This window comes from Oxyura jamaicensis, chromosome 9, assembly GCF_011077185.1.
Source record: "Oxyura jamaicensis isolate SHBP4307 breed ruddy duck chromosome 9, BPBGC_Ojam_1.0, whole genome shotgun sequence".
NCBI lineage: Eukaryota > Metazoa > Chordata > Aves > Anseriformes > Anatidae > Oxyura > Oxyura jamaicensis.
In genome coordinates, this window is record NC_048901.1 from 21,713,713 (window position 1) to 21,984,634 (window position 270,922).

Consider the following 270,922-nt stretch of genomic DNA (forward strand, 5'->3'; position numbering starts at 1 on the left):
ATTTTACTTGAAAGTGTATCCTGTAAGCCTCCCTGAGTGTGATCAGTGCTTCTGATGCTTTGTTGTATGGAGGCAATTGTTTCACCTTCCTGTTAAGGCCTAGGCCTCCTCGCAATTCAGCACCCTAATTCAGCTCCAGGGGTCTCCCATTTTTTTCCGAAGGAAGGATCCCTGGTAGCTCTCTGACCGGCAGAAGGCAGAGATGCCTACATGCATGCTTTCTGCTGCTTCATGATATCTAAAGCTACTGTTATCTACAGCTGGGGAATGTGTTTTATTTAGAGCTGTGAGTAATGCAGGCCTCAGTCACCTGCCTTTCTGCCGCTCTATTTTTAAGAATCATATATGGTGCCTTTAGGAGCTGGCGTACAACAAAGCAAATGAACTTGAAAGAAGATGGTCCCATCTATGCAATAAAGAGTTTATGTTCAAGGATATTCATTTCCTCTTACATTAGTGACAAAGGGATAGAAAACGTCAGTAATGAGCAACAGAGAACTTGGGGGATGAGAGCCTTATTTGAATTCCCACGGGAAATTTATTTAGAGAAATTAAACATCCATCTTTGGATTTTAGCTGTTTACTGGCCAACACTTGCATAAAAGGGCAACAAGAATAAAGTTTGGGGTTCAAAGGCACCCAAAACCCACAACCCTTTGCCTCTTACTGACAGGATTAGGCTTTTTGTCAAGATGGAACAGCAGTCACCACCCACTGCACTACCTTTGGAAGGGATTTCTGCCTCAGCGTGGGCAGAAATCCCACCTACCTGCTGACCAGATCTGACATAATTAAGCTAAAGAACTAAGGGGGTTATTTGTACCAACTCCGCCAAGCTTGTGGGGTAAGATTTTTCTTTGTTTTATTTTTTCCAATCTTGCAATGTTGTGGAACACAATACATTTAAAGAAATACAAATATGAGCTGTGGGACATGAGAAAGAAAAAATCAAGTTAAGTATTATCCATCACCTTTACAGAAATAAAAAATGATTGCTTCTTTTTCTGTTAGAACACCAGAGTCAGTGCCTTTGAAATACACTTCCAGGGGTGATGGCCATCTCAGAGAACACGGTGACCAATGAAGGAATAACAAGCAGCAGCAGCCCACAGGCGAGATGCTGCCGAAGGCAGGGTGAGTATGTGCTTGACTAGAGATCAATATGTGCTGAAAACTTGGTGACAGCGCAATGGATTTCAGCAGAAGAAAAAGAATTGTTTATGATAGTGAAATGATGTGCAGGAAAACCTGTAAGACCTGGCAATGACCAGGACAAGAGGAAAAACACTAACATGCATTGGAAGTACCAAAAGATGTTCTGGTTGGCAGGGATTTTTTTCCAGACATCTTTAACTCCCTAATCCACGGTCCCAAGACTTTCTAAGTACTTGCAGAGTCTCCCAGAGCAGAGATTTTGACAGGACAAGTGGCATGGTGCTCTATCAGGATAATACTTTCAGACTTGTCATCACCCGCCTCGTGTACTTCTTAAAGGCTGAGTTTTCCTTGGGATTTGCTCACAGATTGGTGGAAGAGGTGGCATTTGCTTGGGAGGCTTGCAGCCCTTGATGTTACTGAAATTACTTCAGAAAGTGCAAAAGGATATGAAAGCAAAGAGAAAGCGCTCACAAAAACGTCTGTATTTGATCCAGGGTTAGGAAAAACTTTAGCTACATTTTCAAGTTGTACTCCTGGATAAGAATTGAGATTTCAAAATATTTTCTGCCTGGATGCAAGAAAACGTTTGCATCTAAATAGCTGTGCTGAGTTTTTCTACAGGCTGATGCAGTTAAGTCTGTTTAACCCACAGCCCTCAAGTTTCAGGGGGTACTTCTAAGTACCAGTGTCCCCACATTTCTGACTTTTATGCCCTGTAGCTCTGGCTCAGTCCACTAGTATAGCATCAATGAAAATTGTCGGGAGTTTCTGCAGAGCCATACCTAGAAACCAAGCGCTGGGCATAACGGTTAGCCACAGACAATTGAGCTAATTGAGCATGTTTCGCTTATCCTGTTACTTAAGAGCCAGAGACACAGAGTGTGCTGGTGAATGAAAAGAACATCTGCCTGATAACATCCATTTCGTGTGCGAGTTACAAGTTTTAGAGAGCAATTACACAGCATTTTTGTTTCAAATCCAAATCAGATGTTTAAACCATTCTGTGATTGCACAATTAACTTGTTTTACGAGGCAACCCAAACATCATTTAACAAGATTTGAGCACCACTGTGTATTTTAAATTTATTAACAAAAATACAGAAGCCAAGCTCCCAAACGTGACAGGGAAAAGCAGTGGAAAAGGCTTTTAGCAAGGCAGGGTGGAAAACACCATCTCCAACAGGCAGCGGTGAGGCAGGACAGCCTTGTTGGGCCAGCACTGCTCCCCACCTTGATGGCAGTAAGGGTGCTCACAGCTCTTCTGCTTCACTCCTGAATGATTACTAAGCAGAGTAACTGCTGATGAAATTCTTCATCACAACTGTTACACAACATATATAGATATGGCAGCACAGTTTAAATAGCTTTATTGCAATCCATTCCCCTAAATGAAGCTTGCTTTTGTGCTCAATTCTAACTCACTGGATATACAGAAAAACGATCCACGTTACAAACCAACCTGGGGAAAAGGCAACAGCTAGAAAGGGACTTAAGCAAGACAGGGTTATTTGCTGAGCTGCAGTACAGCCATGAGTTTTCCTATCCGGACTTTATCCAAATGTAAAATTAGGAAGGAGAATAAGCCAGATGCTGTCTTGGAGAGGATAGAGGCTGAGTAGACATAAACATCATTCTGTTACTCGGGAATTAATTCTCACCAAAACATATTTCTGCCACACTGAAATTGTAATATACAGTTTCCAAAGCCACAAAACGTATTCCAAGAGTATGCAGTACAAATTACACCCTGGAAAGAAAAGCTTTGATTTATCACATCTCATTTATATAACCTCCTTCTACAGTCTAAAGCTAATTTAACATTTTCTAACAGAATATTTCCAGTGTTACTGCACTGAATTAAGCAATAAACCTGAGAAGTCAAGACCAACTCAATTCCTGAAGCTGTGGTTTTCAGCAGGGCACCACAAACCAGTCTCAGCGATCATTTGCACCTCCCAGCGTTCACTCGGGGAGCCCAAACGTCTGAAACAGTTCCCTCCAAGTCACTGTGAAAAGCAAGAGAGATCCCAGCCCAACAATTTGGTACAAGGGAAGTCATAAACTGACCGTGACTGCATTACAAGACGACAGGTGGCTATCAGGAATTAAGCACGATGTTTTGGGCCCAGTCCTTGTAAAAGCAGTAGAGTCATTAGGACTGAATCAGGCTGATTTGTGAAGGCTCCTTCCCCGAACATCAGGATGATTCTCATCAGCATGGGAGGTGCTGAGTTATTCAGATGCACCACTTAAACTGTATTCACAGGAATTACATTACTGTACAATTTTGCCTGAAGCTTGTCTCACAAAACCATTAGCAGCAAAAAAATCACAATCCTTTTCTCTTTGATAGTTTCTTTTAAACTCTTCAACATCACAGAAGCCAGCAGTTACCGCAGGTACTTGTGGCAAGCATGAAAAGGAACACGGTAAAATGTCTTATCACATACCACCGCACTGGTGCCCCAGTGCTCAGCCGAGAAACCACTGCAAAGCACAAGGCACATGGAAGGGAGCTCGGTGGTGCTAAGACTTGATGGTACCCAGTGGGAGACCAGTGACAACCCCAAACCTCAGACAATTAAATCTGAAAACAGTTGCTTACTAATTTGTCTGCCATTAATAGCGAAGAATCATTACTCTGTTTAGTTTTATGGTGCAAAAAAAAAGTCTGCCATGGAAGCAGAATAACTTTATCATTCCTAAGTATTTGGGAGATTTGAGGTCCAAGGAACACAAGACTGAAAAACAACGCAGTATGTCCTACATTTCCTTTTGATTTGCCACCAAGTACACTTCCGTGGGCAGAGTACTCAGACCTAATCTCCTTTCTACAAGGACCTCAAATATGTATACCATAGGAAATAATCCTGCATTAATACAAATACAGACCAGATGACTGAAAGGTCATCCAGAGCTCTAACTTGTAACACCCTGCTTTTCTGGACTTTTGATAGAGGCTATGTAAGTATACATAATTTGCAAACTCATTTCCTCCTGAGTCATCTTTTATTTACCTTTTTTCTCCTCGCTGACTTACAGAACTAGCTTTGTGACTAAACAATTTTGGTAAGCTCTGCAATCAACAGGATTAAACAGTGTGTGTTGGGTGAACTACAGACGGAATTCATTTGTCAGATCCCCAGTGCCCTGACTCTAATCAGGGGGTAATAATAAAGCCAGCGGTATTGCTAATCCAATCAGCGACTCCAATGAAAAAATAAATTTGTAAATGCAGTTCAAAAACTAACCTTTCCCTGTGCAAAGCAAAAGGGCAATGAAAATCTGTCCTTTTTTCCTCTCTCACTCCAAAGGTCCCTAATGAACAAAAAAGGGAGAGGCAGAGCAAAGGAGTTGCATATCAAAGCCCAATTGTCCCTTGAAATCCAACTTTAATTATTAATATATGAAATGTTCTGCGCAAAGAAAACATGTTTTAGGTCTTGCAAGCTTACACTGCAAAAGGGTCTATTACAAAGCTGTATCACTACGAATCAACTAGACTGCCTTCTCAAGAAATTTCTCTTATTAATTTGTTTCTCCTATTAAATTGTTTCCTTGAATATAGAATTTTTGTACGCTTTTCTGAAAAATGATTTCAAAACTTAGGATATTTCTTTTCCCAGCTGCTTCTGTTTTCCACCTGTGGGGCAAGGCACAGCTCAGAGCACTGGAAGCCCCAGAGGAGCTGCGAGGACCAAAGAGGCCCCGGGGATTAATGGACACGTGCTGAGTGCTGGCGTGGGTGCTGCCAAGAGCTTCTCCAATTCACTGCACCTTCAGCGGATACGCACGGCAGCACTTCTTTGAAGCAAGGCAGCCAAAACTAAGGAGCACGTACAGTACCGCTCCGGCTCCCCTGTGCTCTTCCAGGAAGAGTCACTGTTTTAGGAAGAGCTATGATAAATGTTTCAGGTACTAACATTATGTTTGGTCCAGTCATTTATTATATGCCTATCAGCTGCTTGAGGACTAAAGCAATTACCTCCTGGTGGGGACAGGCTCCCAAAATTTATTAGATTCTGGGCATTTCACAGCACACTGAGAAATTACTTGTCTTCTTTGTGCCGTTTGCTTCAGAGACATATCATAATGAGGGCAAAAACTAAAATAAAAAACATTTTATGTTGGAACTTTATTGCCCTGCTCCTGCTGAAAGAAGCACCGCAGTGAATGGGCACTGGGGACCTCACCTACCTTCGCCCATGTGCTCCTCAGCCTGAGCTCTTGAGCTGCTTGCCCTGCCTAAGATCTTTGGAAATTTCAGATGTAAAACAACATCACTGTGGCTTTTGTACAGTCAAAAAGAAAACCCGATTAATGGCAGTCTCTCATAAATGGTATCACAGAACCTCTTGAAGCTGCTCCTGTTTTTAAGGCCACACCATTCCCAACTTTCTTCCTCTGGCTGGTATTATTTCAAGGTAAAACAACCCCTCTTAGGTAAGATCAAAAGAAATCTGTCCAAATTTGAGAGATGAACATAATGACATTTGTCACTATTATCAGGCTTGGTTTTCTTCCCCATCAGGCACCATATCATTTCAACACTTCCAAAAAACGGAAACGGCTGCCTTCCTTTACAGCTTTACCTTGCAGTTGTTGTTTTCTGAGGGTTTAACTCAGCATGGTTCCAGAGATATGTGATTTCCCTCTGTCTCCCCATCAATTTTTAAAATGACAGACTCCAAGAGTGTGGCCAAGAATGGACAACTCTTTAAAAATTCATTATTTAAGCCTTAATAAAACCTCCCCAAAACCAACATAGCAGCAGGAATTTTAAAAATACATGTCAAAAGTAACATGGGCTAGGAGCAAACCCACATATCACTACAACTTCAGATGCTCTGAGACCATCACAGCTGCCATCTTTTACGTAAGGTTTTAAAGAAGTGCAGTAGTGATTTTTAATGATTAAGTCCAATGAAATGTTCATGAGATTACATTAATTTCAAGATGGTAGCTGCAGTGCCTTCCACAGTTGTTTTTTGTTTCTGTTTTTGTTTTGTATTTTGTTTTGTTTTAATATTCTTATTAGAAGCTACCTTCTTATCTGCCTCAATCTGTTCGTTTAGCTGGACAGGTTGTTCTGGAGAGCTCCTAAGCAGCTGCCATAAAGTAACCACTGCTAATATTTTAATTATAGCGATATCATCATTAACTTGTGCTCACTCAATCTGTTTCCTCCACCTGTTATTGTTAATTTTATGTTAACTTCTTTTCCATGTATTATCAGAAGATAATCCTTTATGGTATGTAGTTGTACATTGCTCAGCATAACTGGGGCCCAAGCATTGACTGAGGCCTTTACATGCTTCTATAAAAGGAAAATAAAGCTTTTTTAAAAAATAAATAAATAGAGTTCTTTGTTTTCTCTATTGCTACTTGCATGTGATGTAACAGCTGAGATGCCCTGGCCTGAAGGTTAATGCATTTTCATAACGAGAGAAGCAAAGAAATTGCTACAGGTAAGAAGTCCACAAACACTTCCTAAAGCCCACAGTAACTGATGAAGAGCCAGATAAACATCAAATACAAAGCATTATTCAGGATGTCAACTGCCTGGCAGGTAGGCACAGTGTTTGAAAGGAGCTGTTTTGTACTGTTGGCTTAATGAAGCAACTTTCACTAGCTGATAAAAGAAAAACTCTCTTCGTTCCCTCTTATTGCTGCCACCTGTTGATTACTGTGAAGTGGGCGCCCTTTTGGTCTTCCCAGTCACAGCAGGAAGCAAGCAGCATCTGAGTAACACACACACACCAGCAAGCCATGGGTTGATCAACAGTCTTTGGGCTTTGGATCGGCTCCTGAACAAAGGTGTGTTGCTCTAGGAATGGTGAGAGACTGCCTAAAGCTAAAAAAAAAAATGTTGTTTATTATACCCAGCAAGCCCAGCACAAGTCCAGGACACCTTTCCTATGAGCCCACTCATAAGAACAGGGAACATCAAGAAAAGTTTCTGAAATTCCCTCTAGACAACAAAATTACTTCCAATTTTCCCCAGACAACAAAATGACTTCAATTAATCTTTACGCTGATAGACTGTTTCAGGGCATGTTTGTAAATGGCCTTGGGAACAACAATTAAGCGCTCAACTTGATGAACAGCAGCACGTGTTTGAAACCAGTCATTAAAAGTAAGGGCAGAGTTACCTGCCTCATTGTTTAACAAGATCTATTAGAATAAAAACATGAAATAGTAGCCCTGGAGGAGAAATCACTTTTCATGAAATATTAGATGGCTACATTTGGTTTCCCCTCAGAGTTTCTTTCCTGGCTCTGAATTTCTTCAGGAGGAAGGAGAAGGCATCTCATTATTGCTCTCACACTATTAAAAAGAACAAGGCTTGTGCTTATTTAGCTGAAGAGAAGGCATTTCAAGGAAGTGGGCAACCTCTATATCCTTCTTGGATATAAAGATTCAGGAAAGAAATGCGTGGATCTTAGTTTCTTGGAAATACCCAATTAAAAAGGGGGGAACCACACCAACGTATGTAAATAGCTGATGGGAGGGTGTGAAGGCAGAGCCAGGCACTTCTCAGTGGTGCTCAGCGACAGGAGATGAGGCAATGGGCACAACCACAGGCAATTCCATCTGAACACCAGGAGGCAGTTCCTTACTGCACGGGCAACTGAGCAATGGAACAGGATCCCCAGAGAGGTCATTTATAAATATTCCTTTACAGGAACTATAAATTCATTAGCGCACACAAGTTCCCTAAGAGCTTTCAAGCCTCCAGACCTTTCAAGCCTCTAGAAAAGAACCAGGATGCTTCTGTTTTGCAAGCAGTTGGCTAAAATAGATAAAAATATTTTAACCTCCCAACAGCCGATTGCTTTATCAACAGGCTACAGAACACACTAAATAAACGTATCTGAAGATATAGCTCATCCTTATTAAGCTCCACAAAAATTTATATTTATTTTCTCTATGTGTTCTGCATAAACTGGAACATAGGAGCTAAAATAATAGTCTGAGATTGGGCAAATTAGTTTAATTATAGCCATTTCACTAAGTCCCTCTATGTCTATAGTCTCAGAACACCAACATGCCTTGGTTTCTCTGATGTATTACAAAGTTTATACAATCAAAATTGGCCGTGTGCTTAGAGATCAGGTGCTAGGGAGGTGCCATTTAAGAAAGGTTACTGAGCTGATGCCTACAACTCACCGCCGAGAGAGGAGAGACAAAAGCAATTTGGCAGTCGGCCCTGCAATCCCAGTGCCTCTGCAGAGTTTGTATTAACTGAGGAGCTGCAACAGATTAAACTACGAACTGTGCTTTCCTCATACCGGAGCTTTAGTGGGAAAAGGAAAGCATCCCTGAAGCTCCAGCACTGTGTAAGGATGAAAGGTTAACAGGCAAAAATCAGGTCATCTAACGAGAGAATGAACGAAGGTAAAAGAAACCTTCCTGGCCAAAAGTGGTTATCTGCTGCAGAAACAGAAAACAGTCAAAGACAACACCATTTATCCACAGACGGTAGAGTTTCTGGTGGCTATTCAATGTGAAGCCTTGTGCTTGTTCAGCATAATGCTTTTTCTTGTACTTGGTTCCCTTAGACCTCAGTGATCTTTCCTGTATTCAATTGCTCAGCTCTATTTCTCATCATGCTGTGCGCTACAATAGTGACTATTCAGGATTTAGAGGTGATGAAGCTCCTTATCTTGAATTTTAAGGACAGCTTAGGCTAACCTCACTCAGAGGGAACACTATTTTATACAAAGTGTATGTGCCAAAGCCACTGAGAACACCAGCGGTGCAGTGTATGGCACAACAGGAACAGGAACATCACAATGTGATCAACATGCTATCCGCCTGCATGAAGTGCCAAGAAAAGAACACCAAAGCAATACAAAATTCTAGTGATGCTGGAGGTCTCTGCCTCTTATTTACATTTACCTAGGAAAATCTGTACAGGTATCAGAACAATAGGGCAAGCTGCATTTGTAGAAATCTGATGAAATCAACTATTCCTCCAGTTCTCTCTGCCTGGATTGAAAACTCCTGTAATATCCCGACCAAGCCCAAGGATGAGGGCAAATCGTTCTTGCTTTGGAGTAGATTCAGATGCCAAACCCCAGGGGCTACCCTGACTCCAGAGCTCGTCTTCCAAACTTTATTGGCAAGAATTACAAGTAAATTAACCTCTACAGAATGAAAAGAAAATACAAACAATGTCATTTCCCAGAAAGGAAACTTGCAGGACCCCATCTGCCGTATATCAGAAGACTGAGAAGGAGCAGAGTGAGCGTCCTCGAGCGCACCCAGACCCGAAGCTTCAACCTCAGGCACAGGGTTGACCTGAGGGCTGCCAGCCCAGCACAGCCAGCCAGCAGCACTCCAGGCCAGCCAGCTGCACCCCGGACAAGCTGCCAGAGAGCTCACGCTGACTACAGACAGTGCCCATCGGATGTCTGCAGGTGAAGGAGTCACTGAAATTTTGCAGTGAGGTTCACTCGTTCATGTTTTTCTCAAGTCTGTCTACAAATTGCGTCTTCATCGCTCTTCATTGAGCGAAAGGCTACTGTTGCTTATCATGCTGAGGATGAATTTGTAAAGACTCTGCAGCTGCAGTGCACCCTACCAGCCCTTTAAATCCCTGCTGCTTGCTCCCAGATGCTCCCCTGAGCGCTGACAGCACCCAAGGCACTTAATTAACTCCAAGCAGCAACCAAATGCGTCAGCGAGCCAGGGCGAGCTAGGACTGGCCCAGGACTCCCAGCAAACCAAAACGGTGGCAAAAGCTCTGAAGGCTACCTTTTAAACAAATAAAATCCGGTAGAAACTTGGGTCCCCTTCCACTGTTTTTTTGGTTTGGGACTTCAGAAATCACCTTAATTGAAATTAGTACAAAAATGATTTTTTTTTTTCACATGACTGATCTCTACTACTGTGGAAATATAGCACAAAAAGAAAAAAGAAAAAAAAAGTAGACTTAGTTACAGGAGAAGTCTCTATCCTCTTCCAATCCACCTTCAGTTCTAACCCAATTTCATTTAGATTCCAGTCTGAATGACTATGTGGGGAATAGAACCGCTGCCTACAATAGGGTTAGCTCTATCACTTACACTTCTCTCTATACTCTTAGTAGGAGCGCAGGCGACTTCATATTCACATATTTTCTATTTCCCCAGAAGTATCATTTACTTAATAACACATCTCATGGCTTCTCAGAAGAGAACACATGCCGGTAATTTGAACCACCACGTTGTATTTCTTTATCTGAAATCAGCAAGTAACATTAGACACCAAAGAAAAGTACAAAAAGACACAACCTGCTTTTATCTTAATCAGCATACCTAAAACCAGTACAAATATTATGTATCATCTAGAGATCTCAGCTGTAACAGCCCGTACAAAAGCAATCAAGGTGTGCCTGCATGGCACGGCAAATTGCCGTTTCCAGCACCTCCCACGAGCTCCCCGTTAGCTCAGGCACCAGACACAGCGTGGCGAAATTAGCAGCAACACCAACAACAGGTAGTCTGGGGGAAAACCCAAGCGAACAGATGAAATCACATAGCGGGGTGAAACTGTCCCCATTCCGAGCTAGTCCAAATGAAGGAGAAAGAAATGGTAGGAGGTGAAAAGCAGCAATCCACCAAAGCAAAAATGAACCCACCAACGCAGGCTGTGCAAAACAATCCTACAGCAAAGCCAACAGACAGCCAGGTCTCCCGAGTCTCCTTACTTGCCCTATATATTCCTATATCACTCCCTTAACATATGGTGAACTTCTGCAGGAATACTAATGAGTTATAAAAATGATCATCCCTGAAGCTAACATATTTCTGCACTTTTTTGCAAAAGGGGCTTTGTGCAATTACCTTCTGTTGGACAGCAAAAAGATCATAACCTTCTTCACAGCCACAGCTTACCATGAAAGGCCTTCCACAGATGTTCCTTTCAGATGAAAAAAATGCTTTCTAAAATGCCCACTTTCTTTTCTCTTCCAAAACACGAGAGCTTTTGGCTTGCAGGATTTCAGTCCTTGGCTGATCCAGCAGCCAGCAAGCCCCTCTTGGACCTGCCCCTCTCTGCCTCCCTCTCAGTAATACTTGGCAGCTTTCCTGTGGACACAGCCCCTTTCGGTAGGATCTGCCCACGAGGCAGAAGGCTATGCTGTTTTCACAGCAAATACGATCCATTACATGTCACCAAAGGCCACCGATATTTGGTGCTGCGCAAACAGAACGATGCTTTCCCGCACAGAGGGTGCAGACTCACTGGCTCTTTATAGATAGAGAAGACAAATAGGCTCACCAAATACAGATGCTACCCTACCAGGCATTAGTATAGCAAAATAAGGACAAAACAATACCAAGCAATGGCCTACGCAGCTTTTACCTGTCGTAAATAAGGTATGAAGGCCTTTGATGTGTAAAATATACAAGGAACACTCTTGAAGACTTGAATTCATTTAAAATGGATTTTGTTTAGAGTCACTTTCAACTCCTACTGCTTTCTTACAAGCCTCGGGTCTTCCTTTTTAAACAATGAACCCTTTGTATTCTGTCATACACTCGCAGTAGTAAAAGCCAGATGTGAGCTGCAGTCTCATTAAAAGCATCGTTGCAAAGAGGTGAGGGAAGCTTAGAGGTCTTATGGCCAAGCAGGGAGGTCTGAGATTTCAGTCATTTCTTGGTGCAGGAATACAGTTTTGGAGAATAAAGCTGTCTAATGTGAAACAGCCTCTGAGCTTTTAAATGCATATAGTGCCGAGAGCACCACTGTTTGTAACACAGCAAGAAGAAATACTTAAAGATAACCAGCATTTGTTAGGTTTCCATTGTTCTACACATGCTGAAAATAACTGATTCCTAGGCAAATCAGTCCTCTGCTCCCAATACCAGTTCCACGCGTAAATGGCTTCAGCTCAGATTTCAGCTCATAGCTCAGCACACTGAAAACAACCTCAATTTACACAAATTGCCTTCCTTGTTAGAAGGCTGAAGTGGGAACAAACAGCTCTCTGCTTGGAAGGATTTCCACCAGCGACAGCATGATTGAGGCACGCTGGTGGTCTGGTGACTTGGGAGCCAGCTTCCCTACCTCTGTTCTGGGACAAGTGGAAGGATCCAGAGCTGATGGTTTCAGTTCTCCTTTCATGAGAATCCTGCTTACAAGGACTATAAAATAAGACATGGACTGAGTAGAGTCAGGGCTTTAAATGCATTTAGGATTTGTACCGTGCCCACTGTGCACAAAGCTCGCAGGGCACAGCAAGGGCTTTGTGAGCATCTTCACGGCTCAAATGCTCAACTGACAAGACAGGATTTAGTGACAATAAAAATGTATGCAAAAAAAAAAACACTAACATTGTACATTCAGAATCAGGTTAGGTAACTACCCATTCCAACTTTGCACCTTGTAGCAATCAAGTTATTTCAGTAAATTAGTACGATCCTCTCCTAGAGGCCATACGAAATCTAGCTGCACCTCTGCTTAGCTAATATTTATTTGAAATAAAACTACATCTGCCAATTTCCCTTAGTCTGAAGCAAAAAGAAGACATTGCGCTATGGAGAAATTGGGCAGATTTAGTCATCCACATTTATCTCCACTTTTAGGAATGATATAAATGATTTTAATCCAGAAAAACTGTATTATTAATGTGTGCTCGCAGGCATTGCGTTGAGCTTTCAAGTTCAGAGAACGGTACGGGTAATCATACTGCAAGTGCCAGACAGTGAAAATGGGAGTTGTAAGGTCTGTGATTAAACATTAAGATACGGGGAGCGAAAAAAGTTTAATTTTCACATCTGTAAGTTCATTTTTCTTCAATAGTAAGTATTAAATTCACCAGCCTTCTCAACAACACTTTTTGACTCGCCACGTATTAGTCCTGCTAACAATGAATGAAAGAGATGACGTCCAAAATTCTTTGTGACAAACGGAAAAAGATAGCGATGAGTGAGTTCGCTTCCATCTGGTAAGCGAACTGCCAAAAAAAATATCAGAAGCACTGTCTCTGCTAGCAGTAGCAGCCAGTCAGAGGTTTCTATTCAACCTTCAGTTTTGTTCTAGCTATCTGTAGTACTTAACAGTTTCTTTCACTTTGTAGCCAGCTGCTTGAAAAGGAAAATAATTCTATGCAGACAAAGAACAAAACTATCTTGTTATAGCAAATGTAATTTTTTCCTTAAAAATGAGTCTCTCCTAAATTTTCACATACAAAAAGTGTCCTGGAACTACCACTATCAGAAGTGGCAGAGGCAAAAAATGATAGGGATTTAAGCAGTGATTCAAATGCAAAATAATAATAATAAAGACATATATAAATTTTAAAATGAAGAACTTTGCTTTTTTTTCTTTTTTAGTGAGACATCACCTAGATTTTTTTGGGAAAAAACAATCCCTGGCAGATGTGGAAGGACATTGCATCACTGTTGGTTATTACAACTTCAAGAGGCAAAATCTATTAATAAACATAGAAACATCCCCCCTGTTTACAGCATGATACATCTTCCAGTTTGCCAGTGTTCGCATAATATTGCAATAGCTGGATAGAAAACAGCTGAGGGAAGACATCCCTGACCCGAATGAGTGGCCAAATTCCTCCTCTGAGGCTCCCTACTCGGCACAGAGTGTTTCTGAAGCACCTGATAAAAGAGAGACATCCCTGGGTATGGAGAACACGGCAACGCCACTAACAAAGGCAAATTTCCTCCAGATAGCACATGAAAAGGGAAAGCTAATTTTGCAGGGTTGATGATCAGAGGGCAGAATACCAAACCACCGAGTATTATTTTCACCCAGGCCAGGATCTTACTTAACTGTGAAAAGGTACATTTGTTTCTGAATAAACACAAGTGGGAGACATGCAATCAAAGCTTACAATTAACAACCAATTATATCTACCAACGACTCAAGGCACAGCTATTGGACCACACAATTATTATCAATTCAAACAAAAGTTCCTGTAGGAAAAAAAAAAAAAAAAAACTACATTTCAGAGGGAGGGAACAAGCAAATGAGTTTGTCACTTCCTATTGCCAAGCAATAGCAATTAAAAGCAATTATAAACAGAGAATTTGCTGTCCAATATAATCATATTCATTCCAATCTGTATGCATGCCGTATAAGAGGAGGATCAGGCAAGAGAAACAGTCAGAGAGCTGCAGAGGTCAATTCAATTTATTTGGAAGCCTCAGTGGACATCCAAAATAGAGAAACAATATGGAGGGGGAATGAGTCAGCCACACAGGTCTGAAGCTAAATATAATTTAGCTTTAGGAAGAAAGATACAAAAATTAAATGATTAAGCACAGAAGACAAACAGGTTTGATCGTGGTCAGGCAGTTTGATTAATTTTTCTCAAACTGAAAAGGTGGGTTAGATGAAGATCAAAAAAATGGTTAACAACTAGAAACATTAAATATTAAAGGAGAAATAAAGCGTGAGGACCGACCCTTCTGCAGATAACAAAAGGGTACAAACACTTGGCAGTGAAAAAGACTCTAGATTAAGACCTAAGCCCCTGGGGTAGCTTTTCCAGTTAAATGAATAGCTGGAGATTTGGCTTACCGCTAGTTTCATCTGTATTTTTCTAATTCTCAAATGGCTTTACTCGAAATGGGAGTTCGCTGCATACTCTTATTTAGATTTACAATTCCAAATCTGCTTCTCCATGGGAACTGGTATTCCATCTCCTCCAGCCCAATTATTCTATAGGCTCTGAGGTATGTCCTTTTGAACAGATAAGCTAATTAACAAATTGTTTTGAACTTTTTAATGAGGTAGTCTCCAGCTCCTTTAAGGACTAATTTCAGTGGGGAAAACAGGGGTACCACGTTTTCTGTTTGTGTGTCATTCAGTTAGAAAGTTCCTGCTACATTTTGACCAGGTGCCACATCGGCATCCAGCCAGGCAAAGTGCTCATCCAGACATCATCTTCAGCACGGGTCTCGCTGCAGCTCCCAGCTGCAGATCTGGTCTGCCTTCCAGCCTCACCGAACAGAAGCATTCATCTGGATAGCTTAACCTCTTTGTGAGGCACACATCGTTTTTACACGTTGACTATTTTAAGGAGATTTTATCACACTTTTTATTTTTTTTTTGAGCCTGAGTGTTGCAATTTCCCCTGTTATATCCGTACAAGCTTGTGAAAGTAGCAGTCCAGATAAGTGGTATTTGCAGCCAAATCTCAGTGCTGTTTCTTCTGCAGACTCATCCCTTTCTGTGATATCAAGCATATATTTTCTTGCCTTACCTTACTTCCAAGGTCCCCAACAGCTCTGTCCCATCAATCAGGATGTCAGACTTCATTACCCACATGATAAAAATAAAAGCAAGTGTCTCTTCTTGCATATTGTCTCATGTTGTTCCTCACCTTGTGGGACCAGGCAGGGACACAGCTCTCCCTGAACAAAACTAAATCACTGTCTGCTTTCAAATATCTAACAACTTTGTTACTGGAATGCCTGACAATTAGGCCATGGATATAATAAAACCACAACATAAAAGAAATAAATTTTGTAAAATCTCATGGTTTTTTTGCCCCCCCCTGTTAGTGTCCATTGTCTTTTACATTTGAGGTGTAATTCCTGGGTGGGGATGAGCAAAAGTCCTTTCTTACTTTCACCATTTCAAGGACTTCATCCACAACTAAACACAGTTACAATGTTAAAAAGAAATACTTTCAAAACAAGTAATATACTTCTTATTCCTATAAGTTAAACAGTCAAGAAGAAACGAATCCACCGTATTGCATCTGTAATTTCAACAGAATTAAGCGATCCAAGCATTTTTGTCACTCTTTTTCTTCATATCACCAAGTACACTTGTCTCTCCCTTCTCCTTCTGTCCTCCTCTTGCATGTTGATATATTAAGCACTGTGTTTTCCATTCAGACATCTCAGTCCTCCCCAATATCCCATTCTGATGAAGGACAGTATTTTTGCTTATAAGAATAAACCGTGGGTTTATTACACACCAATATTTTCTACTCTTCTAATGTTACTAAGGAATATGCGGAGTGTGTTGGGCAGGTAGCCTGCATCGATCTTACTGCCAGAAAAAGTAAGAAGTTCTTTTTGGGAGCATCTGGTCAAAGCATACCAGAGGCCTTGAAATTATGACTTGCGCTCTTACTATTTGCAAGAGCATGAGCAAAAATTAATACTCATTTGATTTCCCAGAACCTGTTTGTCTGGTAGGAAACATCTGCTTCTGTTCATTGCCTCCTATATCCCCTGAAGTTCGTGAATCCAGGAGCAATCACAAATTCTTTGCCTACAGTGGTCTTTGCACTAAGCCAAAGCAGAAGATGAAATTAAGAACGCTAAAATGAGCTTTAACAATTCATTCAATTCTTTCATTATGAAGTTGATGGCAAACTATCAGTACACTTTTGATTCCCACGAGTTACTTTCTCAACAGCCTCCTGAGGGCACCATGAAAGAAAGTCAATGGTTGAAAATTACACTGCAAGAGACAGCTGGGACAGTATTTTTATACTCAATAGCAATCGAGATGCAAGTGGATTGACTTGGGCTCTGCATCCCATAATGTAAGAAACCTGAGAGAACGTAAGAGAAGAATTAGCTGAGCTCCTCTCAACTTCTTCACTGAGCAAAGCCTGTATATTTTTGTCCTCTGAAAGTGTACACTGAGTCATTTAAAGAGCAGCAGATGTAGCTGGCACCGAGCAACAGATTTTCACAAAGAAGAGTTACAGAAATCCAGTGTTCTGGACAGCAGACAGTTACTCATCACAGCCAGGGGTAGCAGAAATAAGGACTGCAGGAACCATCGAAGCTGCCCTCCAGGAGCACACTGGACCATTCTACACAGGCCATGATAATAACGTGTTACCGAACAATGTCTTTTCGATTAACTGCCTTATCTGGTTTGGTGATGTTGTGCTTGGTGTAGTTCAACACAGCAGTCCTACAGAAGGTAAAGTGATTTCATTAGCTCCCAGTTTATCCTCCAACACGACACGGTAAATCTTTAAGCAACTACATGTCGATCAAACCTCTAATAGACTCTTCCAAACTTTCCTTTTCACCAAGGAAATTTTTATCATTATTGAGAAAGACTACATATCTGCAATAAATATATTATCTCTAAAGGTTAAATTGGAAGAGTAAATTCACCTGAAAGTCGGCACAGTATGAGTACTGGGCCAATTTTTATTATACCTCTAAATCATGTTCTTTTGTTAACGGTAACCAGTGAACAGACGTAGCATTATCAAATAAAAGCACAAACAGGAAGATGTTGCAATGTACAAAAGTCTTTCAGCACTTTGCTTAATGATATTTATTTTTCTTGAAATTTCTGGGTGCCTACAGATGCAATGCTAGCATGCAGAAAATTGTTTTCTGCATTTGTTTTATAAGGATGCCAACCACTAAGGTACCACCTTTGAAGACCCATAAAAACATAAGTAAGCAAAAATAACAGAGCTCCTAAAAATTTTCTCATGACTACCCTTTCTCATTCAGGGTACCTACATAACATTTGCCAGATGTCTCATTACAACATAAGCTCAGTTTTACTTCAGAAACTGAGGAGTGGGTAAATCAAGTGACAACCTGAAGAAGAGGCTGGAAGTAACAAGAGCAATCAAAAGTTCTTTTTATAATCCCGTGAAATACATACCTTAGAAAAGCATCATAAATGATTATTTTTTTTTCAGAAGCAACCTTTGAAACTTTGTTCTAAGTGGTGAGCAATACACAAACTAAAAATAAAAAATAAGTGGGTATAAAACCTGAAATATCTTCAACTGTTTTCTAGTCTCCAGATAAAAGACGAGAACAAGAGAAAACTTTACAAGAACAGTTCAAAATATAAACATTTTAAAGTTTTGAAGGATAGAATAGTTTATAGCATGGTAGAAATAATCACTAGTTCGAGCAAGTTATGCACTGGACAAATTTTAGAGCCATCAGTGTTTTTTCATACAACATTTCTGCTCAAATCTGCCTGAAGTATCACTTATTTCACCCAGTAAATTCATTGTGAAAATGATCCTCCCTTTGAAATCCAGGAACCCCTGTTCTTGGAAGAAAGGCTATGAGGAAGAACTTAGATTTCAAATCTACTACAGATTCGTCGAGTTGTTATAGAAATGTAAATGCGGGGAAGCGATTATTGGAGACATGAGTCTTTTTCATGTACGTTCATAGGCACTGGCTGCCGAGGTTACCTAACGATGCCGTAAGTGGTACATCCAATTCCCTCTTTCCTAGAGCATTACAAAACCAGGCCTTCACAGCAGAATATGTTTAGCCAGGAAAAGAAGGAGAACAGAAGTACCTCTTATATGCTTTTTCTTGCACTGGCACACTCAAACTAGTATTTACTATATTCTGATTTTGAAGCAGTAAAAAAGATTGTTTGAAACAGATAAGGATCACACTCAGAGCAAAACATTTTTGCTGCATTAATTACATCAAGCACAACTTCTTTCCTGTTGGTTTCTGTATTATTTTATCTATCTGTACTCTGGATTTGCCTCCCACCTCAGGAAAGAGTTAGTGCTGGAAGCGGCTTTCACCAGCCAGCCAGTTACAAATGCTGGTGAATGCTCAGGGTGAACATTCACTGATGAAGGTGCCTGACGTCTATTGGAAGCAAAATATTAAGGAGTTGAGGTAACAATCTCAAAGCCATGGACAAGTACCTGTCTTTTTCAGCTGTGGAAAAATGCTCCTGGACAGAAGTCTTCAAAAGGCACAAGAACTAGTAAGAAAGTTTGATCACCCAAAATAAATGGAGTTTGTTGTTAGAACATGCAAGGTAGAGCATTTCAACAAGATACGAGTGTGAATGGATGGAAAGCCAAGCAAGGAGAGAGAAGACAGCAAAGGTAAAAAAAAAAATATATATATATATATATATATATTTTTTTAATTAACAGCAGATTTCAGAAGGAAAATTCAGTTTCACTAAAGTCAATGAGAGTTTTTCCGTCAACTTGAGGGGAGCCCAGAATTCACCTCCAGACAGCTCTGAAGTACAACCACCTACTACATCACTTTTTTTTTTTTTTTTTTTTTCTTTTTTATTCTTCTGTAAAGCAGAGAAATAGTGAAATGAAAAATCTTTGGATCTGGCAAATCCCTGAGCAGCAGTTGAATATAAATGAGGAGATAAATGATGAAAAGTGTGTTAAAGCAATTTTTCAATATGTTGGAACAAAACAAAAGGTTGTAATCTCACTTCCCAGCCCTAACATTATTTTGGGAAACTGGAACGAGAAAATTCATGATTTGTTTTGGGGAGGTGCCTCACCGAATGACTAAACAGTCTCCATGGGTTTGATAAGCAACTCTTACAGCATGGCTGGAGAAGCATGTACGTGTGTTGTGGAGCACACAAACACAGCTATTGACCCCACACGCTTTGGCCTCCTAATTTCAGCTATGACTGCATGTGTTGTGTCTGTGGTAGTTTAACAGATGGGATTTCTGCCAGCCTTTGACTAGGCCACTACGAAATGTTTCTGCACCTTCTTGGCCTTTACTCTAGACCAATACAGACGGTACGGCTGCACTGCCGTAGTCATCCGCTGGCCAAAGCACTCTCAGACACTCAAAAACAGGGCTTTTTTTGCTGATATGGAGTATGCTGGGTCCGTTACTGTACGACAATACTGGTCCTTGTATAAAAATACAAGCACGTTGCACACCTACCCAATTAAAGGAATTGGTTTTATTTGCAATTTATCGAAAGTGCTCAGTTCTATAGGAAAAGGAAGAGGTGACTGAATTTTACAATAAAGGAACAAATATATTTAATAGAAAATGTCCTTACTGTAGTTGATTTCAAAAAGAAAATGCTGTCTTTTCTTTTTAAGCCCTCTCCACATATTCCACTTACCTCTTTTTCACTATTCCGATGTAAGAACTACGTGTTGCTCAGTGTTTGTTCAGCCCTTAACACAAACCTCCTGGTCCACGCCACATCGCCTAGAAGCTCCAGTTCAACACTAAGAAACTTCATTCTCTGTTCCTAGCTCTAAAAGATTATAAAAAGACTATTTTTTCACAAAACTGCTATTAAGAGAGACTCACATATGCAGCAACTCCAGCTACATGAGCTGTGCATGATTTCTGTGCATGTATCATTTATACGATTGAATCAGTAATAGCACATATGTCTAGAACTGGCAGGCTTCACTTTGGGAAGACATATTAAAAAAATTAAATGCCGTATTTCGTTATGCTATTCAGGGGGTGTTCTTGCCTCTTCTCTTTGCCAAACAGTCTGAAATCTAGATTAATCTCATAAATCATTTCCTGTAGCAAACACCTGAACCATGGACCAGAAAGGAAATTCATCACCAGCTCTTCCCACCTATTGTAGCATTCTCCAATTTTCTAATGAAAAGCTCTCAGGCCGAGAACAGCCTTTTCTTTTCTTTAATGGCTATAGTTTAATAAAGCAGATATAATCCAGAAAGGCTTTAAAAGTTGATACCTACTGGATAAGATCCATGTATATTTCAGTTTTGTCCAGTAGAAAAAAATAGCTTTCACTCTTACATGACAAAATTTATGATGAACCAGTCTTGCAAACGATTCCTCACCAGAGCCTTACAGAGACTTGACAGCGCGCCCATAATAAATATCGCACTCGTCCCCACAGATGACTGATGAGCATAAAAGGCTGCTACCCCTGGGTGTCTTACTGAACTTTATTTAAACTCCTTGCAGCTCTATAATTGCTCTGGAAATCTCAGGGAATTTCTCTCGTTTTCCTTCCAGACCCTTATCGATACGCTTACGACAGCGAGGAGGCTCTCACTGCTGCTTTAGCCGAGCGGGGACTTTGGGAACAGAGGCCTGCCAAAGCCCTAGGCCAAACGGCACTGGACCCGTTTAACCAGCAGCTGAATTAGGGGAGGATTATCACACGTACAGGAGATACTCGGGCATAAAACCAGGCAGGTTCTTTCACCTGTTCCATTCAGTGCAGGCCAGGTATTTGACAGTTGCTTCCCAGAAGGAAAAAGCTCCTCCTCTTAAACACAATTCCTGCCCCCAAAGCTTTTGCAAATTGGTTGTCATACTCTCCAGTTCTCCCTTCGATTACGTGAACTGATTTCAGACTGGTGTCAGTGAAGTTGCTCCTGATTTACAACGATGGAAATAGAGGAGAAACGTAGCAGGAAAGTTCACCTAAAGGTAACTGGCTGAACCTGCGGGCAGGGACTACGCCTCCGTTAGGCTGCTGCGGAAAAGATGGAATTAAGAACAAAATGATCCTTGGGACTGTGGAGCACAACTTCGAGCCTGAAGGACAGCGGAAGGGGGACAACAGCAAGTGTTCAGCTCCAGCACTGACAGAGTCAATTCCCACAGCGATCATCCCCCAAACTAAATACAAAACGGGCTGCCAGAGGACAGAGATTAATGCACACGTTATAGATGCTATCCTGCCCCTGTGGCATTCTCTTTCCCTTCTTTTGCAGTCCTCATTGCCAGGTCCTTAAGGTTTCCGTAAGTGTTAGTGAGCCTGGGGAAGAGAAAGCTGCCTGCAGGGTAAAGAGGTTGATAACTCAAATATTTGACTACATTGTACAGGAAAATGAGCCTTTAACCCCTGGGCCTGACAGACTCGAGCTCCAGATGTCACAACAGAAACTGCTTTTCTTTGTCTGACAGTACAGTATGCACAATAAATTTAGCAACTGTGGCAGAAGGACAATAGAGACAAGACAGTCTTGCTTCTGCATTACCTTTTCTTGTAATCCACGGCAGCCTCAAAACCTCTGGTGCCTCCCCCAGAGCCTCCCCCATCTGCTGCCACTCCAGGGCTAGTCCCTGGAAAACCAGTTAAAATTATACTCCAAACTTCACACGCCACATCGAGGCTAAGTGTTTGAAATTCTTACTAAAATGAAACAGATGTTGGAATGCTGCACGGAACTGAGAGTTGCGTCACAGCACAGAAATTATGCCGGAGAATCATTAAGAAGCATTTGGAAGACAATATTTCTAGAATTATGCAAATTTTCTATAAGATGAACATTTAGCTGTTAATGCAGAACAGAGCTGAAAGCTCGCTTTCATTCCTATTGACTGCAACACACATTTCCCCAGGAACTGGGTGATGAGAGAAGAGACGACTTCTTTCAGTGCCAGACATGTGCATGGGTCTGACGCTGAAGAGCGTGTTACACAATAGTCCTGACGGCCAAAAGCACGGTCCAGAAACCCATCCTTCAAGTGCAGCTAGTCATAATACCAGTACTTTGCAAGCAAATCAAAAGCAAACCAAGATGGCCACAGCATTACATAATTCATTGGGTAATGATTTTGCTTAGGATTCTATGTACTAGTGCGTGGAAGAGCCTGTTCTTCCCTTACTACGCTCTGACATCTAATACAAATGGAGTTTGGAGTTTAAAGGAAGCAGTGGCTTTTAAATATATACAAAAAAAAAAAAAAAAAGTGATGCTATAGTTCAGATCCTGGTAACCTTGGAAACAGCCTCCTCAGATATGTCTGTGTCAATTAAAGTAATTGGGACACTCCAGCTAATGGTGCCGAGATTTCAATGTCCAGGCTAGTGCTGAAACATAAGTCCTGGTGGACTCTCACCTGAGAAACAGTTCCAGAAAAAAAAAAAAAAAAAAAAAAAATCTCTTTGAAATGTTACAAGGTGGTTCTTATTTTTTGTGTAAGTATTTGTCAGAAGGATAGCTGGAAAGAGAGGCTAGCTTTAAGGACCTTCCTCATACATATTCAGGATGCACAGGGACTCAGTGTTTATTTGCACATATATGTAAATAAAGTTCCCTAAGCAAGAAAAAAAATCTACAGCTCTAGGAAACCAACTTTATTTCCTCCTTGCTGTATATGTACATGTATATATGCATACAAACACATCCCCACTCAGAATTACATATTCATTAAGAGACGATTTCTATGTGTGTTATAGCCACAAACAATATTGACGTTAGTAAATATCTTAGTTGATCCTAAATTGGAACAAAAGCGACAGAATTACCACCTTATAAGACAGGTGGGTAGAAAAAAATCCAGAAAAACTCATTTAAAAAAAGATGAACTTTTTTTGAAAGCCACATAGCTGCCAATTAATCACTCAGTTCAATGGCATGCATCACCACCTTTCTGCAGATATATTTATGTGTGTGTATATATATAAATACAGATACATTTTCAGAAAATGCTTTTGCTAAAGTATGGCTTTAAGACCCATTTCTCTCCTTCAAAAGAAGGCATCAAAAAAAATCTTTCTTCTGCAGATGTTCTCTGGCAGAACATTGGCACATGGTTTTGCAAATTAAAAGGTAAAGATATTCTGAAAGTATTTGCTCTTTTTTTTTAATACTAAATTGCTGTATGGCAGAAACAGTGACTTTTAGTAAATTAGTAAAAGTGGCTGGATATTATGCAAACGGTACTAAATAATGCTCTGAAGCTATTATCACTGGGTATTTCGGTTGTCACATACAATACTGACAAAGGGGATAAGAAAGTCCAAGCGATTCTTTCTTACATTAAGTTAAGCATCTCCTTTAAGTCTTTTCCAAAGCCTAGATGATCCAAGCCTTCAAGGCTGAAAGACCAAAAATGACCAGCAAATCAGGTCTTCAGACCTCGCTGAGGTGACTACGTTACTCTGATATTGTTAATAATGTAAGATGAAAAAAAAAAAAAAAAAAGGCAGGCAATAGCAGTAGCTGAGTCAGAACTGATGCACACATCCACTGCCAGCAAAGAAAGAGATCAGGAAAAAAAAAATCGCAATCCAGAATTGGCCGCCACAACTGTTGTTTCAGTCCCTTGGAGATTTAAAGTTATTTATGTAAGAAATCTGTAATGGAACATGGAATAACTCGATCAACAGGATTTAAAATGAGAAGCGTACAAGTCTACAGCGGAGCAGCTGCCAAACTGGACTTGGGACAGCTCAATTCTACAGGGCTATTTCTCAGCTTAAATACTATAGTAAGCAAAAATCCTGAAATATTATGCCTATAAAACAGTTTGGAAATATGCTGTAATATTCAGTAAAACCAGCAAAGCTATTGCAAGTTTCAACTTGTTACTCATTACGGTTTGAATATGGAAAACATGTTCTAGTCACTGCAAAAACAGGAGGTTTTCTGTAACAATTCACACTCCTGTAGCAATAACTGGGGTATGTATCCTCACTCCTACTATGTAAGGTAAGGGCCTGAGCCTCCTTCCACCGAAGGAAGCTAAGTTTGACATTCACGCCAGCAGCAGCAGAATGAGGCTATGAATCTACAGCTGCACATAAACAGTTAGCACATGGCAGAATAAACAGAAACAGAATTACTTCAGACTAATTTATACAGGCTTAAATGAGATCCGCATCGTGGTGTGTGTTTTTGGTGAAGATAACTTTCTTTTATTACCTGCCGTTTAGTAAATAGATGCCAAACACCATGTCTAGTATTTTATCCTAAAACTGCAGACAATTCTCCCTGAGACACTATTTCATTTTATTTATTTAATGTTTAGTTTTTACATAAAAAAGCAGTTACACTTTCAGCAGGACAGATTTTAGTGCCGTACCCAGTCCCTTCTATTGCCCACCTCTACGAGGAGGCCCCCTGCAATGGATCACACCACGCAGACCTTCCAGAAGCTGCAGCAGAATTAAATATACAAAAAAGGCCACAGGATTTTCCAAGAAAACAAGCTTGCTTCACCAAAATAAGCGTCTTGCAGAAAATATGAGTTGCAATCAAATTCTGATGAAACACGAGGAGTCAGTCACGCATTGGAGAACATAACTCATCAAGCTCATGCAGGTGGCTGCTGCAGACCCTTGGCAACCCTTAAGAGTCCATCTGGAGGGGGGTTAGGAACAAAAAGCAATGGGATTTTCTGTAAGTCAGACCTAGAACATCTTGGGAGACTGATGTCCCCAGGGTCTAGAAGCCACGTTGTCCAGGGCCCTAAGGCGGCCTAACTGCAAGGCTCACGCAGAGCCATGGACAGGTCACACTGTGCAACTGAATGGTTCTTCAGCTTAATCACAAGTATAGCAGAAGTGCCAAAGATCATTTGGGTGTATTCAGCACTGCCAGAGCAGGTGTCTTCTGAAGTTAGACGGGTACTCTACTCAACGCAGAGCAATGAAAAGCTTCAGGTCCGTATTCATTTGAATTTTGGTGATCTGTTCTGAATTAGAGCAAGATCAAAACACCTCTTTCATCCTGAAAATAATCAGAGAACAGGAGTACTGCTGCCTGCCCAGCCCTACACTGTGGCACGTTTTCCCTCACGCTATTTGTGCGGGCATCTGCAGTCCCAGCCCTGGCTGTCTTCCGTTCGCTTCACACTATGTACACGACGATGAAAACTCATGAAACACGATAGTGCCAAAAGAAAATCTGCACCACCATTAATTGCTACACGAGTACATCAGAACTGTCATGCACGGTGACATGCCAGGCATAACAAGCATCTCTGAAGTCAAACTCCCAGTTTCACTCTGCCACAGAATAAAGGATGCTGATGACAGATGGGCAGAGTTGAGCGAGTCACTCGGCCAAAATCCTAGATAGATGACTGTAGCTGCATCTCACTGCCAAGACCAAAACCTCAGATTGCATCAGAAGCCACCAACTTTCTGGCTTCAATCAGGAAAAAGAATCTATAAAAAGTTATTAAGTTATAAATAACAAGAACAGAAATGAAAGAATCATCCACTCTCCTGGCTGCCATTCCCAGTTTTCCCCTCTGGCTTCAGGGCTATTCCCACTGTCTACACAAGCCCCTATTTATGTAACTGTGGAAATGCCATCGCACACCACTTAACGTCACTATTCACCTGTCAAAAGTCCCTATTTCCTTCTACCCAGACTACTTCTTACCCTCTCTGCCTGAGCTGGCATGCACTTTTCTTCTGCCACGCTGACTGGGCACCAGCTTGGAGTCACTAGACAGAAAAGTAGAGTCATGCCCCTCTACCCAGGAGAGGAACAAATGAGAACAGAAGTTGTCTGTAGAAGAACAGTGGTCTTCAGTACCACTTCTACCAGAAGGTGATCATTTCTCACCTACTGCATGACAGCACATCTCTTGCCAAAATTACACTGAAGCTTCAAAACTTGCTCGGGGTACCTGCAGTCAGGAGCGACCAGACAGATCCATTTTACCACTGCCCTCCTGCTATTCCAAAGTCTGTTAGGGCAGTTTGTTTCGGGTTCACACATCTCAACATGATGTTGCATTGTTTCTCATGAAGAATTTCCAGGGAGTCTAGTAAGAGCTGCAAGTATTTAAGAATCAAGATTTCTTCAAGGTTAACAGTGCATCAAGTCCTCTGCCGCCTCAGAGCCCTCCCAGGTCAGCAGTGCAAAGCCAGTATAAATTCAGCCAAAAAGTCTCTTCAAGGATTTGTAACAATATTCACTTTTTTTTCTACCTAAGAACTGTAACAGCATGTTGAAGTACCACCATTTATATGATCTCTAAACTCAAATCTATTCTCAATGAGAACGATATTTTTACTTAAAGGTGTGAAAGAATGAGATCATTAAAAGTACGCTGCAGTCAAGCAAAATGGCAAGATATAAAAGTTTTCAAATGGTTTTCGTTATTGGCAATTTGTCTAGACTTACTTTGCTAGTCGGTACCATCTGGTCAAAATGAAAACAATAATATATTTCTACTAAAAGAGAAATTAGCACAACGCAATATTATTGTGTGCATTAAATCAATAGTCCCCTTTAGTTTTAATGGAGTTGTTGCAATATTAAAAAACACTTCATTTTTTTTTTTTTAAACAATCTTACTTCATTCATTTTGAACACAATAGGGTTTTGATCTAAAATTCTTTAGAAAGGGAAAATATAAAAGATTTAGAAAGCGCTTAGCAATTATTTAAAAAGTTAAAAACATTTAGTTCGTAAATGGGCAACAGTAAGAAAAATGTTGGGGCTGCTGGCCCTTAGACATCATAAGACAGATTCACCCCTATTAACTAGCCCAAGACAGACAGTCTGTTACAGGTTCAATTATTCACATGCAACCACGAGTTTTGTTTTGTTTGTTTTAAATCTTTGAATGCAGAGATGGGAGAAATGGGAGCATCTTTTCAATAATTCCTTTGTCCTATTCAACACTACTGGCTCTGCATCTCTCTGGACACATGAACATGCTTTTTTTTCCACATACTCAGGGCTTTGTTAAGCTCTTTGAAGTGTCTCTGTAAAAATACCAAGGCATTCACTCTACATATCTAAGTATCTAATTTTCAGGAGAGCTAGAAGAGTAAATCCTGACACGAGTAAGATAACGCGTAACCATCCTGTAGAAAACATAGGAGGAGCTAAAATAAAAATGCATCACCATCCTGGTGATTCTCCTGATCCTTTAGCTGTGGGTTCTTAACAGTATTTTCTCTTGCAGAGGTGTTTTCTTATGCTGTCAGCACAGCACTGGGACCACTTCTGCACTGCCTCCATTTGACATGGGCACTTCTGCCCGATACGCAGCGGTGGCAGGCTTTCCTTCACGTCGATCTGTGCATGTCGTGCTTCTGATCACTGAGACCTGTTTTTGTAATCTGAAAGCTGGCTGCAGATTGTAACAATCAGACATACCCACGTTGATCTTATTTTCTTATTCAAAATTTGTTGGATGTTTAAGTGCTCCTTTTCTCTAGAAGACGACGCAAAGCTGATGTACTTTAACCTTGCGTGCCACACAAAACCACACAGAAGCCAGGACGGGCCAAAAACAACACAAGTAACTTCTGCTGGGCTGTTCAAGACAAGAGATGAGGCAAGTGCTCATGAAGAGAAAACACTTCTGCAGTTCTCTTTGTGGGTACACTCAAAAGCTGTTTCCTTGTCAAGAGCTATTGTTTCTCTAAGGCCTGGAGCCCTATAGCAAGCCTACACGGTCCTTAGCTCCTCTGAGTAAGCACTTATGCATAATTCCTGAAGAGCTGAGTGATGAGGGGAGAACACAGAACTAATACTGAACTAGGACAGTCTTCTCTAGTGGAAGGAAATGATGAGCTTATGCCATTTAGTGGTTCCCCTTGCAGATTTGAGCTGCTGGCATGGCAGCAAGTCATTCCTGGTTTGGGAAGCAGACTAGGTGCTTCACACATGCTCTCTAGAGTTTCTGTACTGACTTTAAATCATGCTCCAGTGCAATAAAATGCAATAAAATACACAGCAGAAGTCACATACGTTCCACAGGAGATTGCAACACACTTTGGCCCATGTCCTAGCAAGTATCAAATAAAGCCACTTAACCACTAAGCTCACAGCTTACACTAGCATCTTGCAAAATGAAATGCAGACAAAACATGAGAAGAGACACTGTGGTGGATGAAGGATGGCATCAGCAGCAGTAGGGCTTCCGAAAGGTGCTGGATTCCCTGTAGACAACACTGGAGAAAGGAGAGTTGCTGTCCCTCAGCTGGGATCCCAATGCAAGAGCAGTAGAGCAACCTTCCCTCACCCTGCCCTCATTCACACCTTGTACTTCTTGGGGAAAATAAAGTAAATATAACCTCACTGTAAGACACGAGGCACACTGACGTGGCTTCTGGACAAGTGTAATAACCCATCCTTCTCCTCATACCTCAGTGCATCAAAAGCTGTGTAAAGTTGTCAGCTAATGAAGCCTGTGGTTATTACTGTTATTATGGAAAGACTGACACGTTTGAAAAACAGTGACATATAGGCAAAAGTTCTTCACTATTACTAGTTAAAAATCTAACAGGTTTCCTGTTAGCGCTGAACAAGGTTAATAATGACCACACATAAAACCTTTGAAATGGTGGCAGAAATATGGGCCTCCCAGAGTTTAAAAAAAATAAATAAATAAAAAATAAATGACTTAAGTCAGGAAATTTTACATTGGAAGGGAACGAGCCCAGAAAAATAAATCAGGTGATAGTCACTAAGTACCTGTGTCAGGATAAAGGCCAAACAAAACTCAAGACTTTATATCCAAAGAATTTTACAGACAGAATGAACAGCACTGCAGGTCAGCCAGACCAGTTTGCGTAAGGTAACCGGACTCTGACTTTCACTATGATGAACCACATTTCAAGTATATTCACACCACCACACAACTCTGCCCTGATGGTATATTTTCAGCTGTTTATAAACTTGGGAGTGTTATTCCAGCAAACATTTTCCTCTTTGATACGTACATTACAAAGAAAAGGTGCTCATATTGAATCTGCATTTTATAAAGTTTTTGTAAATGAACATGCATAAGGAGGGCACGAGAGTAATACCCCAGTTTATAAGGAAATCTTGCCCTAGGAGAATAGCCCCATTTCAGAAGCTTCTGATTAACTGAGGCCACATCAGAGCACACTGAGCCTCGCACAGCTCCTCTGCAGTGAGTTCTCCCACACTATGACCTGGACACTTTGCTCTTCTAAATTTTTAGGTACTTTTGAAACTACAAATACAGTGTGACTGGAGATTTTGGGGGTAGTTCAAGCTTTTTTCGTTAGTCAGTCCTTATTTTTTGCAAACAGGTAAGGCTAGGTAAGACCAAAGCATATGGAGAAAAGCATTCCTAGGAGGCAGTAACTGAACTCAAGGAGGGGCTGGCATTTACTAATTGTTCAGCTAGGCTTTTCCAAGAAATATGCATGTAACACAATAAATCAGATGTAATTTAAGTTTACTACACAGCTTGTTTACATCACAAATGTGTATTTAAGAATATACAGAAATATTTAGAAGATGAGAGAAGAGTCAGAAACTGACCAAATCTCAGTTTGAGCAATGTTTCTGGACGGGTATCTAGGATTTTCCCTGAATTTTCAGAGTTATGCTTTGCACACTTCCTAAATGGCTGGTTACCTTTACCCTTCACCTCCAACACGCTGCCTATATTCCATGAGAGGACTGAGAGCATTTCATCTCTCAGTGAATTCCGGTTTTACTTGCCATCTCACTTCCTTGCAGAATTATGATGAAACCAAAAGAAAACATTTTCGGTGAAATTTAATTAGTTATCACAACCCCCAAAAGTCTTGAAGTATTTATTCACGTATACAGTAGTTCATCAGAAAACTCTGACTTATTATGGGCTTGTCAGAATAAATGATAATGCCAAGTAGCTGGCAGGATAATCAACAACTGAAATGATAAATGGATCATTGCACAAAGCTATCTGAAATACAGCGATGATGAGAGCAACACCGAGTTACATCCACAGTTTCTTTTTCCATTTCCTCCCCCATGTTGTGTAGTTTTCCTCTGTCTCCAGTTTACTTGGCTGGAACAGAGGTGGAACATGAAATAAATTGTAGCTAAATTCTCTAGAGATGTTGAGTACAACTCCACTGTAATCCCCGAATAATCATACAGTCACACCACAGGTGAGTTTGCCCGCCATGCAAAGAGTTTAGCAAGCATTACTAATATATTCATTTATTCCACAGTTAAGTTTGCCCTTCAATGAGCATCTATCCATGATCTACTGTTAGCACATCCTCCTTTCTGTTGCTTCAGACACAATATAAAACTAAATTCAGATTACTACAAGTGAAGGTTGTTGCTTGACTACGCTAAGGTCAAAAATAATTCCAAATTAAGCTCCCAAATACATTCGCATAGTACCACCTACAAGCCAAGAAAAACATCTCCAGCTCATCCTTAACCACAAAGCAGAGAAGCCAGGAAAGAGAGGATTTAATTAAACTCTCAGCTTCTTTGACTGTGCAAAGATGCAGAAGTGATATACTTCAGACCCAAGCTTGGAAACCATGGCTTGCATAAACAGTCCTTATAGCAGGGACACGATGAGCAAACAAGGCTACCCAGTTAAGTAAGCATTACTCAAGTTTTCAAGAATACATCCTGCAGGGCACAAAGATCCAGAATTAGAAAAATATTCAGGAGGCTTCGCGTATTGAGTGTGACTCTTTTCACCACCCCTGAATAAGTTAATATTTACAGTGTCGACATTGTTTATGGCATAAATGCAAAGCTGGCATCTAGAGGTTAAAGGAAAAGTGAGGGGAAAAATAAAAAGAAAAACAGAGAAAATCGCTTTTACATGCAGGTACATGCCAGGCTGGGAGACAGAGGTGCAGGGAGAAGAGAGGGGTGGACAGTGGGAGATTATTCCAGTGGAGACTTTAGTCCTAGAGTATTCCCAGCCCACTCCCCCCCATCAGGTACCCTTTGTGCTAGTATATAACAGGATTTCTACTATTTGCATATGAAGTAGGTGATGTAAAACACATCTACAGTCTAACAGATCAGCATTGCCTCCTCCAAGTCCTGTCAGCCTCCCTGAGCTCCCAAACAGTATGAGATTACTGTGAAAGAGAACAGATTCGGGTCAGCAACCCCGCACACAAAAGCGATACTCGCGGTACAGGTAATAGTGAGAGAAGCAATTGCCCATGAAGTCTTGGTGAACCAAAAGCAATTAGATTTTACAAAAAGAGGAAACAGGCAGAAATAAGTTTTCTTTAAAAGGATAGCAGAGATGCCATTGCAATCACTTCACTATCAGAATACCTCAAACATCGCAAAAACACGAGCAGCCGCTTTTCTTCCAGGGGGGCGGGAAACGAAGCTGGCCCTTTCCGCTTTGGTTGTGCTTAGAGGAGGTTATTAGAAAGTAGCTGAAGAAGCAGAAAACAATTTTGAAATAGCTTGGATCTCAAGTTCTAGTCACGATTTCTGGCTTCAAAAGTGGTGAGGACACAAGGAAAATGAACAAGAGAGGAAAGACAGATGATCAAGACATGCAACAGCAGTGACAGAATTTCAGAGAACTGCAGGAACTGAGGGCTGGCACCTCCGAGAACATCTCATCTGCAGCCTTCTCATCCTCTGCAGGAGCTGTGACAGAGCCAGGTGACAGATACCTGCCTAGACAAATAAAGGCTGCCGCTGCAGCTGCGGTAAGCAATCTATTTCAATGCTTCGTTATTACTGAAAAGGAGAGGGGGCAGCTAAGAACATGCCTAAGAAATGTCATGTGGGGCAGCTTTGAAACGCCCCAGTCTAGAATTTGACTGACTGTCATAGGTTTATGGGCCCAGGAAAACATACCTCTCAAAATAAACTAAGTTTAAGAACAGTGAGTCATATTAGGCAGAAAACGGGGGGGGGCGCGGGGGGGGGAACGGATTTCTGGTATTCCAAATCACTACACATCCCAGAATTTGGGAGAGCATGGGAAGTCAGCTTAGGAAGCAGCTGTGACCAGTGATGCTGGGAAGTGGCATCAGGGAATTCCTGAAGTGAGTACAGCTGAAAACCTGGTCCACGGTTCACAAGCCTGTAAGTTGTTGGGTTTGGTACCATACAGTTATAATCATTTTAGAGACACCAGAAAGGCTTTCTGAGCAAGGAAAAGAAAATTTAAGCACAAGTAGTCCCACGTATAGCACCCAGTTAATGCACTGATATTTGTCTAAAATAAAAGCCCTGACGCACTCAGTTTCCTCCCAGCCTGTTACCCACAAGTAACACTAACCTTAAGCTCATACCACACCTTCCACAGATTTAATTACAGGCTACGTGCCCGTATCATCACTGAAATACTACTGCGACTGCTGGGAGTAAGAGAGCAACCCATCGGTGATCAACAGCACGAGACATGATGTTTTTCAATGAGATTCGAGGGCAAAATCCTAGTGTTAAGAAGACAAATGTCTATATCCGTGCAGAAAGTTTTGCTGTTTAGTGTCACGAATACACATTGACAGTCAAGTAATCTAATGAAGAGGCAGACTTGCCTTCCTGGAGAAAGAAAGCCTAGGAGCAAGTAGCTTTTCAGATGTAAAAGGTACACCATACTGAGAGGAAACAATACAACCAAATTCAGACCTAAGCATATAATCCATACCAAACCTAGCATTTCCACGTCGTTTAGACCTACTCTCAATCCCATCCAGGCTAGGAAATATTTGAAATGGCCTATGGAGATTGTAACTTCCACTTTTCAGTTTTCCAAGACTCCAACTGAATTAAAATTCAAGTTCCAATCTATGAGAACTGGAAAATATCAACCAAAAATGAAAATTATCATTTGTAATAATCGCATTTATCCAACAGCATGTTCAGTTGTGGCAGTCTATTACTGAACAACATTGAATACAACAAGAGTGAAACTTTAAGGTGCCTTTAGCAAAAGTTTAACCCTCTTCTGTCCCCCTTCCTCCTCATGTTTCAGGCAGGAGTAGTGTTTACTTTGTAAGACTGCTGCAGAATCCAACAAAACCCAGCATTACCTCCTTTCTAACTCATTTAGCCACATGTTTATAACACAACCCATGCTTGGCTTAGACTGCTCAGTCTTATGGAAGTCATTCATAATACCAAAACTGCCGTTTGGTATAAAATTGCCGTTCAATATATTCAACAATTAGACATTTTAGGACTTATCTGTGAATAGCCTCCTATTTGGGGTGGGAACCGAATAGAATGGTGCATGCCTGACATATCTGAGCAAGAGCCAGATAGACAAAAAGCCCTCATACTGCAACCTCCCCGGGGAAATCTTTGTTCATTTTAATACTTGTTCAGTCAGCTGTCTCCGTGAATGACAAGGTTTTATCTCTAATGTGAATGGCTTCGAAGGCTACTTGCATTATCCATTCTTCAGCAGCTGCTGCTGAAACCACAGGGTTGCAAACTTATAATTAAATCCAGCTGCCACTACTGTGAGTTCAGTTATATCAAAGTGAGCAGCAATGCCTCGTGGTTGCTGGCAAGATTCTGTCTCCATTTCTAGACAATGTAATTAACTCTTTTGCCCCTTTTTGATGAAATAAACATCAGCGCTGAAGAATGCTGTTAAATGACTGTAAAATAGTATTTATATAGAAGAATTTTATGGCAGTCATTAAACCTGAGAAAATAAATTTCTAGGTGGATGATGGCTGCAAACAGATAGGTCTTTCCTTAATGGCACTGATAGGACACCCAAGGAGAGACACAACACAGGAAGGAAGGAGTTTCCTGTAGAAAGGAGCTATGACAGGATACATATTAACAGATCTACCCTTAAGCCTTAAAGCACAGCCTCCAGAATACAGCAAATATCAATATCCAGTTTGAGCCAATTGCAGGGAAGGGATGGCAGAGAGAACCACAGGGCTTCCTTCGATACCAAGATCACTTTCAAAGCCCAGTGCCTATGTGTCAAGTCACTTACAATACAATTCCTGACTGAATAACTTCATGTGCACGTGTACTTTTAGAAGTATATATTTTTTTCCCCAAATAGTCAAAAACTGTTCATACACGTCGATGGCATATAGATAAATCTGCAAAAACAGTCAAATTTAGGTAGCTAATTTTCTCGTTCCCATCCCTGTAAGTGCTGCTCAAGGCCTGATTTCATCACTTTTGCAAGAAGCTGCAGTGAAAGCATCTCAAAAACATTTCACAGGAGTAGAAGCAATCAGCAGAGACACGTTAGAATAATGCCACTGAAGTAGAAAGCAAAGCATTCATTTGAGCTCTGTTCGTGAAGAGCTGTGTTATTTGTACCTTTGGAAGCACGCGGCAGCCCGTTTGCTCCAGAGGGCTGGAGGGAAGGCACAGCAGAGAGCAGGAATACCCGACCTCCCGCTCCAAGCATCGCAGGTTAAGGAACAGGGAGAGAGATCCGCCGAGAAGCGAGCAGGACGCAAAGCAACCATCTCAAAATTCACTTCACTTTAATGCAGAGCAAACTTTCCAAAACGCACCATTAAAGATTGTTTTAATTGCTGCTGGATATTCTGCCAAATCACAGCTAAAGCTCCAAGTTACCCGCATTCTTTTTAACAGCAGGATTGCACACAGAGCCACACAACTGCTTGAAGCGGCTGTGGGCATTGGCAAGAGTCTGGCTGTAGTACCACAGAGTATTTAAACTTACCTACAGCACCTGACCTGATTTACTGTGATCTGCTCAGAGGCCACACTGCGCCGTTTGCTGCGGGCTGGATACCCAAGTAACTTTGTCCCCAGTCACACAGTGACTAGCAGGAGGCACAAAACTGAATCCAGGCGTTTCTGCAGACCTGAGGCCTGCTCGCTCACCTTTGGCTAGGGAGGAAAACAAAAAGGAACTGCAAGCATCTCTGCACAGCGTTCATCTTTCTCATGGCTTTCTACCACATTTTTTGAAGCAACATCAAATAAATGCTAGCAGCTAGAAAGCAGGTTTTCTTCCATTATTCTTTACTTTTACTTTTCACAGCAAGTACAAAGTAAACAGCCTTTTATATCAAAGAATAAGGGTGAATTTGCTCTCAGGTGGTTATTATTAGGTTCATTTACTTTTGACATTTGTTTGCTGTTTCACTACTGCTGTCTGTCTACCTGTCGCTTTGTACTAATGGCTGTGAAGCCCAGGCACTCAAGAGCATTTCAGCGAGATTGGCTGATTATTATATCCTGTCATAGCTAGGTGGGAGCCAGTCACGATTTTTCAATCAGTGTTTTACCATGTCCGTTTTAAAATGACAAAGCTTTTATTCCTCTGAGCTTTTTAGTGGCTACTTTAAAGGGCTTTTTACCTGTAGAGGTTCGTACCTTCCCAATGCAGAGGTGTTCCTACAGACCACACCGGTAAGGGCCAGCTGCATGTGAAGAGAAAGTGAATGCAGGGGAAGGGCAAAGAATGAGGGATACAAAGGCTGGAGGAAGCCCACGCTTTTGTTTTCTTTTAAATCATTTATGAGATCCTGCTTGCAACTGAAATTAATCTCTGAATCAACTGTTATCCTTCACTAGAGCAGATAATGTCATTTTATCTTAACCGTAACTTTTTTTTTCTTGAGAGGTTATAGATAGCTTGGACCTTCTGTGGCATTTTATGCAATAATTTTTTCCTTTACAAGTATCTGCACAGAAGAACATTCAACTCCTCTTTCTCCTGAGTTTCTAATCAGCGCCAGCTCTGACATTTTATACTTAGGTCCAACTTTATATCTGTATTAATTTGTGACTGTATATATATATAGTTTATTATTCAAATCACAATCTGTTTAAAGTATTGGGACACCTATCATTTGCAAACATGCAGAAAACAGAAGACAGATTAGAGAAAGGGAAGTTACCAAGAGACCAAGAGCAGAAGGTAATTATTCACTGACAGCAGATGACTTTTGATAGACCTACATGTAGGGGTTGACATTATACATTAGAAACAGATCTAAAAAATACAAAACAAAACTTAAAATACTATTTTCTCCTGCTTTGAAAACATTTAAATATAGCATATAAAAATTTCACTTTAAGGCTTAGGGGGGAAAAGAAAATCAACCAGTGCATATTTGATTTTTCAGATTTGAGGCATTTAGGTCACCAAAGTGCTGGAGGTCTCCAACTATCTGCTCAGACCAGAATGTGCTAAAAGGTTAAGTCACAAGACTATCAAGGCTAAAGTGTCATTAAAGTTGATAAATTAATTAGGGACTGAAAGAGCAAGACAGTGTTTTTCCCTTTTTCCTACAAGGGAGGCAGGATGAGATCAATTACTTCTAAGTAGTGTAGGTCATAGCAGGAAAAACAATCAATCCAGTTCACTAACTATAAATAGCTGTTCTGATTAATATACTAATTTTAAACACCAAAGGTATGTCAGCAAATTATCTCTTGCAAATACTTTATTACCTACATAAAACTGCCTACAGCATTTGGTCTTTATAAAATTCATTTTAAACTCCACTCTTGTACAAATTTGCCCCGACAAAGCATGAATTAAAATCACACAGTAAAAAAGCCAAAGAAAAATCACCTACCATTTTCAAACTTTAGCAGAAAATCACACTAAAGCACTTGCTTAAGTAAATGTGCATACCTAATGCTGCTTCCTGCTTACTAAGAGTGACCAAGGTAAGCGTCAGGCTCATATGACAGTAAGGCAAGAGCTGGCTTTGTGCCTAGACTTGTGTAGGTCCTGTGAACCGTGAAGCTGCCTTGACAGAGTTGAATATCCCTGTCCCATTGCTCCAGTTGATTTCTTCTCTAGGACAATTCTAAACCATGCAAGCATTGCCCGTCTTTTGAAGTTTTACACAAGTCATCTTTCTGAATGGATATAAGATCTGAAATGGTTTTGCAGTGTAAGGGCAGAAGACTTTCATTATTCATACCTTGCTCTCTACTTTTTGCCCTGAACAGCATTATCTTTGTTGTCCCTGTGCTTATAGAAAGGCTTCTCCTAACGTCTGTGCCATCAAGCAAGTTTCAGCACTGTCAAACTTTTCCGTTGCTTCTGGAAGGGCCAAAACTGGACTTGTAGATCTTGTGAGGCTTCACAGCCCCCAGCCAAGGGGGAGAGCAGGCAAAGCTGTGACAGCAGTTTTGAAGGTCACCACAAAGCCGATTGTGCAAAAACCATGAGAACAAAGGCAGAGGTGGCAGCAGGACACTGAGTTAGCCCTGACAACTCCAAGCTGACAGAGGCTGACGATACACTGAGGGCTACCCTGGGAAGCAAAAAGGCTACGTTGGTAAGAAATCACCTAATACTAGTGCACTACAGACCATACAAAGGAAAGATGACATTTAGTCCTTGTAGTCTGCAACAGCAGTATCTTCATCTGAAATAGAATACTGCTTTTTAATTAGAGAGGAAGTTTGAAAAGGTCATCCTCATTTTAGGCTAAGTAAATTTCCAGGTCTCCTTTCTGGAGGTCTTGCATGCCTACCAGGCAACCCTAGAGAAGCGAGGCACACGACTTGCTCTGCCCTACAAAGTCCTACAAAGTCCCATCTCGCAGTCTGAACAACAGCAGAGCTGTCTGGCCAACTGGAGTAGGAACTTCAAATCCAAGAACATCTGAAATAAGTCAAACAAGGGGGATTTTTCAAACGCACATTGGGCGGTAAAACACTTAGTGCTGAATAAAAATCACCTGAAACAGCATTCAAAACAGTGTTAAAAGAACTGTAAAGCCTTCGATGTTGGAAAGAATTACAGCAAAGAAACACTAATGGGATTCTCAGACATCTTCATGAGAGTCAAGGGCTTCAGCATTTGTAACACGTCCAATTTATATCAAGGCATTTAAAACCTAGGCTCCCGCAATTTTGTCGAATTAAGACAGTTTGCTTTCTGTAGAACTGACGGGGATGTCAGCAGTGACAACTTCCTTAACACCCACCAGGCATTAGCTGCTGGCCACCAACAACCCCCACGTGAAGTCAGTGAGGCACCACCACGTGGGCCTGCCACGAGCTGCCCTTCTCCCCATGAGAATCACACACAGCAAGCAGAAAGGGAGCACCAAGGCCTACTCTGAACTCCTGAAGAGATGAAACATGTCAACACACCTTGCTGGCTGTGTTTGTGGTTTAAAACACACTCATTTTTAAACTCTTCGCTACTTTAGGGGGTTTGGGATGCTCGGCAGCAGCCCTGTTATTACTCTGACAAGTGCTAAAAAGACACCCGTCACCGCAGGCCCTAATGCAGGCACAAGTGATTGCACGGCTCTGAAGCACTTCAGCACACACCAAGCCAACAGGATGCTCTCAAGCTGCCTGTCAAGAGCTCACACAACGCTGGTGCTCTTTTACTGCTATATAAAGAGCCAAAAGCATCCACACCTTCATATTTGCTGTCAGCCAGCACTACTTAATTGTGACAACAGAAGAGAACAGTAGCCAAAGAACAGAGGGCTGACATACAATTTTTATTGAGAGCTGGAAAGGAGCAGAAGAAGTACAGAAGCGCCTGTCCCACTAGGAGGGGAGAAAATTGCCAGCTTTCTTTCTGGAGGAGGATGTCTTTCTGTCCTGAGCAGCCTCAGCCATCTCTCCTTCCCTTGCTGGCAGTGCACCAGTGGGACTGAGTAATGTGGAGCAGGAGAACGACTATGGTAGGACAGAAAGTGACAACCTTATAGAGATTATGTGCAAACTGGAGCAATCCTTGTGTCATCCTCCTCCACTCTGAGAGAACTGGGAATCATCATTTGAAAGAAAATTTGTTGCATCATTTTATTCCATACATATACACTGTCCTGAAAGGCTTATCCAGGTCTTCGGTCTCAAAGAAGACATGCATTTCTCCAAGAGACCAGAGTTATACAGACAGGATGTTCATTACAAGTTAAGAACTAACTCTTTGCATAAAGAAATATTTGCTAGAGGAAAATAGAAGAAAACCTTCACAGTGAAGGACGGTATTCTTGGTTGCACAAAGAACCATTTCAGTCACTGCTTTTAAAAAACACCTTTGTTCTAAGTAGTTCTGTAGCATGAACTCCCACCCAGCCAGACTAGGAGGTGCTGCCTTTTTTTCCCTAGAATCTTTATACAGTTCAATATCTTAATAGTGTGTGACCAGAGTTAAGGCAGAGATTGACAGCTAGTCAATGAACTGATGAATATCTATCTCATAAGCATTTCATTTTAGCTACCCATGCAGTGGACATTTTGCTTTTACATACACATTCCAGTGCTATTATCTCATGCTTAATTACTTAGGTCTCAAAGCACTTAACAAAGGAATGAACTATCATTATCGGCATTTCATATAGAAAGAAATTGAGGCATAGTGGTATAATTTGCTAAAAGTTATTGAACTCATATCCAAGGTCAGTGGCAGGTGAAAAACAAAGCTCTTATCTCAAATATCAGGCAAGCACTGAATTCAGTAGACCACACTGCCTCTCAAGATGCAGAGAATGCTTCCCAAGCATGTAACCTTTGGTAGTCTACATAAGCCAGTGTAAAAGAATTTAAAGTTTGACCTCCATTACGGCAAATATTTCAGTGTAAACCAAAGCAGCTGTACACTTAAAATCTATAGGACATTGGAATATTCCATCTTTGTGTTCACCTTTCCTTCAATGATTAAGATAATAAGTGCCATCTTCTGACAAGTCTGCCTTGGTCATTCCGTGCCTACTTTTAAATATCTTCTGAAAATACCCATTTTCTCATAGAAGCTCAGTTTTAGTCACCCATGTCTGACTGTAATAGCTTTTTGCAAAGCCTTTTGTAATGCTGGGCTTTTGTTTTGGTCAAACTGATAAAGGCTGCCCAGTTCTCTTCAAGTATTAATGGCAGAGTAGGAGGCACTTTGTAAGGCCAGCAGTAAATTGAGGTCTGATGACAAAATGGTTAAGTCAAAACTAACTTTTTTCATTGGGCAGTTTTATTTACACAAGGAGTAAATAGTTACCTCTGTTTGTACTATTTGGAATGCTTTCACTAGCTGCATGGCCAAGTACAACTTCCAGGGCTGAATTAAACATGCTAAATCAAGTTAATTCACTTCCACGTCCAGCTCAGGTGGCTAGCAGGCCTTGAACAAGATTACCAGGACAACCAGTTAATAACTGAGACCAGAACTGCAGCCAATTTAACTCTTGGCACTGGGTTTTACTATTTCTGTTTATTACAAGTCTTTCCTCCCTTTTGCTGGATTCAAGACAAATAGGAACCTCAACTTCTGAATAAGTTAAAATAAATAAAATACAGCTTGCAAGTTTATACTATAATTGATATAAGTCTATTATTGCAAGACAAATTGCAACAGACAATGAAAGAGACAGCTCAATCTGTTACTGAGTCCTTGTAATGGCTATATGAAGAGCTCAGCCATTTCACTCATAAATCTTTCTTCTAAGTTTCTATTGCTGCTAGTGTGGGTAAAATAATAAAAACTATGGAGTGAAGTATACAAGAGATGCATTACTGTATCTCTAGTCACAATTACCTAAAGTTTGTTACAGGAATCATAACCCTTTCAGCATCTAATCAGAAATAATGTTGTGTTACAGACTACTAAAACACCACAATACCTTTAAGAAGAAATCACTAGATCTGATCATGCCAATTGTGAATAATCACCCCTGCTGCAAATTGCTGGTGCACAAGGATGTCATAAGTAATTCACAACAGTGGGTCCCAAACTTTCTGTGGGGCAGTGCAGAGCATGTACCAGCCAGATTCCCAGGAGGTTGACCTACTTACTAACAAGCTTAGTGGCAAATAAAGGCAACAGGGGAAAACAGATTAGAAGACTCTGGGGATATTTCCATTTGTTTGGATGTTGTTTTCCCTGTGTGCTTTGTTTAAGAGAACCTAATTTTAACCTACTCCCTTTTTGCAATTTTTTTTTCTGTTGTCTGTGGATCGCAGTACCTACCAGAGAAATTGCAAGCCACTGCACATACATAACTGCAGGATTAGCTGTCAACACTGAATAGCAGGAGCAGAAAAGATGAGCAGAGAGGTTGGGAGGGGGCACATATGATAGGGTACGTGCACTCACTGAGGAAGATTGCTGCAAGTGGTTATGAAATGTGAAATGCCAGTGGTTCCCCCTCTATTAGGGGACCAGGGAGAGGCCACAATACCAGAGGCGGCAGATACCAAGGTTAAGGCCAAGGATGCCAAACGACCAGCTTTTTGAAATATTCTTTGTGGCCACAAAACCATATGGTCCCCTTTCCCTGTAAAGCTTCTGAGGGCTACTTGAACTCTCCTGCCAGAGACAGTCAGGGAACACAGTTTAGGGGTACAAGGAATTGCATCTCTGTACCAAAGTGTCCCCTTTAACAGCTTCACATATTGTAGAATAACCCTTTTTCTTAGCACTTTCTAGCACATATTCCAAAAACAAATCGTGGTCTGCCTGGCACTCATCTGCTCCACTGAATCCTCAAAGCACAAGGTGCTGGTAGGAGAGGTCTCCTTCTCCTTTGTGTCAAGTGCAGGAAGGAAAACAATTTTTTAGTAAAGTTTCATATGCAAGTAGGGAATGAGGAATAGGCTAGATTTAATGATTATTTAAAAACACAGAATATTACAGTTTAGTAATGTAGTCACGTTAAACTCAAACTACTTAAAAATGGCAGTTCCAGTATCAGCCAGGTTAAAAAAAAAAAAAAAAAAGGAAAAAAAAATCAGATGTTAAGGCTGCTAGCTCCACAGTGCATTTTCCTTAGTTTTGTTTGCAACGAATATGGTGATACAAGCCTCACAAGCACCTGACTGGAGATGTCTGCAATGGTTAAGAGGCCTTACTCTCTAAATTACCATGCTTTTGTTAAGCGGGTGAAATGGCCATAACGTTCTTTTAGAAAGGAGTTTTTCCCTTCAGAATTTAATTTATAAACTCACTCCTGCCAGGCTGCGATAGCAGCTACTGTATAAACCTGAAAATGATGACTACAGAAATTCCATTCAAGCCTTAGGAATCAATAGAAAGCAGACAAACCACCAAGATAAAGTCCCACCCAATTGCAAAGAGCAAGAACAGCAGGATACCTCACTTTGTGCAGTCTTTATTTCACAGGTTGGTGGCTGCGGACACTGCAAAAAACAATCTCATTTCAGTCTGAAAATCTGACCTCTGCTATCTGCATGCTGCACCCACGTAATCTGCCTGTTGGAAATGCTTTAACGTTGTAGGTATTTCCAGGCAACAGAAGGAAGACTAAAAACTAGTGAAGACAGTTTAGAACTTGCTGAGACATATTGCATTTGGTAAAAGCTTCTTATATGGGCTCCTTAGAGATCCTAATCCTGCCTACCTTGAAGGCAGCAGCTCCACTGTAAGTTAGTAACAAAGCAATCTTCATTGTTGTCGCGTTGGGTCATACCAAGTTATATACCAACCCGTGTATTTCTGCACTGCCCGTAGAAACAACAATTGCAGCATTACCCTTAGGATTCGCTTAACTGAACTAACACTGTTTGAAGGTAGATGTTGGCGCGCTGTAGCCTGATGTCAGTGGAAGTTTCATTTTGAAATTTTCATTGTGAAGTGCTCTGCATTTTATTTAAATGCTTGCTTAGAAATGAAAAGTGTTGTCTATGACCAGGCTCCAGTGAAATTAACTTGTTGCTATGTTTGCTGGCTTTTTTTTGCATTTCCTACCTACTGTTCCTGCTGCAACTCCAGCTGCTTTATTACCTTCACTTGGGGAAGCTGCTACGCATACAGAGAGTTGCTTTGGCATAGTCATGAAAGATCCAGTCCCGCACATAAGCCTTGGTGAAGCCCAGAGATCAGAATATGACAGAGGTTTTGAAGCAAGTATAATACACACCATGTATCGAGCACATAGCTCAGCTTCTCAGCTCTAGGGATTGCTGTTGTAAATGAAGTCATCACACCCCTTCTCATTTACACTTCACGAGACACAAGCCAAGCGTGGATATTAATGTATTAGAATTATAACTCAAATATTCAAAAATTTGTCTTTCTGAACCATGTGCTTCTGTTGAGAAAAAAAATACTATTTGTTTAATGCGAAAGAAATCCTTTGTCTCCATCAGAGTCTACTTTGAAGGGATGACTTTTCCACTCCCTTTTCATAAGCCAAAAGAATGCAGGTCCATAACTTTAGAGAGCTTTACACAACATGATATTCTTAATTCACATTAGTTGCAAGGAACTCCTTGCAAGTTTATCAGATCAAGAACCAACAAATGAGGAAAGGATTCACATTCAGAGCGAGTGATAGCCTAAGTCGCATAGACATAGTATATAATATGCTAAAATGCAGAGAGAATAGCGTATAAATTAATGCTTTGAGATTACTAGAAAATATTCGTTAGTGATCTGTAAAACCAACCTTTGTGTTTTCAGGGGCACCAAAGAAAGCCCATTAATAAATACATTGGGCTCATTTCTTTACCTACTGCTCAACCTGTTTTGATTCAATTCACCCTTGCCATACTTAAAGAACCACTGAGAAATTTAGCAAGAGTGCCACAAGAACGTGCCCATTCAGAAGCAAGCAGTATAATGATATTCCACAGGACACCACCATTAACATTCAGTGGCATTATCCTTTATTGAAAATCTGCTATTACCCAAACTCATTTTTCATCTTACTTTGTTAAATTTCAATGCCAAAAGAGGCTAATCCTGAAAAATGCAGTCCGAATAGCCAGCTTGACTTAAAGCTAGTTACCTCTGCGTTATTCTATGTTAACAACATTTATTAAGAACACAAATACTTTGTTATATATGTTTTTACTCAAACATCATGAAATCAACACAGTTCATCACAGATATGTTTGAGACAATTTACATTTGACTCACCATACTGGCAGCGAGGACCCTGAAATCCTGCAGGACACTGGCACATCTGAGATCCTGCTTCAGAACACTTCCCTCCATTGAAGCAAGTGCCAGCAGTGCAGAGCACTAGTACACACAAACAGAATGAAACAGGGTTTTGTTTATTTAGTGCCAAGGATTCTCCAGAACTGCCTCTTTCTATCATAGCCTGCTGTAACAGGCACTTCCAAACAAATGGAATTCATCCTTTTATTTAAATTGAAAAGTTCAACTGCAACAGAACTTTATCATGGCTGCAACTACTATGTTAATGTGATGAAGTTTAATAAAAATAAGACCAGGATGATGCAGTTTAACCTGAAGATGCTTCAAAATCAGAAAACAGTTTCCTAGGATTGAAAGTGCTACCTGAACGTGGAATGACAGGAGAGATGAACTGCTGGAGAATAATGCAGCAATGATTAGGAAACATTGCTGTATTAAAAGATGCTATGTATGTCCACAGGAATTACAATAATTCCCTTCTTCCAACACAAACTTACTTACAATAGGTTAAATTCCACATACTTGAGCCAAATTAGCATAGAGTATCAAATATAAGAGAATAATCCAGCTAGTTCAGCGCCTTGAAGAATTCAATGCAAGTCTTCACTGCTCTTTCAGGAAGAAGATAATTCTACATTACCATTGGTGTTCAAATGCTACATTCCTTTATGCCAGAGACTAAAATATAGACTGTAAACATATCTTTGACTTCTTACAATAGAACAGGTGCATGCTAAATATGTAGATTCACACAAACTAACAGAAATACCTTTCAGGCTTTTTTCTTTTTCTTTTTTTTAAGTATAAAGAGAATCATAAAAGCAAGCTCTCTGAATGTGGCCTTCGGGTTGGTACAACAATTAAAAAAATACATAGGACCAGATGCTTGCTTTCCTACAGAAAATATAATTACCAACAAAACAGTAACAAAACTGAACAGTGAGTAGATTATCTTCTATTCATGTCTTGTTAACAGTGGTTAAAGTGCTCCCCCATCACTTAAATTTAATTCCATGTTTTAGGAAAACATCCAATCCTGATTAAAAATTACTAATAGGAACAGGTTCTCATCAGATGGAGAACTGCAGGGTAGAAAGTCAATTTACTTTGATGGCAACAGCAGCAGTGAAAAAGCCAGGCCAGTCAGACTCCAGAAGGAGTGCTATGTCCAAGAAACAAGTGCCTTACAGCAGATTTGTTTGCATAATTTGGGTAAAAGCAATAAACTTGGTTGGCCTGTCAAAGCCACACTGGTATGAAAAAGCTGCAACTATATGCGGTAGAAATTGAATTTTTGATTAGCTCAAAATTAAGGTTCCTTGGGACTTTTGCATACAACAGCTTTTGTACTTTCCCTTTCCATAAATAGACTGCCTCTTTATAGACGAGACTTCTAGTTATAAATAGCAAGAAAAAAATCTAGAAGTAATGTCCAAGGATATGACCTCTTCAGTTATTGTTCTGTCACAGTTTTGCTATCCACTTACAGTGCAAACAGCCAGGTTCGTTGTTGTGTTGGACCCATCCAGGACAGCACTTATAGACAGTCTGATGCTCCATTCTGTACACCTGCTTGTAAACTGTGTAGTAACCAGACCTTTGAAGAGAAGTAGTTCAAGAGAACAGTCACAATTCTAATTTAGCTTATTTGCATGTCATCAGTAGCAAACTGTACTCATAAATTTAAAATATCAAATACGTAGTAAATATGGTTACGTCTCAGCAGGACATGATATACACATAACTAAGTTGTAAACTGTTGCATCTCCTGAAATACATGCAACTTTCCCTCACAAAAAAAATATTAAAAACTTGCACTCAATTTCAGTAACAGAATTCATTTCTAACAATAAATAATTACCTTCTCTCATAGCCCATACACCACCTCCTCCCCGTGCAGCCTTGTTTCCACATCTTGACCATCCGACTGAAGGCTTGAACGCATGGCTGCTGGTGTCCTACTAGTGCCAGCTCGAACACTGGACAGACATTTGGCCTTCAGGGAAAGAAGAGAAAAATATATTAACACGATATTTGAAAGTCTAAGCGTAACTACGTATATTCTTCCATATGCAGTGGTTATTAAGAGTTTGAAACAGATTTTACATTGCTATTTAAAAACACCGTACTTCTGTGACTGATTTCTCCTTAAATTGATCACAAATGTGCTCTTGCAAGAGCACACTATCCATAACACTATCCATAAACATATCCATAAAGCAAACAAAGCGTACAGTGAAAGCCAGGCTGTACATAAGTCAGTGGCAAAGGCCATTGATTCAAGAGCAGATGAGATTTAGCTAAATTGTTGAGGAAGAAGGGTGGCCTGTAAGAACCCCCACTTTGCGAGCAGCCCCCTCAGGGAAGCACATGAAATTTTAAGAGGAAGCGTAGCTGTTCTCAGCTGATTATTCAAGAATAACAAGAGCAAAATAAAAGCGCTGCTTTGGAGGATGAGATGCAACCTTCATCCTACTAGCTAGCCTTGGTTAAAACACAGAAACATCCCACAAGGTATGGAGGGTCAAAAATAAAGAGCTAAGTGTTACATGTTGGTGGTTTTGTAGAGATACTGTCTTACTCTGATTTCATTGCTGATGTAAATTAGGACGTGCTGTATGTACCAGGTCCAGCTGAAGCAAGAAAGCTTGTTTTTTTTGTTGCCTTTTCAAGACAGACTCGTGTATTGACATTGAAATTTGGTGATTTTTGAAGTAGTTTACAGATTACTAATGTAATAATTTAATGAATTCCTTCCAAGCAGCCTGCTTTAGCTGCTGAGGCTTTGAAAATTTAAACCTTTAGGATTAAAATAAAGGGGTATACGTGGACTTCGTATACCTGATCTGGTTACCATTTGGTAAATTCACCATCTTAGCAGCTCTGTCATACAGCTAGCAGAGTTATTCCAGAAATGTTAGTTGGAGAGCCTCCTGTTCAGGCCAGGGAATATCCAAGAGGAAGCATGAATGTGAAGTTGTGAGAGAAAGCAACTTTTCTTTCCACATTAATACAATAGATAATGGTTCTAGCCCAACAGCTGCCTGGCAGGTAAAGTTATTATTAGCTACACAGGATATTGTTACTATCTCATTCAAGATTTATGGTGGTTTTTATCTGCGAGGCCCAAAGTACTTTACATCTCCCCGTTATGGCTTAGTACCACGCAAGGCAGCCTTTCTAATGAAAAAGTACATCTTTCATCTGCAGGTCTTCAGGTAGCTTACAAACATCATTAAATTAAGCCTCTGCAGAACAGGAAAATACTATAAGCATGGTCATTTTTACTGATTAGATACTTTAGGAAAAACCTGCACGCCTAGATCAAAGCCAGTGTACGACAGAGCAGAAGCCTGAAACAAAGCCCAGAAGAGGAGTGTGACTTCCCTGCATTTCAGTCACAAGAACCACCACAGGAGGAAGCAGGTGCTGGCTCATTTAATCGTTAGCCAGCACAGGTTTTAGTTATTCCACCTTCAAAAAACCACACACACAAGAAAACCTGTTGCCAAGTCACAATCTCATCTCCATCATTCTAATGCCTCCCCTGCCTGCTTCTTTACAGGGAAGTCTACCAAAACTATGACACGTGTAAGACACACAGATAGCATCTGTAATACAAGAACTGAAGATGTGGACACCACAATTCAATCATGCTTGCCCTCTGTCAGTTTTAGCCCTGCTGGGTGACAAACCTGCCACATCTGTATTGCAACACATATTATGTGCTTTGACCACTAAGGCTCTTGCTGGAAACCACAGCAGTCAGCCAAGACACCATGGGATTCACACAGATAACCAACAAAATACAGAAGATCCAGCTGTCACCGAGAGCCTTCCCCCACCTTTCTAGAAGTGCCTCCTAATCCTGTTCCTCACAGGAGACCTACAGAACTTGAGCCAGCTCTGGGAACCAAAACGCCTGTACTGACGGCTGAACGTAACGGGTTCAGTGGCACTGGGTTAGGGCACATCTGTTCCCCCACTGCCCGTCTCTCCTGAGCTTCCAGGGGATGGTTTCCATGGATGGTTTGGGCTGGCCCAGGATTGTCTCTTCTTATCCCTTCTACATTATTCCAGGCTCTTCTTCCTCCACTGCACAGCCCCTTGCTGCCCTACTCTACGGTCTTTGGGTTTGCCCTAGCTACAGCCACCAACACCATGAGGCAAGACAGAAGACAGTGGCAGCGCAGCTTCAAATTGCCTCAGGTTCCTCCAGCAGCCCCCCTTCCTCTGTTTCCACATCACCTCCATCACTTCACAGCCCTCCCCACGTGTGCCAGTTACCCCTTCAAGTTACCCCCTTGTTCAACATATTGAGCTTCAGCTCAAAGCGATCGTTCCTGACCCATTCTCGGCGCAGTCTGCTGTTTGTTTCAGAGCCAGAGGAGCTCTTTGTACGCCCCAAATCTTGCCTGCTTTTTTTTTTCCTCTCCATTACGTCAGTTGGTCTAATAAAACCCTCGCCTTACTTAGCAACCATGCCTCACTTAGCAGGCTTTTTAGAACGACTCTCCCTCCAGTGAATAGAACATCATGTTCTGATAATTCATGCATATCTCCTTTTATTAGAATTGCCTAAAACTTTCCAGATAAAGGTACGTTCATCTGCATCGCTCCCCCATAAATAAAAGGAGAAGCTGACAATTGTTGTAACACGCTGAGCCCATCCTACAAACTCTTACTCACGTGCCATCGCCGTGTTCCCAGGAATAGCTGTATTGACTTGTGATGTACTTCATTGGACTGAATGGCACTCGCAGGATGAAGCGAGGCAGCAGCATAAAGCTGTATGTTTATTAAGATTTATTCAAAGTAAGCCATTCCTCCAGGATTCCCTTGGGATAACTTAAAGGCAGATATCAAAACCTCTGCTACACTATAATTAAATTGCAGCAATCGCATAGCATGTAATCCTTTGCTGGCAAAGCCAACAGATAACACATGCCCTCTCCGACAGTTAGCAATCTTCCCAACTCCCCACACTCAACGCTCCATTTTTTAGCCATCTAACTCATGGCTCTTTGATACGTTACCTATAGCTTAACCAGTTCCTTGAACAAAAGTACTACCGGAAAATAGTTTTGTATTACAGCACTCCTCTAAAGAGACGCCATCTAAGACTAAAGTGAAGCCTCTGGTAGATGTAACGGTACAACTGGAAGGAGAGTTCCGCTTTTACTCCCATGCCCTCTGTATTCAAAAAAATATTTCTTAATGGGAGTTTAAAGTGTTAAAATATGCCAAACACATAAATGGCTATTATGTTCTATGCTTTGATTGATACACCAGTCCCTTAAAGCCTTTTTATAATGATGCTCTCTGTTAGCCAAGGCTAACACTGAGGCTGTTATTACCCTGTCAGTCTGACTTGGGCAAGTCAGAAAGCTCACATTTAATATTTGCATTAGGAGAGTGCCCTTTAAACAAAGCCACCCTACACACTTCCAGTTCAGGACTTGAGATTCTAATGAACGGGTAATTGGACCAATGTGAAGCACGAGCAGCCTTGGCTAAGCATACGGCTGCGATGCCTGGGAACCACTGCACAACAGGAAAAGTTCAAAGGGAAAAATGAAAGGCACTTCCAGGAGGGATATAATTCATCCCCATGTTTAGATTTTGAAAGGGTATGAGCATCTTCATACAAAAATGCAGTCAAAAAAAGCACCCATGGACATCTATTAGATGAAAACTGCAAACCTGACTCAGGTGAGCCCCGCGTCTCACATTGTTGAGGCTGAAGCACTTATTGCAGGTAAAGTTTTTTGCATGCTCACACTTCTCTCAGAGCCTTCACTGGCCATTTGGGGTCAGCCTGGAACCACAAGATCAATGGACTCCGGTCTTACCCACCCTGCTTCAAGTTTTTACTTCAACATCTGGATCTTCTCTAAAGCTCCACATCCCCAAAGCACACACCTTCACCAGACTCAGCTTCCGTTCAGAATAGCCGTGTGGTTTTCAAGAGAAGCTGACAAAAATGCTCTTATAGATTCAAAAGCCAAAGGGTTAAATACAATTAATCTCACAACTGGGGAACAAGGGGATGGATACTCCTTCCTTGTCCATGTGTCACAAGTGCTTTCTTGATTTCTGAGTACATGGGTTTGGTGACACAGCATAGTGTTGGAGGAACAGGTGAAGAGATGGGAGGACAACACACACGAGCTAGCAAGGGAGCAGCTCCCCCATTTCAAAAGGTACCTTGCCTCTGGGTGACAGACATTTTTCCTAGCACAATCCTAACACCTGGATCTTTGAATGACAAAGAAAATAACTCTCATTCTATCAATCCACCTTCCCTCCCCCCAGCTTAAAATTAAAAAGCAAAAAATTGGTAGAATTAATGGTAGTGGGAGAGCAAATACACATCAAGATATCCTTAAAGGTTTCTTTCAACAGTGCAAACTTAAAGTCAAAACATTAGTGAATATGAAGCAAAGACTGATTTTAGGTCTTTCCACAGGGACTAAGTGAGTGACACCACTGCACTGAACCAGAGGGCTCCTAACGTTTCCCTAAGAAGGAGGATGCTGTAGCCTGTGTTGTCTCAGCTGAGGAATTTGCACTCTGAACACTATTGATCCTCCACAAAACGGTCAATAGATGAAGCTTGCCATAAAAAGCAGCTTGCCAGAATTCCAGGTTTTCAAAAACACTAATTGGTTAGTGCTGCCTCCTTTCATGCCATTAATAAGAGCGCAGAGAAGCCTGCATGCTTTTCCAGATTTAGTTTGAAAAGATAAGGGAGAACTTTCCTCAAGGAAATAGATGGTACTCAAAGCCAAATTCTCCACTGCAGTGATGGCAGCTGGTGGTCCTGCTCCAGAGATGCACCAGTCTTGATTAGGACAGAGTTGTACATTCCTACAGTGACTCCAGCCAGCCTCCAAATACCCCAGACACCTTGAGCTTCTTTCAGAAAAGAACTCCAGAAGAAGCAGGTTGAACCCGTGAAGAAACACGATGGGCTCTAGGGAAGAAAGCCAGCAACGTGGCGTTGTATGCAAACAGGATGCTGATTAAAGGCTTGCTATAGATAGCAGCACGTAGAAAGAAAAAGCAATTTTTGTCTGAACACAAAAAAACAAATTGGAAAATAGGGCACAGAAACAAAAGGTCTTAAGAGCAAGTTCAAAATATTTATTTATAGAGAGACAGAGATATATAAAGTTTGTATATAGATATATACTGGTTAATAGCAGCAATATTTCACCAAGTCTGGAGTGACAGAGAAGGCTTTTCTTCCTTTTTGAACTGCCTCACTCCCCTTTCTACCCTTACACTATTTTAAGATCCACTTCCCCCCATTTCTCAGATAAAATTAATCAGCACTCCCAGTGACAATTAGAACATCCTGCTCCCCTGACCACTAATCAATCCCTGCTCTCTACTGATCCTGTATCAATATTTGCGATGTTTATATGCCCTCTGGGATATAGATTGGGAGCACCAAGCTCATTTAGATTAGGTCTCATTATCACTGCTGTTCTCTGGATCCGTGGATGGAGGTGCACCACAGCAGACTCTCCTAACCCCACAGGTTACTAATGCAACGCTGCGTCTTATTCACATCCTCTCTCTGATTAGATGGAGCAGCTAAATAACACGAGGGTTCTCTCAGCCTTTGTGCACTGAATCTAGATTCAAAGCAAATCAATATGAGATGATTAATTACACACTCAGCTATTATAACAACAATAAGATTTTTAGTTCCTACTGCTATCAGACTGCAGCGCCTGTCATTTAGCTTCTACTTAACTAACCTCCCCCCCAAGAGAGAATAATCTATTTTTGTTAGCAAGAAACGTAGAAGATAAACATGCGCATCCAGATCATTTAGCTATGATTGCTAAGTCACTTTTTTTTTACACCTTAAATCAAGGAGTTACTTTATTTATTTTAAAGAGTCTCATACCCCCAGCAACATCCAATTGCACGGTTTCTGCTACTGGCTGGCTTCTGCAGGGCCAGGTAAGGCATCAAGTAAAGGACAGACCCACAGGGGATGGCAAATGTAGTTTCCTTACTTTAACATACGACTCTGATAACCTCCAGATATTCATCTCCATTCATGTTCAGGGAAGTCATGCACATTGCCTGTGTCTACTGTATCCAGAATACCCCATTATGTCACAATATGACTGCACTGGCAGAGGGCTTATTGTAAAAAGATCACTTCTAGAATAGCAAAACACTTGCCAAGAGTACCTGTTATTAGCCGCTTCTTAACTCCAGGATGTTCTTTGTTGTTGGCTTTTGTACTGCTAGATGCCTTCTGCATGCCTCCACCTATTTCTACACCGCTGGTATTTTTAAACAAGTGGCTTGGAAGAACAGCACCCAGGAGAGCCGGCACCACTGCTGGTGACCAGAGCCTCGTGCAGCACTGACAAAACCCTTGTAGCATGCAGATTGCCTTGCAGACAGCCTAAGGACCACTGCCCCAAGGAGCCAGCTCTAGCACAATTAGAAAAACACGTGGGATCTCAGGCACAAGGAGGCTACAAAGCAGTTTGCATGGACTCATCACGAGACAAAAGCAATTAATTGTCCAACAGTCAGACAAAACTGAAGGTTAAAGAAATGGGAAGCTATAAAAGGAAGGCATAAAGTAGCAGTAATCATTTTGAGATGAAATTTCACTTTAAATGTACCCAGGCTCAATTATCATTCCACTGCAGAAGAGCGAATAATAACAGTAACCCCAGTAAGTCTGCCAGGTACACACACTTGAATTTCTCTTGGCAAGAGAGCACAGGAGGATCTGATGCTAAAACATTAAAATGAAAACCTCTGAAAAATATCGTACCACTTGAGTCAGAAGGAGAAAAAGATCACTTTTGTTTACAGTGAGCACTGCATTGCTTGACAGTGAAACTAATGAGAAGCCAGCGAAATCCTGTTTCTCTTTGGCAACCATTATCTAGGACTTGCTCATCTCTCTTCTGGTACATGCCAGATTTTTAACAGCTTATAGCCAAAACCTCTTTTCTTCAAAGCTGACTTTTGAAGTAACATGTAATATATGCAAGAAAAAAATATGGGCACAGAAGAACTTAAGTGTTCAAATATTCCACGTATTTACACCCCTATAAAGCCTCAGGTTGATACCACTGATGCAAGATGCCTATTTATATATATAATTTTAAAACATTGAGCAGTTTTGACAGAGCTAAGCATTTTATGAATTCTAGCCACAAAAGCTATGGTGGTATTTTGAATATTGAATTAATGTATGTAAAAACACGGTATGGACATAGCATTGTCTGCTGAACAAAAGCATGCACGGTGTTGTGCTGTGACTTACTAATGGAAGGTGGTATTGTGTTTCCGCTAAAGAATCCAAGAAGTGAGCTTTGGCACTCTGACTTAAATAACTTTCCTCTTTCACATACATGGGATCAAATATTCATCCACAGGTCAAAGGCACTGAAAGAAATCCAGCCAAACGTACAGCTCAGCTTGTATAGCCGATGTATCTGGAAGCACACACCTTTTCAAGCAGAGGGCAAAAATCTCCAGTTCACCTCCAGAACATTTAATGACTAGTTTTAAACCAAGACCAGCATGGAACCCAACGCACAGAACAGACTACATATGTCCCGTACACAAGTTTTAAGTGCTTTGATTCAGCCATAATGAAAGGAAATTTCTTTCTCCTCAGAAATAAGTTACAAGCAATAGATTTTGGAGAGAACGCAAGCAAAAACAGGTTTGAATTTCAGAAGGAGGAAATCTATTAACCGTGTTCAAAGAGAGAAGGTATTTAATTGGTGAATAACATGAGTTCGCAGTATGGTCTGTTAACTCGGAGAGCCAAAGCATCATCTCCAACAAAGGAGGTTCTGCTGAGGAGTTGTCCAAAGACCCGGTTTTACACTCACGTTATGAATGTATGTACAAATAACTCAACTAGATCAACATTTCACAATGCAGCACAATTAAACCTGAAGAGAAGCTGCCAAGGTCTTTCCACTCAGTGTGCATTTTCAAGCAGTAACTTAAACCTAAATCCCACTGGAAGTGAGTGGGAGCAGTGGTTTATCTGCCCTAACCTTGCAGGTTTAAGGCTTGTATAGCCTATCAGCTGTTGTGATTATGGGTGGCTAACTGCTAAGTCTCCTGTCGGTACTTTATGTGGTGTGTCTGTTATGAGAACAGACATTAATAAAGCCAAAAATAATTTACAGTCAATCAGATCAGTTTCATCTTTGAAAAATACAGCAACTTCAGGCTATCAGGTTTTATGACCACGTATTTTCATTGCTTTATGGCTATTTCAGAGTTTAGGAGGAAGTCTTGAGCACATTTTTCTCCTGAAGAATAAAAAATGTGATATAAATCGGGGAAAACTACAGCAGGATGATACTCATTCACTATCTGCAAGTCTCCTGCCAATGAATACACTGGGGGACCAAAAAAAAGAAGCCCTTTACCATCTGTTAAAAGACTAAACTAAGTTAATTTTCCTCTAGGAACTCTTTTGAAACAGAAGCTTTAAATGCAAACTCTTGAGAAACATGACTCTGTGTAACTAGGTTGACCAGCATGAGCTCTATCTGGTGGCAACATACTGTAGTGCAGAAGCCAGTGGCACTGTGTTTGTTTTTTGTTCAGCATGATGTTCATATTCACAGAGATGAGAAATATCTCAGACTTCAATATTTGTTTCCTAACAACAGCTACTGGATACTGAAGAAGGATAGCGGTGAGAAAATAAAGCAAAAAAAAAAAAAAAAAAAAAAAAAAAAAAAAAAAAAAAAAACTTTCATGACTTTAACCCCAAAGCATTTAAACTTGCAGCTTACTAGGATCGTGTTATCCAAACCTGAGGATGGAGCTACCTGGTATTAATGAGAACTGAGTGTTTACTGCAGCCTTATGGATTCTGGGCAGGCAGGACTGGCAGGAAGTATGGGCAATTTCTACTAAAAAAAAATCTTAAGTAGGAGTCGGTAGTGCAATTTAGAATTTGGCAATGCCTGCAAGTTGCCTCCATCACTTCAGCCAAGGTCTAAAGAGAGTTGATGAGAAAGACTTAACACATGAGCTACAAATTTAAATACCCTGCAGTGACAAGCCATCTCCTTATTTTCACTAGGAAACCCACAATCTTTTTCGTGCATCAAGATCTGTGAACACACAGTACGCCATTCACACAACCAGGAGATCCTACATTACTCAGTTCCCACACCCAAACATACACCAAGCCCTTATTTAAGTCTAGGAACACAAACTTTACTCACACCTGCAAGTTGGCACGGCTGGAGGTGAAAATACAGTGTATTGGTTAAACTGCCAACACACGGGGACAACTTCTCAACCTACTTTTCACATCATTTGAGAAGTATTATGACAAAAATCCAGGCTCCAAGATAAGATATATCACCGTATACTTTACAGAAAGTTTTTTTATGACTTTGTTACAGCTGAACAAACTGCGTGCCACTTTAAACGCTAGAATTCAACGCGGAAAGAACCCAAATCCAGAAGCATCTCGTCATGTGGAATTGCTTTGTTTGCCGGTAGGTTATTGTGAAATGAACTCCAGTCCTCAAAAAAGTGGACTTCACCTTTTTAATCATACCTGCTTGCTTGGAAGGATCGAGTATTGTTATTTACTTTAAAGCAGTGTCCATAACCACATTAGCGGTGAAGCACGGTGCAGCAACGGTCCTGGAGCTTTACAACCCAATCGCTGTTAGTCAGAGGACCGAGTTTACCTGACTGTTGCAGCTGTAGACACAAATCTGAATTGTAGAGTTTTCTTTGGGGAATAGGATACATCTGGAGGAATGTCTGTAAGCCTGTAAGCCTACAGTGCCCCGTGGGAGTGGAGGAAGCTGGACAGCTGCTACTAAGCCAGAAAACCGGCTCTAAATCCAGGTGTTCTTTGGGATGCAACCAAATTTATTTGCTTATGGATGGAGTGAAAATATGCAGTAAGTGAGCAGTCAAAAAATAAACAAAATGGCTTTAATGAAAAATTGTGAGTGGAGCCTGTGAGACCCAATCAGCCCCCTCAGATGTCGTCCTGGGCCTGCAAAGCCACAGAGCAAGTCCCTGGGCGTGATGTGGAAGGGGACAACGCCTGCCTCGTGGCGTCTGCAGCCCTCACTCGTGTCATTTGGGAACAGATGGAAACATTTATTGAGTCATGCCCCAATCCCTGCTAAGAAATATCACTTCTAGTGCACAGTCCTGCCTCTTGGTCTGTCCTGTACAGGTAACTACGATCTGTACTTCTAGAATGAATGAATACTTCTCTAGAGAAGGATTTTCCCCTTCTGACAGCAACTCAACCCTTCTGCTCCTAGTTCCTGTTTCTGCCCTGTCCCACAACAACGCCCAGCTTTCTGTGCAGCTAACTCGATGTCAGCTGCACATCATACTTAAGATGCCATTATATTCCTCATTTTAAACCATAGAGCTTCCAGCAGCAGAATGAGCTGCTCAAGATAAGCTTTTTTACGATGAGAAATGGTTAATTCCTCATTTGAAGGCCTAAATAGCTTGCTTTTCAGTGAAAACTGTATTTGTGCTCTGGTTGCTCCGCTGTTCTCCAAAGTTCTAATACAAGATCATCAAGGGCTAATTGTCTGGAAACATGGTTGATGGAAATAGCTAGTCATCCTATAATCTGTTCTACATTAAATCTCCTCAGGGGGCTTTGAAGCAGAATACCAACATCCACACAGATCCTCTGCATTTTTAGCTGGGAGCAAACACTCGAGTTAGCAGCAGAACAAAAACAATTACAAAGAATATCTTGTATATCCTCAGCCACACCAGACCTCAATCAAAACAACAGCAAACGCTAAAGAAGAAAGCGCCCAGCGTGACGTGTGCCATGGGATGCATTTGTTGTTCTTATCCCATTGACTGCAGATGACCAATGTCAAGAGAACAAAACTGAATTAGTAGAAAAGGTGATTAGTGACAAGCGTCCTTCTGGACATTTCTGCTTGCCAGACAAAGCTGGAGGCTCCGTCCTACGGGTAATGGGTTCTTGTGCTTCTGCTTGCACCAAAGACACTAAAAAGGGTAAAGGAGAGGGGAGGAGTAGTTGTACGTGCCCTAGCTCAACAGAAGCAATGCAGATTATAGTAATTTCAGGAATGTTCCATGTGGGAATAGCACCCAAGGCTTGCCATGGGTATCGGGGTTGGTGGTGGTGGGTTTTGTCCCTGTCATCATCACCACCACCCCCCAAGCCTGCAGCTGGCTGACAGAGCCCTGCTGCACCCAGTGACTCGGGCACAACGGCAACATTCACAAGTGGTGCCATTTCCAGAAGGGAATGTTTCTGGTCTTCTTTCCATGATGATAACCTTAAGTAGCTAAAAGCAAGAAAAAATTGTGTGGAGGGAATTCACAGCTAACACCAGCTCCAGCAGTGCTGGATCACAGATATTACTGATACGTTAAATGCAAACGGATTAATGTAGGTCAGGGGTATGCACCCTCATAGTAGGGTAATTGCTTATAAAAAGAAAAAGAAGCAAGCCTGAAAGAAAGACAAAACACTTCATAAAGAAAAATGCTTTAGCAGAAAGTGAACTTGACTTCTCCAAGCAGCGTGATGGGTACTGCTCTGGCAAAATGGAGTAATGTTTTCTAGAAATGCATTTAAGGTGGGTTTGGTGGATTTGCATGGTATTTCACAGGAAACCAACGTGAGGCAGATTTTGCTTCGGGGAAGAAATAGCTAACTGTGAACCAAATGGTAAGCACGCAAATTCTGGAAGAGTAGGATGAAGTTGAATTAAGACCCCAAAAACGGATGAACAAAGAGGTTAGGAATTGAGGTGCACGTATGTCTCCGAAGTCTGTTGTTAGATTGCTTTCGTCAGATGGTGGTGAGGACAGCATTTGTTATTTCTTAACAATAGCCAGGAGCTCTGCAGAGAGTTGCATGCCCAATGCACTGCATGCAACAGTTTCCAGAAATTACGTTTTCAGTTACAATGAGCAAAAACTTCGACTAGGATTTTGTGCACGTTTTCAGCTACTCCTGTTCAGAATTTGATGAGGAAAACCCCTCTTGATAAAAAAACGCCACCTTACACTTGCAACAAAAGACGTTTATTGTGTCGGTCAGCGAACACCACCACAAAGTTCCCCGGCACGCCGCCGCCAGGCACCGGTGCGGGTCCAGCTCCTTTGTGCCGGCAGCCGCAGACGGATGCTTTCTGCTGCGCTCACCTCTGCCTGCTCGCGGTCCCTGTCTTATATCGCTCCCGGCTGATCCCACACCTCATTTCCCCGATGTTTCTGCTGCTCTTCCCCCCAGGTATTGCTCGGGGGCGCGGAGCAGCAGCTCCACCAGCCGCCTTCCTAACACGGGAAGGCAGAAGCAGCCCCGGGGATGCTGATGACCCCCCCGGAGCCCATTTCAGACCCCAGATCAAAGTCCAGCCAACACCCCTGCCTCCCCTCCGGAGACGAAGACCACAAGAACCCCCCCCCCCTCCCAAACAACTCCCCGACCCCAAAACCCGCACCTAGGGGCGATGCGGGGCACCCCCGAGCAAACTTTGCGAGCCGCGACCAGCACCAGGATGCTGGCAGCGGGGGGGGGACCGGCAGGACGGCGCCACCGGAGACAAAGGAGCCCCACCGAGGACCCCACACCCGTCCCCACAACCCAGACCCCACTCACATGCCCCGCTGCAGCCGCGGCTCCTCCGCTCCCCGCGCCCGGGGGGCCAGCGCCCAGCAGAGGCTGAGAGAGAGGCAGAGGGAGACCGGCCCCGCTCCCATGGCTGAGGGAGGGAAGGGGAGGATGGAAGGAGGCAGAGCACGGCTCAGCAGCACCCTCAGCAGCCGCCCCCAGCCCTCCAAATCATTTAAAGCGGCTGCCGCGCACGCCACTGGCTGGGCGGCCCCGGCCCGGCCCCCGGCCCGCCCCTGGCGGGGCCCCCTCGGCGGCTGTGGGGGGCCGGGGGCCTCGGAGCCCCCTCGGCGGCTGTGGGAGGCCTCGGGGCCCCTCCCGGGCCCCGCTGGGCTGGGGGCTCCCGGCCCCGCTCCCCCAGCCCAGCCTCACCTTTGGGGTCGCTCTGCTTCGCCCCCCGCCAAGGGGCTTTTCCCCCCTCGCCCCCAGTCGTGCTGCGGGAGATGAGGAGGGGTTCGCGTTCAGGCATGAAGCGTGGAGTTATGTACGGTGGTGGTTTTGGGGAGGTTACCGACTCTTGGAGGACAGGCGACCACCCCGCTCCAGGATGGCAAGGGGTCTGGGCCGTGCTGCGAGAGCCATGTCCTGGCTTCTTTTTTCCTCAGGTCCTTCTTTGTTCTGTGTGCATGACGCCCATTGCAATCGCATCTGGGCGCTTCAAAGAGGAAACAGTGAAAATAAATGCATTTAACATCGTGCGGGAGGGATACCAGCGCTACTGCCATGGGTTAGTGACAGCAGGACTGTGGGGCTGGGAGCTGAGGAGCGGTTCCTTAAACCCCAGAGCTCCATGCTACCCTACAGACCACCCGTCCTCTCGCCCTCACGATCCCTCCAGACCTTCCCTGCTGTCAGGAGCCAACTCCTTCCCTTCGCCAGGGTGAGGAGGGACACCAACTGACCTGGAAAGGGAACTGTGCACAGCAGCAAATAAAAGATGGGCGAAAACACACCTTCAGCATTTTATGACCTTAGGTAGAAGTCAGGGTCCATTGCACCACGGTTTGCATCTCCCTGCAGGGCCATGACTAACCGAGCGCTGGGCTGTGAGTGCGCGGGTGGGCCCCGCGCCAGCTGATGCTGAAGGGACCGAGATTTCCTTCCACCCCAGCGGAAGGGGCTTGGTCTCGAGTTGCTCCAAATTAGCTCCTAGAAGGATTTGTGACAGAGAGAACCGCATGGGTACTCTGAAGTCCTCATGGGGTAGGGGTCAACCTCGGTTTCACAGTGCATTAATTTGTCTTCCTTTCAGTCCTGTAACAAGATCCAGCAGTTCCTACTTTATGCATTCTTTATAAGCACAGTTCCCTGTATGGTTTTTATTTTCCAAGGCCTTTCCTAAAGTAGGTAAACATTTACCAGTCATAACAAGAAAACTGTTCTTATATTGTTCATTGCTTTGAAGCTTGCAGTGGCACGATCTTCCTGAGATTGTATTACTGATTTCTTTTTCATGGTAAAGAAAACGTATAGCCCTTATCTGACCCTAGAGCAGATTAATTGTACCCTGAAATTTCCATTGAATGGCTAAGCTCTTCTTGCATCTGGAGTAGTTTTAACTCTGCAGGACCCTGTGTTGAGCTAATCTCATTACCTCCTGCAGAGCACATAGTTTTCTAATCATTTTATTTCTTAAACCCCAGAAAATCTTTCTTCATAAAATAATAGACTTTCATTATGTCAAGGCTGAGTGTTAATTATGCCCTGAGTTGTCATCCCAACCTGGACTACTTTCAGGATCACATCATTGCAAAATAGCAAAGGATCTTATTGCCCAGATATTTTTTTTCCAGTAGAGCTAAATTAGTCTTTCAAAAACACTTTTTTTTTTTTTCCATCTTACGGAAGTCAACAATAAACCACTGAAAATGATTTAATATTTCAGATCTGCATGTGATCATTACAAATTATGCACAATATTTACTACACCCAGTCATTAAGAATAATGGAACAGCAGCATGCAAATGGGGAGATGGTGAAGTGCAGAGTTCCCAGCATCTTACACGGTGAAGGCCACTTAATGGATGAAACCTTTGCCTGGGGGGCACGAAGTGAAATACAGCCGCAGCTGGATCCTGAGCACGGAGCAGTTTCACATCTCCTTGTAATCTGCACGGAAAGCCTCGCAGGCCACGTGTTAGGAGCTATGGCACTGACATTCTCCTGAACTGAAACGTAAACCCAGTTTGTTCAATGTGCCCTTCTTCAAATATTATATAATGCTTTATCCTCAGCTGTGTTTTAATTGAGAACATCCTGCAAGGCTGTTGACTTTAATAGGATGATTCACATGAGTAAGAGTTGCAGGGAACCAGCATTTGTGAAAGCAGTTTCAAAAGCCTACTGGAATAATTGATCTGACTGTGCCCAAGTCAGTTAAATCTTCAGACCTGACACAGACAATACAGAGGTAAAAGCAGACTCATTTATTCTAGTTCTTACAGTGGTAGCAGCGGGACATGTCAGGAAAAAAATGGTAGTGGATACAGCATTAGTGACTCCTTTATATTGCACGTCCCTGCCGTGACCAACCAGACACGGTTACTGTCATGAAACTTATTTGCTATACAATTGTGTACCTTTGATCTTGATACCTACAAACTGTAGCATGCCCACCACCAAACTGAGCACTGAACGTGTTGACAAAAGAGTTCTCTTCCTGCCTGGTGAAAGGAATAAATTAAATCCCATCTTGCTCTGCTAAACCAGCTTTTGAACTGAGCAGCTAAAGTGTCGATTCCCCTTGGTGACTTTGTGCAGGTGAGCTATAATCTAAGCCAATTGCACAGAATACAAACTGTCAGAAAAGGAACACCTCATGCCCTCCATGTAGTACTGACGGACTTTCAGTAGGGTGGAAAATACAGTTTTCATTGTTCTCCTCTTTCATTGATCAGAAAATTCTTACCATTTCCAGTGCGATCCTTTGCTATGCACTATCAAACTCAGCGTATTGTTTACAACACCACCGAGATCACAAATTCTGGAGAAAAGTTGGCATCTCTCATGAAGTCTCATACTATCCTCTTCATTTTAAAGCATATTTCCCTCCCCATGAACAGCCATTGATGATTTTGTCTTCTCACAACATGTTGTGGAAGTTGCTGTGTCTCCACATATGAATGGGCATGTCTACAACTCAGAGTCAGTGACACACCACCCGTCCCCATTTTCATTTTTCTGTCTAATTCTCGATATCTCCAAGTCTTTTTAAATCGTAGCTAGTTAGAGGATTTAACATTCCCTTCTGATAGGAAGAAATTCTCGTGCAGAGATTGTAATTAGAAAGGCTGCGCTGTGTTCTGTTATTAGCAGGAATTGTGATTTTTGGAGTGGTGGGTTAATTGCTAATAACCATATGCAATGCTTCTCTCAAGATGTTTCCCATTACAGTAATTAACTTAGCAGCTGGGGTAACAGACATTTACCATTTGTCTTCACAGTATCCCTGATTTAGGAATGTTCCAAAAACCTCTTTGGATTTGGTTTGTTCAATTCCAGGCACAAGATGAAAGAGAGGGATGCTGAGAAAGGAAGATTTGGGAAGGAACAAGTTGCAGGGATTCTGTCCGTTTTCAGATGTAAACTCCCCATCAGTGTATCCTGAGGACTTCTGAAGTTTTGTACAATACTCTTAGCCTGGGACTGTCATCTTCATTGTGCCAACTGGATAGAGAGCATGGCAGAGCAGCACAAAAAAGAATGCTTTTAAAAATATTTTTACTGTGTTACTCAAAATAATCTGATGAATCTTTAGCTTTCTTGAGGATTTATTAATCAAAAAATGCCAAATATATTATTGCTTACTCATACCCTGAACCTCAGAATCCCTATGATTTATTATTTTTTTCTTTATATTTCATAGTCAACTGTACAGATATAAACATTTTTAGGTAATTACTTCCTTTCTATGTTGTCTCATTGGAGTTCCTTCCTCCACAAAAAGCAGTAAGAGCCAGGCTAGAATTACAGTAATAGTTTTAAGTATATGGCTACCCTGAAATTTAAGAAGAAAATAAAGGTGGCCTACAAAGCCAGACCCCATGACAGAGCAATTGCAGTTTTGTTGATTTAATTAAACAACAGAATATATTCAGAATATATTGAAAGGATTAATTTTGCGTACAAGAGAATTTTAAAGACTTTCAGAAACATGATGCTAGATTTAGTCCTCTTTAAAGTTTGTTCTGGCCAAACAGAGTAAGTTCTGTACAATGCTGTATTAAAGAAGCTTTGTTGATACCCTTAATGATGAAAAGCGGCGTACTAAGGTAACTGGAAGCTTTCTCTGATGCAATGAATTGGCATTGCTCCATCGCAATGAAGGGGGGAACGCTAATTTACAGTAACTGAGGATCTAGCCTGCATTGTTAATCATAATTATGGACTAACTTCAGGAGGTACATTTTCCAAAGCAGTTGGGTAAGACAAGAAAATTAAGTTCAAATTATTTTCTTCTACAGGAAGTAAAAGTAATACATAAATAAATAGTGGGTGTTGCAGTGGGTCTTAAAAACATATAATAGCTTTCTGGCACAGCATCATTCCCTGATATTTTTCCGTACAGCACATAATAGTAAGTTTCTGATAATAGTGCTCACAGACAGTTTTGATTATAACCACTTGTCAGGGAATGGATAACTCAGAAAATAACACTGTATTCAACTGTAAAAAATGCTGCCTGAAATACATTAATACCGTGATAATTTCTGCTAATAGAAGCCTCCAAACCCCATCCATTAGCTCTGAATCGAAATTCCTGCTTCATTTCTATCTTTCTGAGCATTTCTGCCCCCTGACCCCTCTTCCATTACTTGGTAGCAACACAGCCATTCACAGCCATTAGCTGCGACAAAGGCCGAACCTGCGCGAAGCCTGATGACAAACTCGACGTGTGCTTGAACAAACCTGGCCAGGGCTGGGGACCAGAACCCTGGCGGTGGCTCTGCTTGCCGTGGGCATCGCTTTGTAAGCGCCAGGACGGGGGATGATGAGAAGCAAGGCCTATTAGGTTCAATAAATTTGGTGTCAATAACAAGGTTTGCCTAGTTTGTGAATTTCTGGTCATCCTACCTGTTCCCCTGTCTCTTCCAGTCCATCCATCGATGGCCAGCAGCCCTCCTCTCCTGCTTGCCCCGTGTAACAGAACTGTATTCTCTCGCTGATGTTTGGAATTTACGCTGAGGCGAGGGCAGGAAGGGCTAGAAGGAAGGAAAAAGCAGAAGAGTCTGGACAATTTGACCCCAGAGCAATCTTTCTAAAAGTGGAGTGAAAAATGTATTTCTTTTTGACAGAATATGTAGAAATCTATTGATATTCAAGTCAGGAGTATATTTCTGTAGGGAGCTATTACATCTGATTGAGAAAATAAAATGTAACCCACATTCACAATTACTTACATAAAGGCCGCTGATCTCATTCCTTAGCTTTTCACTTTAGCATTAGTTAACCAAAACCCCAGCAAGAACACACTATTGACAATGTAATCCTAAAGTATGTTTTATGTTGGTAGGCAGTAACAACTGGGAGTGCTTTTATCTATGTCTGGATTTGGGATAATGACGCTCCAATGAGCGGCTAATCCAGTGTACTTATGCACATTCAAATTAAAATCACCCATTTGGGGGACTTGTATCTCTTCCAGCCTACACAGGTGAGAGCCAGATGTAACTGAAGCTCAGTAGAGCTATTCCAGCCTCATCCCAACCCAAAGTAAAGAATTAGGCTTTGGAAACCCCAGAGCAATGCACTGTTTTGCAGAGCAGTGAAAATATTACAAAATATTTTCTAGGAGGAATTGTTTTTTTTAAAAAAAAAATAACAATTCTTTTCTGAATGAATGACTTTTGGTCACCCTATTACCCACCTGAAAATTTTCAAACAGCTGAGCAAGCATCTCATTCCAACATCGAGCAGGGTACCCGCATGCTCGTGTGTTTCCAGAAATCAAATCTGGGCTCTTGGTGCTAGGAGTGTTTAAAAGCTTGCCGAGCCGGGAAATACAGGGAGTGCTTGGAGACTTACCTAACCAAGCTCAGGTAGAGAACACAATCTGATTTTCAAATATTCTTGATCTACCCAGAGGGTAGGAGATTTCAAAGAGTTATTCTCTAAGAAAATTGAAACAAATAAATGCAAAACCAAAAATCTTAAAATGTGTGATAAAAGAGGTCTATTTGACCTAATGAATTATTCAGTTCGTTCATAGCAGAGTTCAGTGCGTGTCGGGACTGTGCTGGGACCGTAAGGGATGAACACAACCACACAAACCAGGCAATAATAACACTCCAGCAACTGCTGCGTGTAAAACTGCAGCCTTAACTAGCACTAATACTTCAAGCGCTCTAATTTATCCTCTGGGGAAGGCAGCCCCCTCCAAATTTGGTTTTTAGATGTTGAAACTAGTAACTTTAATCTACATCACCAAAACTGCGGTTGCGAAATATATCAAAGAAAAAAGTGCTCAGAAGTAGAATTCTCCTCAGGGTTTCCCCTTCCCCTTGGAATTGCTCATGTATTTCAGACGTAGCTCCTTGGAAAGCTTGTATTTTCCTCTTTGTCTAGTACAGTGCCTATCACTGGCACTTAAAATACTAAAAATTCAAAGAAATGAATGTTTTGTTCGTTTGCTTCCAATTAGGAGCTAACGAAATCCCAGGAACACACTTGCACGTAATTTGTCACAGAAGAACCGACGCTCGATAGCGTGTTTCTGCGTCTACCTCTCCTGTCTGTTCTGCTGACGCAACCAGCTCACACCTCATTCTCAGAAAGACATTAGAGCATTACTTTACTGTTTTTCCCTCTAAATTACCTGCCTGGCTACTGTCACCATCGATCTCTTAAATCCTTGACGGAGTAATCAACCACACAGCTAATTAACAGAGGGGCTTGAAGGGAAAGAAAGAGGTAAGGACGAAATGAAAGAGGAGAGCTTTTTCCTTATTCTTCTTGGTTTTATTGCCTTTGAAAGGTGCTTTATCCATAGCATAAAGGAGAATTGTCTGCGCCTTTTTTCTTCTAAGGGATGGTTCACCTCCTACAAATGTATTTACCAACCAGTAATAGAAAGTGGGAGAATTTCAGGGGAATGATGAAACCTGAATGCAAAATCTAAGGAAAACATCAAATATTCCATTTTTAACGCTTACAGACTGCGCTATGTGTTTTCAATGAGTACCAACTGCAGGAGCTGACCCATACTTTCAGAAGTATTTAGAACTGACTGTGCTTTAAAATTCAGAACTTCTTCATATTTTGATAGAGCGGGTTTTTTTGTCCCCTTCCCTCCTCCTACTTCCCCTTGCCTTCTCAGACACACATGACCCGTGTGACCTACAAACCCAGAATGTATCCACATTTGTTTTTAACCAAATGCCTGAACTTAAATATTAAATAAATATTCTTATTCATATTCTTAAACAGCACTACTCAGTTGACTTTAGTCTGAGACTAAAGATGTGAGGAAAAGGAATCCCTCATGCTAAAATGCATATTCCAAAAATACAGATCAGCGTTCATGATTGTAAAAAAATATTAAAGAAAAACATATTTTTCCCTAATGGTGCTAAAGTACTTTGCTCTAGATCCTTCCCTCCCTAACTCCTAAATCCTAGAAGATGATGCCTGCACGCTGCAGGTCGTGTTGGGATATTTGCAAACATTTTTCCATACTTCCCTGTCCAACATTAGGAACCAATTTCTCTTAAAAATGAATGTGCTGTTAAGAAAATTAGCAATAGATTGATTCTGTTTCCTTAATCGTGGGTATGTGAAAAGCATAGAGGATTGCCTTCTTTGTGATAACTCTTATACATAAAAAGGTTTCCATTTCCTTTATTCTCGAGGAATCCTAAGCATCCTGGAACAGCTCCTTTAATACATTGAGCTAACCTGGTATTGCCTCACACGACTGTATAGGTATTTACATATTGCAGGGCAGGATTTTAACATTCTCGTCTACAGGGAGTTGATGAACTGAAAATGTTTAATAAGTTTTCTTTTGAAAATCTTATGGGAGACAGATATTAGCATCAGCACTATTTGTTGCTAAATGCAAATAAAATCATTCTGAGCACGGGAATTGCGCTGACCATGCTTCATGAAACAGCAAGCACAGGACTGCAGCAAGAAAGTGGCAATTAAATATTTCACACATGCCTGCGTGTCTGTTTATCTACAGCTTAACGGGTTGTGCCGTGATCATATCCAACAACAACAAAATGGTGTTGGAATGGAATTCCCAGCTAATAATTCTGGGCCTATTATTAACTCGTGGAGAAACCCGCGTTGCTACAAAGACTTACAGAAAAAGTGTTTGAGGAGAATATGTAAGGGTCACGGACACGGTCTTCACTCCAACAAAACCAGCATTGAGTGGACTACGAACTGCAAATCAAGTATCAAGAAAATAAATCAAACTTCTAGATATAGACAGGACAAAGGCAATGGCATCGATAACAGGCTTTTTAGACTGACCTCAAAACTTGTCTGAAAATCCATAATTTCTGAACGCTACTTCTGAAGGAATCTTATAATTAAAAATTAATGGAAATGGTATAAAATTCCAAGAAGTTAATGAAGGAAAATCGTGCCAAACTAACTCAACATTCTTCTTTTATAATGAGTTTTTAGATGCAAACTCTAATCTATACAGGCTTCAGTGAAGCATTTATTGCTTGTGGAAAATTATTTGTTTAACCTCCAGCAGCTTACAGCACAAGGAGAAAAGCTCAGAAGGACATAATGGGGAGCTGTGTTCAAAAAGGAACTGTTTAGCGATGGGAAAGCCACTGAGGAGTCTCTCAAGGATGAGTCTCGGGGAAAAAGAGGAGCAGTATGGCACAAATGATGGGCATGACCTCATGATGTTTGCTGGTGAAAAAGCTCAGAGGTGTTGTAGAGAAAAAGGACGTCACGCTGGGGAAGCAAGAAGACTTTGAGGCTGGTTGGATGAAATCTAAAACTGCAAGACACTTGGGGACTAATAGTAACAACTTTTGCTGAATTTGCCATGGCACATGAAGAGGAGAAACAGTCAAACAGTCACTCACACGATTCTGTAAGCCATGTGGTTTACGTGGTAAGGTGTTAAAAAAAGATTTAGTATGCTCCTGGAATACAGCGCCACATTAGAACTGAACATATCCTGATCCCAGTAGGAGACCTTCTGAGATACCACACACAATTTTGATTATTTGGGAGTATGAAGAGAAGAATTCAACACAATACAGGTATGGAGGGGGTTATTAGGATGAACAGGAGGAAAGGCAGCCAGGAAACTGGAAAGAATTTGATCTGTTTAGACGAGCAACAGTAAGGCTTGTTCAGACTAGCAGATTGAAGGTTGGGGCAGAAAGATGGATTGCTTTGTGACTGCTCTCCTACAGCACACCACGGGAAGGGGGTGGGACAGGCTGAGTATCAGGGACAGGCAAGAATGTTGGCAAAGCTAAAAGACAACACTGGCGTAAGCACGAGCCGGTCTAAACTAGCCATACACATACATTTAAGCAGGAAATTATGGAGGAGTGTTGAAGTGTTTAACAAGTGAGTGTCTGGAATAGGTTTTTAATATAAGCAATACGAACAACAACAACAAAAAAGCTAGCTACATGGTGGAACGTTTTAAGTTCATTAAACGAAGTCTAAAATATGTTTCTATGTGATAACAGGGAACTGGATGTGGGCACCAGGCGATGCCTTTTCAATCCTATGTTCCTAGCTGGTTTTCAGTCTTTTAATTATGAATCCTATCACTATAGCCATAGCGTGCTGCAGCCTCAGGTGCAAGAATAACACATTGATCTTTTCCTAGTAATTCCTGTGCTGAAAACGGGGTTCTGCGGTAAGCAACTATGTGAAATAACTTTGGAGGTTGCCAATTTAATTTTTACTGAGTTCCAACAACTGAGCCTTTTGTTTCTTGAAGTGGGAATAGCCTTTTTGTTTTATGTTTGGGTGCAATACAACCCTGAACCTCACTTGGGGCTTCTTAGCATTATGCTAATATAAAAAATAACAAAAAATGGCAAACAGACCCTGAAACCACAGCATGCTATAATGTTTCCTCTTAAGAGGATGGAAATATATTTGTCTTTTAGATCACACACAAACATCTAGAGGCTGAATAAAAGCAAAGACCAGCTACGTTTTCCAAATGCAAACGTGTATGTACCCATCTGCTTGTGTTAGCCATGGGTACGTACAGCAATGGTGTCAAAGTAGTTCAGTCCTGCTAGCTGAGCCTATTTGCAATGTTATTGACAACGGGAAATGATCAGTTTTTAGAGTTCAGCTAGAATTAGAGAAATAGTTTGAGTCAATTTTCCCCTCAATATATAGTAGCACCTTCTCCTGAAACCATATATTTACCGATAAGGCAGATCTACCAAGGTTAGCACTGCAGGGCTAACAGGAGAACAAGACAGGCTCTGTTATATCTTTGTACACCATCAGCTAAGTTACCTCCTAAATTTTCTTTACAAGAGCTTTATCTCCAGCAATGAGGCATGCAGGAAAAAGACTGGCTGATCAGCAATTGCAGACTTGATTTTGTGGATCTAAGGGCTGCAGAATGCACTTTTGACCTGGATACCATTTCCTGCAAAGGAGACTCCTGTAAACCTGCTCCTGCTGTGTCATGCCTTGCAGCAGCATTTTTTTTCCACTGTGGTACTGAGCTCACGGAAGGAAAATATGACAGAAGCATTTAATTTCATAAAGCTGATATGGCAGACAACGTTCACTTAACATCAATTAGCTTTTATTAGAGCTGATAATTTGGACCAAGGCAATGTGCAATTGACATTCAGGGCTGGGTCCAGACATGATATGGACAGAGGGGGATGCCTCCACAGCTGTGCCGCTCCTCCTCCGTCACTTAATGATGCCTGTGTTGAACTAGGTTGCAGGCCCTCAGGACATCTGCTCCTGATACCAGGAATTACAGCAATGTGCTAAAACCTGGTTTGAAAAGCAGCTTCTCTTCGTATAAATTTTCTTGTAATTCTCAGTGCAAATGGAGTTTGTTACTTTAACTGCCTGGCTGTTACAGCACTACTGAACTGGAATCTTCAGGTTTGAAGAGTATGTTTATTTGTTCTCTTTCAAGTGTTGAGCACAGCAGTGGTATTATTCAGACATATATTATTAATGATAAACCATTCCGTCCATTTTAAGGCTTGTTTTCACTTAGCTGGATGTCAGTAAATGCAGCCCAGGAACCAGAATTTGAAGGTTTAGGCATCAAAATGACATGGGACATTGGGTTTATTTTCTTGCTCTTAAAGCTCATAGGTGACCTGAAAGAAGTCATGAAAAGAGTTGTAAAGGAAGTCAATTAACTTGGGGCTGTTTAGCTCTTAGAAAAGAGTTGCAGCACCTCATCTTGCTGCACTGAAAAGAAATGGATACTCAGCATATGTCAGCCATTACCTAGATGGAAGCTATTTAAATTAACCAATAGAAAAATACAAAAGACAGGAATGGATCCTAAATCTCACCTTCCCCTGGGCTTAAATACTGGCCTAGGAGAAAATATGTCCATGTAGAATTTGCAGTCTGGAACTATGCTGGTACCATCAAATGATCACTTGATAAATCAGCAGTCTTTAGTAGAGGGTCAAGACCAAGTCACCTCTTTTTCAGCTCAATGCCTTAACCCCAGGTCAGGACACCACTCTCTTTTTTTTTTGTGCACGGACAAAGAATCCAAAGAGGCATACTGGCACATCATGCAACATTTAACTGAGTGACAAGGGGACTAACCTGGAAGTGCAGATTTGTTTTTGGATTCCATCCTGCAGGAGAGTGCACAGAAGTTGGGTCTCCCACATTGTTGGCCAGTGCTCAAAAACCAGTGGCTGGTGGAGTGGGAGACATGAAAGCTATCAGAAGTACAATCCCACAGAGCTGGTGGGTTCAAACAGGGGTCTCCACTGAGAGGCAGAGAAATGGGGTCAGCAGCTTCCATCAAAGTCTCCTGCTCCAGCTGCAGAGCAGCCAGATTAGGCACAGTGCACTGAGCTGGAGCTCAAAGCAGCTCCATCATCCATCTACGTTCCTGCCTGTCTTGAATTCCTCTTTCTCCCAGCATTTCTCCAGAAACCCCCAATTTCTTATTCCTCTTTCTCCTTTCTCAGGTACTTCCATAGTGGAAGACAGGCAGATGTACGTGAAACATTGAGAAAAACGTCTGTTGGACTACTGGGCAAGAACCTGTATCCTGAGACCTGTGTCCTCCAGCATCATTTCTAATGAAACCAGACGTGGCTCCATGTCTTCTGGAGAAGTTGTCCCAAGGCAGGAATCTGCTCAGAGGAGTGTGAGCGATAAGCAAAGCTGCCAAGCCCTGCTAAGACGGAGACAGTTTTGGACACAAGCAGAAACAGAATGGGAAACATCACTGCCAAAACCATGGCAATTACGAGCTTTAGGCCTGCAGTTCTCGCAGCACTGCCAGGATCTAAGCACTTCTATTTACCTCCATGTCCTAAAGCGCTGGGGGAGTTATGTTTGAATTTCAAATTTCCCTTTAATTTTCCTTGCCTTGCCAAGGTGGCCTAAGGACGAATCCATTAACGCATGTGATATGCAGGTATACTTACATTGCCAGAGTTATGTAAGCAGGTAGATACCATCAATAATTAAAGGCTCCGTGGGTGAACAGGACCTGGCCATTTCCTCATTCTAGCTTCCCAGGGTTTCAGTGCAAGTCACACACCCTACGTGCTTTTCTTGGGAATAAGTTCAAGGGATGACGGTTTAAGAGACGGTGCTTCCGAACTTCCCCTCTGTCTGTCGAAGGTTGCGTGAGCCTCTCTTGCATATTCCTAGTAAAGCCTGTCGAAGGTTGCGTGAGCCTCTCTTGCATATTCCTAGTAAAGCGAGCTAGAGGAATTATGAAATTAAAAGAGGAATTAGTGAGGGGGGATCTCTCTGTCATATTAATGACAGTCTGGACAAGATGTAATAAAATTCTCTTGCTCAAAGATTTCTTTCTGTCTACAGCAATGGCAAGAGGATAGTGGGCAAAGAGCTCTTTAGTTCTTTGGGAATTAAATAATCACACCTTAACACAATAATCACTATGATGAAAACTCCACAGTGGACTATTAATTTTTTCACACAGGTATCCTGAATTTCAGAGAAGGGGGATACTTTTAAAGAGAGAGGAAATAAAATGCCTACTTAAAAAAAAAAATGTTACACATTTATTACTGAAAATACTTGAACAAAAATTCTCAGGTCCTTAAGGGGTAAATGCTAACATACAAACTTAGTTCACCTGAACATGAGCAGTAGATAATGATCAAGATTTGTCTGAAGTTTAAATAGTCACTCGAGGAAGTTCCAAATTCATGTCTCTGTGCTGCCAGAAGGACGCCAGCATGGCTTTCTGTGATACTTCTGCTGTCGGACAGCGGTCCTGTGCAGCAAGCCGCTGATCTTCAGTGTCTGGTGAAAGACGTGACGTGATCCAGCACAGGGCCATTGTCTCCCACCAGCTGAGAACCAGCTGCTTTGTGCCTCTGCACTACATCCAGCAACAAGATGCATCATGAAGATGTAATTGGCAATTACAAGGTCACATTAAATGGTACGTAGTGAGCTATTTAAATACATTGGGAGTAGGTAAAACACATGCAACAAATAATAAAAAACACTGTATCAGGTAAAAGGCCATATTCATGCATAAGTAATGAGGGGAAAATATCACAAATCAGCTTGTTCTATTGTATCACATTGAAATTTCAGTAGAGTTTCAGTAATGTGGAAGAACAAATGAAAGGCAGAGCAAAGAAAGGAGCCGTGCCTGGAGAATTATTCCTTGCTGACACAGGGTGAGCTTACCGTGGCTCAATGGCAAACATAAAAGCATGATCAAGACCAAAAGAAACTCTGATTAATATGCTCCTACTTCTGTCGGAGATGCAGGTTTTTTGAGATGATATAGTTAAGGTACATTGTCACTTACTTTGAGAAAAAATAGACAATAGATGTATGTTGGAGTTGCAGACAGAATGACTTTGTAAATGTGGACAGCAGACTGTACTCTGTCTTTTCATGCTGTCATGTTTCTTTGTTGATGTCTCTGTTTTAAGATCAGCTTGCTCCATGCATCACCAATTGTCTTTTGTTTTCTCACAGCAGGGAAGGCTCAGTTAATCCATATGTCACCACGAAAAATTCAGGCTTCTCTTTGATAGGAACCAAGCATGACAGCAATCTATTGAAAAGGTGTTTTGGACTATCATTTCTTCCAAGCTAATTTATTGACTGGATGGCTTTCAAAAATAATAGGTCTGTTTCCCAAGATAATGAGCTGAGATGTGACTCAGGAAGGCCATGTGAGCACACAGATAGACTAATTATGAGAAATAAACTAATAATAAACTATCAGTCTCTAGAAAATGGTGTCTGCTGTGATATATCAGCCTGAACTTCAGAGAACATGAATGTTTCCACCCGTTCCCTAGTGCAATGATTTTGTTTTACAAGCCTTAGACATGTAAAACAAATTTCTAACTATTAAACCTCTGACAGATTAGGATGCTAAGAAGGTACCTGATCTTTGGAGGTGACAGTTTTGCTGAGCGACTGCAGTTATAGAGCACTGTGGTCCTATGGGGCAGATGCTATCCCATTAGTATTTAGTTAGGATGCCAGAATCCAGAGATTTATAAATCAGAACTGACAAAGTTAAGCATCCATGCAAATAAAAGACCTTTAACACACCCCACTGAACAACTCCTTCTCCCAGTATATTTCATTGAGGTATACATACCACAGTGCAACTACATAAACTATGCATCTTCCCTGTAGTGTTTGTGGAATAATGTTAACAATTCTAAAGAAATCGTTTCTGTTCCCATTTCTAGGACAGACGATGGACAAGACACAGCCACATTTCGACTGTAGAAAAAGCACGCTAAAGAAATGTGACATTCTTAAGAAACATGAATTACCTGAACACAATTAAACCCTTCTAATCTGCCTATAATCTCACCTTCCAGAAAAGGCGACTATGTCCAACTTCTGCTGAAGCTGTAAGAAAGACTGTCACCTCCTAGGCCAGCCCATTTTTAACTCCTGGTCTCCAGAAGAAATTGCCATAATGCACAGAGCTTTCCTGGCATGTTTACAACATACCAGAAAATGAGTACTCCAAAAAAACCTTCATAATGTTTGCCTCCCATTAGGAATAAACCCAACAGGACTTTTTATGACGACTGGCTACCTATGCTCGCTCTGGAGTAATCAGCAATAAAACCAGCTGAACACCAGAAAACCCTGGGCCATTGTGTGTTTACGATTCTTTTAAAGCTGGCACTTTAAAGGCTGACCCTGAATCATCCTGACCTTAACTTAGGTGCTGAAATGTCTATGCTTTATGTTATCAAGGAAAGAAACCGCTGCTTTCAAATGTTCTTGACCTTGTTCAGCACATTCCTTGTGCCTTAACTGATTTGCTTTTAGTTGCTAATAAAGCACAGTCAATGAGTTTAGAGATGACAAATGGAAGTTGCAGAAGTTGCATTCCAGGAGCATTTGTAATTTCTTCTAACAATTAAGAGTTCCCTTCTAGCACTCTGAACTCCAGATTGCTGTGGATGCTCTGTCTTTTGCTTATATTTCTATGAATTATTATGTGATTTCTACAAACACACTCCAGCATATTGTACTTACATCAACACTTACTAATGCTTAGCAAAACTTTTGACAAATACGGTCTGTTCTGGGTATGCACAAACACCGAAAATAATATTGAGCTACAGAGTCATCATTATTTTCTAAGCCCTATTTTCTCTTTAGCACAACAGATGTCCATTGAAAATAAAAATATGTTTCCAATGCTTTTAAAATTATGAGGATTTTTTCTTCCACAAACATTTCCCTTAAAAGCTGCTCCTGAGAAAAGCGAGTGACCAAAAGCCCAGTTTGGAGCTGCCCCGGTGAGTCCTTGTGTGCACAGACTTCCATTTTCCTCTCCAGTTTGAGCAGTTCTAGTAAACATGGGACTGTGCAGTAGTAAAATGTCTCTGTTCAGCAGAAATGAACAAATGCATTTTTATTTGTGAAATAAAACCTGGATTTTAAGGGGTGAAATTCTGAGACATAAATAATCCTGTTGTGCCACAGCAACCCTCTTACAATAGGTTTAAAACCAATTTGCCATAAATATTTGTGTGCAAGCCAAAAAAGCAGTCCAAGTATACTAAATTGATGCCTAGTAGGTCAGTTCTAACTAGTGCAGGTCAGACAATTACCTGTTGGTTTCAATTAAGCTTTGCAAAACACCCCGGTGTCAGAAAGAAAAACAATGAGGTAACATAAACCATAGTGAGTGCCTCACTTACAACGCTGACTTTGGGCTGTGTGAATCAAGTTTGCACTGAAAACAAGCAACTCACCAGCATGCTAGGAATAGGACGTCAATGAAAAGCAGGATGAAGGGAATTAGAAAGTCTTAAGAGACTTGCCAGAGACAGGCCAGTTTCCACCAGCTGGGTACAAGAGCTTCACGACTTGCTTTCACTGAAGTTCCAAGGTAACAAACAGAGGCTGTTATCATCCCACTTGGCACTTCTTTAGCATGTTCATCCTGGCAATCTCAAAGACATTTTACAACCCTTTGGGAAAGACTGCCTTAAAGTTCTGGAAAAGTTTCCTGAATCTTATTAGCAAATTATGGACAGGAAAAAAAAAAATCAATAAAAAATCAAAGTATTGTATTGACATTCAGGGATACCCACAGAGATGAGCTCAATTGTGAAAAAAAGCACATTGTGATAGATAAAAACTTTCAAGTATAAATAAATAACACATGGGAAGAAGAGAATGACCACTCCTAACTTACAGAGAAGGAAAAGGCAGTTATGTAGCATGTCCAAAGCAAAGCAGAAGCAGAGACAAGATGCTTGGAGCAGAGAGGATGCTCAGAGCAGGTATCTTGAGGCTTGTACCAGTGTCCTATATTTATTTATTTATTTATTTATTTATTCTTCCAGGTAGTAAAGGGCATGTAACTAATACATAAAAGTGTATCAGCTGATGGAAATTGTAGATGAACGTTAACATACAGCTATAGTTTCTTATTTAGTGACACAGTGACTGTCTTTGAACTCTGTGATGAAATCTCCACCAACTGGGGAAGGATTTTATTTTATTTTTTCTATTTACTATTCTTCATCTTTTTATTGGCTCTGAAATACTACTGAGGACCTGAGCACAGGTGGCCCCTGCTATCTTTTATTTTTCTTGGACAGAATCCACTCTCAAGGCAAGTGGAAGAGAAGTGTCAATACAGTATATTTACAGTATTTGTAGAGGATGAAATGCTGTTGCTTCAGGTAGCTCACCTCTTCAGTCACACTGCCCAAGCAAAGTGCCAGAATCTGCTCAATGCAGATAATAAGCTCAAAATAAACAAAAATCCTGTTTTGCTTAAGCGTTTACCAAGTGGTCACACCCTGAAGACAGTATGCCTTGGTGACAGTGCACCTATTAATCCATCTCCAAACACACAAGCCAGCTCAAGCCAATAGAAACCAGATGTACTTTTAAAACTAGAATTTTTACTGAAGTTGTGAGAAATGGACCAGGCCAGCACAGAATAAAAGCCCTAACATATTACAGGACCTTGCAGCTCCTTTCCCAAGAGCTGGCAAGTGTTCCTCATCCCCCTGGAACCACACGGTGCAGCGGGTGTGCAGAGGGGAACAAAACCAACCATGACAGCAGCGACTCCATGGGGCAAATTCAACCCACGCAGCCGGCAGGACCCATTCAGCTGTAGGAAGCCTCACCAAGCCAGGGGTGGGTTGGTGAGTGCTGGCTTTCCACTGGCCTTCCTCTCTTTTGTTTTCAGGAACTTCGAATGTTTGGGGTTTATTTCAATCTCTGTAATCACCCTGTGGAAGGGCATGGGAATTAAGTCTGAAATCTAAACCAGAGTGCTTTAGCTCTCAAAGGAGTTACTACTGTCTGAGAAAAGGGAGACAAAGACAAAGCCCAAGCACACCTTGCTCAGTTCAAGCACTCCCTGAGGCACACACATGCCGTGCTAGTGCCGACCACAACCAAGGCACAGGGAAGTCAGGGGATTTTATAAGCATCAGTAGCTTGGTGCCATCTGGTGGACAGACTCTGGAGGCCTAGGGCATCATCTGCAGCAAGGTTACTGAACACTTTCTCCCTGAACTAGAGTTTGTGACAAAAGGACATCCGTGTTGTTTGTCCCTGCTTCTTCTGTAGCCCACAGGAACAACACCCAAGGCCCCCAGGCTTGTGTGAAGGCCTGAGACACCGCTGAGTGAACGGTCACACAAAACAGTCTTCAGCCTTGTGTCTACTTGACCCTCACAGAACATTCCTCACAGCGATAAACAAAAGCAGAACACACGCTGTTGCTGTTGAGGAATCACCGAGAGTCAATATAAAAGAAATTTTAAAAAGTCATAGCTAAAGATCTCACTATATTGAAGGAGAAGAAAGGAGAGGAAGGAGGAATCTTGTGCTGGCTCCAGCTCAAAGGCCTGGAGGGCAGGAATCAGAACTAAGGGCAAACACCTCCTGTCAGAGAGCAGCACCACGGATCAGAGCAGTTCCTTCTGTAGTGCCCAGGGATGCTCTGCTTTTGCTGATAAGTTCAATGTCATCCACACACTGTAATGAATAAACGTGACGTAAAAATTAACATTTGAACCACACCTGAGGGTCCTAAGAGCAACCAACCCATCGTGACAGCATATATAGCTAACAGAAAGTAGGATTGTACTATGCTAATTGGGAGCCAGAACATTTCAGCACGTTACCACCAGGCTGTACTTGTAAGAAATATTTCTGTCACTATATATTCTCATTACAAGGTGTTAAAATTGGCTAACAAATATACTGCTCTGTTTTAATGTATTACATGGCTGTACTTTAGCGAGTGTTTCTTGTCTCATTAGAGCATTTTCTCACAGGCACAACATAGCTGGTGCAGTGGATTTGCATACAGAGGCCTCCATTCACTGCCACATCTTGAAACATGAGGTCGTATTTTATTGGAAAGCCCCAAGAACGGTTACTTACTCACCTCAAAGCAGCTATTATTCAGCATCTGAGAGGTTACTAAGAACCCAACAAAGTTTTTGTCGTTGTTTTCTTCTGCAATCACTGCCATAAGTATAGTTATATACGCTATTTACTTTTGTGGTGCTCATTGTCATGAAGAGATGACATTACAGGTTATACACCTCTCAGTCGAGGTGGATAAAAGGGCATGGGTAAGCTCCTTGCTGATGAATATGCATCTGAAACACATGGCATGGCCCTAGATAGGTGGTCTTTCTCCAGAAGGCAGCTGTGTTCTAGAAGGAATGTAGAAAATACGACCCTGGAGAAGCTGGAGAAGGATCCTTTTGGGGTGTTTTCCCCCTGTTAAAAGCTTACTATCAAACTTGGTATCAGCAGTTAGCCTGTTCGCCTCTCCTTTTGTCTCCTCCATCATCCTTGTCTTTTCAATAGTAGCAACATTATGGGAATGCTGAACTCAACATTGTGGGAATGGACTCTAGTGATGGAGACACACAAGTTAAATCTCTTTATGCACATTTACAATGTCCACAGTGAAGTGGTCATACTCTTTATTTTGTAATCCCTTTCCCAAGTTTGGTTCAACAACAGGACCTTGGTCTCAGGGGTCAATACGGCCTCTAAGTCAGTTTAAACTTCAAGATATTGTGTAGAGAAGCAGTATATCCAAAGTATAACATCAGAAAATATTTTTTTCCAAACTCAAATCTTTAGGTACAATGGAAAAGAACTTCAACTGGCAGGAGTACATTCCTAATAGGTTGTTTCTGTAAAAACAGCTTATTATTTGAAGTGAGAAACTCTCCTCCTCCCTGCAAAACTGGAAATTTACAGTACGATTCCCATCTGGCTTGGGATGACATCAAGACTTTTCAAGCTGGTCTCCAAAACAGTCAGAAGCCCAGGGGTTAGGACACTAACACGGCGTGCAGATGCCAGCAGTGAATTCTCACTTGCCCTGATCCAAAGAGGGCTCTGTAACCTGCACCTCCCACCTCTCAGGTAAGTTTTATCTGTACATCATGCTGCTGACTGACAAGGCTTATCCCTCCATCTCAGAAACAGGGCTTTGACAAATGTGCTCTTTTGAGTGCTCTTTTTTTATTATTTTTTTTCTGCATATGAGGAGATTTTTACATCAAAAGCAGCTCAGATAACAAAGCCTTAACGGTCTGTGATTGAGCGTAGAGGATAATTTACTCTTGTTTTTAAAGGCAGGATCCCAGTCAATGTTTCTTGTAGTCAAGGAGAATTTGAATTCAAAGGAATTTAACTTGTGTCCCAACAAAGCGCTATGGCACAGAAACAGGACAGAAAGCTTGGATGTGTGTTCTGGATCTCTTTTATAAACAGAGGGTCTGGGGCCCTGGCAGTACTGAAAAGATTTCCAGTGATTTCAAGGCGTACGATCAGATCTCTTGGGTGAAGTTTTGTACTCTACAGGACTGCTATACATATGTTTAATTGCACGATTTCCTTTTGTAAGTAAAAAATAAAAAACTATTGTCATCAGTCTGTGGATTTGCAGTCTTGACATAAAACCTGGGCAAGCACCAACCAATTGGAAATCACTCTGCAGGTTTTTAAATGCTTGCATAGAAAAGTTTTGATGAGTGATAACAGCTTTGGCACCTTCAAAAGTCTTTATTAGTGCCAGAAGAAATTCTGCTTTACATAAAAATATGGGGCACTTACAGGTTTATCATCTGAAGGTGCTCTACATGTGCCTTAGGAGGGAAATTATGTCTATGTGCTTGCTCCTTTACTGCTTCTCATTCAACTTAGTGCCATTTCTTGCATGTCTTCCTTATGTCGTCCTTTTTTTTTTTTCTTCTGTACAGAACTAGAGACACCAACTTTGATCTGCCCGCCCCAAGGAACAGGTTTATTTAACTGTGTTAACCAGGTACCATAAGCAAGAAGGTGCTGGCACTTTGGGAAAAGAAGGGATGCCAGCAGTGGAAAAGATGAGCTCCTATGAAACCATGGCAGCAGAAGGAGAAAGAAATCTCAGGGGCAGTGAAAACTTAATAGATGGCGCAGAAAGAGAAAAACCGTAACAGCCAAAAAAGCAACTTGTCTACTAGAACCAGGAAATGCTCTGTTCCAGATCAGCTTCTGAAGCAACTGCTGGGTTTTCTCTGAGGAGCTGACCTGAGAAGCCAGAGTGCACGGACCTGAGGAAAAAAAGACAGACTCGAAAAGTTCAGTAAGCCCACTCAGAAACATGTCTCCAAATACCATCGTGATAAATATAAAAATTCTCTGTTTTCAGGATGAACAAATTAAGGAGGGGTAAGAAACTTACAATGTAACCTAGTCTACACTTACCGTAATCTACTAACCAAACTTCATTTGTATGTCCCAAAGCAAAGACAACCCTCTTTCCTCAAAATACCCTGCAAAAGTGAAAAAGTTAGAGCCTGACTTCAAAAGCTCTTCAACTCTGTAACAGCAGATCAAGTGTACTTTAATTAGAAAAAGATTCAGACTGCATAATACAGGTCTAGCTCTGGACCTAAACTGTTCCAAAATACAGCTTGGCTGTCGTGTTTCAGCTGGGGCCTCTTACTTTTACTGTGGAAATAAAGATGAACAAATTCTCCACTGTAATATTGGTGTGAGTCCAAATCGACAATAAAATTACTGGAGTTTCTTGGGAGTTACTCTACCAGGAAGTTTTATCTCTGCCTATCAGCATTAGTCATGCACTAGGTTATAAGTCAAGTCAAAACAAAGGAATCACATATTGAATTGTGAAGTCAAAAGAAAGAAAAAGCAAAATCTCAAGTTTGTGATATTCAACAATCTGATGCTGAATGTAACAGAACCAGTGTGTCACCCCAGAAAGCTGTCCGAAGGAATTCTAGTCTTTGTTTTATGTACATAATACACATCACAGAGCATGCTCCTCTTCTGAGAGCTGAAGATCTTCGTTAGATACGCATGCATATCTATATTTGATCATATTTGATTAGGAATTACACTTTACATCAACCATTCTTAAGGGTATGAGGTCAGGAACTCTTTACCTAACTGTAACTTTCAGATTTGGACATTTCTGCTGCCTGGAACTGGAGAAATACATCAGCTTCATCCGAGCACATTCATTCTACATGTATTGTGTGAATGCTAGAGCCATGTTGCTTCATTGCAACGGCCTTCTCCATTCTTCGAAGCACTTTTCAGATAAAACCAGTTAATTCTAAGCAAGAAGGAAGTTAACCTGAGTCCCTGCAGAAAACTGACCATAATAAAATATTATTTTACCAAAATCTGGCAGTTCCCTCTCCTCATTGCTGGTGTTTGATCGCATAAATATCAAGTGACATTTTTTGATTTCCAATTGCTTTGGATATTTAACCCCTTGGAGCAAAACAGCTCCACTCCAGATGTACTTTAATCTTCTTCAGTGTTTCTGCCAAATTTCTGTTTTCTGTTTTCCATTTGCTTTGTGCTCTCATCATGAGCAACGTGTCTGTGTCACTTCCTCCCTGAATGCTTAAGCTTTTTCTTCAGTCATGCAATATGTAAGAAGAAAAGCCAAAACAAGGATCCAAGCTCTTTATGGTTGCTATTTTTAAACACAGGAACTTCTGTGGGGCTCAGTTTGAAAGGGAGATTCCTTCTGAAGAGTAGATAATAACAGCATGCTAGAAATAACATGTGTGTAAAACCTCATGTGCCCAGGGCAGCACAGAGATCGGAAGCTCATTCCATCCCACTTTGCTCTTCCTGGAAACCATGAGAATTGCCACCCTCTCTATTTTATAGGGCACCTTCTGGAGGGACCATCAGTTCCTTGGTCTGCTGGCAGCAAGATATTGTAGTTCTGAACCTTCACCCCGAGACAAGGTTAGGATCTCATGTTTCAAATAGGGTGAGTAGAAAATAGCCGGAATATTTTCCCAGAATACTAGGATATTCTACTATAAAACAGCATGAGAAACCTAGAGAAGACAAGCGCTGTCCCTGGGTTTCTGCCAAGGATATAAATGTATTCCAGCCAAGAACTTTTGCTGCATTAAACGGTGCCGTGGCACCAGGCAGCGTGCTGGGGTACAATGATGGCTGCACTCCTGCAAGGGGATTCCACTTCAGAGAGTGGACATCAGTAGAGAAACCACTGATGCTGCTTAACACCCTAATCCTGCTCACATTCCTGCTTTACTACCAGTTTGCTGTTACTTTTGCATAAACAAATAGTTCCAGTAGAAGCTTATCTTTAAAAGTCTCGCTTTTTACCGTTGACTGTGACAACTAAAGGCAGCTCTTCCTGTTTCCCCCGTATTTACAAAGTATTCCCATGTTAGTAGATGCTAGTCGATACCTCATTCCAGCCTTTCTCTCACTGCTCTCTCTCTTCTACCCAGCCACCTATCTGTATGAGACGTTCAGGAATGTAATATCTGAGATTATCATCCCGTGATAAGCTCGCTTCAGTCAGCCCACGAACTGCAAGGCTTTAGGGAGAACTACACACAGACACCCCCCCCCCCCCCCGGGCTGGGTACAGAGCCCTCATTGCCTGAGGAAACCAAATGGAAAGTAAAAAAGTCACACTCTGAGCTGGACTTGATGCTTCTTAGAAGCCGTCCATCATCATGGCCGGGACATCAGAAAGTCTGATAACATAAACGAGTAGTGCTCTAAAGGCTCGTTATTGATTAGGCAGTAATTTCATACAATGATTCTTAATAGCAGCCACGGCACTTCATTCACCGTGTAAATGTGCTGCGTAAATGCTTGTAAAACTTTATGAGCTCCATTGCCCCAAAGCACTTACAGGCAGATTATGATTAATAAATCACACACACGCACACCGCCTCGTGTCTCTGGCTAACGACACGGAGCTGCACCTCCGCTGGGCTGTGGCACCTCTCAAGCAAGGAGCTCCTCTGCGGTGTGAGGAGCTCTTTTGTCAGCTAGCTCGAAAAGACGAGTCCCCTCGTAGCTGAGCTCTGTCACACATTCAATTAACTTTACTTCTTTCCCCCACACATGGCCCACCAGCTGTTGCCTTCATCTCACACGCTCCCTGCCTCGCTTATTGATGCTGCTGAGCACCCAGACCCTCCCCAATGATGCCTTTATTCCGTCGCCTGGCATCTGTGCGGCTTTTTTAGGGTGCAAAGCAGCAGCCTGGCTTCCTACTGAACCTTCTGAGAGCCCCCACTAGGTGGCACCGACTCTCTGGGATTCTTCCCTCTCCCTGCATATGCATTTCCCTCGCTTTGCTCCAGGTCTCTCCCTTTTTTTGCAGCATTTCCAACCAGTGAGCTCACCGGTTTTAATAACTGCAAAAACAAACAGCTCCTGGGATCTTTTTTTTCCCGAGCTTACAGTGCTGCACATTTCTAAGCCAAAAGACGAGCTATTCCTTTTCATGGACAAAAAAGATCAATTTCCAATGTCATTTCTACACCAATTCAAGAACCTTACTGGCATAAGTATTAATTACTTCTGTCAGGACCACCTTCATATAAAAGGTTCTTAGAAGTTCCTTGCTTTGCCCACCTCACTTACAGGTGCATGCAGAATAAACCTGATCTCTGCACGAATTCACAGAATCACAGAATCACAGAATTTCTAGGTTGGAAGAGACCTCAAGATCATCGAGTCCAACCTCTAACCTAACACTAACAGTCCCCACTAAACCATATCCCTAAGCTCTACATCTAAACGTCTTTTGAAGACTTCCAGGGATGGTGACTCCACCACCTCCCTGGGCAGCCTGTTCCAATGCCTCACAACCCTTTATCCCAGGCAGCCTGACAAACTGGGCAGACTGGGAAAGCTGCAAGGAAAAGTGCTGTGGCAGTGGCTGAGAGCTGCCCGCAGGTATTTGTCTCCTGGTAAATGCCAGCAGGGGGAGAGTCCTGCGCAAAACCCTTTGAAGGGAGCTCCCTGAAGCTGGGGAATAGAAAGCCCTTAAACGGAGCACACCCAGGAAAGGAAATATTATTCATTGATTGGTTTGATGTATTGACAGTGTATTTGACCAGGCTCATCGCATTCCTTAAGGTGTCCAGGCATGGGCACTGAGCTGTCCAGACAGCGGGACTGATGCTAAACCTCCAGCAGCTCACGTGGCGAGGCAGAATTTCACCCAAATTCCATCAGAATTCCATAAGGAATTCTTCAAAGCCATCTGAGCTACCAGCAAGGGAAACCCTTACACAAAAAATAAACACCAAGCACACAGCCAAAAGGAGCCCATACGACGAAGTCCTAAAGAGTAGGAAAAAAGTCAGATGAATTGCAGAATTTCCTGAAACACAACAAACGAATCAGGTTTTGATGTAAATTAAGAGAAACGACCGTGTGAATTTTTCTGATGCATTTGAGCAGCACAAAAGCTAGAAGCAAGCTAAGTAAAACTAAAATAAAGCTTCAATCCACGGATAACCCTGAAACTGACTGGAAAAACAGCTTCTTTTTCTGAGTGTGGAAGGCCAAGATACTGTCACTAATGGAAAAGGCAGCCCTGCGAACATGAAAAAGAATGTGAACATGGCTGTTAAATTCTGACTGCAGTTTAGTCTTATTTGAAGTTCTTTATCTACATTTCTTCAGATTTTGTAAATAGATTCCAGAGTGCTTGTTTTCTCTCCCTGCATTAACGCTAGAAAGTAAACAGTTCCTTCCAAACTCTGCTTGCAAGTCCCATTTCAGGTCCCCAAAATCCCAAAGATATCACAAATATAAACATCAGTGAAATGTACATTCATTCATCAGTCACTGTCTTTATCTTGCGGTGACATGTTAATGGAAACAATTATGAAAATGAGATTTCTCTTTCCCGGCAGGTCAGTTTTACGGCCATTGGCTATCAGAAGCTGGCTTTTATTCAGGTGCTGGAAAACCAAAATACTGTGAGAAAAATGGACTCATCTGACAAGACTGAAAAAAACGGTGGGTGGAACAATTCAAAATTCACTGGACTATTTATGGTTCCATCTGCCATGGCCTCCAACCTGGCTGGCAGGAAATACACCAGGAAAATCTAATCACGGGGGATTACTCTGTGTGTCAGAAAAAAACAACATCCGTGGTCAATGTTCCCAAGTCCAACATTTTCCTCTAACTCGTAAAAGAGTCCAAATGCTGTCTTTTGATAAAATGGGCACGCCCACTTCCCTCTGAGACTTTTCAAGTAGGAATCAGGATTCCCCAACCTAAAACCCGACGACACAGAAGCCCCACCAGGCTGCTGTGCCCCAGCTGCTCTCCTTCCATCTGCACGGTGCTCCCCCAGGTTGGACTCTCCCTGGTTCACACCTCACCGAAGGCTCAGACCCTACTCGTTTACGTGCGGTCGCTCTTCCTGCAATACACATCCACCTGCATGAGTCAGGCTGAACATTATCATCGTTTGCATTTCACTTAGTGGTTCGGGCTGATCTGTAGAACAAACAAAACACGGAACCAAAACACACACACATCCCTGCGCTTCCGTTCCTTGCTGTCAGGAGGGGCCTAATAACTCAGATGTCATCCCCTTAATCACACGAACATTCATATTAGCAGAGGCACTCTAATATTATTTTCTTTGCTTTGTAAAATGCCAGCTGTCAGGAATCACAGCACTCTCCAACTGCAAGTTTCTTATAAGGAGGATCATCAGGCGATTGTTTAAAGTTGATTACTGATTTAACGAATGGTATCTAACTGATTTGGGATCCTAATATTTGCTTTAAGCTGTTACTATTGAATATATTTTATGCTGTCATCTTGAGAACAATGGGGCATATAATGGTACGAGGAGCTTTCTCTGGGGATTGCAGCAAAGGGCTGACTCAAATTGCAGTGCTTCCACGTAAAGCACGGTAAGGCAGTTCCCAGCATGTCCTAGATGTGTCACTCTTCCAGTGCACCCGTAGCTCCAAACAGTTCTGGTAATTCCTCGTCCTCTTGCAACAACTGCACATTTTAATGTATCTGCTCCCCTGCGTTAATTATTTACAAGGGTAATGTTTTGGGGCCACTAAAACAACAAGGCTGTTTAAGTCATGAAGCACCAGAAACAAGATACTCAAGGTCTGAGCGTGTCCGTATTCATCTGCACAAGTAACCACATTTTCTCACCTCAGCATGGAATGCAGTTTTACTTATACCTCGTATGTATGCAGAATTTCTGATTGGTGTTTTATCCCCAGTCTTATCATGACTGCCAAGTGATTTAGAAAAACGCATCTTCGTTTGTATCCAAGAGGCAGAATTCAGTCATCTGTTATTCTACAGCCAGAACCGAGGTCCAGAAAGCAAATGTCAAAACTGTGCTGTGTCCAGTTTGGGATACCTTATATTTGATTTTTATTTTTATTCAGATTAAGGAGCACAGCACTTTCTATATTGAAACGCAGCCCTCCTGTCCTCACCTCAAATTAGGACATCAGCCAACAGAGTTCAACTGATTACATAAGCTGGAAACTCAGACAAAAGCAGATGATAGGTCAGCTATACAAAGCCAGGCTTAAGTGACTTCCCCTAACGCCACAACCTGTGACCTCAGGCAAAGATAAGTTCAATTCTACCAGGAGCATTCACCTCATGAAGTCCAACCTTTTTATTTCTTCAGTTCCTGGCCACTAATAAATGACAGTGTGCATTAAAACAAACTTTGTATGCATTAGTGAGCTTCAGTCACAGGACAAAAAGGTCATTCTTGCCTAAACATCTGCAACTGGAATGTACTTTGTAGCTGGAGAGGTAATAACATATGCCTTGCCAGGACATTCCTTAACTTTTGGCAACCAAATGACTGGGCTGTGAGTTGTATAGGACAACCTTCACTGTACGTTTCCACAACTTTGGATCCCTGATCCATTAATTGGTAGGTTTATATATATATATATTTTATCTGCTTTCCGATCTGTTTAACTGCTGTGTTCATTGGATAATTCCCGAAAAAAAAATGTATAAATGTCAGCTCATGAACTGTTGCAAGCTCTGAGTGTGCTTCCCATGGTACAACATGACTCGGACAGCACCTATCCCTCTTCTTTCCTGATTGCATCAATAACTTACTCAGTAATTAATCAAAGTAACATTCCTCTCCTAGCAACTACTTTATTTATTTATTTATTTATTACTTTTAAAATATATTACAGTCTTTTTTAGGTCCAAACCTTTCTATATTGGGACTTTCAATTCATGTTTGCCCAATAGCTTCACATAATGGCCCCTTGCTCCCAATAAATTACTCATTTTAACTAATTGGTTTGCTCATGAACAATCACAATTTACATGAGCTGAAGATGAGATGTAACTAGCTATTACTGAATGTAGGTAATATTTGATTAAGCAAAAGAGACAGAGACTCATTTCCTTTCCTTCTCAGCATTTGTTAATGATATTGCCAATTTCTACAAGCAGATAAATTAGATTTACCATAACAATTACATGTGTTTGGAGTAGGTTTTAAATAATGATGTTAATTCAGTGTCTTCTTAAATTTATGATGTCTATTCAATGAGTATAAACCCATAATGACAACCAAAAGAGACAACTGCATTCAGATATCGTAGCTGGTTAGCCAATTAATTGTTCTTCAGCACAAAGTCATCAAAACTAAAGGCACAGACTGGTTTTATAAAAGGTAATGCAGGCAACAGGTGGACACTCAAGAAGTTCAGCAATTTGAATAACTGCGATACCGAAGTATAAATCACCTTCAGTGATTTTAAAGCCTCAGTCTCATTCTGCATAACTGAGCTCATCCTGATGAGCCTGGTAAAGCAACAATGCACAGGACATCTCTGAAGGACTCTTGGGGAGGGAGGGGAGCTGGATTTGGATTCTGCGTGATGGTATCAATAAGCCTACCGTGACTACTCTGTGAAAGTAATGGATACTGAATGAAAATAAGCCAATTTGAAACACTCATGGTTTTGAATAAAAGTTTGAAAATGTAACTTTGAGGGCTTCAGGAAGCTTCCTGAAGGCAAGGGAAAAGAAACTGAAATTTTTAAAAGCATCGCTATTTCAAAGCAATTACAATTACTTCCTGGGTGCTTACCTCTCAGCTTTGAACAAGTCCTCTATCTTATAATTAGGAAAGTAAGTCATTCAGTTAAAAGACAATGAATAAAAATTTGAAATATATTTAGACAGAAGCCATACCAGCTTGTAATACTGACTGCTATTCATTGCCGGTAGATGTAAAATATTTGAATAACAAATTTTTAAATCTCTTTTATGTTATTTTTCTTTTAAAGCCAGAATAATGCCTGTGAAAAACACAGATCAGCAAGTTGGATATGTTTAGAAAAAGAACTTTGGAGTATGTCTTTGATTTTTTGTTAACACTACTAGTTTAGCTTGAGAAGAGCAGATTTTTCTTTTTCTTTCTAATAAAATACAATAGCAGTGAGAACTCTGACATCATGCTGGTGAAGGATAAATCCCATAAAGCCCTCCTCACCTTTTTACGCGTGACAGCAGCATTTGGGAGCAGGGTACACACACAGCCATGCCGTGTACCTGACCTAATAATCCAGCAGCGGCCTGAGCTTGACTTTGGGTGAAGGAAAAAGCCAAGCAGGGTGAGGGCAGCACCTCCTGGGTGCGATCAGCGGCCTGTGGACAAAAATAAAGGAACGGGATGACCATGAGAAACAAATATGAGGAGCGGCTGAGGGTTGTTTAGTTTGGAGAAGAGGAGGCTCAGGGGAGACCTTATTGCTCTCTGCAACTACCTGAAAGGAAGGTGTGAGGAGATGGGGGTCGGCCTCTTCTCACAGGTAACCAGTGACAGGACCAGAGGGAATGGCCTCACGTTGCACCAGGGGAGGTTCGGGTTGGAAATGAAGAGACATTTCTTCTCAGAAAGAGCAGCCAGGCGTTGGGACGGGTTGCCCAGGGAGGTGGTGGAGTCACCATCCCTGAGGGTGTTCAAGGAGACGTCGGACATGGTACTTAGGGACACGGTTTAGTGGGTGACATTGGTGGTAAGGGGGCGGTTGGACCAGGTGATCTCGGCGGGTTTTTCCAACCACAATGATTCTGGGATTCTCGCATTCTAAACCGGTCTCTCTGGGACTCGCATCCTCACCCACGGCGCCCCGCTCCCCTCAGAGGGCTCGCAGCGGGCGGCGGGCGCTGCAGCCCCGGGCGGGCGGGACGGACGCGGCGGGCACCCAATGCGCTCAGCCGCTGCCTCCCCGAAGGGAGGGGAGAGAGCCGCGGCCGGGCCCAATGAGGCGGCGCCCGGAGCGGGACTTCCTCCGGGGAGCCGGCGGCGGCGGCGGGGTAGCGGTGGCGACACGTAAGTGAGGGGCCGGGGGAGCTGCCTTTGTTCCACTCGGGTGGCGGCGGCGGCGGGGCCGGCCTCAAGCCTAAGGGGGCGCTTGAGGAGGGTGCTCCGGGCAACCCGCGGCCCCGCTTCAGCCCGGACCCACCGCCGGGGGCTGGGACGAGCCGGCCGGGGGCAGCCCCCCTCCGGTCAGCCTCCCGCAGCCCCTCAGAGCCCCGCGGCCGCAGCATGCGGCTGGGGCACCGGCCCCGCTCCGCCTCGCCCCGCCGGGCCCGCCGGCAGGAGGAGAACGGCCCGGGCGTCGCGGCGGTGCCCCGGGGCTGAGGCGCCCTCCCGGCCCCTCCGGCCCTCCCCTCCGGCCCTCCCTCCCATGTCTCCGCCTCGTCGTCCGCCGCCTCCAGCCGCCCGCCGCTGAGCCGTGAGGGGCGGGGGGCCCTCGGGACCCCGCCGGGGGACATGGGCAACGGGATGTGCTCCCGAAAACAGAAGCGGATCTTCCAGACCCTCCTGCTCTTGACCGTGGCGTTCGGCTTCATCTACGGGGCCATGCTGTACTACGAGCTGCAGAGCCAGCTGCGGAAGGCTGAGGCCACGGCGCTCAAGTACCAGCAGCATCAGGAGTCCCTCTCGGCCCAGCTACAAGGTACCGCTGCCCTGCAGGTCCCCAGCCCGCTGTCCCCGTACGCCCTCCTTTGCTGGGGAAACCCGGTCTCCAGCTGTCCCGACGCTTGGGAAGTTTTGCTCCTTTCGTTCTTCTCCCCATCCTCTCTCCCCGTGAGGTTTTGCTGTCAGGCCGTGGGTGAGACCCCAGCCCCGCTGACGTCAGTGGGAGGTTTCATTACTTTTTCCTAGAAAGCTCCACTAGTCCCTCGCCCCCTCACACTTTCTGGAGTGCCTCTGGATCCCAAAGGGTTGCACGTCTCTCAGCAGTTCCTGGTATAAAGGCAGGGATGCTCCCATTCATGTCGTACAGAACGTGTCCAGTTCTGGGACTTCTGCGTGCCTCTGCGTTGCCTTAGCAGTACTAGTGGTGCTGAGCAGCTATTTGGCTGTAAAAAGGCAAGGCTACAGTTCCAGGACAGCATGAAAGTTAAATAGCTCTAGCAGGGTGAGGAATATTGTAATAAATGTTTTTTTCAAAGGGTAAGTTATTTGGATAAAGCTATTCTATAACTGTTGAAACAACCTTGAATTTCTTGCCTTAAAGCTGCCACTTAAATACAGATCCATATCAGCCTTGGTTTGAGGTTGTACCAAGTGTGGGCTTTCAATGCTTGAAGATGAAAAGACGCCGATCTCTGACATGTCCGAGTCCAGAAATCAGATGCAAAGCAGCAAACATCTACATGAAGCATCAGTACTGTAGGTAGGGCAAGACCTCAGCACCTCGCTAATTGTCAGGTGCAAGGTTATCAGACCAACATGTACAAAGGCCAAGGCCAGCTTTCAGAACACTTTAGGATTTTTTTCTCAAGATTGTGTAAATCAAGAATACAGGTGATCTGCTCTAGCAGCTGTAACACCACTTCAGTTCAGGGCGATCTTCTGCCATACTTTTTTACCGTGGAAGTGTACATCAGAGCACGTCCAGAAGCATGCTGTTTCTATGCAGAAATAGCAGAGTTAGGTTTATGCTGTTAAATTCTCATAACAGTTTGTAACTTGGAGTATTGATTGTCTGTGATCTGAGACTGTTGTTACTTCCTATTTCAATTTCAGGCAGTAATGCTGTAACGCCTTGGAAGAAAAAAAAAAAAAAGATAAAATCCTTCATTTTTTCACTGAAAAGGCCTGGGTGTTTGGCTGGGAGATGGGTATGTGGCAGTGGGCTAAAAGGCTACTTTTGCTAGTCTGTATATTTGCCAACGGTATTTGAAGAGGAAACAGGAACATCTTGTTCTCAAGTTAAAATTCAACAAGTTGGCTTTTTCTGTTACTCTGGCTATACCAGAGGGTCATGCAACAAACTTTATCCTAACAGCGATAGTCTCTCGATCAGATGCACTGGGTCTGGATTGTGAGTTTTAACTTTCCCCTTCTAGAACGTTATTTTAAGTGGGCATCTACCCAAACGAATTCATGGAAGCAGCAGGCAAGCAGTAGTTGATGAATGCAGCAACAATGATGCACTGAAAAAAAAGTAAGAGAATAATTATATAAAAACGCAGCAATGAGAAATGTAAAATATGGGCCAGGATCTGAAAATGCAAATACATTTGATTACCAATGAAATAACTTTAAACTGTTCTGGGATGAGTGCCAATGTATCAAGCCTAATAAATAGGAATGTTTAGCTACGCCTAATGTGGTAGCTGTAAACTTTGGGGAAAAAACGCTTACAATTAAATCAGAGCATACAATGAAAAATGTGATTTAAAAATAAAATTGTTTCTTAAAAATTGTTCTATGTTGTGGCAACAGTTGATGTAACTAAAAGAGGGTGAGCTCCAGGTGCGTTAAGTGCAGCAGCAAGCGTTAGATTCCTGATCTCCTGCTACAGTAAATGGAAGCTACCAAGTAAACTTCTCTTCCCTGCGTTTCCCTGTAGATTTCACATGACACTCGCTAGGATGAACTGCCTTGTGTCATCACCAGCGTTTCTGCAGGAGTTCATTAGCGATGAAAACACAGAGAAGTCAGGATCTATGCCCAGTTCACCCTGCGATACACAAACACCATGTTAACTGGTGAAATACAAAACCAAAACTATTTCTGAACCTTTCCCATTTGTTAAACTGTTTCATATGGACCAACAGAAGGGAATTTGTTTTGAACAGAGACTTTAAAACAATGCAAATGCTAACAGAAAACCTTGTGTTTGCAGGTGCAGCATCTGACTGCACTTTGAACTTTTAAATGGCCTGGATTTTAAATCAACAATGTTTCAGTTGCCAAACAAAAAAGCTCTGCAACTATCTAGGCTACATATCTTTGCTGTCTTTCACACTGCAAGATTTATTTCCTTGGATTTATTCTTTTAGGAGAACAATAAAATGTGTCATTGCTACCCATGCAGCAAAACTTCTCTTCCTCGTGACGTAATTGGTTTCTTAAAGATGCAGATATTGGTGTAGAGATAACTTTGGGACTTGAAGTGTGCTGGGAGCACTGAAATCTTTAAGAGGGAAGCAGTTAAAAGGGCTGCTTCACTTGCAGGGTATCGCCAGGAGGAAAAGAGTGGGTGTATTCACAATGCTCGATTTCTTAGTGCTTACTGCTCTTTTTTGGGTGATTGAATAAGACTTTAAAGCTCATTACAAGCTGAGGAGAGAATTGAACCTTGGACTTCTGCTTCCTGAGCAAACATTTCATCAGTAAGCTTATTTAATTAAAGAAAAGAAAAAGGCAACTTCTTAAAGTTGGCCTTTTGAGGATCCTGAGGCTGTATTGTGCTGGGCTGGCTGTGCTCCTGGAAAGCCCGCAGGACTGAAACGCGTGGATGCCAGCAAAATACCACCCGGTCTCTGAATTTCGGTTGGGTTTCATTGTGGCTGTTCGGGCCTACAAGGGTAGCTGCTTTCCTGATCGTGCATAGAGGAACGCTGTTAGGGCTTGCGGGTGAAATTTGAGTCAGTTTGGGAAATGCTGAAGGGAGTGTAGGTGACTCCTAGGTTTGTATATCCAGTCAGAGTTCAGTGCCAGAGTTTTAGACTTAAAAGCCTTTGGTCTGCCCAAAGTCTTGAGAAGGCTCCTCGGCTGTAGCTCGGCTGTAGCCTTCCTTAACTTCCTGCTGTCTGCTGGTTTCTCTCTGTGTAGTTTTTCAGGTTTTTCATCTGTGCTATGTAATAGGAACCTCCCTTTCAATACTTGCCAGTTCTTTGTGCCTGAATGAGCAGTGTTTTCTGTTTTTGCTTGAAAAGCCAGTCTTTGTAGATTTTAATCTTTTTCACGGTCATGCTTTGTTCAAATGCAGCATGTGAAGCAGGCTGAAGAATCTTCTGCTCGCTTGGGCAAAAGCAGCACTGAAATCTATCACGGCAGAAGGTACAGATCACTGAAAAATGGGGATGGAAAAGGTGTCAAAATCATTTACCTCATGTGCTGATCTGAAGAATGGGGCATACGATGGTTGTAGGGAGCTCTGCTTTCTGTGGAGCTCACAGCTTAAGGTACCAGGCAGAGAAGTGTTTGTGCCACTTGAAATAAGATCAGGTTGCCATTTGAACCATGACTGACTTGAGAAGCATAGGAATAACTGGTTGGAAAGGCTGGCTCTTTAGCCCAGCTCACGTTGTAGCAGTTTTTGTATTTGAAAGCTAAGCTTCCAGGGCGTTTCAGGAAAGAGAACGTCAAACTTCAGCATTATCATCTCTTAACGAAGTCCTGATGGGCCAGGAGAAAGCAGGGCTGTGTCTGTAAGTAACAAGGGGAATGCCAGAGGCAAGACTTTGAGATGACACAAAATCTCGTGACTGCAAAGAAAACTTAGTCATTGTTATCTTAAAGTCATTGTTTTCTGGCAGATGTTTCACAGAGAAGCAGATCTCCCCAGTAAGCTGATTGTTTTAGTCTCATTCTCTGAGCATTATGTGTTTGAAACATGAAGATAATCTTACTTAATATTCCTTAAAATGATTAAGAACAAAACTTGATACTGTTCACCTCCTGTGAAGATGCGTCAAAAGTCTTAAACTACTGGCTTCCTGGAACAGACTTCAGTTGCTAGAACAGATCTGCACTGACAGCTGTAGACAAACCCGATCGGATCTTTCCTTCAAGATTTAATGTATCTGCAGTATTTATTTATTTATTTGTCAGCCTTTGCAACTCCTGTCTTCTCATCCACTGGGTATTAGGTAATTCCTTGTGTACTGTTTTAATCTGTTTAATCTGTTTTAATCCCTAATCCTAACAACAGCATACATTTTGTGTCTTTTGCTCCCTTATTTTCCTGCTCTCTTAGAGTCTAAATGTGTCCGATGGCTTCAGGCAATCTCTGCAGGCTGAGGCTGTGCGAGGCAGCCCAGCAGGGCTCTGGACTTGCAAGTTGAGAGCACACACTTTGTAGACAACATCTGGATTTCCACAAAGCTATTCTATCTGGTGCTAGAAAGCTTCACCTGAAAAGTAATTGGAGAACTCCTCTGGCCTTTTGTGCTGTGTGTCCTGAATTGAGGCCCCTCCTTGGAGGTGACCCAATAAAACTTCACCAGATCTGTGGCAGCTAGGTGTAGAGAGACTTGCACAGTGTGGCACTGTACTGGATCGTAGATACCTAAACTGTTCATAGTGAAGTACTTAAACACGTAGATGTTCTTCACTCTCACCCCTTTTTATAGTACTATATTTAAACTTCTTCCTTAAGTTGGCTGAGCTAGAACTAATTACTTCCCACAGCTTGTTCTTCACGTGCATCATCCACGTAGAACGATACCTGGGCAGCTCCTGCGTGGTTTGATTGTTCCCCGTAACGGCAGCTTGAATTCCTGTGAATCCCGTTAGTGTCGGATTGTACCTAACGCTACCAAATGATCCCCCACAGTTTTAGGAAATAGTTAAATCTGAAAACAAAAGGGTTTGCAGAGCAAGCTGTAATATGTGTATGAACTTAAGGAAGTTTGTCTTGCGTGCTCAGTAGGACTCCAGTGCCTGCATTTCGAACTTGCTGATGTTCAGGGCAATGTGCACCTGCCAAAGCGAGCCCTCTGCATCGGTACCACGCTAAATAGCAAAGGTGGCACCCCTCGTTCTGCTGCCCCTTCATTCTGAAGTGCTGTGCTTTGGCCTGTAACTTTATCTAAGAGGCTCTTCTGTACGTCTGCTCTCACTTCACATTTTTCAGATTGATATATTGATAGCACCTTTACAGCTGCTTGGGGCCTGCTGTGCAGATCAGAGCATGTAGCCTGGATGAATGCTGGGCAGTATGACGTAAAAGGCTGGTCTTGTTTAAAAGTGGCCTAGTTCTGGTTAAAACTGGGCCTAGTAGGTAACAGACTGAAGGACAGAGCCAGTACCCTGAAACTGATTACAATTTAAGCCTTTTCAAGTTTGTGAGTGATGGGTCTGCCTGGAGCTGTGAGCACTTCAGAGGGAGATGAGATGGGTGAATGCTTTGGAGGATTTACGTTCTGACGTCTTCAAGAATCACCTTCTGTCGTTTGCTCCTAGCAGGTGAAGTTTGACAGGAGCTTCTGCATCTCCTAGAACATCTCCAGCTTTGGTGAGGGAGACCCGTAGAGAAGCAGCAGATGCCACAACCTCAACCTGACCCAGCTGCTAACTGAGCCTGAGTCCTGTAGCCCCCAGCACAGGTCAAACGGTGGCTGGCTGTGCTAAGCACGCGGTGTGGGAAGAGTTTGGGGGTGGCTGTGACTCTGCAGTCGCACTGTCCGTGTTTCTGCAGTTAATGTCAGAGAGTTAGGTACTGCTGGAGGGGTTCAGTTAAGACTGTAAGATTCTTATGCCTTAAATAAAACGTTCCAGACACATTGTGTCACCCGATTGAGTGTTTTGGCTGGCAGGATGCCGGGTGTCTCTAGGTGGGGCTTCTGTAGGAATAAAGTTTCCACCCGCCCTCTGATTTGGGTATGCATTGTAGCATCTCTTACATAGTCGTGAGGATCTCCTCAGCAATTTGTGGTTAGTATAGTTCGCTGTGCTCACTCTGGAATAGGATCTTTGCATGGCAAAAAGTAATTAAATCTGCCCTGCTAAAAAGTTAGGTGCTATTTTGAGGTTTAATTGTAATGAAAGCTAAATCATGCAGATTAATAGTTCTGTGTACTCCATTTTTTCAGTAATTAAGGCTGAATCTTTTGTTGGGTGACTTTTTAAAATGAGTCAGGGGTATGAATTTCTTGTTGTACTGGAGCCTGAGGTAAGCACGTAGGGAATACAGCCTGTTTGGATGCTGTTCTTTGTTTAAAGTCTTCTATGATGGATGTTGTTCTGTTCTTTTTCTGGTGATCTAGCATAACCCAAACTTCCTGAGATTTTTCCACTATGTCTCTAATTGAAAAATTAAAGAAACTTCAACTATTCCACCTCTTCCTTTGCAGTTTTTTTTTTCTTTCCTCCAAGGTATCCAAAATTAGCCTAGCATCTTATTTGCTAGACGTGACTCAGATCCCGAGCTTGGCAGTCATTTCCAGGGATAATTACAGAGATGCTGAGAGAAGCGTGGCCTGCTTGCCCTCCTGGAGGGCACGGTAGGCAGCCTATGCCCATTTGTGCCACCACGCTGAATAATGACGTTTTCAGTGTTTCAGTCAATCTGTCATGCTCAGCTGTATAGTGTAAGGTTTGATAGTGAGCTTCTGTTTAAAAAATAAAAAAAAATGAGCCACTAACTCAAACTATTGATTTCCATATGCAACTTTTTGAAACTATGGCTGAAACTGACTCAAGTCCCCTGTGTTAGAGCTCTCTTGAACAAGTTTAAGGAAGCGGTTTAGCAGTTTTGTAAGTTGATAACTGTAGCTGTTGCATCAATTTTTGCCTTACTTCATTAAGATAAAAGCCCAAATGTAGGTTTCAGTTGGGACAGACCGTTAGAATGTATATGTGAAGTAATCTACACCCTGTTTTCTTCAATGCCAATTTTACACTAGTATCTGAATGTATATATCCAAAAAAATGTGTATATATATGGAAAAATATATACAATCTTAGCAGCATGTAGATAGAGTCACTGGACTTCTTCATAAAGCTGGAAGAGGTCTAAAACAATTCTTGAGAGAAGGAACAGGCCCATGTTTCCTGGAGCCAAGAGGTGAGCAGCCCCAGACGTTCAGAAATGAGAAGGAAACTTGTCGCCGCAGCCCTTCTGCATGTTTGTTTCTACAAAATGAGCTTGTGTGTTGGGACACAGGGCAAAGAAGGGAGAGAAGAAAATAAATACACAAGGGAGTGGAATCCTTTTGGAAGACAGACAATTTGCTAATCACCCTGCATAGTTTAAAGGATAACATAAGCAGCATTCAGGCCACTCGCCAGCCAAGGAGTTGAACAGCTATGTACCTGTGTCTGACAGAAGGATGTGTTTTAAATATAATCATAAAAATAAAGTTAAGCATATAAGTCTAAAATCACTAAACAGGTTTTGTCTGAACTATTTGCATTTATCACTGTAAAAAAAAAAAAAAAGAAAACCACCACACAAACCCAAACAAGTTAAAAGCCACTTCAGCATAGGCAGGTGGATAGGAAATGCCACGTGCAGGGTGAGATGGTAATCTGACCGTGGGTGGCACCAGAGGCTGGAAGAAACCATTGGTGGAGTGTGCAGGAAATCTCTTCTGGGATGGAAAATGTGATCTACTTCAAATAAAAATCCTGTTTGAAGACCAGCAAGCATTAAACATTCAATCATATTTAATGCTCCTTCTCAAACTTTTGTTTTGAGCAGCACCTACTCCAGTTCACTGCTTCAACATTATAAACACCTCCCCAAATCCCACCTCATTTTGTTTTACTTGCAATTTGTTTCTAAGCCTGTTGTTTCCTAGAGGTGGTCTTAACTTCTAAGAAAGAAGAGCATATATGAGGTAGGGTGAAATAGGGTTCTATTAAATTTAGATATTTACTTCAGTTTAGAAATCCATTTTCACATCATCCTGATAAACAAGTAGTGGCTAAAATTATTTCTCAGAAACATAAGCATGTGTTTCAGGGATGAACTGCATTAGTGTGCTGAATTCCCCCATTCCACAACTGCAAGCAAGAAAACTTTTAAGATCTGCAACACTTCTGCCTGCTGTGCTTCAGGTTTTCATTTTCTATTTGAAGATGCAAGGCTGAAGGTTTGATAAAGCAAATAAAAATTCTTGTATGCTTATCTGACCTCTGCACACATTCCAGAGTTGGTTCTATCATGATGAGTTCTGGTATCTTTTTTTAATCTGTTTCCACACTCAACACTGCAGAGCTTGGTACAAACACTTTGATGTAGGGCATGTTCCACAGAGAGCATCAGTGATCGTTCTTGTCCCTGTCAACACACCAGGGACCGAGTTAGATCTCACAGTGCTGGAAGCAGGAGTCTCACAGCTTTGGGTAAGAAGTCAGCTGTGAGCTGTAACAGGCTCCCGGTGCTTTTTGTCATACAGACCAGCAGGATACAGGTACTTCCTCAACTACCCTTTGGTTTTTCAGATACAATCTAACTTACCTGAAAAGATGCCAGTGTTGAAAGATTAGGAAAAAAAAGTTGCATAAAAATGCAAGTCTTCAGTTCTGCGTTATCTTTGGGTAGCTTATATCTGGTAGGTTTTTTAACTTTGACATAAATGCCTCCTAACGCAGCATAAAGCTGCAGAATTTGCTCAAGTCCCATTCTCCAGTTCTAGTTTAATGTTGGAGAGCTGACTGAGCTAGAGGAACAGACTTACTTTAATTGGTAGGCTATTTTTCGTGCAGGATCTTTCAAAGCAGTGGATTTTCTTGCCTTCTTGTGCAGCTGAAATCATCAGTAGGCTTATGATGGGCACTATAAAACCCCTGAATAGGGAGATCCACGTATTAAATACAAACTTCTCTCTTAAATTCATTAATGCTATGGGCGAAGTAAATGACTAGAGAATTAAGTCAAAGCACTGGTTATTTTTAAGTACAATTACCACCACATTGATTTAGTTTGTCAGGAGAAATCCTGTTCCTTTGTTGTAACTGATTGCAGTGTGACAAAGCTGTTAGCTGGTTCTTTACGTGTAAAAACTGAAAAGTGTAGGGCTTTGTTTTAAAGTGAACGTAATTGTGATACTGCCTGCAGTGCTAGTTGGGGTTTTCAGCGAACAAACTGAGAGCAGCCCATTCCTGCCTGTATACAAAGCTGTTCCTTAATTAAGCCAGAAGCAAGCTTGTTTTTCACGCACAATCAGCTTTGTGTTATCTTGGCTTCTATTTCTGTTCTTTTTATATGAATTCAAAACAGATTTTTTCAAGGGCATAAAATATGAAATGCTTCAAGATTTTGTTTGATATATTGTAACTATACGGTTTCTGCAATCCTGCTTTCTTGCACTAAAAATACAGCTTCCTACTCTTTACCGTGGGAATGTTTCTTTAGCTTTATATTTCTTAGATGTTTGCTTTGTCACTGGAATACTGATTTATTGTGAAGAACCTCGCAAATAAGCCTTTCAAGTAGGTGGAGTGCAACCTGTGACCAGTGTGGGTTTTACTGGTCAGATTGTCAGTGGTGAAAGAGGAGATCTTCCAGCTTGAAGGTGGATTCATTGACTTAATGCCATGCAGAGCTTGGAGCTGGGAGAGCGGGTCGTGCTATCCTAATAACGTGTTCTCCCAGCGTGGAACATTAGCATCAGATGAGTCAAGAAATCTCTTCTGAGATCAAAATTTTAATTACTATCATTGGACTAGAAAATCTATTCTAGAAGAGATTACTTGCCTAATAGAAATGTTTTTCTCCAAACAGAAAAGCTGTTTGCACAGGTTCACAACTTAAATGGCTCTCTTTGCAGTGACAAGAACTGGAAATGTAACTGTATTTCTGTAACAAGCCTGCCTTCTACAGACCTTCCTAGTGTTACTAGAGAAGTGCTGGTGTGGTCTGCCCTGCTCTGCTGCTGCAGTTCAACTCTGCCCCAGTCTGAGACAAAATAACATTGAATGTTGCCAAGACTACTGAAATCTGCTGGTTTTAAACCAAAGATGGTATTGCTGTGAGCTCAGAAAGATTGCAGAATTAGTTAAGAAACAATAACACGGCAGTTAGTGAAACTCCTGGCATTGTGTATATTTAAGCTCCAGTATGTTCTTACTTTTTCAGTATGTAAGATGGGTGTTGGGGTGCTCGGGACTCTTGGATAATGCTTCAGACAGACCAAAATGCCAAAGTAACACAGCTGCAGAGTTGCTGATAATGTAAAACCAGAAATACTTTCTCTTATATGTATTATAATGGCTTATTTTTTCTAATAGTTTAATGGCTTGGAGATGCAAAGCCAAGTGAGCTAACTACGACTGTTAAATACACTTGCTTTCATCAGATAACTTGACTCCGGTGTTGCAATTAACATTCAGCCTTGGATGCGGTGATGCAATCTCCTGAGAAGCTTCCCCTCTCCCCTGCTACCTGCTCCTCCACTTTCTTTCCTGCGTGGTAAAATTCTCAAACCTTAATTCAAGAACTGTTTGGTGTCTGCTTATTGAAGACAGGGTGTCGGAACTAGCTGTGATTTTACTGGTTCTGTTTCGGGGCTGTGCTCTTTGAGGCTGGATCACCTCTCTGTGCATTCCTCTTGTGTTTTGTTCACTCACATAAGTGACATTATATAGGTCACCTGGGCTCGATACCTGCCTTATTTCGGTTTGGGAATAGTGCATATTAACTGTTAAATTATGACCCTTTGTTTTGTACCGTTCTATTGAATGTAACATATCAACAAAGTACAGTTATTTGTGCAAAGCTTAGTACAAGATTAGGGGTGGGGGTACTTACCCTGTGACAAAGATGTTTAAGTGCTGTGTCTGTGCATCGCACTGCCAGGACTTTATCCCTTTCCTTATATAGTTTCCATATCCTGGATGGGAAATCTGCAATAGAAAACAAGTTTTTCAGTACATATATAGATTTGAAATTCTTGCTCAGGCGTATCCATGCTGGTAGTGGAGAAAGAGAAATCCCCTGCTACGGCAATAAGCCTTTGGACACTTGCCTAGGAAGTTCCTTACTGGTGGAAATCATGATGTACACTAATGGCAGATAAACTCCAATCTGTACAAAATCTGACTTCTAACCTACTCCCAAAAAGAGCTAGTGAGAAAATATGGCAGCTATGCTTTCTTAAAAATCATTCTTAATGGGGCATGTTATGGGTTTTTATTAGAGAAAAAATGTTGCAGAACATGTTTCGACCAGCACATTAACTAGGTGGGAAGAGAGGTGGGAGGACGTTTTTCTTATCCTCCTCCTTGGTTGCTTTTTGGCTGGCTCAGAGACTCTCCTCAGGATGCTGCAGGCTGTATCCCAGGATTTCAGGGGCTGTCGCACACAAGGTGGCAGTGAGGATGTGCTCCCCAGGAGGGGCACCAACGACACCGAGTGCTGGGTGAGGGCCACAAAGCCACAGCTCAGCAGAGCTGAAATTGGATGCGGAAGTTACAGAGCACTGTGGTCCCTGAAAGCTAAAGCATCACATTCCTCTTCTCCTTTCTTCCGGCCCTTACCGTGATGGCTTTGTTGTGAGTTCCCCACTTGTTAAAACACCAGGAGGAGCGGCGGAAGGTCGCCTGCGGACAAAGAAGTGCAATAAGAAACGTTACCTCAGAATCCGTTTGTGGCTCGGTCTGCTTGCCAAAAAGCCTATTTCCACTCCTAATGGCGTGGGAGGGGAAAACCATTATGGATTTTCATTTCTCTCCTGAGTTGCTATGCTACAACCGCTGCTCCTTTTGCAATGTGATTCAGCATTCACCATCTTCAGTGCCTAGATAAAACCATTACTGTAGTGCTGCCATCTTTTCTTCTTCTCTGGAAACTTACTTGCTGGCGACTTTGTGAGTGTTCATTAAATGCCTGTTTTGTTGCAGAGGATGTTGATACATTAGTTCATCTTGACTGATGCCCTTGACTTTAGATGATAAATGGCAAAGCAGGGATAGAGGCGGGATTGCTAATCAATCCTTGTCACCTAAGCCAAACTGTAAACATTTCGAGATAAGCCAGTAGCTAAAGAGCCTGCAGAATGTGGCTTGGGGGAATTAGGAATGCTTTTTAAGGTGCGAGAGGAGTTTTCTTTGGCTGCCAAGATACAAATCTTTGTTTGAGACTTCCTGTTGAAGGCTTATGCACAGCAATGGTTTAATTATCAGAGAACAAATTTCCTAGCTTTGAAAGAAAAAAAATCACGTTCCTTTAATTTGTGTAACAACTCTTTGGTGCGAGAGTGCAAATTATAATTTGAACAGTGACAGGTACTGGTGGCAAACTGAGCTTTAGCAAATCCCATTGTGTATTTGTGGGAGTTCTAATTAATATTGTTGCTGCAAAGTCGGCTATTTCAGATAATGGTCCTTCTATCTAGTGAGTGGTGAGAAAAGGGTCAATAGGGTCTGATGTTCACTGTCTGTTGAGACACATCCAAAGCATGTGCTGCCTGAAGAGCTGCTCAACATGTACCAAAGTGGTGGAAACCTCTGCCAGGGGATATGGCACGTCCAAAGTAAGGGGGGTACAACAAACAGATAAATGCTTAAAAGCAAAAACCTTTTGGCAGGTAAAATTAGATGTCAATTCATTTTTATCTGGATTACATGCAGGTGTTCACACAATCTTGGCTTTAAAAGAGCTTATCAAAGACATCAGGACACCCTTCCTAGAGAACGTGCGCGATTCTCCATAGCAGATGCCCCCCGTGGAGGAGACGCTGGCTCCCTGAGTGCCTGCCTTTGCCTGGCCTGTTGAGGGTTTTGTGGGATGTGCTCTGAAAGCTGTGCCTCAAAGCTCAGCTTGTTGCTCTGTGCCTGAAGCGCTGCGCACAGACCACTTCATCTCCAGAATATCGTGTGGCTAGTTTGACTCAAAGGAAATGCATAAATGGAGTTATCAGTGAAGATTAAATTTTGTTCTCAAACTGAACCGATCCACGACTAGCAGTCTCTGATACCCAAGCCTTACAGAGAAGTGTCATGGGATCTGGTTATTTTTTATTTTAGCTATGCTAGCCCTTCACATGGCTTATTTTGTTCTTCCTGCTTTATCTCCTGTCTCTTTACAAAAAAGAGAAAGGATAAAGGAAAGCATGGAAAAATATGTATGTACATACCCTAGAAGGAACAATGATTTGGGAGGCTTTGTGTAGAACAACGATAGCTGGCTCTCCACCAAGGACAGAATGCAGTAACTGTAATCTGAAATAAAAAATTCAGGACCAATATCACATGCAAAAAATAAAAAGATGTAAACAGCCCTTAACCTTCTGACCTCATTCCACTTCTATTTTCTGGGTACTTTTTTTTTTTCTTTGGGTGTTCTGGGAGGTGGGGATTTTTATATATTTTTAAATATCCTGCTTTTAAAATTAACTGTGTACAAAAATCTGTCCTTTCAGTTGTATATGAACACAGATCAAGATTAGAAAAATCATTGCAAAAAGAAAGGCTTGAACATAAGAAAGCAAAAGAAGGTAAAATATTAATTTCACCTTGATTTCTATGATAAGTTGACTATTAAAAAAATAGTAACTTTAAATGTGTATTAATCAATTTTCAATGAGTTGTCAATATATTAAAAAAACACATTAGGAGGACCACCTTGGCAGATCTGCGGAATACATTTTTAGTGCTCTTTACAGATCACTACAACATAGAATCACAGAATCATCTAGTGTGAACATGGCACAGCACGTGCAGGAAACGTATATAGATAGACGTACAACAAATGTTTGTGGAGCATGGGCGTGTGTAAATTCTGCTAGAGCATAATGAACTTTTAAACCTTGTAACAAAAACATAGGATCTTTTCCTGCATTCCAATGTGAAATTAGTCTGATTCAGTTCAATTGATTTACTTAAAGGTAGACGCATGCTTGCATACCTTTTTCTGACTAAATTTAAGTTCTCGATGTGTATGAGGGAGAAATGTTCACACATTTTATTTTTTACTATACAGTACTTCTTTTAAGATCTGCCCTTCAATGAAACTTCAGCAGAATGCAAAAGTTTGAGTTTTCTCTGAGTCTTTTGTAGTTGTGAATTCACGGTAATTCTCAGAGTAAAGTCTGCATTATTCCTAAAACCGATGACTCAGCCACTGAATTCTAATAACTACTTGAGCGAAGGTTAAGAGCATTTTAAAAAAATACCTCTTAGTGTGCAGCTCCCGGTAGCTGTCTGGTGCCATCTGCTGGACAGCTGCCTCACAGGTATGCAAAGGTGAGTCGGCGTTTTTAAATCCTGAAAAGAAGCAAAAGGAGGAAATTTTTGTTGTACATCAATTTAGTGTTGACTGTCAAACTTTTTGAAGTACGTATCTTTATCGTAATACAAATATGCACGATTTATAAGTGTCCTGTTGAAGGATGCTACTGCACCTCTGCTGAAAAAGCTCGTGTGATAGACGTAATTGTTTCCATAGTCTTGAGCCTCTGTACGTGAGCCTCGGAGTCTATATCCCCTGTATCTCATACAAAGATTTAAAATACATTGTTATTTATGACGTTTTTTCCCTGAATGAAAATATTTGGTCCAAACTTGAATATTTTATTAAGTTCTTCTGTTCTTGAAGATCTCTTGGAAAATAGTAACAGCACAAGTTTTCAGCTCTTAAGAGAAGTTATGTAGAGACAGTTATGCTATTTAAGTACAGATGCTTGGTTTTTTCATCAGTATTTTTCCTTTTTGTTTTAGATTTTCTTGTTTATAAACTAGAAGCACAGGAAACACTAAATAAAGGAAGGGTAAGTCTCATCATTCCTAGTACCAGCTTTTTAATAATTTGCTAATATTTGATGCTATTTGAGCTGCAAGAAAAAGGAAGTGCTTTGCAATTATAGCTGTTCAAAGAAAGAGGTCTCACAAGTGCTAATTGAAGGAGCTCTCACTCCATTTCTGCTCTGCCATTCTTAATTATTTTTACCTCTTCTAAAATAAGACAGATAATATCTTTCCAGAAAATTAATTTAAGAAATATCCTCCTGTTTATAATATTGTAGTTGAAACATTATGGTGTTATTTTTAAGTGCACAGGCAAATGAAAAGGCATTGGAAATCTTCTCATTGCTTAGTCCGCAGGGAAAAGGACGGTGACAACTTTCTAACAAATGGTTTTTGAATCGAAAAGTATAAAAATAAATAAATAAATCACAAACCTGTTTTAGATACCAAGTGCCATAAAGAAAGATGTGTCTGATAAAGGACCCAGAGACCTATAGAGAACTCGAACAAGAGAATAAGCTAGTATTTTATGGATACTTCAGGTTGAAAGCAGGAAGACCTTGTGAGCTGAGTTAATGTTAAATATACACAGTCGCTGCAGTAAGTGGAAAATATGTATACTTGTTATGGTCAAAACAAGTAGAAAGCTTAATTTGCTTCCTGTAACTGCACATACAGAGGTTAGAAGAATGACAATATTGTTCTGATGAACGCTGTTGTTTCCTTTTTACAGCAAGACTCAAATAGCCGGTACAGTGCACTGAGTGTACAACACCAGATGTTGAAGGTAGGTGACTGAGGTAACCAGTGTCACCGGACACTGGTGTCCTGCAGTTTGAAGGGTGTACAGCCTCAGTGGCTTCTGGAAATTCATTCCAGAACGTCAGTACACTGATGGCACCTTCCTCATGCGACAGTACTGTTGAAAGATGATATACTGCAGTTTCTACTAGTCAAGCTTTCCAGTGGATAATTTAATAATCTCAAATGCAATTACTTGTATGGAGCAGTGACTAATCAAACTTTACATATTTTGGCATCTAAGGAATTTCTTAGACACATTCAGCAACTTCCCATGGGACAGTGCAACTGCTGAGTGAGGTGACATAGCCCTAGAAAAGGGGACTACTCATCACAGAGATCATTTTGTGTTTGGAAGGATCTGCAGTGTGCATGCTTCGAATAATAAGCTTCCTTTTATGAAAGCTTCGTATTCATCTGGACTTATTAAATAAATTGCCAAAGACAATATTAGGCAGATATGCTAATACAGAACTGTTCTGGTGTCCAACTTTGGTATTTGCAGAGTCAACATGAAGAACTAAAGAAACAGCATGCTGACCTTGAGGAAGATCACCGAAAACAAGGAGAAGAGTTTAGCAGAACATTCAGTGATCACAAGGAGAGATATTTACAACTGCAGCAGGAAAAAGAGCAGGAGATCTCTAAGCTGAAGGGTATATGCTGGCTGTCCATATTAAAATGTGTGTCTGTCATCGTGTTTTGTGTGATGTGAGACAAAGGCAGTGTCTCTGTTCTCACCAACAGGTCATACACACACAGCCTATGCCTATGAGAAGTTACATTTCTTGATGATTCTGTGGCCTCCTTCTGAAAGCTCTTCATATTTGTGCTTTCTGCTTCTGTCTAGATTAGGGAAGTAGTAAGAAATACATCACTTAAAAGCCCGTCAAGTGTCAGAGGCTGGTTTATCCTACCATTCGTTTTTAGTCCTAAAATTCATATGAAACCTGGAGAAATAGGTTTCCATCTTTGTCTTTTGTTTAAAAAAAAAGGAAAGAATTTTTGTCACTTCTATCAGAGATCTAAGCATGCCTTTTTATGAAGAGAGTTGACATAATTTGTTTCTCATAGACCTGATTTTCTCTGTTTCTCTCAGCTCCTCTGAAACGTGTTGCACCTGTATACTTCGGGGATGAAGTATTCATTTTTTACTCTCAGCATCCAGCTTCCTATTACAAAGATTTCTTGCAGTTTGCAGAACTCTTCAATCCTAATTATACAATAGCATGGAACAAAAGGATGAGGCGTTCCCCATCAAGGGCCTTTGGCCACTTTCTGCCATGTGTCACTAACACGAGTTAGTTTTGGAGCTGTCTGCAGTTTTGTCTGCACAGTATTTTGCAGGCAGAGGCTGTGTTTATTAGTTCTGCCTTGGCACCACACCAGTGAAGTCATACGGCGAGCTCTTGGACTGAGCTGGATTGCAGCCTAGCAGCTTGGCGTGTCGGTAGAGCTTGCTTGTGTCTGCTTGCAATATTCCACATCACCATAATGTAACAAGTAGGAAGAAAAGCCCCTCTCCCTGGTCCCAGAATGTAGTGCTGCTTAAGTATGCTGGCCATCTGGGCACCTTTTCCAAAATAATAGCGTAGTCCTACAGAACGAAACTCACCAGATGCGGTGTGGGGGAAGAGGGAAGAGCAGAGGGTGTCTTCCTCTCTGCATTTTAAAGATTCAGATTACCATAATGAATTTTGCCATCTGCAGACCCTAGAATGAACAGTAATGCATAGTTCCAGTTGCACAGTAGGTGCACCAAGATAAAATTTAACCAAATATTAAGTTTTCTGCTTAAAAATGTAAAGTTCTTTACAGGGTGGGGGGAGATGTAAGGTATGCAAACACTACAATTACTCTAATCCAGTTTTACTATAGGAATTGTTTAGAATTAATTGTAGTTCACGTTACAGTGCTTTAGTATTATAAATCTGGTCTCAACCTCTCTGATTTGTTTCTTTTAAACAGAATCCCTGTATAATTTACGGGAGGAGAACAGACAGTTGAGAAAAGCTCACCAAGACATTCATACCCAGTTACAAGATGTAAAGGTAAGCTTTGTTTTGAACGAGAACTGTCAGAACAATTGGCAACAACAACAAATTTCTCAAGTTTTAACAAGCCAGAAATGGGCTATAACAAAGAGTTGTAGTTTCTCCACTGTGGCAAAAGAAAAATCTAGCTGAACTAGATTTCTTGTCTTCTGCCACCAGCATTTAATGAACATGCTCATTTAAAATAAAATAACTAATTAAAAGAGACTAAATTGGAAGAGAAGTATTTAGTATAGAAATTGGAATTGGAAATTTGACTTTGTAAGTAATGAACTGTGTGCTTGCCAAAAAGAATGTTTCCCAGCTCTATTTTATCAAGCATTTATTGAAATCAACTCCAATTTTTAGTTACATAAATTCTGGTGTTTGGATTTTCTTTCCTGGCACGCTCACTTTCTCTGTGCTTAATATGCATTCCAGGTTAAATCAAGAAATGCCGTTATGCCAACTCAGTATTTTCATTTTGGAATACACTGAATTCTCTTCTTAGTTCAGAACCCCCCAGGCTACCTAATTTACCTGTAGAACGGACTTTGTGAAACATGTAATGTTCTTTTTTTTTTTTTTGTGTAGCAACAGCATAAGAATTTACTCTCCCAGCACAACCAGCTTGTAGTGACATTGGAAGACCACAAGAGTGCACTAGCTGCTGCACAGGTCAGAAAGGAAAGCAGCTTGTAGTGGCTCTAACCTTCCTTAAAACTCGTTTCTCTTAGTTCAGCTGACTGTAATGTTCTGCATGTAGCCTTTCGCATGGGGAATTTGCAGGTAGCACCATGCCGCACACTGCAGAGAAATGCATGAGTTAAGAGGTTGCTTTTAAGAAGAAGCTGCAACAGCTTATATGGCTGTCAGAAAATACAAAGCATTGTTTGTAGGCCCAAGAGTGCATGAATTTCTGGTAAGAAAAGTACCTCTGCATTACCAGAGCTGTAGAATACCTTTCTCTGTCTTCTCTGATAGAACTTCTGTTAGCTTAATGTCTCACTTTCTGACATTCACTTGTATCACTTTTAAAGACCTCAAGGCAGATGTATTGATATAAAGTTCCATTTTGTGTACGACTAGGAGGTTTAGAAGGCTATATATGTCAGTGCTACAAGGGTTGGGTATGTACGGAAGTATGCAAGCTCTGTATGAAACCCAAAATAGGTTTTTGTTTAAAAAAATAAATCAGCAGCATTGTCTTAAATACCAATTTCAAATGACCTGTCCACGTAGCTCAAGCTTTGCTAGGCAGTGGCAAATTCAGTCAGCTGTACAACCTGTGTAAGTCACAGGGAATTAGAAATTTGGAGTAAGGAAGGAAATTCTGAGCAAGGAAGGCTTTGGTGAGCCATCAGAGGGAAGGTAACAAGGCAGCATGAAGATACTCTTACTCCTGACTAATTTTCTTCATTTGAGGGTTTTTCAGGGTCAAAAAAATCATGAGTAGCACTAAAAGGACAATTTATTTGAGTTCTGCTTGTTTTGTGTGTCACATGTAGATATTCAAAAGATAGGGAAAGACCAGGAAAGACCCTTAGAGAATAAATATGTGGAGATTCTTAATTTCCAGCACTAAAACATACTGGAAGCTAATTGTAACCTCTTCTCCCACTGGCCCTACTAGTTACATAGTACATATTTGCTTATATCAGAAACTCACCCAGAGCAGATGGAGGATATGATGTAAGGTCTACCAAAGCCAAAGGGAGGCTCCTCTTACTTCTGGCTTTTATTCAGTTCTTTATTTTGAACACCTGTGTCACACACAGCCTTCCTATCTGCAATCAGAATGTGGCATTTCTCATGGAGAACCTTTGTTCAAGTGGAGGATCTTGTAGAGCCTTTCAGAACAGAAGGTGTTCAGCACAGTCACGCAGTTTTTCCTGCAAACTAGCTACAGAAAGTTCACAAGGGATTATTGCTTAGAAACACAGCTCTGTAAATTACCCTGCTGTTTCCAGGTGTATTCCAGACATAGAATATCAGTAGTCAACACAGCACTAATGTATTTGTGACCTGAATCTTTAAGGCGTTGTGATCTTTGTCCTTTCCCATAGCTCAAACAGCCAGACAGATCCTTCATATATTTTTACAAACCCCGTCTGTCTGGCAGCATTAATACCTTTTAGGCTGTGGCCTTGGATCACAGCGTTCAGCTTAGAATTTGTATGGTGGGGTGGAGTACTTCGATTCTAGACATGCACAGTTTAAATATCCATGTGTCTTAGTCTCTCTGCATGGTCAGTGAGTGAGGAGAAAAATCAAAGACCTCTGTATTAGCCTATTGCTAAATAAATACTGTTTTTTACTCTAAAGTTTCTTACTGGACACTCCAGCAGCTAATCAGGGAACAGCAGTGCCCTCTGGAATGATGAATGTAATTACTTTGAACTCTGCTTTGCTTTGCTTTTAGGCCCATCCGTTTTAATGGATGCCATAGTCTTTTGAAGATGCCTCGAGGTGCGTCTAGCTTCAGAGCTGTTAAGCATTGCATCATGTCAATCCGTAGCACTGTGGATATTGTTTTGTATGAGTATCGTGCATTGGGCATCAATGCATCGTGCCTGTCTGCTGTACTATTGATTGCTATGATACCATGTAACCCACACAAAATGACACACACAAATGCACCTCTGACTTGAGAACAGTAAACACCCCCACCACCTCCACTGGAGCAACAGAGAAACCCTGTCATGGGGCACCACCTCTTGTCTGTGCAGTTGGTCAGCTTTTATAAGTCTTATGTCTCAAAAATTTTACTCTGTTCTCTGCTGTATAGACAATGACTGGTGTGCCAACCAGTCTTGCTTCTTATGCTGGACTTTAAAGCTTGTTCAAAATACTCTGATCTTGTACAGAGTTAAACTGCAAACCAAAATACAACATCCTCCTGTTGCATTTTAGGAAGACAAATTTACATGTTGTCATCTTTTTTTTTTTTCCTTTTTTTCTTGCTCTTCACCAAAGGTGTTCTGTGACTTTCTTTGCCTCAGTTCTGTACCTTGACTGTTGTCTTTTATAACACCTGCCTAAATGTTGTGGAGTTGGCGTTTTCATGATGTGTATATAAACTCCTGGTTCCAAAAAAAACTGCACTGCTTTCTACTGGTAAAGAAGTTGTGGTGCTCTCAATTTCCCTTGCTGTAGTCTACCAAGAAAACTGAATCATCCTCTTCTGACAATTCTGCTTGGCATGAAAAAAACAAATCTTCGTCTTTGTCCTGTGGGATTTTTCCAGCATCTTTGTATGCATGTGCACTTTGGCTGAAAAGATGGTGATGAATCAATGCTGTTAGCGCATGGAAACAACCAATCTTAAAAGCTCTCATCCCTGCTCCTCCCCAGTCTTTGCTCTGATGAGAATATCGAGTCTTTCTAGCATCTATCTTGCCAGCAAGTTCACTCAGGGGTGACTGCTTTATTAAAACAGTTTTATTATTTGTTGTTGATCGGACACGGTGTAATTAATGTGTTGACTTTAGTCCCAGGTGGAGGAATACAAACAGCTGAAGGACACACTAAACAAAATGCCAAGTTTCCGACAGCCTGAGAAGCTGGAACAACCAAACGAGCAACCAGAGGTGCGGGCACCGTCTCCCCTCAGCAGCCTCCCAGTACACCGGGAAGCTGTGGCTGAAGAGCCTAAGGAGGTACAGAGCACTGACTGGAGCTATGGGAAATAGTTGTCGTTCAGCAAAACACTAGCTGTGTGCTCAACTTCCCTTAGAAGCACGTGGATAATTATACGTGTTGGTCACTCCTTGAATAAGGTAGTTAGGAACAGTTTAATTTGACTGAGTAGCAGAAAGCTACGGTCAAGATGATGTTCAGAGGCCTTTAAAACTGTTTTATGTAAGCTGTTTTCAGAAGTTGCTAAAAATATGAAATTTAATAATACGCTGTCCCTACCATTTTAGATATTTCATGTGCTATAAAAAGCTTTAGCTTAGTTGTGAAGAAATTCTTTCTTCATGCATTTCATAAGGTTTCAGTGGCACACTTGAAGTCAGTATACTTAAAATTGACATACTACCTGATGCTCAAAGATTAAAAAGGCAAAGATGTGGGTAAAGTCTACAGGTTAAAATACCAGTTGTGTTTTTGTTTTACTAGGGTTATTGACCAGCAGAACCTACAGGAAATAAAAACACGGAGCATTCTTTTTAGATACAAAATTGTAATAGTTTTGTTCCACCTCAGAATAAAGTGAGGCTTAAACTGCTTTTATGATGCTATTGTGCAACAAGTTGTTTAGCTATGTAGAGCCGGGAGCTGGGTACTCATCCCTTTTGGCAGGAAGGGTGGTTTGTTCTGAGGCAGGCACTTGGCTCTCCTGACTAGATTCACTACTGCAGGCTGGAATAAAGGTATCCATATCTGGCCTATAGCTCTCTTGAAAATATGAAATCCTTAATGCATTGTGCTCGTTTTTCAGAATGAGAAACCAAAAGAGAGAGAAGAAATAAATACCCAGGAAAGAGAAGACAGAGCTGAGCCTTTTCATCTACAAAGAAGGCCTAATGAGGGCCAGCATGCCAAAGAACTCAACATTCAGGAGCAACAAGAAGCTGGAGAGGATGATGAGCAACATGTTGATCAAGTTGAAGAGGAACACAAAAAAGAACTTGAGGAGGAAGAAATGGAGCAGGCAGGTCAGCCTGAGCACTTAGAAGAGGAACAGGATCAAGTACCAGAAGAACATGAGTGGAAGAAACAGGAACAGAAGGAAGAAGAAACCAACATGTTGGGTGAACGTTCTCAGTCAGAGGTATGGAGCACTTCTCTTATCATTGGTGGCATCTCATTGGAGCATCTCTTTATCATTGGTGGCCCTATATCACACTCACTTGTTCCTAAATCAAATCATATTTATAGAAAGCTTGGGATTCAGAGCACTCACCTGGTTTTAGGTAAAACGAATGCGATATTTATAGAAAATTTGGGATTCAAAGCATTTGTATGCATAGGATTCAGGCTCAGCTTCAGCACATGCTGACTGCTGTGCTTGCCAAGTGCAGCTTAATGAACATTAATTCTGCTGATAAAAAGCAACAGATGGAAGAAAAGAGCTGTCAGGTTGAATCCTATCTCCCGCTTTAAATTTGAGGCCTGTGGTAGCTGATGGAAAGAAGATAAGTGATGAGCACGAATCATAGAATATCCTGAGCTGGAAAGGACTTCTCGTTCAGCACTTCGAAGAGGTGTCCCACCTTACTAATTCGATGCATCCCAGCAAATTGCAGACTTTCCTTTTCAGGTATACCTGCCTGCTGTAAACGCTTCCATCTGAGGGTTTGCTGTCATTTAACAGGGAATTTTAACAACAAGATGAACGTGACTAAAATATTCAGGGAAAACCAGTGCAGAGCAGTGGCAAGTCTTGCTCTGTGCAGCTCTAAATAAAACCAGTGAAACCTGGATTTACGTTCCAGATTGGATCTCTAATGGAAAATACGTTTTACTGATCTCACTTTAGGCCTTGTAAACACTCTCCTAGCAGATTAACTGTGCAACTCCAATGGGATGAGAAGTCACTGCTGAACAGGTGCAGCGGATTAGAACAACAGCGATAGGTTAAGCTGTGAAAAGAGGACTTACAATTTGGCTGTAAAGAATGTGCAGCGTCTCACTTAAGGCTCACAAGCAGCCCCTACTGAAACTACCCATAGTCAATGGAAGCCTATTTACTGTCTTTATTGCCAGCCCTCAAAGCTTTTCTTATCTGGTAACATGTTGGGTTTTTTATTAACGTGTAAGAAATGCATGGCTGCCCCAAGTCCATTACCCTCTTAGCCATGTTCTCCACAAACACACCAAAACTTCCAAAGTCTGTGTAGTGAAAAATTAATATAAATTTAAACAAAGACAAAAATAAACAAAAAATCTTTTCTGTAATTTTCTTGATTGCATGTAGCATCAGCGTAACTTCCCCTCTTCTTTTTGGTGCTATAGGTTTCTGCATGCTTGCTTCTGATCATTGAATCTAGGATTAAACTATGACTAAATCATTTCTCTGACAGATAACACCAACAAAAGCTGCAACAAAAAGATACAAGGCAGCCTATGAGCAACAGCTGGAGCAGCAGCACCTTGCAGCCCAAAGAGCGGAGGAGGCCGATCAGCTGAGAGAACATCAGGAATCGCTGCACCAGCAACGACTGCGAACACAGCTATTGCGGCAGCAGCAGCTTCAAGAAAAAGAGCTTCAGCTACAAAAAGAGGCCGAACAAGGGGAAAAACTCTATAAAAAACAGCTAAGGTTAAAATCTTTTACATAAGCTTGTTATGGTCGGGGCTCTGGGCTTCCACCACACAACCATTGACAAGAGGCTGGCTAAATGCTGTAAACCTGGGCTGCCCAGAAACAAATACAGCAAGCCTCATCTCCTTTTTTCCAAGGATTTCCAAGGATTGCTATTTTAAGGGTGGTTTTTGGTGGATTTTCGTATGTGTTTTTTTTTTCCATTTTACTATAGAAGCTTCTGATATCTGCAGTAATGAGTGCATGTTCCAGTTCATAGCATTTTACTTTGATTATGGACTACACGAGCTTAGGAGTTTTAAAAATACAAGACAGATCCCATTGGTATATATCGAAATGAAAGTACAGACGTTAGTACAGTGGAACAAGTGACTACTGGTTCTATACATAGCACCTTCTTTCAGGAAAGGTGATCCAAAAGTATGACAGCTAATAGAGAGCTAAACTGGAACCCGTTCTGGCAGGAGCTGGGAGAGGCAGAGATGAGGTAGGGTGGTTTGTTTCTTGAAGCAAAAACATTCTTTTTGAAGCTGAAATGATGGATTTGCATTTACTTTTCTTAGTCAACAGGCTCGTTATGATAACATGGACCATGACATTGTACAAGGGGAAGAAGAGCAAGGTATTCAGGAAGAAGAAGCAGGTAAGATAACAGTTATGCCCCTACCATGTTCACAGGTTCCCTCTGAACTGCCTTTCATGTGAGATTTTAATATCCGGTTTGGATTTAAATGAAATACAAACTCAGTTTAAAACCCCAAGCTCAAATAACACAGGCTGAACTGACTGCCTAAAATACAGGTGTTAATAAAGATCCTATCCATATTCCTGAAAAGAACAGTGCCCTTTTGATTAAGCCACTAGGATTGTGTCTCTGTTACATTCCTGGCTCTGCCTATGATTTTGTCTGATGTCTTCAAATTGCATAATCTTCCAGTGTTGGTTTCCTACTAGCAGTAAAACAATTTTGTTGGTATTATCTGTTTAGTAAACACTTCAGGGAGAAGCTGCCTACTGCTAAAAGCACATATGGAAGCTAGTATATAGGAGACTGTTTCTTAAAAGGGCTAAGTAGAAACTTCTGTAATACAATAATAATATCAAAAATTTGTCAGCTTATGAACGTGACAACCAGCACCAGGATGAAGGTGAAGATGATCAAAATAATGCAAATGAACAGCAAGAACCAGAACATCAAGTAGAAAATCAGCAGGTTGATGAATCAGTGAGTATGAATTAAGATGCTATGGATTGCAATTGCTACTGAAATGAAAACCCAGAAGTCTCATCTAACATAATTATACATTGCAGAAGTAAGGTGAAACAGAGGTCTGCTAGGAAGACAAGTTTGACAGTTTCAAGCTACATCCGAGATCTATTTAAAGTTGCTGTTACTGATTTGGGCAGAAATAAAAAAGAGCTTTCTTGTTGGAAGCAAGTTGCTTTTCTACATTCATTTGATCTGTGTTTTAAGTTGAATAAAGGATTTGGACTTAGCTGGGACTGAACAGGGAAAATTGGATTCAAAAAAATAACAGAAGTAATTCATTGGTGGTCAGTCAAAGAGCGATGACAGTATTTTTTTTCCTTATCATTAGATAAGAGAGCCAACTTAATAACCACTGAAACCAGCTGGAGTCTTCCCACAGGAATCTGTGATCACTAAATCAAAACCTTTTCAGTATTGAAGAAGTGTGAGCTCTTGAAAGAGAACATAACTGCAGCGCTGAATGCAGCCATAATATGGATTACAGAGAGTTTCAGGAGATTCAGTACTGTGCTTTCCCCAAGTTCCATCTTATTTGGCGTAGTAGAACATCAAGTGCATCATTTTTCCTCCCCTTCTCTTCAGCAAATTATTTGTATAGCAAATATTTCAAAGGAACTTTATATTGTAATCTATAAAGATATTGGAAATGCTTTTATTGCAAAAAAAAGCAGTAATAAAATGCTCCTTTTTTGAATGGCAAAGTATGATGAAGACTGCACGCGTTGGTGTGTGTTTGGGTTTTTTCCTGCATGCTCCTGTTAACATAGATGAGGTCAATATTATAGGACAGACTGATCATGAAAGATGTCATCAGCTCTTGAGCTGTGTACATTAATTAAACTCTTATTAAACTATTAATTAAACTCTTATTAATATATATATATATTTAAGCTGGTCTTATTAGGTATTTTCAGTTGTCAGATAGTCAGTAAACAGAGTTCAGAAACTGATGTGAAATAAGTCATCGGCTTCGTTCCAGGTTTTAACGTACAGTTCTGTCTGTGTTCAGTACTCTTTCTTTCAGAACTGACAGTCCCCTGTTGACGAGGTTTTGATGTAGTGACCCCTGATGTCTGTAGAGATTCCAGCTGGTTTCAGTGGGTATGGAGTTGGCTCTACGATAGCTCATGCTCTAGGGTAGCTTTCAAGTGAACTGGAATTTGGCTGTGAGATTAAAAATATGTATTTAATATTCATTTCTGAAAATTACAGAAGGCAGCCATGGAAGATTTGAACCCTGCTGATGACCCCAACAACCAGGGAGAAGATGAATTTGAGGAGGCTGAGCAAGAGAGAGAAGAAAATCTACCAGATGAAAATGAAAAGCACAAGCAGAACAGCGAGAAACAAGGACATCCGGGAGTGGAAGAGCATCTAGTGGTCAGTAAAGGGAAAGAAAGCATCTGCAGGTCCCCTTTAAGAACAGCGTGTAGCACTGCCTGATGACAGAACACTTAACTCCAGTTTTAAAGATCTGTATTAAACCACATATGACAGGTAGAAGTATGAAACAATTCCTGGTGATACACAGGACAGCTTTCACAAGATTCACTCAGCAAGGTTCTATAATCTCATGCTTAAGGGTCCCCCTATTTCCCTTCACATAAGTGGCTGCAGGAACTCCTGTTCATACGATCTTACTGTTTTTGCACAAGTTCCTGCTGTGCTGTTTCCATGCCATCAGCACTCAATCAACTGTAAGCAGCGGTGTCCATTTCCTTCTATGGCCGTCGCAGTGGATGCTGCACACTTGAGTTGTGTTCACTCTCTAAACTTCTCTAGGCAGAGATAATTTGTGTTTTTATGACATCGGTCTTTATTGGGAAGAGTATGTCATTGTCTTCCTGATTAGTATGGAAAGTCTTGCTTTATTCTGTGAAATGAATTTTATTGTAATCATTCTGCTGTCTATTTTTAAATTTAGGGCAATTCTAAATCATGTAGCCAGGCTATCATTAATGCTAATGAAAGCACTATAACTTTGTATGCTGTTACCGTTCCTTTGCCTTGACATAAAGTCTTTAGTTCCAGAACAAGGAGCTTTAACCCTTGGTCTTCTAAAGTTAATAGGTATGTACGCAGAGCTAAATTTTCACGTGATCTTTCTGCAGATGGCAGGAAATCCTGACCAGCAGGAAGATAATGTGGATGAACAGTATCAGGAAGAAGGAGAAGAAGAGGTAAGAAAACAGATATAAGGCGTATGTGGACTCAGGTAGCATAGCAAATGGTCGTTAACTTTCAATGCTGGTATCGTTTCTAACTGCAAAATGAACCCAAATCACTTTGCCAATGGTAGTTTCTGACTTTGTGTAGCCTAGGGAGTCTTTGCCATTACCCTGCTCTCCACTGATGAAGACATTTAGTGTTATTCACGCTTACCGGTTGTAATCTATTAGTGTTGTAATCTACTAGCCTTCTGTACAACACGGCATTAATTGTGCAATAATTGAAAAGATTAAGCCATTCACAATGCAAGGACAAATTCCTGCATAGCTCGAGCTCTTTGGAGGTCACTGAAAACCTTGTGAACTTTGCACCCTTAATCACACGCTGCTGTTCTGGGCCAACTGCTTTCTTGGTCAGTTATTTACTCTTCAGGACTGACTTTGATTTATCTGTGCTCTTCCTAAGCAGCCCAAGTTACCTAAGCCCCACTGGTCATGGAGTCAAGCAGGAAGCTGTTAGCACACTGCTTTGAACTGGAGGAAGAAGGGACTTTTCCTTCGTATGTTGAATGGCATGCTCATTATGCGTGCAGCAGCAAATATTCTGCTCTGCATTTCTTCAATACGTACCTAATCAATTGCTGTTTTCTACTTCATACGTAATGATTTCCAAAAAGCAATAGAAAAGGCTATTCATTATTCAGTTGTGGGGAGTACTTTGTCTAGATTAGCTGGAATGCAATTAGAATTCACCAGTCCAAAATATGGTTACTTAAATCAAATTAGGTCATGAGGAACTGGCAATAGTTGGCCTTTGGCAATTACCTTGGCTTACAGGAAATAATTTGATGCGTGTTTCATGAAGGACTAGAACCAGCGTGCTTACTGGAAGTATTAAGAGTGAGCAGCGATTGAATGGGTAATCAAGAGTGAGGTAAGATGCTATAATTAGGAACAGTTTCTTTAGTGTGGTGACTAAAATACTGCACACTGGAAAGATCATTCAGATCTCTCCAATAAATTCTTCAGTGATCCAAGTTTGATAGTTGCTTATCTTACAGCAGTAATACCTAACCTCAAACAGCGTGTTCACAAGCAGCTTTCCCTTCCTGATGGAAGAAACTGATAAACAAACTGTCCTGCTACTGGTGAAGGTTGATACAAGGAGGGAGAGAAAAAGTATTTGGCTGTTGCTGCTAGCTGCGACAGGGAGGGAGCCCGGTCAGAAGCAGCAGTTGTATGCTTGCTGTTGTGGCAGGGGTAGGTGGCAGCAGTGAGTGGTGAATATTTCCCAGCCAGGTGAAATGGCTGTTTTCCATGGGGGAAGCTGAAAGGCTTTAGGGAAGCATCTTCCCCAACTTGTAGGACACCATTTGGAGCAGATGTGCACAATAACTCATAATTTTCCAACAGAAAATCAAGTTTACTTCTTTCTAACTTGCACCTAAACATAAATAAACATAAAGGAATATGGAAGTGAGGGAAAGTGCTGACATAAAAGAAAGGACGGAAGAGATTATCCTTCCCTACCAGTCCCCACTTGCTCTTCTCTGATTTTCCAAGAGCAGTTAGCTGAGGGATCACTCAACCACTAGGAAAACTGGACAGCATTAGCATTAAATACGTACATCACCTGTCAGAGCTGATATATTTATAGGAGTCCACGGTGGGATGGAATGTTGGTAGTGACTCTTCGTTGTCATGATACTCTCACTGTAAAAGACAACGAAAAAAATACTGTATGTGTCAAGTTAAATGTGGAAAAGCAATTTAAAATAAATGAGCTGATGATAAAGGGGTCTGTAAAAACTGCAGTTAAAATTAAATACACTTTCAGAGGAATTGAGTTTCCTGATTTGTTCCTTTTTTTTCCTTTAACCTCTCCATGCCCTTTCCTCTTCTTAAGTCTTCATTCTGCAGACGTTTAGCTGTGAAAATGTGCACCCTTATGCCACAGGTTGCTTCTTTAAAGGAAATTAAATTTTACAGAACATCTCTGTGCTTTGCAGATTCAGGAAGATTTGACTGAAGAGAAGAAACGAGAACTGGAACGCAATGCTGAAGAGCCATATGGTGAAAATGATGAAAATGTGAGTACTGTGTAAACCCATAAACTCGGTGACATGACAGGATTAAACACTTAACACAGCTGTGATCATGTCACAGCGACACTGCACAATAATTGTAGTAGCTGTAGCTTTCTTTAGATTATAAACCTTAACATTTCACACTGTCTGAACTTCCTTTTGCTCATCCTTCCACGCCCACATACATTTTTGCTGCTTGAAGACCTCTGAAAAGTTTTTCCTGTGTTTGGTCATTGGCTCAAACAACTCTGAGTCATTTTTTGTGTTAACTTCATCTCATGGCCCAAGAATAAACTATAATAAAACTGTCACTTCCATGGAATCTCTTCCCTCTTTTTTTTTTTTAATCAGGCAGATGAAAAGAATAATGGGGGAGCAGATCAAGAGCAAGAAATGCCAGAAGAGAACAACCAGAAAGAAGTCCATGAAGAAAATTATGAAGAGGAGGAGGAGGAGGAACGTGGAGCTGCTGCAGCAAAAACACGTAGACGAGGGGAGATGTAGTCCTCAATCTTTTGCAGCACATACATTCCTGATTTTAAGAAAAACTTTTTTAGGATATTTAATTCCCCAAAGAAGTTTGTGTTTTACACTTTTTACTTTTCTATTTAGATGCTCTCATATGTTTATATGAATACAGTATTTTGATACTCTAGATTAGGATTTCTTTTCTATTAAAGATGTACATAAACAGACATCATATAGGTTTCATTTTCTATAATTCTGGACATGTTTTAAGAGGCCATTTTGTAACACATTTTCACCTTATCCAAGTCTGACAGATGTTTGGTCTAATTTCAGATGTGTTCAGCGTCTGAGGGAATGTATCTAGTGCCTAAACCCAGTCTGCATTAGTCAAGTTTCATCTTCCGTGACGCTACTTAGGGGACTAATGGCTGGCCACACTACTTCTCCAAGGCACAACCTGCAGTGCTCCTAGAGGCCTGCAGGCAGTTTCATTCATTGTAATCTCATGAGATTCTTCAAATCCTTAAAGAAAAGCACATGCCCAGCTATTTGCAGGACCAAGCCTCTTACAGATGCAGGGCGGTTATAAAATATGCAAGTTTTACAAGCCTTCGAAATACAGCCAGGTGAACAGCTGCTCGTTTTGGCAGCTGTTTATATACAGTTAAATTATGCATTTATTTTAATGAGCATACCTAGGTACTTCAATTACATGCACTACATAGCAGATAACGTAAATGGTGCTCTGCTGAGATGTGAGCTAGAAATCTATTTAGACTTGACGATCCGTTTTGCCAAATCAAAACACTACAGCTGTCACACGAATGAAAATCTCCAGAAGGAACAATTTTGTCATCCTAGTTAATATATTATAAATGTGACTGGACAAATGGAATTCCATCAGCTTAGTGACATGCTTTCTGGAGACTGTGGAGGTGGTGAAGGCATTTTAAATGAATTGATGTGATTGGTGCAAGATGTTGAACTAAGGCCTTTACCTTCTTTTACTTATTTATTTTTAAGTCTAATCTGGAAAGATTTCTGTGTCCTCTCGTGTGAAAATCAGACTAGAGGCATCCTACAGGAGCTTTTTGAACAGCAAGCATCTCTAGCACTGCATGCCTAAATGTAAGGGAGAGGGGGGTGGGGAATGACACAAAATTGTGCCTTGGTAGGCTACTAGGAACATAATCACAGTGCATGAATATATACAATATTTGTATTGGTACAGACCCTAGTTATTTAATATATGTTATAAGGAGAGTGGGAATCTGGATTTCCTAGGCTATCCCCCGTTGCTGGAAATGGGGCACACAGTAGCTTCCCATGTGTTAATATATAAAAGGAGAAGCTTTGGGATTCTTCCCTTTTTAAATAATGATGCATAGCAATGTTTTTAGTTTAACTTTTTATATGAATGTAATTTAATTCATTTTTCTACTAACTCAATTATGTTTTATAGCTGGTTTCCATTTTTTGCAATTTTCCTGAGTATCCTAGACACAGTGCTTATGTTTCATAGGAATATTTTCGTCAGCAAGTATTTTGAGTTTTAGTTACCATAAATCAGAGTTACCTTATGTATAAAAAAAAAAGTTTACATGATACTGTAAAATGTATAATATGTACATAATCTGCAGAATACAATTATTTTGGTAAATTGGCCTGTATTTTTAATGTCACTGTTGCAGTATTTAATTATTTGAGGCATAATAAAACTTGACTGCAGTCAATAAACCAGAATATAGTCACTGAACTTTCACAAGCATGACAGTTTGTTTTATTTTTCCAAATGCTGTGTTCATACTATATTTTAACATAGAGTACAGTAGAGACTGGCAGGGAAGGGAAGGAGCAGCTATGGTGGCATTTGCAGTGAAGTGGAGCTGTGCTAAGGCCAACGTTAACAGTAGTGGCAGCTTTAGCTGAGTCTTTCCTCCTCTTGCAGCTCTTCTGTTGCCCCATGGCAGAGGGACAGGACTGGAGCTCTGAAGGTACAGGTGCAAATACTGAACTGAGCTGCACCTCAGAATACAAAGGGCTCTGTTTTCACAGTACCTCTCACACCTAGAGGTGTACTTCGTTTACTTTAATGACACAGCATTACCTGTTACGGAATGTATATGGCAGCTTCAGTGCTGGTGGAGATGCTGAGAACGGAGACTGTCTGTCTTCTGTCTCTTCCTCTTCTACAGAAGTGGAAAAAGCCAAAATCATCTGCAGATGCAAATGATCTACACTGTCTCTACCACTATAGCATCATCATGCCAAAATAAGCCACTGATTGTTCCTCCCAGGCCAAGAAAGCAATTGCTTGAGCAATTCTCAGATGAGGTTACACGGGTACTTGCAAGTTTTGTCGGATTACGGGCTGTAGTGTTGCCAAGGCCCTTGGGCACAGAGCATGTTTATTGTGCAGCTATGATGATATCCTTTTGTGTACTGTCAGGCAGTGGGGCTTCACTTGGATAACCTGTGACTCCAGCAAAGGTCCAGAGTGACAACAAAACTGCCCGGAATCAGAAGTTACAGAATAAGGGATCCTATTATGTCTTGTGTGAGCCAGTGTTCGCAGCAGATGCAATGTTTACTTCAGCAAGCATAACAAGTTCAGCCAAGAAAGTCTTAATGAAAGCCTCTTCTGTTCTTTATCAAGGGCCTGTTCACTTCAGAGAAGAGTTACTTGACTGAAGATCAACTCTGAGTGAGATTTAAGTCTTGGCTGACAATAGCAGTGTGTAGGCTCCGTAACACGCCCCAGCTACTGCTCCAGCGATGACTGTCGGGGCTTCCCCAGGGCTTCCTGGCCAACCGCCGCTGCCGCCTGCCTCAGAGGCTGGCATGACTCAAAACATCATTCAACAATACAGTTCAAAATGAACGCTGGCATAGGGCAGGATTAGGGGAGCTCCTGCACCAGAGGACAAACAACGCAGAGGGTCTGCGTTTGTGTCCGTGTGCCTCCAAAGGCTGCTGTTTCTTACCATGAATTTGTGAAATGTCTGATGGAAACGTCCCTCTTCCTATCAGGGATTTAGGCTTACAAATATGAATGTTAGCACAGTTACACTCCTGAAAGAGCTCGTAGTCATGTCAGTGCTGGCCATTTCACATTTGTCTGCAAGATGCAATTAAGAATGCAGCCATGTACTGAAGTAGATAAAGAAGGTTAGCTTTAATGAAAGGTTAAACTTCACGGCGAATTTTATACACTGCCTTACGCCAAGGGAACAAAATGTCATAGATGGCGTTTTGGAAAAGGCAGCATCCTTAATTAAGGAACAAATGATACTGTTAGCTGTTATCAAAATCAAATAGCCTCAGTCGTGTACAAATGGGATTATGAAATTCATGCACAATCTGTCTGAGGTGCCTTATTCCACTGGTGTCAACGCGGGTGGCAAGACCTGTGGTTTCTCCCTGACCTGTGGGACAGACGAGCTCTATCGTTCCTGCCAGGAGCTGCACGGCACTGCCCTACCCCAGTAGGTGCGCTGAACAGCCCAGGCCCTGCTCATCTGCAGCAGAGATGGAGCAGCCCTGCTCGCTTGTTCCAGTCCTTTCTTGTGACAGGCCAGAAACACAAAGGCCCCAGAGACTGTTTATACTGCTAAAGGCTCCTCACCCACAAACAAATCCTAGACTGATTTAGCTTTACTAACAGTTTCTTTACTAACAGTTTTATGCTGCAGTATCAAAGAGTAAACTCAGTTTCTGGGGAGAGACACAAGTGCTCAGAGTGTTCGCTGAGAAGTTGGTGCAGAGCACAAATCGAGGTGGACGATTGCCAGAGACACCTCAGTGCACCTCCAGCATCAGCTCCTGAAAGCAGCAGTGGTGCCAACGAAAACTGCTCTATTCAAGTCACAGCTAACAGGGCCCGTGCCAGAAAACTGACATTAAAGAAAGATTGAAGGAGTTTTCTATTTCACCGCGGGACCAACCAAGATGTATGAGCAATGAGCATATGCAAATGCTTGCTGCAGCAGTGACACTGTGGAAAGCTTACAAGCAATTTCATGGCAAGTCCTGGACACCAGGGCTGCTTTATCAGCTTTTACAAGCTCAGCCCCGCACCAGAGCGATGCCAGGGTGCCGCTGGGATGTGGGGCACCTGGGAAGGATCTCCTGGGATCTGCGCTACACGTCTCTGAATGTCCATATCCTTTACACACTTTAGGCTTCCAAATGCTCCAGAAGACATGGAAATAGTTCCAATTGTCTTACTGTTATGTCAGATGGCCATGTTATCCAATCGATTCGCTTGTGAAATTAGGGGACGTGGTGCGATGACTTAATAGGTTGAGATGTTTCCCATCTCAGGATCAATATTTTGATGTTTTTAAATGAAACACTGAAAATAATGCTGAAATTGAAGGAAGTCTTTGTAGAAGCGCTACTGTTCACAGTGATAAATGGGAGAGACCACAGACGATGTTATTCCTGAAAAGACATTGGGATTTGTTCTGGAGAAAAATTCTTTGCATCAGAATATTGGACTACATGAGATCCGTCTGCAGTTTCAGAATAATAGAAGAGTCTCTTAGAAAGGAATTTATTGGTGTTTTTATGTAGAGCTTCGTAAGCTCTTCCAGGAGGCACGTCTAGCTCTGCTATCCTGAAAACTGAAAACTCCAAGACATAGTGTGGATTACCTGGTGGCTGTTACAAACCAAGGTGATCCAGTGCTAGCCCAAGGAAGGAATATGTCAGAGCTGCTAGCCTGCTTCGACCTGCTGTATCGATTCTTACCGTGATGTAATTAGTTGTTCCCCAGGTCGTTCCGCAGGTGATGCCACTGTGTCCAGTCCTCTCCTTGGGGCTTGTCTTCACAGCAAAGGCCATTAAGTTCATGCCTGACCTCATTCCCCATCGAGACAAACCTTCCTGTCATTTTGTTCCAGTTAACACAAAGAACACAAAGAGTGGTCTGCCACTCTTAAATGCAACACTGAAAGCAGTTTTCTTGTCCTTTTTGGTGTCTTAGAAGTGGGGTATTTTTGATACAATGTACAGAATCACAGATGTATGGTCTAAGATCTAGCATGGGATGGATGTATTTTAAGTATCAGCCTGGAGTTGGGCCCTAGTTTTCAAACCATTCCATTCACTCACCTGCGTGGGATGATCTATTTCCTTCTGATGCTGTTTTCTTGGGCTAGTTCTGTCCAGAAGCCAGCCAGCTGCCAGCTTGGCTTTCCGGGGGACTCTGTTGAGCTCCCTCTCTGTTTCTGTTTACTGATCACTCAGCCACCGATTAACACCCCATCTGTACAGGCACTCAGCACCGCGGTGCGCTGCCGCTACAAGCCTGGCATCAGCTGCTGGATTTGTAGTGTGACAGAGTTCAGCCCCTCCGAACCCTCCCTGCCTCTGAAACCCACAAACTTCCTTACAGCACAGAGCAACAACAAGTGGGGCTGCAGCCCTCCTGGAGGGCCTCGGTTTGCTCGGTTCCCCCTGATTGCACGGGGAGGTGAAGCCCTTCCACATCATGCATTACCGGGCCCATGTTCAACAACTCAGGGAGCAGAACCACAGGGTACGCTCATCCTCTGCAAGAGAGGCCATCCATCTCACTTTTGGTAAATATTCCCTCAAAAGATCTGTGCCCATATGGGCATCATCTCTTGTACCGTGCCAATGCCAACTTTCCCTTTCCATACAAAGCATTTACAGCGTCCTCAGAACTGACAGGTCGCTTCATTACTTGCTTTTACCAACAGGCAGCAAGCCCGCTAACAGCCGAAGTAATGCAATACCTAATAAGAGGATTAAGTAGAGAGGATTTCTCTTTAATATTGCATTAGCAATCGCAGATACCTTCCCTGCCTATTCTAACTCCCTCACAGGATACAGTGTCCACACTTGTAAGGGAAGCTTGCTGACATCTGAGCAGTCAATAAATCTGCGTGTGTTTTTTAATGACCCCAAGAGTTGTTTCCACAGGCTCACATCATCTTCCCAACAATTTACCCTCATTAATTAATAACTAACTTCAGGGCTTTTTAACCCGAGGACCTCATTTAGCTCCTTTGCATCTCTTCTAATTGTAAATCAAAACTCAGCGTGGGCCAGGCCTAAGCCCCCCAGCCAAGGGAACACCACAGGAACAGAGGCAAGGAGCCCCTGGTGTGTGCCATCAACCTGACACCCACAAACCTTGGCAAATAAACCTTCTCCAAGGAAACGGGTGATCCTGGAGCTAGGACACTAGATTTGGAGTAAGCAGTTTTGAGTCTTTGCTGCTAAATCCTGCATGACATTTGAAGTTATTTTCACATCTGTGTTTCAATTTTCTGTCTATAAATGGGGAGGAAAGCACTTTGCTATCACACGAGAATTAAATCAATAAGAATATATTAAAGATTCATATATAAGTACATTAAAATATCCACGCTAAGCTAATGCCTCCCATCTAAATACCATAAAATGCTCAGTGGGCTTTTGCCTGAACCATTAAACGAAAGACTGTCAAATCCGAAACGTCCAGGAAAAAAAAAAAAAAAAACAACAACAAAAAACAGAATTACATTCTGCCATGACACACCGGGCAATTCCCATAAAATCGATGGGACTGCATGGCAGTAAATTGCCGGGGAGATGAGCTTTATTTCATGGCTCATAAATGAAGATGCGTCTCTAACAACCTGTCAGCCCTGACAGCTTTGCCTCTGGAGACAACCGGCCTCTGGGCCACTGCGGCCACAACCTCCGTGCCCGTCCTGCTCCGTCCCTTCCCTTCAAGAAGCCAATGTCTGGTCCCCAAAAACACTGTGGGATGGCAGAGAAGCCACCTCAGCACTCGGGCGGCCAACCCCACCAAAACCCGTGGGACATGAGGAGGATGCAGGAGGGAACGGGGCATCATTCAGTCCAACTGCAGAGGCCTCAATGGTGGGGTTTACCTCGTGTCCGCCTGACATCCTTACGCTTCAACCAACCAAATTTTTCATTAATTATCTTATCACTGCACTTTAAAGAAGGAGACACGGAGAGGGAAGGCAGCATGCCTGAAAACAAACGGAAAATTTGTGACAAGGCCACAAATTGAAACGAGACCAGCGCTCCCACATGCCTTGAAATTTGTGTCCCAGTCCAGAGCCTAACCAAGGCAGAACGATACGGCATTAGCTAGCTGGTTTTATGTTAGGAAAATTGTTAACACATGGCAGTCATCAAATGAGACTGGCAGCAACTGCGGCGCTACAAAATACATTACAAGAGGAAGAGAGGCATATATGAGAGACTTGGACTTTGGTGCCTGTGCTGTGCTCACCGAACCGGCAGGATGGCTGAGTTTGAGGGAAAATGCACGTTAATATGCAAGATGTCCTGCGAACACGAGTAGCTTTGCTGCTCCCTTAGCTCGCTGGCAGAACATTTATCTACCCTTGTATGCCAGACGCCTAGCATGTGCCAATAAATTATCTCTTTTTGGATTACCATACAAATAACTTGTTTTGACACTGGCTGTTCAGTTAGGGACCGTGGTGCCATCCTCCTGATTCAACAACAATAAAAGCCAACAGGGGATCGACACAAATTAGGACTTTGTGGCCATAACTAGAAATAAAGGTCTACGGGAACAATAGATAAATTTAAATAAATTATATAAATCCCTGAGGTGCAGGGGAAATAATAATAATAATAATAAATATATAAAAAATCAGAATTTTTATCATTTTTTAACATTACCTACTTCTCACACAGAAATCAGAAGAGGCCTTTTTATCTGACAAAGCACGAGCTCCCGAAGCCTCAAGACAACAAACCAGCCTAAAACAGTATGCATCTGCCTTCCAGCCAAGTTCCTAGCCTTATCCTCTCCCCAGATACCGCGCTTGCCTTCGGCTCCCTCCTTCAAGCTGCCAAATCCTCGCAGAGCCCATGTCAGGCAGGCACTTCCATCTATCTCTGCCTGATCTTTCAACTGTTTTCCTCTTCCATAGTGATTTTTCCTGATAATGATTTCTTATTGCCCTCCAAAAGACATTTGAATCTGTTTTCCCAGCTCATACAGCACAATAAATTATCAGGAATCAAATTAGCTATCAAAGGGCTAATAGACTTGCTCCTTCAAGGGCTAAATTAGTTTTATCATACATTATCTGGAAGGGGGGAGGCTTAAAAACAGGTTTTGTTCCTCATTAAGTATACTGAAGCCTATCTTCAGCAGCCACTCAAGGGACTGAGAAAAGTCAGTAGCTCAGCACAGATGGCCTTGAACTAAAGGTCAAATAACATGAAAAACGTGGAAATATTTTAAAAGTGTTCTTGCAGACAGCAGCTGCTGGCTGGAGTTACTTGTCTGTATGGGCTTCACCATCTTTGAAATGTCTTCTCAGTATTGCCGCATGCAATTTAATTTTACAAGAACTTTTTGTTTGTTTGTTTAGCTTTGCTTTGTGTTTTAAGAGGGATTTCTGCTATCTCTCAATAAAGGAAAAATATTTGCTTTATTGTGAAAGGATTAGGAAATACGGATGGCTGAATTAGCTCAGACATTGTACAATACCGAAGCAACCTGAACTTTCCATTATACTGCACAAGGTCAACTACAAAAGCCCTCGAAAACAAGCTGTGATGACTACTTTTCCCTATATATAACATCTTGATTCCTACTGAATCAAGCTGAGTGGATGAAAACCCTATACTGGGTATATTACATCTAGAAAAACCGTTGGATAAATACCTATTGACTGAAATTCCTTTCAGCTTGTCAGCTGATATCCAAGCAAAATAGTGTACACCATTTCTTTGACATTATTGCTTAAATACTGCTCTCAAATCACGGCTTAGTGCTGCACTCCGTGCGGCTTATGTTTCACGTATTCATTAATACAGAGATTATATGAAAACAGAGATCCTGGATATAACCAATAGGGAACCTGAAACAGTTTTAAGACACATCGGTTTGCTGCCCAGCTGGGAAAATAAGTCTTTCCAACACAGGAGCTCCCCTTCTCTGGGGGAGGTTGGAGCAGAGACCTTCCAGAGATGCTCATTTGACCCAAACTCTCCTACAATAAAACCTTTCCAACACAAGCACTGCACAGAGCTGCCATGCACCAACCACCAAGAAGTGTTCCAGCGATCCAACCTGTAATCAAAAGCAGCGGTGTTCAGGCAGAGGGGATGGCTGACCACATGAGAGTGCAAAACCTGCACACAGCAACAGGGGCTGCTCCCCCCATGCCCAAACTGAAGAATAGCAAAACTGATACGACTTTATTGAACATGGAAATGACTGGGGGAAGATGGAACTTCATACTTTTGTAGGAAAAAATGGTTACACAAAGCACAATAGAAACAGGTCATGATAGATACATGGGGTGCTTTGAGGAGCTGAATGTGCTCCGTTGTCCGGTACTTGTTAGAGTTGAGTATCTCGGGACAGAAGAGGCACCCTGTGAGTCTAGACACCCTTAAAATGAACATCTAGTTAATTCTAAGAAGTGCTGTAATAAAGGGATTTTATTCCTTTGAGAACTCCATGACATGGAATTCTTTGAAGCCACTAGGAGGCCCTCAAGAATAATTTGCAGAACCCCCAAAATTATTACAAAGATGGGAAAAAGCACTTTAAGCCTAAGGCCTGCTGCCAGCTGCCTCAGGTAGGCTCTTTCAGGTATGCTGGGCACAACAGGCTACACTTTCAGCAGAAAGTCAACAACCAAGGGATCCATAATGGCTTAAGGAAGAAAGAAAGGGCGGTAAATTGCAGCTGATTGTTATTGTCAAAAAAAATCAGTGTTTCTCTGTGAAATCAGTCTTTCTTTCGGCTGTAGTTCAATCCACAGGGAAAAAAAAAATAATAATAAAAAAACTTTTTATTTTTCTCATTCATTTTAACTTTTGAGAGTTGCACTGCAGCTCATTGGCCTGGGTTTGGTGGCTGCTCTGGTCTCTGCTGTTGTCCTCATTAGATAGTTCAGGTCATATTACTTTGTCCAAGAAAATATTAATTGGGGTGGCAGTTTTCAGAGCTCATACAGGTATCTGTCTAACAGCTAAGCCACTAATTCTGTGTAGATCTATCTTCTCTTCCAATCAATGTGCTTTGTTAAAACAGAGCTAGACATTGAAATGAATAAAAGGAGATTCTATAGTGAGTAACTACAATTAGTACTGAGAGAGTTACAAAGCCCCCTGCTTTGGGGAGGATCCGTGTATGGGCTGGTGATATGCAGATTTGCCCTTCACCAATCTCTAGAAGAGAACAAGAGCTAAGCATATCTGAGAAACCCTATTTGTTTTCTTTGAAAGATTGCACCTTGGCTCTACTGCAAATAGCACACCATCCGTATAGCCCTATCTCAAACTAAAGGATGCGTCTCCAAGTAAATTAGAAAAACAATTTATTCTAAAGAAAGAGATGAATTATAACTTAATTAAAACTACACAAGAAAGCTGGGGAAAGAAGGATTAATTCAGGCCAGTCCTAAGGGAGCTCCAGCCCTAGCAGCACTTTGAAAAAAGACATTTGGTTACCATCCATCACCAGCACAGGAATTGCCATCAGTTATTCCCAGGGGGCACGACTTTTCCCAGGTAGATGGCTTCACAAATGTACCTCTTTACCACAGTGTGCTTCCCGAGCACAGAAATCACTCACTCCGAAGTCAGCTTGTATTTAGAAACAAAAAGAAGCAGAGATTGAATGGGAACACAGCAGCAGGCTACTTTAGAAAGATTTAGAGTCGCAGCAGACAGCATAGAAGATGCGATACTTGCATAGCATAAAATGCAACCTTAATTTACAGCAAAATCACCAAAGAGGGTGTTTCAGCATGCTGCCCCATGTTGGAGAGCAGACAGTACTATTGGAAGGTTGATAAATGCACAGAGAGTGTTAACCTTCAGCAATATATATCCTGTAAAGAAACTTGTTTACCAGCTGCTTTCCCCCAACAATGTCACATTCAGTAATTAATAACCCAAACTTTATGGTCTATGAAAAGATGTGTTATAATTAGCTTACCTTGTTTAGCACCATGTTGCCTCCTTATTTGCTTCCATTTGCGTGTTGGTAGCTGTCTTCAGACCATTGGGAAGGGGCCTCAGCAAGTCGGCCGAGGCTAGGGGAGCAAACCACAGCAAGTCCTGAGGGGCAAGCACCTGCACAAAACAAATTCAACCTCTGTGACCCCCCTTCCCTGCCACTCCACACCCCAGCCCTTCATCTACTCTTTCTTTTAGGCTCCACGGTTCAGGTCACCAAGTTTCACCTGTTAGGCAAAGCCCACAGGTGCCTTGGTCAGAGGGCTATGCTTCTGCTCTGGGCCTTATAAACATGTCCTTCACCAGCTTTTCTTGGTGGGGGCCTCATGGCTCCTGTCTTCAGCTTCCTGAGAGCCTCACAAAAGCCCTGCCCATACCGGAAGGGCTGCCTTATATCTGGAGATGGCTGAGCGGGCCCCAGGCCTGAAGGAAAGGATATTTTTAATTTAGAGGCAGCTCACTTAGTGATAGGCCTTGCAGCGGCCCTGCTGGACTCTGTCCTTCAGAGGAATCAGGCCCATGGAGGAAATACGCTTACAGAGGCAGAAATGGCTTTCCTTTACACACAGATGTTTATAATTAGAAAGAGAAACCGAGATATTTTTTCTCCCAATATTGTCACGAGATATGTTCCACTGCAGTTATTTTAAAAAGGCCTAGTGTATTTCAGAAATGACCATTTACATACATTTACCAACCAAACCTCGCCATGTTCCCAAAGCCCTGGCACGTGTCTCACATTACAAGCAGCCCTTGCTAGCTGCCCTTACTTCAAAGTTGCTTGGTGTTAAACACACACACGGAGTTACTATGTCCCATTATATTTTGCTATAAGTGTAGATATTTGGGATATTGGGGCTTTTAAATACTTATCAGGACGTTCACTACTGCTAATTACCACAGAAGACATTACCTTTTCAGCTGTGTTTGTGGTTGCACACCTGAAGGTAACTGAGCACTGTGTCACAGCTACGAGGAAGGCACAGCAATCCATCTTCTGGGCCACCGAGGCATTACGCAGTGATGTAGGGCTGAAATGTCTCTCCAACACCGCCCTTCCAGCCCTTGGTCAGGTTCTGGCCCAGCCCTAGGTGGTCCCTGGCCATCCGACCCTCTGGTGAATCCCCATGGCTCCTCATCATGGCACAAACCACTGCAGCGTGGCCCTGCCCAGGCTCACGCACGTTATACTAATGTTGTACTAACGTTATCCTGCATCCAGCACCGCAGCTCTTTCACCCATCCAGGCACTGGGATGTGACAATCCCGAATTTAAAGGCAGGTTTAGGGTGGACTTGATTATAGCCTTTTCAGTAACTGGCAGACATCTGGGCAGTAAATGGACCCAACTAGAATAAATGGAATTATAACTGGAGACAAATTTGCCCTGGGATTATTCTGGTACATTCAAGCTGACAAATATAATAATTAGGCACTCTGCTATTGTGAGTTTCTTTTTGGTTCAGAGTGCCCAAGTGTGATACTGTCGCAGGAAAAACCTTAGGACACTTTTATCTAATCTTTGCGGCACAGGACATGAGAAGTAATTTGAACACTTCCCTTTGTAGTTAAATTAATATTACATTTCAGTTTCTCTCTGGGCATAGATCTATACTTTTGAACTTAAGCTGTGGTTTTAGGCTTGCATGCATTGCAATGTTTAAACAAAGACAATAAACAAAGCAAAGGAGCAGAGGGAAACAGAATGCCAATACTTCCAAGTTAGAATCGGTGGTAAAACATTAAGCTGAGTGAAGAATTGCAGCAGGTCTAAGCTCCTTATCCTTTGTCTTGTAGACACTGTTGATTTTAAATGTCCTCCGAGTTGAACTCATTCTTCTATAATCTTGTACCCTGAATTAGACATCTGTCCTCATGAAGAACCTTGCCTTTGAAAGATTAAAGAGGGACAGCTCATTCAGAATGGATGTCTGTTTAATTTAAATTATTTTACTGATTTATTTAAATCCACAGAACTTCTTGCTCTACCAACAATTTTGCTTTGCCTCCATGATATCAAGAATACCACATGTAGCGGTGGACCTGATGGTGGAACTGGGAGAACAGCTGGGCATGGTAGGCAACGAAAGGCTTGCAGCACCCCGAGCAGCTGGGGCTGCAGTTTCATGCTCAAGAAAAGCATGGGCCCAACACAAGGAAGGTCTCTGGAGCTGCAAGAGTGGTGCTGAGATAACACAGAAAAAGATGCAGGATGAGACCCCAAAGGGTAAAACTCAAAGACATGCAATGCTGAGGAAAGGTGAGAACGAAGTACTGACTGTAAAAGGGCGTGGAGCCCCCATTATTGATGCAGTCTCCTGTTTGACTTCCCTTGCGTTCAGAAAAATGGAGCTTTGTACATTTTATGCAGGAAATTGAAGTTGCATCAGAGAAACATCTGACTTCACCATCAGTTCCTTTTAATAGGAGCATCCTTAAACCGGCTCAGTGCTCAGATTGAAAGGAGTAATTCCAGCAATCTAATAGAAAGAAAACAGACAGTACATAGAGTAGAAGTGGGAAATTTATTATGTTAACACACAATAAAAATAAAATGATCAGTGTGAAAAAGAAAAAAAGAAAAAAAGAAAAAGGCTTCGATTTCAATCCCCAGGGCTGACTGCACGGTTTCCTGTAGTTGGACTATTCAAGAACTTTCTGGTCATTCCCCATTTGTTACTATCCATGCTTGTCTCGTCCCTGGTATGGTCATTACATTTATTTTTATAGCTGCTTTTATCCAAAGCATATGTTTTCAATGGCCTTCATTCCTTATCTTCAGTGCTTTCAATTACATAATGCAGCACGGTACCTGGCAATTCCAAAGCAAATGTATCTTGGATGATAGATTACAAATGAAAAATGAACACTCTGAGACATCTTAATAGCTTATTTCCACCCATGCTTCCTGCCAATGTGCCTCTGTGTCTCATACATGTATCCAGATAGATCAAAACATCAGTATATTCAGTATATTCACCAGTCGGTATATTCACTGCATTCATTTTTAGTTTCAGTGCTGATAGCCAGGAAATAATCAAAAATGCTGAAGGTTCTTTATTGAACAGCAAAACTTAAATGGCAGTGATTGAAAGCTGCCTTACATAGACTAGAAAGTATTTGATTTTAATCAGTTAGGAAGGAAACGGTAAAACAAATGAACATAGTCTGATCTTCAGAAAGGTCCTCATGGGAAAGGGAAGTGCTCTGCTTCTCAAAGGTTAACAGCCTCACGGTGCCCTTTCTGGGAACCCAGTGCCTGATTTGCGAGCTAGTTGCTTCCTGCCTTCCTCCCGTCCATGCAGAAGAAAGGTGTGCTTCTGCAGCTTTGAAGCCAGTGGAAGTTTTGCTGTTAAATTAAACATGGGAAGGACTTGGGTAGTCACTTGTGTGGACTGAGGGAATAAAGTACCAAAGGCACCGCTCTCTGGCATCACCGATACAGAAATACCACAAACAGAGGCCAGAGCAGGCCAAAGAGAGAAAACCAGTCCCTTCTGTGCCGCAGGAATGCGCCAGCTGCTCCAGGGAAGAAGTGCAGAAACAGTGACCTGGGAGTCACTTGTGATGTCCCTGTACCTGTCCTGTGCTCCAGCACTACCAGGCTCAATTCTAGGCAACTAGAATATTTCTTGTAAGTCAGTGACAAGTTACATACTCCATATGGGTCTATACATTCAGGCTCGAGCCACGTGCATTAACATTTGTGATGCTGAATCTGCAGGCTTCACTGATCATTTCTAGTTTGCCTCCGATGCGCTCTCAGCCTCTGAAGCTAAAAGGAACTGTTTGTAAAGAAAACCAGTGAGCCACTGCTCTCCTGTTCATTGTGCTCATGTCTGGTACTGGTGGCTACAATGCACGGTCCCGGAGAAGGATAATGGCCCACAGTCTTCATTTCCTGGGTGTTTCAAATCATTTGGGTTGGTAAGAACACAGTGTGCTTGTGCTTCATGTTGTATAGGGTTAATGTGTACACGAGCCAAGGGTCTTCTTTGAAATGCTCATTAGTAGCTGATGATTTCTTTTCTGTCAGGGCTTTGACTGCTTCCAAGATCCATGTACTTAATACTTGCAGATGTTTTAAATCCTGCTCTGGAATTCCCGGGATGACAGTAAATAGACTAAATGACAAGTGTTGTTTTTTCTCGTTTTCTTTCAGGAATCTGTCTTTGATTTGGAATTGCTTACTCCTTATTTCATACTGAAAGACGGAGACATAATGACAGATAGACAGTTACAATGAGACTTGGGAACTCACTTCTGATCACTGTCAAACCCAGACCTGTCTCATGATGTTAGCAAGATTTGGGGAACGTTCTGGTAAATTTTCATGAAATATCAGGTCTGAAGGTATCTTTGTAAGTAATCAGAAATACACAGTTCATTTTGGGATACTTTGATACCAAGCTCACAGGTGGTTGTTATTATTCTAGATTTCAGAGTGCAATCACTGTAAATAAAATCTCAAAATCTCCAGCCAAATAAAGGCTCTACCTTCATTACACTCCTTCCAGGTTTTCTTGAAATCTTAGATTAGGTTTCGATTAGATCACTCCATAACGTAACTGCAGAAAACAAAGGAATAAAGGAATAAAGTGAATTTGCTTCGGGCCCATCTTTTCTTGGGCTTGGACAGGTGTTTCTCATGACTGCAACACAGTCTTGGGCCGAAAGCCCATCTTTTGAGATGAGAACAAAACAATCTCTTAACCTCATAGCGGCTGCAGTGATTCCTTCGTCTTAACTGAGCCTGACCAAGTGCAAGGGATCTGCTCTCAGTGGTGCCAGGCCTGGAACACTGAAATGGAGCAAGCTTGGAATTTCCCCCTGAACAAATGTCACAGTCAAGCTGAGTCTAAGTTTAGCAGGAAATGAAAGATAGCAATAATCAAATTTAGAGCCTAAAATGTGTGTTAATTTATCCCTGGTTTGGCCTGTTTCTAAAGGTTCCTGCTGCTGGGGTTTCTAGCTGCCTGGTGATGTTGAAATGTGTCCAGGGTGCTTCCTCTGTCTCGTGGCTGTTGTCCAGCCAAACAGCTGCAACCTGATTGCTCTTTCTTCCCGGTTTCCCTTGTGACAGTGCTGACAGTGAACGTCTCATTTAAATCTCATTGCAGCAAAGTGACTCAAACATTACCAGTGCATTCTTGCTCCTGGATGCACTTTAAATAAGATCAACGTGGCTCCCCAGATAGTACCTAGGATTCATCCAGGATTCCAAGCCAGAGCGTTAAAATACTGAAAGGAAAACTGAGGGTGGAACCAGCTCTCCCTCAGGAAAGAATAAACCAGCATCCATTCCTCTGTTTTGTGACTGACCCGGGTCTCAGGTCAAGAGAGGAAAGCCTCCAAGCATGTTCCCAGTAGACAATCGACCAGTTTCTTTGGAAAAGCTTGTTCCCCTTCCCTCCACCCAGGCCAGCAGGGGTTTTCCTTCCCACGCCGTCTCCTCTTGGCTTTCGCTCCTGGCCTTACTTTGGAGGAGACAGTGTTTTCTCACATACGTCTTCAGTCGAGAAGAAAACATTTCACCCTTTGTTTTCACACTTTCCACTCCCAACCACAACGGTTGGGCTTTGATGTTGATTACTGTATTATACAGGTTCTGAATAAATCTGCACCAGTTTGCCATGCTGCCCAGCACACGCTGTTTTGCTTTGCTGGTCTCAAAGTTCTTGTCCCTGTGTAATCCACCTCTCTTCCCTGAATCTGTAAGAGCTTCTTGGACTGTATCACCTTGGCATTTCCTGTGTACGTGCCCTCAGCCTGATACCGCCGTAACTTTTCCTTTCGCAGCATTACAAAATATTTTGAGCTAGGTGCTGTTATGCATTCAAAATCATGGGATCTAGCTCATGCCATATTTTGATCAGTATCTTGACCAACTGTTTTGACTGCTAAGCTGTGGGAGAGGTAAGGATACTCGTAAGGGAGGGCCTTAATTTCTCGAGCTGGTTATTTCCCTTGCTCTGATCCAACACAGCCTGAGCTGCTGCAGCCTTTCTGTGGCCAAGCCATTGCACTGCAGAGCACATCGGGCTGGGCACTCATTATTCCTCTCTCCGTAACTGAACCAAACCGCGCCTGTAGCCAATACACAGCAGAGAATTTATTGTCTGTCTCTGGAATTAGGCAATTATGTTAATTGTCTTCGTTTTCCAGGACTCTATCATTGTCTTCCTGAACCATTAGTGGCATAGCTATTTGTGTACCAGCACGAGCTGCCTGGAAGAAAAGCTAAAATTGAACAGAAAGTGAATCAAAGACAAGGACAGACACCTCTCAAAGGCAATTGCACTCAGATATCCTGGGGAGCCCTGATAAATCCCTTTCCTGCTTCCACAGCTCTTTTCCCTCATTGTAGCTTTGGTTTGAGGAGCCTTTACTAAGCAGCAAGACATTCCTAAAGAACACCAGCAACCAGCTAACCGACTTCTTTCCTCTTTTGTGATTTACTTTGTCACTGACATACCAAATGCAATGGAACTCCTAGTCAAAATGATTGGCGTGGCTCTGGCTTTCCCACATGCAAAGCCCACTAAAGAGCACTAGGACATCAGTGGGACGTAAGGAAGGAAACTGTACAGCCTGTTCTATTACTTTTTTCCCTTTGTAGCCTGGATGTTAATCCCTATATCATTTTCCACAATGGACATGTGGTCTGGAGTAGGACTTGTTTTAGGTGAACACAATGGCAGTCAATAATTGTGGGTTGTTTTTTACACAGAGTCCCTAGACCAGCAAGTCACTCAATATTTTTAATACACTAAACTCATGACACTCAGCAAACACATTATGTCTTATTTATATGTCATTTATCCGTACTTACTTGATGTCTGTGGTATCATGAACACATTCAGAAGAGTTTTAATTCTGACTGAATCCCTCTTTGATCAGAAAAAAATATTAACTTCCACTTGCAGGATTTATTGATTCTTTAAAGTAAGGTGATTCGAGCACAGTTGTGATGCAACAAGAACACAGTGCTAGAGCACAGTACACATTTTGGGAAAACAACTGGGATCTGGGGGTGAAAAGTCCTCTGGTAGTTTTGGGACACCATCCAGTATTTTCAGATTTGGCAAACTGAAGAATACACTTAAAAAGAGATAAAAGAAAAAAAAAATGAGAGAAGTATTCTTTGGAGATGCTGAGAACAAAACAGACACTGACAAAAAACAAATAGGGGATACAAAGATAACTAAAATGTATTTGCGTTGTTGGAAATCTTGATTTGGTATTTGTTGCAGAATTTGTTTGGTAAAGAATTATTTTTTTTCCAGTTTTTATTCTGTTGCCCAATTTTTATATCCTCAAACTCATGAAAGCACTCCAGGTATCTACATTTTGAACAGAGTAGAACCAAACCAGTTGTCTAATTTAAAAGACAGGGCACAGGGTTAGCCTAGACTGAAATTCCTAGGCTGCTGAAAATCAAAGATTCAGACTGCAAGAAACTCAGCTCAACTTTTATCCTTCTGTGAGAGAGAAGCAGGGCTCTCTGCAAAGCACCTCCATTTCTCACAAAGAAAATAAGTCCTCTCTCTTTGGTAGGCATGCTGCCAAACTGAAATGAATGGCTCTACCTCTTGTTATACTGCTCCTTTCAAACAGCTTATCAGTATCTCTAACCTTGGTCATTACGACTGCTGTTTGCTTCAGAAGAGGCGTTTGATGGGATTGTAGCCCCCTACAAGCATTACACAGGGTCCTAACCCACATGCTGTGGCATTTGCTCCTGCGCCTTCTGAGGTGAGCACGGACTTCAGGGCTCAGCCTCGGCATGTCAGGGCTTTATCTAGGCTTGTAAATGATTCTCTCTGTCTTCCAACACTGGCAGTGAAAGCAATACCAGAGAGATATATTTAATTGCTTTAAAAGTTGGTAGGATTAAGGGCATAAAGATAATTAATAGTTGTTAAAAAGCGCTTTTCAGCTTTTGTTCTCCTGGACCTTTTGATATGTAAATAAGATGTGAAATCCATTATATTAAATTTACTGTTTAACTTTCACTTTGATACCTGCCTATCCATCTTTAAAAAGCACAAGCATTTCCATAACACTGGTAAAGAGCTGCCTACTAGATTGAAGTAAAAGCCAACAGGAAACTTAGAAAGCTTTTCATTTAACAAGTTCCTTCTCTTTTTTTCTATCCCGGGAAGAAAGGACTTCTCACATACATGCAGTAAGGTTTATCTCAGAAATAACCTGCTGCAGATGACTGACTAGATTCTGTGTTTGTTGTTGGGAAAAACACCCAACCATGTCGATTTCCAAGTGGGGAACACGCTTCATTCTCATTTTGACCCATGTCCAATTTTTTCCTGGCAATGGGGTTTTGGAGTCAACATTAATTGGGTAAAATGGAATAGGGATGTGAGTGTCAAAATGTGCATGAGACTTAGAATAAATTATCTTGCCCTGAATTCTCTACTCTGTCATGGATTTGAGTTTTCATTTCTAGTATCTGAGGCAGCTCAGTTAAGTCTATTCTACATGGCATTGCCTGCAACCTATACATACACCAGGTGGAGGATTCAAGGCAGTGCAATTCCCACTGTGCTGTCACAGAGAGAAAGCACTGAATCCAGAAAAATCAAATGAAGGCAACCAAAATTTCTCTTTCTTTAGCTCACATCTCTCAACACATCCTTCTCATTCCACCTCTGACATCTAATGCAATTTAGACTCCTTTCAGAATACAAGTGATGCAATGAGACAGAAGAGAGTTTGAGTAATAAGGAGTTTCTATTAATAAAAGAGAATCTAATTTATCTGCCCTAGTCGCTGTCTCTACACTTGATCCATGGACTTAGTTCAGTTCATGAACTAATCATTCACATGATTAGAAAGCCTCCAAGGAAGTTTCTGAATACTTTGTGGCTATCCTTAGAAAATGGCCTGCCAGCCCACCTTCCTGAAGCACCTGTGATGGTTGGGAATATGGGAAAATAAAGAGATTACTCGGGAGAACATGTATTTCACAGAATCACAGAATGGCTCGGAGTGGAAGGGACCTCTGTAGGTCATCTGGTCCAAATTCTTCTTCTGTCAATGGGCATCAAATTTGGGATCCTGGTTGAGATCCTATTCTTTTTGTGCTCTCTCACAAACATTTCTTTGTGTTAACCCACTTTTCTGGCCATGGGATGGTAACACTTACTGTTGCCTGTAGCTTTCTTGAAACTCACAGGGATTCCTCTTGAGTATAAGGGATTCGAGTGGAGTGTGTCTCAAGTCTGATATTCCACTTAGTGTCATAATGTTATTTTCAGCCAGTGATAAGTGCTGAATCTGAGGTATTTTTGGCAGCTGTTTGAAGGATGTAAAGTAGTTTTTATTGACATTTAGTTCTCTGCATCTGTAAAGTACAAAGCACATGACATCACTGACCACATTCATAATAGTACATACCTGTAAGCCAAGCATGGCATTTTAGAGTTTCCAATGAGAGGTACAACAATTTGATTCCTAGGGACCTGTTTTCACATTTTTTTACATATGTGTTGTTTTTGCTAACCAAGGTCTGCAAGATAATATCCTCTATTATATACTCTATACTATAGAGTATCCTCTATATCCTCTATATCCATCTATTCTCTATATCCTCTATAATATACTCTATACTCTCAGCTTTCTTTATATTGTACAATAGATCCATCATTACTCCTGTTCTCTGTATTAGAGCTTTGGATATACCTGGCCACAAGACATCAGAATAGCAATAGACTCATTGTAAAAATATAGTTGTAATGGTTGCATCTGGCCTCTCTGCTCGGGTCATGTTCCACCATCTCTTTGTACTTGTTAAACTCTTTCAGTGTTTAACAAGTTCCCTTTTAGGAAAAATATCACTGAACTTGAGAAGACTCATGAATTATCCACCAAGAATAAAGGGGATGTAATCTTACCTCCTTACTGAATATTTTCAACTTGGGTATAACATGAACTCAAAATAGAAATATACTGATGGATTCTCAATGTAACAACTCCAAAAATATCATATTTTGGCAGTTTGCAAGAGTCTGCTCCAGCCATTACTTACGTAAATAACAGTTTTTATTTCTATGATATCAAAAAATATATATATAGGCAGAACATTTTGTCTACCTTGGCAACCGTATGGCACTTAGGTCTGTCAAAGAATTGTCCACCAACCACAGTTTTTCCACACGAATTAATCTTTGGAGAATTCTCCTGAAGTTTTCCACTTGGTAAAGATCACCCAGGTCCTGAAATGAGAGGTTCAACTCCTGGGGAGAGAAAAATAATAGAAATTACTTACATTTTTTTCTTGCTTTCTAGTAACTATATTATTAAATCTTTTCAATGTCAGAATTAGTTAAAAGGTGAATCAATTTTATTATGCTACCCTTCCACCAATTAAAAACAAATGGTGGTGCCAAATTTGCCGTTGAATCATAGCGATGCACTGCATAATGCAATGAAAGTAAGGTCACCTGAAGCGGTAATGATAGAAAAAGCTGGAGTTTTGCCAATCAGATAGCAGTCATCTGCGTGGGGCTGCAGATGGGAGTGTTTCCCGACCTCCTGCTCTCTCTATCATCATCTGATCCACTGGTCTCCTTCCTCCACCCACTATCCAACAGACTTTTCCACAATCACCCTTGTTCTTTGCTTCATTATTTTTGTATTTTCTCCTATGTGTTCTCTTATGCCCCAAAACATCTCTTAAGCATGTGAACCTTTCTTCCAGTGTCCTCCTTTGTCTTTAACTGGGGATGCCTGTGTGTGTGCTGGCTGGAGAAAGCAGAACTAAGTGATCATGACTTAAAAATAAGTTCCTACATGGATCCTCCTTGACCTCAGGCAGGTCATCCCTTATGCCTGATGAGAACCTGAAATAACGTGGTAACTCCAGCCGAAAGAACTGCCTAGGCTGGTAGGAGGACTGAGGGGGAAAACTGAAATTAAACCGCTCCATTCTCTAACATTTGCTTATCATCATTTTTTGAGGAAGGTGTTAAGAAGGCAAAGAATTTCACTAGTTTTATACGCCCAAGCACAAATGAGTCTTCATCACAAGATAGGACCTAACTCTTCTCACTGGGTCAGAACTCAAATTACAATGCATTCCAGTGTTCCTTCCAGCTTGTAAAAACCTTCTGGTTTAAAGTGTCGTGGTGCCAACCTGAGCTTTAAAACTACTAACTGCAAGGAGCAGCCAGTGCATTATTCATTTGGCTTATTTACAATCACAGTACAAAGAATTAATGAGAACGTTTTACAGCACAGTTTTCCCAGTTCTCCTGAAGTTTCTTTTGCCACTTCTCTGTGTCAGTTACAAGTTTTCTTTTTTTCAGAGTATGTTCTTCTCCTCTGAAAAACAGCTCTTCTTCTGAAGGCCCTGCTCAGAAAAAAAAAAAAAAGATTTATAATAATGGATGTGATATAGAACTGGCATTTAGCTACTTGCTGAAAGATTATATATATGGCTGGGATGATATCTGAAATGAGGGAATATATATAGTATTAAAGGTGCGTAGGTTTCCAGGCTTCAATGAAGTAAATTATTGTGAAGATGTTCTACCATTTCTGGGCCCATTATTCAGCAAGCAATTTAAGGTCATGATGATTTGGTGCATGGTTAGTAAGTGACATTTCTTCTACAGCTCAGAAAAAAAGTTTTTTTTTCTAAACGGTTGCATACAAGCACCTGAGTTCTAAAATACCATTTCTATATATTCTTTCATATGGTTTAAGTAAGATTATATAACAGAGATGTACTTATCCTTCAACTGTCCTGAGAAAGAGATATGTTTCTAACTTGCCAATCACTGACAACAGCTGGAATATCCTAATATCCTAATTTAAAACTTATTTGTATTAAGAACAAGACATGCTGAACACTTAAAGTCATTGGGTCTACTGAAATGTTTACAGCTATGAACATCTTTAAATTTCTAACTAAAGAAAGGACAGTGTGGCAGTTGCTAACATGCAAACACCAGATTTTAATATCCATCCTTCATTCCTCTTTCTTGAGTACACCTTTAGCTTGTAATTCAGCCTTAGAGTAAAGTATGTGCCACTCTTTGCAGGACTGGACTTCACTCTTGGATTCTTGTTTGGTATATGCCTTTAGCATTTTGAACATTTAAATGTTAATGAATCTTTGAGAGAGGTAGTCAACACCAGAATACTAACATTTTTAAAATTAAGCGTTCTGGCTTTTGTTTCCTGTTTTCAGAGTTACAAAGGGTATTTTCATAGCAATTAAAAGTAAGGATGTACAATATGGAGTGAAATCCTGTCCCTTTTCAAAACAGTGCTGAACTCCATGGTTTCGTCTCTAACATTTAACAGCACGCTTTTAGAATAAATAGAGATGAGGCATAAACATAAATATGTCTTTTTGTTCTTTACCTTTTCTCACCCGGGGACAGTGGAGCTGATTTCCTTGAACATCATGTTCCTCTATGTCATGCCAGCTGAGATACTTGAAGGAATCAGAAGGAAGCTTAAAAAAAGCACACACACACACAGTAAAAACAAAGAAATAAAAGAATCCGTTAAGGTTTTTTAGGTTTTGGCGTTATATTTTCTTATATTTCTGGCCTTATTACAGTATCAACAATATTCATACATGTTTACACTGTCTTGTACCTTAATAACATTTGGTGAACAGCAAAAGGATGTATGGAAGTGAGACTACAACAGCATGCATTTGTACATGCATATGCATGTAAACACATTTATGGACCATCTTACATACAAAATATCCTGCATGCAAATGAGACATTAAATCTAAACACAGAAAACGTGCCACTGCAGTCAAGAACATGAGGTTTCTGCCCGTTTTGCCTTTCCACTAAAATGCATTCTATAATTTCCAGGGCATTTTCCCCTCAAGTTACGTAGCTGAGCAATGTACACATCCAGAAGCTGGTAGATGCTACAGGGGTTCAGCCACAGCTGACACCACAGCATATAATCTTGTTTGTAATCTGATCTAGCTTTGGAAGATAAAAGGCCTCCTTGCATTAACATAATAAGCTTCAAAGCTGAGGAACAGATTTCAGCCTTAGCTACCCTTTGTCAATGTCTCTCATCTATAAACTTGTAATCAGACTGGTACACCAACCACTTACCAGGGAAGGCAGCCCCGAGTCCCAGTTCTGCCTGATGAATCCTCTGCTTGGTGATAAAAGTGGTGGAACAATATCTGTATCACTCAGGATGGAGCAGCAGGTTGAATAAGACTTACAGAATTTCTGATTGCTTGTAGTTACACCTGAGGAACTAGAGAGGAGATGTTAAACCAATAATCGATTCTGTTCAAAGAAATGCAAAATATTTTATAATACTAGAAAATACAGAGCAGCAAGACATACCACCAGATGAGAGCCTCATGACCCTGTCAAACCATAGTTACAGCAATCCCCTCCAGTCCCTTAATGGGACCTCTCACCTAAATATAATTTATGTACATACAGGATTTGTCCAAACATTAGGCAGAGGCACTTACTGGCACTTTATCAGAAAAACTCAGCCTTGGAGATAATGAAGAACTGAACCTGTTCAATAACATGGTATATCCCCCTTCTCTCCTGAATAGCCCTGCTGTCATATATCCAGGTTGTATGAAAAGATAACTCAGCTGCCTAGTTATTTTAATCCCTTAAGTATGTTTCAGAAGAGTATCAAAGTTCCAAAGAGGAGCTGAACTTTGTTTATAATAGCGTCTTGAAGTCATGTGCTTGTGAGCTTTGCTGGCTCATTGCCCAAGAACACTTTCAAAAGTAAATTTTATATACCCCAAATGGTGTAATTTCTCCAATTGTGCTTCACAGATATTGAATAATTTGCAGACTGGCAGATGCAATTGAGAAATTTACCATGGAATACTTCAGAAAAATAATGTTAACTTAGTAAGTGTGTGCATACAGCATTATAATTTGACTTTTACTGTACCAGCTCAGTGAGAGCTTGCCAGAAAGTATCAGCTGTCAGAAAGCATCATTAAAACAATTATAGTCAGGAGCTGAAATGGAGAATAAAAATGCTGCTTTAAAATGGTCTAGTGAGGATGGTAATGAAAGTTTCATACTTAGTGTTAAAGACAAGCTAGATAGCACATTGGCTAAAACTTAGGATTACAGACTTATTGGAAAATAATCGTGAGGAGACTTGCTCCGTTGACCTTCTAAGATTGTTATGCCTCTTCAAACATTATCAAAACCAAACATTACTTCTAGCCTGGAAGTGCATAGTGGCTGTAGAGAAAAGTACTGACATATGGAATTACTCCTCCCTTCTTGTTTTATGATTTTTATTTTTTTTAATGCAATCAAAGCTGCCACAATAAACCATAGGTGACTTAAAAGCTGAGTATGCTCAGCATTTCTGAAAATAACAGTTATTTACTTAGGCATTTTTAGAGGATGTCTTGAGGCAAACAGACCGTTTTCAGATGTGTGTGCTGCTGCAAGTCAGCAGGCATTCATGCACACAGCAACTCTGTGAAAAGATTTTCCTTTGGTCAATGTGAAAGAAAGAAAAGAAAAGAGAAAAAAAACCTGGGAACTCTTGCTTAGAATTGTCCTGGTATTTACTTTGCTTCCTTATGCATTAAATGAGGTCATATCAGAGAAAGATATAAAAATACTTTTATATTCAAGGAAAAGATCTGCTATTCTTCTAAGTAATGGAGGAAAAAAATGTTAAGACGTATTCAAATAACTGTTTATAACTGTGAGACTTTTCAAAACCTTCCTCTCACCTAGAAGCTGCCTCCTCTGCTGAGACATGAATATACGCTGCCAGTCCCTTGAAATGTGGGCTAAAACATTTTAGCTGGATGATTTCTATTCTGCTATTTTGGCAGAACCTCACTCGCTAAATTCTGTACCAGTGATAGAAAATAAAACATAAAATTCCAGAATCAATATGTGATAGATAACACTTCTCAAGTCAGGTGGGTAGTGAGATTTCTATTGGAAAGAGTGACAGAAGGAAGCATTTTTTTCATCTCAAAACTGCCTGAGTTTAATAAGCGCCAGCTGGACCCTAACAATGTGTCACAGGATTTTGCAGAAGGAGCGAGTGCAACACTGCTTTTCTCTCTCTTGCTTTGTTTTCCCGACCATTTTGCTGTAAAATTGACATAAAAGAAATTGCAATGAATGAGGCAGGATGCAATTCCAAACAATTACAGATCACACAATACATGAAAGTAACAAAATTTTCTGCCTTGATTGTGAGGCCCTTTGGCTGGATATGAATCTCCAATGACACCTCTGGGAGCAGCACACTAGATTATGTCAAGCATTAGGGAAAAAAATTAGATTCATGATGTCTGTCCAGGCTGACTCATTTCCTCTCACTTTGCCTGCAGTGAGAAATTGGTGGCTATCATAAATCATAGATCTAAATTCTTATGAGAGAGGAATTAATTTCAGTAATGGAAACCCTCTGTGGCAATAACCTTCCTCCATTCCTCTCTCTTCTTGGGCTTTGGGGTAGGGGGGTCAGCATCTATGATGTCTTTTAAGCAGAGATACTTAGCTATATTTTAAGAATCCTATAAAATGGGATTGGAAATGAAACATAAAATAGTAAGGGGGAAAAACCTTGTATGCGACCAGCTTCTAATTCCTGAGGCTGCTGGTATCATCAGTATGGCCTGGCCACTGATATCCAATCTGCACACAAAATTTCACAATAATCAAGCAAACATTAAACATCTAAAACCTTGACCTGGATGAAATATGATTATTCTCACCTAGCTGGAGCTGCCAGCCTGCAAACTGTCTTGACCCTGTCTACAGTTAGTGGAGACAAGTGGGTATGTCCAGGTATTTTCAGCTGGAGTCTGCTCTCACGAGGACTATCGAGGCGTAAGTCATGACTATCTCTGTGTTCTTTATACTTGTTCATTGGTGGAAGTCAGAGTGGAGAATAAAGTGACTGAAATACTTTGTGAACTGGGCAGAATCAGTAGAGAACAGCTACTGCTTTTTTCAAAACATGATTTATGAGATATCACGCTATATCTTGAAACATCGTGCACTCCTATAGACTTAACTAATAAGTCACAGATATTGAGATATCAGTGTCAGTCCTGCCAGTGAAATGGGTCTGCCTCTCCTCACACTGAAATCTTAGCAAAATTTTCATAGGCAACGAACTGCTGTGAATTTTCTCACTGCAATGGAAGAACATTTGAGTCCAGCTGACTTTAAGGGTAGAATATATTAAAAGCCCATGAAATGCTTTGATGAGCTATAGGTGTGCTACTTCTGAAGCTATACCAGTGAAATGGATATTCTGTGTGAAAAATATCTCAATTGTGTATTATTTTGGGCATTTGGCCTTCAAGAAATGGTTGTCAGTCAAAAGATTTTTCTCCTGATATAACTGGCAGCCTTGATATGGAAACATTTCAGCCTCGTGGAAAAAAAGCAAATGGCAAGCTTGGCAGATGAGCAGTCGAGACAAGGTGGGCTATAAGCAAACACTTGTGACTGGGATTTGGAAGGCTTTTGTCCTGGTGTTTTGAGCAGTTGGGGGGTCTGGCCTAGCCTCCAGGAGTGTTGTCTCCAGCTGCTTCTCAGGACTCAGCAGCTCCAAGCAGGCCTAGCTTTCACTGAACCATGCGTACTTTTCATTTAAACCTGAAATGCCCTTGATACAAGAAGCAGGGCTGCTTATTTTATCACTTAAGGACATCCAGAGTGGGAATTGCTCTGGTGACTGCTACAGCTTGACCTCCACCCAAACCAGAGAGCACACAGGATGGAAGGCGTCAGGCTCCTGTGCAGTTGACCCCAGTGAAGCCTGCTCAGGTTGATACTTAACAGCAAAGTGCTCCAAGACCTTTTAGTCCTACCACTATACGAGTGAAAAACATAGATCACTTTAAAGGATTGAAATCTGCTGAATTCTAAGATTATCTTTAAGAAAATAAAAAAAATAAGGGTGACAAACCCTCCCAAAGTGGAGAGCTCTTATACCCAGGTAAGAGCCACCAACTTCGCATAGGCTCTGACAGAGATAGTTATGGATCTGTCCAAACCACTCGCACAAATAACTAGCTACATGATGCAAACACCCAGTTATTTATGTTGTCTCAGTCAATTGCACATGCCAAAGCTGATCAACAGAAATGAACTGCGGGGTTAACTTACAAATGCAATTTGTAAAGGTATTTAAAAGGCAGGAAACTCAGAACTGAGGCTGTGCTTTGTTCAAAATGCACACAATTTACTGCTATGTAGCAGGTGTTGCTTGTATGCAAAGGTTTATTATAAGAACCCTCTGAACTTAGAAGAGTAGAGGACTTGGACATAGTGTTTTCATGCTCTATTGCCCTTCAATTATTTTTATAGGGGTTTTATGAGACGTTATCTCGCATTCTGAAGCAGTTCATCTGAGCATAATTTAGTGATAAACACACCTGTAAGTTACGAATCCAATGCATCCTTGCTGCTAACTCAATCATCAATTATCTTGCTTTACGCATCATGAAGTTGCCCCCCCAAAAGACATAATTAACATAATTAGTTCTTATCGCCATAATTATCCATTCCTAGTATATTAACTAGTATTCCGTGCAGCTCTTTGTGGATCTAACTTGCCAAAATACAAATTCCACACCTCAATGTGCCTGTTACACATTTTTATAATAGTTTATACACCTTTGTTGAGACACCTTCTGTCTTTCAGTAATCAGCCAATGACACCAAGAAAACCAAACCAAACAAAATATTTTTTTCCTGTTTTCACTGCACAACAATCTCCAACTGCAATACAGTTTGGCACATATAAAAAGACACTCGATCCTGTAACACTATCTTTGTTGTCAAAGCATGTCGAGCCGGCTGTGCAATGACTGCAGGTACTTCTCTTCTTTCACCCTCCTACCTTTCAGACATGTCTTGGTGCTGCATGAAATCCTCACATCGTGCAGAAGGCCATTTGTCTACAGCCCACGCTTATCTTCCCATCTCTTGCCCTGTACAGAGAGGAGGTTCGACATCCTTGGAAGAGAGGTGCCCCGTAAGGACCCTGGCCGGGGCCGTACGGATTCACAGTCTCCAGGACAACCCTGTCACCTCGCAACGCAGCGGCGTTAGGAGCAATTGTCACCGATCCCTTAAGCACATCAAGCAAATCCCTCTGCTGGTGTAGCTGGTATCAGTGAGCTGTCCGTCCTTCCCTGAGGTGGCTGCAGGTAGGTGGGTGATACCTGCTGCCAGACACGTGGTCACCCCGCTCAATCTCCGTGACTGCACATTTCTGACTTACTTTCACGGTTTTGCCCATTTGAAGTTTAGCTTGCCTTTGCTTAAAACATCCCCTCCTTCACTAACGTCTGTTGAACAGCTTGTTAAGTAATCCAAGAACTTTGGATGAAAACAGATGCTTGTAGAGTCTGATATTTTAAGTAACGTTCATCAGGGGCCTTTATGAGCATCTCTCTGCTCTGTTGAATGTCCTTGCACCACTTGAGCATGCTCAGCCATTTTATACCCAACCTTCCAGGCTACCTCCTTCGAGTTTGCATCTGAGAATGAAAGCAAGGAACGTTTCTTCTTGGTGGAAACTGACAGGTCAGTTTTGTGGCTATCTTTAAATGATATTTTTCTTTAAAGTTTAAAGCTATAGGTCTTGTGAATGTGTAGTGAAGCTATCCACTTTAAAATGGGTTCAGTGTAATGTTCATTTGGTTCACTCAGACAGAGTGGAGCTGCTGGCAGCACGCCACTGATGGAATTGCAGCAGCTCAATATTGTTATGGACATTGACTAGTCTCTGCTGAAGTTTACAGGTGGCTTTTAAACTCCAGCAGTAGTTACGGGAACCAAGTTTTGATGTTGTGCTGTATAAGGTTATAATAGAGCAGTCAATCATGCCCTATTGATCTGCAAGTGCAGCTCCCACATTGCAGGCATAGCTCCTTCCTCACTGGAGCTCCTAGCCTTCATACTGAAAGAAGAGGGGATAAATGGATTAGGATCAATGTGAAACAAATTACATAGTAAACTCCTCTGCCCAGGGATTCTCAACTGGAAATAACATAGTCATGAACTTCTATGGTTCTGCCTTCCGAACTTTCATTTTCTTCACAGAAAAACTACTCCCTATCCTCTCTTTCCTTCCGAATTCCCTTTTCTCTTCTTGTTGGTCATTATAAAGGCTGGTCATTAAAATAGATTTTTACATGTAAAGCCTTGTACTTTCATGAAGAGTGCTTGAAGTCTCCAACACATTCTGTTAGAAATTTTACTGGCAAATTTTATTTTGCCAGTAAAGTGCAAGATATACAATATACAAAGGTATTTGTGGCACCAAATGTTGACGCATCAGTTCATTATCTGGAATTTAACAAAATAACTTTTCAGCTCAGGTTTCACTAAAACTTCAGGTTGTACAAACAGAATTAACTACAGGGTGAGCAGAGAGTGGGGTATGAAGAGTCTCATGTTACTTAAGCACATCTTTTCCCTACCTGCTCAGAATAAAAATTAATATTTCATCTTAAAATTAAACAAGATGGTAATCTGGGGACTTCTTACTTAATATTTTTCCTCTCTTTGTTAAATGAAAGACAACATCATATTAGTCCACATCACAGCCTAATGGGCTTCATATCTTCTATGGCAAATACTTTCCTCATAAAGCATATGAAAAATTTCCTGTGTGCTACTTCAGTGAAATGGCATATTTAGGGTGGTGTCAGCATTTCCATTGTAAACACTATTTTTCAGATCCTTACAACCTGCCCATAAAAATGTGCTTCTGCCTAGAAATTCAGCAGCATAACCACAACCCTGCAAGAAAGAAATAGCTTTTCCCTCTTTGAACAATTCTGATAATAATTTTGTTTTTGAAGTGGCTGAGTGGGGCAAATACACAGTGTGCATCCTTCTCAGCCACGTGTCCCTCCCATCTACATGCGATTGATCAGATGCTTCCCTGCATGTCCTACAGATCCAGCTGGTGCTCTCCTAAAATATGTATGAACTGTGCAGAATCTGCCTCATCCTGAGACCTGACTAATGACAGCAACAACTCAAATTATCATGGCTGCTGTAGGCCACAAGATGCCCTGTTGTTCTGGGCACCACAGAAAGGCACTAAAGAGAGTTTGCTCCAGAGAGTTAAGTCTAATTGAACAGAGCAGACAGACAAAGAGTAGGAGAAAGGCAATAATATTATCCTTCCCCCTTTCATAATAACTGAAATACTCAGACCATGAAATCCTGGCGCTGTGGTAGTCAACAGCAAAAAATCTGTTAATGTGAATAGGGTCAGCATTCACACGATTCACGGAGACCAGCTTCATTAAAATCAGACCAGACAAGCAATCTGCCTTTAAAGCCTATGCACATAAATTGCTGAGATTTTCTGATCTGACATTGTGTTAATAATCTTTAAAGAATACTTAAATGACAGTTCTTCGTTACGTTTTTGTGATGTAGGAATACAGCAGCTTGTAAAAATCAGTTTGTTGATGTAATTTCACGTTCTTTTTGTAAGTTTCTTACTTTTCTTAGTGTTAGCTTGATACCTGTTGGTGTTTTCAGACCATTAGGTTGATGACACCAGTACAATCCAGATCTAAAAATCTGAGGGCATAACAAAGTTAATTTTTGACTATATCCAGGAATCTATGGCATTTATGCAGGATGACTTGGTTAGGGATAATTTCTTCGAATAGTTAATTGGCATAATCTGAATGGATACTCAGAGGAAGCACTAGAAAAGGAACTCAATATTAAACGCATATATGCTCATCTGTGCTCCGGCACATAAGCAGGCATTCTTGCATAAACTACCCAGTTATTTTGTTGGGTTTCCTAGGCAACAAATTTCGTTTTGTCCTGCCCATTCAGGATTCCAGTAAAATGTTTCGCTCCCAGTGGTAGGACTTGGAGAGAGTTTACAGGGAAAAGCCAAGTACAGCAGAATAAAGCCTTGGACAGGAGAAGAGCAGCAGTAGTGCTGCAGTTCATCAGGGTTACCAGACAAAAAAGAATCAACAACTAACTGCATAAATAACTGAAAACTACGTATGTCTGGTTTTCCAAGGTGTTATAAAGCCAAGAGTTTCAAGGGGGTTGCTGGGGCTGTAACCAAGCAACACTACTGAAACTTGGTCCTCCCTTCTGGAAAAACAAAGGGCTTGCAAGGCCTAACGACAATATCTGGCACGGAGGATTGAGTCTTTCCATTGATTTTATGGTCTTTGGCTCAAGTCACAGAAAGAGATGTTTATGGAATGAAGAATGGCATTTTTATTTGGTCTAGGAGACACTAACAAATTTGCCTTTACTAATAAAACGTCAGTCAAAAATTCTGGATGAAGTAGACTTTTACTGACACTACAGAAAGAACATGTATAAGTAATGTTTTGAGATTTTTTTTTTCTCAAAAGTTTCTTTTCTTTACAGACAATGTATATTTCCTAAAAAATAGAATGGGTATAATTTGCCTTCTCTTGTAGTTGGCAACTTATCTGTGGGTATGTGAAAGGGAAAACAAAATTATATCCGAAGTCAGTGGCATGCAGCGCTCCTGTTCATTGAAGTGCAATAATGATTTCTCCCATTATAAGTCTCACTTGAGATAAGGTATATTTCCCCTTTCACCTTAAAACACAGCTTTTCATATTGCCCAGAGTTATTGCATCCCTCATCCACAGATGCACTTAAGCTTATGCTTAACCTTTTAGTCCTTAAGAGTAAGGCCATTGCATTCAATTGGAGCAGAGTCAAACTTCCATGTGCCTATAGAAGAGAATAAATAAATGAATGGTATCTGCCAGATATCTGACAGATTTTTCAGGAGAATGAACCAAGCATTCTTTTAGGGAGGTCATGGTTTAGAGCTCATTGAAATTGATAGGCAAACTGCCATCCATTTTAATGAGCTTTCTGTCAGTCCTGACTTGTCCAAATGCTATTTCTGTCTAATTCTCAAAAATTGAAACATCTTATCCAAAGCTGCCAAAATGAATAAAGTCAGACAGTTGATGAAGCCACCAAGAGATGAAAACTCTGGTAAGAGCAGGACAGTCTCATTGCCTCCATCCACATCTCTGTTATGAATCTCGTGTTTCACCTTTTCATATTTTAATTGTTAATAATTCCCAATGGAATTCAATGCTCATTAAGCACTTCCTAATTTATTGAACATAAGTTTCATGAGGTAATTTTAATCATATGAAAATCATTCTAAATTAATTTTGATAAATAATTTCCTGTTGCAGTCTTCTAAGCTTCCTTTTGCACTCTGCCATTTGAAGCAGCATCTGTGGTTATTCTCCCGTCTAGCATCCATCGTTGCAGATGCTACTGAATTTCCATAAATTGTTGTATTTATTTATGTAACTGCTGCCAATTGCTAAAGAGTTACTTTTTTTTTTTTTTTTTTTTTTTTTTTTTGGGGGGGGAAAAATTATTTTCTTATATTTTAGGGAAAAAATTTTTTCACGTCATATATCAAAACCCTGCCTTCCTGAAACTCACGTCTTGCAAATATGGGAATACTTAGGAGTCACCTCAGCACGCCTTTAATAAACTGGCTTTACAAAGTTGTCATATGTTAGATATTTAGGATAAATAGGCATAATCTTTTTAAATATGGAACAGGAAAACTACTCATAATACATTTGACTCGTTCAGTCTGGCATTATCAATACCAGCAATTCACAAATTCTTTATATTGTGCAGCCTTTCCTTTTGTCTGCAATACTTTGCACCTTTCCCTTCCTTTCTCCCCAGCACTTGTCTCCCTCACATGTACATCTGTTTCATTCATCTACTGAACACGTGTAGGTGGGTGAACACATGTAGGTACACACAATACACCGGATGCCACCTGTGCAGCCAACCCATTTTATATGTGTATTTACAGGTATGTGTAACCATAGGTGTATATATACATTTGTGTGCATATTTATGCACATTTGCATATATATATATTTAATTAAGGTGCAGGGACAGGCAGGAGAACAGGGTATAACTACTCTTATACAGATAACAATTTCAAAGAAGATCACTGAATTTCAGTACAAATGTGCTTTAACGAATACCTACTCTCTTTCTAAGAGCAATCCCTTTTTGCTCTAGCTTCGATGATACAGGATGTTCTTCTGAGCTACAGTTCTGATTAATGTCACCCTGTTGCTGGGACAAGACGATAAAAACCACCGAGCTCTACATATGCGAAGAAAGGACTGAAAAAAACAGGAAAGCACGCAAAGCAATGCAGCTGAATGACGAGCATAATTTGGTTGTTTAAAATTCACAGACAGCTGCCTCCACTGCAACCAATGATGGAACTGAGACCTATGAATGTGTATTTACAGGCAGAACTTGTTTCCTGACATCTCTGATTTTTTTTACCCCTGTTCTTTCCACGTCTTATTGCCAAGAAAGAAAAAAAGTAGTTCAAATGAAAGTCTTGTTATTATTCACTGTCTGCAAGCATAATAAAGATGTTTTCTAGCTGAAAACAGAAAGCAGGGCCTCCTACAATCATGGGGAAAAGAAGAGTGAAGTGCCATCTATTTTTATTGAAGATGTATTGTTCATGCAACTTTTCTCAGGAAATCCAAATAATTTGCTCCCAATTGCTTTCAGTTTGAAAAAATGGCTTGCTCGTGTTACAAGCAAGCTGAAGGAGCATTATTTCCCTTCAGTGCTTATTATATAGGAAGGACACAAACACACTGTAGCTAGAAACTGGCACGTCCTGCCAGAAGAGATGAAATGTAATGAAGATGTGTTTCTGGTTGAAGTCAGAGGATGCATTTGCCATATCACGTGGTCATAAAGACTTCACAAAGGCACAAGAAACTTGGGAGGAAAGGAGAATACGCAGATCCTGAGGGCTACATCACCGTTCTCTGGCACTGGGAGACACTGCTCCACTCCACTGCTTTGGCAGTACTGGGGGTAGTTAAGAGTTCCTTGGACTGATTTTCCATCGCTTTGTCCCTCAGCTGTGTGTTTGTACCTGCTGCTATGCAGGTGTGAGTGCGATCTCTGGACTTCAGCAAAGCCAAGTCCATTGCTGGTCTAAAGGAGCGTTATGGGGGTGCTGGTAAACTACTTCATGTCACGACATTCTCCAGTCACAGGCCTGTGTTCTCAAACACAAACTAACCCCATCTTTTGGCTGCTCCACTTTGCCTTGCTCTGCCAGTTCGTGCTGTATTCCAGCAGCTGGAGAACATGAAACTTCTTTTCTCCTTGACTTGCACTGGGGGAAGGGGCCCTGCCTTCAGCAGGAAACCTTATGTGGAGTTGTTGCATGGTCAGGCAAACAAATCTTATTAAAAAATGTGATGGTGTAATTCTGTTGATTACGGTAGCTTAACGTTTCTACTGGTACTTGGAATTTTTTATCCATTCAGACCCCTGAGTTTTTGCAGTCAAATCGTGAAAGATCAGCAGCTGAGCTTCAATAGCATTCCTCCTCATTTTGCATGCTGCCTTTCCTGTTTTGTAGAGCTTCTGAATACAAAATGAAGCAGCAAGAGTGTGTTTGCTCTATAGCTAGCAAGGCACGAAGCACTTCTTTCTACAGCTGTGGAGTACATCCAGAATATTCATAACAGTGCTGCAGGAGATGTGATTCAATGTGTGACAGTCAGTGTGCCATTGTGTGACACCAGATGATTAATGCTCACAGCAAAACACTGCTTGGTTTAAGCAAACAGAATTAAATATTTCTTTATGATTATAGAAATCACGTTAGATCTCTGAGTGAACATCAGCTGCTGCTCTCAGATGCTTCGTATTTGTTGACTTGTTTTCAAATGCTTTGATCCTGCATTGAATTTCCCTACCACATAAATCCACCGACACTTTGGGCCAGCACGGTGATTCAGGGATGGGGATGGTAGCTCGGGACACAGTGGGTACCTGCACATCAGCCTCCCTCTTGCTTTAGGACCTGCAATTTACAGCATCGTTTTGTTCCCATTTTCAGCCTTAGAAAGCCTGTGAGTTTAAAAGGGCAGTGATCTTAACCCAAGTGCCAAACCAGTAGGGTTCTTCCTTTCCAGCCCCCAGGGCATTAGACCAACCTCACCAGTTGGTCACTCAGCACGGGGGATGTGCTGGCAACACTTTCTGTGGAAAGTATTCTGAGTCACCTGGGCTACAAAGCAGGCGGATCAGGGAACAGTGCTGGGTCTAGCATGTTCCTTGGAGCATCCAGCCGTATTTGCCCCATATTGGAGCAAAGCTGTACGGTGCACACCACCACCCCCTGCTCCTCGCCCTCCATCAGAAGGAAAGGCAGGCATGCAAACCACCAAACCGTATCACAGTCAGGTCCTCTCTCTGGCGATCAGAGGCACAGGGGGAGCCAAAAGAACCAGCCCCACGTTGTATGTGTTGTACATGAACATACATGCAAAATAAACTCCATCTTTCATTGAAAAAAAAAAAATGTTTCGTACAGAAAATCTAAAGAATAAGCTGGCCTTACAACACTGAAGGAAGAATAGAGGACAAAAACATGTTTCCCACTTGAAAACCTTTGTTTATAGAGTTGCCAGGATGCATCTTCCAGCAGAAACAGCAGACTTTGATCTGTCTTGTTCTTGAATGCTGCTCAGATTATTATGGTAACAATGAAGGAGGGTGGAAAATGGGCTGCCAGATGGTTAATGGCCTTCCTGAAAAATAGCCTTCTATGTTGTTTTTTGAAGTCACTTGTCAGGAAACTATAATGTAATCTCTGTATTCTTGTCATTCATAGAAGGAATCATATTTTAAGCAGGTGTTATCAAGGCCAAGAGAGCCCAAATTAACTTGTCCTAAAGCTACTTCTCAGTGCACTGCCAGTAAACCTACCAGCAAGTTGCTGTAGCCAGAAAATACATGCAAAATAATACACAGGCAGCATATGAAGGAGTGATTTCTGGCAGCTCCTCAAATGAGGGTCACGACTCCTCTTCAGGGCTCTCTGCACTGCGAGTGGCTGGGTGGCTGGCGAGCTTTGCCACTGCCCAACATAAACACTGATACCCCTTTATTTCCCCAGGACTCTTTTTGCCTTCATTTTTCTACTTATAGTTCACTTGTGAATTCTCTGTGCAACGGCTGTAGCAACAAGAATGCACTGCCAGGAGTCCCAAGAGGCCTGAATTTATCTCATTTAATTTCAGGGACCCAAGGAAAGGCATCCAGCTAAGTGAGGCTCCCTGAACAGTTAACGAGAAAGGAGGAGAGGCAAACAACCTATTTTTATTCTATTACACGCACCCTGCACCAAAAAGAAGGCCTCCATGAAGCACAGAATAGCTTCACTATTTTGTGCTGTATTATCTTATGGCTTCATGTAAATGTATTTAGGTTAGGTTTTGATTACTTATTATAACATAATAGTATAATAATAGCAATAGTCTTTCCACCAAAATATACCTTTATGAACTCTAAAACTTTCATGCTTATAGTCTTAAATTTTTTATTCATTTTTTGTAGAAACACTGATTAGAAGTCCATTTTGCATTTTCAGGTATGTGGCCTTAAGTCATATTTGCAATAATTGGGCAAAAATTGTGTTCTTACCAATCATTTAAAATCAGCTGTATCACTTCCCACCTGGTTCTCTGCACATCAGGGCATAGCCTGACAAAGACCTGCCCATGGTTCCAAACTGACTAAAACTAATGGCAATTTTTTTCTTTTTACATGGACTACAGGGGGTTTGGATCTCCAGAAGCCTTTTAAAGTTAGCTTTTTATGATGTTTTTTTCTTTGTTTTGGACACTACATGATCGCTTACTTGATTTAAATAAGTAACATCATGGAACTAGACGTTCCTTAATTTCTGCTCAGAGGTAACTGTACATTGTCCCTTGGGATTGTTTCACCTACCTTGTTGTAATGATGACAGTGAAGGGGAAAGCTGGTAACGTCCTCAGCTTTTTAAAGTGCTCGATACAAGGCTATTTTACTCATGGTTCCAAGCTCTGTCCAACGTATATCACGATTCAGAAGGTCACTAATCGACACATCGCTTCTGCAGAACACTTTGTTCCATAGATATATATACATTACAGTTGGAGGGAAACTGGAAAATAAATGAATTAAATATTCGAGATTGGCCTGTTCTGCTTGCATCACTGTAGCACTGTATCATTGAAATATTGCGATGATTGACAAATAATCCCTGTTCAAAAACTCTGAATTGAGCTTATAAACTCTAACACTGTTTACAGTTCTAATTTTGATTAGACCAAGGCGAAAATTCTGTAGAGGAAAAGATCAGGGGAGGGACATATGCAAAGCTGGTGGTGGGAGCAACATGAGAAATGGCCTCTTTAACCTGTAAGTTTCACTTGAGGTTTTTAACTGCAGCTCAGCTGATGAGGATGTATCTTTGGTTCAGAGCTGGCAGAAGAGTTTTAGGCAGTCCTGCTCCTGGAGGATGAAACATCTCTGCACTCTGCTAATTCCAAGCTGCAGCTTGACCCAAAGAGAACATGTCCCAGAAGACCTAATGAATTTTTCAGACCAATATTTCTCTTGTAATGAGCCTGAGAAATTCTGTTAATGTTTGTCAAACTAGAGCAGCTTTCTCAATGTTACTTTTGGAAATATGCTATTTACAAAGCATACAAAAAAGCCCCAAACAGACTTCTTGTATAGGATTATTGGTGACTGGTAATACCTGGCATTTTCTAGACCATGATCCTTACATGTCTCAGAGAAAGATGGACTTTGGTATCTTGTATTTCTTAGCATGTTTTGGCATACTTCTTTCATTCTACCTGGGCAATGGTATCATACGGTTACCACTCGTAAGCATTCTGTTGTTGCAAGTTGCTTGGTTCTAAAACACTAATCTTAACAAATACATGCAAATAAAACAAAAATGTTGAGCTATGATTGGATCTAAGTGCATTTGGTAGCATTAGAGTAGTTGAATGAATGGTTGAAGCCCATCTAAAAAAATTCTTTTGAAAGAAAACACAGGATTTTTCCATGGCCAATTCCAATCCCCTAACGAAAGCATGAAAAATGTGATTTAGATATAAACCAGATTTTATTTGTATATTTTTTCTTCTTTACTTAAAAGCACTTCTATGCAAATACAAAACCATTTTTCCTTCAGTTTGTCCAAAAGATGCCTCTTCCAGAAGGAACAGAAGATGCGTGTTTAGGAGAGCTAGATGGTAAAACAACTTCTCACCAGCAAAGCACTGGTCAGATCTGAAAAGTCATTTATGTTAAGATTCAGCGTGGCTGCAAAGATAAAAACTCAGGCAGCTCAGGCTAAATTCCCCAGCTGCAGGAATGATTGCCATCTTTTTCCTCAGCCAGGTCCTCGCAGACCTAGAATTTTACTATCTGCCAGATTAGTTTCCAGAACCCAGCACTGCAAACACATCATTAAGAAAAAATCTTCCAGACTATTTTATCACAGTAGAGAGTGGACAGTACTGTGAAGGCTTTGGCATACCACACTTTTTAGCAACAGCTGCCAACATCTTGAGCTTTGCTATGCTTCTATTTTTGAATGATTAGCTGCCCGACTTCCAGACACAGTCATTAGCAGAATTTTGAGGCTGCATTTGTAAAGTGCTTTGAAAAAGTCTAAACAATTTCTAAAATAGTGAGTGTGTCACCTATTGCTTGGATAACACGTTTATCTTCACTGCCTTTCTCCATTTACCTACCTGCCAGAGTGGCTGTGAGTAAGTTTGCTATCACTCACTAGCCTCACAGCCTTGACTATTGTAATGTCCTGTTGTCTATGAACTGTAATTTAAAATGCATTTTGTTATAGGACTCATGTCTCTATTTTGTTTTGTTTGACTAATGCCTCAAACAATCGGTCCACGACTTCTCATTACTGCTGTGAAATGAAAAATGTTGACATCAGTGTGGCTGTAAGAGCAGTCCTATATGGAGGATGTCACTTGAGAAGCCCCAGTAGCTGGGGGTAACATATGCAGTGTTGTTCACAAGTCACATACTACTGCTGTGTTTATGTATTGCAAATGGTTTTCCATGTCTAACTTTGTTTTATATCCCTTAACCAATGCCAGCTGGAAGCCGAAGACAAACTATTGAACCAATTACTAAAGGTCCCCAGTAAGCAAAGAGTTTTCATTTTGTCTGGACCCTTGTAACTACTGCAGCTTGATCCAAAATGCTCAGGGAGTGCAGACAGTTTCACAAGCTAAAATAAGCTACAATTCCTCATCAACCACATCAGTAGATGCAGAGTTCATGGGGGAAGTGAATTCACTTCTTGCTGGTACTAGCTGAATTACTAAGGTATAGCTTTCTTCCTCCTTGGCACTGTGCTTTTAATAAAATCTATTTCCATTTCCCACAGGAGGGACAAATGCAAAGGTTGTCCGTTAAAATGGATGGAAACAACTTGAGAATTTGCTTGTAAACACAGCTTTTGGAGTATGCCTAGTATTCGTTTTTAGAAAATCCTTGTAGGAAAAATACTGCTTCCTCCCCAGGAAGAGAGAACACCACCTTACACTGGTGCAATTTCACTGTAAAAGGGGAGAATACATCCGGAATCTGCTCACGTGGAAATTCTAGTGACAGTACACAAGGCAGCAAAGGGGAAATAACAGAGGTAAGCAAACGAAAACCACAGAATAGTAGGATCAGTGCATCAATGACTTCAACCCTGCCATTCCTCTAGATAAGAAAATTCCATAGTTAAGGAAATGTCTACTGTTGTTGCACTCATGGCTCGGAAGTGAGAACAGTACAGCTCTACCGTGGTTCATCAAAATGGGTTGAAAAACGTTTATCATCCAGACTATGAACAGGACAAAAACACCCTTATGAAGAATGGATTTTATCTAGCAATCCTTTATCAACAATCAGAGAAAAGCTTCTAAGTTGTTTTTTCTTCCAATCATTAATCTCAGGCAGTGGCTAATTACGCTCTCAAACACAACCCATTGATTTTACCAAGACCTACATACACTTGAACCTCATTCAGGATGTATTCAGCTTTCCAGCATTCCCCTAGGATTACTGCCCTATGAGAAAGCACTTCTTGGCTTCTTAGGATAGAGTGACATCTTGTGGTTTCTCCTGTCCATCATTGTAAAATTAGCCACAAAGGCTTTGACCAAATCTTTTGCTGTTGCCTGTACAGCACAAAGATCTCGTTTGAGTAATATCACGTACTTCTCTCAGTACCATGTAAGTCCAGTTTTATACTTGTGCATTTGCTGTGAGACTGCTGTGGGGTGAATCAAGTGCAAAATGCGAGCCATGATCCTTACTGTCATTTAACTACAGACTTTGAGACTACAGCAAATGAAAAGCGCTGAGCATCTAATAGAAAACCACAGCCAGGAACGGAGTGGCTTTCAAAAAAAAAGTCAGTCTAGCCCCCATTAAGTACAGGTGTGATTGTACTAAGCGACAACTTGCTTTGCCATTTTCCATAACCTTTCAGTCTCTCCTGTGCACCTGGGAAGTGGTGGTTGTCTTTGGTGCTTGTTTTTTGTTTGTTTGTTTGTTTGTTTTTTGAACATTCAACAAGTACTTCCATCAAGACTGTAGTAAAACAGTGAAAATTAGTGCTTGGAAGAGCGACATACTAACATTTTAATGTATAGAACACGGCAGGTTTTTGTTTGAATGAACTAATCCAGAGATACTGTTGGCTACTCAAGGTCACTTAAATGTGGGATGTTATCAGTTAAGTCAGTCAGTCTCAGGTCACAGCAGCACTACTAAAAGGACTAGCAGGAAAAATAGTCTCTTGAACTGAAGCTCTGAAAGGCATTTCCAGCTGGACTCCAGTAAATGTATGCAAGAAGGACAGATGATGACAACATTAGGGAACAGCATCTTTTGCTTAAATCCCACGTGTATCACAGAAGGATCTCAGTACACACTCACATCATGGGTCACTTACACAGCACAACTATAGAAGTTTCATTAATTTATTTTCTGATGTAGCCCCCAACACAAAATACAAATTTATTTTTTAAGAAGACCACACACCTAAACTCAACATATGAAATACTACTGTGGAATTCCCCTTACCATAAAAACAGTAAGACAAAGTATTTTGCTAGTTTTGTCTCAGAAGCAATAGCATCTTTGAAAAGAATATACAAAATCTAGATTAAAACCACAATGTGATAGTATTCATATACCTCAGTAAACTGGTAACAATACTTAAGATACTACTTCTGAAAAACAGTATTGTTTGAGAGCTGCTCTCGTTGTGGTGTACGACGAACAATTGTGCATAATTTAGTGATAAACCCATTCTTGTTACTGAAAACCAGATAATTCTCGATTTTCAAGAAACATGAAATGGCTATGTTGCATCTGTAAGGACTAGGTGAGTATCAAGTGAAATAACTAGTGCTTGCACCTCTGTTTCTGCTTCCTTTCCAATATGCCCACTGAGACAATTCTCAGAATCAGACTTAGCACATGAGATGCATCATTCCTCTCAGTACCTATGGTCAGTCTAACTGCTAGGGAAGTCTGTGCACTTGCCTGATATCCTCTATAAATACTTCTGTCTGGCAGTTGTCCTTCCATAACTCCATAGCTTTAGTTCAAGTCTATCTTCAAAGTCTTTCCCTTGGTAAGGAGCATCTACACTGCAAGGAACTAATGAAAAAAAATACCACAGACTTGGTCAGAAAGATCTTTCACTGCACTGGGAATAAACTTCATTGAGTTACCTTTCTCATGTCTTTCCACTTCAGTGAGCACCTCAAAATTTAGCCTGAAAAAATGTAACAGCATAAAACTCAGGCTCCCGCTGAGGTTAAAAACACAGGAGATCTTTACCACGTGGGGTCACTTTTACAGACATTAGGTGGTTTCCATGAAATCATCTAAACATGAAGATCCAGCCCTTCTCTAACAGTGTCAAAGGAGCTGGATTTAAGTGCATTGAGGCTAGTTCTACACCTTGGTAAAATTAGCCTTCTCTTTCTTAGGAGGGAGAGGGAATGCTTCTAGGTGTAACATTTTTAACTATATAGAACTAAGGATTATAATTTGCCTAAAGTTCAATACGAAACATTTCTTATCAAGTCTAGACTATAACACACAAAGGGCTATACCAAACAGCAGAACAATGCAGAAGAAGCAGGAGCTTTTTTTGTTTTGTTTTATTTTTTTTTTACATTTTTCCTCTTTGCAATATAACCAAACAGTTCAAGGAGGCAGGACGTGGTATGTGCTCAAACACCCTCAGGGGCAGCATACTCAGCCTCCACGCATCACTTTGCAGCCTGACCTGCAGGATTTGCACCAGCAGGATAAAAAAGTGATCTATGTGCCAGCCTTGGGAAGTTCTCCTTGCATGAGTAACTTTGTGAGCACTATCTATGCTGTTTTGAATTGAATGCATGTGTGAGAGGCCCGTAAGTTAAATTCAGCCAACGTGCATTTGTTCCCATAGAATTCAAAAGAAAACTTTTATTGTCTGAAAACCCCATTTATCTATAAGTCTGTATGTATGACCTGTTTCAAGAGCTCCTCCTTTTTCTCCCATTCTCTCACCTTCTAAATAACTTCTGTTCATCTCATATTTTGTACAATGAGGGAAGAAATAATTACATGCCTGCCTAGTGATCGCTGGTACTTCTTGCAAATGGAAACAGCAGCTAATTCCAGGCTAACATTTACTTGTGGTACATGTCATTCTCCTCTGACGGTTTGTCCTCAATAAAAAGTTAGGGAAGAAAAAGGATTATGCTGTTCCTTTAGACATTCATGAACTGAACATCTTTAGACATCTTTATACACTTAAATCTAAGAAAATAAGTATTTAATTTTGAGAACGATCATTCTAGATCACTGAAGTGAGATACTGTAAAGCTCAGGTTAAAGTAGAACAACTACTTTTGTGGAGAAAAATGTGTTCACACAAATGACATGACTATTCACCCATTTTTACTTCAGTCACATACATAGCTATTCTATACTGACTAGGTTCAAATATCCATGCGATCAAATTTTATTGGCATCAACATTTATGGAAGGTGAATCGCAGAATCGCATGCAGGAGCATTCATAAAAGCAACATTTTAGAATCACACGTGGGAGTTCATACAAAAAGTCAACCACAGTTATCTTAGATAGAATCCATTAGGCTTAATTTTTTCCCATTAACTTTGATGAGACAGCATACCGCAGTCTGTTTACAAGAAGAGATTACATTTTCCAGATGTAGTTCTTCAACTGTACGTTATCATCACGGTTTGCCATTTGATTATTCAGAGCTGCACCCATTCTGCTCCTTTATCATTGATCCAGTCAGTCTTTGGACTGTGAAAAATTTAGGAATTATGGATTTGCAAGTTTGTTGCTTTACGATTCACTAGAACAAGAAACAGTTGTTGACATGTACACAGTTTTATTTTAAGGACACAGCAATCACAATGACAAACAGAACCATTATTTTAATACTGTGAACTTTCCTCTGGAAACTGACTTGCACACAGATCTGAAAGCATTTTAAACAGTATCTTGGGGGAAAACACAGCAAACCTTAAATACATTAGCTTCAAACTTCATGTGCTTTTTTCCTCATTTTGGTAGCTGGCAGTAGTTAAAGCTCTTCAAAGTCATGGCCACTCGTATTCATCGCTTCAGGGTGCATTACCCTCCCCATGAATAACACAGTACCTGTAGCAAAAGGGAAAAAGAGAGGGGAAGGAAAGATGTCAAAACTAAAAGGAAATGTTGAGGTTATGCAATAGTGAATTACTGATATTGAGTTCTAGACTGTCTTGTCCACAATTTTTAAAAACAGGAATAAATCACAAACGCTTCGGATATTCTTGAGAATCAGGGTAACCATTACGGAGTTCCTTAGCTCGCTCGCAGAACAGGTAAGGCACTGAACAAAGACCAATCTGACAGTCTGTGGCTGCACAGCAACATTTTGACACCCAGCCACAACCACATCATTAAGACAACTTACAAATACGAAACTAAGGAATTAACTTAATCATTGCCCATTTTGCTAGTGAATGCTGTTCCCATTTCTTGCCTTCCACAGAACATTTCAAGAGCACAACAGAATTATTCATAGCTGTAATATAAGTCCATTATGTAAAACACTCGGTACTAGGAACAGAGCTCTTCCCACAGTGAAGCTCTTATGGAATGCAGTGATTATGGTTATTCAGGGCAGTAACACTGCATTCTGATAAAAATGGTGAATTTTTATTCCCCAGGGCTTTTAATCACTGAATTGAGTATTTTTCATGACGATATCAAATTTCAGTTTTGTATTTGGAGAAACATGAAGTGGACATAGAAAGACTCGGTCTTTCAGTGTTAGGAATTCCAGTACAAATTGAGAAAAAATTGTAATACAAGGACAATTTGTTAATCAAAATATGTCATTTTCTTTTGTACCCCTGGTGATACACTAGTGAAAGATTTAAAGAGTGAAAATCTCACCTGTTCTTCTGTTCCTGACCAAAAAGAAAAAAGGATGATCAACTATGACTTGCGGATACAGCACTGCCATTCTGCTAATTGCAATCATTCCTGAAGGAGAAAGGACATAGTCAACTGAAGTATCACCGCACGTTCTCTCCTGCTTTTCGTGAAAGACACTTATAAGGCTGATGAGGACACTGACATACCACACCCCCAGCACTGAATGTCACCAAGAAATTGCACAATCTAACCAAAAATGAAAGTGACCTCCAGAATAATTGCATACCTATTTGTGCTTTAAGAAATATTAAGAATGGAGTGGTACAATTTCCCAGGCTGAGGGAACAGGTTATAATTTAAGATGCAGAACCTTAAGAGAAATTATGAATCCTGCTTACTTGTTGAAAGAAAATGCATTATGTTAGACAGCACTACTGACCTCTTTTAAACAGCTTCTAGCCTGCCTTTGATAGGGAAAGGTAACTCTTAACAGCTATGGAGTGTAAAGCTAAACGAGCTGATCTTGCAGCTTTTAGCTTCACTTGAATCTTTAAACAATGCAAAGGTTGAGGGTAAAATTAAGTGGGAGTTGGGCAGAATTTTGCTCTTCATTATTTTTATCTGGTGATGCATGGATTTCTCCAGGGCATTATCTCCCAGTGTTTCATTTATTTTTACAGTTTCACTGCACTGACAATGAAGACTCATGCATGACAGTAATCCCTGTCCATATTAATGTTACAATACAAAATGGTTTCTAATATTCATCAGCAAGTCAGTCATTTTTCCCTGCCTCAAAGAAAGGTATAAGTTGAGACAATTAGAAACCAGATAATCATAAAATATGGAACTTATTTTCAGGTAAACTAACAACCTGGCCTCCTACCAGTAATACTGGAGAGCTTTTTTTTTTTCTTCCCCATCTCACTTCTCTGTAAATGAGCTTAAAATGCAATTGCAACAACTCTCAGCTCCTAACTACTCTATCAAATGCTTTCAACCATTCTCAGTTAGCAGATCAAATTATGTATGTTTATGAATGCTCAAGTTCCATGAAGATACAATCTGCAGTCTGTCCCAAACCCCAACACTATAAGCAAAATATTGAAGGTTTTCCACAGGATGCTCCAAACTTTGTGAAACACACCATGTTCAGAAAACACTAATGCTGATTTCCAAATTTCTGTTCTGAAGAGGAATATAGTTGCTGTGCTCTGCCTCCATGCTACATGCTATTTAGCTTTCCTGGCTTTCCAGCAAGTCAGTTTTAAAATATTAATTAACACAATAACTCAGCATTTGAATTCGTTCTGCTTTTCAGTCAGGTACCTGAGGCAGCAGCAGCTTCTGATCCTTCCTCATTAACTTCTAGGAAAGCCTTGTGAAACGCCTTTGCCAGGTAAAGTTCTTTGTTATCTGGAGAGGAAAAAGAAATATATTTCCAGCAGCTCAATAAAAATGAAGCATTTAGGAAAAAACACAGCCCCAAACCCTAGCACTATTATCCTCCCTCTATACCAAGTAGGGAAGGATAAGAACGTTGTACATAGGACTTGCATTACAATATCTTCTGCCAATGCCTTTAACAGCACCCTTTATCTCGTTCAAGACTGTAGTGCTCTTCTACCCTGTATGTATTAGAACAGCATGGCACTACCTAGAGCACCAACATACCAGAGTAAAAGACAATCCTTGCATTCAAGATTTTGAATGTAATTACTGGGGAAAGGGCTTATGACACTATATTACAAATAATTATAGGGAAAGACTTTGTCTCGGGGGAAAAAACAGGTATTTTCTTTCTTGCCATTATGAATCTTCAGTTTCTTTAAAATGTATTTACTGCAATAAAAATCACCACAAAACCATATTTTTTTTCAGTCTTGTTTTCCATCCTTCTTTCCCAGTATTTTAATTCAGGTCCAAGCCTACTCCTGCTTAAGTCAGGGGATGTTTCATTACTTTTCTTCGGTGTCTAAGTGATCAGACCTATTGAAATAGTCAGCACCTTGCAGGAAGCAATACATTACACCATTTAATCAGTTTGACTAAGTTTCATCAGGACAACATAATGAGGATTAGATATACATTTATTGTACCTGCATAAAATGCACAGTAATGACAGAGCACAACTGGCAGTTAGGAAAGGAATAAAAGCTTTCTCAACAGGGAGTTACACAGGCATGAAAATCTAATCTAACCACCCCAGTGAGACAGCGATGCCATTTTGCATTTCTGATCCTTCAATGCCAGAACTCGAGCTGAAGACTGAGTAAGAGGGGAAAGACTGGGACTATTTTCTTCTAATTGTTATTCATTTTTTTTTGGCTTGCACAGCTGCAGCCGGCAGTTGTAATACTAACAGGAACCAAAACCACAAGAGACAATAGTTTAAAATGTCTCTCCTGGGCAGGTCTCACTACTGCTACATACATTAGAGTGAACTACACCTCATAGTTCAGCTGCTTAACTTAAAATCACCATCAAAAGCCCCAGATGATTCCCTGTGAGACTGTATCTAGTAAAACACAGTAGATTGCTAAATATTAGAAATTCTAGGCATCAGATCCAAGCCTTCAGTCATGTTATCTTGAGAGCTAGGATAAAATTTCCATTGCTGCTTTAAAATATGGGACAAGCAGCACCTAATTATCTTGAAAACTAAGCACAATCCCTCCAGCGTTTTTCTCTGTAACTCTCCCCAGCTCACTTCTGTTAACAGAAACACCACCTGAAAACTGTGCTAACATTCCAACACCAACAGCACTTCCAAGCCCTGAGTGCTGTCTGTAAAAATGGCTGAACGCTCAGATCAGGTGCTTAATAGCCATCCTCTAAAGCTTCCATTCTTACAAAAATATTAAGACCAAAGTTTCCCCAAAACATTTTAGAACAAGCCCTGGACGTGCAAGAACATTTACTGGATTCCTGGTAAGAGTGTTGGTCAGCTCTATACATTTCTTCATTCCAGGCAGCTGCATTCTGCTATCCTTGCTCGAGACCATTTCAGTGCTCTATTGAACACTTCAGCTGTATTCACCACATACCAGTAGAGAACAAATTCTGCAACCTTTGGAGAAAAATGCTGTTTCAGAGCTTATCCTAAGCCCAAATAAATATTTACGCTTATTAGACAAAGACTTTGACATTTATCCTAATCAACCATTTCAATCATGTTTTTGTTTTTAATTCTATCAATTTCATGACCTCAAACTATATCCAAAGGTCTCCGTGGTTAAGTTTTCCATAAGAGAGGTACTTCATTTGGTTTCAATTTCTTGTCTTTCACTCCAATGGATATCCTTGACCTTGGATGGTGAAAATAGCAATTCCACATCCAGTTTACCTTCTCTAGACTACTTTCTCTATATTGCCAGCATCTCATCCCTCTCATTTATCTCTCCCTGAAGCGAGTCTGCTTCCATATGGGAGGATAATGTTGTCACCTGGTATTCAGACATCCTTCCTTGCTGTACTCTGTGATTGTTAAGGCACTGCCTGCAGTACTTCATCACATACAACATTCCATCTTTCCCTTACGATTTCAGCTGTGGAGGAGGTGGGGCTTACCTGAGTATCTACTATCATGTCATTTTTCTCTAGCACCTTCTCTGAATACAGATTTTCACAGAGGTGATTTGACCACTGTCATCTCAGAGAAGCCCCGTGGAGATTTGGTATCAGGGTAAGCCTTCTGCAGGACCCTAGCCTAGATACCCATTAACGTGTAGGAGGCTTACTTCTAACGTACATGACTCTGTTAGCATCACATTTCATTTGTCACTACACTCCATATGCTTGCAAACACCTACTCAGAGTTGCCAACTGGTTGCTCTGCAAGTCTCATTTTAAAACATGCATATTTATTGGCTTTTTCGGCTTAGGTTGCCCCAGAAAAATGATACCTTGCTCAGCCAAGACTCTGAGACCATTTCCTGGGATGGTGCTGTTCCGACTACATTATATTGGGAGAGTAAGTCATTAAGATCACTTCACTGGTCCCCAAAGTGCCCGCCACCTTGTGGTTAAAAGCATTTGCATGCCATTTAAGGCATTATACAACAGCAAAATATTATAATTGTTTGAAAGAGAAGGGGAACTTTACTACAGAAGACTGAAACAAGATCAAGGGTAAGCCCTAAGAGGTGCCAAGATACTCAAGCTGCAAGATCACATGCTGTGCAAGGTATAAAGCCCCAAATACAAGAAGTTGCTTCCAGATTTGTTTCTTCCTAAGTTCCAGGTTTGATTATTTTGAACACCTGATAAAATCAGAGATTGAAATCAAATCTGGTAAAGTTTATTTTTTACTGAACGTGAGTCAGAATACATGAAACTAGGTATCTGAATAGGAATGTCCTCCTACTCACCTGTGTATATTGACAAATAATTCCTGCAAGAGCTACATCTACAGCATGCATCTAGATTAATACTTTATTTGGTTGCTCATGATCCAGACATCCTAGAAGGTAAAACTGACTCAGCTATTTCCATTTTTCAGATGGAGAGTAAAAAGTAAAATAAATATTGAAAAATCAGTCTAATCCTGCAATTTGATTTATATCCACTAAACCCACATAGAGTTTCACTGAAGTCAACAATCTGTGCCTGGATCTGATTACAGGATTAGGGCTGTTGAAACTGCAGAAGGCTTTCCTTGACAACAATCCAAAGGCAACAGCAACAAGAGAGGGGGAGGAGAGTATTTTTAAATGCAACTGTTTCTCAAAAAGTCTCATTTTCTTCCCAAATTAAAAAAGTGTTGAGACAAACATTTTGTTCAAATATTTTCATTTAAGGTTTCATGAAGTGGCAAGTTTTCCAGAGGGCTGACACTGAATTGTATGTAAATTTCTGGCTTCAACCTCCTTATTAACTGACACATTATGCAGGTATTTGCAAAAGCAAGCTTTTGACATTTCCCTTTATCATTTTCTTTACTTCTTCCCCTCCCCATTTTACAACGGGGAAATTAGAAGTGGGGAACATTGTCGATATTTTAATTACTTGAAATTTCATCTCTATAGCATGAACAGTAGGGTTTTCATTAAGGATTATTTCAAAAACATTCTTATTCTTAATTTATGAAAGACCTTTTTGTTACCTGGTAGTGTGTGCTCTCTTAAGTGACAGGTAAGAATGTTACAGTAAAACTTATGAATTTTCTCTATGCACTGCTCTACATTTAATAAATAAGTTACTCTTTAAATGGTAGAGGAGTTAATTCACGTATGCAAAACATGGTATTTTGATTTTATATGGCCCAATTGTAAAAAATATAAAACTTTAAACAAGCCATTAGTCACATGGATTAAAGCATGAGCAAGTTCCAATCTTTCTGCTTACCTCAGCTATAGAATTATTCACTGATATTTAGGCATATTTTAAATGAAATAAGAGCCAAGAACTGCCTTTGCAGTTAAACCTGCCCTGTGCATTTTCTATTCTCCTTGGTACTTTTCCTCATTTTTTTTTTCCATACATAGACCAGAAGTTATTGTAAAGCTTACTTTTCTTTGGGGCAACAGAGAAATCAGAAGTATTTCTCTTCAGAAAACTGATTTTAAGGAAGCATTATTCATTTATGCAAATTGCTTTCGCATGAGCCAACTCCAGCTTTTCCCACCATTTTGCAGGAAAAGTGAAAGCACCAAAACAGCAGGACAGGCTACATGACAGCCTATAAGCAGCATTTCAAACTTAAAAGGGAAAAGGAGATGAAAGTGTTAAGCATTTTTCTGTCAGGTTTATAGGAAGGTTCCCCTTCATTACCACCACCTTGAACAAGCCACACCAGTGTGTTTGCTTCCAGGATCAGCCCATTAGGAGCAGTTATTTCCCATCAGCTAAGCAAACGTCTGGCTGATTAGAAAGCAACCCATAGAGCAGAAACACATCCAGGGAGGTGTCTATAAGCAGCAAGAACCATCATCATCATCCCACACTGGTAGCATGTTTGTAGACAGAGAACGACCTGGTCTGCCATACCTCAGGTCTGGACAGACCATGCTAAACATACCGCTTGTGTGGCTACTTGTCGTACAAACAAAGGAAGAAACTTTAGATGAAGATCACTCAATTACCTTTTTTTTTTTTAAACACTTCCATACCTTTTAGAAGGTATTAAATGCAGAAATACCTCCTGTCCACCTGATTTTTTTTTTACATCTATTGTATATTTCAACTCCTGAAAACAGTCTTGCCAACATACTGAAGACAAGCAGCATACCTTTGTTTATCTCAGAACTTTCTTTCCTGTGCTGCTCCTACACCAAAGGTATCTGGGGAGATGACTAATTGTACAAGAACTAAAAGCTCTTACTGCCATGAACAAACAGCCTCTGGAGATGAAAGATGACAACCCCTGTGGTGCATGAACCCCATCTGCCATCAAGGCACTGAAGCCACATAGTGCTTTAATGTGGATCTGCTTCTTGCATAGTATTGAACTCTCTGAATTTCTAGTAAGACCCAATTGTAAAACACCTCAAACGAACTTTCCTAGGTCAAAATACTCCTTCCCACCTTGATGGATTGCTCCCCTGCCCCAGCTGCTCCTACAGTGAAAGTACTCATACATCATCCCCAAATCCCAAGAGATCAAGAACTTGCTAACAGGTTTTTGTTGTTTTTATCTAAAAAACAAAACAACATTCTGTAGAGTTTATCGGTTATCTTTAGGCAGATGATTTTAGTACTTCCTCATATATCTTGGAAGACAAAACAAGAGCCTCTTACCCGACATCGCAGTGAGGTCAGCGCTACGGCTGAACAGTTCTGTAATTCCAAGACCTTTCAAGACATCTTTCAGATCAATTTCCTGTTCTACCGTGAACCTGGAGGTTGTAACAAAAAATTGCAAAAATCAGAATGGAAGGAGTACTTAAAGATTGAAATTTCTAGGTAACGACAATTACAGTACTGAGGTAAATAATGTAAAGCAGGAGATTCAGCACCCGTTGTATAGCAGTGACACTTTGTATAAAAATGCTTACAAATAAGTTAGTTTACTTTCACAGCCGAAATATTTCCTAATGCAGAAGCAGTTAAAAACATGCTGATGGTACATACAGTCCCTGACCATAAAACCCCAGAACAAAATTATGCAGCAGCTAAATGCAAAATGCTTGCATCTTACACAAGAAGTTTACTGTAAGAGCTGAATTTAATTGTAGACATACTAGAATGGAATAAATAAGACAAAGGACTGTAAAAACTTCATAGGCAGCTGTTGGCCAAGAAAGAATAGGAAAGGATACTCCATTTTTATTTAGACAGATTAAGCAAAAGACCAACAATTATGAACGCTAATAGAACACTATGAACACAAAAGCATTGCTGACTTTGCTTCTAACCACTGCTGTAGCAAAGTTCTAATTGGGTTTTGAATATGAATACAAAACAAAAATAATTGCTAGTGCAAATGCACTTGTGACGATCACCTGCCAAGACTTTGGGGACTTCAGGATTAGCTCACAAACCCGTGGTCTAGGTTACATTACCTATTCTGGCAGGCAGCACAAATTGAGATTTATCCTGAGGGCAAGATTTTGACCGAGAGCTTGTTCCATTTGCAAAGACTTTTCAAACATTCTAAAAACTCATGCCTGGTATTCATAAAATGAACAGACTCAAGTTTTGTATATGGGCGGAAACAGACTGGGCAGCTAGAGAAACAACAAAATGTGTCAAAATACAGTGGCAGCCCTGCCCAGAAGGTGCCAGAAGTCTACAGACACAAGAGACAAATTGAGCAGAGTTGTGAGTTCTTTGCAGAATGACGGCATTAAAGATTTAAATTATGTTGACAATGACTGGTTACCGCAAGTGTACAGCAAAATATGTAGTACATACAGTATTGTTAGTTTCTCCAGCAAACCTTTTAGTCACAAACAACTCTGCAATTACAATGTAGTCTTTAGTGTTTTGTCTGTGCTACTAGACCCAAATAAAATAAAATATCCTTCTGCGCAATTTCCTGTATTTTTTTCCAGGACTAAGCTTCCTCAAATACATGTAGGAACACGTTCTTTCCAGGAGAAAGTATAACGCAGAAATCTGAGCATTGAACAACAGATGAAAAGCTGGGATGAGTGATACCTCTGCATGTAGAAGCCTTGGCAGCTTGAAAAAGAATAACCTGGACATCAAAAGATGACTCGGTAAGAGTCAAGTGGATCTTCCTCACTTACACCAAGTGCATTCATAATGATCCACAAAAGAATAATGTTAATCATTACCCAGAGAAGAATTTTATGCAAGCTCAAATAAGATCTGGAGAGAGTTCAGGCCTGACAAATCACTGATAGCATCGCATGTGGTCAGGTAACCTGTCCAGATGAATTCCAGTCTGTGCCTGGAATAAAACAGGAGAACTGATACCTGTGGTTTTATTGTTTTTGCAGTTCTCGAAAGAATCACAGACCAAAAGATTTATGTCCTAGAGGAAGCTTCTCAGGTGTTCTGGCATGGAATGCATCAGCACAGCAGCATTTTTACAGGTAAATAAAAATAGAAAGCTTTTCTTCATGAATGATTGCCCAGGATTGTGACAATTAGGAATTCTCATATGGTAGAAAAGGCAATCTAAATGAGCCACCACTCAAAAACAGTATCTCCCCTATTTTCTTACACATACTAAAATGAGCTACAGATAAGCTCTAATAATATTTAGATTTCCACATATTCCTTATAGCCAGTGACGTCAGTTTTGGTTTCAAGTATCTACAACCTAACCCCCAGAAGAGACATCCAGTCTCATTTCCCAAGGCAGGTATTTGCTGTACGGCCAGACTTCAGTAATGCTGAACACAATACTTGCCCCAGCCCACGGTTACCTGCAGTATCTGTTCCCTGTAACAAACAGATGGCCTTTTTCCTACAATCTTTTAGGTGCTTCTGGTGCTGAAAATAGCATGAAAAGCGAATTTCAGTACTTTAGTATCAGAGTCAAGTTGCAACTGGGAACAGTAAAGACTGAATGGAAGTAAGAAAGCACAGCCACTGAAGGGAAAATGAGAAACGTGTTCACCATAGGGCTAGAAAAGAAAAGGAAAGACTGGTCTATTGAGTCAAAAGGAGAGCTTTCATTGCTAAGCAGTTCCGGAAGGTTCACCAACACACACGTACAAGCTCCCAGATGTGTCCTTAGGAAGCACTCAGCAGAAATAGTGGTAAGGGACACTGACTGCCCGATAGCTATTAGTTGAGACAATGAAAAGTGATGATGGGAATTCAGCTCCCCACCTCAATGTTCCTTTGTGAAGTCTTTCCTATTATTTAAAATGCAGTGCAAAAAGCTGAGCAAAAATGTTTTCCTTCATTTCCACTGTCTTTGGGTCACTCCCACACAAAATGAAGGACAGAAAGATGCTTTGGGAGTAGAATTAGATTGAGAAACTAAAGCGCCTCTCTGGAGAGTTGAGCAGAGAAAGATAATCTATTCATGTTTTTCAAATTTAAAACTTACATCAGCATTAGATTCAAATTACACATGTACGTCATTGACAGTCTCCTTTGTGGTGTACCTGAAGCTTTTGGTTTATATAAAGCACTAACCATTTCAGGCTCTCTTCTAGTTTACGGACTTTCAAGACAGAAAAAAGACAGCTTCATCTTGTAGGAGGCTGTGCAACCCTTCAGAAGTGCTGAATTTTTACCGAAGTCCTTAGGTGTTCAGGATCATGTGGGACTGAGCACACTTTCTAGTTACACAGAGAAGTGAACTACAGCCTAACGCGATTCATCCCAGAGGCTAGAATTTCAAAAATTACTATAAATTCTGAGTGAGAAAAAGCAAGAAATTCCAGGTTCTCAGTTTTGTTCTAATACATTGCATTCTGCAGAACAAGAAGCAGAGGAATAGCTCCATTTCAACATATCAACAATTTCTTGCTTGGAAAAAAGCCCCTCAGGATCTGAATCACTATTTCAGCCTAGTAAGCGGCCTGTAATACCAAGCTGCTAGCTGACATCAATGCCAACTTTTCAGCTGGAATTTCAGCAAGGCTGTCCTGAGGTGCTAGAACTAGCTTGCATAATTTAATAGACTGAAATCAAACAACAATAACCCTGCCACGCTGCTGTTCTAACCAAGCAGAGCAAGGCAGGTTATGGCTCTTTCTCAGGCAAAGTCCTTCTATCCAGGGCTAAACATGGGCTGCAGACGTTGGCTGTGTGTATTTATTTCAGCAGTGCAGTTCTACACTTCCTGTGATTGCATCCCAAGAACAATAAGAATGGCCTCATAAAAAGGGGACTCAAGAAAGTATGTTAAGAGCGGATAATACCTGGGTTTTTTGATAGAAAGAAAAAAAAAAAAATCACACAAAGAAACTTATTTCAACACCATCTCAGGCATTTTTAAGATGCTTTCAATGAACACAAAAGAAGGAAGGTCGTTGTAGAAAGCCAAGCGTGCTGGGACAGTCTTTAAGAGGCGATCTGCAGACTGTGGTACTGTCACTAGGTAGCAGTTCCTCCTGTGTTCTTCAAATAAATTGTTAGTTTTGTAAATTAGATTCATGGTCTGTTTCACTTCTATGCAAAAAACGGATTAAATTGTTGATCACTTTAGCCTGGGTTAAGCTGGAAACAATGATTTGAAAATGAAAATGAGAAAGTATAATTTAACAATTCTGTACAAATCTCTCATTTGCTATTAAGAGGCGTAATATGCAATTTCATTTGCACACAGATAATGCAGACAGAAACTGGGAAGTTGTGATTAACTCTGCTTTGGCTAGTTGTTCAGGCCCTATTACAAGTGTGTAAGTTTAAAAAATGTTCACTTTATAATTGGATAGCATCTTCCAGGATATAAAAATTTAATTTTATTCCACTGCTGCTTTCAGTTTCTCAGTGGACAGAGCCTGCAGGCCACATTTCATAACATGCCTTCCTGAGTCAGAGCATAAAATATTTATGAAGTTTTTATTTAGAGCATTGATAAAAATCCTGCAGATACCCTCCAAACCCCTAATGGAAATCCAACACCTTGGGAACATGCAATCAATCTTTAATTTTTATAAGGAAATTGCAGTATTACCGCATGGTGTTTCAAGCTCATGAGACCTATCTTATAATCAGAAAATACTGCAGGTAATCAGCACCTGGTTGTACCTGTTTTACCTCTGTAGCCTCAGTTTGAAAACATTTACCAAGTTCTTTGAGGTTCTTAAATGAGTGACAGGCATGAAAACTAGCCCGAGGAAAGAATTGTTGGGCACAGAATAAATAAGGAAGTTATATGACCACACAAAACCTCAGCCTCCAACTCATGTCTGAGGTCCTCACTGCAGAGAATCCTGGAGTCTCTGCTGCTCAGAGCTCCTGGGAAATGAAACTCCAGGTGAAAAACAACCACAAAACGCCAAGACTGTGCATTAGGCTCTGCCTGTACAAAATCTGCGGTGCAACTCTGCTGCTGTGCCTTCTTCAAATGAAGGATTACTAAAAAAAGGAGCACTTACTACAGGACAAAGATACAGAGCCCCAAAAATGCTTCTGCTCCCTCACTCTGACTCCAAGCATAATGGCTTTAAAGGGAAGAAGAACTCGATCTTAAGCTGGATTCAGGGCATGCCAACAGCAGCAGTCCATCTCAACCTAATTTATCCTGGCTGCCCTTGGTTTATGGTGCTCAGCTGCAGACAGCTCCTTCAGAATGGCTTTTACTATGGAAAGAAAGCTGATAAAAAAAGAAGGATTCTCGCCCTGCTCTTAACTTGTCAAATATGACCAGCCCAAATCCCCCAACATGGGGAAAACAATAACTATTTTAGTGATTAGAAGAATTCACTGTATTTTTCTTCTGCCATGTACTGTTTTGCACAGCACCACAGAAAGCTGAGTATGTAGGGGTGATCCACGCCAAGCTTGTGCCATACTGTTATATCAGCACTTCAATTAAATCATTATGAATCACTTGAAGAGCAGTATGAACCAACGACACAGTTAGTAATAAACAAGTATAAGGTAAGCATGGAAAAACAATTAGAGGCAGATGAAACAATTCTAGGAAAGAGAACTAAGTGGTGTGTGTGAGTAAATACACCACTGAACACATAACTTATGCCTACAAATAAACAAATTTTACTGCTCTAAAGAAAAAGAAATCAACCCTTATAAATAAAAAAGACAAAAATAGACTGACTAGAATTACCTCTCAACATTCAGTCGTTTGTGTCTACATAGACACACCATTAGAACTTTTTAAATTAGCAGCAAACAGTAATCTAATTAGTACCCAAATGAAACATTTTAGCTTTTGTTAATAGAGGCTAGCGATATTTCTATGGCTAAATGGAGTGGTTAACATAATGAGCTCTGCAATAAAAGGGGAGCCATCATTCAGAGTGAATATACTGCTGATGAAGTAATCCTTTCAGGAGCTTACACACCTGGAAGGGACACAAATGCAGTGTTCACTTGTTGCTCAAACTACCACCACTCTACCCTGCATGCCCTCAGGCTTTCTTGTCACAGCAACCTTCGTGCGGGTACTACATAACTACAGACTTGATCAAGATGTTCAGGTTTTACCTCCTCTGCTGCTCCAACCAAAATGAATGCAGTCTTTCCCCTTTATTGACATGGGAGCATATCCTCACCTTGGTAAATATACCTCCACTTTTTGCTTTTTCACTGAGTTAGCCCATTCGTTAATCAACGAGGCTTTGACGAGTGGTTCCAGTGTGACCAGCGGAACTTCTTGTCTGGAAAGAACGATCATCATACTAATTTCATCTCCCTCGTATGGTATTTCCAGAACTTGATAGATACCACCTGCTTCATTGGAGCCATCACTGAACTCTCCTACAAGAAAACGCACAAAAAAATTCTATTTCCTTATGTCTTCACTAGAGATCATGGAAAAATAAAAGGTTAATCCTAAACAACGTTTACCAAGTACTGGAGCTAAAGATGACCCACAATTCTATGTAAAATTCATAATGGTTTCTCCATCATAGGATTTGAGCCTTACTTCTGCTTTCTTAAAGCGGAAATCACTATCACTGACCATCACTTCAGGGCTAACCCGAAGTTAAAGCATTTTAATGAGGACGTTATCTAAATGACTCATGAACACTGACAGGCATGGGGCATCAACCTCCTCTCTAGAAAGCCTGTTCCAGTGTTTGACCACCTTTGCAGTCAACAATTTTTTGCTAATGTCCAGTCTATTCATTTTAGTATTTAACACAGCACAAGAATGTTGTAGTGAGAAGCAGGAATAGCTCCACAGTTGTAAAGAGTTTAGAGATAATGGATAAACATTCTGAAATTCCCCACGTGGCACCAAACATATCTAAAAAGTAATAAAAGATGTCATTATATATGTTGCTATCCAGTATGATACAAAATCACACACATTATGAAAGCATCAAATAAGCATCCCTTCGCTGGGCAAACACCACATTTAAAATTCTAGGTGGATGAACAGTCAACAATACAAATAGGTATTACTGCAACAAAGCTATTAAGGGAAGACTTACTGGATTTAAATTGCTAATCTCCAACTCACCATAGTAAAACTCTCCCTGCTGGTACATCATTGGAATCTGCACCTCGCTTTCATCATCTTTAGTAAAAGAAAAAGTTCTTGTATTTTCAGGTCTGAATTGTGATTTCCAATTGCCTTTAAAGTAGATTGCATTGATGAGAGCCAAATGAGTGAGAGCACCAAAATCTCTTGATGACACAAAATCTTTGATCATATCTAAGAAGAAAAACAACTGTCACTCTGCATGTCAAATTGAGCATTAAATCAAAACTTAAGACAGCTTGAAAAAAGCAAGAAAATAAAAAGCTTTGCTACCATGTAATTTCCAATTCAGATGTTCCATTAAATCTCAAATTAAACTGTCAGTGTTTTGTAAACGTAAAATCACAGTGTAGGTGCATAAATCTTTCATTTGCTACATGTTAGTCAACTGATTCTTGATCACTACTTAAATATAACCCCACAATGAAATCAAGCAGAAAAGGGATCAAAAATATTTACACAGGTGCTATAATATAGTTCAGCATTATGCTCTTAAGGTGCGCTCATCTACAAACTTGGGTTCCAATCCAAAGAAGAACTTGAAATGGATGCTTCAAGTGCATAAGCATACCTACTCAAACTTTACCCAGGCCAATTCTGAAGAGCTCAGTTTTGCATCAAGTAACATCCCACTGATTAGTAAGGACTAATCATAAAAAAAGTTCTCAGCATTTGTTCCACTGACGCTAGCTCTTGAAAAGCACAAGAGAAAGACACCCAGCATCTGCTCTGTGCAAGGAAGTGTGTCAGCAGAGCATGGCAGCTGCTTTGCTCCTACTCCTAAATAAGCAATTTACATTAGAATAGTCTCACCTGCCTTAACTCACCTTAAATAGTTTTTCAGCAAAACAATTTTGAGTTTGTTAAATTTGGTGCACTGACCAACCACGTTTGTCACTATTCTTGAAGAATTACAGCCTACTTCAGATGGCTTTCCTGCTTGTTCCTATTTTTAACTGACATTGTAGTGTAAGGTGTTAAAATAAACACATTCCTCAGTCTGATTATTACTTCTTAACCCATGGTTTAAAACAAATTAATTCTGCTTTCTGGAGCACATGACACCTATCAACTGGAGTGAAATTTGTGCACCATAGGGCAGTATTTGTTTTGGTTCACTGGTAATACTGAATTATACTTAGAACATTCTTAAAAATGAGATATGACCCATACTTTCATACTTACGGTGGGAAAAAAAAAAAAAAAAAGGAAAAAATAAGGAATATACTTCAGGTTTTTCCTATTTTATTTGGTACATCATTTCCTCTTGTGCTTTTCAGCCACATCTTGTTAGTACACAAACATATGTTAATTTTTCTGGCCAGAGAAACCTTCATTTATGTTTTCTGCTCTGAGCCTCCCATCATGCTAAACATGCTGGAACTGGAAACCTGACTGTCTTATACTCCTTACCTAATGAGAAAATGAGCCTTCTGTCAGAGCTGGCAGACAGGAGAGAATAAAATGTAGTGCTCAGAGATTAGGCTGAGGGACTGTTACTATCGCAACCTAATGCTGAGAAACCTATAGCTGCCTTTGTTAGCTCGACAGTTCCTTGCAGGATGATGGTTATGAGCTTGGTCAGCAGATGTGGCAGCTATTAAGCATGAGATCTGGGTGCTCTTATAAAAAGTCTTACTTTTCCCTCAGACACCATGCTTCTGAAAACACCGCACAAGCTGCTGCATTACTTACATTCCCTCTATTTCTGCAGCTTAAGATAAAGGACAGAATTTATTATGAATATAATAGGCTCCATTTTCCCTTGGAAAAACTAGATCATTTAAAAAATGGTCTAGAAGCATTATACGAGGTGTTTTCCCACTTTGGTACTGTAAATTTCCATACAGCATTATGGTTTCTTAAATGCTCATACAATATGATGGTATTATGTTCCCTAAAGGAGAATCCAGTACCTTCAGTTTCACAATGGTACAACTGATGTTAGAACTGGATTTCTGTTGAATTGCTCAAAATATCATCCAGCCCTCAGAGGGCACCAGATGAACTGCAAAGAGACCGTGCTTTGATCCCTAGATGGGGGCACTACATTCACCCCCATGCCTTGACTGCACATGCATTCAGAAAGTATCGCATCTCTGGGATGCCACATGTGAACAAGCACCACACCAAGCAGATCTAACAGGTACATTTACATCAGTCATTTTATGCTTATTCATTTCCCCTGCTACACGTTTTTTTTGTAAAACTCTGGTGACAATATTCTTACAATAAAATACCCTTTCAACATGCTATCTAGTTCCCTCACATGGAAAAGATTAAATTACAGGGTCTGATTTTGTGCTTATTAAAATTATCCTTAGCATTCATTAGTATTCAATTTCTCTGTACCTTGTACCTATGAGTTTCTCAGCATGTGTGATCCTCCCACACATCCAAAGCCTAGGTCAATAACCCCTCTGTAGAGGTGTTTTCTGCATTTAGCAATAGCACCTATCTACTTTTCATAACTTAATACCAAAATTGGTATTAGAATGACTGCCATTAAAACATTCTCCTTCAGTAAATGTTACAGATGATCCCTGCACAGGAAAAAATATATATATAAAAGCATGAAAAGCTGATACTAGTATGTGTTTTTTTAATGGGAGGAGATATCGTGACTTTTATCTGTTTTGTGTAAGACTATAGTAACAATTCAACTATGTTGTGTAACTCTGGAAACACAACAAACGCTTACTGCAGGAAGTATATAAAAATCACGTGGACTTACTATTCGTGTGATTCTCCACCCACTTATTGATGTGGGTAGCTACAGCTGCACTCTGGCTGAAATCTATATTCTCTACTTCAGCTTTAAAGTATTTTTTCACCAACTGCAAAAATTTGTCACTGACGTGAAATCCATTCTGCACATAAAGAGAGTTAGCAATATTCAGAACATAATGACTTTCTTCACTAGTTGCCATATCAGAAAGGTCCTTCAAAAAGGTAAACTCATCACCTGAGGAAAGAAAAACAAGTTCAGTGAGAAGGTTTTAGAAAAAGTTATTTCATGTTTTTCTACTGGAAATTCAAAGCCATTTTATGAAAAGATTCTTTTTTTTTAAAAAAAAAATCTAAATCCAGTAGTGATCAGCATATGTAGCCTCATTGACTGAAACCCGAACACACCTTCAGATCTGAAAAAAACAATCTGCAAGGCAGAACACGTTTAGAGCTTATTCTTTCTACTTCCTATAATTAGCAATATTAACAATCCATTTGAACTCCATTACAGACAAAGCTACCAAAAGCAATCCTTTCAACACGAAGAGTAACTTAAAATTATTCTTATGAGTCATACTTCTGTGCTTTACCACCACAAAGCCAACAGAATTTTCATTATTTCCTAAAAACTGTTTAGGAGCTTGGTAAGGAAAATTAAGTTCTGATGCTAAGGGACCCCCACAAGGTTCCTTCAACAAAGATCAGGTTTAGAATTTCCCAGGGTACTACATGCATTAAAAAAAAACAACAAACATAAAATGTTTAACTGTTCCTGCAGACAAAAGCCAACAGGACTCAAAAAATGTGGTCTGCTTCAAAACATAAGGCTTTTACTGTTGCATTGCCTACTTGAAGCTGAAAATTCTAGCTTAAAATTTGAATTCAATTATATGTTCTAATCTCAAATTGTTGGAGTACTTTCCCTGAATAGCACTGATGCAAGAATGGTGAATGGTTTGGCTCAAATCTGTTGCATAACTCTCTCAGTTACAACTAGGGGATAGTTTAATCAACATTTAGAGAAACTGCAGAACTAAATATTCACCATTACTTCCACAGAAAGACATAATCTGCAGAGAGGTATGGTGCAAAAAACTTGCCAAATAATTCCTTTCTAAACTGTATTCAGAATTCCTTCCCCAATATCCATTTGCTGAGGACTTAAAAGTCCAAGTTCAAGGAACGAGACATTTCATTCAGGTTTTAAATCAGTCATTCCAACATCAAAATTCACAGAAACCTCTTCTTCAGAACAATTTTTTTTCCTCCTTTCCTGATCTTCTCCATTTGCAGTCATAATAGAGTGGTTTGCATTGAATATGTTTGCACTTCACAGCACTACATCCAGATGCATGACTGCTTATCCCATACTACAAGCAGGATGGCATGGTAGTATTGTTCTCTGCTAAAAGTGCATCTTATGTATCAGCAAGGCTGAGGGGAACATGTGGAGTATCATGCTGAAACAACCAAAATGCTTCTATTTCCTAAATTAGCCTGCACGCCTGTATGATGTATTATGCAGTGCAAACAGAACATTAAAGACCTAGAATTTACAATAAAATCTACGTCTTCTACCTATAAGAACCAAGCCAGTTTTGTCAAAGTAAGACATAATGCCTTCAGTCAACATTTTCATATTTTCTTCTAAACAATATTGCTTAAAAAACCTGCTTTCCTTTTCAGGTTTCATTATAAGCCCTAAAGAAAAAGTACTTCCAAAAGTCTTTTCACAACTGTAGAGGCAAAAGCATCCTTATTTTGCAGAAAGGAACAAAGATTAATAGCTAACTGCAGTCACCTAAAATTCAGGTGCCCAAGTCAAGATTGTAAATTGGCATCTCTCAACTTGGAATCCACTCAAGCATGCCTCAGCAGACTCAGGCCAAACAAGATGTCAAGAAGCCTACTTATTAAGAATCTATGAACATCATTGGGTCATTTTCATGGTTGTTCAAGCATTTTCAAGTATTGCTATCTGTTTCAAGACCAAGAGCCCCTTGTAAAACATGACTAAAAGGCCTTACCATTTTTTAAGCTGTCAAAACCCAATGAGTGACGAATTTCTTTCAAAGTGGTTCCATGGGCTCCAAGCTCTACCATTCCCATGGCTAGTGCAATGCTCAGAGGAGAGAAAAGAATATTCTCATCTTCTCTTGCAGCTCGCAGCTGATTGTAAACATTCACAGAAAGCTCAGCAATAGTTTCATCAGGAAAATTTGTCTTGAAGGCTTTACTTTGCAAAACAAGCAGAGACAACAGTCCGAGGAAATACATGTTGTAAGATTTTAAGATCTGCAAGATAAAATATAGAGGAAATAAGTTAATCTTATAAATAACAATACATAACACTCAGAAAATACAATAGTATTTTCAATTTTAAAGCTGTGTGGAAAAAATCTAGTTATGGAGTTAAATGTAGACTAGTTATTTGGAGGAAATACTGATAGATATACCCTTTGAACTGAAGGAATCATTTATTTCCCCCCCAAATAGCCTATTTCATTGTGTGACCTCATGCAACTTCTACAGAAGAAGACATCAAAGCACAGCAACGCCTTTCCTACTTTTCCCTTTAAAGCAGGATATTGTTAAGCAATCCTGATTTGGCATTGGTGTATATTTCTGCACTTTGTCCACCAAGGAGACTTAGAAACACATTTCTTTCATTTGACCTTCCAGCAAGATGCAACTTATTCATCTAAGCCGCTCTAAGCCTGAAACTGGTAGAACTGCTTCAGGCACCGCAGGAGAGCTCGCTGACACTGGTGACAAAGGGAGCGTACCCTGATGTTGCTTGGTTGCAAAACCCACGGCAAGCAGCCAAGAAGTCTGTTAGTAAATAATGAAGAGTTGGCTACTTAAGCTAGCTATAGAGAGGAGCCCTGCTCAGAGACCTGTAGAGAAGAGCTAAAGTCAGGGCATTTCTAAAGTCAGGGCATTTCTAAAGTCAGGGCATTTCTAAACTCAGGGCATTTCTACCACAACGGAGCAGACAGCTCTGGTCCAGAAGAAGGATTTGCATGTTACCACGTCAATATGGGACAAATTTGGGTGGATGTTGCTGTTCTGCTGAGTGAAGTCCACACGCAGCCAGGCCCAGGGCCTCTGCCTCGTGCTTCCCAGCTCCACTGTTACCAGAGTTTCTGTGCACCTCACACGGAGGCCCTTGGTAAGCTTTGTACAACATTTATATAGCTCATCTTGTCTTCAGAGGACTGTGTAGCATTAGATAATTAACTTGCATAACACTGAACGATACATAATTTAAGCATTATTCTTCACATTTTATAGCTGAGAAGCAAACAAGAAGCAACAGGGTACACGTACGCGCCTTGGCAGCAACCCATGGGGCCACTGTTTAAGATTCTTCCTGTCCCTCACCACGGCTCAGCCTTTTATTTATTTTTTTCAGTGAGAAAATGAAACAGATGAACTAGTACAGCAGACGTGCAGCAGGGGAAAAGGGCAGGATCTCAGCGAGACACAAGCCAGAGGCCTGTTCCTCCCTCTCCCCGTCTCCCTTTTGATGACTGTGTACATATTACTATGAAACACACTCCATTTCTCAATTCCTAATGAGCCTGCCCCTGTGCTGGCTTCACTTCATCTCTGGGCTGCTGGATGAATCTTTCTGATATCAAGAACCTCCACCAAAGGCTTGTAATCTCAAGGCACTGAACAAGTCACAGGGCCACAGCTGCAGCTCCGTATCGTGCTTGTTACTTGGTGACTGTATAAACATACATATAAAAATATATATATGACATATAAAACTAACAAACTTGATTTGTGAGTTGTTTTTTTTTTTTTGGGGGGGGGCATTTGTCTCATCCTAAAAGCTTTACCAGGTGTGACATCATATGAACTCATGTGCCAACAAAAACCACTCCAAAAACAGTGAGGCAGAAGTTTATCTTCCATGTTGAGAATGAAAACAAAGCATCATCGTGGCTTTTAAATTGGCCTGTAAAACTGGAGAATCTCACATCCTAATTTAGGCAAACTTGAGTTGCTCAATGGGATTGTAATTACACAGACAGCTCCCACCCTATATGAAGACAATAATACCAAACAGTCCAAGCTCTGTAACCTTGCCAGGTGTCTACAGACCTGAGATAATTTAGTATTTTAAAAATGGAGGTTTCACCAGATTTTTTTGTTGCAGAGGCAGCTATTCAGCACTCCATCACTGATCCTTGCCACATATGCTATTGCTAGGCAGGCTTCGATGACTGCAGGAGGCAGAGGATGCACTCAGGTCCTTTGGTGGCAGTGCTCTCAGGCTATTTGTGAGGCAAGGGCTTTCTCATTGCACAAGTACAAAATAGGGGAAGGTGTTTTAAAGCAAACTAAAGATCTGTGGGATATATCAGTAGGGAAAAGGCTGTAGAAGAACCCTTGTGCCAGACAAAGTGAAAGTGATTATCTGTATGTTTTGTTCTCAGTCTAACCCAAGACATTTGGGGTAAAGCTTTAGTTCAACTCTGTTCTGCTGGTACACATTTACACTGCTTTACTGACAACTGGGAATCTCTCTTAATTATTATTCTAGTCATAAGTTACTGCTTCTCTGATTCCACCTTACTTTAGGCTATATTATACTTGGTTTTATGCAGGTCTTGATCCAACAAACAGCTGAGCACTTAGAGTGCAGCATGTTCTTAGCATCTTTCTTCAGTAAGAGGAGGGCACTCTTGTTCCCACAGCAGTATGGAATTACAGAGCATTTTAAAAACGCCTGTACCCTGCTCACAAGCATACTTCAAGCAAAGGAAAAAAAGCTGAGTATTTTGCAACGTATGGCTGGGATGTTAAACAGTTCTTGAGTATCAGACTTTTCAGGCAGCCTTTTCAGACTGTTTATCAGCAGCCCAGTCTGTCATAGTCAGTCCGTAACAATGAAATCAGTTAAATACGGCATCAGTTGAAGAGGAGATGAAGTCTACAGTGAACAGTCTAAAAAATTCAAAGCCATCTGGTTAAAAAGTTACTGCATACATTTTGCATTTCTTAGCTACCTATGTGATTAAAGTTGTTAAAGTTGCTTTCATCCCTTAAGCACATGAAATATTAAGACCAAAGATGCAAATTTCTCATCTGACGTCCAGTGACAGATGCTAAAATAAAGTAGAACTTAAATCAACTGATACATGAATACCACTCTCCCCTACTGGTAAGGGATCAAAGAACCAGCACAGACTCTTCTTGCAGTAGTCTCTTCTTGAAAAAAATTGTGTATCAAATCATCTGTTCAAACAGAGGTTTGTCAGAGTGTTAGTTTTGTTCTTCGTTGTAACAGTTCTCAGTAAAAAGGCAGTAACAAAACATTAAACAATACAGTATTGCCTCAAAAAACTGAGAAGTGCCTGCAGCTCCATATAAAACATTATTGCACACTTGTAGAGATGTTATTTGATGATTTGTACCTCCTGGTGTTTGCTCTGAGTACAGAGATAAGCCTGTTTCACCCAGGGACTTCTTTAGGTTTTGGACACTGCTCTGTGGAGGGTTTAAGAGTTCCTTGGACCCATCGTAAGGGAAGACACTCTTCTTCCTGATTTTTCTTGTTTATTAATTCTCACACTACCTAAAATAATCAGAGCTTCCAGCTATATGCCCTTCAGTAGCTGTTTGCATTGAAGCAAAGTTTCATTCCCCAAAAGCTTGTGTAAAGGTTTCATCACTCCTGGAATTCAGTTTGCCACATTCCCACAACAGATCACAGCCAGCTCAGTGGAAGGGCAGCACTTCTGTTCTTTGTCCTTTAGCCAGCACAGATGTACTCCTGTACATGGGCAGAAGGGAAACCAATTTTATAACATTTGAAGAAAAACATGCATAGGCTAGAATACAGGGCTGATTAACTATAGCTCTTGCCTTCCTCCAAGCATAAGGCTGGAATGACTAAGAGGAAGTAGAACAACATCGCCCCCTCACACCCACAAGCTGTGAACTATTCAGATCATTACATATGCTTTCAGAAAAATGCAAAAGGGGCAAGCATCCTCTGTAAGCCAAGATATTTTGAGGCATCATACCGACAAACTCAAACTGAGTTCACAGAAATGAGGCACCGTGAATTCTGAAAGAGCAAGAATTGAACTCACAGTAGGAAGGTGCCAAAAATTCAATTAAGGGTCGAATTCTAGTACCTTGTGCGTGCCAGACAGGTTGGAAAAAAAAGGTTATCATTTGCTTGTCTTTTACACCCTCAGACTGTGGGTTTTATAAAGAAACTCCTTTGCAGCTTTAGAAGCCTAGAGACTTTACAAAATAGAACTGTGATATATTGCCTTAGTTCCTCAGCACAGACTAAACTAAGATTAGTTGCCTTAAAGATTACTCTTGGCTACATGTAAGCTAAACACCAAAAGTGTGGGAAGCAAAAATGGGAAAAACTGCTGATTCCTTTTGAGCAGCGTGTAAAAGAAAAGCCTGGGAAGAAAGGCAAGTACGGTGACAGGACTGGCTGCATTCTTTCCTGTAAAGAAGGGCATCTGTAGGAACAGACAAGTTTGGCAGAACCGTTTTGTAAAGCACAGATGCATTTACTTAGGGAGCAAGCCCTGCTGGTTGGAGGGCAGAAAACACCAGAGTTGCATCATGTTGGAGCTGGGTGCCTATTCTGCCCCCCAAGGCCAACAAAACTGTATCATGGCTGTGACAAATTATGGAAGGAGACATGCTGAGTGAAATTCAGCCAATTGCTTTGCCAGTTAGCGAACAGGACAATCAGAGAAGCCTTCTTTATTCCTGCTGATCTCCTGTTAGCAATCGTAACAAACAGCACCATGGAGAGAGGGCTGCATAACTACAATTATCATTTAAGAACTCGCCACAACTCTCACTCCAAAGAGACCAGAGGACACCAGTGGACCAGAGGAGATGCCCAGAGCTGCTCACATTTGGGAGGGCCATGCAGTGGCTGCCGCAGCTACCCTGAAGGATAAGCAGGAGGCACACAGCAGCACAGAGATGCTCGGGAGCTGGGGCATGTCACTGTAATCAAGCATCTAAATACAAAGTGTACATCCTACCAACTGCTTTACAATCTGTGTACACAATCCACTTGGGCATACTTGTACATGGAACTGAGAGGGAGCCTTCTTGAAGACCAGAGGAAAAATAGTATTGATTTTCAGAACAAGAAACATTGAATTCATGAGGTATTATTGCTTAGAGCCAGGTGGGATGATATACCCAAGGAAACAGGGAATAACTAGGTGTCCATAAGACATTAAGATACAGCTATCATGTACAGTGCAAGCAGTACATGATGTTTACAGAGTACTTGCCAAAATACTTGCTATGACAAGGATTACCTTTAGCCAGCAAGTCAACTTCGTATTGGCACACATTTTTATATTCCTGTATCGCAAAACATGTTTACCTCAAAAAAACATTTATCCTTAGCTCATGTGAGCATATGACCTTGTAAAATGGAGATTCGACAGACAGATGTAGAATCATTAAGCTCGTTTGATTCCATTTGTTTCAGAGATGTGCAATTACATTCATATTTCAATCTGCACAGACATTAGTAATAAAGTTATGGGATTTTATCACCATCTGTCAATTATAGAATTGCTGCCTTCTGGAACAGGAAACCTGGAGGTCAATTTCATTAGAAAGCAGCACAATAACAATATATCAAATACTATGGTATTTAAACCACTAGCCTACAGGAGCTAAAACTAGGAAGTGTTTGGGCCACACTGAAATCTTGCTCTCCAACCCACAGCTAGGCAAGCCCCTCAGGACTTGGTTTTAAGGCCCCATAATATCAGCAGCTTCTAGGAACCCTGAAAAGAAAACATACTGAAAACTTTCATATTGACAATTTCTACCATTAAATCCCAAATGTTTTTAAACTTTCATGGAGCTTGGCACTGAGTCACTAACCTGCTGAGGCAATTATGCGAGCCAAAGTTGTCTTAATTGAGCTTCCTCAGGCATAATCCCTCAGCTCCAATTAAAAAATAGCAGAAGATGCTGAGAAGCTATGTCCAAAATACTTAAATTTGAATAGCCTAAAGCAAACATCTAAATCCAAGTCTAGACAATTAGGGTGGTCTTTTTTTTTTTTTTTCCAAGGAACTACTGCTATGAGGCCTGCAATTTTAAGGACCTATATACGATATCTGTATTTGTTTTTCCTGTCTAGGAGAAAAACATTCAAGTTTTCGCAGAGTGTTTTTTGGTGACAGCTCCAATGTGTCCCACAAGGGATGAACTATAAATAAGAAAAAATACAAAAAAAGTCTCAAATAGAAGGAGCTGATGTACTAGTACAGAAGTGGGGGATCCCAAAGGTTCGGGGGGGGGAGGGGGCGGGAATCTGCAAGCAGCCCTTCTGAGAAAGTCAAAGCCAGAGAGGGGAGAGGTTCAAGGCTGGAGACAAATACTACATCGACCTGCTTTCAACAGTCCAGAAGGGTCTACCTGTCAAGTCCCACAGAAACAGCTTTATCAGGCATAGATTTTTAATAGATATTCTTTTATGCTTCAGGGAGGGCTGTCAGCCCTGCATGCCACTGAACGAGACCACTCCCATGCATGTTGGTCTCAATGCAGTGAGTTTACGATTTTGGGCATTTTCCAGTATTCAGAAGTGATATGGATGGATTTCTCACATGAACAGAGTAGAAAGGTCTGTGTAAGTGCCAAGCTGCTTTACCTTGGATCCTGTGAAGCCAGCAGCTGGAGCCTCCTCTTAGGACTCATTTTGCTATGGAACAAGGACCTGGGAGGGGAAGCTGGGTCATAAACTCAAGAACTGATTTTGACAAGCTCTACTTCTGGACTTTTTGACAAGACCAATGTAATACTCCACTCATTATGCAATTATCTAGGAAAGATCCCAAATGAAACAGTAACACTACTTTTCCTCCCCCAGATTTCCACTGGGTGGTTTAGGAAAGGAAGAGGAAGGGATTCTATAGTAGTTTTCTATCGGCAGTAAAGATGGCACACAGTTATTTTAAATACAAAAACAGCTTCTTGCCTGCTCTTGCATGTACTGCAAATTCCCTTACTTACAATAAGTCACATTTCTGTTATTTTACTGTGAAATTCAGTTGATCAGCAAGCTCCCAGAAGCAAGCTCCCAACTATAATTCAATTAAAAGGGCAGTAGCTAAGTTTCACCATATGCAACTGCCAGATGCAATCACTGCAGTTCAAGTCTAAAGGCAATGTTACTGCATGTACTGGAGCGTAGTTTTATAAGTGATGAAAGCTGTCACTTATGTCACAGACACTGCTGTAATGCATTATGATATTACAGTTTCAGCAGAACCAAAAAACATTAATAATACATTTTGTGAAAGCATTTACAGGCTTCAAGTTTGAAAATACAGTGTTCCAAGTGCCATGCACTCTCTTGCAACAGCATATGTATGCAGAATGGGAGTTGAGATACCGCATTAAACTGCGTACTGCATCTGGCATTACACAAGCTCTCAAAGCCAACATTAGACCTTCAAGAGTTGGAGGACTGAAGGACACAGCTAGTTAGGGATAAACAGAACAGGGGCCCTTCAATATCTATAAAGTCATTGGAACGGTGAGTATCACACCAGAAGTACCTTAAAATTGTTTCTCTTTGGAGGAAATTTTCTGAATCATTTGAAAAACTTACCAACTGAAGAAAATTCAAATGAAGAAGAGTTCATGAAATTCTTAAATGCATTTTAATAAAGAGCTATTGCCTTTAAATCACCTCAAAATAGCTAAATAGACAAGGCATATATACTCATTGTGAGACCATTTCAGAAGTTCAATGTATTGAAGCATTAACTTCTGCTTGGTTCGGCTTCCTTCAACCGGAATTCAGACAAAAAAGAGCAGGTTATGGATACAACTAAATCAAGAAAATGAAGAAAGTTAATTAAAATGTATCAGGGTTTCAGAAGAGTAGTTTATCACTTCATGAACTGAATGCAAGTGAGACATACAGAACAGCTTTCTAATCTACAAAACAATATTGGCTTCAGACTTGCAATCAGCATTGAGCTCCATTTACATTTAGGTAATGTCACTATTGCAAAGAGAGTTATTATTCACTTGTTACACCACTTAGATCAGAATTAACTTCTCATAGCACACAAATAAGACATACAGATTGCTTTAGAAAAATATAACAGCTAACCCTAGCCTTAAAGTAGATGTTACACCCAAATTAATTAAGTGGCAAATCATCACTGTAAACATTATTTACAATGCACAGGTATCGCTTCTTCAACACTTCACCTCAAGGTCCATTCCTAGGCACAAGACAAGATCCCAGCAGCCACAGCCATGGGTGAACTTCCAGCCAGCTGCGATTCTTCCTGGAAGCAGCTGCACCCACCAGACAGGCCCTCAGGACAGCCCTGGCCCTGACGGCCAGCAGCAGCAGGGCATTAAATGCCAGCCCACAACAGCTCAGGAGCACGCCACCAAGGCCAGGCCATCAGCAGCCTGCTGGGAGAGCCCTGCTGGCCGAGGCTGCACAGGACGTCCAAAGGACTGCTTGGAAACCAGCTGAAAGAACTGTTTTGGCAAGCATGCTAGGCCTGACCACAGAGCCACTGTTAATATAAAACCAAAATGAAAACGGTTGTAAAGCTGGTCTCACAAAAAAAGAGAAAAAAATATAGAAGTGTTTACTTCTGAACCAGCAGAATTGAATCAATGAGCAACATTTAACAAACATTTAACACTAATACTATGCAAGATTCCCCACTTCAGGTATTTCTTTAACATCAGAACATCTGTTACAAAACAAGAACTTCTAAAACCAGAATCATCTAGATGCAAAATTCAGGCAGCAGGAGGATGTTCCACCCCAGACTTCACACAACAGGGAACTCCAAATTAGGCTTCTTGATGTGAAGGATGCTGATCATTGATCTTCCCAAAGGAAAGAGAAACACGGAAGACCTGCAGAAAAATTAATTTTTCCTCCTACCCTAAGAGATAAGAAATGGAATTGGATTTAGTTTCACCATCATTGCTATGTGCTAGTAGTTTTCATGTATTTTCACATATTTTCCACTTTCCTGTCTTACCTCCTTGATTTCTTCAACTTGAAACCTCCAAGCTTATCCCCTTCTCTTTGAGGGATAAATAGAAGGTATTTATCTGCAAACATGTAAAGAAGGAAAGCATCTGTAGCTTTGGAGTTCTCTGGACCATAGTTACAGAAACCAATACAGACAACTGTTCAACTTACAGTAACCTGACAAGAGGGAAGAACAGCTAGCATGGGATCCTGGACAGAACTATGACTAAAATCCTCACGTTTTCTTCCACATCATTCAGTTCCTTCCTTCCTCTTACTTCTCTGCATCCATGAAGTTACCACCTTATAACACTGAAATAGTAACCTCGTACTACTCAAACTGGGTGAACAGATAAGGTATGAAGTCAAGAAACAAATTCAGCAAGGTGCTACTGGAATTGTTCAGAGGGTATTTGGAACAGCAGCACTTTCAAGGGATAGATGACAAAGTGGGAAGTGGAATGAAAGCCATAGAAGAAAAAAATCCCTGCTTTCTGTGGAAGATTTCCATAGAGAAAAAATACCCGTGTAGGTATCTTGTCCCCAACAGATGATGTAAAAAGAAATACAAATTCTTTAGTTATAAGGGAAAAAAGTCTAATTTTTACTTAAAGATACAGAGAAAGTGCTCACATATTTGTTCTAACAGTTTTGTTTATCCTGCCCTTTTGGGTCACCACGGACAAAACATCTCAGTTTAGAGTCCAGTATTCAAGCTGTGCCTGGAAGGTGGAATTTGGCCTTGAAGATCATTGTGCAAGCCTCATTGCTTTGTGTTTATGAGAACTGATGCTGCTCCAAGTATCCTCTCTATGATAAGCCACTTAAAGACCACATGTAGGGGAGCTGAATTTGTTTTAATCTCGCTTACTCTCCCACACAGAAGCCTGTATCATGTTAGATCTGAAAGTAAATGCTGAAGCAACTCATATGACCAAAAGCAAACATGAAACACTTGTGTTGTTCACTGGCTCACACCTTCACAGTCTCCCTGGGGCAATATGAACATACATGGGGCAGGTTTCACCCAAATCTATGTATTTAAGACTGTAAAAGTTTGTAACTGGAAAGCTCCAATCCTTTCCAAAAAGCAGCTGACACATTGCCAACACCTACATTCAGCAGAGTCAGGGTTGAACCTCAATCCCCCTCACCAAAAATATGACTACTTGTTCTCCAGTAAGTCGTAGGTGTTTCCTTTAAGATTTCCTATGGCAAATTAATATTAATTCTGCCCTTTGATAGAATATAATACTAGCCCCGTATTTTGTATTATAGACTATGATTCATGCGCGTCTGGTATTTTACATTGGTGGGTGAGACACACACCCTTATGAAAAATTAGGTTAATCATCTTAATTAGCTTGGCTTTGAAAAATAAACAGGCTAACCTGAATTCTTGTGACTGTATATATGATTTCAATTTTCAAGCCCGCCACAGGTTATTTGGTCAAGTCTAAATGAAGACATTAAACAGGTGAGGTGGACAGCTGTACCTCAGAGCAAGGGATTTTGCCACCACTTTGTGCCACCCAGTTCCATTAACACAAGAGATATTTTAATTTTCAATCAATACCTCTCAGCAGCAAACTCATTAGCCAACAATCAGCTAGAACACATTGCCTCATACAGACCTCCTGTAGCTAGTGCAGCTGTTGCAAAGCATTGCCCAGAGCACAGACTGTAGTTACTCACTGCAGAACAGTTATTCTGGTGGTTCCAAATATGCCCCAAAGTGTAAATGGGCAAAAGCTCACCTCTAATCATACAAAGAAGATGTTAACCCTTGAAGAAAAAGATCAACTGCATACCTTGTAGGTTCTACACTACAGCCACCTCCATCTCATCATCATGTGAAGTTCATCACCTTGATGCACTATGTTTGAAATTATGGCTACCCTTCCTTTTGGAGGGAGAAAATCAGGCATGGTAGTGGAATTGAAAGCAGAAGCATTACTTACAATATGAAGCTATCCACCTGATGTTCATTTCAAGCTTATTTCTCCTTCATTCAGTAACCCCATTTGGAGCTTCTATAGTCCACCTTAAGAACCAGGCTCAAAGACTTGCTTTAAGCAGTAAACTGCCTGTGTACAGGTGGAAGCAATTTATCAGCATCAAGAGTCCAATCCTGTTTGGCATTCAATGGCAGGCACTTCTGCAGGGCTTAAAAAGCAAATAGTAATCAGCCGAGACATTAGCATGGTGCTTGTTTTCATAAAAATATAGAGAAGCCAAGTGCAAACATCAAACCTTGATCAGGACACCTTCTCCAGCTCCCAGTCTGCAGTGACCTACCATATTAATAATGGAATAAAAACTCACCCCACGTTTTCCTCCAGCACTGGATTAAGAAAGCTAGACTTTAAACAAGCCAATCTTAATCGCACAGAGTTGCAGTATTTGCATGTTTACTGTAGCTACCAAATACGTTAATGATGTCACACAAACACGCACTTGGCTAGGTAAGACTTATGTCTCTATCCAGAAATTAATAGCCTAACATTTGTCTCCCGTGATTCACTGGGTTTCAGGAATTGTTGCCATGTACTAGGAGGGGCAAAGAAAGGCCTAGTAAAATAATGGATTAAGAAAACTAAGTATAGCAAGACTTGAAAACAGGTTTATCAGAGCTGTAATTGCAAGCCTGAATGGTCACAGTTGATCCCTAACCTCAAACACTGTCTGAACTCCCACTCTGAGGCTGCCTTAGAAAAAAAAAATATCTTTCGTGTGGCCTTATTAAACATCTTTAAGGTTCTTTTCATTTAACCTGCTTATATAAAGTTCCACTTGATCCTGTGTGTCTTTTCCAGCCTAAATTGTAATGTTGTGGCCTGAATCATAGAACTAAGTTAGACCATTAACTTCCTCAAAGTCCTCAGGTTGTACAGTTTTGCTGAAGTCTCATTGCCTTTTTGCTGAACAGTTTCAGGAAGGGAACAGGACAGGACCCACATTAACCTGCTATTTGTCAGCTCACCAACCCTTCTAACAATTGTTCAGCTTGCTTCACCCAGGAGTGCATACTATTAACTTCTTTTCCTGCACTGTCCTGATCAAACTGTGGATGTCTCAGTGTATCTGTCTTCTGGTGTTGCTAATGAATCAGAGGTCTAAATGGTTACTGTGAAATATTACCTTGTATTCTGAAGTAGTACTTTTCAAAAACCAGGAGAATTTTTTATGCCTAAGTAATTTACTCCCGAGCTTGGCTGTGACTCCAGCCCAGCTATGAACTCTTTAAGGCAGGTGCTTATTTTTGTAATTGGACTAACAATGATGCCAGCTGAGGTAGCCAAGTATCAAAGTAATGCGGATTTAAAAGCTCAAAGTTTGCCAGTTTGGGGTTGTTTTATTCCAGCTTCTTTTTTTTATATCAAAAAGGGAAGAAGGTGGAAAAGAGGACTCATAACACTATTCCGATTCCATGCACACAGTAAACGGGATAAGAACAACCTCAAATTGCAGTAACCAAATGCCAGGTTAGACTAAATAGTTCACAACAAAGACAATGAAGCTCTGGAACAGACTGTCTGGGGAAGGCTCTAGGTCTACCCAACATCCCATAGAGCCATTTAAGAAGGTGAAGCAAGCATGTCAGGAGTCAAGAAGGGTTGACTGGAAAGACAGATGAACTGGATGAGTGAGTTTTGAAGCTCTTCATACACAGCATACATTTTCACCACCCCCATGTTGACATACATCTCATATGTGTTGACTTCAGGGCCTTTTACAGCCTAAATGATTCTATGGGAAGTGAAAACCAAGAAGGGTCTACTGCAAACTCTTGGTTCAATGCTTATGCAATTCTTTGGCAAGGCAGACATGAAATGTTAAAACCTCTGGTCAGAGTTTCACATGAAAACAGGGACTCCGTCCATGTTGCAAGTTTTATGGCTGGCTTATAAAACCCATTAGGAACCAAGCTTTGTTCACTATGCATCTTCACTGCCATCTAAAAGGCATGACAAAATTAATTCTTCAAACTATTACAAAATATTGAGCTACTCAATTTGTGTGTGTTGGGTTTCTCAATCCATAGGGGAAGACGTTAATGACAGAGCCCAATTGTGCATTTATTGTCCTACCACCAAGTCACTCACTGTATGTCCAGAAGAAATATTGACAGAGTTCATCTCACTTTACAGAAAATATGGTTACCATTTTTAAATAACGGAACAATTAGCAATATGCTACTTCACATGTTATGAAATTGAACCAGAGTGGCAAAATGTTTGAATTTAGCTCAAATGCCAGCTTATTGTGAACACGGCCTCTTTTTTTCCCTATGTAAAAAAAATGTCAACATTCAGGGCTGGAGATCAGAGAGCAGCACGCCAGAGTGCAGCTGAGAACAGCAGCAGCCAAGCACATGAGAAAGCAAGCCTCTTACTGCCTAAATGAGAGAAGTATTCCAGGAACATGGACTATTTCTAATCAGCAGATAAGCAATTCTGAGAAAAATCAGCCTTTGACACACCTGTTTCCAGTAACATAAAGGACAGATTCTGACCAGCTACCAGAGCTTCACTGGACTTTAAGTGAGCAACAGCAATTAATTTCAGCTAAAAAATCTGGTACATTCTTTAACAGATTTAATAAAGATGGACTCAATTCAACAGTCAATATCCAAGAGATGTTATCAGTGGTGAACTGAGCCCACAGGCAGAATTGTGCCAGCTGAAAGGTAGTTTTGCCCAGACAGATAAAGTACTTTGCATATTTCAAGATCATATCAACTTATCTATGCAGAACTAGTGTCCAGACAAATCTGCCACGCATGAGTGGGAACAGTCTGCAGTTACAGCTGAACTCTGGAATACCAGAGTTAACCAATAAGATACTCACATTTTTATTTATTCTATAAAATAACTGACATAATAGACTTACTGGTTAGCTACATTCAAAAAAAAACTACTAAAAATTAACCATTTGCACATATAAGACAAGAAGCTACAACTGTACTTCTTTCCCCTATAATATCCAGGGAAATTTTTAGAAGGTCTAAATACATTGGACTTCTATTAGCTGGAGGGTGACTTGCAAAGCATTATAGCAAGAATCTATTAATAAGTTTAAGTTGAGCTGAGAGTTCTCCAAGTTTCCCAGCTCAAGCCCTTAAGCCATTCATCTGGACCGCAAAACCCACACAGCAAGGATACAAGGATGTATATTATTTTTTTTTTTCTACTTACCATGTTTTTATTTTCAAACATTCCCTTACAGCAGAAGGAAACTGTTCTGAAGAAAGTGAAAACAGAACTACCAGTCATTTAATTACAAGAACTGGCTTTTTTTTTTTTTAATTTATAGAAAGTCAAATTACTGGGAGAATGGTAACAATCTCTCAAAAGGGTGCCGTAAAATCATTTCACCCACATCACTCCCACATATTGGATCCTTTTCTCCCCCTCCTATTTTCCTCATCCTTTATTTGTGAGTAGCTAACTGAAGAACAACCAGAATTGGTACTGTTCAGACTTGTGTAATTGAGCTTAGAAAAAGATTAAACATGGGATTTTCTAGCAAGCCTAAGAAACATTGAAAAGGAGAAAGCTTTAGCTACCAAGTCATTTCTGGATTTCGAAACTCTCAACCTTAGTAGACAAGTTACAATGAAAATACGGCATTCTGGAAAATGACCATTAAGTTAAAAAAAAAAAAAAGCAGTGAAGGAAGAATACATGGTGTTGGAGTTGAAAGACAGGCAGAAGGGAACAAGAAAAGGAATTGAAGTTAGAATCCTAGAGTTAAGATTAAAAGCAAAACAGGTGGAAAAGTCAACAATAGTATGGGTCGGTATGTAATTATAGACTATATTCAGTCAAACCTAATCTAACACCACACTTAAGGATCAGATAAACGTTAAACGGTAGAGAAACAGGCTCTAAAAAGAGAAACAAATGTGCCTAGCTCCCTGAAAAATAAAGGGTCTATTCGAGAAGTACGCATGCATACAAACCTCCCATGAGCTCATAGAACTCTGTTTATGTAATAAAAATAAAATTTGCTGATACAGGAGTCACGTAGATCTAAAATGGACATTTTATGTAAGACACCAGCCAATAAAAGAAAAACACTGAAACCTCCTTGATCTGTACTACAAGAACTTCTGTGGCTTGGTGTATTCACCAAGATAGCCCAATACCTTTGTTATGGGTTGTTGATATTGTGCTTCTGAACCACTACTTAAATACCATTAAGCTGCTGGGTGCCACTGAGATACTGACCTAGCCACATCTTCCTCGTTTTGAAGGCAGAAACTGATCATGAATTGGTACATACAGCTGTAGACTAGTAAACCCTGACATTTCCAGTTAGCGAAGTGAAGGGATTCCTACGAAGCAAACAATTTGTAGCTTTTCTTGACACACAAACATGGTTATAGCATAATTTAACTTTTACAAGACCTTTGAATTTTGTGCTAATTATCCTCAGGTTCAAGTCTTCCAAACAAATACACGTGTCAGCCTTTGACATGCTTACTTCCATACAGAAGCATGTTGTCACCTCGTCAGGCACTCACTTCCAACATGCCAGGATATAGGAAGGTCTAAATACTAGTTTGCACAGTACGTGTTAGTTCTTGTGATCCCTATTTGCATGACCAGATCTAATGTCAGGGCCTTTTATTAGGAATGCCCAACAAAAACAGTGGTTCATCCAATATACATACACAAGAGTAGCCCAAGGTTAGATTCTGCGTTAGAGGCTACAGCCCAGTACTGCTCAGGCCAAGAAACATTCTAAACCAAATTAAAAAAAATATATACTGACAAGAAAAATAAGTGATTTCCCTAAGCATTTCCAAAGCTTGCATAAAGACGTCAATTACCATAGCTTGTCTTCCAAATTAATGATTCACAGTGATGGATTATTCATGCAAGTCGGCCAGCTGAACATTATACTTTGACTCTGGGGAGAAAGTATAACATGTCTTAATTAACTATGTTTTGTATAAGCTAGAAGACAGTCAGAAACATTTTTCATTAATGTAGTCAACCAGGTAAAATGTAAGGAAATAAAACTAGTGGCAGTTGAACAAAAAAACTTCAGTACCCCCCATAATTCACAATGGAAGTGAACTGGATAGAGCACATTGCTTCAACTAAGCTGTGAGTAGTTCCAAAGTGCTGTTCAGTTGAACAAACAGACTTCAGATTTACTCCATTTAAGCATGAAAGATGGGAATTTCATGTTAATGTTGTCTGCTGTACACACAGCCTTGCAGAACTTCAAGGATGGAACAATTTGTTTCAGAAGGGTATCAAGTATTTTCACACCATTGAACAAAATTCCACTCAACACTCAGTTTTTCTACAAGCGAATGATGCATCATCACCTTTAACATTTTCCTAAATGAATACTGTATTCAAATTACCTCCTTGAACATACATAATATTAACAAATATCATGAGTAAGCTTATGTAACAGGACAGGGCAAAACACCTCTAATTCAAACAATACCTAGGTCTTACAACTGTTAGCTTTCAGACAGCATTATTCAACTATTGTACTGAAAGACTCAAATTAAAAATGGAAAGTCTATGACAAATGACACCATTTGTCCTTAAAGTAATATGAAGGATCTAATATCTCAAAATCTATTGCAAGATGATCTAGGATGGCAAAGACAACCATGCCTGATGAGTATCGTGGCCACCTAGTTGCTTATACAGCTTATATATAACACATTAAGGTTGTTGGAAGTATAAATCTCATCCAAATTGACCTATACCTTTCTAAAGCTAATACCCAGATGCCTGACGATCATTATTGGATTTTACTTTAAGAAAAGCCTGCTTTCATTTTATGCTGGAGACATACAGGTTAAGTATAGATTACATTACTTTTTTTGGACCTTAGTGGCAGACAAGGGAGGTTTTTCTTCTTGAGAACTAGGCTATCTATTGTAATAAGTAATTAAATAATAACTCATGGATAGGATAGTTACAGGATTATTTCAATTAATAAGAAATTCATTTAAGAAGGGATGGTAAATATCAATTCAATTCATTTCTACCACAGCTGACATGACAGTGGGAATACATACAACACATACATCTTCCTCCTCAAGGCTTTCACTGCAGGTAAAGATGATGCCATATTAGATAGACTTAGCTCCTTGCAACATTCTTATGTGCAGATCTGAACTTACACCGATTGCTTTTCCTTCTAAATAGGAGATATGATAGTTCTTGTTGGGGAATATGCTCTTATCACGTCAAGGATTTATTTTTGTTGTGAATGAGCTTGTCCTCTCAAAGCTAATTGGTATTTTGCTGTCACTTCATATGCGATGTGGACTAACACCACATCTTCAAACCTGTAAGTGATGTCATATTGTATGCACATTTTCCGCCCTCGCACGTGAAAAGGTATCAATAGCATTTTGATTCATGTATATCACCCCCTCAAAATAAATCTACCTACAGTCAGTTTGACTCAATCTCCTGGATAACCTTTGTGTCTGCCCTGCTGCTCTGTATCCTCCATAATACATTTCTGCCTCCTTGTTTTTCTGATACTTGTTTTTCTCAGTATCTCCTCATAAAACTAGTACTCTGCTTTCTTTAGTATTTCAGCACATGCACTACAGGGAGAGCAGATGGAAATTGCCAGCTACAGATGATGCTGAGTAGCTTCTGTGCAAGTAGAGACTCCAAACGTTTCCAAGTCCACATGTTATTTGTGCTACCACGACATTTTCTGTGCCTCAGAGATGTTGGAGGACTAATCAAAGGCTCTCCTACAGGAGACGGAGCACAAGCACAGTTACAGCATGCAGTGGCCACACCGGTGACAGAAATGAGGAGCTGCATTCAGACATGAATGGCACCTGACTTCAGAGCCTGTCCCCAGGAGGAAGAACACAAAGAGCCACAGCTACAAAGCACCACAAGCGTTGTTTCAGGCTGCTTATTCCTCCAGACATCATTCTTCTGTTAGGAGCATTACCTCATGCCTCACCGAATTTCCAATAGGTATTTAGGGATGCTCTTTACACACCTGTCAGTTGTGAGGGGCAGGGGAAGCATGTAGAGAAGTTATTCATTAACCACTCTCTTCTTTCTGACTAAAACACCTTTTAAAATGCTTTTTCCAGGCAAAGTTCATTGGGGTTATATTTCAAAGACTATTATTTCCTGTTTGGTCTGGTAGCAAACCAATTCCTCCTGTTTACTCTAAAAGAAAACAGTCAACATTACTGCAGGCTGCAAGCGAGATCACAGCAATGAAGGACCAAAGCAGTGCTGAACGAAGCTCTGCATCTCCTGTTTATATCATCATTGCAAGACGGTTCGGTTGTTCTTTTACAACTGCCTTCACAGATTCTCATGCACAACTGTCCTCTTATTCTCCACTCAACTGGGATACCTCCAGTAATAACTTCTCTGGATAGGGAGAAATGCGCAAACAGAATGAATTCTGCAATGGCTAATCACTGCCAGGGAGCCATGGGACAACTTGCTGAAACAAGATCTCATTTTTCACATCAAACCGCGGAATGAGAGGCATATTAAGCATTAAACTAAAAGGCTATTCTGTGATCTTCGACTCAAATGTCAGCTTTGACAAATATTATCTGAATCTTTATTTTAGAAGCACAAAGTCAGCTTTTTTTTTTAAACTTTACAGGCAGCAGCTCTTTTTATTACAGCAGTTATTGTGAATACTCTACTTCAGTAGAGGCTTATAGTCACCATATGTAGGTGCACATGCTTTCAGAGACAAAACAGAATTACTACAGTGTTTTAAAAGTCCATATCCAGTCTAATAAGATACTAGTTTATTCCTTTTTAATACTTGTAAGAATCATTAGACATCTTTTGACTCCCACTAATGACTTTGGTTTTGGCAGACATTACTATTTCCTCCTCCTGCTTTCTGAATAAATCTGAAATTAACAAGTCAATAAACTGATATATTTACAGTAAAAATAACTTGGCTTTCTTCTCATCTTCCTCCCACTTCTCATATTTCTTTTTGCAGATGAAAAGGATACCGTTCACCTGCAGGCTTACACATACTCACAGCTATGTGGGTAGAGACCCAGGCATCTTTCCTTTTCAACTTGAGATCCTCTTGATGTAGACTTCACATTACAGTAGCTGTTTGAGTTGTCACAGGTTTTAATACCTTTAAATAGTTTAGAAACTAGAGCAAATACTTTCTTTTTTGAAATAGGTATCTCAGAAAGAAAACATGAGTTGCTTCAGTGAACTTAAATTGCTATGTGAAGTACCCAATCATTAAATGCTCCAAGAACTGCTTTAATTTAAATGTACAAAGAAAAGCATTCCAAAAGGGCAATTTTAGTGTGCCAATTAAGGAGATGTCTTAAATCTTTAAACCTATTTTCTTCCTAGCTATAACTTATATAACTGATACATACACAGGAAAAACTGGGGCAGTAAACACTACTTCAGACAGAAATTGCAGTTGCTGAAAAATGGCATTTTGCTCTATTGTCAAGGCAGGACACAGTCTCCAGTGGCTCAGTGATCATGAGGAATTCAGACAGGCTGTCTTTAGGAGAGTACCCATGCTCTTAACACTACCCCAGCATGCCAAGGTCAGTTAAAAATAGCACTTAAAAGTATATAAGCAAGTTCTTTAGCTTACTCCAAACTTCTGCAGGAGAACCAAGGGCTGGACTGGCAGCTGTACTTTAGAAGTACTGGATGCAAAATGCAACTAGTGAGCAAGAGTCTGGGCGTATTTTACTGAAAAGGCAATTAAAGTGCTTGCTGCGGTGTCTGAGCAAAGTCTACAGAATTCAGGGAGAATTCCTGAAGTAAGACACTCTTAAATACATTGTTAAAAGCAGTTCAAAAGCAATTGATAGCTCTCCCTTCTCACACAAGAAAAAATAAGCCTATTGCACAGAGTATATGAAAAGAGAAGAGCACAGGAACTGAAGTCCTTCCAAGGCTTAGAGGGATCATTGTGAGCTAACCAGCACTCTGTTTGCCTAGTTAAGAAATCCCACTACACACACAGTGTGTTTTCAGTTTTGACAAGAGCGATCTTCCCAGAAGCTAGCTGTCCATTAGGCCCATCAAATCATCGTGAGTTTAAGCTTCTCAGACATACACAGTACATTAGATACGCTTTACATTATTAAGCAATTACTAGTTTAGATGTAATGGTAGTGCTGAAGAGCTGCAGGGTTGAAGCACAACTAGATAAGCAGAAAGATGCCCTCTGATTAACACGGTAGTGATTTGGTTACATCTGAGCACAACCACATTGCTCAACTTTCTCCTCCTAGCAGGAATATTACTTACTATTAATTCTTCCAGGAAGAATAGTCTCAAGATTTGAGAAAATACTCCTAAAGAATTATCATAATATTTAAGCACTAAGCTAAACCAAAAATCCTCTACAACACAGAAGGTCAAATCTTATTAACCTAAAAGCAAGGCACATATTTAACTCATTAGCTTGTATCAACACAAAATTTTCTTTTCCCATCTCATAGCTACAAGCTGCTTTGCAATGATTCTCAAAGACAAAAAGGGATGTGGATAGCTCATGCAGCTTTTATCACATTAGCCACACTCTGCAGTCTTCATAATCATTAGCTTTGAAGTATATTAAACAAAGCAGAATGTGACCTTAGAGTTGATATTTTAATCACACCCCATAAAAACAACTCCTTATCAAACATTTCAGGCCACCAAACAAGATGTTGTTCAGAATTACTCAAGACATGAAGAGGCAGTAAAGAACACCACCGCTGCCCTGCCAGGGAAGCCAGGCAGTGACCACCCTACCAGGAAGGGCTGTTTTTTAGGGACAAGTCACTAGACAGCTCATGATTTGGGCTTGGTTAAAGAAATAACAGCAACAGCGTGTGTACAAGACTAATAGGAGAAATGGAAGCTTACTAAGGCAACGTAGCATAGCTCCATTTATTAGCAGAATGCACAGATTATCTTATTTAAGTTTATATTTAGTGCAATGTGATTACCAAAAATCACACTAACCTTCTGACACCCAGTTCATAAGACTAACAGTATTCAAGATACAAACCAAACCCAAGAATTTTAAAGATGTTTCCAAATTTAAGTTAACTTCTCTGTTAAGTGTATATGAGCAAAAATAGTTATCGCTAATCACAGCTGACTACGTAGATGTCTCTCCCTACCATCTGTCCATTACACTGATGCGTAACCATTAATACCCACAGTATCAATGATACACTATTACACACAAAAGTAGAGAGAACTAGGCATTAATTTTTAAGTCTATGTTTACAATTTGATTTGTAAAACTACTTTACCAACAGAATGATAGAGATGAGGGCAACCTAAATGCAGAGCATAGAACAAATGCACCTCGTATCAATTCCTATTCAGCCTCTGTTTTACAAAGGCGGAATAAGTCTTGCCTGCTCAGAACATGGTTTGCCAGAAATTATTTTAAGAGGTATTCAACCACATCAAACGTCTTCAGAGATGAAGAGCAACAAAATAAATTTGAGTTTGAGAAAAAAGAGTTAGGTACGTTAGTTGAAAAATACTCTAAAGACCTAGAAGTAGCTAGAACTCGACGTGAAGAATCCTAACCTTATTAAGCTTCAGATAAACATGACATTTATCCTGTAGATGCAAGTGTCATCTGAGCAATTACAGTAGTGTAGTGGTCAGACACACTCCTAGAACCCCGTCAGACTGCGTGCATACCTTCTATGAGAAGAAGAGAGGTTAAAAGAGACAGATCTTGAACCCAAGCACCAGAAGCTCACCACAGCCCCACGCTGCAGTAGGAACCAAGTCATGTAACAGGTACATTAATCCCAGGGCAGTTTTGGAAGAAGCTTGACTGAGACGCCCTGCTGTAGCTAGAGGGTTCAGACACACAGGGTACTGTGTGGTTTCCAGAAGAGATAAGAAGGTGAGTGACAACTTCAGGAACACCTTCACATACACATGAGCAAGCCATTCCCTGGAAGTGGTTGACAGTGTAACGGAGTCAAAACAAATTAAAAAACCCAAATCAGCCTGAGAACATTAACACCTAGGATGGACAATCTTGCAGCATCAGTACAAACTCTGCAGCTCATGCTTATCATGAACAGCAAACTTAGCCTCACCACAAAGCTTTACCCTGTACTGCCTCTTAGTTGCCCTGTGCAGTCCTGTGGAGCATCCATAGCTTAAAGTAAAAAGCCAACAATCATGCCTCCCTTTTCCCTCACGTCCCTGAGGGTCACTCCTCACCACGCTTAAAGCTACAATGGTTCTGAAGAATACAAAAGGCGTAAAAACAGTGAAGAATGAAACTGGTCTAAAACCTTAATGCTGAAAGAGAAAAAAAGACATGAAGTATCATTACATAGTATATTCTATTTCAGATGTTAGCAGCAGCAGGACTGCAGCTTTGTAGCTTTAAAGCATGCTAGTTTCACTGAGAAGTAAAAACACCACAGGCAAGCACATGCCTCAGTCTGTGCTATGACATTTTGGCAAGTATCTCTCACCTAAGCAGAAGAGCATCATCTCCTGCTGGGCTGAAGCACTGACCGCATCAGAAACGGTGAGACAAGAAATCAGGAACCAGAGACAGCAGGCGATTAACGACGAACAGCGCGTACAAACCACGCAAGTTATGAGCAGCCCTTTACCACCGAGACACGCAGACCATTTGACACAGGAGATGACACACACAGACCTGACCAAAACAAGGCAAGCTGGCGAGGAGCCAACTCCGCACACACGCCGAGGCACCGCAAACCCGGTGCTGGCTGCCCAGCGCTGCTCCTCACCCGCAGGGAGACGACAGGGACCAGAAACACCCATGGGGTGAGCACGGTGCCCCTCAGACAGAAGCCAAATCCTCCCCGATTTACACCCCCGTGCTACAAGAAGTTAGAGCCCCGGTGGGCGCAGCAGCTCGCCCACCTCCCCGCGGGTTAGCGGCGGGACCCGCGAGCCCCGCTCACACCAACTCGCGCTACGCAGGATTCTTAAAAAGTTACACACCAACGCACCAAAAACGCGGATACAAACCCAAAACGGAGCCGCACGCCCAGACCGGAGCTCGTATGTTAACGCTGGCACCTCCCGAGCCCCTCAGCGCCCCGGGGCCGGTCAGAGCCCTTCAGGGGACACCCGGCAGGGCAGCGGCGGGGGCTCCCCTCAGCACCCCCGCCCCACACTAATCCCGCAGCGGCCGCTCCCGTGCGGCTCCCCCCTCCTTCCCCAGCCCCTCCGCGCTCCACGGGAGCGCCCCAGAGCCCAGCCCCGCTGCGGGGGTCACTCACCGACCCGCCGCCCCGCCCGCCCGCTGGGTGCCGGTGCGAGCCCGCCCGGCAGCGCCGCCCCTCACCCGCCGCCCGCGCCCCGCCGCGGGCACTGCCGCGGCCGCCGCCTCCCTCGCCGGGTTATGCCCAGCGCCCCGCCCCGCCCCGCGGAGGCCTCGCCCCCCGCAGCAGCCCCTCGCTCCCATTCGCCTCCTCCTCATCTTCCTCCTCCTCCTCGCTCCCTCCCTTCACCCGCGCTGTATTGTGGGGCGGGTGGTTGCGGGCGGCGGACTACAAGTCCCAAAGCGCCCCGCGGCCGCCCGGTAGTTCCGGACAACGCCTGCTGGGCGCTAACTGCGGCGGGCGCTTCCTCCTTGCGGGCGCTTCCGGCGGCGGTGAAGCCCCCCCCGGGGAGCTCCGTGGGCCCGGCGGGGCGGGGCGCGCCCGAGGTACGGTGCCGGTGCCGCTCCCATGCGGCCTGCTCCCGCTGAGGGCCGAGCGCGGGGAGGGAGGGAAGGAGGGCGGGCGGGGGTCACCGGGGCGTTTGCGTAGGGCCTGGCTCTGCCCGTGGGGCTGCGCCGCGCTGGGAGCGTAACGCTGCTTCCAGAATCGGGGGGCCGGCGGAGGGCTGAGGGAAGGCGGCGGCCGCGGCTCGGGCCCGGCCGGGCGGGGAGAGGCCGGGGGGGCCAGCACCGGCTTTAGGGGGCCCTGAGGGGAAGCCCAGGCCCGGCCGCCGGCTCCCAGCCCGTCCTTCTGCTTCCAGCAGCGCTGCCAGGCGGCGGGGGCGCTGGCAGGGCCGTCCTGGGCCCTCCCCGGGGGTGAAAGCAGCGGGCGGCCCCTCGGGGATGGGCGGCGGCGCTCTGTGAGGACCTCCCGTTAGTGGGGGCTTGGGGGGGTCCCGACCTGCGGTTCGGCCAGGCAGGGACTTGGGGACCTCTGTGGTTATAGCTGGGGTCCTGTGGCCGCTGTGTCGGGGACCTTGTTGGTCTTTGTGTGCTCGTTGGGTGGTGTTTGTGTGGAGGTTTGTGTCTTATCTCCTAGCGCCTGGTGGAGTAACGCAGCCGGCGTGTTGGCTTTGCTTTCGGATTCCTAAGGAAGAGGAAAACAACTTGAAAAAGAAACAAGAAAACATTGTTGTGGTTATACACACGCAGAGCTCTGTCCCCTTTTGCTTGCTCTGTTTTACAGCTCTCAGTAGATAACAATTGAAACTGGGGCCTGATCCAGGCGGCTGTAGTTTCTCTTATAGGCACACAAAACCATGTATTAGGGCAGACAACGCAACTTCCATCCTGAAGTTCACAACGTGAATTAATTGTCAGCCTGATCTCAGAGTAGGCTTGAATTATTTTGGAGTTGATGCGAGCCTAAAAATAGGCATCTTGTGTTTCCTGTGGTTCGTGTGACTTGAATTAGTCACACAAATTGCCCTCACAATAATAAAATGCATAAGCAGTTATACCTTGTCTGAGTGAACCCAACCGTTAGTGGCTGTGATACAAGTGTGTGGAGATGTTTGAAGAGGGATTGTCTCTTCCAGCAAGAGCCATTTAAAGATGCTTTTAAAACTCCAATGCTATCTTCTGATAATATTCCTTTGGCCACCTCCTGAAACTGCCAAGTATTAGTAGGGTTAGTAGAATGGGGAACCAGTACAGTAGAATGCCTTTTTCTAAGTTTCTTGCCATCTTCACTGGTTAATAAGGGAAACTCAAAGGCACCAAGCTATGCAAGGGGTAGGTGTATAGTTAAAATAGCACACTCTGTAATTTTTTCTCTTCTGTAAAATTTGCATCTGTAATTAGTCAAATATCTAAGCTCCCTTCTGCTGTGCCCATTGGTTTTACACGGAAGGGCCAAGAAGACCTTTGCCCTTAAAATCAAGATAGACATCATGTTAAGTGCTCTTTCCCTTCCCCACCCTTTCTTCCTGACCTTAAATAAGTTGTTCTGGTAACTCAGGGGTCTTGGAGGCTTTTCCTTTAACCCGATTTTGAATCCTCACCACAAGAAGTGGAGTAGAACTTTTCGGTAGTAAGGATAATCTTTCTGTAGCGGGAGCAGAGCTGTAACTTGGTTCTACCCTATTAGCTAGCCATTGAATTAATCGTTCTGGTAGATTGCTGTCTCAGACCTTCCTCCTTAGTGCTTTTATTAAGGAAAAAAATATCTAAAGGTGCTTAAAATTTTCCGCATCTGGTGTAGATGGAGCCTGGAGAATGGAGCAGAGACAACACCAGTGGTGCAGGTGGATCTCCCAATGACACAAGTGACCAGTGATATCCTGCCAGAGTTTCCACTGTTCTGAAAGTCTTTAAAGGTCGTGGTCACGAGACTGCTGTCTTCTCTTGAAATACTCTTTCAGAAGCTAATGCTAAACAAATGCCTTTCTTTCATAGATCCCTTGCTTGTCTTCATGCTGGCCAATGAGGAGAGGTGGGTTTGGGGAAGATCACTGCGCTCACCGGTGTTGTTTTCTTACTAGACAGCGCTGTTCTTCTGCTACATGATCTTTAGTGCTTGACCAAAAGTCTGTCAGTGACAGGTTAGAGAAGCGAGCTTTCACCTGGGGCACTTTGCACGGTAGCTGTACATTTGGGGAAATTCAGTGTTTCTTGGTTTTTATCCTTTTTGGTTTACAGGAAGTTCATCTTAATGTAGCTTTTTTCCCCTGACGTACTTCAGTTGAATGATTTAAAAAATCATTGGATGGCAATGGAGAAATCGGTCTATAATAGAATTCTTTGAAAACTTGTTCCTTGTCAGAAAGTGCCAGTCCCCGCCGTGACTGCTGAACTCCTGGGGTAGTATTTTAGTGCCGAAATGGTGAAGGTTGTAACATCAGATTTGTACTGACGGTGAAGGTATACTCCATGCTAGTACTTCTCAGGGAACAGAGCTTGATGTGTTTGATGGTTTTAATACTACGCAGACAGGACTGTACTAGGCGGCATCTTAGCATTGCTTTCAAGTTGAAATCACCTGTAAATTCACTGAATCTGTCCTGTGTATTCTCTCTGATGGTTGATTTCATCTGATGCAGTGTGAAGCATGACTTCTAATTCCATATGCTGGGGAACAGGCTACATTTGAATCCGTGGGATCACTGTTTAAAAAGAAAAATAAGGCTATCATGCAAATTGTATTTGGCAGTCTGTCTATTCCCGTGCTGTATATCCTTCTAGCTTCTCCTTGTCTCCCCCGTCAGTGCAGTTAAATTTGCCAGCTGAATAACACCTTTCTTGCACCTAATAGCAATTTGCTGGGATTTTCTGAGCCACATGGCCGTGCTGTTCTAGTGGATCATCTTTTTATGGGATCGTATTCCAGCTTTTTTGAGTGTCTAAGGAAAAAAAACAGTTGGCAGGTGAAGCCAGTGTAAATTCCTCTCAAGTAAAACCACCTGAGATTCTGGTGAGCTGAAGTTACGCTTTTAGGAGATGGTGTTGCCATAAAGCCTGGCAGCCAAGCAGATGGCTGCTTTTGATCAGACACCAAAGAAATGCTGAAAGCTCCCAGTTGCTGCATGGTAATGTGTATTAAATTGTGGCTTTAGCCAGGCCATCTTGAAGGCTACTGGAATAATTCACCTAAATGATAGAGCTGACTTCTGTTTTCACGGCGATTTGGTCGTAATCAGGACCTCTTAGAAGGTATTGGTTTGTCATGGGTGTACTAGAACCCATACAGTCTCTGTATTGCAAATGTGTTTTGGGGGAAGCCTTTACCCCTGCTATTTAACACTGATCAAGACTGCAGCACATCCAAGTTACCCCTGAAAGGTGTGAAGTCATTCCTAGCTGCAAAGAGAAATACCGGGGCAGTGATGGCAAATGGATGCGCTGGTCAGAGTGTGGGGTTAGCACCTGAGTCAGAGGAAGGATCCTGGGGTAAGGAGCAGCCAGTGTGATTGAGATATCATGTATATTTTCATACGTTGGCAACAGAAGGATTTCAAGCCTTAACTTTCTTGCTGTGTACATATATTTAAAGCCACCCCTCGTCTTCAGTCACAGCAGTCGTACCGCTTGTGTTAGTACACATCCAAGATTTATTTACTTTGTTTGAAGAGTGTCGGTGCCTGGTAAGGAGGTAGGAGATGGTGCCTGATTGTTTTTATATGGGGTGTTTAACCGCACCATGGATGAGTAACAGTAGCTTATGGCTCTTCAGGAGAAAATGAGTTCTTCACAATAGTCCGCGGTGAGGTTTTCATCATCATAAAAATCTATCATTTCAGTTGGTATTTTATTTTCTTTGTGGATGCTGATAACCCATAAAACTGAGGTAATTATATCTAATGGTTATTTTGTCCTTCTTTGCCCTTCTCCAGATGATCAAAAATCTTTTGGGTAGACTAAAGCAATGCTCACCTACCTGTTTTTAAAAACTTTTATGTTGACAGCGCAGTGCTTTAGATAAAAAAACTTCCATCCAATTAATCTATGAATGCTGTCTTCAGTGGCACTCTTTTGTGTAGGATCATCTTGGAGTGTTTATTTTTACTGAACTTCCAGAAACACAGAAGGAAACTGCAAAACAAGCAGCTCGCCCTCCACCCTGCCCCTCACATGCCTTGGTGCAGGCAGTGAGTGTAATAAATAGACGGGACAGCTTGGGCTTGTGCTTTGGAGGCAAACTTGTTCAGATGAGTTCCCCCCCGTGAGTAGACTTCGCATGAATTTGGGTAACTCTGGATTGAGTTCTTTAAAGATAATCAACTTTTTAAGAAATAACCAATATTTGCTTATATTCTTCCAAGGCCTTGAATAAAACAGCTACTGGTAGGTGATGAAAATACGAGCCCTGACTTTCAGCAGCTCTATTCATGCTGACGTTTCTACACAGACCCCTTTTATGTGAAGTCAGGGTAAGCCCTTTTTGTGGCTAAGGGACTCTGCTCGTGTACATCACACTGAAAGTTTGAAACACCAAGAGAAAGAAAGATGAGGTTTTGCAATCTGTAATCCATGTCAGAAGGTCTGTATAAATAGGCTGTCGCTTGTTACGATATTTATGTTTAACTTCTAATAATATTTTCTTAACTGTCGGCTATTTCTGTAACGTGACCGGTTCCTGCCTTGGTTTATCACTTTGGGGTATGTTCATACTGCCCAATCCCACGCTCGGGTGAGGTGGGTGTGATATTTGTAGCCATCCAAGTTCCTCTCTGGGCTTACTGTAGTCAGTAACAAATTTCACTTAGCTATAATTATAGCTATACTACTATATCCTTGCCCTGGGCAAACAGTTCATCTGTTTTTCTATTTAAATAGTTCAATGCAGAAGATTTTTAGCCAGTGTGGAACAAAAGGGGGAACATGGCTCAAAGAAGCATCTTAGCATGTTTTAACCTGTTCACGCTATGGGAAGTGGTATCGATTACTGTCATAGCTCCTGCTCTTTCTTAAAGATTTTACTTTATTAATTTCTCACTAAAGTATCAATAAAATCCAGTACTCGAACATACAAATGCCAGATGTCTAAAGGTTCTTGGGGATGGAAAGACTGACTCCTCTAGCACATTAAATACTGAGCAAGTCTTAAAAAGAATATATAATCTTTTTTGTGCATCTTTATTTCTATTTTGAATGTTAAGTCTTTAAGCTCCATTATGTTATATAAAATATTCTCAAAGTCTTGGCTTGTTGAACAGGCAACATAGATTGCTGGAGAGATTTCTTATGAAGTGCAGGGCTACCTTCCTTTTTTTCACTTAATTCCTGGGTCTGAGCAACGATCACTCTGTGTTGGGTGGATGATGAGCTAGACTGGGTGGAGAACTTCCAAAACCTGGGTTCAGTTACTGGAACAATAATTTTCCATTGAGTTAACATAGTCCTGGACACACCCTGAGTGGAAAGATGACTGAAGACTCTAGCTTATATAAAAACAAAGGCGTAGTATTCACCATTTTTTAAATCGTGTATCAAATAAAATTACTTTCAGGAAAATTAATGATTTAAGAACTCGCAGTAAAGACTTTCTGGTAGTACGTTCCTATAAAATATTTGCTCACTTAATAAATTAGAATTAGGGCTTTAAAATTGCATGAAGTATTAATTCTATATTTACTTAAGCTGATGTCATAAAGTAATTCCTGCTTTCTGGGCAGGAAATAACGTTCTGTGCTTTTCGTTTTTTAGAATTGTTAGTCATTCTAACTCATAATTGTTCTTTTGTTTTCTTTTTCTCACAACGTAAGGACAATATATTTCAAGTTCTTCAAATATTCTTGCACAACGAGGAAAAGGAAGAAACATTTCAGTGAATGAGGAGTTTTTTGCTTCTATAGCATTTTTCTTGAGAAGTGGTTCTTTGAATGAGGATGACAATGGAAGAGATGAAGAATGAAGCAGAGACCACTTCTATGGTTTCCATGCCACTCTATGCTGTTATGTACCCCGTCTTTAATGAGGTAAGCTCTCTGCTTTTGCTGTAGAACATAGTAATCCTTTTATATCAGAAAACCTGATGGCAGTAACAGCCAGCTTAGCTTGATGGGGAGAAATTCTAGTGCTTAACACAGCCTTCTTTCTATGCTTTTCTTACTCTTTCACCCCGCTTTCCATGAACACAATTCCAAGCTTGTCAGTGGTTGCTAGTTGTCTTGGCCCTGGTCTTTTTTCTTAGCTTTTACAGAGGGTTTTAGCAAAAATGCTAGGTAACATTTGATTTTTTTCCTTGACACTGCAGTTCCTTTTCAGATGATCATTTCAGTGTTCTGATTTTCCTTTCATCAGGAAATCCTTTCCTTTCATCCACTGTAAATGTGCACATAACTTTTTGCGAAGCTATTCCAGCCCTAAGGGTCACAGATCTAGCACAGCATTAGGAACTAGTGCAGTCTGTGACAGGAAATAAGGTACAGTTTAACATGTACCTGTGAGCAGCTTGATGCATTTGTATTTTAACTGCTAATGGCTATAATTTAATAGGATACTTGTCTTTCTGTAAGTATCAGAGGCTGTCAAAATGTTCTCGAAGTCTTCTGTCAGACTTCTGATGAAGTACATCCAATGACATGTTTGATTATTTAGGGAGGAAGTCCTTTGTTTGGATCAAACCTCATACTTTCTATCCCTGTCTCAGTTCTTCTGTCAAGCACCTTTTTCATCATGCTATATAAGGCGAGGCATGAGTACTTTACTTGTTTGTTCTGATAACGTTTGAATTGCTAATCAGTCTCAACTTTTATTGCAGCTGGAAAGAGTAAATCTATCAGCAGCTCAGACGCTGAGGGCGGCCTTTATTAAGGTGAGAAGTAACTTGTATTGAAGAATGGTCATTTAAAAGGTAAACGATATGGTGAAGTTCAAAATAACTTTGCTTCCTTGTGTTGTCATGTTTGAAGATTGGATCTTAATCAGTAGTCTTAAATAAAAATACATGTGGATGATCACCTGGACTGTTAAGTTTGAAATGAGTGCACACACGAGTAGGAATCTGAATAAGTGTATTGAGCAATTTTAAACAGAATCTCACCTTGTGTGTGTAGTACAAAAGGTAACAACTAAGCAATGCTTTGCTGTTTCTCCACTTTAAATTTAAGTGTACCTAGACAGCTACAGCTCAGCTTGAACTCTTCCACGTTAAATGTTATTTACAACTGCTGGTAAGGGGCTGTGCTGAATGCAAATAACAGAAACTGAGATACTGGAGGAAATGGTAATGTTCACTAAAAACACACGCACTCATTCTTATTTAACATTTTATTTTTTTGATAGCAGCACAGGTAGTATGAATATGTCCAGTGTCAGAATCTAGCTTAGCTTAATTTAGAAATGTCATCAGTCAAAAGGAGTTTTCTGTGAAAAGGCAACTCAAAGATGTTTGAGCATATGTGTTTTGTAAGAGGTACGCTTAAAAAATACCATGTGGAAGATGAGGGAGTTGTGAATAAGTGAATTAAATTCTGTTATGTGCAGTATCTTTGTTTCAAAGCAAAGTGTTTACAGGAATGCAACAATACAAAGAATTACTTTACAAAATATCTCTTACTCAAACTGAAGGGAGTGGAACGGTTTATTGGAAAAGTTGCTTATACAAAACTACGTATGAAAAGAAAAATGGAAGAGTAGTTTTCAATGAAATATGCTAGTTTAAAACCATTACACTTTTTAAAACATTCTAGCAAATTGCTGTGGTATCTGAAGCAAATTACTTGGAAGTCTGCTTTTGTCCTTGGAATATTATGCTTGCATTTTTAAGAATAAATCCTCTCTCAATGCAGGCTGAAAAAGAAAATCCAGGTCTCACGCAGGACATTATTATGAAAATTCTGGAGAAAAAAAGCGTGGACGTGAACTTTACAGAGTCTCTCCTGCGTATGGCTGCTGATGATGTAGAAGGTAGTATCAAGTCTCTTATGTTGAATAAGCATTTTCTTAATTTCTTAATTACAGTGCCAAACAGGAGCATACATTTCCCTATGCCTATTTTCAGAGGAAGTTTTCTGTTAATAGATTTCTTCTGCCATGCTGAATAATGGGAATAGTTGTCTTTCTGAATACATCTTTTGGAGGTACATACGTGACTAATAAGAGAAAATTAATTTTTAGAAGGTAGCTCACCTTCTGCAGTTTGCTTCAAATTAAAAGCTGGTGTTGCATTGTCAGAGAAGGGCAGTGTATAGTAGGCTTAAAGTTCTTTTTATAGTGCATTTAATTAGTGTAATGTCTTCAGCATTTCTTTTAAATAACATCTCCAACTTCCAATAAGAAAGGCTATTGTTGTGCTGTGCTTATATTAATGCAGAATGTTCACTGTGGGTTTGTGGTCATGGCTATCTTTTGTGCAGTCAGCCTTCAAATCCTTCATGGCAATACTGCTGCAATTTGTGAAGCAATGGTTTCTAGCTGCCACTAGGAACTTGCTGAAAAATGCCATTATTTTTTCCTTGATATGTCCTTCTCATTAGAATATATGATTGAAAGACCAGAACCAGAATTCCAAGATCTGAATGAAAAGGCGCGAGCACTTAAACAGATTCTTAGTAAGATTCCAGATGAGATCAACGACAGAGTGAGGTTTCTTCAGACAATCAAGTAAGTGCTGTATTATATATTTTTCTGTAGTTTGGGGGGATCAAACTTTGCATTTATATCTGGATGTTCAAATGCTGTGGGAGATGCTAGCCACAACGTTGCTGTTGGAAAAGAGCTTGACCTGTGGTTACAAATGAGTGAATAGAGTTGAATATTCTTAATGAGAGCCCTGTGTTAATAGACAGAACTTAACTTGTCGATTTTTAATCTGAATTGCCATGTTACTTGTCTAGCTCTTTGGTCTCTCTGCAGAAGGAATATCAGATAGGATGTTGGGCTGTTAGAAGGGGTTTAAATTCCAACATTTAAATAGTATACCTAATTGATACTGCAACTCTTTTCATTGTCAAATAGGGACATTGCGAGTGCAATAAAGGAACTTCTTGACACAGTAAATAATGTCTTCAAGAAATACCAATACCAGAACCGGAGGGTATGTGAGAACTCTTTTATATGCTGTTTTTAATAGTAGAAGAGGAAACCATTTGATCAAAGGATGAATAGGAGAGCATAACTGGTCAATGACATAATGCTTTAACATGATTGTTTGGTAATTCTTAGCAGTTTTTTAAGAAAAAGACTTCTCTGCATGTCTTTCATGAAAATAAGTAAATACATTAAAAATACACCACCACCCTAAACCTAAAATTCCTGTATCTACATACTGTTTGTTTTCTTCTCTCTTTAATGTCAAGACCCTCAATGTATCCAACAGCCTGTGATCTTAAAACCTTTTTTGTGTTTTTGTTTTCTTAGGCACTTGAGCACCAAAAGAAAGAGTTTGTAAAATACTCCAAAAGTTTCAGTGATACTCTGAAAACCTATTTTAAAGATGGAAAGTAAGTATACTTTTGTACTAAATTTATACATAATGAAAAGGTCTTGTTTGCCTAACTAGTATGATTAGGGAAAATAAGACAAGATTTTTGTTATAAGGGCTGTGCTTCAAACATACTGAAAACATACCTCAAACATACTGAAAGAGACCAACTCTATTCAGCCCTGTGTGAAGTGAAAGCTGTGCTATGTGTTGTGGGCATAAGCTTTACAGTGCCTTAGGTATTATCAATATTGCAATAAATCCCAGGTAAGACTTGTGTTCCTTGTAATCTACATCTGTCTGAACTACATGTTCGTTTACCCCACTCCCACCAGAAATGAGCAGCACTAAACAAAGTAGTCTTGCTTACAGGTGTCATTTCTGACATTAAAAACCTCTGTGACCCCACACTTCTTTCATAACAAAGTTTATTGAAATAATAGGTATTTGAGGAAAGAGTTGCAAATTCTGAAATTATCAGGGGATGGAGCGTTCCTGGAGTGAAAAGAACAGGCATTTAATGATCATTTGCTCTACTCTTTTTTGTAGTTAAAACCACAAAACTAAATAGAGAGCCAAAGTCTTTTAAGTTCCTGCCAATAAACATAGTCTTTCTAGAATTAGCTATGCAAGTAAGACTGTTTGCCAGCTGTGAGCTTCAGGTACATTGCAATATGGTAAGACATCAATATGTTTCCAATTTGCCTAGATGCCAATACGTTTAGTTACCTTGATTGAATGCTGTATTTATTGAACAAAGTTTTGAAAAATGTATAAACTAATATCTTTGTTTTTCTACCAGGGCAATAAATGTGTTCATAAGTGCCAACCGACTAATTCATCAAACCAACTTGATACTCCAGACCTTCAAAACTGTGGCCTGAAAACTGTATATGTTGAGAGTTGTACTTTTCAATGGTGAATAGGGTACCTTTATATGTAAATTTTAAAGTTGACTGTATAAATTATCAGCCCCTCTTTAGGGGCCTAATGCAGGATTTTGAATGGGATTATTGCCATCTTACACCATATTTTTGTAAAACATTGTAGCTTAATCATAATCTCACAACAAAGATTTTTTGCATCACTTTTTGCTATTATCATTCTTTTCAGAATTATAAGCCAAAAGAATTTACGCCTTAATGTGTCATTATGTAACATTCCTTATAAGAATTGTAAATATTTGGTGTTCTGTTTCTGACATTTTAACTTGAAAGCGGAAAACTGCAAGATTATGTATTTAACAATATTGGTGGCAAATATTCAATAAATAGTTTACATCTGTTAGACTGTCTTTTTGTATGTGAACGAAAAAGCACAACTCATCTTTTTAGAACTGCAGAGCATACATTAAATGGAAAAATTAAAACTGGGTGCTTAAAGTCACTGGCAGTTCAAATCAGGATAAAATGAGGGGTTTTCCTTAAAACTGAGATTTTGGCTGTGATCCAATACTAGACCAGAATACCAGAATAATCGTATTAAAATGTCGTTGACAAAGTAATAAAGAACCCAAGAAGTGAGGTGTGTGTTTTGGTTTTTCGTAGAAACTAAATCCATCTTAATCTTTTGGTAGTAGGCTAACAGGTTTTTACTCCTCTGCTATTCCAGGGTTTTGTGCAGTAAAAGGTGAACTAAAAATATGAACAACTTTTTATTTATACTGGTACCCTTTTGGGAGGGAGGAGGAGAGAAAATAGAAGTCTTCCAAGAAGCTCTAGTGATATCTCTACTATGCATGCCATAAAGCAACTCTTTCCAGGGATTTAAATCATGCGAGACCTAGCTTGACAAATGTTCTTTAGATGGTTGAGAACTGCTGGTGGACAAATTGAACCTTTGTCACTGTGAGTTCATGGTAGCTTTTTGCAAGCTCTATTGAATATTGTGCATGCCCCTTTGAGGCGCACCTCAATTTTACTTTGAAATACTAGGAATCTAGAAGACTTGCAGGATTTCATTCTATAAATACTTAATGTGGGCATAACTAGTAAATTTAGGAAAGAATGGAGCACCTTATAAATTTGCAGAAACTGTTGCAGGAAGATCACTTCAAACTGAAAGAGCACAATGCTATAGGACTACTCTTTGGGTGTAAATGATGAATAAATATGGCCAGACTTCTCTTACACACTGGCCTGGTGCTGTACTGCTCATCTGGGGCGAGTGCCTTATCCAGAGTACACCAGCTGGGTCTTCATTTATCCGCTTAAATGCTCTAGAAAATAAAACCCATATATACTTGCTGCCCTCTGAAGTAGCATTAGATGGATAGCCAGGTAAAAGAAAAGAAAGTCACACAGAATTTTTGGAACTTAATTTGAAAAGAGTGTTTGGTACTGGGGAAGCTGTGCCAATAGCTGTAAGGAGAAATATGTCAGCTTGGGTTATACTCTGAATTGGTCCTGAGGTTTTTTACTTGCCTCGGATTGAGAGGACCAGTTGGCAGTCGTTGAATGGTGATACCGTATTTATGTACTTGTTCTGCAGGTATGATTTTAAAAAAATAGGACTTGGGACTCAAAACGGATTTTGCTATGTCCTGCAATTTGATTCCTTGATGGTAAAATCAAAGAGGCTGTCAGGAAATGAACCGTTTCTGTCCATCAGTTCTTCCTATACCTTCATCCTTTATTGCATAAAGCTACCTAGTACAGGGCTAAGCTCCAGGTAGTCTGGCCAACAAGTCTTGTTTGTAAACTTATCATGACTTTTTTTTGCCTTTTCAGTAGTGGAAAATTACTGTAATCCATGCCTGGTGATAGGAAAACTTGAAAATTGATACCAGGTCACACTCTTCTACTGTGTGCAATGAATACATACCTAGCAGTCTTAAAACTTTGCTTTATCTTCCACTGAGTACAAGCTGGGGCATATATTTATCTGAATTTTATTACGGTTTTGCACTTTATCTTCAAGTTACCCAAATAGCTAAAGATAAGTTTCTCTTAATGCATTTATAATACAGTAGCTGGTGTTGCAAATTGGTATCAGAAAACTTCTGCTGTGAATGTGGGTTATACTTGATATGATAATGTTAACATACAGAATAAAACTTTGTGTATTTGCTAATAATGCAAAGAAACATTGTCTTAATCACTTGTTTTGATAGTCCTTTATCTAAAAAAGAAATGAAGAAAAACGTTGACTTATTTCTGGTTAGCAACTTCTTGTTTTAATACTGAATTTTCTTTCTTTAAAAGTGTGAGATATGTCAGGTGCCCAGCTTCAATCAAAGCTTTGTCCTGAGCTGACATGAGGTAGTGGGTGTGAAATGTCACGGTTGAGGCCTGATGTCAGAACACCAGTTCATGCAGGCAGTAAGCTGGTCAGGTAATATCTGCCTTGATTAACCATCATCTTTTCATGCAGTCTTCACTAGGTTACCACTGAAGTGTTCCCTCCTAGCGTTCTTTTCAGGTCTTTGACCATATGTCAAGGGAAAACATACCCTGTTTATTCTGCAGGTGTTATCTGGTCTGTTTATTTTACACCAAGACAGTGGGTGCTGCTCTGAGAAATGGGTGGGGAAGGGAAAGGCTGTCTAGACAAGCTTGCCACAAATCTCAGGTTTAGCTAACTTCATTCTGAAAGGAATAAGAGGGAGCTAAAATAAACATCGGTTAAGGTGTGAGATAGTAACCGTCGCATTTGGCACGGCATTGATGATCACTTACCCATGGAGAAGGCGCTGGCTGTTCTCCTGAGAATATCGCTGTGCCAGGCGCTGCCTGGCTCCGTCTTCCTTCAGCACTGCTAACCAGTGCCTTCTGAAACGGGTACTGCAGGCGGTTTCTGCTTGTGAGCTGTGGGAGCTCTTCCAGCTTCATGTAGTGGTTCAGTGCCTTTGCTAACTTTGTCATTTTTCACTCCACAGTTCTGGTTTTCCCTTGTTCTGTTCTGGGCAGACTTTCCGTTCAAAGGAGACTAGTAGGGAATGCACTTCAGGAACAGAACCACGTCTGAGTTTCCAACTTAGTGCTAAAAAATAGCACTCAAAAGATGGTCCTGGGTCATCAAGCTTGGCTTCTCACCGAAGTTAAGAAGTACCTACCGTATAATGTTGGCCATAAATCTATCAAGTTCTATTTTAAACCACCTTCCTTGTCCTCATTCCTCTTGTTAGGTATCATTTTAAAATGGTATGAAAGGGGGGGAAAGAAGCCTTCAAATATGGAAGCTTAATATCTACCATAAATTTAATTTATGATGAAGAATTCACTAACCTTGTTCGCAACCAATTGTTCTTTTCCCCCTTCTTAGCCTTTTAATGTGTTATGGGGGTCTGATTGTATTCCATCTTGGGCCTCACTTTAAAAATACACCATCCCATTTATATATATAGCAACACATTTTTGGCCTTCTCTAAAAAGAGTGGAGGTGTGAGCACTGTTAAATTTGCCTCTTCCAGGCTGATATTAAACAACTTGTCCTCACGAGGTGGAGAAGGAGGGCTTGGCTTATTTTGAGATGTCCCTTAGTGTCTCTTTCTCTCCTGCCCTGCCGCTTGTTTGTGATCCTTTAGGCATGGTGCTTGATTTCTGAGACAATGCAAAAGAGTCCTCACTAGGTACAACAGAGCTGGGTGGCATAAGCCTCTTCTCCATAACTTCTCATTTTGAGCCTTTTCCTCCTTCGCTTTCACCCAGATGCAGCTGCTGTAAATGGCTCAAGAGGCAGAGCACGCGTGCTGCTGGGGCTACAGGTAATGCACAGACACATCAAGGACTCAGGCAGTGCTGGGAGAAGAGCTCTTCATTTACACTGGGGCTGACTCCTAGATGCTCAGGTGTGATTCAGGTCTTCTCTAATTTGGCCCATATTGTTTGTCTCCACTATATTTTTTCAAAACTTGTAAGCACACGGTTCTTCTTAACAAGGATAAGGAATGCAGCTTGCCAACGCTTGAGGTGCAAGGATTGTTTGTGCCTACATTGCCCTCATCATAAAAAGCTCAGACTGAGATAACGACGCCTGGACACTATCGGAGTACATGATTACAGGACAAAGGGTTTAATCTCTTCCCTTCTGCCACCTTGCAGTGCTTTTATCACAGCTCAAGTTGTGCTAAGATCAGTAAGACTTGACCTGCAAGCACAAGCAGTGAGAATCCGCAAAGTTAGGAGTCTGCCGTTTGTGCAAATGTGCATTGTGTAAAGATCACTTTGGTCACAAAGAACCGGTTTAAAATCTGTCTTTGTTTAGGCTTTGCTACTGGTATTCTAGAAATTTTCTCACCATTAAAGGCTCTTGGGTGCTTCCTTCTTCAACCAGTAACCAAAGGTAGCCATGGAGGAAACTTCGGTTATTTAGGGATTGTCGGGGATTGTGATGCCTGTGAGCACCAATAGCAAGGGATGCACAACGACTGCTGCTGCAAATGTTAAACTTTTTTCCCCTAGAGACACGAGTGTGCCTACTTACTGAGTGTCTTCAAGAACAAACTGGAATTAGAGCACCAAGCAACGCGTTATTGGTGACAAGGTGAGCAAAATAGGTTTACAATTGCTGATTTCTAATGCGTGCTCAGATATGCCGTACAAAATGTTTGTGAATTTGCTTTCTGTGCCAGTCAAAGACATCATTGTACCAGATGGATGTAATGACTGGAGAGAATATTTTGTAGTATTTCACTAAACTAAGAAGTTTAAAACACTATATCTAAATTAGGCATTTGTCTTTGACATTTTATTATTTCATAATTGTAACTACCAGGCTTTTCAGAGTGGGTAATTGCTTTTTTCCTGAAGCTGTATTAGTCTTCAAGGACAAGTGATGGGTGAAATAGAAGCCTGAGTGCCTGAAGTTTTAAAATAAAGAGAATCAAGTATGAGCTACAAGTATAATTCACTTAAACTCCCTTTCAGCTGCTGGGTATCTAATCTCAGACAGAGCCACGGTGAAAAACGCTGTGGATGAATTTGAAAGCAGCCTGAGTATAACCTTTAAGAAAATGCAGGACCGTTTCATGGTAAGTGAATTTTCTAATTAAAATGTTAATTGGAAGGATTTTGCATTGCTTATCGAGAAAGTGTGGTAACCATTTTTCATTGCTGTTTGCGTAGCCATGTGGTATTAATAATTTTGTGTGCTTTTCTGCATCTGCTTAATGAGAGTGACAAACAGAATTTTCTGAAGTGGTTCATAATGGAACATCAGAAATTCCTGTCAAGGATGTCATGCAATAAAGATATTTATTATCTTCTACAAAGGTGATGATGGGCCACATCTGGAAAGGCAGATGCCTGAGGAACTTTCCAAACTTGTTCTGTGGTTCTAGCATAACGGTCCTGTTTTCTCTGGAGATGCAGTCACTCAAGTCACCCAAATGCTATCAGGAGGCAAAGAAAAAAAAGGTGTAAAAATGCAGTAGAGAGTACAAGCTGAAGTTTCCACTCTGAGCTACTCAGCAGGTTTTGTTTACAGGAAGCTTTGTCAAAATCAAGTTTAAGAAAAGTCCTGAAGGAAAGTTCTTCTGGAGTTTCACAAGGAGCTTTGGTTGCTGCAAGTAGGGGGAAAAAATCCTGTTTGATACGAACTATCAATACGTAAAGGGCAAAGAAAAATTAAACTGGGGCTGAGTTTTACTTGCATTTTTCACATTGCAAAACTTTAAATATGAAAAATTTAAACATTAAACAGTGAAGCCTTGTGCAAAAAGGTATTTTCTATCACAGAAGCATCTCAGTTGAGAACTGAGCTGTTCTTTCCAAAGAGAAAACGTCGGCATTATTGAGGCATAAAAGCTAAATGTTTTTTTTTTCCCTTCTAGCAGAAGAAAAGCAAAATATTGCTTGTATATTGTGAAATAAAAGCAATAACAACTGCTGATGATGCCAAAATAAGTGAAGTTCAGCCTGTTGACCTCTTACTAGCTGGAGCTGTTTCTCATGAACATGCAATAATGCTGCTGTAATTCTCTGCCAATATATGGAAACAAGTTGCATTAGCGGAGTAATGCATATGGCAATTACAGCTGAGGTGCAAAAAATCCTGTTGTAATCATGTCTTTGCTAGACACAAATTAAACTGCGAGGCTGACGTACTGGAATAATTAGAGATCAAAACTGCCATTTGGCCAATTCTCATTTACTGAGGTGTCAACTGTGATGGGTAACCTTGTGCCAGCACTTCATCTGCAAGGACGCCGGGCCCGCGGGACACGCTCCCTCTTCTGCTGTCTGCACTGGGGAAGGAAACCAGCGACCCCCTCGTGCTGAGGTTGCTTTTGTTCACCCAACTCCTGAAATGCTCAGCGAGCAGCCACTACTTCCTCTGCTTTATATACATACACATTTATGTGCATGTATATATATAATCTCAATTCTAGAATCTTAAGAATAGGGTGCAAACCTTTCTGACTTTCCAGAGAGCACGTATTTACTGATTTCAGCACAAAATAAAAATCATTCTTTACTTCTACAGGGCACAAATCAGCTTCATAGGTGTTGGATTTTGGGCAAGCACTTGTGGGCTCTGGGTGTAGAGCTAAGGGCAGGCGGGCTGGGGAGGGCACCAGCGTCCCCGCTCTGTGGCCATGCTGTGCGAGGCCGTGCCCTCAGGTATGCTCAGTGTCATACCTTTCAGCACACGCTTGTTACTTGTTTCCAGCCTCTTCTGTGGCCTTTGAGGCTGGTTGAAACGGATGGGGTTCACTTGTTCAAGGTACACCTACATGCTGTGATTTATTTTCATAGCAGCAGTCTTTGGGCTTCCTTTTGTGTGCTCAGCCTGCAAGCTCCAGTTTCGGTTCTTCTCCAGGCTATTCGTCACTGTCCTTTGAGCCTAACTTTAGGAACAACTGGAGAAATTCATCATCAAAAATGCCTAAAATAAATGGATTTCTCTAGGGGAATGGCCCAGCTGCAAACCAGTCATTTCTGCTCATCTCTGGAGTCTGTCACTCTGAATCAAGTGCCTGCAATTAAACTGCTGGAGCTGGCAGCTTTGTGGGCTTTCCGATTTCGTAAAGGCTAAATTTTAAACCTCTTCCCTCAGCCACTTGTGCACCTTGCATGCAAAACTTTTTGTCACTTCTGCGTTTGCAAAAAATTACGCAGAGAACGTAGTAGAACTGAATGAAAAGCTTGGTCGTTGAGTTTGTTTTCTTGGCCTCCAAAAAGTTAACTGATTTGGGGAGGAGAGGGAACGAAGATCTGTTCTTGGCCCTGCCAGCAAATCTGTGGCCACTCAAGATAAATTTCCTTCATGTACTGGACTCTTGCATGCACCCACCTCATTCTTTCTCCTCTTTCTGCTGTATGGTTGACATCAGATCTTTTCTGAGAGGTGGTGGACTGGTTGTTTTGGCTCTACTTTTGCTGTGATTTTGACACCTCAGAAAAGACCGTCAGAGAACAAGGATGGGCTTCTCTCAAATGGTGGTCGCGCTTCCAGCGATCCTACCCTTTGTGTGACCTCGCCCAATGTGCTTCATTTCCCTATGCCTCAGTTCCCTGGTCATTATTTAAGGAGTACACACAATTGGGCCCTGATCTCTGCTACATTGCTGTAATAATAATAAAATTTCCCAAGCATAAAGGAAAGCTTTGCAAGCCAATGAGTCTGTCACAATTTTAGAGTGCTGTATAGTCTTTGGAATGAGAAACATTTTAATGTGAACAAGGGCAAATCACTTAGAGTATGGGAGAATTCAAAACCTAGATGGTATCTTTTAAATATTTTAGAATTGAGGTAAAATAGAGAAGTTACTGTCCTTCAGCTAAGGGGCTCAGATAATTTTCTGCGTGCCAGAGAATATCAGAGAAGCAAATACTGTTGGAGAATGGTCAGAGCTTGCAGAATATGGTTGTGTGAAAGGTGAAAATATTTCCTCTCTCATTAAAGTCTGCTGCCTGGCTCCCTCCTGAGAATACTGAAGATACTTTGGCAGCTTAGATTGCTCCTTCTCCATCTGAGTGCTCCCCAGGACCTGCAGAGTTGCCAGGAGGAACTGATCCATGGTTCTTTGGGCTGCTACGTGCCATTTTTTGGGCTCCTTGCAGCCACCTCACTGCTGCTCGTGCACCCTCCTGGCTTCAGGAGACAGCACTGGTACACACCAGCCTCTGAGACAGCACTGGGGAGCTGCTTTATAGGGTGCCAGCACCCTTTGGGCAGAGAGAGAGGAATGAGAATGGGAGAGATGGTTTTACCCACCTTCCCTGTATGCTTAAATAGGTTTCATTTATGTGGCAGAGAGAATTTCCCAGCTTCGCCTTTTTTTCCAAAGGTTGTTTGAAAAATGTCTTGAACTAAAATGTCACCTCTTATTTCCCTATTTCTTTTGTATCTTTTCTATTTTAAGAATACTGTAGGAGCTCTTAATCTTTATGAAAAATTACTCCTAGGTGGTCTCTATTTCAAACTTATTCTAGAAATATAGCATAATTTATTGTATTGAAATACCAAAAGTTGTCAGCTCAGAATGGGGTCCTGTTATGCTTCATTTTGTGCAAGACACAAGACAAATTAAGGGTGAAAGAGCTTGGAGTTTAAAACAGCGTGACTCACAGAATTGGGAAGAAAGGAGTTTTGCCAAAGATCACTGGTACAATGTACGCAGAAGCCAGGTTTCCTTTGCCCCAGCTTTTTGTCCCATTGAATTATGTCACTTCTTTACAGACCAACCTGCCTCTCTAAGGGGAAAAAGTCCTACAGCTTGATTTCAGCAACAAAGGGCTGTTAGGACAGAAAGTCACAGAAAATCATGCAAAAGTAATATCATTTGCAGTGGAACATAAAATTTAAAAAATAATAAAAATCCCTTGATGTAAGGTGGTGGTGGTTGAGAACGGGCTCACCTTTGACTGCAGGTTGTAGTCTGGCCATACACTCTACCTCCTCTTAATCCTTGGCTGGCGTTACATGCTGATTACAAGGTGAAAATAGCAGAGAGTAGGGCAAATTGGCTGTGTTAGAACAATGTTTCTGATCATCTGCTTCAGAGCCTATTCACTGGAGCTGGCACGGATCTTGCTGTATGTATTCATTGTAAAAAAACTACGTTTTGAAATTGAGTCAAGTTAACTAAGGAAGTATGGGATGAAAAAAGTGGAAAGTGAGAGGAAGCTGGCAGTGTCAGAAGGGACAGAAGGAAATGTTTTTATATTAAGAGTCCCTGTAGGTTACACAGATAGCCCCAATTCTGAAGACATTTTGGCACATACAATCATTGTAGCTAAGTATGTGCTTAGAATATGCCAAGTTTCTTATCTATGTTTTTACTTAAAAAGACTGGTATACTGTGTCTACTGAAAATAAAAAATGAAACAGTGAACATCTTGGGAAATCATTGCCCTAATATAGTCCTTATTATAGTCCTATTGCCCTTCATGTAGTAATGCACGTGGTAACTAACCAGCGCTATTTTTCTCTATACCGCAGTGTGTCAGCAGCCCGACCATCTGTAGACTAGAAGGTGACATTTTGAGGGTCCCGTGCTGAAAGAGAAGCAGCTTTTGTTCATATCCTAATAGATCTAGGTCAAATTGCTTGAGTGCAAAACATCTTAGGGGGATATCTTGCCTGAGGAGTAGAAAGGGTCCCATGATTATTGTCTTGAAACAGAATGGGTGAAGCATCTCCAGTATTTTTTCTCGGAGAGGTATGTTAAAATTGTAAGGGACAGTGGTTAGATGCAAGATGGAAAAGTACATGTACGGCTCTGGCAACCTCTGCTCAAAAAGACTGCCTTCAGTGGAAGTGGAACCAGAAAAGTGTATTTAGGAAGATCAAGGGAATTGATTAATCTTTTTGTGAAGATAGATTAAGGGTTGGGCTTGTTCAAAATGTTAGCAAGGTCAGAAGAGAGATTATGAATTCCTACTTAAATATTTGAAATAGATTTAGGAAAAAAAAAAAAAGTCTAAGCTAAAAACTGATATGATTGTGTGATCAAATTATGGCTACAGGATGACAGCAGTTTTGTTAGCTCTGCTAAAAGTGGGGTTTCCTCCTTACTCAAGGAAGAGTTTGTGTTCCTCCAAACATCTTATGAGGAAAAAGAATTAAGGTAGAATTTAGCGACTTAGAAGACATTGTGTAACCGAGCACGAGAGCTTCTGGGGACAGGAAATTAGATGAAGCCTATAAATATCTGAGGCTTATCTACATGTAAGGCAAGAGGGCTAAATGTTGTTGGGTGAGTGCTTTCCACGCAGTATTTGCACTGCACTCTGGGGCTGGGAATTCACTTTTCTCCTCCTCGAATGCTGTCATTTCTTTTTATTTATTTTTGGTGTCTGTGTGTGTGACGGGGGATATTTGGGCTTTTCTCACTTTCTAACTAATTTTCTCACTTTCTAACTAATTTTCTTGCAGCAAGCCAGGTAGCTTTGGTGCTCCTATTGGCATAAATGTTTCAGCACCTGGACAATGCAAACTTACTTTGTATGTGTGTATGATGTACTTCAGGGATATAAGATGATGTAAATTCTGTTTAATCTTTCTGTAAAGGTCTTGTAAGTTGTAAATTTCTAGGAAGGATGCTGTGACCTAGAGTGTGTGGTGATCTACTGAATAGATGTACTGAAGCTCTGTTCTCTTGTACAACTCAGTGAGCTTCAGATCACAAAATGTTTTGGAATAAAAAGTGCCACTTTGGATTGTTGGGAACTACCTGTAAATGTGCATCAAATTTTGTAGTTCAGAAAAAAAAAGGGGGGGGAGGGGGAAGAGGAACATTATTATTAAAAATCATAGAGCCATAGAGTGGTTTGAGCTGGAAAGGGACCTGAAGGAGAAATAAAATAAAAATCAAGATTACTTATCTTAATGCTTGCAAAATAAAGTTTTAATCCTTTTAAAAAATGGCATTTAGAAAATTAATTTTTAAGATCCTTTAAAAAAAAAAATCTGTATTAAAACATTTCTATTAGGAGAAAACCCATGATTCAGTTTGGAGGATTTTTTATGCATCATTATGAGAAAAAATGATTTTGTTTCCTTTTGATTTCGGGTTTAAGTCACCAAGCCACAACATCAGTTACTGTGTCTCTTTAGTGTGCATTGCTGAGCACCTTAGAAAATAGGCTTTTCTTTTTCATGAAGCAGAGGTCCTTATGCTTATGAGTGAAATCCTATTTCTCAAATATATCAATTGCAGTCTAGACTATCAATATAAAATACGGAACTTAGAAGTAGCAATAATCAGTAGAATTGACCTGAGTTTTAGTTGTGATTTTTCTACATAAATATTATGAAGCCAAATTTCACTTCTTTCTCTCATATTTTTATTTGATATAAATAGGAAAGAGTACTTGCTAGTCTAGACAGGGATCTGTCGTAAAGACATGGGGTTGTATTCCTAACTTCATTCTCCACTGCTCTCCCCAGGCCCTCCAGCCTGGAGTAAGTACATACTTTTTGTTGATAAAGGACAATTGAAGAAATTGAGGTAAAATGTGTGCTTTGGATAATTGCCTAGGAGATTACTGATAAGATACAGCAGCTTCCAGCCAAGTTCACCAGATCAGGCTGAGCCCAGCAACCACAAATCACTGCCATCTGACAGCTATTCAATAGATCATCTGAAATAAGCCTGTGGTCTCAGGTGTCCAAAGCTCAAAAAAACTCATTAGAATTGGAATTAATTTGCACCTTTCATAGTTTCAGCAGAGTGTCTGGCCCACAAAGAAGGCAATACCACTGCATTCCCCAGGGAACTGAAAAGTGTTGGAATTACTTTTTTTTTTTTTTTTTGAGCTGAGTAGAATGCAAGAATTTCACTCTTGCCTCACAGCTGTAGATTTTAGCAAGTTGTTGGGTCTGTTTCATCTTTTTACTGTGGAATTAAACTCCTCCCTGAAGGCCAGGAAAGTTTCCAGAAGGATCAATCCTGTCTCAAGTTATAAAAAAGCATTCCAACATAAATTCTATAACAGCTTTTAATTTTTCAGTTTAAAAAAAAAAATAAAATAAAATCTCACTAATTACATTAGAAGTCAGACTCATCATTGCTGTCATAATCTTTGGCATATTCATGGGCATTTTTTGTTTTGTTTTTTGTAAGCCTGGGGTTCTCTGATAACTCTTTCTAGGCTGAGGGAAGCTGTGATTGCATTCATATATATTTTAAGCTAATAGAAAGAGAAAAAATAAATAAAAACACAAAGGTTGGGTGAAAGGACAGTACTGGCACACATCATTTATAAATTGGTCTTGAATGATTTAGGTAGGCAATTACCATTAGGGGAGCAAGCTTCAGTTCAGCTGTCCAGTGGGAACTCTAAAAAGAAAATACAAACTATCAAGCAGCAAGAAACTATCCAAACTACATTAGTCAGATTATTAATTTTCTGAAAAGATTTAATAATACGTTGCTTGCAGCTTCAGAGCTTTGGACCCACTGGCCTAGGAGGTTTGTTATATTACTGTACTTATGCATGACCTGAATGAAATGCAAAGGTAGGCAGGAAATATCTCCCTGAATCATAAGATGATGGAAATTACAGGAGAAAAGATCTCTCATGTCATTTAGTCCATTTCCTTGACAGCACAGAACATGAATTCAGCCTCACTGTTAGAGCTTTTTTCTAACATTCAGGATAAATTACCCTCATCCTAGCTGCAAGCCATTACTCACATTTATAATCATTGTACCACACTAAACAGTTTTTTCTATTTACGTTGGCTGCCTTCAAAGACTCTCACACTTTGTCACCCTCCTTATTTGTCACATACCCGGGCTATATATGTTTAGGTCTTTCAGTCTCTCCTCCTAAGCAAAAGCCCTTCTGCCTCATTAAGGAAAACAGCCATAGCAGTCATACTAAAATGTAAAGAGCTGCCAGACAGGAACTGTTAATCAGGTAGGATCTCCATGCTACACTTGGTGCAACTACCTTGTGCTGATTTGAAATGTCAAGGTTGACAGAACTTTCTTGCTTTTTTTCCCCTCAAGTTAGATCTTTGGCAGGTACAAGTTCCAATTGCCTTGTTGAAATGATCAGCTTCTTCTGAAGAAGGCTGCAAAAATTATTTTATTGAATCATCAACTGATCTTTCCAGCCACAATGTCACATTATGGAGGTGAGCAGTTACGATTGCCAGAGTACATGCAAATTCAATCAAACCTCTAAAAAAAACAAAAAAAAAACAAAAAACAAAACAACCCCAAGATAATGTGTTAGTGTGGGATCCATGATGTGGATATCCTAATCCTTTGCCCTACTGGTACTACTAAATGGGGTCCTGCTGGATGTAGAGGACAGCTGCTGGAACTGTACCGAGCAAGCACTAGCAGTGTTGAGGAAAAACATTGTCAAAGCTGGTTTATCTTGGTTGTCATTGATTTTACTTGGAAAAGCACCCTGAGATTTAGTAGGAAAGGGCCCATAAACTTGATAGATCTTGAACCAGACCCCTGTTTACTTGGATATATAACTGATGTACAGCCTTATCTGTGTCTTATTTTACAGATGTAGAGGTTGCGTGCACATCCTAAGCCACTGAATGAGGAAGAAATTTATTCTTATTTTCTGCTTTTTTTATAGTACAGTGACCCTGGGGGCCAGATCCCCACACAGGGAAACCCACAAGTCACTGGAGCTCTGCTGGTGTCTACCTGCAAGGAGTCTGCTCGCAGAGAAGGTTTTGCTGAGTATCTGGACACTTCTGAAAAACGATTTCGAAGAATGAAGTAAGACATTGCCGAACAGCTGAAAATCAAATGCTCTGCTTTTTAAAGTGGATTTGACGTTGTGGTTTTCATAGCAATATTTGAGTTTTCCCTCCATAATTGATGTTTGAGCACTGCCATAAAGAAATTAATTCCGTCCCAGCCTGCTCCTTTTCTCCTGTTTTCTTCTCTATGAAGTTTTTAATTTGTTGCGTACTTTGATGTTATGGAAATTACTTCAACATCACCTTTTAGTCAGACATTCTCTGAGGAGCATGACTTAGAATACAATTTAGTCAGAAACGAGTTTATGTCTTTGTAACAAACTGCAAATTACCAAGCTCGTGAAACACAACTTCTCATAAATGCCACTTACAACCTTGCAAATTCGAGTCCTCAAGCAACAGTCTGAGCTGTTTAAACTTTCTCATTTGTCTTTCTGTACGGACTGCAGAGCAAAAATTAAAAATTCATTTGGATATTAACTCAAAAAAATAAGATGGTGATTTCTCAGCTAGTTCTGCATTTTGATCTCATCATAATTATACTGTAGAGTAACCATGTATTTGTGGGAGAATGATTAGTGTATATTGTAAACATTAGATACTGGTTTTGCTTTGCTGAGTGAAGAATAACCAGCCCAGCAGTGTGGACAAATTGAGATAATTTAAGACGAATTTAAGATGAATAAATCACTTCAGAACCCTGTTTGGAAAGAAATGGTATTGGTTTCAATGGTTTGCAAGTCAGTTGTCAGCATCCATCTTCCTGTGTGGATCATAACTGTATCAGTATGCTTACTGCGCAGCAGTATGTTGTGTTTCACCATGGTGGGTTCCTTTCTTGGGCCGTACTAGAGCAATGGGTATCCTACAACTGTCAGTCTATAAGAGTCGATGCCACTGAATCCCTCACAGGAGTAATTCCATGTTTTCCAACATATATGCTCAAGTCCACGTGCTTGTTCTCTACAGTCATATTAAATATATGTTAAGAACCCTGGAGGGTCTCCAGAAACATGTCTTGACTTAAGTCTTGACTTAAAGCATGAGAGCTTGGGAGCTTGCAGGATCCAGCTCTCTCGGATTTATTCAAGACAAATGCATTTCTTTGCAATGTGGCGGACATTTGTAATGGTCTTGGTATCAGCCTGTAGCTGAAGTTTAACAGGTCTTTCTTAATTATGTGCCTACTTCTGTATTCTTGAATCTTTTTGTTTGTTTGTTTTTTTCATAGTTGTTCTTCATTAAATGCCTTTATTTCAAGTGTAGCCACTGTTATTAATGTGCCAGTGTGGGGAGAAATACTCCCTTTTACACCTATGTGTTTCAATAATGCCCAAAGAGCTTACGCTTTTAATTTCCATTCTCAACTCATCTTAATTTTTATGGTAAAAATATTCAAAATCAATTCTCTCTACTAATTTACCATGATTTATTACAAGGGGTAGGATCGTTCATTGTGCCAATATTTCTTTTACCTGTATGCATATTACCCATCAGAGTGAATTATCACATCAGTTACAACGGTGTCTGTGATTTCAAGACAAATCAGCTTGCAAAAAGAAAAGACTGGAAAATCTTTGGTGAAGTTTCGGGTAATTGAAGATGGAATTAAAAGAAAAAACATTATGTACTATTACCACTATAATAAATATAATATATAATAAAATATTTAAAGATAAAAATGGGGTGACAGCTTAAAATGTAAATGTGTATATATATATATATATATTTTTTTTTTTATTTTTTTTTTTGAGAAATGGGATAGTTCATTAAGTAAGGTAATTCCTCCCCTCTGTTCCTGAGTCCTTCTTGGTTTAATCTATTTTGGTTTAATCTCTTTTGCTTTTTGATGTTGAACAGATACTGCTGGCATTAATCTTTGGGACCATTATGTCATGACAAAGCCTACTGCTGCTCTCAGACTACTCCACCAATGAAGTATATGTTCCCATTTAGGACACTATTAGCATCGACTGGAGCACGCTGACTGGTGCAAACGTTGCCCTTTGATTTGGTTGCTCACCTTCTGCGCACATACCTTGTCGGATGATATTTATTGAGTATTTAAATTACTCCTACCTGGTTTGTGTAGTGTTTGCTTTAATATAAGCTGAAATCTACAAAACATGGAGAAAAGGAAGGATGGAAGAGAGGTGATTATCTAGCAGCCGTAGCTGCTTCTTGCTGTCACACTACTGAGATTTTCAGGTGTAGCCTCATGAGAACAATTAGAGAACACCCGCGTGGCAGCAAGGAGGAAACAGCCGCCTCAGTGGCTCACTTGTACAGCTGCAAATAGCAGGCCCTTTTGGCTTACTAAGGCACAAAGGTGGCTAAGACATGAAGAGACCTACTGCATCGTGCAACAGAAAGGATTGAGTGTTCTTAAAACCATCACCCCAGGAGGTATTTCAATATATTTTCAAGCTTAATGCTTCAGATAGCTTTCCTATCCAGGCCTTTTCCAATGCAAAGGCAAGAAAACACACTTCCAATCGTGTGTAACATTTTAAAGTAGTACTAATATTAAAGACTTTTTGCTTTTCAGCAGAGTAGGGTTAATAGATTTTACTTGTCTGAACTGTAGCAAGTACGTGATGTTCTTAGCGCTAACACAAGCCCGTTTGATGAATCTAGGTCTGTGTCTCAATCTTCTTCACTCTGAAGGATGTTATTTGAGCTTCTGTCAGAAGGAAACCACATCTAAAGTCTTCTTCTGTGCATTAGTTTTCCTTCCTTTTTTTCCCAACAAAGTTCAGCTTCTAAGAAGGCGTAGGTGTTGACAGCCTGGGAGAAATTACTGGCGTCAGTGATGCTTTGTTACAGGTGAGACATGAGGACAGCATGTGCTTGTCTTCACTTGGTGACAGCTGTGTGCTAACACTTGAATTTACTGCTCTTCTGCAAAAGGCTGGATGCACAAACACAGACCCAGACCATCAGGACTGCATCAAGGCTTCTCTGCCACTTACTGCAAGAGAAGCCTAGGCAGGGGATGGGTGCCAAAACACCACTGAGGATTTTTCAGCTGCGGTGCCTGCAGAAGCTGTTTGGAATGGAAAAGTCTCCTCGAGTGTTTGCTGCTGTGGGTGGTAGTGCTGTGTGTGCCCCGTCCTGGCTCCCAGGTACGTGTGTCCTCCAGGCCCCTGCCGCCACAGGCCTGTGCTGTGACCTGCCTTCCTGACTTGCCAGCAGCTGAAAATTTGTCAGGCCCCAGAGTGGAGGCACCAAGAACTTACAGTGATGCAGGGGAAGCTGTTTGATGACTTCTCTGCTTGATCTTGATGACTTTTGGGGTTGAATTTCTGATGGTGTGGGCATCTTGGCAGCTCTGCTTCTATTCTCTGCCTCCTTCATCCCTGTGCAGGACGAGCCTAGTGCGTTGGGCTATCGCTACACTGGAGCTGCAGGTTTCCAAGAATGTCACAGAGAGCAGGCCTGTAATCTGTAACAGTTATAGCCATATGCTTAATAAAAACCCTTCACAACACACCAAGTAAATAGTGGTTTAGGAATTACCTATTCATTTATGTGCACAGTAGACCATGTTATTTCCATCTAAGCTGTCGGTCTTTTGCAGCAGGCCCTGTGTGATTCCTCTGGAGACTTTTATCGTATCGCTTTCTAACCTGCATTATTGGCTGCAGAGCTCATGTTTAATATTTCCAGATCTTTGGAGACCCCTGCAAAACATAGGCCTGAAAATGCAGTTTCAAGTTGTTTAAAGTTTTCTGGGTTAATTCTGCCTTTAATTGCTTTCTGTATGCAAGAGCAGGAGGTTTGTAGAAATAACAATTTTGCTTCCTCTCATTTGCCTGATTATAAAACAAATGTTTCAATGCAGATGTATCAAGTGAGAAAGGCACGAACTGTGGAAAAGAAAATAAGCGTGATTCATTAGCTGAGACACTGCATTGTACTGAGATCAGGAGCAGGTCTGATTACAAACGTGCCCTTTACCTACTGTGTGACCTTGGATAAATCACCTATTTGCTTTTTGTCCACCCTTTGAACATGCAGTATATAAGCCTGTCTAGTCAAAGACTGTGTCTCAAGAACAGACGACTGCAAGGCCTAACTGGGCTCGAGTTGATTCCCTTACAATTGCAGGCATCTGGACAACAGGAGTTTTGTTGTAAGTGTCCCCTCTGCTCTGCTGCATTTATCCTAGCAGAGACCTCTCAGCTGCTCCATATGGCAAATGTAAAATCTTCTGTAAAAGCATGTGAAAGCCACAAAATATAATGTGCCAAAGTAGGAATGTGATATCACTGGAATAGTTTGTATTCATACAATGAATAATAAATAGTACAACAAGGCCCTGGCTATTGATATAAAACAAATAATAATAGAAAATGGTCATTGACAACTCTTTACAAAGCAAACCAAAATGTATTTAGTGGTAAATGAGGAAAATAATAAGCAAGGCAGACAGACCTTCTGCCGAGCAAGATATTCATTTCTGAATCCCATTCTCAAGCAAAAACTGGAGATAATTGGTGATTTCTCTATTATGTTCACAGGTGTTGAGGATCTGGGGGCATTCAGCATCAGCTGTGCATCCAGAAGATTGCTGGCTTGTTCCCAGAGATCTGAAATCCCGTTCTTCTCTCTGTTTTAATGAAGCTCAGAGGTACCCCTTTATCTCATTTGATAATTGACTGATGTTACTGAAAAGGAACAGGAAGCTAGTAGAAGGGTCAGAGGCAGCAAGAAAGTTGTTAATTGTGTGCTGGGTGATTTAGCTGTGAAGTAGGTTTTACCTACTTCACAAGTAGGAAGTGAACCAACCTTTCTGCATTTCTTTGATAAAAAGCCTGAAAGTGTGTCCTTAGAAGAGATTTCCAAAAGTTCAGAGGGATAGAAAGAAACAACCCTTTACTTCAGAAAGGAAATTATCTCATACTGACGAAGCCTAATTGTAGTGCTTTTTGACGCTCCCTGGAGGGAAATATGGGTAGTTTGCTTTTCCTAAATTTGAGTTGAACTGGCGCACTAGCTGAAGTCCTTCAGCCTTTCCCATCTGAACGTGGCTTAGTTTGTGATAAGGGTTCAGTGTTACAAAGAGATACAAAATCTTCACGTGTCTTGTGCTTCAGTGAAACACCGATAACAGAAACAAACCCCCTGATGTGAGATGTTCTAGGGTTATCTCTGAGGAAAGCTGCTCTTCATGTGACTGCCAATTGCAAATGAACTTGGTTATAAAATTCGTCTTTATTGCCACCTTTCCGTATCCCTGAGGTTAATTCTGAAATATGCATGAAATATAATTAGTGCAGATCCATTTCTGCCAGCACGTTTTACATAAGTGGCTCCCAGTGGCAGACCTGGATGTATTCATAATAAAATGATTCAGTTAAATGTAATACCACTTGGTATGCAGCATGAGTGTTGTTTGTCTTCACAGTACTTTAATGATGCACTGCAGTCTTTGGTATCGAAGCACTACCTGCATCTCAATGAAGAGCCATGGTTGCTATACAGGGGAACGCCTCCAATAACATTTTCTTGAGCTCAGCCAAAACAGCGTTCTTTATCTCCTGTTTGAGATGCAAACTTTGGAGCATATTGTGTACTGATATGGGTATCATGACTTTTGTCATCACTTTGATGCAAATAAATGTTTATAGCATGGCAGCAGTGCTACAATTTGATTTAAAAAAGGGGGGGGGGATTAAAAAAAAAAATAATAAGGAAAAGAAAAGCATCCAGTGATATAGTTTGCTGTCACGACTGTCTGTCTGTGCCCACCTGCCTGAAAGTACTCAGATACTCAGAATCCTTTCCCTCTGGACAGACTGTTTGCAGGTCAAAGAAATAAGTATTTCTTAAACATCTCACTTTCAGATTATTTTAAACTGTTTATGAGAAGTTACTTGGCTGCTTCATTAATGGGGACACTAATGTAGTCTCTTCCTAGAAGACTGTGTGGTTAGCATGTATCCTTTTATGATCTCTTGTTGTCCATCGCTCAGTGCTAAAGCAGCTTTTGGAATCATTGGAGCTTGTGCTGGGAAATTGTAGTCTGAATTGTCTTTCCGCAACAACTTTTGGTGCACTTGAAATCTATCATCATCAACTGTTGTTTGTGTTTGGATCAGGCTCGGAAGGCGAGTTCGCTTGAGAGTTTTTTCCTGTCTTTGGAAGCTGCATCAAAATGTCACTTGCCAGCATGTAAGCAGAAAATTGTTTTTCTCCAGCTCCGTATAGATGCATCGTGCCACAACGAAAAACAATTTTGCAAGGTTAGAGCCAAAAGAACCAATAACAACATTCTGCAAGATCTTATACCATATGGACTAAGTCAGTGTCTGATCTGATAAGGAGGAGGTACAGAGCTTGATCGTGGTGCTGGGGTAAATGTGCTGCTGAAGGGAACAGCTTTCAGACATGGTTGGTAAGCTGAGCCCCATGCAATAGCTGAGGAAGTTACCCAAAAAGTGTCGTTAGCATTGATATCCTGCCTGGTTTTCAATTATGACTGTTGGATTTTGCCTGTACAAGTCCTCTTCTGTCTATAATTGACCAATGTTCTTCCTTTACTGCCATGCTGCTATAAAGCGCTGGTATGTAGTCATTGTAGCAGCAGCAGAACTTCTCTGGGCAAGGGACCAATTCCTGTATGTTTTCTATAAAAGACTTCAAAAGAAATTAGGATTGGGAATGCCAAGTATAAAATTAATTTTATTATTAGTAAAATTTGCTTAAAGTAACATTGTTTTCAATGTACATATGTTTTCAGTTTAGCTGTTGAAGTTGAAGGCTCTGTGAGCCACAAAATCAGACTCAAAGAACGGATGACTAATTCCTGTAAGAGAGAATCATCAGTGGATGCTTTTATTGCAGGGACAAAACCCTCTAGCAGCCTTTTTTTGGTAGTGGTATTTGACATATGTATGAATTTGGATAAATAATTTATTCTGAGGTAACACTGCAAAGATAAATACTGAAAGCACAGACAGTAATTTATGATACAACCTGTTGCTGAGAAGGTGATACAAACCTTTACAATTTAAAATCTGAAAACATCCATATCTAAAGTGATGAAAAATGGTTGTTACTATTTTCTGTTAGAAAACTTTTCCCTTGCTGCATAACATCTACCCATCCCTCCTTTATTTCTGCATCCGTTTGACATAACTACTAGAGACACTCAGAGGAACAAGACATTGCTGCATGATGATCTGGGAATTGATGCTTAAATACCTCAGCTGTTTCTGGCTGCAATGAAAATCATGGATCTGACAGGAAATGTTGCATTTGTTGTCCGTTTTTCTGAAATTAAACGTTTCTTCGTGAAAGCTGGTAATAAAATGTTGCCCATGTGAGGGAGAACAGAATCATTTCAGAAAAACGTAAAACACAAGGCTGGTAGCCTGTTGAGCTCTATGGGAGAGCCTGATTCATCTGATGTCTCACATCTATAAACACAAGTAATCTAGATTGATTTTCCTCAGCTGATGAGGGTAGCTAGTATTTAGACTTAAACTTAATATCTTGCCCTGTGGCTTTTGTTTGCTATTTTAATTTAATAGCAATTAATTTTTATTAATTACTATTGCTAAATAGAACCTGTGAAATTTGAATTTGCTGAGTTTTACACTTGCTTTCCCTTGCACTGCTGTAAGGGCCTTGGATACCCTCTGTGCTGTGTTGTATTTTCCCTCTGCTATCTTCTCTTCATACAATCACAGATTCCAATTTTCTTCAACTGAGCAGTGCCTGGGAGGACCCAGGAGATCACCCACTGGTAGGTGCAGGATCACAGTTACATGGGGACAGCCCCACCAGTCCCCACAGCTGGGTAGCGTGCTCAGTTTCCACTGGCACGTATTGTAAAACCAGCATGGTGTCATTAGAATACTACATCTACCTGGCATAAAGAGATTTAACGGTGGAGCTAGGCACTGAAAATTGTTTGCAATTAGCAGTAAATGTGTTAATAAAAACACCTATTAGAAATACGTTCAAAAAGGAGGAAAAAAATCCTCCTATAACCTCTCACCCAGTAAAATGCTCTTTGCAAAAGCTAGGAAATGAGCCATAGAATTTAATGTTAAATTCAAAACCACCTTCACCGTCCTGAGTGTTGATCGTATCCCGAACTGCTCCCACAGTGAGCAGGGGTGAGCTTGCAGAGGTTCCTTCCCAGCAGGAGCCAAGCTGCTGAATTAGGTGTGCGAAGCTTGTGAGGCCAAGTAAATCTTGATTTTTTTTTTTTCTGCTTTTGTAATCTAGTCTCCCAAGAGCAATGAAGACACTTCAGTGCTGAGTTTCTAGATACTGTCAGGAGCTTTACCTGTAACTGCACGGTCCTAAACTAATTTCCTCTCCTTTCTGGCTTTTTTTATTAGGGCACAACCACATTTTCTGGGTCTGCTGTGCCATTTATCTGACAATCTCAATGTAGTCAGCACCAGAGCTTATGTTTCTTGGTGTCTATTCTTTGTTTTAATCACAAGATATGACTTTCTGCCTCAGTCTTTGTTTAAGTCACTGCAGTGAGTTAATCACAACCCTGGGCGTGTTGGTCCCAGGCCACAGAAGAGCAGAGGGATCCCAAGAGGCAGCCCTGGGCCATTAGAAGTTGTTCTAACATTAAAAACTTCTGGTAATGGAGGCTCCCTTCATTCCTCAAGTGATTTATTCTAGACTTACTTTCTCCTTAATGTTAAAAAGCTTTTTCTAAAGTCTGACTACATTGTCCTTCCTGCAATTTAAGGTCCCTACTGCCTGCCTTATCCTGCCCTAGTAATGGACAACAGATTATTCCCTTCTTCCAGTGCAGCAGCCTTTAGTAACTGAAGATGATTATCATATCTTTCTCTGGTCTCCTTGATGCTAAAATAATCCTATACTTTGCCTTATTTATTTCCTTGATCCATATCCTTTTTGGACCTCTCTCCAGTACTGGACATGGTATTGCCCTGGAAGCCTCCCCAGTTCTTCAGAAGTCTTGCAGATATGTGAACATAGCAGTCATAACCGATGCATTCTGTATGAAAATGATCATGATTTCTAATTCAGCCTCCACTGGCAGGTCGGGAGTACATCCACATCCACATCACCAATCCTTTCCATCATCCAGGTAGTTGATGAAATGAGTGAAGGGAGCTAAACCTCTGCCCGCCTTCAGATCTGCAATGCCATAACGCCCTCCCACTTCAAAAATAAATCTCAACAATTATCCACCTGCTTTGCCTCTGTCCTGTAATAGTTTCTTCTTGACAACTAATTAGGAGAATATCTAGCTAAAATCAAGATATATTCTTTCTGTTATGCTGCCGTGAAAGAAAATGAGAAATGCTTTGTTCTTGATGAGTGAATGATGGCCCCTGCTCGCCTCTGTTACCCTCTGCTGCTTACCAGTAGCATGATCATTTAATTCCTGATTTTAATTCATGATTTTTTTTCAGCATTACACAAATGATGCTGTCTTCTTTTTGTTACTTTATGTAAACTTTCTCCTAACTTGTAAATCCGATCTGACTAATGAATTCTAAATCTGGGTTCCTCTCTTCTCAGTCCCCTTGAATTTCATGGTCCAGATGCTGGTAATTCATTGCTCAAGGGGTTGGTTAGCCAGGAGAAAGAAGGAAGGTCTGTATAACCACCACACACCTTGTGTTAGACGTGTCTCCCAAACTGTGGGTGCTGTGGGGATGCCCTGTTTCACAGCTGCTGATGATCCCAAAGGGGCCAGTCAGCTGTCTTTCTGTGAGCAGTAAAAGTGTGGGATCAGACATCTGTTAATGAATCAAAAAGGAAAAATAAAATACATCAATGCCAACCTCTCTGCAATTTGCATTTCAGATGTTAGTAATTCTGCAAGTTCGGAGCAAATATGTACGAGATTATTGTAATGAAGACATATATAGCAAGACTTAATTCTTCATCACAGTTTCTGTTTTCCCCTGCGTAATTAGCTCAAGCACAGCATCCGCTGCTGTCTTCCCAGTGACTGGCAGTGGGCAGAAAATCCAACAGTTTACTGGTTGTCATGGCAATGCTGAGTTTTCTAGCACCATGGGCCTGATGTAAGTGAGATGAGGCTTTTAATTGGGAGCACAAATGGAAGCGTAAGGGTGTAGTAAAGCCCATCCTTCTCCTTTAACCTGTCAAGGAATTGGCTTCTCTTGCAGTTTTACTCGTCCTGGTACAAAATGTCAGAACAATAGCAGATTTTTCCACTGCCTTGCAAAGAAAGATGATGAATTCTTAGTGCTGTTGGAAAGTTTAGTTTGATGTCACTGTTGTTCTAAGACCCTGGATAAACACAGAAACCATGGCACATCATCCTTGCTCCAAGGAATGTGCAACACACAGTAGAAATCCCATTTTTCTTACTCAAGTATTTGCAGTTAGCAAAAAAAAGCTGTATCACAAACCGTGCAGGGATGTGACCTCGATGCTTTTGGCTTCCCTTTAGTGCAGCTTTCTTGCAGTCCCTACAATATGCCATGCCCTGTGTAGTACGAGGCTCTTAAAAACCGAAGCAGGATGTCTCGTTGGAGTACTCATCACTTAGAGCGATGTGTCACCAACTGGTTAATACAGCTACAACTACAAGATAAATATTTTGAAAAGGGAGCTATGCTGGCAAAGATAACCTGCTAATTTCTACGCTGACGGTGTCTGTTCAAATGGTGTGTCAAGAGGTATTAAAAATTAAACAGGTCTGTAATGTACTCAAACATTTGGCCATGTTGCAAACCACCTCATGAGCTAGGGAGACTTTAGTCTTGGACCCGAGTGTACATGCTGCAGGTGAAAAGAACTTTGCAAAGAACTGGCCAGTATATAGCACTGCTAATTTCTAACCCGAAGGCACACCCAACTCGAACTTACTGACCAAAGTCACCTCTTCAGAGGGGGCCAGCTCTGACACATCCCTTTTTGTTTACTAGTTCAGTAATAAAAAACATCGTAGATCAGGAGATGGTAGCAGAAAATCCATATGCAGGGAGTTCACAGTGCTACAGAACAGAGGGTGAAAAGTGTGCGAGCTGAACAAAAGCAGTGCAGAAATTCAGCAGCTGCTGGCCAAGGAATCAGTCTGGTGGTTCCCAACGTGGTGCTTGCTTGCTAGACCGTGCTGTTGCTTAACCTTTCTACTGGGGTTTAGATAGTCACTAGATTTGACTCCAAACACTATCTGGCTTATTCTGGGGATTGACCTAAATTAGACGGACTTGAAAGCCTGCCACAAACTCACTGAAAGAGGGGTGCACAGCCTGTAGCTATAGGAAATACGGCAGACTAAGTCAAATGTACCCGTTTGTATATTTCTGGTATGTCACAGGCAACACAAAACAAAATAACAACAACAACAAAATCTTCTATATATAATGACAAACTCTTTTTATTACTATGTTCTGCCTTGACTCAGTGTTGTAACCTAAGGCCAGGCTTTCCCTGTTATCCATCATGCTGACGCTGAGGTTGACGTGCAGTAAACTCTTGGCTTTGCCTAAGAAGTGCTCTTAGAGGAACGCTACTTCAGAGAAACGTCACCCTAATAATATGTATTTCCTGGAAAGGAAACTTCTCTTAATGTTACGTGAGGACTTGTCTAACTAAAAATATTCTGTCACTTTAGTGAGATTTAGTGACCGAAATGCTGTATGCAACTCCGGATACAATAAAATTACATTGCGATAACTTACCCCTTTATGGAAAGAGATTGAGCTATCCTTGCAGGAATGTGATAGTAGGATTAGGTCTCCTATGTCTTCTTTATTGACTTTAAAAAACAGCAATACAAAACCATGGCCCTATTTTAAATAGGTAATGGTAAGAAAAAAGCAGGTGCAATGGTGGTGTTCTTCAAAGAATAACCTAAGCAAAGTTCACCTTTCAAGAACAGAGCTTTAAATCAGTGTCTTGAAGCTGAGGTCAAATGTTTCCAGCAGGGATATCATAGCAAGGGAATTCCTTGTTTCAGTTTTTCTGTCTTGTAAATAAAAGTGGAAGATGAAGCCTCCCTGAATCTCTCTTACATAAAATAAATGTATGCAACACCTTTGAAATAGATTCCTGCCATTTAATATGCATAGCTGGAACGGCAAGAGATGAAATACATTCCAGCTTTAATGGCAAACACATCTTATTTGAAATTATTGTCAATAAAATTGTTGCTACGTTAATTATATTGCTTTTAAAATAAGATGTGCTACCAATATTTCCCCAAACTGCATCTTTTGAAAAGCTATTCTAATTACTAGAAGCCAGAGAGTGAATTAACCAATATCTGGCTAAGAAAAGCGCACATATATGTGTGGCAACATCCAAACTCTGCTTTATTGGTGTTTAGCATGATGTTGGGCTAGTGTAGGAAGAACTGAGTTACAGATGAATGAAAAATAAAAAAAATCATTGCATGCAAGGTGAGCATGTTGGAGCATAGCTGAGCATTGATCTAGGAGGGGGCGTACCAATGGCCTGAATTTTCTTGGGCTCAATAGAGATCGGTGTGTATTTCTGAAGTCCTCTGAGCAATGACTGAGAAAACAGTGAGGCACTGGCCCTCCAGAAGGGTCATGTGTGACCATCAGTGCTCCTGCTTATGTAGCAGGCTCCTAACTTGTTAGTATACCATCAGCTGATGTTTTATATTGCACAGCGCGCTGGCAGTATCCTGCAGTCCCAGGTGAACAGTGTGCCCAGCCAGAACAAGGTACGCAATGCATGCTGAATCTCTTATATCCCAGTACATTAATTTTACTGCACGTGGAATAGCTGCTTCCACATAAAAGCGATGTCTGCCATATTCTGAAGGTGTCAGAATTGCTGAATATGTGTAGGATTAGCTGAAAAAACAGGAGTTTCCTTCAAAGCACTAAACTGTACAAATACAACCATGGGTATTTGGATAAATTTTTTGGATAAAATTGTCTAACTGCCGTATCATTGGCTCATCTGCTGCCTCTGATATGCAGCGCTGTTACTGTCTTAATGACCTGCAACATGTAATTTAAGTTTTGTCTGGTTAAACTGCCCATGCTGTCAGTACTGCTTTCTTCTGTGTCTTGATGGATAAAAGTCCACAGAGTGAGATAGCTGTAGGATGTGGCATAGTAATTTCCACAACCTATTTTCTTTGCTCATATCATTTTTTTCCATTTAATCCTTTTGTTTTTTGTGCATCATCTTTAATTTATAACAAATGAGACATGAGAGATGCATTCCTTCATTGCCTTATTGATTCTGAAATTACCAGAGCATTTTTCTGCTTTGCCTATACTAGGGAAGTTATTATCATTTTTTTCTTAATTAGAAGTTTGATTTCACCATTGGCATAAACTTAGTGCTGGAAAGGACAGACAGAGCAGTTGTTGCCTCTCAAGTCCTGGTACGAAAGAGGCTGATATTGGTTGCAGGCTGTGACAGGTACATATATATGTTATAAGAAAAAGTAGGAAAAGATATATTCTTGAAATGTATTGTTTGCTTCATTTTTTAAGATAAAATCTATCAAAGTCTAATTTTCTCAAAGCTTAGTAACTCTCTGGTTGGTTGGCAACTTGGTTCAGGAAGAAGATTTAGGTCTGGCTGCACATCACTGGGGAGAGAATATTGCTTGCGAAGTTGTAGCCCAGTTGAGGAAATGACTTCCCATATCTCTTACAAACTACGGCACCAGTTCTGCACCGATGAATCTCGAATCCTGTTTCAAGCCAGGGGTCAGTCCATATTCAGGCTACTGTAAGATTTGTGTTTACAGTTTAGGATTGCCACAAGATTGACTTTCTGAGGCTTTGTTCTCTCTGCTTTGTGGTAGAGGAGAAAGTGCACTTTGCCATTGTTCAGGATCATCAAAGAATGGAAACGATAAATACATCTAAAAGCACTTTTCTTCTATTTTTTATACTATATTATGAAAAAGTAAAACATAATTTGATAACGTTTCATTTGTGAACTTATCAACTAAAAAAAATACAGATGTTGTTGTACCTAAAAGGAATGTCTCTCAGAGCACTGGGAGATGAGGAATAAAAAGGGTTACGTTTCTTTTGTGGTTTTGTTGTTGTCGTTGATGTTTTTTGAAACTTTCAGTACAAATATTGTCTTTCTGTGCCTTTTAGGATATAAAATGAGCAAGCAAAATCCTGTTTTGACCACGAACACACTCAATACAATGTACTGGAAATGGGGAAAAATGCCTCTTACTCTTACTAGAACCTCCCCATGGGTACGCGCACCACAGGTACCAAGACTGGTTTCTCTGATCGTCCCTTTGCCATGTCCATTTTTATACGATCTTGTGATTTTGACCCCTTGGGGGAGGTATACTTTTTGCTATCATCTGGTTCAGCTTGTCGCCTTCTAATCAACTGCGATAAAGAAATGTGAAGAATGTAATCTATGAAGCGTTCAGCTGAAATTTCCTCGTCTTTCATAAAATTCTGTGTAAGGACAGACATCTGCTTGAGCAGTGTTCGTTGGAAAAGCATTGACACTGCTTCTTCAGGTGGTCAGGTCTGCACACCCGTCTGGTGGCTCTGAACGTCACTTGGGGTTGGGATGTCATTGGGCTTTGTAGGTAACTTTATGACATATTCACAATTAATACCGATACGTCTGCTGAGAACAACATGCTTCGTTTTAGGTCGTTACAGCTGCACAACACGCAGTGCTCAATGTCAATAGAGAAGCAGCCTCTGTGGTGGTTACTGACTCCTTTGATTCATCGGCAGGCAGCATTTTCATGGCATTTCAGTTCAAAATTCAGATCAGCCTATTAGAAATAATCATCCTGTTAAAGTCACCACTGATAAAGCACTTCTCTGAAGTAGTAAGGTGTGACTAGATTAATTTGCTTCTGACTGGCTTATTTGCGCATCTTTTATGAGGCTAATTACAGTCTTCCACCTGAACAACATGAAGTGATTTTCTGTCTGAGCTGAGGGGGGGAAAGGAGGGGTCTCGGTATCACATCCGTGCTGCGTTTGCCTGCCAGGTGCTGTTGATACAGGTAGCAGGATGGTTACTGCCTGCAGATCCTCCCGAGCGAGCCATCAGCAGCACAGGGGCTGGCTGCAGCCCTGCACGGCAGGACCACGGCGCTGGCTGGTGACCAGGCCGTACAGACACCACCACGTCGTCCTGTAGCTATTATATCAAGTTTGGGCACTGTGGACAAATATTTTTTTTCTTCTTATGTAGGCATTGTTTTTCCCAAAGCATGTATGTACGTGCGTGATTTATGGGGCAGTGACTGGAAGGGCATCATGCAGGCTTCAGAATAACATTTGCTGTGTAGCACGTTATGTACAAAAGTACAGCGTGTACCCAAAAATAAAATAAACAGAGGATTTCATAGTGCTATATGTAATCTTTATTCCTTACTGGTTTCGTTTGGAATCTGTACGTTTTAGCTGCTTAAATTATTTATTGGCTTCGTTGGCATGTGTTAGCAGCTCATTGTAGCAGAGAGAGCAGGTAGAGCATTCAGGCTTTTAATTTGGATGGTTTATGATATTGAAGATCATGAGTTCAATCTTTGCTAGTAGAATCAGCAGTTACACAGGCACTGAGAGAAGACAGGAGCCTCGTCTCACACTGATTTTGAGGAGGCAGGACTGAAAGGCCCTGGGAATGTGCCGTGTTTCTGGCCTCAGAGGGGTGGTGAGAAATGCTTCCCCCCTCCTTGCTTCTTCTATCCACCTGCCGCAAAGACTGACGGAATCAGTCCAGGCAGGACACCAGATCAAAGCCATCCGGCACCCTGCATTTCTGAGGTGCTCCCAGATGTAAACCTCATGATGCAGAGCTTCACATGCCACAACTCTGTGTTATCCTTCGATCACACACACTTGTGAGATGGGAACCTGAAATAAAACCTCTTCCCGTCCAAGGATAGGGGAAAAGCAGCAGGGAGTAGGAGCTGGGGGGGACACACAGAACAGCAACATTCCCTTTAGGTCCCCTTTCTCACTTTAGAAAACCTTCATATGTTCCAAATCTTTATAAAGAGCCCTTTTCTCTGTTTCTTTTGCAGTGACCAGTGTTGCACCCATACAGGGATGCAAATTCCATTCTTCTTTTTAAGGTGAACTTTCATATAGAGCATCCATATACGAATTTTGGTAAGAAATCTTTTTTATGTTAAAAGTTTGGCACGCGATTGGCAGATATATTGAAAGTTAGTGTTGTTTAGACCAGGGAGCTGTGGTGAACAAGTTGGTTGGAATAGCAATATGGATAATACCTGCCTTAAACTTTGCTTCAATCCTCCAAAGCCTCTGCGATCCAAATCAGCAGAAAAAGCAACTTATCGAAGTGATTTTGTTGAGAACTGGAGGTGACATGCTATATTCTCCTGTGCATATAATATCCTGGGTGCTACTAAATTACTGATAATTGAGTGCAGTCTTGGGGGGATTATTTACAACACTGTCCTGTCAGAGTGACAAAAAGCAGCCTTGAGGTGCTGCTCACTTTATTCACCTCCTCACTCTCAATATATTCTCAAGGCTATTGCTTCTGTCTACTGTCACAGACCTACATCAGCATTTTCATATCATCACCTCCAGCGAGGAGCATTCCCTTAATTTCTGCCTTGTTTAGTCCTAGACTATAAATAACACTAACTGCTCATGAAGCTGAGCCTTGCAGAGCCCTACCCTGGAGACTGCTCAAAACCTGAAAATTTCATTGGTTTGACAGTCTTTCCAGACTAACACCTAATATATAATAATCCTCATGCCAGCTGGAAATCCATAATTACGGCCCCATACTCAACTGTAGCACAGTAGAGGAGAAATAACGTGGAGTACTCCTCGGAATGAAGTGTATTGAGAGTATTTGTCAAGCCATTTTCTCTGTGAGGTTCTTATTTTGGCTCCCTCTCTCCTGACTCCCCAGTGAGTATGATGGGAAAATAAATACGGATATTTATGTCCATTTCCAGGAATGTGGTTGTCTCTGCGCACACAGCACCCAGGAGGGCTGTAAGGAATAAATTAGTGATCTACTGTGTGTGTACGCCGGCTATGATGCATCTCTGTTGGACTGCTTCTGCAGAGCTAAATATTTTAGATGAGGAAGACTTATAGCGCTGTGAACGTCCCCGCCATGCCAAAGGAATGATAAGATTATTCAGCTTTTAGGGCTCTAGTCTTCAGCCTGGTGCTGTTATCCCGAGTAAATCGGTGTGGGGTTGTTGGGGTGAGCGAAACACCAGTGCTGGCTGGGCTGGTGCTCAGGCTGTCCGGAGAACATGGCCACCACTGGTCCTGTCGTCCCGCAGCCACCCTCCAGAAATCACCATCCAGTCCTCAGGAATTTCTCCACCTCCAAAAGGAGCAAGGGCAATTTGTGTTAGCTGAGGATCTGGCCCCGTAATTAGGTAACACTTTTCCCCTTCAGACAGCTGCTGGTGTGTAGACAACTCATTGATGTAGTGGCTGGGATGTGCAAATGAGGCAGAGGCTGTGTTTTGTGCTCATTAAAGAAAGCACTAATAATCTCGTATGGCCACCATCTGCCACCTTGTTTGTTGAGTTTGATCGTTAGTCAGGAATGGTTCGGCAGAAATTCAGTGATTAAACTCCGGGATATGATTCTCTTTATTGTGATGAAAGATGGCAGAATTCAGCTCATTATTATAAAATTGTACAAACATGAAAATTCTCCTAAAAGGAGATTCAGATTCATAAAGCAGATAAGGGCAAAAATGGAAAAATTAGCTGTGAGTTTTTGTGATCCCTGTTTACAAACCAGGAGCTCCTTGAAAATACCTGGGCATGTCTCTTGCAGGTGCCCGATCACTAAAGCAGCATTGTGGCTCCGCTTAAGAACGTCTGCTAGAAGGCACACTGTGCCTGCAGGTGACTGTAATGACTGACACCGATTTCAACAAGATATTACGAGCCTTTTCTTCCCAGACAGTAGAAGGAATATTTCATTGACAGGTGTTTTAAAGTATTTTCTGTACACTGCCTTGGCTCAATTTGTCTATAATGAATGAAATGAATTTTCGGGAAAAGGGGATTATTAATGGTTCTAATTTATTAAGCATGCAGTGATCTTTAATTTTCTCCTCCTAAAAAGAAAGGTTCACTTAGAGACCTTGAGATTTTTAATTGTGTGTTGGAATATATTTTTTTTTTAACAACAAAGCATTAATTCTTGTTATAGACCCATTTCTCTTTTTACATGAAATGATTTGACCATAACTGATACTGACGGGAAATATAAACAGTCTAAACAAAGTCTGGCAACAAACAGAATCATAATAAGTACTGATTTATAGCCCATGAAAACACTCTAAAGTCAGGGAGGTTGCGTGGGATATAGATGATGGCACATTTTGTTTTTTGTGCTTGTATCTTCAGCTGTTTGCTGTCTTGAGAATGTAAAACACATTCCTTGTTGCTTTGACTGGGCACTCTTTGAATCTGCATTGTATGTCGACAAAAGGAATTGAAAAGCTGTGGATTTATTTATTATGATTGAAGAAATCTCTTCAAAGGACTATTGATTTTTTTTTTTTTTCCCACATCTATAAAGTATATTTGTTTTCACTGTTATTTTCACTCTTATAAAGAAAACTGTTTACACAGATTTAGTTTGGATCACAGTATCCATGAACAGAAAATAAAGGTTAAATTTCTGAAAGAACATTTTTTTGTCCTATATCTCTTCTGTATTTTGCGTCGCTCTGGGAAATGAATGCTTCTAGCAACTAACTTGCAATATATACTCATGTGGATGGAATTTATTTGCAGATTTATCCCATTCAATATTTAAAAGGTGGCTGGAACAAGGAGTTCATGCACAGCAGAGACTACTGCTTCAATGTGGAGTTGCTGAGCCTGCCCATATGGCCCCACTCGTGCTTTAGGAGGAGCAAAATTGGTTTCCCATGGCAGCCCTGGCTTTGCAGTACCCTGGGGAGGCAGCTGATGGCAGGGTGCGATGCTGGTACTACCGCTGGATCCTCACCACACCACCGATAAAGTGAATCAGCATCTCCTAACAGGAGACCCGGCTGGACAGGGGGAAGTACAGGTAGACTGCAAGAAATCAGCCAATTTCTTCTTTTTGTTCTCGAATTTGATAGAAAAAATGAATAGCAATTTTGGTTTTTCTTGTGGTTTTAATTTTTTTTTAATGCTTCAAGCTGCAGGTCAAAGCCACTGCGCGAAGTCTACAGGAGCCCTTTATTGACTCTCCTGAGTTCATCCAGGCAGCTAAAGAAAAACTATTTCCCCCTCCCTGCTGACCATAAACAGGGATTAGCAGAAGGAGACTTTTCCTTATCAGTCTTCCGGGGCCAGGATTACAAGCAGTAAGCAATGACCCTTTGCAAGCTTTCAGACTCCTCGTGTCTGTATTTGGATGCCTGGAAATTTTCTTTTTTTTGGCCAGGATTGATGTCTGGGTCCCAGTGAGACGGTGCCAGCCACGTCCCCTGCCTGGGGTGTCCCAGGCACCCCGGTTCTGCCTTTCCCCAGAGCCCTGCGTGCAGAGGGACCTCTCTGCACCCATTCTCTCTGCAGCTGCAGCGCTGCTTTTAGCAGTGTGGGGAGCACTTGCATGCATCAACATATTTTTTAACAGCAAAGATATGGCCTGGTTACTTCCCATCTCCTTAATAAGTGACTTCCTTACTTCTTCACAGCCCTTTCTGTACTACTGGGGAAATGTTCAGGGTCTCTGTTTTCCGCTGTACTAGCACTTTCTGTGGAAGGGTGGAATATTTTAGGAACAACTTCCCCCTCTTTAGACAGTGCTTGCGTACAAATATGAAATACAAAAAGCGAAAAAGTAGCAGCTGTGGCATGGTAGTTATTCTCACTTTTAAAACAACACTTTTAAGAACTGCCAAGGTAGAAATAAATACTATAGCTCTGTGGGTGCCTCAGGGGAGAGATGTGCTTGCTTTCTTTGTCTTTTTTTCTTTCAGGAAAATGGTGACAACTGATATATTTATCTTTATATAGAGGAGAGTCTGCCTATTTTATTTGAAGACTATAAGAAATTATTCAAGCTTCAAGCAACTCTGTGTGCAATGCTTTCAGAAGAAAATCAGCAAATTGAAAATATTATTGTTTTCTAAAAGAAGGATGTTACCAAAAAATGTACAAGTAAAAAGGTAGAAGAGGATGAAGAGACGGAGAAAAAACACTTTCTCTTGACAACAAATCTCCTAATTTTGGTGTGAAGGATGAAGAGTGTTTTTTTCTTGTATCTTATGAAATGTGGGGTTTTGCAGTGGTACACTTTAACCCATTATGTCAAAACTGGATAAAAAGCCAGAAAATATGGGACTCTTCAGGTTCAAGTTTTTGGAGCACATTGGAAGCCATCCATATTTTATGCTAAAGAGTTCAAACCGGAGACAATTTGAGCTATTTGCTTGTTAACCTAATCAAATTTAATTTTTAAGTAAATTTGTGTACTTTCTCAAACTTTCATGCTTGGCTTTCCCCATCCTCCAGAAAGCAACATAATTCAGGCCAAGTGCAAAGAGCAAATGGAAGTTCCCAGCATCGCCTCCGTGTCAGGTGTTGAGAGCTTCTTGTCTACGTGCTAGGAAATGTCTCCTTCAAATGGAAAGTAAACAATACAGCTTGCTAATACAGAGCATTGCTAATATAACATAATGATTTTTTAGTATATTTAAGGACTCTTTCTCAAAAATAATGTGTGGTTTGTTAAAAACTATTATGAAAGTTAGTGCTTTGACCTGCTGACAAGATGACGTATTAATCTTTATCACTTTGGTATGCTTTTAAGAGTCTTGTTCTTACTACTTTCTGTAGCACGGGCTGTACAAAGTACAAGCAGAGTGGAATGTAATTGTACTAAAATAGTTTCTTGTATGAAACTTCCTGAATATAAAATCTTGAAACACGGTATTAAAATAATTCTTAGATAACATTCATCCATTTAATCTTAGTGATACTTTTTTTCTCTGGATAATCTAACCAAAATAAATTAAAATTGAAGTTGTTTGTTGTTTTTGGAGTCATTTCTATAAAGGTTAAAGTATTTGTTAAAGACAGAGCAGCAGATAAAGAACATCAGTATTAGAGTGAAAAACACTATTAATATACTGTTTTCAAAACACACTATTAAAATCTAGACTCTAATTTCAGAGCATTCCCCCATATCTCACTCCATAGAGCAGGTACAAATCAGACCTGAACTGAGCCCAGCACCTGTCATTTTTAATATTTTTATAGGAAAAAAAACAAATTGCTAAATAGATACCATTTTGTGAGCAGAGCACGTGTATCTCTCAGTCATGGACAGAACCATCCAGCAAAACCTTTGTGCTCGTCAGGTTGCAGGGTCTGCATTTTTCTGAGGAACTGCTATTTTTTGCCGACTCCCAAGTGCTGTCTCTGACATGGAGCGTTGCCAGCCCCTGCTTCCACTTCACAGCAAGGCAGGTGCCTTGGAAGGCCTCTTTAGGGAGGGAGAGGCAGAGACGCTTGGTGTGAGTTTTAGAAGTGTCTAAAGATAAATAGATCTAGTTGTTCCACTTTTGCTACGTTTTTACAAGCACATGAAGAAGCTGGCTTTTGGGTGTTCTGGTAAATATTTTACTAGAAAGTGGCCTTGTGAGACGTTCTCTCTTTTGCTAGAGCCAGATTCCTCAGAAATAGTGCTTTTAGTAAAAATTGCTTTGGGATCACATCAGCGTGGCCTAGTTTCCAATCCTGCAGTGAGGCATATCTTGGAGTATGGGCTTTTTCTGGAGACATTTATGGTAATGTATAGACCTCTAAACTGGTTTACTAACTTTTACATAATTAACATTGCATTAAAAAAAGATGATTGGGAGCCTTATATAAGTTGAATTTCTGGTTCACTTGCTAAACATTTAGCTTATATCTGCACATGAGGGGGTCATTTCACAAATGATTTGCAAAGGGCCGTTGGCCTGATCTCAAGCCCTGTCAAATTGCAAAGATCCTTTCCAGTGCATTTAAAGGGCTTTTCATCTGACCATCAATTGCTACAGCTACTTCTGTTGCTTGTGCTCATTGAAAGAGAAGCTGCAGACTTGCAGATATTATTTGTGTGTTGCTGCATCGTACAGCAGCAGCTATTTCTGCAAGGGGGAGCCATCTCAGGATAATGATAGAGCACGAGCAACCCTTTGGATTTCATATTTAGTCAGAGAGTGGTTTATTTTGTGGGAAAAAGTGAGAGCAAAAAAACTTTCCACGTCAAAAGAACATGAAGTTCTGATGTGGTAAACAACAATTTTGACATAATTTCCCCTAGCTACCTGCATATCTAAATACAGAATATTCTAGGCTTACTTTAAGTTTTTCTGCTCAGACCAAGTAAAAACAAAAACTGAAGATAATGCCAAAAGAATAAGAAGCTTTTCTAGCGAAGGATAGTTTCAAAGCTCTTTCTTTGGTTATGTTATAAAAGGTATCTGCCTAAAAGCAGCGTCCTTGTGGCTGTGTTTAGAGCTTACTACTTGGCTGGCAGGCAGTAAAACTTATTCTGCAACCTTCCTTAGAGGTCTGTTTCATGCTGTATGTACATACACATAAAAAATGCACCCTCCCAAAAAAATTCTTTTTATATACTGATTAATCTCACCTTTCTATAGCTAAGGGGAAGATGGAAGACAACAGCATGCACAACATCAAAATGTAGATGTTGGCAGGCAAGTGGTAGGTAGCTGCTCCTCAGATCAATACTTATAGATTCCTCCTGTGAGCCTGACCTTGAGGGAGATGCTTGTGTTTGGTTTGCCCTGGTCGGGGATTCCTTGAGTGATGTGACTTGTGGGTTGTATAGATTTATTTCAGCTGTGCCTCAGGCATGTTTTTTGCTTTCAGTGTGGGCTCAAAGTGATTCCCAAGTGACTCTTATGATTGTTGTTTCAAATGGCACCTAAATATTTATTTTCCTTCCTCAACAAAAGAAGCACAGTACCTGAAGTTTCTCCATGCAGTTGATTTCACTACACTCTGTAGTAATTAACACTGTCATCTTCAAGAGGCCGGCCCAATCTCCTACATGTACCCATTTCAGACTATCCGGGTTCATCTTGTTTAGGAAGGACCTTATCTATGCCAGGTAGAGTTTTGGCTTTTTAACTGAAGTGCAATCTGTTTTTAGGAAACAAGGGCATTTTTTTCCCCCTGAAAGATGTTGAAGAATTGACTATTTCTCAGGGACTAACAAATTATCCTGGTTTTATCCTACACATCTGTTTAGAGATTCTGAATGCTTTTTGCCTCTAACTATATCGTCTGCCTGGTAGAATAATATTATTAAGATTAGATGAGAAAAGTTAACTCATCATAGAAGCACAATTGTATTTAGTTTTGTAGTAAACCTGGAGTTTTATGGTGTGTTTACAGCCTTGAACATTGGAGCCCTCAAGGAGATTGATGGTGCAAACAAGTCTGACTTTGTTCTTCTCCATGAGAAACACTTCAGGGAAAAGATAGAGGAGAGGTGCTCTGAAAACCTGAGTCTTCCCAGCCTATTGGAAAATAAGTAGACCTTCATTATATTCTCATTACTCCGGCTCTCAGCACAGAAAGGCAAAAAATAAAGGTCACTAGCTTTTACCATCTGTGCTAAAATGAGATGAAGGTAATAGAGAACTCCAAGATTTATTGCTTAGCTGCTGATCTGAGGCTTCAAGTAAGTAATAAGACGTATAATCCTATCTCAACAACTTCTTACTTCGTATGGGCATGTTCCATACCCCACTGAATTTGATTGGAAAATCAGAATTTCTTTCATCAGGCGCTGGATTAGGCTTTAGAAGTTAATTGAAAAAATTAGTCTGAAATCCTGAGTTCAGAATTTAGGACAGAAGAAAAGAAGAATTTTAATTCACAAGCAGATTTTTAAAGAACACATCCAAGAGTACAAGAGACAAATGGTATTTGTATATAGTACCGGATGATTTCTGCTGAAGTATGATGTCTAATAAGATGATAGACTTCCCTCAGTCCATTTGGGGAAAATAACCTTCATTCAACTGTCAAAAAACTGAAGATAGGAGAATGATAGCTGGGCAAGAGGCTGTTTCAGCAATCTTGAGAAATAATTCTCTCTGTAGTGTAGTTACAGTTGAAACCCAGCAGCGTCGGACAATTCCTCTTTTCACTGACCAGTGCTGAACGTGTAAACAACTGATGATGGCTTAATTGGCTGGTTAAAGAGAAAATTTTAATGGAATGGAACAAAGTTGGAAGTGATTCAAAAGTAAATATAGCACTAAAAGGGAGGGTGCAAGACAATTACTTCTGGGCTCAATCTTTACCTAGCACCTTCAGACAAATACATTATGACATTCTGCTGTGTGCATTCCTATTTAACAAGCAAAGTCCCAAAGAAATGTCAATGGTATCCATCTCAAAATAGATATTTGCTATCTAGGTGTCATCTTGGTTCAGAGGAACACTGCTACTGTTCAAGTATAAGTGGCTCTCAGCAAGGTTTGTAGAATGCTTAATTTGATTCATTAAAGTAGCTGATTTGTGCGTTCATTAGTGTCTTTGCATCCTTGATGAGATGTTCTGATGGCTTTGCAAGTTGTTTTGCAGTCTCTGCCTATTCTTTACAAAACCTCCTACTAAAACATAATTGCTAACAATCTGACTATGTTATGAAGAATATACAACACTCTTTGAACCATGCACCTTATAATAGCCAATGGATAATGGCTTATAGATACAAATATCAGCTATTTGAAGGTCAGTATTTGGTGCTCTTCTGTGAGATACTATCAGCTTTTGGAGAGATAGATAGCAAAGGTCAATTGCTAAGTTCATGAAAAGAAATGAGGTGAAAGAACCTGATTGTTAGACATTTTGCAGCTGAGTCAGCAAGGTCAAATGTACAATCTTAAAATACTTTGAAACTCAATTAATTGTCATACAAGTTTTTTTTTTTTTTTTTTTTTTTTTTTTTTTAACTGAGTGCCTGCTTTCATATGACCAAGGGATTTTATTTCTCAGCAAGGATTTAATTAGCACTCTCCTTGCTGAGAGTATCTCTCTCTCCCCACCTCTCCTGGCCTCTCCTGTGAAAGGCAAGGTGTAAAACACCGTACATGTAATGTTTCCTAACTTTCCCATTATTTTAGCCTTAACTATCCAAACTCCTTCTCTTCCAGCAAAAAAAAAGAAAAAGAATAGGTTTTATACTTCCACATTACTGTGAGTTACTCAAAATGAGAGGTAAGTGAAAGATAATGCCATAAAAATAGTGTGGGTAGTGAAATATTAATAGCAAAACATGAATGAGGTGTTAATTTCTATATGTGAATATCACCAGCATTACCAAACTAAATAAGCACAGGGGCTAGTAAATCTGCTTTGTATTTCTAAGTGGACTTTTGGTACAGACCTCTGTCACGTTGCTCCAATGTATCACAGCACAGTTTGAATAGTTTTGCAGCTCACTTTAACGACAATTCATGGTCAAAAGTGTTCACATTTAATTGCATGTTTAAATTGCTTTCTTGTACGTGAAATATGCAAATTCAGTAGTAAACCCTGGTAATGCATTAAGTAGCTGTTTTTTGGTTGTTGTTGCCTTTTTTTTTTTCTGAGTTTAATGTACATTTTAATTAACTAGAGCCAGAGATGCAGTTTACACCTTTAAAATTCTAATCCTTTAAATCACTGAGAGTTTCATCCTAAGCTTACTGAAATCAATAGATAAACTCCTGTCACTTCCCCAAGAGCTAAGCACCTGCAATTATAGCTGCAAGGTGAGATTCCACAGTTTGACAAAAACTTGTCTTGATTTTTTTTGCTTCTTGGTTTCCTACTCTGCATGGAGGATATACTTTCCTGCCTACACAGTAATGAGCAGCGCTCAGGGAGTATTGTGTACCTTTGATTTTTTTTTTTGATTTTTTTTTTTAATGGTCTCCATACTGCTAACAGTCATTTGGGAATAAAACTCAGCCTTTGCACACTGGACTCATAGCTTGTTAGATGTAAGTAAACTTTCAGGTTAAATGGCTGCAACAAGTTTGATCTCTGCAGCTCATCTATGTTCTGATGGGCTAATGCTCATCATTTTCTTAACAGGAGATATGTATGTAATTCCTAACTAGTTAATTCCTCAGACTTCCAGTCTGCAGTACTCAAATGAGATACCATCAGCTGTCATAGTAACAGCTCATGACTATCATTTAATTCTTATTCATAAGCTACTCTGACTTTAGTGGGAGGGATATGTGTGCATAAGAAAGAGCCTTGTCCTTAATCCAGGACTGTAGGAATCCCTGAAGATCAGCCTGCTGTATGCATGTAAATAAATTGTTGCAGGGTAAACCTGCTCAGTCATGCAGGCGTTCAATGAACAGTTTTAATGCTCTTGTTTCAACAGAGGATTATTCGATATTTTATGAGTCCTTAGTGGCAGGAAAGAAGCTATAATAAATTTAAAACATGGGGGATTTGCTGCCTCTGTGAGGAAGTAAAAAGTGAAGTTGTCTCCAGGTTGGGAGGGTGTTGGTATGAGCAATGTGTGCAGGGAGGCTGGGAGGCCTCTCCCTTTGATCGCTTCAGGATCTCTAGCTGAATTTTAATACACAGATTGAAGTGGGGAAGAAATAAATTATAATAAGCAAGTAGAAGATCACCCGTGAAGCCACTTCTTCCGGGGATTTCTCCCTTGTGATTGTCTGGGCCTGAGTCCAGTGCCCTGCGAGGTGCTGGCTCGGCCTGAGGGCTCTGCGGGGCCTGGGGCATCCCTAGAGTAGTGTCCTCCTCCCCTGCTCCCTGACAGGCACAAAGTTACCTTGCCCTGCTTCTCCAGGGGAAAGCCTTTCCCCCTTCCACCCCGTCTGTCTATTTTCCTGTTCTGTAGGAATTAAGTTCTCCCCAAGATCTTAGCTCTTTCTTCAGATTTATTAGGCCTGGCCTGAACCCAAGTGCAAAGGAGAGCCAGACACAGTGCAGTCCTCAGGACTGACCAAGCCCTGTGCCCCAGTGGGAGAAAACTACCAAAAAGCTAAGCTTGCCAGCAGAACTGGAAGCAGAAAATTCATTGTTGTTCTCTGAATTATAGTGCTTCAGGTCTGCTGCTTTTATTTCTCCCTCTTCCCACAGCCTGGTTTTCACAGTGCATCTCAACAAATGCACAACTGATTTTGATGTGGAGTTCAGACTTGTTTTGTTGCCTTGAAAGTTGCATTTGATGAGAAGAGCCTGTTCCCAAAAGAAATTCATGATCATGAACAAAAGGCAAGGCAACTCTGTGAGTGAATGTGCAGTTGATGGCAAGATAAAAAGAAATAAGTAAACAAAGCTGGAAGAAAAATAAACCTTCTCTTACAAAGGGAGGTGTGTATAAAGAATGCCACATACAGAGCAAAATTGCCTGTGCTACATGCTGTTATTACTTTTTACAGTGCAGTCCCTTTTTTCTTAGGGGCAACATTTCCAGCCATTACTAGGGACCTCAGCCTTAGGCAGCTCTTAGGTCTGAACTGGGACCCCATCTTTCTGGCTTCTGTGTGCTTCATCGAAGTAATTGAGATCAATGAAGTTATTTTTATTCCTTTTTTTTTTTTTTTTTTTTTTTTTTTTTCTGTTTTGGATCATTTTTTCTGTCTGAAGTCCAGATGAAAGTATTTGTATGTCCTTGGAGTGCTTTAAAAATGAGCGCAACAGAATCCAGATTTGATTTAGACCAAATTGTTTGGGTCCAGTACAGTTTTTGGTATTTATTTACCCCTGTCCAACTGCAAGGGTTCTGTAAGAGGTTTCTGGTCTGACCTTAAAAAGAGAAATGAAAGTGTGAGGCCCCAGAAGAATCTTGTGTTTACAAGGATTTTCTTGCTAAGCATGTGCTGTCCCCAAGGTTTGCAAGTTATTAACTGAGATTAAATAAGTACTGACCCAAACTTTATCTCCTACTTCTAAGCAGACATTCCTTTGTATGTGTGAAGTCATATGCATATGACAATTAGCAGCTGAACTGGACGCTTGATTGGATTAGGTGGTGTCAAAACGTCAATCATAGCAAGCATGGCTCTTTTCCCCTTGCATTAAAAAATGGAAAAATATTTTGTATTTCTTCTGGATTTGAAGGCATCAATATTCTGACACTTTTTTTTTTTTTTTTTTTTTTTTTTTTTTTTTCTCAAATCTCCTTTTTGAATCTGAAGGCCAAGAAATCTCTGTAGACAACCAAATTTCCTACATTTTCTATCTTAATACCTGTTCTGGATAAATGTGGGGAAAGTACTTGACTATTCAAATGCTTGGCTAAATTGAGGGAACTGCTTTAAGAGGTGCTTTTTCTCTAAACTCAAGCCCTAATTCTTTCTCTGCTGGGAGATTTGCTGTTCATTGCAGAGCAAGGTCGGATTATAGGAAGAAAACAACTAGCTGGTTTTCAACCTCAGCTGCAGCTTCTGGTCAGGAAATCCTGCAGCTTATGCTTGTGTGTTTGTCCTTATCATTTCTACTGAAATTTTTCCACTTAAAAATGGACCTTATTCAAACTAATTTACCTATCTTACTGAAATATTGTTAATATTTTGGCTTAACCTCAAGTTTAAATTAATCTGCAAAATATCCTGTTGTTGAATAATTTGCATGTGTGTTTTTCCAGACCAAATCCTGCAAAGATTTCAGACACAGGTTGCACTGAATTCAGAAGGACTACACAGATTTTGACAGGTTTAAAGAAAATATCTCAAGTGTATAGTTGTTTACAACATCATTTTTTCCCCAGTATTGTGTAAACTTCAAATTAAATAAAATTCCTTCTACAAGAATGCAGTCACATGGTAACATGATTCTAATTAATATCAAATATATGCTCATTAACTGTTAACTCAGAGCCATTTTAGCACGTAGTTGAATGGGTATAAAAATCAGTGGATGGCTTCATGAAACACACCATGCTGAGGAAAGTTAAGTAATTAAACCAAAGGCTTGAATATAAGATTTTTTTAATTATTTTATTTTATTTTATTTTTTTCCAGAACTGTATCAGATCTCATGCCTGTGATTTTTCTTATAATTTCTTAGCATTCTCCTGTAATATTGCCTTAAAGGCTTCAGGACCTCAATTACACAGATACTAGGTGCTTGATGCTTTCTAAGCTGTGAAAAATTATCCCTGCTTTGAGAAACTCTAATTCTAAGGTAGATAATTAAAGTAATCAAATGCCAGAGTAAAATGAAACAAGCAGTTTGTACACATACAGAAGTGTTTAGGTGGATTTGTAAATGGTATGGCAAAGATCAACAGGATCTTAAATGCAGGGTAGGAGCAGATAAGTTTTGGCTGACTGCCACATGGTTAAAGGGTGTGAAGAGGCACGGAGGATTGTTATGAAGGGCGACAGAAAGATGTATCTGCACGCACGGCAGGAGCAAAGGGTGCTTTCCCTTTTGACTGCCTGATGCCCACACAAAACATTTTCCTTTTCATATCAGTTAAACTTAATTTCAAACCTGAGGAGTTTCAAGCAGAGGCCAATTTTTAAAAATTGATTTGCTGTAGCGATGCCCTTTCTTGCCTCCCAGAAATGGAAAGCAATTGTTGCTCATCTGCCCCTGATCGGAGTTATGCAGGTCTGAGGTGCAAATGGCCGATGGTTCTGCTGTACCTGTGGCTTAGGCTTGATTACATCTGTCCTCTGGGCTTGAAATAAAATCTTTAGACTCTTGAACAAAGAAGATTCCTGCGTTCCCACAACATCTGCGTTTAGTCCTAGGAGATCACAATATGGTGGGCTTTCAACTAGCAGCACCTTTATCTACAGAAAGGCCTTCTTGGTCATTCTCAGAAAGCTCTAAACACTTTCTTATGGTACTCTCTCTATTAAATCTAGAGCAAGCTTGAATTTAACAAAGGTGGAATGTCAAGAATATTTGTAAAATGTGGCGTACGGACCACACAGACAGCAGGGCTTCTTTTAGGAATCAACAACTTCTTTATCGATGACAGTCACTTCAACTCCCTTATTGAGGACAGGCTCCCTTCCTATACCATTCACTCTACAGCAGTACTTTTCCACTAACTATTCATTGGTTAACAACTTTGCCCAGCAACAGCAAACATTCTGCAACTTCCATGTCTTAAGGGTTGGAGAACAAGCAGTTTGAGACAGCAAGGTGTCTCCTGAATCACCCTTTGTTTCTTCTAACTTGTTTACATGCCTCATGGCTTCATCGTGAGGAGTCCGATGTTATCACCAACCATGGGGCTTGTCGACCCCTATGGCAATATTCCCACAGTAAAACGTCCACAAATTATGTACAAATAACTTACAGATACAGCACACACAGACTGGATAAGTTACTGAGCTGAAACAGATTTGGGACGACTTGCGTAAGTCACAACAGCCTTACCTCTACCTCACACAGATTAAAAGCTTTTGAAATGCTCTATCATATATTTCCAGTGCTTTTTAGTGTCACAATATTTCTCCATTTTAGATTATTGCTCTTAGGTTAATGCTGTTTTGTTCATGGGTGCCTTTTCAGCTAGTGATAGATTACGGAATTTTTCTACATTTGCAGAAAAATTCCCTCATTTGCAGTAAAAAGCCCCGAGTTGAATTGCAGCTGCTGTGCTGACTAAGGAGGCTTACAGCAGTTGCTTCTGGTTCTTTTTGCTATGGGAAGAGGTGGAGGGGGCAAGGATGGGAGAGAGAGCCATGGTTTTGTGTTGGTGTGCACCACTACTTAGTCACTGGAATAGGCTGCCCAGGGAAGTGGTTGAGTCACCATCCCTGGAGGTCTTTAAAAGACGTTTAGATGTAGAGCTTAGGGATATGGTGTAGTGGAGGACTTGTTAGTGTTAGGTCAGAGGTTGGACTCGGTGATCTTGGAGGTCTCTTCCAACCTAGACTATTCTGTGATTCTGCGATTCTGTGATTACATGCTGTCCTGTCCTCCAGCAGCCGGGAGCTCCCAGGGCTTTACGCCGGGCTTCATTTTGCCATCCCACTGAACCCAAATTTTGTCCCCTCTGTTAAGTTCTCACCGAAGGTATGGCACCCAGCTAACATTGCTGCTTTCAGGAAGGCAGCCTCTTGTTACAAAGCCTGTACCCACCTGCCGTGGGCCTTGGTGCACCAGTCAAATAGGGTTTCACGATAACTATTGCTGTGTCCTTTGTTTAGTCTTTGTTTTCCAAGGCAAACTTATTTTAAAACTTAACAGAGCCCTGAACAGTAGGCAGGTGTGATACTGTTTTCCAGGTAGTTGTACGTGTTAATCTTTTAAATGGCTTTTGGGAACAGTTAATGTATTAGTGATGGTTATTCACATGAGACAGCTTAAGTGTTAGCAACAGTAGTTAGTGACAGCTATTAACACAAGAAAGCTAAATATTTTAAATTGTCTTCAGTATTATCACTGCCTAAATCCAAGTTACTTTTGCTTAAGCTTTCAGCAGTACAACAGAGTGGTTAGCGTAGCCCTAATCTCTGCCTTCCCTGAAGACCAGTAAGTTTGCTATTGATCTCAGCAGAAGCTGCTTTGGAAAACTTGACTGAATTAAATATATATTTATCTCTGAAACTCAACATGTTTGGGCATTGATCCAAAGCCCATTAAAGTAAATGGGAAGAGTCCCATTGGTTTTATTCCTTTTCAGATGATGCCTTTAGGGCCAAGCAGGTGATAAACAGTATTATGGGCTTGGTACAGGACTCTCAAAAGAGTGGAAGTGAGATGCTTTTAAAATTCCTGCCTTCAGCTCCCTAACGTGATTGAAGTTTATACGCTAGGTTAACACAGGAGAGAGATACTATTTCTTTGTATAGTGCTTGTCCAGTGAAAAATAAGAATCCCATAAAAGAAAGTAAATATGCTGAGGCAGTTCTCTGAATGGAGGAAAAGGGTGTGTTGGTGATCCCTTTGAAGTGCGCTTCTAAGCCAGTGTCTGAAACTACCATTTCTAAAGGAAAGTTTAACTTGGGCTTCCACGTGAAAAAATTCTTATCCTTTAAGTATCACGTAAGGTCAGATTTATACCAATACCTTTAGTCATCTTGATTGATTTCTGGAAGGAAGCAGCACTACACAGTTGAAAATCTGGGGTCCTATTTGCCAAGAGAGCCACTCTGCACTAGCAGCAGAGTATTCCACAATAATTAAAATAATGCACACGCTTGGTATTCTTGTGTATGGAAATGATACACCATCTGTGTACATAGCATTTCCTTCTCAAATCAGGGGAACAAGTCATTCACTGAACTTGGTTCTCCATGGGGAAGAAGCTCTCTTCTAGTTGAGAGACTATTTTCAGTGTGTCAGTAGTGGGGTGAAGAAGTATGTTACCTTAAGGCAAATTATACTTGTAAGAAAGCCATAAATATGAATTTTAACTTTCACTTATATGGATTTTTGTGTGATTAAATCTGACTTCCATTCAAAAGGTTACTTTAGACACTGATATACACAAGGTCCTGTTCCAGGTCAGAGATAACACTCCCAAAAGATGTAGACAGGTTCCTTTTCACCGGGCTTACACGTGAGCCAAAAAGACTGAGCAATAACACTTCAGAAAAGTCAGTACTATTTTATCTAATTTTCTCAGACAAGCGTAGTGCTTTAAAGTCATTTTTCTGCTTTCAATAATTTAATTTGTTTCAATCATTCAGAGGGGAAAAAGCTGCAATAAGCTGCGCTATAATGACAAGTGCTTAATCGCAAAGCTCTGCTTGCACTGCTGTTGCGACGTCCCGGCTCGGAGACCAGCCCAGGCCCTGCGATGCCGAGCACTGTGCAGCTGGCAGTGGGTCTCCATCAGGCTCTTCACCTGTCCTGCCACTCTGCTTCTTCACATGGGGCAACGGGGCGAGAGGGATGAGCACGTCACGAGAGCTTTGAGATGCCAAGGACATTGGGAAGCAATGATGGTGAGGGTCTTTTGATCTGCGGTTGTCAACCTGTGTAGAAAAGGTGAATTCACATTTTTAAAAGCAGGACTATTTGAATCTCAAAATTTAGAAAGCACAATAAGACTATTTTAATTAGTTTTTATCATTCTAATACAGTCTTAACAAGCGCAGTCACTGATTTGCACTTGGAATAAAAAGGTGGAGGCATGTTTAGTGCCACTGCTTCCTGCTGAAACCTTTTCTAGACTCACAAAAATAGTAAGTTGCCAAGGCTTTTGTCATGTGTTCATAGACATCGGGTCTATGATGCTAGTCTACTCATTCAGGCAGATGATTACTAGCTATTATAACTTGTTCCCATCAGAAATATTTCAGCAGACAAGTCGCATTAAACACTACCTCTCCGACTGCTGCCAAGTGCCCCGCAGTCAGCCCCTGGCAGGAAGGTCCCTTTCCAGGCTGCCTGTGGATGCAACATGGCACAAGCAGAGCACTGACAGTAGGTGGCCAGCACACTAAATGAATTTCTTATCCTGTGTGCTTGTAAAATGACAGCATCAGAGGACTAGAATAAGATGAGAATGGAATTTAAGAGAGGAAAAAATACTGTAATAAGCTGAACTACCGAGTTGCTGGCATAAGGCAGTTTAGCCGTAATGCTAGTGACATCAGTAGAGGTGCTTTGGAAGTGCAGCTGATTCAGGCTTCAAAAATAGAAATTAGAATCAAATATGTAATCAATAAGGTAAGGATTTCAAAATACAAGTATTCTCAACAATGACAGCCAAAGCACATAATCGACTTAAAAAATCACCTTTATGCACTGAAAACCAATCAAAGGCAGTCAAACACTTGATATTTTCAGCGTCTGGCATCAATTTATTACAGAACCAAGGAATCTTGTTGGCATGTTTCCTTTAAGTTGCATTTTTCACATTTTGCTCTTGAAACTAGTTTTATTTGTATTATTATTTAGCATTGCTCTTTGAAGAAACTCATCACATTATCGGAGAGATTTGCCATGCCTATGCTGAGCTGTGTGTTAATTTTCTGAGTAGTCCCTGCGCCTGCTTGTGATGTGAAGTGCATTTTAGGGGAGGAATGAATTTGGCCATAAATCACTTCACATGTCTGAGTTGCAGAAGGATAGATTAGGTCTTAATGCTGAAGGGGTGGCTTCATTTCATTTTCCGCTCTACACAGGCAGGGTCGATAGCGGTTTCAGAAGCCATCAGATTGTATTTATGGGAGGGCTCTGGGTGGGGGCCAGGAGACAAAGCTAATCTGACCGCCTCTGTCTTTCTGTCATGCTGCTCATTGCAAGGGTCAGAGCCGGGGTGCTGGCAGCTGGAGGCATGGTGGTGTGCAGGCAGAGAGTGCATGCAAAACAAACAAAAAAGCATTTGCTTTCTCATTCTTTTCACACTCTGGAGCCTTCGTTGCTTTCCCTGTAGCTGCAGGTAGCTTCCACCTGCTGGGGCTGCCAGGAAACGACAGGGCATCCTCTTTTGTGTGAACCAGACAGGGATGTTGCCAGTTTTCCCCAGACATCAAATTTCCCTGCCTATCACCTTTACAAAGATTGTACTAACGGGCTGTTTGGAAGGAGAGATCATTATTGATCGCTCTCAACTTCGTTTCATTAAAACAGACCTCCTGGCATAAAGGCAAGGTTCAGACCATTGCTGCTCATTCTGAGAGCAGCCTTAGTGGTGCCGTACTGCGAGTTTCAGGGGATTATGGAGTGGGTTTTGTGTATGGCTAACAATGCCCTGACACAGCTGCTTTATGTGGTTCCAGTGAAGACGATACAGACCAGTTATGTTTTGGGGGTGAGGAATTGTCCCCCTCCAGCCACTGCTGTCTGTCACACTACAAATAAAAAATTTTTAAAAATAATAAATTAACATTTCATCTTGCCAATGTCCTCTACCTTCAAGAAGGATTCATTGTGAAAGGATTGCATTGCCATAGCAACAAGGACTTTTTTTCAGACGGCTATAAACCTGGTGAATTTCCAAGACACAAAAGCTTGCTCAGAGCCCAGAAGTACCTGGATAGAAAACAAAACAGATGGTAAATTCTCTACAGCTTTTGCAGAATCATTTTTTGCCAGTTTCTCCTATGTCCTAAATGTTTGTTTTACAATGAATTTGTGTTCCGTGACAGATTCAAGACTTTGCTCAGTGGGACTGGAAGTCAGCACCTCTTTTTTCACCATCACCTGTCCAGATGAGTGGCTAATCTGTAAAGGACAGGGGAGCTTCTGAGCTGCTCTGAAAACTCCAGTGATGATCTTTTCATTCTCAGCCACCCAAAACGTTTCTTAATACGGTTATAAACAATGATATTTCCTAAAGCTTAAAGGGTTGTGATACTGGGAACAGTTACTTCTCACCATGCCAAGAGTCCCCGTGCTGTAAATGACTTCTAAGGACACACCGGAACATTACTGCAACCCCAGATCTGACTCTCAGGAGGGAAATTTTCTTTACAGTCAAAGGTTTTTAAACTCTGGAAGATCATGTGGTACTGATACAAAGATAATCATCTACTTCTCTGAAAGGATACGTGCTGGCAAGTGTCGCAAATTCTTGCCATGAGCACAAATGAGTTTTCACACGTATCAACACTTCGGCTCACTTACACAAGCAAGGAGAAATCTTCTTCTGGCAGGAGTGACAGACTCCTGCAGACAGGCTCCATGTACTATCTGCTTTTTGATGTTAATTCTCATTAAAAGACGGCGGCTGATGTTGTTGTGATCGTTCCATCGGAGATGGCTGCAAGTTTTCTTTCTCTGAGCAAATTAATACGAGAAAATCATTCTGAGTGGGGCATTTGGGCTGGTTAGGCTTGTCCTGGTGAAGTGCACTTCACAGGCGAGTGAAGCAGTGTTGGAGCAGAAGCTTCCCGTGAGCAGCTTCATTAAGGAAGAATTCTTCATAGCTGAGGTATCAAGGAGGCATCCTCCCCAGAGAATGGAAACTGCTAATTTAATATAAGTGGGGTTGTTCACATATATCAAATATTAACTATTGCCGAATACCAGACATACCATTTTGCCTTTATTCTAGCTATTTTTCTGACTGTCAGGAGAGCTGTTGGGGTTTGGAACTGCCACAAAAGAAGAAGAGTTCAGCTTAGCCCTAACGCTTCTGCAGCAGCTTTAGCTGCAGATGTAGTAAAAAAATGCATTTTTCAGTTCAGTTGATTTGAGACTGGCTTACCGAAATTCGGGAGGAAGAGTTGGAAGTAAGTCTTCCAGTTAAGGAATATGTTTTTGGTATCGTACTTCTTTCCATTACCTTTTGTTGGTTTTCCTGCATGTCAAAATTGAAGGTCTAACATACAGAAATTATGAGGATGTTTGCGGTGTCAAGCTTTCGTCTTGCTTCTCTGAATTTAATGGGAACTTTCCCATTGTTTTTGGCAAGCAGAAGATCCAGTTCCTCCTGGGCTCATTGCTATGCATCCCAGACAGGCAAGGACCCCTGTTCTGTGCAACCCTGCTTACTTCTGAATATTGCAGCCCGGGAACAAGGAACTCTCCTGCACTGCACAGCACCAGTGAACCCTGGGCTGCTGAGCCCTGTTGGCTGGCACTGCTTTTGTATTATACCTTGGGAATGTTAATTTTGCATTTAAATTAATTTCTGCTCTAGTTTTCTGGTCCTTAGGCTGCTCATGAACTTGTTTTAATGCAGGAGAAGTGATTTACTACATGTAGCGAGGATGTTAATAGGGAACTGGAGATAACATGACTTTATTTTAACGACGGAGTTTGCCAGTATCAAATTTTAATTCTTAACCAGCACATTTTCAGTTGTAAACCACTGTTCTTGAGCATATCCTTCATCACTTAAATGGGCCTTTTTAAGCCTTCCATTTGCCAAATGCCTACAGAGAAAGTAATAACTGTAGTTAAAGCAGAATATAGTTACAATATGCCCTGTGGATAAGTTTTAAAATGAAATGCCATGTCTTGAGTGGAAGAAGTTAAAATCATTTGCTATTTCAAGGCAGTTACTATCAATGATTATTTGTGCTAGGTCTTAAAGAAAAAACATGTTACACGGCATCCAGATAAAGACTGAGAGAGATTTTCTTCCTTGGAATCGTCCTTCTGCTGAGATTTTTCACCTTCTCTGAATACAATTAAGCATTAAAACAAACAAGCACTTATACTGGAATACTTGTCAGAAGAAAAATCCTAATCCCTTATCTCGGTTTTTCTTGTTCTTCATCCCGAGACAGTTGAAGAACTTAGCACCGTGGTATCCTAATGCCTTAGTATCCTAACATTTGGCAGTGCTCAGCCGGGGGGTGGTAATCGTGTTTCATTTCTTTATTTCACTACTAGGAGGCAGCAATTCTGGCACTTCTGCACAGCACCATATGATGGCAATCAGCAAAGGACTGTGGAGGGGGAAACAGGAAATTCCCCACACCCTTACCCACTACAATTTTTAACAATATGCCTTTAATGAAAATTTATACTGTTTTATGATCTGCGTTGGATTTAAAATGTCAAAACTAAGATACTTCTTAAATTATGGGTTTGAATCAATGACAGATCATTCACAGGAGATGCAAATGGCTGCCATAAAAAGCAGAGAAATTACTGTTATTTTTAATGATTACACAATCGGTATTTTTGTCGGCGTGTCTTCAGAAATGAATTATGGAGAGTCTCTGGTAATGACAGGCATTTAGGGAGCTATGTAGGGCTAATGTGTCTCATCACAGATAGATTCAGATAGATGAATGTCTCTAACATTGCGTGGTTGTTCTGAAGGATTGGGGCAACGCTGGTCATTTCCTTCCTGCCATACCTTCCTTCTCCAAAATGCTAAATTTCCGTGTTCATCACAAAGAGTGAAGCACTCTGACAGATGCAAGTGCGTCTCAGGATGATGATCAGACACCACACTTCTGGGTGGAAAATAACAGGCAGATGGTACAGTTGGTCCATCTCCTCTCATATCTGTGAGCAGAGCCTTTGGTGATGCTGGCCAGTGTCAGAAAACTGGAGTCAGAACACAGTAAATATGTAAACTTCAGGGAGTAATGGAAGCAAGGAGCTACGTGAGGAATTACGTGCCAGTAATTGGACCTTAACAGCAGTTCTGTACCAAACAAAAACTGAACAAGCCCTAACAGGTAGCACAAAAGCAGTCAACTTTACATCAACTTGAGAGATGTGCAACGGTAATTTGACCATAACGCACATTATATGTTTAGATTTTCTTGTTCAAATAAATATCAAGGGCAGGGCAGGTCAGTTTAATTGGTAAGAAAAATGGAATTTTTAATGTTCTGTGACATTACGTTTCAGTATGGTATTTTGTAATGCCAAGGAAATTTAATAACTGATGAAAAAACAAAGTTCACAGTAATGTTTACTTTTAAGTAAGTTTTCTTCTCCTTTGAGTGTTTTTGGGGGGAACGCTGAAAAAGCCTACCAGATCACAAAGGGGGAAATGGGGTAATCGCATAAAGCTAATAGGGTATACTTTCCTGAAATTACAATCTGATCATTAATAGTTAAGTACTGTTTTTATTCATTTAATGCTAAAATGATAAGAAATTTTGAAGTTCAGAACAATATAAAAAAGATATTTCTCTTGCAGCTTATTCTTTGTCCATACAATAACTGTCTGCTTGTTCATCTTAATACAACTATCAAGAAGATGTATTGATTAATTCATGCACACTGTGACTTGATATCTAATTCTTTCTTTTGTCAGCTTGCTGGAATTGGAAGAAAATGTCTGATCTTATTTCTCTGCTGTAATGACTTTTCTATGAATTTTCTAACTGAGATCTTCACTTGTATATACTTGCAGCACTAATGTTTTAGTCTGTAACTCTGGCACGCCAACAGAGATGATTAAATTCTATTGCTTTTGCTTTTTGGGACAAAAAAGGACTCCAGTGAAGCTCTTCTACAGTGAAACCTCTTCTTTTCCTTTCTTTCTTTTGTTCTTAATACCACAGCCGTTTTGTGCTTGCATGTTTATTTTTTGATTTTTTCAGACATCACTTGAATCTTTTTCTTCTTTATTTGTGGTATTGTCAGCAATTTCCTGTTAGATCTCCTGTCTTGTCTTTTCTCAGTAATGATCCAATAATTAGACCACAAAATTTACACTATAAAGAGATCTGTGTTTATAGGCAAATATCTAACGTATGCTATTTGCTTGGTGGGGCCATGACCGAGGCTGTAATTTTAACATAGATGTGGCTAGCAGCCACCCCCTATACTGACCTTATTTAGTCATGAGTAAGTACTTTTTTTGTGGGCTTTGCTAGGATTTTACTCAGAGAGAAGGGTTCATTTGTAGGGTACTGGTGATTAGAATGATGACATTCAATTACGGCATTCTGTAAATAGTTTTCTGTGAAGAGCAATGAATCTAAGATATCTATCCAGTAAATGCTTTTGGCATCTATAGTGGTATTTAGGCAGAACTGAAATGCCTAAGTTCAAAATAATAATTTAAAAACACTCAAAAAATGAATAGTTAACCATGTTACTAAAGTTCTCTAACCACCACAGTTCAGCCTCTACTCAGGGGTGTCCCAGTCTGATTAGCGTGATGTTCATTATCAGGCTAATATAACCGGGATCCAAAAATTTCCTTGTCTGAATCTTTTATTCATTATTAAAGCAGGCACAGTTAGACAAACATAAAGCTGGTCAATTAAAAAGAGGCCACGAATGCCAGTTCAGAACAAAGCACAGAAACAGAGCCTTAAGGAAACTGGTAAAATCCACACACCAATAGAAGAATGCAGGATGTGTTTATCTATATTGCTGATTATGAAAAGAAAGAGCTCTTAGGAAGGGGAAAATGTTCATTTGAGACCTCCTTGACTGAAATTATCAAAGGACATTTTTCCCCCTTTTTTGGAGGGATGTAAAACAGAATTTTTAAAGGTGGATATATTTACACTTGCAGTTCTTAAAATGAGAAGA

General features: G+C 40.8%; 6 protein-coding genes and 2 long non-coding RNA genes across 28 annotated transcripts in view; 3 read left to right on the forward strand and 5 right to left on the reverse strand.

Moving 5' to 3' along the window:
- The window catches only part of LOC118171476 (multiple epidermal growth factor-like domains protein 6), a 187,508-nt gene extending 128,509 nt beyond the window's left edge, over window positions 1–58,999 (reverse strand). For both annotated transcript variants that reach the window (XR_004753230.1, XM_035334625.1), the window contains exons 1-4: window positions 58,837–58,999; window positions 46,030–46,164; window positions 45,656–45,765; window positions 44,145–44,249 (exon numbers count right to left, since the gene is read on the reverse strand). Coding sequence is in view for 1 of the 2 variants with exons in the window: in XM_035334625.1 (XP_035190516.1) it covers window positions 44,145–44,249; window positions 45,656–45,765; window positions 46,030–46,164; window positions 58,837–58,937 (451 nt within the window). In the remaining variant the exon portion in view is untranslated. The remainder of the gene's footprint in view (window positions 1–44,144; window positions 44,250–45,655; window positions 45,766–46,029; window positions 46,165–58,836) is intronic.
- Window positions 59,000–76,622: 17,623 nt separating this feature from the next.
- LOC118171798 lies at window positions 76,623–83,466 on the reverse strand. Its single transcript, XR_004753403.1, has 3 exons — window positions 82,718–83,466; window positions 82,495–82,556; window positions 76,623–77,261 (listed from the first exon to the last, which is right to left on the reverse strand). It is a non-coding gene; the product is annotated as an uncharacterized LOC118171798 (long non-coding RNA).
- Window positions 83,467–89,294: 5,828 nt separating this feature from the next.
- GOLIM4 (golgi integral membrane protein 4) lies at window positions 89,295–121,387 on the forward strand. 2 transcript variants are annotated; one of them, XM_035335165.1, is made up of 16 exons: window positions 89,295–89,831; window positions 103,204–103,278; window positions 104,501–104,550; window positions 105,261–105,314; window positions 105,834–105,984; window positions 107,297–107,379; window positions 107,956–108,039; window positions 110,853–111,020; window positions 111,806–112,138; window positions 113,391–113,629; window positions 114,196–114,275; window positions 114,748–114,857; window positions 116,115–116,282; window positions 117,014–117,082; window positions 119,080–119,160; window positions 119,509–121,387. In XM_035335165.1, the coding sequence occupies exons 1-16, from the start codon at window positions 89,645–89,647 to the stop codon at window positions 119,659–119,661; spliced, it is 2,085 nt and encodes a 694-aa protein (XP_035191056.1). In that variant the 5' UTR covers window positions 89,295–89,644; the 3' UTR covers window positions 119,662–121,387. The 2 variants fall into 2 exon arrangements, with proteins under 2 accessions (XP_035191056.1, XP_035191057.1); XM_035335166.1 differs by lacking the exon at window positions 107,956–108,039.
- On the reverse strand, window positions 90,927–102,971 carry LOC118171773. Of its 8 annotated transcripts, XM_035335170.1 has the most exons (5): window positions 101,321–101,496; window positions 101,058–101,198; window positions 100,593–100,687; window positions 99,682–99,811; window positions 90,927–91,317 (listed from the first exon to the last, which is right to left on the reverse strand). In XM_035335170.1, exons 1-5 carry the CDS (start codon window positions 101,492–101,494, stop codon window positions 91,252–91,254), a joined length of 606 nt encoding a protein of 201 aa, XP_035191061.1. In that variant the 5' UTR covers window positions 101,495–101,496; the 3' UTR covers window positions 90,927–91,251. The 8 variants fall into 8 exon arrangements, 7 of the variants coding, with proteins under 7 accessions (XP_035191061.1, XP_035191065.1, XP_035191066.1 ...); XR_004753376.1 differs by lacking the exons at window positions 90,927–91,317; window positions 99,682–99,811; window positions 101,058–101,198 and adding exons at window positions 96,265–96,447; window positions 102,919–102,971 and having other exon boundaries at window positions 101,321–101,383; XM_035335174.1 differs by lacking the exons at window positions 90,927–91,317; window positions 99,682–99,811 and adding an exon at window positions 96,265–96,447.
- Window positions 118,611–158,387, reverse strand: LOC118171576. Its single transcript, XM_035334793.1, has 10 exons — window positions 158,379–158,387; window positions 157,497–157,567; window positions 143,745–143,895; window positions 143,020–143,113; window positions 141,882–142,000; window positions 140,743–140,885; window positions 139,796–139,993; window positions 137,462–137,730; window positions 130,610–130,706; window positions 118,611–118,783 (listed from the first exon to the last, which is right to left on the reverse strand). Exons 1-8 carry the CDS (start codon window positions 158,385–158,387, stop codon window positions 137,619–137,621), a joined length of 897 nt encoding a protein of 298 aa, XP_035190684.1. The 3' UTR covers window positions 118,611–118,783; window positions 130,610–130,706; window positions 137,462–137,618.
- Window positions 158,388–161,543: 3,156 nt separating this feature from the next.
- LOC118171772 (neuroserpin) lies at window positions 161,544–206,744 on the reverse strand. 2 transcript variants are annotated; one of them, XM_035335167.1, is made up of 9 exons: window positions 206,702–206,744; window positions 183,342–183,609; window positions 181,319–181,549; window positions 178,564–178,758; window positions 177,650–177,854; window positions 171,777–171,874; window positions 166,368–166,454; window positions 165,057–165,146; window positions 161,544–164,273 (listed from the first exon to the last, which is right to left on the reverse strand). In XM_035335167.1, the coding sequence occupies exons 2-9, from the start codon at window positions 183,589–183,591 to the stop codon at window positions 164,197–164,199; spliced, it is 1,233 nt and encodes a 410-aa protein (XP_035191058.1). In that variant the 5' UTR covers window positions 183,592–183,609; window positions 206,702–206,744; the 3' UTR covers window positions 161,544–164,196. The 2 variants fall into 2 exon arrangements, with proteins under 2 accessions (XP_035191058.1, XP_035191059.1); XM_035335168.1 differs by having other exon boundaries at window positions 206,637–206,740.
- Window positions 206,745–206,911: 167 nt separating this feature from the next.
- PDCD10 (programmed cell death 10) lies at window positions 206,912–219,554 on the forward strand. Of its 2 annotated transcripts, XM_035334622.1 has the most exons (9): window positions 206,942–207,064; window positions 208,578–208,649; window positions 212,821–213,033; window positions 213,819–213,872; window positions 214,849–214,966; window positions 215,536–215,662; window positions 216,017–216,095; window positions 216,419–216,501; window positions 217,285–219,554. In XM_035334622.1, the coding sequence occupies exons 3-9, from the start codon at window positions 212,938–212,940 to the stop codon at window positions 217,364–217,366; spliced, it is 639 nt and encodes a 212-aa protein (XP_035190513.1). In that variant the 5' UTR covers window positions 206,942–207,064; window positions 208,578–208,649; window positions 212,821–212,937; the 3' UTR covers window positions 217,367–219,554. The 2 variants fall into 2 exon arrangements, with proteins under 2 accessions (XP_035190512.1, XP_035190513.1); XM_035334621.1 differs by lacking the exon at window positions 208,578–208,649 and having other exon boundaries at window positions 206,912–207,064.
- Window positions 219,555–232,800: 13,246 nt separating this feature from the next.
- LOC118171474 lies at window positions 232,801–251,504 on the forward strand. 10 transcript variants are annotated; one of them, XR_004753220.1, is made up of 7 exons: window positions 232,801–233,933; window positions 234,018–234,232; window positions 235,631–235,740; window positions 247,111–247,198; window positions 248,871–248,941; window positions 250,237–250,404; window positions 251,023–251,504. It is a non-coding gene; the product is annotated as an uncharacterized LOC118171474 (long non-coding RNA). The 10 variants fall into 10 exon arrangements; XR_004753219.1 differs by lacking the exons at window positions 250,237–250,404; window positions 251,023–251,504 and having other exon boundaries at window positions 232,802–233,513; window positions 233,745–233,933; window positions 248,871–249,732; XR_004753221.1 differs by lacking the exon at window positions 250,237–250,404 and having other exon boundaries at window positions 232,803–233,933.
- The last annotated feature ends 19,418 nt before the right edge of the window (window positions 251,505–270,922 follow it).

Bases quoted from the DNA above. Each gene is read 5' to 3' on its own strand.
- LOC118171772 (XM_035335167.1), bottom strand. From the start codon at position 183,591: ATGTATTTCCTCGGACTGTTGTCTCTGCTTGTTTTGCAAAGTAAAGCC. The intron at 165,147-166,367 runs GTACCTGACTGA...TTTCTCCTTCAG, and splicing joins AGAAGCTGCTGCTGCCTCAG to GAATGATTGCAATTAGCAGA. The intron at 164,274-165,056 runs GTGAGATTTTCA...CTTTTGCTACAG, and splicing joins GGTCAGGAACAGAAGAACAG to GTACTGTGTTATTCATGGGG.
- GOLIM4 (XM_035335165.1), top strand. From the start codon at position 89,645: ATGGGCAACGGGATGTGCTCCCGAAAACAGAAGCGGATCTTCCAGACC. The intron at 105,315-105,833 runs GTAGGTGACTGA...TGGTATTTGCAG, and splicing joins TACAACACCAGATGTTGAAG to AGTCAACATGAAGAACTAAA. The intron at 116,283-117,013 runs GTCAGTAAAGGG...ATCTTTCTGCAG, and splicing joins GAGTGGAAGAGCATCTAGTG to ATGGCAGGAAATCCTGACCA.
- LOC118171576 (XM_035334793.1), bottom strand. The intron at 143,896-157,496 runs GTAGGTGAAACA...TCTCCTCTCTAG, and splicing joins ACTGTCATCATTACAACAAG to TTCCTCAGGTGTAACTACAA. The intron at 140,886-141,881 runs GTAAAACGTTCT...TTCTCTCCCCAG, and splicing joins AGAACTGGGAAAACTGTGCT to GAGTTGAACCTCTCATTTCA.
- LOC118171773 (XM_035335169.1), bottom strand. From the start codon at position 101,494: ATGGTTTTCCCCTCCCACGCCATTAGGAGTGGAAATAGGCTTTTTGGC. The intron at 101,199-101,320 runs GTAAGGGCCGGA...GCCCTCACCCAG, and splicing joins CTCACAACAAAGCCATCACG to CACTCGGTGTCGTTGGTGCC. The intron at 99,812-100,592 runs GTAAGTACCCCC...CTGAGCTCACAG, and splicing joins TTAAACATCTTTGTCACAGG to CAATACCATCTTTGGTTTAA.
- PDCD10 (XM_035334621.1), top strand. From the start codon at position 212,938: ATGAGGATGACAATGGAAGAGATGAAGAATGAAGCAGAGACCACTTCT. The intron at 215,663-216,016 runs GTAAGTGCTGTA...ATTGTCAAATAG, and splicing joins AGGTTTCTTCAGACAATCAA to GGACATTGCGAGTGCAATAA. The intron at 216,502-217,284 runs GTAAGTATACTT...TTTTTCTACCAG, and splicing joins ACCTATTTTAAAGATGGAAA to GGCAATAAATGTGTTCATAA.